The 288,358-nt window shown below is 44.1% G+C and overlaps 4 protein-coding genes across 5 annotated transcripts; 3 read left to right on the top strand and 1 right to left on the bottom strand.

The window, feature by feature from the left end:
• The first annotated feature begins 3,183 nt into the window (after window positions 1-3,183).
• Window positions 3,184-36,738, top strand: FBXO3 (F-box protein 3). The gene is made up of 11 exons (XM_052652608.1): window positions 3,184-3,295; window positions 7,494-7,583; window positions 9,847-10,010; window positions 20,376-20,490; window positions 22,026-22,230; window positions 23,375-23,420; window positions 26,599-26,683; window positions 27,498-27,620; window positions 29,081-29,196; window positions 30,418-30,608; window positions 35,629-36,738. The coding sequence occupies exons 1-11, from the start codon at window positions 3,192-3,194 to the stop codon at window positions 35,797-35,799; spliced, it is 1,410 nt and encodes a 469-aa protein (XP_052508568.1). The 5' UTR covers window positions 3,184-3,191; the 3' UTR covers window positions 35,800-36,738.
• A 5,351-nt stretch (window positions 36,739-42,089) lies between these two features.
• On the top strand, window positions 42,090-70,726 carry CD59 (CD59 molecule (CD59 blood group)). 2 transcript variants are annotated; one of them, XM_052652469.1, is made up of 4 exons: window positions 42,090-42,176; window positions 56,234-56,318; window positions 59,820-59,918; window positions 69,182-70,726. In XM_052652469.1, exons 2-4 carry the CDS (start codon window positions 56,252-56,254, stop codon window positions 69,382-69,384), a joined length of 369 nt encoding a protein of 122 aa, XP_052508429.1. In that variant the 5' UTR covers window positions 42,090-42,176; window positions 56,234-56,251; the 3' UTR covers window positions 69,385-70,726. The 2 variants fall into 2 exon arrangements, with proteins under 2 accessions (XP_052508429.1, XP_052508430.1); XM_052652470.1 differs by lacking the exon at window positions 42,090-42,176 and adding an exon at window positions 43,434-43,517.
• A 13,483-nt stretch (window positions 70,727-84,209) lies between these two features.
• On the top strand, window positions 84,210-86,142 carry C15H11orf91 (chromosome 15 C11orf91 homolog). The gene is made up of 2 exons (XM_052652468.1): window positions 84,210-84,705; window positions 85,899-86,142. Exons 1-2 carry the CDS (start codon window positions 84,210-84,212, stop codon window positions 85,982-85,984), a joined length of 582 nt encoding a protein of 193 aa, XP_052508428.1. The 3' UTR covers window positions 85,985-86,142.
• Window positions 86,143-110,492: 24,350 nt separating this feature from the next.
• KIAA1549L (KIAA1549 like) lies at window positions 110,493-271,314 on the bottom strand. Its single transcript, XM_052652178.1, has 22 exons — window positions 271,230-271,314; window positions 271,016-271,114; window positions 237,652-237,981; window positions 234,460-235,077; window positions 232,220-232,335; window positions 229,127-229,346; window positions 227,753-227,886; window positions 219,263-219,425; window positions 217,634-217,693; window positions 211,553-211,704; window positions 206,349-206,520; window positions 194,723-194,886; window positions 188,421-188,611; window positions 180,619-180,746; window positions 171,913-172,091; window positions 162,057-162,274; window positions 155,042-155,171; window positions 134,249-134,599; window positions 121,804-121,901; window positions 119,390-119,538; window positions 118,127-118,278; window positions 110,493-110,774 (listed from the first exon to the last, which is right to left on the bottom strand). Exons 1-22 carry the CDS (start codon window positions 271,312-271,314, stop codon window positions 110,493-110,495), a joined length of 4,191 nt encoding a protein of 1,396 aa, XP_052508138.1.
• Between the last annotated feature and the right edge of the window lie 17,044 nt (window positions 271,315-288,358).

Below are 288,358 nucleotides of genomic sequence, written 5' to 3'. Positions count from 1 at the left end.
GGACAGATAATTTTAGAGCTGAGTAAACAGTTACATGGGCTTTCCTAATGACTCAGCAGTAAAGAATCTGCCTGCAGGAGATGCAAGAGAGCTGGGTTTGATCCCTGGTCAGGAAGATTCCCCGCATGGCAATGCGCTCAAGTATTCTTGCCTGGAGAATCCCATGGACAGAGGAGTGAGGCTGGCTGCAGTCCATAGAATCGCAAAAAGTTGGACACGACTGAAGCCACTGAGCATGCACGCATGAAAACAGGATCATAGAATTTAGGCTTAATTAACTAGCTCACCATTCCACTTCCAATAAACAACAGATGTATGAAGTCTAGATCTGACTGGACTCCCTCAAACACACAGAAGAACTGTACAAAAAAAGATCTTCACGACCCAGATAATCACGATGGTGTGATCACTCACGTAGAGCCAGACACCTTGGAATCTGAAGTCAAGTGCTTAGAAAGCATCACTACGAACAAAGCTAGTGGAGGTGATGGAATTCCAGTTGAGCTATTTCAAATCCTGAAAGATGACGCTATGAAAGTGCTGCACTCAATATGCCAACAAATTAGGAAAACTCAGCAGTGGCCACAGGACTGGAAAAGGTCAGTTTTCATTCCAATCCCAAAGAAAGGCAATGCCAAAGAATGCTCAAACTATCGCACAATTGCACTCATCTCACATGATAGTAAAGTAATGCTTAAAATTCTCCAAGCCAGGCTTCAGCAATACATGAACCATGAACTTCCAGATGTTCAAGCTGGTTTTAGAAAAGGCCGAGGAACCAGAGATCAAATTGCCAACATCTGCTGGATCATCGAAAAAGCAAGAGAGTTCCAGAAAAATATCTATTTCTGCTTTATTGTCTATGCCAAAACCTTTGACTGTGCAGATCACAATAAATTGTGGAAAATTCTGAAAGAGATGGGAATACCAGACCACCTGACCTGCCTCTTGAGAAATCTGTATGCAGGTTAGGAAGCAACAGTTAGAACTGGACATGGAACAACAGACTGGTTCCAAAGAGGAAAAGGAGTATGTCAAGGCTCTATACTGTCACCCTGCTTATTTAACTTATAAGCAGAGTACATCATGAGAAACGCTGGGCTGGATGAAGCACAAGCTGGAATCAAGATTGCCAGGAGAAATATCAATGACCTGAGATATGTAGATGACACCACCCTTATGGCAGAAAGTGAAGAAGAACTAAAGAGCCTCTTGATGAAAGTGAAAGAGGAGAGTGAAAAAGTTGGCTTAAAGCTCAACATTCAGAAAACTAAGATCATGGCATCCAACCCATCACTTCATGGAAAATAGATGGGGAAATAGTGGAAACAGTGGCTAATTTTGTTTTTCTGGGCTCCAAAATCACTGTAGATGGTGACTGCAGCCATGAAATTAAAAGACACTTACTCCTTGGGAGTAACCTAGACAGCATATTAAAAAGCAGAGACATTATTTTGCTGACAAAGGTCTGTCTAGTCAAGGCTATGGTTTTTCCAGTGGTCATGTATAGATGTGAGAGTTGGACTATAAAGAAAGCTGAGCACCGAAGAATCGATGCTTCTGAACTGTGGTGTTGGAGAAGACTCTTGAGAGTCCCTTGGACTGCAAGGAGATCCAACCAGTCCATCCTAAAGGAGATTAGTCCTGGGTGTTCATTGGAAAGACTGATGTTGAAGCTGAAACTCCAATACTTTGGCCACCTGATGTGAAGAGCTGACTCATTTGAAAGGACCCTGATGCTGGGAAAGGTTGAGGGCAGGAGGAGAAGGGGATGACAGAGGATGAGATGGTTGGATGGCATCACCGACTCATTGGACATGGGTTTGGGTGGACTCCAGGAGTTGGTGATGGACAGGGAGGCCTGGCGTGCTGCGGTTCATGGGGTCGCAAAGAGTTGGACACGACTGAGCGACTGAACTGACTTGATGAAGTCCAGGTCTCACTTGATTCCCTCAAGCTCTTTACACCACATTGCATTGGAAAAGAAACAGAAGAGAAGAAATCTGCTAAGTGATCTATTCCTTAGCTCACAGTTCAGGACATGTCTCCCATCTCCACTTTAATACCTTCTTGTCTAAGCTAAAGAGTGACCATCAGTGCCTCAACCAAGCCCGTTGAGGCCTCAACCGCCCTTCACATCTGAAGTACTTAACCCTCTGAAAATAAATCTTGGCCAAAAAAAAAAAAAATTATTATACACTTGCATTGCCCTAAAATGATGCTAAAGCTGAAACTCCAGTACTTTGGCCACCTCATGCAAAGAGTTGACTCATTGGAAAAGACTCTGATGCTGGGAGGGATTGGGGGCAGGAGGAGAAGGGGACGACAGAGGATGAGATGGCTGGATGGCATCACTGACTCGATGAACGCGAGTCTGGGTGAACTCCAGGAGTTGGTGATGGACAGGGAGGCCTGGTGTGCTGCGATTCACGGGGTCGCAAAGAGTCGGACACGACTGAGCGACTGAACTGAACTGAAAATGACGAAAAACAACCGTGACGACCAAATTGAGAGCACCAAATAGATTCAGACCCTATGCACCTTTTACTTGGGAGGGGGTTAAAATTATACCCTCGATAACCATTTCCTTAGTTTGGAAGAAGAGCCTTCCACCAGCGCCTCTAGTTGATTCCCAACTCTGCCCCCTACAGAGTGGACAAGGATCCTGCTGTGTGTAAGCGACACTCAGGGCCAGGGAGGCTAAAAAGAGAAACTAGAGATTTCTCGGTCGGAAAACGAAGAGAAACAATGGATTTGGGGGCCAAAGGCAGAGAGAGAACTTGAGGCCACACTTCAAGGATAGCGGATGTAAAATTTCTCGTGAGGGGCGAGAGTGACCCAATCAAATTTGGTAATAAACTCTTAAAGAGGTCCGGACTGGGCAAGTTTAGGGATCGAAATGGGAAGAGGGAGCCCGGGGGAATCTAAGGGAGAGCACAGGGGAACTCTGCAGAACTAGAGTAGCTCGGGTGAGCCAGATGCCGAGGCACGCGCGCTCGGCCTGCAAGGCAGAAGGCGGAGCCTTCCGGGGAACCGCCTATCGGGCCGCTCTGGGGGCGGGGCTATCCCGCTCTCCTGTCGATTACATAACAAACCTGTGCCGGTGGCGGGGGAGCGGCGCGGGCTGTGGCGGCGGGGGCGTGGCCTGGGCGTGGCCTGGGCGTGGCCAGGCCTGCACCGGGCCAGGCAAGATGGCGGCCATGGATACTGAGTCGGCGCCCCTGACCCTAGAATCGCTGCCCACCGACCCCCTGCTCCTCATCTTATCCTTCTTGGACTACCGGGACCTAATCAAGTAATGGGACGAGGCACATGGCAGGGGTGGGGTTCGCGGGTAAGGGAGGAGGTGTAAGGCAGGAAAGACGGAGGCCCGGCTCGCCGACCGAACCTGGACTCGGGTGTCAGCTAGAAGGTGACGCCAGGGCCACCCTGATCCTGCAGGGTCCCTCGGGGGTCCGGGGTGAGACCGCGGCGGAAGGGGTCCCGCCCTGAGGTCTTCCTCGCGGCCGGGGCCCAGGCCTGAGGAGCGACAAGAGCCCTCTCTCCCGGGCCTCAGCGAGGCCCGGTTGGAAGCGGAGAGATACTGCTCCCCGCTGCCGGCCTGCGGACCCCCGCGGCCCGCACCTCCGGACCCCCGGCGTCTCTGCCCGATCCTGGCAGCCTTGGCCGGTTTGAAAAAGTCTCCGTCCCGGCGGCAGAGCACTCTTCTCTCTCTGCCTGGGCCGGAGGCCTTCGGAGTCGGGCGCCAAAGTGGGCCAGTGGGACGCGGGAGAGGAGCCGGGCGACCCCCTCACCCCTGGGTGCGACTTCTGCGGCAACGTTATATTTGGCAGGCTCACTTTCCATCTTCTCTGCTGGATAATTGTTTCGTTTTCAGCCTTCCTCCTCACGGTTGCATGTTGGATTTTGTTTTGGTACTGACTTCCGGTGTTGCGATACAGGTGACCATCTTCCCTCCTGTATGCTTTGGGTTTCACAAGTTGCCGGCATCTGTTCCCAAAAATAAACACCGGTTGCTGGTAGGGGTGGTTAAATGCCAGGTTCCTTCAGCGCTTGGGACTGCCTGGAATGGTGGAAGAAATGGCGCTGTTTACACCCTTGACAGCTGGTGGCATGCCTCTTTCTTGGGCCACCATATATATTTTCAGAGGAGGCAAAGACGCCCTCTTAAGGATAGGTAGGAGAGATTAGTTTTGTTTTGTTTGATTAACCATTGGATTCTAGCAGTTTGGTGACTGTACCCTGTGTTGTCAGGGATCCTTGTAGACATGCAGCTTTCTTGAAGTTAGTGGCAGCTGTTGGTTTGTCTAGCTAAGTGGTGACAGAGAGAGAGCAGTTTCTGGCTGCTATCTATACTAATACCTGTAACATTTTTATTTTTCTAGAAAACAATTTTTTCTCTACTCACGCTTGTAATAAAGTTTGTCTTTTCTTTGGAAAAGTCTGTTCCAGCTGCAAACTCTCATCTGAAATATTGTGTAGGTAGGGCCTTTTAGGGGCTTCCCTTGCAGCTCAGTCGGTAAAGAATCTGCCTGCAGTGCAGGAGACCCGGTTTGATCCCCGGGTTGGGAAGATCCCCTGGAGAAGGAAATGGCGACCCACTCCAGTATCCTTGCCTGAAAAAATCTCATGGACAGAGGAGCCTGGTGGCTGCAGTCCATGGGGTCGCAAAGAGTCGGGCACGACTGAGCAACTAACACTTACTTATAGCCTTTTAGAAATCTAACACTACACACACTCTTGATCTAATGGGCTACCTTGCTCTCAGAATGATCTTTCTAAGACAGATCCTAAAAATCCTGTAATGCCACTCGTTATTTACAGATTATAACCTAAACTTCAGGGAGCATTTAAGGCCCTTATTATTTGACATAGTCCACTCTATCCAAATTGACCTCAGCCAGCATACCACACTTGTGCCTTTTTTGTTCTGTGGCTTAAACTCTTGACCTTGCCTGGAATGCCATGCTCCCCTCTTCTCATCCTAGCAAGATGAATTCCTTTAAGACCCCCTGTCCTGAGTCCGATCTCTACCTTTTTTCCTCCCTCTGCAGAGTTCATTTACCATACCAGATAGATTGTGCATTTCTTAAATATAAAGACTGTGTTGTTTGTCTTTGTAGTCACTGTTTATTCAACAGGTTTTTTTTTTTTTTTTTGAGTGTTTCTGTGTGCCAGCCTATTAAATGCTGGGGAAACAATAGTGAACAAGACACATAAGGACCCTCTTATAAGCTCTTACAGTCTAATGGGCAAGATGGAGAAAAAGTGCATAATTACAAGAGCTGCTGTGTGCTATGAAGGAAATGAATCAGTGACTCTGTTAAGGAGCTGATTCAGACTGGAAGGAGCTGCTGTATATGATAGACAGCATAGAGCCGTCCTGGCAGAAGGACCCGTGTTTTCAGGAGCTGATTGGAGGATAGCAGAGCCTGTTGGAAGAGCTAGAAGACTGGTGTTGTAGGAAGTAGGGAGTGACTCACAGGCAGAGAGGCTGAGCAGAGACTGGTGAGATCATGAAGGACCTTGTGAGGAGTTCAAATTTATTATAAATGCTTTAGGTCGTAATCAAAGTTTTAAACAAAAGTGACATGATCCCTCTATAAATGTTTGTAGAAGTAAACTGAGTTGAATACTGTATTAGTCAGGGTTCTTGAAGGAAGCAGAACCAATACGTGTGTGTATGTGTGGCTTATTTTAAGGTATTTGCTCATGAATTGTGGAGGCTCTTTCCTATAGTCTGCCATGTGCAAGCTGGAGACCCAAGAAAGCTGGTGGTATAGTTTGAAGGGTAGGGAGCTAGAGAAGTGATTCCAGTCTGGCTCTAAAAGCTTGAGAACCAGGAGTGCCAAAGGCAGGATAAGATCAGTGTCCCAAATCAGTGGTCAGGCAGAGAGCAAATTCAACCTTCCTCTGCCTTTTTGTTCTATTCAGACCCTCAGTGGATTGGATGATGCCCACCCGTATTGGGGAGGGCCGTTTGGCTAACCTAGTCCGCCAGTTCGAAGGCTCATTTTTTCCAGCAACATCTGACAGACACATCAGGAAATAGTGTTTAACCAGCTATCTGGGCATCCCTTAGCCCAAACAAGTTGACACAAATGCCATCGAATTTTATCCACAGAAAAGTTTCCAATGTACTGTGATTTTCCTGTAGTATGTAGCTCAGATTTTTCAAGTGTCTCTCCCATTGCTAACCTTCTGACGGTTTTGGTACATATTTGCTGAACTGGATTGGATTGGATTGATTAGTCTATTGGGATCATTGTGTAATGTAAACTGCACAGTTTGAGTCTCACTGCATATTAGAATTATATGTGGCACTTTAAAAATATACATATCATGCCCGAGGTACAGACTTCACCCCATGCTGACTGAGTCAGAAGCTCTAGGACAGTAGTTTTCATCCTTAATGTCCATCAAAAATCACTTCTGGTGCACATTCCAGCGACTCTTTTATGTTGTTTAACTCTTGGGATATCGAGAGAGAAGGACCTAAAAAAGAGATAGGGGACTCTTGAGTTCACAAAATTGGAGGGATTCCTAGTTTTGCAAATGTTTGGGCGTCTCCTGAGAGAGGCTGAAAAGGATGAGAATGATGTTTGTGTAAAATCTGAAAAGTGAACAAAGCCTATTCTGTTTAGCATCAGTTGTTTTTTTTAACATGCCCCACTCATGGCCTTGACAAATCCTATGTGATTTAAGATTCCCTTAATTGATTAGTTATTGCCCAAGTAAAATCTCTTAATACCTACCTACTTTCTCTAACTTGTGATTTCTCTTCGGAAAGGATAGAAATCCATTTTTTAAAATCTCAAGTTCATTCTTTTTTGAATTAATTACATAGGGAAGGATTTACAGGCATCAAGCACTATTGTGTTAGAAATCTCTATATAATAAGAAAATTATTTCTAATATTTCATATTTTTGAGCAGTTGACCCTAAGTTAAATAGCTGTGGATACTGAATCAGAACTGTTGTGAATCTAACATCTTTTATAAGTGGGTTTTCCAATAGTTCCTATAATTGAAAAGTGTTTTTGGCTACATATTCCTGTTAAGAAAAAAAATTGGAACAGAAGGCCTATGTATTTAATATCAAATGTCTCAGATCTTAAAAAGAAAAAAGTTTGTTTACATCTGCATAACATTTCTATTTGTAGAAATGATTACTGCCCAATAATGAGTATAGGAAAACTCTTTGATTTGAAATAACTCCAGTGGTTTATAGGTTTCATAGACTTTTGTATGAAAATTAAAATTGTAGACATTTTGCAGTGTGTTTGTGAACTCAAATAGTTGAGATTTCACTACTCACAAGGTAATTATACTAGCTAACACATTAAATAGGTTTTAGAAAATACTGTTTTGCAGAAGGTAGTGGAAGAAAAGCAAAAGGAACAAAACAGAACTTAACATTGAATATTTTCATCTTCATTTCTAAATTGCTTTCTTGTTTTCTTTTATACTAACCATGAATCTGGTTACTGCCAGCTGTTGCTATGTCAGTCGAAGACTCAGCCAGCTATCAAGTCATGATCCTCTGTGGAGAAGACATTGCAAAAAATACTGGCTGATATCCGAGTGAGTATTTGGGAAACATGTATCTTGAAATTGGGCCCTTGGCTTTCATTAGTGCTAGTCTATCCTGATTTTCCTCTCTAAGCCTGTGTCTTTAACACCTTTGATGGCTCTGCTTGTGCCTGCCAGTAAACGCAGGTGTTCTCCAAACTTCTCTCTGTGGCTGACTGCTCTTCTCCCTCTGAGAAGTCTCCCGCATGCACTCCTGCAGTTTGTAGAGATGACTTGTATACTTCTAACTCCCAAACCTGAGTGTCCACCCCAGACATTGCCATTGAACCTCAGATTTGTTTGCATAACTGTCTGCTGGCCCTTTCCACTGGATGACCCACAGGGTTCACCGAATTTAGTAAATTTTAATCAATTTGATAGAATAAAAGTGTAGATGACAGAAGGTGGGAGTTGGAAAAGGTGAAAGAAAGGGTAGGATTGCTAATATCTTTTTCTTAGGTTGAGGGGAGTCAGGTGGTAACTGAAGTTGGTGAAGCAAGAAACAGAGATTTAAACATATTATTTAAAGCTAAGCTATTGAGTAGAACTAAAAATAACAGCCTCTAAACATTGGAAGGAGAAAGAATGAGGAAGAAGGAATTTCATGTATTGCTTCATCCTGACCTTTTATTGATTCTTTGGGGTATCAGTAGATAGATATAAAATTGATAAATCAGGAACTAGAGGAATAGGGACTTCCCTGGTGGTCCAGTGGTTAAGAATCTGCCAGCCAGCGTAGGGGACGTGGGTTCAGTCTCTGGTCCAAGAAGATCCCACATGCTGTGGAGCAGCTAAGCCCGTGTGCCACAGCTACCAAGCCTGTGTGCTGCAACTGCTGAGGCCACCTGGTGCAGCTGCTGAAGCCCACGTGCTCGAGAGCCTGTGCTCTGCAAGAAGAGAAGTCACTGCAGTGGGAAGCCGTCACACCACAGCTAGAGAGTAGCCCCTGCTCACCTCAACTATAGAAAGCCCAGACGCAGCAGCAAAGACTTAGTGCAGCCACAAATTTAAAAAATTAAAAAATACAGCTGGAGGAACAAGCATTTAGAATTACAGAGATACCTTCCAGAAGTACCTAAAGTTTCCTTTGAAGAGTTGGACGAAGAACAGGAGACTGCCTAGCTTTTCATTATAAGTTCTTTGGTACTTTTTGGTTTTAATAATATGTGTATTACTTCGATGAATAAAAGGTTACTTCCTTCCTACCACTCCCCTCACCCCAAAACACACACACACACATGTACATACAACACCCTGGATTGTTCTCCCCATGCCTAAACCGGGTCCTCCTGTATTCCTGTCGTCATAGCGGTACCATGCATCCTGGCATCCAAGCCAGAGAGGGGCAGCATCCTACGTCTCTTCTGTCTTTCTCTCCCTACCTCATTCAGTGACTAAGCCTTTCTGACTTTAGCCCCTGTATGTTTCTTGAATCTTTCTTCTCATTTCGTTTCGCCACCACAGCTTTAGTTCAGTTATCGTCCCTTACTGGACTGCTGCAGAACCTTTCCAATCGGTCTCTCTGTCTCTGGTATACCACCCCCCAAACCACAACCACAGGTCTGCTCTTTTCACTCCCCTGTTAGAACTCTTCAGTGACTCTCTATTCCCTAGAGGATAAGGTCCAAGCTACTACTGGTATTCTGGCTGCCTTATCCTGTACCACTTCTGACTCTTAAATTTATATTTCATTCTTTCTCCCTGATTAGATTACATTCTTTGAAGGCAAAAAATGTGCCTTATTTTCAGTGTCCTCAGTGGCTAAATAAACAGTAAATGTTTGTGGAATTGTACCAGACAGGAATGTTGAATTTTGACTCCTTTGCTGTGCTGTATTGATTCTCTGGTTAATCCAGTGTAGATAAATTAGATTAATATAGCCTGTCAGTCATTAGTTTCTAAATGTGCTCTAAAATGGAAAAGCTAAATATATATTTTAAAATTTTACAATTGGTATGTTTTTAGGAGTAAGTTGAAATTCATATCCTATATGTTATTCATATTATAGCTTATTAAGGATTAGAAGCCTTACAAAAATAATAAATAGAAAGTAAAAAAATAAGTGACTCATAATCCCACTATTCCAGGAATAACTTGTTAAATTTTTTGATGTGTGTGTTACTGTTTATTATCTAGTCTTCATTTGTAGTTAAAATAAATGAAAAGGAAGACAAAAGTAGCCACAGATTCCCAATAAAGTATGTTGGTAGGTGTCTAAAATATATGCTAATTTCATTGTAAAAGATTTTTAATTTTATTTTTTAAATCTATTTAGGGAAGAGAAAACACAGAAGAACCAGTGTTGGAAATCCCTGTTCATTGATACTTACTCTGATGTAGGAAGATATATTGACCATTATGCTGCTATTAAAAAGGCCTGGGATGATCTCAAGAAATACTTGGAACCCAGATGTCCTCGGATGGTTTTATCTCTGAAAGGTATTGGGAATACAGGGTGTCCCTTCCTCATTATAGTGACTCTAGTATAAACAGGGTAAATAACTTTAGGTTTCTGTCTCCTACGCTGATCTCTGCTAGTCCAACATTGTCTGTAATGCATCATTCACTTTTGGTCAGGGAAACGGGAAGCCTCGTGTGCTAAGGGGATACTGGCCCTGGTTTGCCCACCTCCGCACCCGCGTGATTCCTTATTGGAAGGGAAGGCTGAACTCATCTGATCTTTACATTTGTTTTACATAAAGAAACTAGTAATGCTAGAATTGCTTGAGGATACCGATTGTAATTTCTTTTAAAAGACTTTTTTTTTTTTAAATTGAAGAATTGCCTGCTGTATCAACCCTCTTCCCTGTTTTCAGGACAAATAAGTGTTTATTTGACAGCCTGGTATTAGGAAAGACCAAATATTGACAGACCGGGTTTTTACGCATCTGAAGAGCAGCATAATAGAATAGGGAAAACTTTCATCCCTACTTTGACATTTACAGAATAATGAAACTAGGATTTGAAGTGAGGTTTATTTGACCCCAGAATCTGTGCTCTGTCTACCATACTACTATTGTCCAATTTTGGCAAGAAATATTAAGCTATTTTCCATTACTTTGATTTTTAAATTTATGCCCAAGAAATACATAAATGGATTGGAGATGCTACTTATCTGCTTTAGCCTCCAATTTTTTTAGGTTTCTCCACTAAAAGGAATTTTATATGTGTTTTGGTTTTGCTAAGCTGAAATTGGAATTAGTTCTTCTCAAATGTATTCCTTTTGAACTGAGGTCTCTTTTGAAAAGGCATTCCTTTTACATTTCATATTTCTGCTGTACTTTTCCATGCAAATATGAATTTCATACAATCATAATTGCATGACCAGTTACTTAAAACTGAATTGCAAGGAAGTAGAAGAAAGAATAATTTGGTAGAGAGAGTAGAGCTTTGAAGGAAAGGACCCTTGATTAATATTTTTATTATTATTTTTTCTTGAAAGAAAAGAAAAATATCATCTATTTCATATGTGGGGTTGAAAAATTTCAAGAGGAAAATCATTCCGAAAATAGGTAATTTGGTGGTGATATGTAAAATATGTAAGGGTTAGTGGGCTTCCTGGGTGGCGCTAGTGGTAAAGAACTTACCTGCTAATGCAGGAAATGTAAGAGACGCAGGTTCGATCCCTGAGTTGGGAAGATCCCCTGGAGGAGGAAATGGCAACCCACTCCAGTGTTCTTGCCTAGAGAATCCCATGGACAGAGGAGCTTGGCAGGCTATAGTCCATAGGGTCTCAAAGAGTCCTACACGAGTGAAGTGATTTAGCATGAAGCAAGTATGCAGTAGCCAATATTTGTTCAACACAAAGCTAGGCGCTAAGCTAAGTACTGTGTATTGTTACATTTAAATTGCCAAAATCCAATGACGCAGACAATTACTATTCTCATCTTATAGGTGAGCTACCTGAGGCAAAAAAATCTAAGGAAGTTGTTTGCCATCACAAAGCAAAGGCTGAGCCAGGATTTGAATACAGGACTGATTCCAGAGCTGCGGTCTTAATAGCTGTTGAAGGAAGAGAGGACCTATTCTGCTTAGGTTATCTTAGGACTCTTAGAGAGCTAGTCTAATATTAGGATATTTGGAATATGAGAATATATTCATTGTTCTCCTTTGAGGCATGGAGCTGCCAGGAAAGGAAGAAACTAAGGGTACATAGCAGCCTCTTCCTTTTCTCTTTTATAGTTTTTTAGGGGGGCACTCAGTTGGTATTCCCAGGCTCCCTGCTCACAGTTGTGTACCCAGTGGCTGGAGGTGTGGTTGTCAGAGGATTCCTTCACAGCCCCTGTTTGACTGCTAGGTGCCAGTTCTCTGGGGTCTTTGCTCTGAGTTGGAATAGGACAGATGCTCTGAAATCTAGAAAATCGGGGGTTCTATTCATGTAGACCTATGAGTTTTAGGACTGAGTCAGGAACTTAGCTATTCATCTCAGGGGCCATAATCCCTGACTCACTTTCAAGAGTATGGAGATTGCAGATAGGAAACTTGGAAAGCAGATAGGCATTGGGCTTGGGAAAATTTTTATTAAGTATCTTGAAATTATAGTACACTGGCCTGTTGTTGTCGTTCAGTCACTCAGTCATGTCCAACTCTTTGGGACCCCGTGACTGCAGCATACCAGGCTTCCCTGTCCTTCACCATCTGCCAGAGTTTGCTCAAACTCATGTCCATTGAGTCAGTGATGCCATTGAACCGTCTCATCCTCTGTCGTCCCCTTCTCCTCCTGCCCTCAATCTTTCCCGGCAACAGGGTCTTTCCCAGTAAGTCGGCTCTTCACATCAGGTGGCTGAAGTATTGGAGTTTCAGCTTCAGTATCAGTCCTTCCAATGAATATTCAGGGTTGATTCCTTTTAGGATTGACTGGTTGGATCTCCTTGCAGTCCAAGGGACTCTCAAGAGTCTTCTCCAGCACCACAGTTCAAAGGCATCATTTCTTCCCCACTTGGCCATTTTTATTGTCCAGCTCTCACATCTATACATGGCTACTGGAAAAACCATAGCTTTGACTAGATGGACCTTTGTAGGCAAAGTTATGTCTCTACTTTTTAATATGCTGTCTAGGTTTGTCATAGCTTTTCTTCCAAGGAGTAAGCGTCTTTTAGTTTCATGGCTGCAGTCACCATCCAAAGTGATTTTGGAGCCCTAGAAAATAAAGTCTGTCACTGGTTCCATTGTTTCCCCATCTATTTGCCATGAAGTGATAACCAGATGTCATGGTGTTTGTTTTTTGAATGTTGAGTTTTAAACCAGCTTTCTTACTCTCCTCTTTCACCTTCAAGAGGCTCTTTAGTTCCTCTTTGCTTACTGCCATAAGGGTGGTGTCATCTGCATATCTGAGGTGATTGATATTTCTCCTGGCAATCTTGATTCCAGCTTGTGCTTTATCCAGCCTGCGTTTTGGATGATTTACTCTGCATATAAATTAAATAAGCAGGGTGACAATATACAGCCTTGTCCTACTTCTTTCCCAATTTGGAACCAGTCTGTTGTTCCATGTCCAGTTCTAACTGTTGCTTCTTGACTTGCACACAGGTTTCGCAGGAGGCAGGTCAGGTGGTCTGGTATTCCCATCTCTTGAAGAATTTTCCACAGTTTGTTGTGATCCACGCAGTCAAAGGCTTTAGCATAGTCAATGAAGCAGAAGTAGATGTTTTTCTGGATTTCTTTTTGCTTTTTCAATGATCAAAAGATGTTGGCAATTTGATCTCTGGTTCCTCTGCCTTTTCTAAATCCAACTTGCACATCTGGAAGTTCCAGGTTGCAGTCTGTCTAATGGTATGTGTCATATGTCTTTGAAGTTCATATTAACCTTAAGTGTTGGCTTAACATTTTTAGAGTCAAGGGACTTTTTAGAGATCATTTTGACCAAGGACTAGCAAACTTTTTCTTTAAATGACCAGCTAGTAAATATTTTAGGCTTTGATAGGCAGATGACCTTTGTGACAGCTGTTCAGCTCTGCTATTGTGGGAGAGCAGCCATAGACAATTCAACAACAAATGGGTGTGGCAGTGTTCCAAGAAAACTTCATTTACGGAAGTAGGTGGCATTTGGCCTTCGGGCTGTAGTTTGTGGATCACTGATTTATAACAGCCCTTTTCTTTTCATAGGTGAAGGAACAGTCTCAGAGAGTTTAGGTGACTTATGCAGGGTCCTGTAGCTGGTGAGGAACAGAGATGAACTCTAGAACTCTAGGCCTCTTGGCTCCTAGTGATCGTTTCACCTCTTCCTCATACAAATAGGCTGGGGGCCAGGAAAGCACTTTATTAAGCACATGAAAGTTGCTTAATCCTCTCTGTAATTTTCTGTAGGTGGTTATCATCATCTATTTTGCAGAGGAGGAAACCGGATTAAAGAGGTGAAATAACTTGCCAGAGATCACAGTCAGTCTAGTCATGCCTTGGTATCCACAGCGGATTGGTTCCAGGGCTCACTGAGGATATCAAAACCCAAAGACGCGCAAGTGCCATCGTTGACCCTTTGTATCCTTGTGTTGCACAACCGTGGATACAGAGGGCCAGCTATAGTTGGTAGAGCTGAGATTTGACCCTGGTCTGTCTGGCTTCCAAATTCTGTTAGAGTAGGATGCCCCTCTAAAACATATTTCCTTGTATTTGTCTTTCACCATGTTTCCTTGTTGTCATTTAACTTTTTTTTTTCTGTCTTGCTATCTGTTTTCAAGAAATGCTTGGTTTCTTAATGTTACATGTTAAATGTCCAATATGTAGCACTAACCATATAAATAGTAATTTTTTTCTCATTCAACTTCTGGTTCAGATAGCTATTTAGCTTGTTTACTTTCTTACTGAACTTTTTAAAAAATAAACTTTTTTTGTAGTAATTTACATTACAAGACAGTTGCAAAGATGGCACAGAGGGTTCCTGTGTACCCCTCAGCCAGCTTCAGTTTCCCCTAACATACCACCCTGTGGGACATTTGTCAAACTAAAGTCTTCACTGGCACATTCCTGCTCACTGAACTCGGGACTTTATTTGTAATTCCCCAGATTTTCCATCAGTGAGATCCTTTTTCAGTTCCTGCACACAGTCAAGAATACCACATGGCATTTAATTGCCATGTGTCTCCTCACTATCCTCTGGCCTGTGGAAATTTTCCAGCCTTTCCTTATCTTTCACAGCCTTGACAGTTTGAAGCAGTACTGGTCAGGTGTTTTGCAGGATGTCCCTCCGACTGACTTTGTCTAAAGTATTACTCCTGATTAGACTGGACTAAGGGGTTTTTCAGGTTACTACCGAGGTGAAATGTTTCTCTTATTACATAGCTGGAGGTATGTGATATTAACAGGCTATCACTAGTGATGTTAACCAACCTAGAGAAATGTGCACAGATCAAAAATAAAAAATAAACAAAGAAATGTGCACAGATCATAAGTGTACAACTCAGTAAACTGTTGCAATGTGAACTTTCCCATTGTAATACCCTTCAGGTCATAAAGTAGAATAATTATGTGTACCTCGAACCCTCTCTCTTTCTCAGGGGCAACCATTATCCTGATTGCTAATGCCACAGAGTTGCTTTCTCTCTTTTTGAACTTTATATAATTTGCATGATTAACTTGTGTATTTTGTGTAAAGTATTTGTTTCATTTGTGAGATTCAGTTGTGTGTAACAGTATTTTGTTCATTTTTGTTATGGTATAAACATTCCATTATATGATTAGACCACAGTTGATGTGTTTATTCTACTGTTGATGGATAGTTTATTTCTAGTCTTTGACTATTACAAATAATATTGTAAATCATTTTTAAAGTGATTTTTATTAGGGCATAGTTGATTTAAAATGTTGTGTTAGTTTCTGCTGTATGGCAAAGTGAGTCAGTTATACATATACATATATCCACTCTTTTTAGATTCTTTTCCCATGTACGTCATTACAAGTGTTGAGTGGAGTTCCCTGTTCCATACAGTAGGTCCTTATTAGTTATCTATTTTATGTACAGTAGTGTGTATATGTCAAACCCAGTCTCCCAATTTATCCCTCCCCCCCCAATTCTAAGTCTGTCTTCTATGTCTGTGACTCTATTTCTATTTGTAAATCATTTTTGATGTATATATGGGCATATTTCTATCAGGCAAATATCTGGGATTGCATTTGTTGGGTGGTGTAGTTTGCTTACATTAAACTTCAAAAAATAGTTAATTTTCCAAAATGGTTTTACCACTTTACATTCCTACTAGCACTTTAATGTTGTCATTGTTTCTATTTTAGCCTTTCTAATGGGTGTGTATGGTGATCTTAATTTGCATATCCTTGAGGAGGTAGAATGACAGTTTTATTTCTAGCTTTCCAATCCCTATATGTCATTTCTTTGTTTTTCTTGCTTTATTGAACTGGCTGGGCCTTCAGTACAGTATTGGGTAGAAATGATAATAGTGAGTATCCTTATCTTTCCGACTGCAGAGGGAGAGCTTTCAACAAGATGATGTTTGCTGTAGGTTTTTAGTAAATACTCTTTGGCATATTGAAGGAAGTCCCTTAAGATCCTAGTTTGGGGAAAGGGTTTTTTGTTTTTGTGTTTTAAATGAATAATTGAGTTTTATCAAATCCCTTTCTACTTCATTCTGTTAATGCTCTGAATTATACTGATTGCTTTTTCTGAATGTTAAACCAGTTTTGCATTCTTGGAGTAAACTTACTTTGGTTAGAATGTATTATCTTTTCTTTTTAATATATTGTTGGATTTGATTTGCTAGTATTTGGGGTTTTACATCTATGCTCATGAGAGAGTTTGGCCTGTAATTTTCCTTTCTTGCAATGTTCTTGTCAGGTTTTGGTATCAAGATGATGCTGGCCTTGTAAAACGAGTCGGGAAGTGTTGCCTCTTTTTCTGTTCCCTGGAAGAGTTTATGTAAGCTTGGTCTTATTTCTTGTTTAAATGATTAGTAGAATATTACCAGTGAAGCTATTCAATCTTGGAGTTTTCATTGTGGGAAGGTTTTAAATTAAGTTTCAATTTCTTTGTCAGATTTAGGACTACTCAGATTTTCTACTTAGTCTCATGTCAGTTTTGGTAAGTTGTGTTTTTCTAGGAAATTGTGCACTTCATGTACATTTTCCAATTTATTGCTATAAAATTTTTCATAATATCCTCTTATCTTTGTAATGCTCGTTGGATCGGTAGTGATTTCACCTTTCCATTTCTGATATTATTTGATATTATTATTTCTCTCTGTTATTCTTGATCAGTTTTGCTAAGTAGGGACTAATCAATTTTATTAATGTTTTCAAAGAACTGACTTTTGTCTTTGTCAATCCTCTGTATATTAATATCTTATTTCTTATTTCATTAATTTTGCTGACTGCATCTCTTTGAGTTTATATTGTCACTTTTTCCTGACTTGAGATGATTACTTAGACTATAAATTTTTCAGCCTTTCTTATTTCTTCAAATCCCTTTAGGTGTATAAATTTCCCATTAAACATAGCTTTAAGTTCATCCAACAAGTTTGAATATGTTGTGTTTTCATTAACATGCAGTTCAAAATATTTTGTGATTTCTTCTTTGACCGATGGATTGTATAGAAATGTATTCCTGCATTTCCAAACATTGGGGGCTTTTTTAGTAATCTTTTTAATGTAATTTATATTTTAATTCCACTATGATCAGAGAATATACTTTATATGAGTTCAGTCATTTGAACTTTATTGTGATTTGTTGTGTGTCCAGCATATAATTTATCTTGGGAAATATTCCATGTATACTTGAAAAGAATATGTATCTCTCCTATATATTTTTTGCCATTGTTGCCATTTAGTACTATGTATATAATTAGGCAAAAACTGTTAATCTTATCAAATCATTTATACTCTTATGAAGTTTTTGGTTTCCTTATTCTGTTAGTTACTGAGAGAGATATGTTAAAATTCCTTACTGTAGTAGGCAGAGTTCTGAGAAAGTTTCCAAGATTCCCATCCTTGTGGTACATGCCTGATAAAATGATAGCCTTCCCTTAAGTATGAGTGGTACTATGGATATAATTTGGAGAAGGCAATGTTACACCACTCCAGTACTCTTGCCTTTTAGTTCTGTGATAGGTCATATCATATGACAAAAGGTGAAGGGGTTTTACAAATGTAATGAAAGTCAAAAATTAGTTGTTTTTGAATTAATTATTAATCAAAAGGGAAATTATCCTGAGCCAGGCCTGACCCAGAAGGAACTTAAAAGGAACTGGGCCCTTCCAGAAGTCAGAGAGATTCAAAGCATGAGTATCTCTCCTATTGGCCATGAGCAAGCAAATTGGCATGTTGTGGAGAGGGCCAGCTGATAGGGATGGCAGATTGCTTCTCAGAGCAGAGAGCTTCAGTCCTACAACTGCAGAGAACCGTGTTCTGCCAACAACCAGTGAGTTTGGAATAGAACCCCAAGCAAAGGATGCATAAAATGAGCTAGCAGCCCCAGTTAACACCATGACTTCAGCCTTGTGGGACCTGAGTGGGAGATCCAATTAAGTCATGCCCAGAATGCTGACCTGCAGAAACTGTAAAATAGTAAATGAGTATTGTTTGACACTTCTAATATTGTGGCAGTAGAAAACTAATATTCCCATTATAATTATAGACAATCTTTTTTTCCATTTTAATTCTGTCATTTAAAAAATATATTTTGAAGCTGTGTTATTAGATGTACAAAACTAAAGTTATAATGCCTGTGTAGTGAATTAAACCTTTTTTCCTTTATGGAAAGTCCTCCATTACCTCAAATAATGCTATTTGCCTTTAAGTCTGTTTTCTATGATTTTAGTAGAGCTATTTTAGTTTTCTGTGTTTACATCTTTAAGATGTGCCTCTTGTATAATTGTGTTTTGTTTTTCATCTGGTCTGTCAGTCTGTTTTTTAATTAGATTATTTAGTCTGTTTATATTTAATATAATTATTAATACATTTGAATGTAAATATACCATGTTGCTGGGAAGCCCAGGTGGTTCCATGGTAAAGAATCCACCTACCAGTGCCGGAGACACGGTTTGATCCCCCGGTCGGGGAGGTCCCCTGGAGGAGGAAATGGCAACCCACTCCAGGACTCTTGCCTGGAGAATCCCATGGAACAGAGCAGCCTGGTGGGCTGCAGTCCATGGGGCTGCCAAGAGTCGGACAGGACTGAGCGGCTAAGCAGGCATGTGTGCATACCTTGTTTCTGCTTTTTATTGGTGCTGCCTCAGCAGCTGCTCCTTTTTTTGCATTCTTCTTAATTATCTTTTATTCCATACCCCCTTGCCTTTCTTAGTTAACTTCTTCTTTTAGTGATTAGTCTAGAAATTAAAATACGTATGTCTGACATAGTGAAAGTCTATTGTAAAATTAGTATTTTTACCACTTCCTGAACAATGAAAGATCCTTAAAATACTTTAATTTCAATTACCTCCCTCTTATCTTTTTATTATAGTTTTATGATTTTAGTTTTCAACCTATTTTATATCTTTGAAAACATTATTTCTATTTTATATGTTCAATATTATTTTAGATTTACCTCCATATTTACATCTTCTGTTGCACTTTATTTCTTCCTATATCTTCATGCTTCCATCTGGGGTAATTTTTCTTCTGCCTGAAGAATTCCTATTAGTATTTTTTTTTTTTTAATGAGGGACTGCAACTGCTGAATTATTTTCAGATTTTTTTTTTTTTGGTTGAAAAATGTATTGATTTCATCTTCACTTTTGAAGTATAAATTCACTGAATATAGAATTCTTGTCAGCAGTTGTTTTTTTTTTCCCCAGCGCTTGGAGATACTGTTCTAGCTTCTGTTGTTCTGTTGGTAATTTAGCTATCAGTCTTACTGTCATTCCTCTGAAAGTGACTGTGGCTTTTTCCCCGTCTCTGGTTGCTTTTAAGATTTCTCTTTGTCTTTGATTTTCAGCAGTTTTCCAGTAATGTGTCTAGGTGACGATTTTCTTTGTAATTATAGTGCTTCTTGTAATTATAGTGCTTCTTGAATTGTTTTAATAAATTTTGGAGAACTCTCAACCCTATGATAATGCTGAAAGCTTTGCTCAGTTTCTCAACTTTGTGTTTGCTTTCAGAACTGGTAGTTGCCTCAAAGACAAGGTAGCTCCAGTGGCTAAACTCTCAGTCTCCCTGTTCTGGACCAGCCTCCCCCGGCCCAGACCGTGCTGGTTCTCACCGCCTTTGAGGTTCTCCGGAAACGTTGAAACCAACATTCCCGTTCGGCTTTTCTGCTTCTAAGCAGAAGGTTTGGCTCAGCAGCCTGGTGTGCCATTGCTGGGAGTGACTCTCTTCCTTGCTATTTGTAATGATACTTTTTGAAGCTAGTTTATATGGCAGGCTTACAAACATGAAAATCAAATGCTAGGTAATATCCTCCTAGAATGAACCTACGCCTAAGTCCTGTATTCCCCATTGAGAAGCTTGGTTAAGACTCTTGAACAACATCTGTTTAGAGAACTTCTGGAGAGTTTTTTTAAATAGAGAAGTTTATTAGATTAAGAAAAATGAGCTATGCTCTTAAGTTTGCAGTGTAATGTGAAAAATTATTGTGGATTTCACTGGTGCCTGCCATTCCATATTTTATTTAATGCCAGTGCTTTCCCCCTGGAGAGGAAACTGGGGAATTTGCTTGCTCAGGTGCTTCAAATGTCACAGCCAATCTAAAGTGATGTAATGGTTCTCTGAATATTCAGTTCATTTCCCTATATTTCAGCAAGTATCTTTTAGGCAGAATTCAATTGGTCTAAAATTGTTTCATTGGCTAGCAGATACAGTGGAATTCCTTCTTAGATTTAAGGCTATCATTGTTTCATAATTTGCTTTTTTGTGTCTCTGCAGAGGGTGCTCGAGAGGAAGACCTAGATGCTGTGGAAGCTCAGATCGGCTGCAAGCTTCCTGATGATTATCGGTGTTCCTATCGTATCCACAATGGGCAGAAGTTAGTTGTTCCTGGGTAAGATGTTCACTGTTTGGGTTATTTTTTATGATACAAAGTATTTTCTACAATGTAAACAAATTGTATTTGTAGTTATTCTTAACAGATTAAAGGAGTATGATAATTTCCTCTTGTTTGTTGTAGCAATCCATAAGACAGAATATAAAGCTTGAATTTGATTTTGCCAAAATAGATTATGTCTCAAAAGCATCATTTCTATTAATACATCTTTATAGTTTAAATGAAGTCTGGTTGGAGGTGGGGGTATGGGACAGGAGAGAGGGGGGTGTGTGCGTATATATATATATATATAATTTAACTAGAACTGTTCTGAATCCTTGAAATGTTTACCCTGTTACAGGCCAGGTAAATTGTTTGGGAGAACTTGTTGTAAATTCTGTGTATCATACATCTAAAAAGTAATTTGCTCAGAGCTATACATACTTAACCAAAGAAAATATAGTTTTGTCCTATTCAAGCATAGCCTATTTTAAACTTACTTCCAAAAGATATGAAGTATTCACTGTGGATCCTTTTGGTAAAAGCAGAGCATACAGTAGCTGTCAAATTCACTCCTAGTTTTAAAAGGTCTATTCTTTGAATGATTCTACTCTTTTTGTTCCTTTATGCAATTAAGCTAATTCAGAGACTTTGCATTTGTGACATGCTAATAGGAATTTAGGGAGAATTTTGCATTGTTCTTGTTAGAATATGATATCTCTATGTGTGTGAAAAATCATATGAGGCTCTTTTACCATTTTAGATCAGAGTTGAGTGAGGACAGGGAATCTAGAAGGTGATCGATCATATTGAGGTTACTGAGGTTCAGATATCAAATACTGGGCAGTTAGAACTAGGTAAGCCTAAATCACTGATTTTTTTTTTCTACTCTTGTTTTCCTGTCATGCTGCAACTTGACAAAAAGGAAAAATTGTCATATTTCGAGAACAAACAGGAGAGAACTTTACTAAAGGAGTTGCTCAGACTTGACATGACAAACAGGTCATGAGTTCAACCCAGGGATTTTTATCTATCCACAGCTCAGTGAGACTTAGGATGAGACTCTTGCAAACACTGAAACCTGTTTTGTTCTCATTTGTCTACCATGAGATGAGTTAGACACCAGGCATCCCAAGTTTTTGAAAATTTGAATAAGGTTTAAGCTGATCTCCATTTATTCTGCCTGGTAGGATAGAGTAAGCTAAAGGTTGTATCAAGATAAAACTATCAGAGAGAATATACTCCTTTAAACATAAAATTAGTCATACATACATATATAGCAAAATGCTGGCAAATTATGGCAAGATAGGTTTTTGAAAGCAATAAAACTATTTTTTCTTTTTAAAAGGTTTACATTTAGATATTTAGGCTTTTAATTTAAACCAGAATCTTTCCACTCAAGAGTTTGAATTTAAGATATATAGAAATTGTAGTGTTTCATGTATTCCTGCTTTAGAATTGACATGGTAATCAGTTTTCATAAAGTTGTCAATGTGAAATTAGTACTCATCAAAAGGTTGCAGCTGACTAAATTTTTGAGTCTGTGTTCTCAGGTTGTTGGGAAGCATGGCACTGTCTAATCACTACCGTTCTGAGGATTTGTTAGATGTCGACACGGCTGCTGGAGGCTTCCAGCAGAGACAGGGACTGAAATACTGTCTCCCTTTAACTTTTTGCATACACACTGGTTTGAGTCAGTACATAGCAGTGGAAGCTGCGGAGGGCCGAAACAAAAATGAAGTCTTCTACCAATGTCCAGTAAGTCGCAAGTGTCTTGAAAGGTGGCTTTCAGATATGTTCTGATAAAATGTGCATTAGGAATTTTCAAGATTATGGAATGAGTATAGAGCGTTATATAATTTGATTATAGACCTGTGTTACTAGAGGGCTAATATTCTGATTTAATGACATAAAATACTAAAAGAAAATTTCACCAATGGACCAACAGTGCAAACAATTGTACGTATAGAGGGGAAGCTGTGATTTGTGTTAGGGATTTTAAGCTTGAGAAAAACTAATGAGCTTCTTTCTGAGGTGATTAATTGTAATATCAGTTTCTAACTTTAAAAATCTAACATTTGCACATCATTTGATTCAAGTTCTGAGTGCAGTGGAAACTTCTAAACTCTTTCTTCAGCGTGTATTTGGGTTATTGAAAAATATAGATCCTTTTCAGGAGGCTTTTGTTAAGATTTTCATGTACGCACAGAATATCATGTCATTTGGTCTCATTATTTCCTCAGTTCTCAGTCATTCCTCAGTTACAGACCTGCTGCTTTTGTTTTTGTCTGGATGTGAACTTTTAACTTAAAAGAGGAATTTAAAATAGAAAATATTTTTCTTAGTTATCTGAGACATGTGACTCTATATGACATTTATATTATTTAAAGAACTTTCATTACTTTAAATTTTTTTCTAAGCATTTGCATTTCTTTATCTCATTTTTGACTTGATAGTTCTGTAAGGTTGTAGGACAATGACTTGGCCTCTCATTTCCTGAGAGAAACGATTAATCTACAATTGTTCAGGTCCATTGACTGAATCCAAAGCCCTGTCTTTTAGGTCCATAGGTCAGATATCATCTCATGGTTTTAACGTCTTAATTGTTCTCTTAAAGGATCATTTTTTTTAGTTCATTTGAACACTGAGAGCAGTGTATAAGCATTTTAACAGTTTTTGAGAGCTGCTTGGCGTTCTTCCAAGGGCTTGATAGGAAGAGCCTAAATACAGAAATCATAAAAACAGAAACTAACAGAACAGTATGTGGAATGTCTAAGTATTGTTTAGAGCACTTCAGTTATTGCTGTCTGTTTTGCCTTGTCCCTAGGGAAGGATACAATGAATAACAAGAAATTAAGTAAAATGTACCATATTCAATTATAATATTCTTTTTCTCACCTAGGACCAAATGGCTCGGAATCCAGCTGCTATTGACATGTTTATCATAGGTAAAACAAGAGTCTTCTTTTCTCCCTTTTTCCTTCTGGTCCAGACACATTGTTAGTAAAAACTTGTCTGTTTACTTGATCAGCTAGCAATTTTATATTTGTATTTCTTAGAGCGTGTTGGTCCATAAAGTACTATAACTATGTTTCTTTAGAATAGCCCTTATACTTCATTTGACTTGGGTTTCTACTTGGAAAAAAGCCATGCCCGATACAACCTTGTTCTCTCAGGATTCTTCTGTAGAACAGTGAAATATATGGAATAGCTAGAAATGTGTATATAGTTCCCTTATACACACATGCATTTTCGGTCGATCATATTAATGCGTAATTAGATAATGAAATAACGGTACTTGTTCTCGTCTAGTGCCAGTGCTGTAGTAAGATACTGATAAGTCACACCAGAGACCTCAAACCAGCAGCCTTCAGAGACCAGTATAAACTGGGCCTTATAAACTGCTTGGCACACCTGATTTTTCTTGGTCTTAAAAGGGTATTTCTCAGGATTTTTTTTAAACTTTTTATTAAAACCAGTTAACAATGTTATGATAGTTACAGGTGAACAGTGAAGGGACTCAGCAATACAGACACATCTCATAGGATTTTGAGAACAATTCAGTCTGTATACAAGAGCATCTCACCCCTTTGTTGTTCATTCATTCTTGTTTTGCTTAGATTTTGCTCAAGTAAGACAAGCATCCTAACTATCTGTTCTGCTTTTTAGAGGTATTTCTGGCACATATTAAACATCCTCATGTGTTAATAGTGAAGGGGCCTTCCAGACTAAGTCATCTATAATTGTATCTCCTAATGGAATCTTGAGCAGAGTATAAGTTTCTGTGAGTTCAGAAATCTATGGCATATTCTAGGTTTGTATGTTCAAGTTATGGCATATTCTAGGTTTAATAAATAAACTGGTACAGCCACTATGGAGAACAGTGTGGAGATTCCTTAAAAAACTGGGAATTGAACTGCCATACGACCCAGTAATCCCAGTGCTGGGCATACACCCCAAGGAAACAAGAATTGAAAGAGACGTGTACTCCAGTGTTCATTGTAGGACTATTTACGATAGCTAGGACATGGAAGCAACCTAGATGTCCATCAGCAGATGAATGGATAAGGAAGTTGTGGTACATATACACGATGGAATATTGACGATGGAATATTGCTCAGCAATATTCCATTTCCCCCTGCCCGTAGGGGAGGGTGAGGAAGGCAGGGGTTGGGTGCGGCCTCTGGCCCTGACCTTCGGTCTCCTGTCCCCCGCCTCGGGGCGTCATTGGGGGCCGTTAGAATATTGCTCAGAAGGAATGGATTTGAGTCAATTCTGATGAGGTGGATGAACCTGGAGCCTATTATACAAAGTGAAGTAAGTCAGAAAGAGAAAGACAAATACTGTATATTAATGCATATATGTGGAGTTTAGAAAGTCAGTACCAACAATCCTACATGCAGGGCAGCAAAGGAGACATAGATGTAAAGAACAGACTTTTGGACTCAATGCGAGAGGGCAAGGGTGGGATGATTTGAGAGAATAGCACTGAAACATGTACATTGCCATGTGTAAAATAGATGACCAGTGCAAGTTTGATGCATGAAGCAGGGCACCCAAAGCTGGTGCTCTGGGACAACCCAGAGGGATTGAGGTGGGGAGGGAGGTGGGAGAGAGGTTCAGGATCAGGGGGACACACGTATGCCTGTGGCCAATTCATGTTGATGTATGACAAAAGCCATCACAATACTGTAATTATTCTCCAATTAAAATAAATTAATTTGTTTTTTAGCAAAAGAAAAACAAAGGGCCAGAGTGAGCCATTAATAGACATTGAGAAAAGAGAAAACTGGGTTGGATGGCATCACTGAGTCAGTGGACATGAGTTTGAGCAAACTCTGGGAGATGGTGAAGGACAGGGAAGCCTGGAGTGCTACAGTCCATGGGGTCGCAGAGTTGGACATGACTTAGGGACTGAACAACAACAATTGCAGTTTACCTGGTCTCAACTGATACCTTTAAATTTTTAAAGCTGTATACTATCAGACTCAGCTTGAATTGTATCTTCAGTCATTCCCTAAATAGAATTGTAAGTAAATACAGACTGTAAATTCAGCATCGGACTTTCAGTGTGGAAGAGTGCAGAAACTAGGTTAATAGAAACCATATTATGAAGAAATTCACTGAACACTATTGATTAAGGGACTAACTAATATATTCTAGGCACTGAGATGTATTAAGAGTAAATGATAGGGGTCTGAGATAGATTATGTTGTATTACCTAGATGAGGCAACATAATTCACGCAAATACTTGCTATTGATCTAATCACTAGGTCACAGATATATGGTCTGGACTAGACTATCCTAGTTCAGCGTCTCTGCTTCGAGTTGGTCACTGAGACTATGGAGGGCATTCGAATCTATAGTAGCACAGCTGGGCTGTGTGTGTTAGTCGCTCAGTCGTGTCTGACTCTTTGTGACTCCATGGACTGTAGCCCACTAGGCTCCTCTGTCCGTGGAATTGTGCAGGCAAGAATACTGGAGTGGGTGGCCATTCCTTTCTCCAGCAGATCTGACCAACCCAGGGATCGAATCCAGGTCTCCTACATTGCAGGCGGATTCTTTACCGTCTGAGCCACCAGAGAAACTGCTTTGGGGTTATCCTGATGCCCAGAACTCCACAGTGCTATACCCCTATTAAATGTCCAGACTGAGCCTGGCCTCTACCAGAATTTTGTGCGTGAATCAGAATTTGCCTAGTAGACCAGGGATATACCTTATTCATCTGAGGATAGCTGCTGATATCTTTTTCTGTAGTTTCTTCCTACATGTGGCTATATCTCCTTTGTTCTGTATGTTCTAGGAATTATAGACCGAAGGCTTTTCATTCTTGTACCAGAACCAATTAAAATTTAAAAGTTAACTGTTTAGTTTTAAGTGTTAAAAAGTAGTTTGAAGGAAGTTGGAGGATTCTCTAGCAAGGTAGTTAGGGAATACGATTGCTAGAATTGAGGATAGAAATTTACCTAGGATTTGTAGATGACATCTATAAATATTTCCAGTTTTGATATCACTAGATACCAGTATAAGCATAGAGAAATTACAATTTTTTTCCTTGTTTCCTGTGTAGACTTTTAAAACCTATTTGTCCTTTTCTCTGTTCTTCTTCCCTTCCTTGTTTATAGGTGCTACTTTTACTGACTGGTTTACTTCTTATGTCAGCAGTGTTGTATCAGGTGGCTTCCCTATCATCAGAGACCAAATTTTCAGGTATTTCACTCAGACCCTTTTGGTTTGGAATGATTATAAATCAGAAAAAAACATTAAGTTACACATCATGAGATGAAGTTTCCCAGGAATGTTAATAACAGAACCTCTCATCTTGAATCTTATTGTTTTATTCTCATTTTAAAGCCAAAACATCCAGACAGTTGAATGACCAGTATTTTTTTCATCTTGAAGAATCAAGAGAAAAATTGATTTTGCTTTAGGAGCTATGACCTTATAGTAGTTATATAATTGGGGGGTGGGGTGGGCAGGGGAGCTATTACCAAGTAATGAATATATTGTGACTAGCAAGGCAGTAACTGTTTACTCCTAGAAAATGTTATGTATTATCTCTGAAACATTCACGTATTATAGATGGTATTAGAGGTAATCTTGGTTCACAGTGGGCTGGTTGGCAGAAATGATAGATTAATTATACATTAGAGGCCTCTAGAATAACATACTAACACACTTTTATTGTCAGAGTCACCATTTAAAGGGCATAGCTGGGTTTTCAGATGTTCCGAGTTTCCTTAGCTCTGAAAACTGAAATAAGCTGTTTTTAGTTTCCAGATTAGTTACTAATCCATTATTTGAACCACTGATCATTGAACCTTGACTGCTGTCATTATTGATGCAAAGTCTTCAAAATTTTCTAATTTGTTTGTTTTTTAAGTTTAATAAGGTCCCAAATATGATTTAAATGTTTTATCCTAAGGTAAAATATAAACTATTTTGCACTGTATCTTTAAAACTTATATCTTGCAGAATTGAGGTTTGTTGATTTAACAATGTTTAATTTTTTAAAATTGCCTAGATACGTTCATGATCCAGAGTGTGTAGCAACGACTGGGGATATTACAGTTTCAGTTTCCACATCATTTCTGCCAGAACTTAGCTCTGTACATCCACCCCATTATTTCTTCACATACCGAATCAGGTGAGAATTTTAAATGGGGGTGTTTTTTAAAATTGTGGGATATAGCTCATGGATGTGTTATTATCTCCCTATTTGATATGATATAAAAAACACATTTTGAAAAGCAGCTTCTTGCTAAAGTGTGGGGATAAGTGGATAGCAAAAAAATTTTCTACAATGTAGTGTTTATAAAGTACCTTGAATTTATATCAGCCTAACTTTAAGTTGTTTCTTCAGTATAAGTATTGTGCCTGGTACTTTGAAAGGTGGACTGCTAAGTTGGAATCATCATGAAAGTTCAGTATTAGAGTAAGGATGCATTCTAAAACTATGAATAACTTCCCTGGTCGTCCAGTGATTAAGACTGTGCTCTCAATACAGTGGGTACAGGTTTGATCCCTGGTCAGGGAACTAAGATCCCACATGCTGCACAGTGTGGCCAAAAAAAAAGCTATGAAATTGCTCAAGATAAAACTATGCATTTAAGTTTTAACTTGCTTGTCTATATTTAGTTAAAAGTGTAATAAGTATTATTTGAATACAGCCTCTATAATTAGACATAGTGCTGAGCAAGCCCTGGATTTGGTTGAATAAAAAGCATATTAAATTAAATTCACTTTAATTAGTACTCTGTACTATGAGGTAAAGATAACATTTATCTTAAGATATTAAGATGTATTTTTTAGATGTATTTTTAAATACTTTATGATGTATAGATTTTTACAATGCCTATATATACACATATGTATACATACTGGAAATAATGGTAATGTATACTTAACCAGGAAGCATTCTAGGATTTTGGTATTGTATCCAGCTTTGATATCTAGTTACATATATTCAGATGAATTTGTTTTAATTTACATCCTGCCTAGGATTGAGATATGCTTAAAATAATAACACCTGTACATGCTTATAGGGTATTCTAAATGAAAATGAGTCAGCAGATTCTCAGGAAAAGGAGGGAAATAATAGTATTGGAAAACAGAGTCAAGGGACGATCTTGGTAACTGAACAGTAGATGCCCGAAATAGTGACATTTTGCTCTGAGCTTTCTAGAAGCTAATGGAGAAAAGGGAAATGGGCTGCATAGCCTTGTAGTGAAAAAAAGACTCCCATTTTTTTTACAGCAGTTTTTCGTAGCACTATATTCTAGAATGTGTTTCCCACATTGGTCATTTAAACATAAGATTGTTGGCACCACTGTGTTTGTAAGTTTTTGTGTCACCCTTTCTATTGTTAATCCTAACTGACAGTCAAGTGTATAAACGGAATGAAACAAGCGTGTAAACTGAATGAAAGCATTTCTGTGGGTGGAGTCCAGCCAGTATCTTTGAGAGCTTACAGGAATAGATGATGTACACAGACTTTGGGTTGGGTTTCTTAATTTACTTTGGAAATCCCTTTCACCATCTTAGCTCAAATACTATAGCTCTTAAACAGAAGAAACCAATGTGTCTCTACCACCCCTTTTTCTCCAGGATTGAAATGTCAAAAGATGCCCTTCCTGAAAAGGCTTGTCAGTTAGACAGTCGTTACTGGAGAATAACAAATGCTAAAGGTGATGTGGAAGAAGTTCAGGGACCTGGAGTAGTTGGTATGTAACCCAAGACTTGAGTTTAAACATCAGTTGCTTCTGAGACATTTTGAAGAGTATATGTGTGATACATATACTTGCTTGGTAAATACATGATGTACTAGTGGATAAGATGGCATCTTCTTAATAGCTGTGTTTCAGTGTGAAAGATACCATAGATTCTGGATTCTTCTCCTAACTGTAATACAATGAGTATAATGTATAAAGGTCATTATTTTATCAGTTTAGTACCTTAAATATGACCTTCTCTAAAAGGATAGCAAAGTCAATTATTTAGGGGTTGAATTTCCATTCTGTGCATCACATGGGTTTCTTGCTTTCCCTTCTTAACTTCTTATTTGTTTTAGCTGGAAAATTATTCATTGTCATATTCTATAGGGTTACAAGGTATAGGACAGAAAAAGAAAATCAATTTCATACTGGTCATCTGTTTGAATTTCAGGGGAAATGTTAAAATTAATAGCACAGATTTTATTGTCAATCATCTCTAGCCTCTGATTACAACTGACATTTGGCTTTTTAAAAAATTATGAGTATCATAAGTTTCTGAGCCCTCAGATTCTTCAGTCTTTTGTTGTACTTCAGGAAAATATTATTACTTAAGCAATGCAGTTCAGTTACTGGTCCTAAGCTTATGTAGGCTTCAGTTTAAATTTGTTTTAATTAATTGCCACAAGTAGAGTCACAGTCTGCATCTCTTTTTAAGGAATTATTAAGAGTCTAGTGCTAACGAACTTTATTAAAGTTGTAATTCTTTTCCAGTCATTTGGTCTCTTGGGGTAAGACCTCTCTTCCTTGTGACTGCACTCTGGGCTAAATGTTGAAGACACATCTTCAGAGTTTTATGTTTTAGTCTCTTGCTACTTTTGAACATTTAAATTATCCTTATCTCTGTTTGAATTAGAGTCTGCGATAGTTTTTATTACCCATGTCTTAAAGAGTGTGTCTTCAATGACTCTCCTTTTTTGGTTTTTATTCTGATACTAGAGATCATTACCCACCCCACCCGCCCATGCATATACACTGTAAGGAATTCAGAGAGTACAAAAAAATGTCAAAATCCTCATAATCCCATCACTGTTACCATTTTGTTACATTTCCTTTAAAAATTGTTTCTAATTATGCATTTACTTTAGCACAATTTAAAGAGGACATGTTTTATTTGCTATAATGAAGAATTAAATTTTATACTTTGATTTATTGTTGCTATTTTCTCTGCAGGTGAATTTCCAATCATCAGCCCAGGCCGGGTATATGAATATACAAGTTGTACCACATTCTCTACAACATCAGGCTATATGGAAGGATATTATACCTTCCATTTTCTTTACTTTAAAGACAAGATCTTTAATGTCGCCATTCCCCGATTCCATATGGCATGTCCGACATTCAGGGTGTCTATAGCTCGATTGGTAGGTTAAAATTTCCTCTGGTGCTGATTTACATGACTTTGTAGAATGAACTCCACAGAAGGTCTTACAAATAGTTTGTAAATGGTATTTCAGCGAACCCTAGCGATTTTGAGGGACATATCTTTGAGGGACTGGGGGGATATGTGAATACATTGGGTGGGAGTGGACAGTAAGTAAACTAGGCTCCATATTCTTTATTCAGAGTAACTCTGTTATCTTTTTGTTGTTTTTGTTTGCTTTAAAGAAACTATTTTTAGAGCAGTTTCAGATTCATAGCAACATTGAGCAGAAGGTACAGAGATTTCCCATGCTTCAGCACATGCATAGACATGCCCATTATCAATATCTTCTGCCAGAATGGTACCTTTGTTACAACTGATGAACCTACCTTGACGCACCATGATCACCCAAAGTCCATAGTTTACCTGAGGGTTCATTCACTCTTGGTGTTGCATATTCTGTGAGTTTGAATGAATGACCTGTATCCATATAAAGTAGTTATTGGTTTTAAAGCTTCAGTGTCTTTTCCAGTTTCCAAAAACAGTTTTGTTGCCTAATGAGAATCACTACACTGGACCAGTTATAGTTGCCTTTATTTCATGAAGAGTAGGGAAACAATTTCTTACTATGTTTTTGCTAAAATTCCCAATTTTAAAATATAATACAAATATCCTATAAAATCATTACAAATAAGATTTAATGGGTAGACTTGTACGTTTAGTAGTCTCTCTTTGGGATAATTTCCTAACTCAACTAGTCCTATTTTTAAAATCTCATTTCTAGGGTTATGACAGGTATAGCAGTAACCCCAGTCTTACCAGCTATAAAATGATTAAAGAAATTTATCATGCTCCAGTAATACAATAGGAATACCATATGAATAGCATATCCAGAATGTAATCAAATCATAGATGTCAGGTATTAAAAAAAAACTCTCTAGCTCCTGGGTGACCCTGATGGGTGGGTCCAAAATAAGTCTGGGAAGATAGACATGATGTTAACATGACTTAGATACATTCCCAACTCCAGTTTGGAAAGAAAAGGATGGTGATGAGAGTCCGCCACTAATACTTGTAGTATTTCTGGTGAAAAGAATCTATAGTCTTAGCTTTGGAAGTGAAGTTTAGCTTCCCTCCCAGTGTGTATTTCCAACACTGTGAATTTGCTACTTCATATAACAGTCTTCCGTTTTTGAGTAGCTCCATCTCTGTATGAGATTGATATCATCCTTAAATGTTTGATACAGTTTATCAGTGAAGTCATCTAGGGCTAGAGTTCTCTTTGTAGGAACATTTTGAAATATGAATTTTATTTCTTTAATCATATTTTCTGTTCCTTATTTCACTTTTGGTAATTTGTGTCTTTCAAGGAATTTGTCCATTTGGTCTAAATACTGAATTTATTTCTATAAAGTTATTTGCAATATTCCCTTGATACCCTAAAGAGCTACAGTTATACATCGTGTTTTGTTCTTGGTATTGGCAGTTCGCATCTTCTCTTTTGTTCATCACCTTAGCTAGGGGGTTATCACTTTTATTGATCATTTAAAGGAACAGTTTTTGGTTTCACTGTTTTTCTCTATTTGCTCATTTTCTATTTCATTGATTTTTGGAGTTATCTTTATTTCTTTCCCACTGTAGGGTTTAATTTGCTTTTTTTTTTTTTTTAATTTCTCAAAGTAGAAGTTTAGATGATTGATTTTAGACCTTCTAAGCACTGTTTTAGCTGCATTTCACAAATTTTGATGTTTTTTTATTAACATTTAATTCGAAATATTTTCAGATTTCCTTTGTAATTTAATTTTGATCTCTGTATTTTTCTAGAAATGTATTGATTTCCAAATATTTGGAGCTTTTCTAGTTACCTTTTGGTTATTGATTTCTAGTTTTGTTATGGTTAGAAAACTTGCTGTGTATAATTTCAATTTTTTAAAATGTTTTGTGGCCTAGCATTATGATCTGTCTTGGTAAATGATCCTTGTGTATTTGAAAAGAATGTGTATTCTGATATTTGGGAAATATTATTCTATAAATGGTAAGACAAATTGATTGTTTTTCAAGTCTTTTTTATATTTACTGATCTTTTTTGTGTATGTGTTTGTTCTCTGAGAGATGATTGTTGTAATCTCCAACTGTAATTACAGTTTTGTCTATTTTTTTAATTCTGAATTTTTATTCTTTTAAATTTGTTTCATGTATTTTAATTATATGCAAATATGTGTAGGATTGTTATGTGTTTTTAATGAAGTGCTTTTTTTATTGTTATAAAACCTCTATCTGTGACAATATTCCTTGCCCTAAAGTTGCTATATATTCCTGACCTAAAGTGTAAAGAGTGTTGACGTTTGTTTGTGCAGGCAGTTTGCGCAGTTAAGTTACTATTGAGTCAGTTGATCCTGTCGAGGCTTGTTTTTTTGCGTTTGTTAGGGTGGGGATAGAGTAGTCTTTACTTAAGTACAGTAGTTCTCAGACTTTCCAGTCTCATGATCCCCCTAAGCTCTTACAAGTTATTGAGGACTCCAAAGAACTCTTGCTTACCTGGGTTATACAACATTTATCATGTTAGAAATTAAAACTGAGAAATTTTATAATATTTACTTACTCCTTTTTTAAAGTTTAAAATTTTTTAATTTATGATTTCCAATTACGGTAATAAACTCATAACATGTTCAACCTTCTCTTAACTATGTTCTTACTTATTTAGAGTTTTAGTTTCCTCCCGACCACAAAGAAACATGTAAAATCTTGATCTCCCTTGTGGAAATTGTTTTCTCTTTCTCCAGGATGAGAACTCAATAAAATTAAATGAGAATTCTGCACTTATTTCTAATCAACATGAAAGAGGCAGTGGGGATTGTATTTCTATTGTGTTGTATTTGTATTGTACTTTTCCTATTTAAAAATTAGTTTTCTTGATATAGAAGTTGAGTTGTCCTCATTTGTCCCCTAACCATGTATTATCATTCTTAATACTGCTTTTTGTTCTATACTTTGAATGCTGCTTTAAAGATTTTTTTGGTTGGTCTTAAGTCTTTTCTTGGTCTAGGTAGTTTGCTTTTGGACACTTTAGAGGCCTCTAAAGACATTCTTGTCTGTGTGTTCCCTTTTCCATCTACTGTTTTTGTATATACACTTTTGTCTGAGATTATCAGCAATCTTCTTCTTTAGCTACATTATTTTTTTTTAAAAGAGTTTTTCTGTTCTTTTCTTAAGATAATTAATAATCATACTACCTGGATTTAATGTTTCAGAATTTCCTAAGTTTTAATCTTCTCCCCCTTTTGGAGCTTTTGCTGAATTTTAAAGTCTTTATTTCCCAGAATAAGAAAAATCAAAAGATAAAAGTAATGAAATATGTTATATTTATGTATATTTTCTCTGTTGTTGTTAGTGTTACAATAAATCCTGAGTGACAATTACTTTGACAAATTCTAAAGGACATTTCCTTTCTCCCACATTCATTACCTTGCTTGCTCAACAGATATTTATTGAGTACCTACTAGGTGCTGGGGAAAATCCAGTGACCAACACAATGAAAATCTCTGCCTTCAGGGGTGTAATGTACAGCATGGTGATTATGGTTAATAGTACTGTATTGCATATTTTGAAAGTTGCTAAGAGAGTAAATTTTAGAAGTTCTCATCACACGAAAAAAGCTCTGTAACTATGTATGGTGATGGATGTTAACTAGATTTATTGTGGTGATCACTTTGTAATGTATACAGATACTGAATCATTATGTTGTACATCTGAAACTAATATAATGTTGTTTGTCAATTATGCTTCAATAAAAATAAAAAATAAAAGAGAAGAAAGATGAGGAGATTGAAAAGAAATCTCTGGCTTGGAATTTACATTGTAGTTGGAAGAGACAAAGTGTAGTAAATATACATTCCTCACTTATGTCAATAAGTAGTCATAGTGCGCTGGAGAAAAAGCAGAGTAAGGATGCTAAGAAGTGAACTGTTGGGTTGTTCTGATACAAACATGTGTGATGGAAGGCCTTGGTGACATTTGAGTTCATGCTTAAAAGAAGTAGAGGGAAATGGGCGGATGTGTAGCCTAAGGGTGTTCCAAGCAGAACAGCAAATACAGAGGTGCTGAAAGCACTCATGTGCTTGGTGTGTCTGAAGATGTGCACGGAGGCCAGTGTGGCTGGAGGACAGTGGATAGGGGAGAGTGGTTGGAGACGCCACATGGGGCCGTGGGGTGCTGCATTTGCCATGCCATAAAGGCCATGGGGGAAGGACTTGTGCTGCCACCCCAGCCCAGGTTTCCCAGTACTTCCCACAGTAACAGCTAGGTCCTCCTTGCTGTTCAGAATTCTGTCCAATTATAGTAGCTCCTGTCTTGAGTCTTCAAAAACGTATGAGACAGAAAACCAACAGCAGAGTATGTCAAGACTCGACTAGAGATGTTGCTTAAAAGGAATGGAAGTGTCCAAGAGACGTTCAGATACTGGGTGTTCAACATCACTGCTGCCTTATTCTGATAGTCTTCAACAAGTTAATTTAAAAGTAGAGGCTACTGAAGATGGTTGTCTTACTAGACCTCTTGTTGACAGTACATAAAAGTTACCAGCAGAGGTCGTAACTTAGTTATATTTTTATATCCTTGTTTCTGTAAGCATGCAGGTTAATAAAGAATTGTTCCACAGTACATTAATAAATTCAGTAAAATTTTATCTTGGGTTGTTAGAAGTGGCCTGTTCGCTACCTTCTGTGAATTACCAACCACCATGTAAAAAATAACTATTGATGAAGTATATTTATTGTGAAAACCACATTGAGCATTAACTTGTCATAGCATATATACTCTAGAATCTTTTAACGTTAGCATGTGCATCATGAACATGTATAAAAGTCTGTAAGATTCTATAAAAAGGTATAAAATTCAATGAGAAGTGTATAGAAATTCATACTTGGCATTCCCAGTTGTTTAGATTCTAGGTAAATGAGAATTTGTATTAAAAAAAAAAAACTGATGGAAGTTCTTATCAAAAGATTGTCTTTTCTTTCAAGGAAATGGGTCCTGATGAATATGAAGAAATGGAAGAGGAAGAAGAGGAGGAGGAGGACGACGACGATGACGATTCGGCAGACATGGATGAATCTGATGATGATGAGGAAGAGAGACAGAGGAGAGTCTTTGATGTTCCCATTCGAAGACGCCGCTGCTCTCGCCTGTTTTAGCAAGCCTCTGCTGATGGAATCCCTGGGATGAATCTAGCCTTTTAAATAGGTGTCTCAATAATGTCAATAACTAAACTGTTCTCAGCTTACATTAATAGCAGGAAGACTAGCATGAAATACTGTGCCAGGCCCTGGGTTCCGTGAGATGCTACTTTAGGAATTGGATTGTTTGGGTTTGCTTTGTGTTTTTGAGGTAGAGGAAGGAATGGGAATCTTTTTTTCTCTTCTAGGAGTTAATGGGAGAATAGTTATCTAGCTAAGGAACAGACATTTCTTTATTTAAAAATATTTTATACTTAGAAAAATATGGAAATGGAAGGGAATTGGTTTGAAAGGGGATTTAAAATGAATCAGAAATACCTACACAAGGAGAGAGAGAAACTATGTGACTGAATGGTTCTGCAAGAAGACTTATAAGTTATTTAGAAATGAACAGAATTTGTAATTAGGCTAATCCATTTGGTGATTCCTATGTATTTTGTACGAACAGGGAACTAACTGACTAAATAGCTTGACTGCCAGTTGTTTTGTCCTTTCTTAGACAATCTATCCTTGAATTTAGAGTTTTCATCACGACCTTGAATTTAAAGCTGTTGGTATGGCCTTGACCATACATCTAGTCTTCAGCTCTATCAACTTTGGATTTAATTTAAGGTTTTCAACACTATGACCTTTACCACACTGTTCACAGATGCTTCATGTTTGAAATGTAGTGTGTAAAAGTATGTATTGCGTTTATTAACAAGGTTCTTCACAGTGTCTCATGTAGTCTAAATTTGTAAATACTGCTTCTGTTTTGTTACTTGACTGTCTTTAACTTTGTGATAAGTAACATGAATTTTATCTTAAGATGAAGTATGTTTTCCTGAAACATAAGAGATTTTTTTTTTTTTGTAATTATATGTAATTGAGAGTTTGGAAATGAAATCCTCCAAATGTCAAAACCTCACATTTTGAAAACAAATTTTGGTTCCAATCCTGTATTTTGTGTAATTGACTATTTCCCATAAATATATATATTAATAAGCCTTTGCTCTTAAAATGAAGATGAAATCAAACCTCTTTGGCCTATTGCCAGAGGCCCATTCAAAGTCATTTTCTGGCTCTAACTAAACTCTTGTCATGTAATCTACCTTGTCTTTCTCCCAGAAACAGTTCTTTTGTAGGGAAAACTGTAGAAAGAGGGAAGTATATAGAGGATTAAGAAGTTGCCATCAAGAAACTTAAAGGCAAACTTAGCCTTTCATATTGGCTAACATGAAACATGTCAGAATGTTCTGAAGTGGAGTAAATAGTTTTTCCTGCCCCCCCCTTTTTTAATAGAGTATTATCAGGGTGCCAAATCCTTCTATTATGCCTATCCTTAAAAAAAACACAACCCATTGGTTTTTTGAAAAATAAACTTTCCCAATAGAGTAGTAACTAAAAGTAGTTAATGTTGGAAGTTAAAGCTGGTTCCAGGATCCCTCACCATTCTTTGCATCTTTCACTTTTCAGAATTGGCCTCTCCTTTCAGTTCCCAGAGAACTCATGATGCCCCATGTCTCCCTGTCACCCCATCCAACCCTTGTTCCTCGGAATGCTTCAGGCTCACTTATCCTTGGTTAGAATTCACATTCTTTTAGTATGTTGACTGAGTTCTTCCTAAGTTGTGATTAATTAGTTGATAACCTCAACTTTTATTTCATTGGCAGAATGTGTATTCACACAAAAAAAGGGATCTAACAGTTGGTCTGACTGGACTTTCGGTGTAGTGAACCCCATTTCTGGCTCTGAGGTCCCTTCAGAACATTACTTATTTATCTGAAGCTTGATGTATCAGAATGAGGCAGATAGGTAAACAGTAACCAAATAGCTCAGAGTTTTTTCCTCTTGTGAAAAGTCAGAGGTAACTAGCTGATGCCTGATAAGGTGGCCCGATCTTTTCAACATTCCAGATTGCTTCCATCTTCCTGTTCTGCCATTTGTAGCAGACTTTAAGATCACTCATAGCTTCAGTGTAGCAACTGCAGTCATACTGTATTCCAGGAAGGATGATGAGAAAAGGGGGAAATTAAATGGAAAGTAAAAAGTTAAGCCTGGAGAAGTAAACCAGCCAGGTCTCTTAACAGGAAGGTAAGTAGAGACGGGGCAAGAGATGCAGGTGTTAACATGGGCAGCATGGAACCCTAGTATGAAGAAATTGTAATGGCCCAAGTAAGACATTCTAAATCTAGATGCACAAGCTGGCTTTTTCTAGAAAAGGCAGAGGAACCAGAGATCAAGTTGCCAAGCATCCTTTGGATCGTAGAAAAAGCAAGAGAATTCCAGGAAAACATCTGCTTCATTGACTACGCTAAAGCCTTGGGCTGTGTGTATCACAAAAAAACTGGAAAATTCTTCAAGAGATGGGAATACCAGATCACCTGACCTGCCTCCTATGAAATTTATATGCAGGTCAAGAAGCAATGGTTAGAACCAACATGGAACAACAAACTGGTTCCAAATTGGGAAAGGAGTATGACAAGGCTGTATATTATCACCCTGCTTATTTAACTGATATGCAGAGGACATCATACGAAATGCCAGGCTGGATGAAGCACAAGCTGGAATCAAGATTGCTGGGAGAAATATCAATAACCTCATTTGCAGATGACACTACCCTATGGCAGAAAGCAAAGAAGACCTAAAGAGCCTTTTGATGAAGGTCAAAGAAGAGAGTGAAAAAGCTGGCTTAAAACTCAACATTGAAAAAACTAATCATGGCATCCGGTCCTGTCACTTCATGGCAAATAGAAGGGGAAACAATGGAAACGGTGACAGACATTTTTTTTCTTGGGCTCCAAAATCACTGTGGACAGTGACTGCAGCTATGAAATTAAAAGGTGCTTGCTCCTTGGAAGAAAAGCTATGACCAACTTAGACAGCATATTAAAAAGCAGAGAAATTACTTTGTTGACAAAGGTCTGTCTAGTCAAAGCTGTGATTTTTCCAGTGTGTGGATGTGAGAACTGGACAATAAAAAATGCTGAATGCCAAAGAAGTGATGCTTTTGAACTGTGGTGCAGAGAAAACTCTTGAGTGTCCCTTGGACAGCAAGGAGATCAAACCCACCAATCTTAAAGGAAATCAACCCTTAATATTCATTGGAAGGACTGATACTACTTTGACCACCTGATGCAAAGAGCAGACCTATTGGAAAAGACTCATGCTGGGAAAGATTGAAGGCAGGAGGAGAAGGGGACAACAGAGGATGAGACAGCTGGATGGCATCACCAACTCAATGGGCATGAGTTTGAGCAAACTCTGGGAGATGGTTAAGGACAGGGAAGCCTGACATGCTGTAGTCCATGGGGTCGCAAAGAGTCAGACACAACGACTGAACAGAATAAGATATTCTACAGGCTTGAGTCAGGGCAGCAGCAGTGGGAGTGGAGTGGAGAGAGGATGAAATTGAAGGATCTAGATGGTAAGATAGGCAGGAGGTGGTGACTGCACGTGTGGGAGCAGAAGAAACTGAAGTTGTTTCCAGGTATAGGACTTCATGGAAAAAAAATTACAGGAAAAGCAGTGGAACATTGGAGAGGAGTTAAGATTTGAACACATTTTGGGTTCAGCTGTCTGTGGGACATATAGATGGAGATGTCCAGTAATTAGATATGAAGATTCAAGGAGTGATAGAGAAAAAAGATTTGCAAGTTGACTTGTAAACATATATACAGTCAGCCCTCGGTATCTGCAAGAGATTGGTTCCAGAACCTCCACAGATACCAAAATCAGTGGATGCTCAGTTCAGTCGCTCAGTTGTGTCCGACTCTTTGCGACCCAATGAATCACAGCACGCCAGGCCTCCCTGTCCATCACCAACTCCCGGAGTTCACTCAGACTCACGGCCATCAAGTCAGTGATGCCATCCAGCCATCTCATCCTCTGTCGTCCCCTTCTCCTGCCTCCAATCCGCTTTACCATCTGAGCCACCGGGTAAATCTCCCTAGCATCAGGGTCTTTCCCAATGAGTCAGCTCTTCGCATGAGGTGGCCAAAGTACTGGAATTTCAGCTTTAGCATCACTCCTTCCAAAGAAATCCCAGGGCTGATCTCCTTCAGAATGGATTGGTTGGATCTCCTTGCAGTCCAAGGGACTCTCAAGAGTCCTCTCCAACACCACAGTTCAAAAGCATCAATTCTTCGGCACTCAGCCTTCTTCGCAGTCCAACTCTCACAGCCATACATGACCACAGGAAAAACCATAGCCTTGACTAGTTTGTTGGGAAAGTAACGTCTCTGCTTTTCAGTATGCTATCTAGGTTGGTCATAACTTTTCTTCCAAGGAGTAAGCGTCTTTTAATTTCATGGCTGCAATCACCATCTGCAGTGATTTTGGAGCCCCCCAAAATAAAGTCTGATACTGTTTACACTGTTTCCCCTTCCCCATCTATTTTCCATGAAGTGATGGGTCGGATGCCATGATCTTAGTTTTCTGAATGTTGAGCTTAAGCCAACTTTTTCACTCTCCACTTTCACTTTCATCAAGAGGCTTTTTAGTTCCTCTTCACTTTCTGCCATAAGGGTGGTGTCATCTGCATATCTGAGGTTCTTGATATTTCTCCTGGCAATCTCGATTCCGGCTTGTGCTTCTCCCAGCCCAGTGTTGCTCACAATGTACTCCACATATAGTGGATGCTCAAGTCCCTTATAAAAAGTGAAAGTGAAGTCGCTCAGTTTTATCCAACTCTTCGACCCCATCCTTAGCCTACCAGGGTCCTCTGTCCATGGGATTTTCCAGGCAAGAGTACTGGAATGGGTTGCCATTTCCTTCTCTCCCTTCCAAAAAACGATGTATTTATAATACAGTCATCCCTTGACAACTGCAGTTTTGGTAGCTGAATCCACTGATGCCAAACCTATGGCTATGCAGGGCTAATTGTATTCTCAAGTTAAAACAAAGAGGGTGCACTATAGTCTCCCCGGGCAAACATACAGCCATGGTTCTTAGGCCAACACTGGCTACACCACATTATGAGCAGGTAATGGAAGAGAGCTTATAGGATGCACAGAAAATGCATGTGAAAGAGCTCTGTAAACAATCAGGAAACACATATTAGCTGATTTAAGCACACTGTAATATCAGGGCTTCCCTGATAGCTAAGTCGGTAAAGAATCTGCCTGCAGTGCAGAAAACCCAGGTTTATCCCTGGGTCAGGAAGATACCCTGGAGAAGGAAATGGCAACCCACTCCAGTGTTCTCACCTGGAGAATCCCATGGACAGAGGAACCTAGTGGGGTCGCAGTCCATGGGGTCACAAGAGTCAGACACGACTTAGTGGCTACACCACCACCACCACGACTGTAATATCAAAGCAAATCCTGATTTGAGACTCCAGTTTGTATAGAGAAAAACCAAGATTAAGGCACCACCATATGAAATTCATTCCATGACACCCCAAAGCCATCAGAGGATCATGGTAGAAGGTACATGTCATGATGAGTTATCATACAATTTCCCCTCCTTGAACTTCATCTCAGCAGAGGTCAATCTCTTGGAAAAAGAATGTACTTCTGGCCTGCTTTCCCAGCTGTCCTTTGCAGGGCTCTCATTACGGCAGTTCCGGAGCGGATGCTGACAAAGTGATAAATGATTATCTTCACATAAAAATAACATTCTAAATGGTGATACTGGCCCCAGACTGGCTAATATACGCTTTTAAGATCACAAAAGGGAATACCCCTGCGAGCCAGTGGTTAGGACTCCATGCTCTCACTGCCAGGAGTCCAGTTCCATCTCTTGTCCCGTAACTACGATTCCACAAGCTGCGTGGTGGACCACGCCCTGCGCAGCTCCACCCCCCACCCCCCACCCCCGCCCCCGCAAAACAAAATCCACAAAAATTTCATCTCGGTTCCAAACAAGACACAAGGCACCAGATGTGGCTATGGCTGAAGGGTCTTTGTGGTCTACCAGAGCCCGAGAGCCGAGAGAAGCCTGGCCAATGGGAGTCTGGCATGGGCACGCAAACATTTTGAAAAACATTTTTATATTTTTTTGTAAACAAAAGAAAATTCCTAAGTCCTGGAATTTTTTTTAAAATAACAAATCCAAAGGAGGAAGGGCATCATAAACTTTACGTTTTCAGCTTTTTAACATAAAGAACTTCACCTAATCCTGGTCACCAGGCTTTTTCTGCACCGTGGCTTAAACCGCTTGCTTGCCCGCAGCCGTGTGACCTTGGACTGGCCACTGCGGCGCGCAGAGCTCGGCGGCGGGCGGGGCTCGGAGGGGGCCGGGCGGGGCCGGCGGGCGGGGGCGGGGCTCGCCTCCCTCCCAGCCCAGGCGATAAAGAGGGGCTGGGCTGTTGTCGCAGGTTCTGCGGCGCTGAAGCGGAGGCGTGTGGCGTTTAGGTAAGGTTGGAGGGTCGGGGAGCCGCGCTCCGAGCCCGGCGCTGAGACACTTGACCCGCTGCTCTAGCAGCTGGGCCGCGGGACTGAGGGGTTTGGAGGGTCCGAGCTGGCGCGCTTACCCTGCGCCGGCCTCCGCGCTGGGGGACGGCGAGCTTCCCTCCGCCCGCGTCCCGCAGCATCCCGGCGCCGGACTTCCCGGCGCGCCTTTAAGCTTCCCGGCTTCTTTTGTATACAGCGAGAAGGGAGCTGACGCATTCCCCGTTCCGCGCGCCCCCGCCACCCCCCCCCCCCTGTATTCCGCCGCTCCACCACCCCCCCGCCCAGCCCCCCGTCCCCGGGAATACCTTCCGAACCTCGATTCTGAAAAGGAGCTCTTGCAATTTAGGGAAAACAGATCGCACCTTGAAAGGAGGTTATAACCCCATCCCTGAGTGTCGACGTTCTTCTCTTCCCCTGGAAGTCTAAATTTTGAAATTTTAAAAAGCAAGGTGGGGTCGTAACTTAGACATTTCAAGTACGATGTTGGTTTTCTTGGGCCGGCCTGGGCCGCACCCTTCTTGAAGTCTGACGGCTGACTTTTAAGGAGACGTTAAGTAGTGATTTTCTCCATGGATCCTGGAAGGGTACCAAGTAACGTTCTATTTCTCCTCTGACGCTTGTGAGTTCTCCCCTTTAGCCCGCTTCCCACACGAAAAAGAGATGGGCTTGGTGACTCACTTTGGCAGTAGTTGGGTGACTTATTTGAAAATGCAGTGTGGCCCGTTGCCACCTTGTGAAAACTGTGGTGCAGGAGGCTTCCTCCCGTTTTGCTTTTGACCAGTGCTTTCCTTCTTTTTCCTTCCTGTAATGCCTTATGTCCACTTTAAAAGTGCCTCTTGCTGTGGCCAGCTGATTCTTTTAAAAATCCTCTTCTTGGCCAACTTTTAAAAGATACCAGGGGGCCCCAGCGGAGACCTGCCTACGGCTCTCAACTGCAAGAACTCTGTGCTGTGTTTAGTTCCTCAGTCATGTCCGACTCTTTGCGACCCCATGGACTGCAGCCCTCCAGGCTCCTCTGTCCATGGGGATTCTCCAAGCAAGAATACTGGAGTGGGTTGCTATGCCCTCCTCCAGGGGATCTTCCCAACCCAGGGATCGAACCCAGGTCACACGCATTGCAGGGGAATTCTTTATGGACTGAAAGGGACGTTCTTTATGGACCACCAGGGAAGCCTGCATTAACTCTGTTTCATTCTAAACAGATCAGCCCATAAATTTTACAAAGCTAGAGATGTAGCCCACACCATATCAACGTAGCTTGTGATTGACAGACATTTCTCAAAAAGGAGACCGCAAATACAGGTGAGATAATCCAAAGATTACTTTGTTTAATTGTGAGAATCACAGATCAGAGAAACAGCTCTTCCCTACCTCTTTGTTCTACCTTATCTAGTTTCATCTGTGGGTGGTGGTGGCTTTGGAATCCATCTAGAATACCTAGAATTTGACACTTGGTTTGCTTGCAGAGAAATGATGAAGTTCATGTGTTGTGGCATAGTGATCAGGGGCCTGGACATGGCCACAGACCAGGGTTTGAATCTCGACTCTGCTTTTTTGCTGGCTAGGTAATGGTGAGCATGCTATTTAACCTCATTTTCTCATGGGTAAAATGAATGTATGCTAAGTCTCTTCAGTTGTGTCTGACTCTTTGCGACCCTGTGGACTGTAGCCCACCAGGCTCCTCTGTCCATGGGATTCTCCAGGCAAGAATACAGGAGTGGGTTGCCATTTCCTACTCCAGGGGATCTTCTGACCCAAGGATCGACCCCGAGTCTCTTAGGTCTCCTGCATTGGCAGGTGGATTCTTTACCAGTAGCGCCACCAGGGTGTTGTAAGAACTAAATGAGATAATTTGTGGCACCTGATAAGTGGAAAACAAATGTGTCTGTTAATAGTTCATATCCCCATGTTCCTCGCTGAGGGTAGCTTATTCCCAGTTCTCCAGGGAAGGCACACACAGTTCAGAATGTTGATCAAAGGAATTGCCTGACTGTGGACCAAATGTATGAAACTGTGGCTTCTGTGTTTTCAAACAGGGAACTGTAAGGAAAACACTCCACTATGCTGAGTAGCTTGTAAGATAAAATTCCAAATAAAAATGGATATTAGAGTGAGGCCAGCAGGTGTCTAGTGGAATTCAGCTTTGAGAGCTGCAGGTACAAGTTCTTGAAAAGAAATGCATTAAAAATTCTGGGCCAACCAGACTGCCTTAAACTAAACCTAGCCCAGAGATGCTTGAGGCTTTCCAAAACAGGATGTGTTATTACTTATGTCCCGTATTTTTTGTGAAATATCTTCATAGCTGGCTCTTACATGTACTACCTCAAAGGGCAGGGCTCTGTAAATGAGGGCCCGCTTTGAAGAACTTGAGACTAGAGTTCCTGGAAGAAATCCCAGGACTGGCCCTTTTTTTTGAGGAAGCAGCAAATTTGTGGGTTTGGAGAGTTCTGAGATGATTATCTCTGGCACTGGGAGCTCAAGAGTAGCTGGGAGGGGCTGTTCATTGTGATGGTGGCTTTCTGTCTGTCTCTACTTGCTGATGTAATCACTTTTCTGAGCTGAGTGATCTCTGTGTAGGTGACTCAACTTGCCTGGCTGTACGTGTCCAAGGTGATAAAGAGGTAAAGCCCCGAGTCCCCAATACTGAGAGCCTCCAGGCAGTGATACTTTGAGCTACTTGTGAGCTGCTGTGCTCTGTTCAGTTGTGTCTGACTCTTGACTTCCTCATAGACTTCAAGCCACCAGGCTCCTCTGTCCATGGACTTTTCCAGCCCAGAGCCCTGGATCGGTTTGCCATTTTCTGCTTCAGGGGACCTTCCCACCCCAGGGATTGAACCCACATCTCTTGCGTCGCCCACATTGGCCAAGTGGACTCTTTACCACTATGTCACCACTGGCCCCTGGTAAACAGAAGCAAGATCTACCCAGTGTGGCTTTGCAACTAACCTGTTGCCTTGGGACAGGTACTTTCATCTCCCAGGGACTCCATTAATTTTCGTAAAATAGGAACATTGGGTTTGGTGTTTGAAAATACCTTTAGCCTTAAAGATCATCAGCCTCTAAGGCTCCAGGCTCCTAGGAACACTAAGTGTGCCCCTGGGCATCTGTGAATCTTGTGGCAACATTGCCCATGTGTAGTCTCTTCTCTGGTGGCCTCTGTTCAACCAGTTTATTTCAGAAGCTGAATTCACGAGAAGTTTCCCCGCCAGAGAGTTTAACTATGGGTAAGAAGTCAGGCCTGGGTTTAAACACTGTTCTGCCATGTACCAGTTCTGAGGTTGGTGTATTCATTTTCTATTACTGTAGAAACAAACTGCCACAAATTTAGTGGCTTAACACAACACAAATGTATTAGTCTTACAGTTCCATCCATCAGAAGTCTGACCTGGGCCTCCCTGGGTTCAAATCAAGGTGTCAGCAGGGCTGGGTTCCTTTCTGAGGGCACTGTGTGAGAGAACCTGTCCCCTTGATCATTCAAGCTGTTGGCGTGGCACAGTCCTTGTGATTGGAGGACTGAGGTGCCATTTCCTGGCTGAGAGTTGCCTGAGGACCATTCTTCACTTCTGGAGGTCACCTGTATGCCTCAGCTGTGACCTCTGTCCTCAAAATCCCGATGGGTAGGCAAAGTCCTTCTCACTCTTTGAATCTTCAGTTGTCTGTGTAGTCTCTGATTAGAAATGCTAATTCCTGGGCACCCCCCAAGACCTCCAAAATCAGAACTTCTAGGGGCAGGGCCCAGCAATCTGTGTTTTAACAGCCCTCCAGATGAGTCTGAGGCCCACTAAAGCTAGAGAACCAGGACTTGGTACCCTATTTTATTTTCTACCTCGTCTGTAGCATTAGTTCGTATCCACCTCCACTAGACTGTAAGGTTCTTGAGAGTGGGGCTTTACCTGGTTTAGCAATCACTGTACCCCAGTGTCTAGCTGCTCAGCTTACATGGGCTCGTAAATGGTCACTGTAAATGACTGGGGGTAAGTGTCAGGACCGAACTTACTTTGTAGAGTAAATATACCCACAATGAATTCCTTAAATTTGTTGGGTCATTGGCATGTCAAATGTTTTATGTTCAAATTTATTTGGATTGTTTAAATAGGCGGATAAATATTTGAGGGTGCTGGCTGGGGTTTTTGGATGGACAGCAGCGTGTCTGTTTTCCTTTGTAAAATAATGGAATATAGGCTTGCACTGTCCGTAAACTGGCTACCCAAAACATCTTCAGGAACTCGGTTAGGGATGCCTGTATTTGTAAATCGCCTTGCTACTGTTAGCTTCCCTTGACATCTCAGGTGGATGGAAATGAATAAATCATGATTGGGTTGGTTTTTATTGTAGAATGAGAATCTCTAGTTTTAACCCTTTGCTGCTTTCTGCTGCCATCTTTTCTGCAACATCTCAGATCTGTGTTCTTTTCATGTGAACATTTCTAAGTGACGGGGAGTTTTTCATATTTCACCAAAGAAATTGATTTCCATCTGTGCTGACACTTTGTTGAGTGCCTGGCACGTGGCAGGGAGGGAGGAGGAAGTGGGGTGATAGCAAGCTTTCTTAGGAAGCCCAAAATGCCTCTCTAATTGATCCTAACGCTGTCTTTGGAAATTACATGGAATAACCTGCCCCTCTCTTCCTTGGTGGCCCTTACCATATTTGAAGATAGTTACTGTCTCTGACCATACTTTTCCAAACAGAACAGCCTGGATTTCTCCCACCCGTTTCTCCTGGCTTTTACAGCTGTTTATTTTGATGTCCTGATAAACTGGAAGAAATTCAGAAGTCTGGCACCTAATCATAAAAATATTATTTCCAGGGTAGGTCTGAGCCCAGGACAGACCCCAGGATTGTGTGTGCATTTATTTGTTCCTTTAAGTGCCATATAACATTTTAGCCCATACTGAGCTTTAAAACCCTCAAGTCTTAGATTTCATAATTCTATAAAAGCATTATTATCACTTTATGAATTAGAAACTGAAGTAAAGGAGTTTACTGCTTTAAGGTTATAAAAATTGACAGCGAAGTGGGATTAGAATATGGGTCTCTCTTTCAGGACTACTAGAAAATCCTGAAAGCCTCATTTTCTCCCCCCCAAATATAGGGTGTGACTAAAATAACTATTTTTAGACCTTCCGTTCAGTTCAGCTCAGTCGTGTCTGACTATTTGCAACCCCATGAATCACAGCACGCCAGGCCTCCCTGTCCATCACCAACTGCTGGAGTTCACTCAGACTCACATCCATTGAGTCAGTGATGCCATCCAGTCATCTCATCCTCTGTCGTCCCCTTCTCCTCTTGCCCCCAATCCCTCCCAGCATCAGAGTCTTTTCCAATGAGTCAACTCTTCGCATGAGGTGGCCAGAGTACTGGAGTTTCAGCTTTAGCATCATTCCTTCCAAAGAAATCCCAGGGCTGATCTCCCTTTTAGACCTAGGAGACCATATATACAGGAAATACTTTTTACCTCAATGTAGCAAATTTGGAAAGCTGTTATATATTTTTAATAATCAGGTAGAGTATTAGAAAAATAAAAATTTAAGCTGCAAGTTCCAAATGACACAGAAGTACATTAAAATATTCTCTCTTTTGAGAGCTCTTTCTGAAAAATATTCATTGTTAAGAACACATATTTAAGTATAAATAAGCTGCTCATAATTCTGCCATGCTGTTCATCACGTGCCCCAAAATGTTTGGAAAAGTTGATGTCCGAAGCTTTTTTTTTAAAGGTGTGTGTATGTATGTATGTGTCTTTTAAAGAAAAAGTAATAAAATTATAGCCAAACTGGCCTTTTTTTTCTTATAGCCTTTCACGGCTGTTACTTTTCATGGCTGTATAGTTCCCCACCATGGAATTGGACCATAATTTATTCATCATCTTGTTAGACATGTGTGTTACCAAATTCTTACTGTTTGAAACAATGCTTATATATCCTTGACTATTACTTATTCTTCTAGTGAAAAGCCTACTTGACTTGTCCCTGAAGCAATTCCCTTTTAGAGTCAACTTCAGAGCCACCCAGAAAAATCTCCACATTTCCTAAGATCAGCACCAAACGTGTTCTACCACTGCAAAATGGTGTCTTCCAGGAAGCTCACCCATCATATCCTGTGAACCCTTTTCAGAATGACTTTAGGCTGTTTCTAATAATTAAATCCATTTGCTTAAATTAATCCTAAAATGTTGAGGAAAGCTTGATGAGGTCTTCTGCATGCTTCTTGCATCTAAGTGTTTGGTGGGGGCGGGTTGGAAAAGTCACGGTAGCTCTGTTGGTTCACCTACCGTGTGATCCACCCTTGTGGGCATCATTTTTAAATTGAAAATGGAGGATGTTTTATACTAGGGGGAAGAGTTGTAAGCCTTGAGGTTCAGTTTTCTTTCTTAATGCTGAAACAGATTTGCCAGAAGATAGGTGATTAGAAACAGTGTCAGACTTTATTTTTGGGGGCTCCAAAATCACTGCAGATGGTGACTGCAGCCATGAAATTAAAAGATGCTTACTCCTTGGAAGAAAAGTTATGACCAACCTAGATAGTGTATTCAAAAGCAGAGATATTACTTTGCCGACTAAGGTCCGTCTAGTCAAGGCTATGGTTTTTCCAGTGGTCATGTATGGATGTGAGAGTTGGACTGTGAAGAAGGCTGAACGCTGAAGAATTGATGCTTTTGAACTGTGGTGTTGGAGAAGACTCTTGAGAGTCCCTTGGACTGCAAGGAGATCCATCCAGTTCATTCTGAAGGAGATCAGCCCTGGGATTTCTTTGCAAGGAATGAAGCTAAAGCTGAAACTCCAGTACTTTGGCCAGAGTTGACTCATTGGAAAAGCCTCTGATGCTGGAAGGGATTGGGGGCAGGAGGAGAAGGGGACGACCGAGGATGAGATGGCTGGATGGCATCACTGACTCGATGGCCGTGAGTCTGAGTGAACTCCGGGAGATGGTGAGGGACAGGGAGGCCTGGCGTGCTGCGATTCATGGGGTCGCGAAGAGTTGGACGCGACTGAGCTGAACTGAACTGAACTGAGGTGACTGATGACTACTAAAAGGGAAATTTTTGTAATGTGTGGATTTTCCTATTTCTGATTATAAAACCAATGCTTGTCTCTTTATAGAATATTTGGGAAAGTATGGCAAAGAGTAAAGAGTCAGGAAGAGAAATAAGAAATCATAAATAATCCTGCTTAGTGTTAACTACTGTCAGCATTTTAGAGGCATTTATAAAATAGCTTTAAGACAATCAGCTATTTTGTCTCTTCTGGTGGCTCGGTGGTAAAGAATCCACCTGCAGTGCAGGAGATGCAGGTTCGATCCCCAGAAGGAAATGGCAACCCACTCCAGTATTCTTGCCTGGGAAATCCCATGGACAGAGATGCCTGGGTCGCAAAAAAGACAGACATGACTTAGCTAATAAACAGCAACAATGAAGACCTGGACTTCTGATTCAAATACTACAACCTTGGCATCTGCACACTGACCACTTCCTTTCTCTGCCGTCTTTGCCCTCTTGCAACCATCATGGAAACATCCACTGTGACTCCCAGCCAGTCCTGTGGACTTAAAGCTGAATCTCGACACTCCCCATCCAACCCATATGGCTGCGGGCTGCCTTAGGCTTGGGGCCTGCGATCTCCTCTGCTCATCCAAGCCCAGAGTATTTGCCCAGCTTTCGGACCTGATGCTACCTTCTGTATACCCGCTCCACCCTTCTCGGCCCAGTGCCCCCTCCCTGCTGCTTCTTCTGGGGACCTCATGACTTCCCATGACTCATGGTGGCTGCTGCTTTTTGAGGGCTTCCTTTGGCCAGGCACCGTGCTGTGCAGTGTGTGTGCTTATCCCTGTGTGTCCTGGATACAGAGGGGAGGCCCAGAGGTTGAGTAACACACAGCAAAAAGTGGCAGAGCCAGAAATATCCGAGGCTTTGTTCACCGGTCAATGAGAAAGCCTGTCCCTGAACCAGTTCACTGTGCAGTTTCTGCTGCTTTTGTTAAGAGATAAGCCTTTCTTAGTAACCCTTTCATCAAGGATGGGTTCTCTGCACCACATCCTGTTTATTTGTTTTAATGATGCTGTTCATGCCAAGGACCATTTGAAAGAAAGTCTCCTAGAGGTTGTGACCACCTCCCTCTTCCTCTGGTGGGGCTGCCCGAGGAAGCAGCTATTTCAGAACTTTTAGGAAGAGTCTGACACTCCCTGTCTCCCTCTTTGGGAACCTCTGATGGATGCCTTTCTCTCCTGTTCTCTTGCAGCACTTGTTCCCAGCCCCGGGCTTGTGTGAGCATGTTAAGTTATCCTTTCTACCAAAACGCCCTTGCTTGTAAGGAACCAGGCTGGGAGCTGGGGTGTGCTGGGCCTGGGTCACTGACTGGGGTCCAGGGATAGGGGAACACTATCATTTGTTCACTTGACTCATCTGGCTCCAGGCAGAAAGCATTGCAGGGGCGTTGGGTGCCAGCCAGAGGGGCTGGGACCTCTTCCTGATTTGTTAGGGTATAGAGACCCTGATCTGTTAGGGTGCCTTCCATCTGTCAGTTTCAGGGAACAAGAGGGAAGCTCCCTGGAGAGGCCCATAGTCCGGCCAGGAGGTGTGGACATGCCTGTCTGACTTAGGGCAGGAAGTCTGGGAGTGGTTGTGAATCCATTTACCACAGATTGGGACATGAACTCATGTGCTGGGACTCAAACCCAGCCAAAACCTTGGTTGGGACTCGAACCCATGTGGCTTGGCACTCAAACCCAGCCAAAACCCATGATACGTGGTTTCAGGACCTAATTAAGCTCAGGTTCTTGATGTCTCATTGCAGAAGGAATTCAGTGAGAGACACAGTGATAGGTAAGAAGTAGATTTATTCAGATTCTGAGAGAAGCACACTCCGCAGACACAGACAGAGTGTGGGCTGTCGCAGAGGGCGAGTGTGCTCCGAAATTTGGGGTGGTTAGTTTTTATAGGCTGGGTAATTTCATATGCTAATGAGTGGGAGGATTATTCCAACCATTTTGGGGACGGGGCAGAGATTTCCAGGATTTGGGCCACCACCCATCCCTTGATCTTTGAACAGTGCCTTGGAAATGTCATGAACCTCCTTCCATAGTTCTTCAGGCACTCTCTGTATCAGATCGAATCCCTTGAATCTGTTTCTCACTTCCACTGTTAATTGTAAGGGATTTGATTTAGGTCATACCAGAATCACTGCAGATGGTGATCGCAGCCATGAAATTAAAAGATGCTTACTCCTTGGAAGAAAAGTTATGACCAACCTAGATAGTATATTCAAAAGCAGAGACATCACTTTGCCAACTAAGGTCCGTCTAGTCAAGGCTATGGTTTTTCCAGTGGTCATGTATGGATGTGAGAGTTGGACTGTGAAGAAGGCTGAGCACCGAAGAACTGATGCTTTTGAACTGTGGTGTTGGAGAAGACTCTTGAGAGTCCCTTGGACTGCAAGGAGATCCAACCAGTCCATTCTGAAGGAGATCAGCCCTGGGATTTCTTTGGAAGGAATGAAGCTAAAGCTGAAACTCCAGTACTATGGCCACCTCATGCAAAGAGTTGACTCACTGGAAGAGACTCTGATGCTGGGAGGGATTGGGGGCAGGAGGAGAAGGGGATGACAGAGGATGAGATGGCTGGATGGCATCACGGACTCGATGGCCGTGAGTCTGAGTGAACTCCGGGAGATGGTGAGGAACAGGGAGGCCTGGTGTGCTGCGATTCATGAGGTCACAAAGAGTTGGACACGACTGAGCGACTGAACTGAACTGAGAATGGTCTGGTGGTTTTCCCTATTTTATTCAATTTAAGTCTGAATTTGGCAATAAGGAGTTCATGATCTAAGCCACAGTCAGCTCCCGGTCTTGTTTATGCTGACTGTATAGAGCTTCTCCATCATTGGCTGCAAAGAATATAATCAGTGTGATTTCAGTGTTGACCATCTGGTGATGTCCATGTGTAGAGCTTCTCTTGTGTTGTTGGAAGAGGGTTTGCTATGACCAGTGCGTTCTCCTGGCAAAACTCTATTAGCCTTTGACCTGCTTCGTTTTATACTCCAAGGCCAAATTTGCCTGTTACTCCAGGTATCTCTTGACTTTGTACATTTGCGTTCCAGTCCCCTATAATGAAAAGGATATCTTTTTGGGGTGATAGTTTTAGAAGGTCGTGTAGGTCTCCATAGAACCAGTCTTCTTCAGCTTCTTCAGCATTACTGGTTGGGGCATAGAGTTGGGTTACTGCGATCTTGAATGGTTTGCTTTGAAAACAAACAGAGATCATTCTGTCATTTTTGAGACTGCATCCAAGTACTGCATTTTGGACTCTTTTGTTGACTATGATGGCTATTCCATTTCTTCTAAGGGATTCTTGCCCACAGTGGTAGATATTGGTCATCTGAGTTAAATTCACCCATTCCAGTCCATTTTAGTTCCCTGATTCCTAAAATGTCGATGTTCACTCTTGTCATCTCTTGTTTGACCACTTCAAAATTGCCAACATCCCCTGGATCATTGAAAAAGCAAGAGAGTTCCAGAAAAACATCTATTTTTGCGTCATTGACTATGCCAAAGCCTTTGTGTGGATCACAATAAACTGTGGAAAATTCTGAAAGAGATGGGAATACCAGACCACCTGACCTGCCTCTTGAGAAACCTGTATGCAGGTCAGGAAGCCGCAGTTAGAACTGGACATGGAACAACCGACTGGTTCCAAATAGGAAAAGGAGTACGTCAAGGCTGTATATTCTCACCCTGCTTATTTAACTTATATGCAGAGCACATCATGAGAAACGCTGGGCTGGTTGAAGCACAAGCTGAAATCAAGATTGCCAGGAGAAATATCAATAACTTCAGATATGCAGATGACACCACTCTTACGGCAGAAAGTGAAGAACCAAAGAGCCTCTTGATGAAAGTGAAAGAGGAGAGTGAAGAAGTTGGCTTAAAGCTCAACATTCAGAAAACAAAGATCATGGCATCGAGTCCCATTACTCCATGACAAATAGATGGGGAAACATTGTCAGACTTTATTTTTTGGGGCTCCAAAATCACTGCAGATGGTGACAGCAGCCATAAATTTAAAAGATGCTTACTCCTTGAAAGGGAAGTTATGACCAACCTAGACAGCATATTAAAAAGCAGAGAGATTATTTTGCCAACAAAGGTCCATCTAGTCAAGGCTGTGGTTTTTCCAGTGGTCATGTATGGATGTGAGAGTTGGACTATAAAGGAAGCTGAGCGCCGAAGAGCTGAGCTTTTGAACTGTCGTGTTGGAGAAGACTCCCTTGTGTTAGGGGAAGCACACTGATTGAAACTGCCCACCCTGGCCAGGCACCACAGTAACCATTTGCATGAGTTGTTTTATGATAGGAGGTCCTGGTAAGGAACAGGGAACTAATAAACCTCCACCAACCAGAAGAGTTCAGGAGATACCACTTGTCTGACCACCTCCCAGAATCCTCTCTGGCATCCATCTTGGCTGAACAAGGCGTGCACCACCAGGAAGGACTTTGAGTTAGAATGATTGGCTAAGGACAACCTGGAAACTAATCCCATCACCATAAAACCGGAGACTGCAAGCCATGTGACAGAGCAGTTCTCCTGAGTTCCCTTACCCTCCTGCTTTCCGCCCAGGCACCCTTTCCCAATAAAATCTCTTGCTTTGTCAGCACCTGTGTCTCCTCGGACAGTTCATTTCCGAGTGTTAAACAAGAGTGTTAAACAAGAGCCCAGTTTCGGGCCCTGGAAGGGGTCTCCTTTCCTACAACACTTGGACTGCAAGGAGATCCAACCAGTCCATCCTAAAGGAAATCAGTCCAGAATATTCATTGGAAGAACCGATGCTGAAGCTGAAAATTCAATACTTTGGCCACCTGATGCGAAGAACTGACTCATTTGAAAAGACCCTGATGCCAGGACAGATTGAAGGGGGGAGGAGGAAACGACAGAGGATGAGATGGTTGGATGGCATCACCAGCTTGATGGACATGAGCTTGAGTAAGCTCTGGGAGTTGGTGATGGACAGGGAAACCTGGTGTGCCGCAGTCCATGGGGTCGCAAAGAGTTGGACACAACTGAGCGACTGAACTGAACTGGCACTGACGTGGCACCTCTGGGTGTGTTATTTCACTTGCTGATTGAGGTCTAGTCTTGTCTGCCATCTTGGTCCCATTTTATTCTAATCAGTTTATGTTGTGTCCTTGGGCTATGTCATTCTTTCAAAAGTTGTGCCCTGCCTCATTCCAGTAGTGGTGGTGGCAGGGGGCGGGTGAGTGTGTGTGTGTGTGTGTGTGTGTGTGTGTGTGTGTGTGTGTGCGCAGAGTGAGGCAGGAAGTGGCAGTAGCCACCACTTTCCTGTGACTGTGTCAAGCACATAGTTAGGTTGTTTTATCTTACATCTCCCCATGTGGGGAAGCACCCATGTATAGGTGAGAAAAATGAGGCTCGATAGCTATGAGAGAGCCAGACTTTAGTATGTCCGGGTCTGAGCTTTTGACCACTAGCTTGGGCAGCCTCAGATCCTCACTGCACTGGGGTGTTGGGCAGCTACCCCCCAGGGAGAGTTAGCCTGGTGGGAGTGGGCATATAGGCTATGGTAGGTTTTGAAGACCCCAGAGGGAAATGGGGATGATTCAGCCTTAAAGAAAGGCCAGGCCCAGTTAGATTTTCTTCCTGTTTCCCCATTCATCAGAATGTGACCTTTCTGTCTCCTGGGTGTGAGCTTCCTTAATATCATCTTCTTTAGGCAACTCCCAGTCCTGCCCTTTTCACTTCCTGGTCCCATCCTCCCCACCACCCACCTCCAACTCAGAGGAGGGCTGGGTCCGGTAGGGTGGAGTGGGGCGGGATGGGGTGGAGTGGGGCGGGATGGGGCAGGGTGGGGCCAAGAACCCTTATCTGTTTGCCAGGCAGATGTCCTGGCCTGTGGGGCTCAGGAGAGTAGACTGTGGAGCCCCCCTGGTTTGGGGCAGATATCACCTCCCTGTTGCTCAGGGAAGTCAGGATGGGGTCAGGAGACTCCTTAGATCTGTTGCTCATGGTTTGGACTAAGTCTTCCCTGGTGGTTCAGATGGTAAAGCGTCTGCCTGCAATGCAGGACACCCGGGTTCGATCCCTGGGTTGGGAAGATCTCCTGGAGAAGGAAACAGCAACCCACTCCAGTACTCTTGCCTGGAGAATTCCACAGACAGAGGAGCCTGGTAGGCTACAGTCCATGGAGTCACAAAGAGTCGGACATGACTGAGGGACTTCACTTTCACTTAAGTTAAAAACTGCCCTGTGGCTCAGCCTCCTCAAGTGAAAGGAGGATTTGAGGCATTTCAGCCCTCCCCTCTTCTCTCCTGATGGTCACTGCCACACCTCTAAGCATTAATGGAATAGGGACTAGACAGCAGAGTTACCTGGAACCTGCCCGCCCTTTGCAGAGTGAAGGAGGAGGTGTCCCCATCACACTTACCAAGGTGGGGAGCCAGAGCTTCCGTGCGTAAAGCCTTTGCCCCATGTTCTGCCACTGAATGCCTGCTGGCACCCCCCAGAGTCACCCCTTTGGTGTGATGCACTTAGTGGCATGGCCTGGAAAAGTGATGCTTGCTGGGCTCAGCTCAGCCAGCAGCTAGAGGTGGGGCCTGCAGAGCTCGAATAGCAGGCGCTGCCCTGTGTACTCTGTACATTTTACCGGTGCCCCTGAGGGAGGAGATAGTGCTGTCCCACTGCTCAGTCCTGAACACTGAGGCTCAGAGGGGTGAGTTTCTGCAAAGGTGCACGGCTACTGTGGGTGAGGGCTGGGGTGGGCCCCGGGGTGCCATGTCTCCCTGCAGCCGCCTCTCCCACCAGGCCTGACAGCATTTCTTCAGCAAGCTGAGGTCTTCAACTGCAGAGGGCCCGAGCACTGCCCCCCACAAAGAACACCCTTGTTTCACGGCCCCTGTCCCGGAGGTTCTCTGTTTTCTTGGTCTGCTCTCTCCTTCCTGTGTTTCTGGAAGCCCCCAGGCCTTCAAGCAATCACCTGTTGGTTTGTGACAATGCTTTGTGTTCCTGTCTCCTAGACTCTGTTGCTGGTCGCAATGGCAAGCAAAGGAGGGTACATCCTGCTCGGGCTCCTGTTCTTCCTGGCTGTCCTCTGCCAACTCGGTGAGTGGTCCAGAGAGACTTGGATCTGGGTTACGTAGGTTGCTTCCACCCTAACTTTTTCTTAGGCTTCAGAATGACCAAGCTGGTGCCACGGACCCAGGCCAGGCTTCGATTCTTTCGCCATCAGTGTTACAGGTCCAGGGTGATATGACTGCTCCTTCCTATATTACAGCCCTGCCCTCGGCAGAGCCCCTTCCTGAGTTACAGTTCATCCTGGGTGACAGAGCTGCTTTTGTGGGGGAGAGATTACACGCAGCCTCTTAAGTTTCACCCGTCGCACTGCCAGCAGCCGGGGCTGCTGACCCATGCCATCTTCAGAGTGCTAAGCTCAGCAGCCACCCTGGGCACTCCCATGTGACGCAGCCATGGTTTAGCGCACTGTGGTTATAGGAGCAGCAGCTGCTGCCCACAGCATTCATGAGCCGATCATTGTTCTCAGCATCTTAACACTATCTACTTATTTAATCCTCATATCCATCCTATGGAGCAGGGGCTGTTTATTGCCACTTTCCAGATGACAAGACTGAGGCCCAAAGAAATGGTTTGTTATTACTAATTTCTTTTATTTTTTGAGGAGCAGGGATGGGAGACAGAAAAGAAAGTAGCCGTGTAGTGAACAGTACAGAGTCATCTGTGTGTTGGAGCATGTCTTAGAGCTTACAGCGTTAGCAGCAACGCTTACTATATACCAGACCCTGTCACATTTAATCCTTAGCCATCCCCTGAGGGCTCAGCGCTGTTAGGCCCATTTTACAGTTGAGGAAACTGAAGCGAAGAAGAAGTTAGCCCAAGGTCACGTTTGAGCAAGTTCTCCCTTTCTGAGACAAGACGGAAGTCATGACCTCCCCGCCCTCCTCCCCACTGTTGATCTTAGCCAAGGTGGTACGTAATGTAGTGACTGTGTTACACCATACATTATTGTCACAGTTCTACCCAGTGAATTTTCTGTAATAAGAGTAGCTTGGGGGACGTCCCTGGTGGTCCAGTGGTTAAGACTTCGCCTTCCAATACAGGGAGTATGGATTCAATCCCTGCTGGGGAGTTAAGATTCCACTTGCCTCATAGCCAAAAAACTAAAGCATAAAACAGAAGCAGTATTGTAACAAATTCAATAAAGACTTTTAAAATGATCCACATCAAAAAAGTCTTAAAAGAATAGCCTGGTCACACCCTCTTTCCAACCGTCTACATTTGTTTATGGAGCTTGGGTTTGGTGCCGGTAGTCATTCTGTGACAAGTCTTGGGGTCACTTAGGTCCTTCCTGAGGGAGTTGCAGTGTGAAGAACATCCACTTCACCCTGGTTAAGTGGCTGGAGCATCAAACAGCCCATCCTCTGACTTATTGCTTGCCCCTGGCCTGGTCTTCTCCGTGATTATGGTTGGTTTCTTCTCTTTTTCACTCAGGATGGTTAGAAGAACATCATGGTAAACAAACCAAGCATGGCCTTCAGAACTGACCATCTAGGTGTAAGTCCCAGCTGTCCTCTTAAGGGCTGTCTGCCTTTTGACAAGTTAGTTAACGTCTTAGTTTAATGGGGATGGCAGTCCTTAAGCCTGCCTCTTAACAGCAGTTCTCTGAAGATTGAAGTTTAGATATTTGAACACAGTGTTAGCTGTGAATATTTCTGCCTCACAGAAGTTCCAAAGGTGAGCTCTCTTTCCTCTGTCCGAAGGTTTGTCAAGAAGCCAAATGAACTCTGGCTGTAGCCAGGAGAAAATGTACTCCCATGGGCAGCCTTTCCAAATGGCCGTCTCAGATAGCCAGGAGAGAATATCCTCTCCCTCTTCATTCTTTCCTCTTATCAGGTGGACACACTTCTGGAGCAGGGAAAGATTGTTGAAAATTGGCATCTTTGTACCTTCTCATGGTGACTCCCCTCTCTCGCAGGCGTGGCAAGCACTGAGCCTGGCAGAGAAGAGGCAGAGGGGGCCAGCAGAGCCCGGCCCCAGACCTAGAGGCGGGCGTCATCTCTGCCGCGTGAAGTGCTTCGAGTGTTCTTGATGGAGTCACTACTCCTCTCCAGACATCTGTCTTATCATCTGCAAACAAAGTGGAGGAGGAGGGGGTTTGAAGGGCTGATGTTTCAGAGTTTAACCTGCAACCTTCACAAATCAGAGGGACTTCTGCTAGTTGGGATTTCACACCTGTGAAGACAGACGTGGTCATTTAAGATGTTTATAGAGAGCTTCACTCCTGACTGTGCTCAGAGAGTGAGGAGCCACTTTCTTCTGGCCTTCTGAAACTTCTTCTCCCTGGTGATAAACCCAGGCTATGGCCTTACGACTAAAAGTCAGCTCTTGGGTGCTAAAACCCACATTTTGGTCTTGGTTTCACCATGCCATTCTTCTATGACACTTTACACATTTCATCTTTGAAAATGTCTTCTCATACATACGGGTGCTACCAAATACTGATTACATGGCAAATGTGGAATATGACTCATCTGTGTCCTGTCACCACTGTTATATAAAACAAAGAGAAAATAATTCAGGGAAACTTGAAGTCTAGCCACCAAAGAGGAATCCTAAGAATGGAATGGGAGTGGTAGTCATTTTTCAAATTGGGGAACCAGAGGCATTTGCTTCTGATAGGAGCCAGCCTTTCTGTTCAGTGTCACTGTGCAATGCCTGCTCACCCATACGGGTTTAAGACACATGGCTGCTGCCTGTCCTTTAGCTGTGTTTGCTTCTGGTGATGGGCCAGTCCCTCAGCAGGGAACAGCTGCACTGAGGATGCCTTATCCCGAAGGCCATCAGACTTGTTCTGTAGAGGGCCAGATAGTAAATATTTTAGGCTTTTCAGGCCAAGAGACAAAAACCAAGGGTATTTTGTAGGCTTCTGTATAAATAAGAGAGAAAACAAGTTTCTGTAAGTTTTTAATTGATTCAAAAATTAATAATTGAGTACAATTACTTATGATATAGCCCTACTAATAAAAGTGGAATTCTTTCTGGGAGAATAACATTTTGCTTACACTGATTTAAAAATTAGTGTTCCCCATCAATCAAATGATTTGCAAATGTTCATGTGTCGATACTGATTTGTAATAGATTTAATGTATTTCATCTTGGAACATGTCTTTTCACACAGATAGGTACTACCAAATACCGATGATCAGTCCATGAGAATGTGATGTCAGAGCATATTTGTTCCTCGGAAGTTTTTATGGAATTCTGTTAGTTTATCCTCTTGATGGGTTCCCTTCAACCTGTTATTAACATTGCAGATTAATCACTTCTGGTTGAAAGTAGGAGAAAGCGTCTCAATTGCACAGTTAAATGGGTTTTGAAACCTGGACATTCCCTTTGCACATGCCACAGGGTCCGGAAAACCGCTGCTGGAACTGTAGTCTGAACTTCAGAAAATGTGTCTGCTGCAGGTTTGTGTGGGAAGGCATCCCACTGTGAGTTGCTGACCTCTGACCCACACTCTGGAGATGGTGGGCTTGCTTCTGCACTGCTTATCTACCAGGTCCTGACAGTCATTCTTCCTGATTCTAGGTCACAGTCTGCAATGCTACAGCTGTATTAACCAAGTTGACTGCACTTCAGTCGTCAATTGTACACATAATCAAGATGCTTGTCTCTACGTTAAGGCTGGTAAGAGCCTCCCCCTCCCCTCTCTGCCTGAGTGTAATGGGATGAAGAGTCTGGGAAAAAATCCTTGACATCTTCTTTTTGTTAGACTTGTATTCAACAAGTAATAGCTACCATTTAATAGCACCAGTTGCATATGACACTAAGCACTTTCCATTTGTTTTTGTTTTGTTTTTCCATTTTTTAAAAAAATTTAATGCTTTCCATCTACCACTTGGGGTAATATTTTATTCCCATTTGGTAAACAAGGAGACTGAGATTCAGATTAAGCAACACAAAGGTCAAGGAAACCAGCTCAGGGTTTGAACATGGAAACCCATCCAGTTCCGACACTTGTTCTCATAACACCTACATTGGCTGCCTCCCAAACTTTTGAGAGCCTGCCATGTGCTAGAGCCTGAGCTAGGAGCTCAAGATAAAAAGATAAAGAAAGGAGACAATGAAAATCGAGAGAGGCTTGTGTAGCCGTCACAGATGTCTTTATTTACTTATACTCGTGTATCATTCTGGAGGGAATTTAATATATGCAGAGTCCTAAGGGGACAGGATGAAAAGGCAAAATGATAGGATACTGAAAGAGGAACTCCCCAGGTCAGTAGGTGACCAATATGCTACTGGAGATCAGTGAAGAAATAACTCCAGAAAGAATGAAGGGATGGAGCCAAAGCAAAAATAATACCCAGTTGTGGATGTGACTGGTGATAGAAGCAAGGTCTGATGCTATAAAGAGCAATATTGCATAGGAACCTGGAATGTCAGGTTCATGAATCAAGGCAAATTGGAAGTGGTCAAACAGGAGATGACAAGAGTGAACATCTATATTCTAGGAATCAGCGAACTAAAATGGACTGGAATGGGTGAATTTAACTCACATGACCATTATGTCTACTACTGCGGGCAGGAATCCCTCAGAAGAAATGGAGTAGCCATCATGGTCAATAAAAGAGTCTGAAATGCAGTACTTGGATGCAGTCTCAGAAACAACAGAATGATCTCTGTTCGTTTCCAAGGCAAGCCATTCAGTATCACAGTAATCCAAGTCTATGCCCCAACCAGTAACACTGAAGAAGCTGAAGTTGAACGGTTCTATGAAGACCTACAAGACCTTTTAGAACTAACACCCAAAAAAGATATCCTTTTCATTACAGGGGACTGGAATGCAAAAGTAGGAAGTCAAGAAACACCTGGAGTAACAGGCAAATTTGGCCTTGGAATGTGGAATGAAGCAGGGCAAAGACTAATAGAGTTTTGCCAAGAAAATGCACTGGTCATAGCAAACACCCTCTTCCAACAACACAAGAGAAGACTCTACACATGGACATCACCAGATGGTCAACACTGAAATAGCTTGATTATATTCATTGCAGCAAAAGATGGAGAAGCTCTATACAGTCAACAAAAACAAGACCAGGAGCTGACTGTGGCTCAGATCATGAACTCCTTATTGCCAAATTAAGACTTAAATAGAAGAAAGTAGGGAAAACCACTAGGCCATTCAGGTATGACCTAAATCAAATCCTTTATGATTATACAGTGGAAGTGAGAAATAGGTTTAAGGGACTAGATCTGATAAGATTGAGTGCCTGATGAACTATGGAATGAGGTTCATGACATTGTACAGGAGACAGGGATCAAGACCATCCCCATGGAAAAGAAATGCAAAAAAGCAAAATGGCTGTCTTGAGGAGGCCTTACAAATAGCTGTGAAAAGAAAAGAAGCGAAAAGCAAAGGAGAAAAGGAAAGATAAAAGCATCTGAATGTAGAGTTCCAAAGAATAGCAAGAAGAGATAAGAAAGCCTTCCTCAGCGATCAATGCAAAGAAATAGAGGCAAACAACGGAATGGGAAAGACTAGAGATCTCTTCAAGAAAATTAGAGATACCAAGGGAACATTTCATGCAAAGATGGGCTCAATAAAGGACGGAAATGGTATGGACCTAACAGAAGCAGAAGATATTAGGAAGAGGTGGCAAGAATACACAGAAGAACTGTACAAAAAAGAGCTTCATGACCAAAATAATCATGATGGTATGATCACTCACCTAGAGCCAGACATCCTGGAATGTGAAGTCAAGTGGGCCTTAGAAAGCATCACTACGAACAAAGCTAGTGGAGGTGATGGAATTCCGGTGGAGCTATTTCAAATCCTGAAAGATGATGCTGTGAAAGTGCTGCACTCAATATGCCAGCAAATTAGGAAAACTCAGCAGTGGCCACAGGACTGGAAAAGGTCAGTTTTCATTCCAATCCCAAAGAAAGCCAATGCCAAAGAATGCTTAAACTACACACAACTGCACTCATCTCACACGCTAGTAAAGTAATGCTCAAAATTCTCCAAGCCAGGCTTCAGCAATATATTAACAGTGAACTTTCAGATGTTCAAGCTGGTTTTAGAAAAGGCAGAGGAACCAGAGATCAAATTGCCAACATCTGCTGGATCATGGGAAAAGCAAGAGAGTTCCAGAAAAACATCTATTTCTGCTTTATTGACTATGCCAAAGCCTTTGACTATGTGGATCACAATAAATTGTGGAAAATTCTGAAAGAGATGGGAATATCAGACCACCTGACCTGCCTCTTGAGAAACCTATATGTAGGTCAGGAAGCAACAGTTAGAACTGGACATGGAACAACAGACTGGTTCCAAATAGGAAAAGGAGTACGTCAAGGCTGTATATTGTCACCCTGCTTATTTAACTTATATGCAGAGTACATCATGGGAAACGCTGGGCTGGAAGAAACACAAGCTGGAATCAAGATTGCCGGGAGAAATATCAATAACCTCAATATGCAGATGACACCACCCTAATGGCAGAAAGTGGAGAGGAACTAAAAAGCCTCTTGATGAACGTGAAGGAGGAGAGTGAAAAAGTTGGCTTAAAGCTCAACATTCAGAAAACGAAGATCATGGCATCTGGTCCCATCACTTCATGGCAAATAGATGGGGAAACAGTGGAAACATTGTCAGACTTTATTTTTTGGGGCTCCAAAATCACTGCAGATGGTGACTGCGGCCATGAAATTAAAAGACGCTTACTCCTTGAAGGAAAGTTATGACCAACCTAGAGAGCATGTTGAAAAGCAGAGACATTACTTTGCCAGCAAAGGTCCATCTAGTCAAGGCTATGGTTTTTCCAGTAGTCATGTATGGATGTGAGAATTGGACTGTGAAGAAAGGTGAGTGCCGAAGAATTGATGCTTTTGAACTGTGGTGTTGGAGAAGACTCTTTAGAGTCCCTTGGACTGCAAGGAGATCCAACCAGTCCATTCTGAAGGAGATCAGCCCTGGGATTTCTTTGGAAGGAATGATGCTAAAGCTGAAGCTCCAGTACTTTGGCCACCTGATGCGAAGAGTTGACTCATTGGAAAAGACTTTGATGCTGGGAGGGATTGGGGGCAGGAGGAGAAGGGGATGACAGGATGAGATGGCTGGATGGCATCACTGACTCGATGGACGTGAGTCTGAGTGAACTCCGGGAGTTGGTGATGGACAGGGAGGCCTGGCGTGCTGCAATTCATGGGGCTACAAAGAGTTGGACAGGACTGAGCGACTGAATGAATGAATGAAGGGGACTCAAGCTTGAGCTCAACGGACAAATAGGAAGTAAGAGGACTTCCCCATAAGCGGGGAAGGGTGTTCCAAAGAAAGGAAAAGCAGGTACCGAGGCTTGGTAGCCTCAGAGAGCAAGGCACTCATGGGCTTGGGATGGGGAATGGCCTGTATTGACAAGTTCTGTCAAATCTGCAGTTTCCAAATTGGTTAGACTATGGAATTGGCCTCTTCCATAAATCCTAGTAAAGGAGAATTTAGGAAATGGTGGGCAGAGGCAAGAAACCAGCCACATCATGCCCTCTACTCTCACTAGGTGTGGTTCTGGATTGAATTGACATGTAGAAAAGATACTCTGAGGTGAGGAGCGGCTATTTCAGGGTCTGCTTAGTGAGTGTACAAGGTAAACCCCCAACTTCCATCTCTTAAAAGATAAAAATAAATACACCCTTCAAGTTAGTTTGCTCACACTCTCTATGCAGGTTCTTCCCAGCATCCTTCAAAAGAATGCAGAGCACATCAGGTCAACTGAGAAAAGTTTTGGGAGACCCACAAGCTCAGAAAAACCTGATAGAAAGAAGGGGGAGATTCATTCCCCGAGAAAGGAAAAATCCCTCAGTAAGTCAGGATGAATTAGAATTCTCCTGTGTAAATAATAGGAGTATCTCTTGATTTTGGTACTAGCTCCTGGAATGCAGCTCTAATTCCAAGGCCTGCACGTGAGGTCCTTGTTTCTGTAGGGAGACAGTTCCTCTGCCTCACCTAGAAGACCATGTTGATTCACTGCTAATGTAGAAAGCACAGTGAGGCCCCCAGAGAGAACAGCCATTCACTCCACAAATATTTGAGCACCAGTTATCTACAAACACAGAGACCTACTTCTTAACCCTGATCATCTGTCTCTTGGACCCCCACGACAAAAAGTATAATTTCCCGATGAGATAATAAAGGCAGTATTATGTGTAGAGTAAGTATTAGATTAACAGTTAGAAGCTTTGAGCTCAGATCTCTGTCCTGCCAGCAGTAAGTTCGTCCTGCCTGTGTTTTTTTATTGACGGAATGGGTATGTTGGATGGTAGAGGTGGAGAGAAGGGATGAGGGAAGTAGAGTGAAACTGAAGTCTTTTTTCCAGCTCTCTAATCCTGTTGTTTCCTATCTAAATGGGTAAACTTTCATTTTAATTGTTTTCTAACATTATTGACGTATAATTGACAAATAAAAGCTGTATATATTTAAAGTGTGAAATGATTACCACAATCTAATTAATACATTCACCCCCTCCCATTATTACCTTTTTGTGTATGATGAGAACACTGAAGATCTATTCTCTTAAGCAAGTTTTGAATAGACGATCTAGTATTATTAACCCCCTGGTAAAGAATCCGCCTGCAATGCAGGAGACCCCAGTTTGATTCCTGGGTTGGGAAGGTCCCCTGGAGAAGGGATGGGCTACCCACTTTAGTACTCATGGGCATCCCTGGTGGCTCAGATGGTAAAGAGTCTGCCTGCAATATGGGAGACCTGGGTTCAGTCCCTGGGTTGTGAAGATCCCTTGGAGGAGGGCATGGCAACCCACTCCTGTATTCTTGCCTGGAGAATGCCCATGGGCAGAGGAGCCTGGCGGGCTACAGTCCATGGGTCGCAAAGAGTCGGACAAGACTGAGCGACTAAGCACATTATTAACTACAGTCACCATGCTGTACATTAGATCCCCAGAATTTATTCATCTTATAATGAACTTTTATACTTTTAAAAACAGTTACTGTAAACAGTGAGGGCCAGGATGTAAAACACTGACCACACCAGATACCAGTGAGGGTGTGGAGCTCCTAGAACTCTCATTCACTGCTGGTGGGAATGTAAAGTGGTACAGACTGTTTGGCAGTTCCTTAAAAAACGAAATGTACCCTCACCATAGATTCAACAATTGCATTCCTTGATTTCATTACCCAAATGAGTTGAAAACTTAGGTCCATATAAAAACCTGCACATGGATGTTTACAGCAGCTTTATTCATAATTGCCCAAACTTGGTGAATGGATAAGTAAATGGTGGTATGTCCAGAGAATGGACTAAAAAGAAATGAGGTATCAATCCATGAAAAGACATGAAGCAAACTGCATATTTCTGAGTGAAAGAAGTCACTTTGGGAAGGCTAAGTACAGTTATCTTTCCAACAGCATATTTCAGAAGAGGCAAACTAAGGAGATAATAAAAAGGACAGTGACTGCCAGGGGTTAAGTGGGGAGGAGAGAGGAATGAATAGGTGGGGCACAGGATTTCTAGGGCAACCAGTGTGACACTATAGTGGTGGATACACGTCATATGTTTTGTCAAACCCCATAGAATGTACCCAGAGTGAACCTAAATGTAAACTATGGACTTTGGGTGATCATGATGACATCAGTTGCAACAAATGGAGGTGTTGGAGATGTTAATAGTGAGGGAGCTTGTTTAGGGTCATGGCTGGGTGTATCAGGGGGCTATATAGGAACTCTGCTCAATTTTGCTGTGAATCTGAAACTCTAAAATACAATTTTTTTAAAGGATGGTGTGTATCTTAAGTAATAATTTTCTTCTTCTCATGAACATATGTCCCAAAACTTCAGCTAGACATGTGGTAGTAGCAGTTCTTGAAATACAGATACTCAGACCTTACAGTAAGGCAGATACTAACAGAGCCTCTAAATCCCCCTCCAGCTCTGACATCAGCCTGGGAGACGCAGAGTACATGTTGTCACAAACATGAGTCAAAGGCCAGGCGTACACTGGAGAAATTATTTAACCACATTTCACCCTCAGACTGTGAAATGGGAATACTTCTCTCCCAAGGTCAGTAGGGCAGTTAGAGGAGAAATGTGTATGATAGTGCTATGCAGATGCCGTCTAGAAGAGAGACAGGTATTAATTCAGCCACTGTTTCCTGGCGTCCTGGCTAGGTCCTAGAAGTATAAACCATGTACTTGGAGTCTGGCAGAGCCTCTGATGACAGTGTCAAGCAATCATTGCTGAAATGGCCTTTCAAATAAGGGATATATTTAAGGGTCCCTAAGGCAATTGGGGGCTATTGCTTGGTAAAAACAGACTTGAACCAAATCTTCAAAAAGGGTAGAGAGGCTGTGCTCAGAGAGAGAACCTTCAACATTCCAGTGACTGATGTAATCCACTTTTTTTCGGGTCATTCTGATAGTGGCCTTGGTGAGAAGCTCCCTTGTAAGGTTGTTATGCAAGTAAGATCATTCAAGTAAAATGCTTGGCTCACTGCAGAACAGGTAGTACATGATTAATTGGTAGCAGTTATTAATAAATGACTACTTTATTAATGAATAATTATGACAAAATTAATCCGCCCTTCTCAAGCTGTTAGGCTTCCCAAATTAACGTTCTGGTGGCTTTAATGCCTTCCTAGTTCCACTGTCTGATTATTATTACATAAGGCAGTAACTTGTCCTATTCAACAGTATTTTTAGTACAGTTTTAGAAGCAGCCTCTTAAATGCTTATGATCCAAACAAGCAGAGTCACTGGAACACTTGTTCTGGCCTCTGCCACTTGACCAAACTTCATTAAAATCCAGGCCATCACCTCATCTCTGAAGGGGAGTACAGAACAGTTATACCTGCAGTTATTAACTTAGGGGTTTTTGCTCTGAGCTGTGAGTGCAATTGGATAAAAATTAGTTACAAGGCTTATGTAAAAAAAATAGGCATCTGTATTTTTTATCTTTCCAACACAGAAGAAAAGAAAATGATACCAGGGCAGGCACCAGCCTTTTATTGATATATCTGTGTGTCCCTAGCATCTAGCACATACTGTAACTTTTGAAGAGGAAAATCTAACATCATAATTCTCTCTCAACACTTTTTTTTCTTCACTTAACATAGCTTATTTATATATTTGGCATATATACTTTTGGTCTTTATTTTCCTTTGTTGTGCCAAAATTAGGACCACAACTGCATATTCTTTTGGAAAGTTTTTCCTGTGTTACTAAATAGTTTAATGATTTTTAAAGGAAGTTAAAATATTTTGGAAATAGATTCATCCAGTGACTTTATTTTAAATATCAATCCACATATAAATATAATAAATAGGTAAATGAAAGATAGTTGTCTGTGAAGGTAACACTGTTAAATTCCTTGGGAATCCTTCCAGAGAAAATTAATATATTTAACCCCACACATGTGCTTTATACAAGTGGACCACATTCTACATATTGCTCTGCATCTAGGTTTTTTTCTCTTGAGATGTAATTCACATATCTAAGTTCCAAAGTTCATTTTAAAGTGTATAATTCAGTGGTCTTTAGTGTATTCACAAGTCTGTATAACTGTCACCACTGTCTAGTTTCAGAACATTGTTGTGGTCTCAAAAGGAAGCCCCTTACCTATTAGCAGTCACTGTCCATTCCTCCTCCCCACACACCCTGGCAGCTGCTAATCTACTTTCTAGCTCCATGGATTTGCTTTTTCTGGATATTAACTGAAACATAAAATGTTGTGGTCCTCTGCGACTGGCTCCTGTCACTGAGCATGAGGTTCTTAAGATTCACCCATGTTATTGGATATATCACAGTACCTTATGCCTTTTTATGGCCAAATAATATTCCACTAGGTGGAAATACCACATTTTGTTTATTCGTTCATCAGTTAATGGACATCTGGGTTTGTTTCCACTTTTTAGCTGTTTTGAATAATGCTGCTATGAACATTGATATATAAGCTTTTGTGTGAACATAGTTTTCAGTTCTCTTGGGTGATGTACTTACCTAGAAGTAGAATTACTAGGTCATATGGAAACTATTTTTAACCTTTTGAGGAAATACTAGACTTTTCCGAGATATCTGCACCATTTTACCTTTCCACAAGCAATATATGAGGGTTCTAATATTCCATGACACTAATTATTTTCCAGTTTTCTTGATTACAGCCATCCTAGTTGATATGAATTGATATTCATTGTGGTTTTGATTTGTATTTTCTTAATGACTAATGATATTGAGCATCTTTTTGTGCACTTATTGTGCATTTGTATATCTTTGAAGTGTCTATATCCTTTGCCCATTTTTTAATTGGGTTGCCTTTTTATTGTTCAGTTGTATTTCACTCTTCTTGGATATGTGATTTGTAAACATTTTCTTCCTTTTGTGGGTTTTGTCTTTTTAATTTTTTAAAGTGTTCTTTAACTATTTGAAGCACTAAAGTTTTTAATTTTGATGAAGTCCAATTTATCTATTTTTTCTGCATTTTTTTTTAAAGAAACTAAAACTCCTCATGTCAACACACACAGTCCTATGACATTCCTTATCTGCATGGAGCTTTGTTGTGTGGAACTGCTACCATAATTTATTCAGATGCTTTTTTTTTTTTTTATTAACAGACTGTCTTTTAGTTTCTTGCTGCTACAGATAGTAGTGCAGTGACCATTCTTGAGTGTGTATCTTAACCCTTTTTCAAGTCATTCAGAGAGTAAATCCTAGAAGTGGGATTGCCAAATCAAAGAGGGCATGCATTTAAAAATCTTAGTAAATCTCGAGCATTAATATGATCGCCTGTTGCCTCCTAAACTATACTGGCTCTGCTGAGACTCTGGTTTTATGGAGAAGTTCCATTCAGAGCTGGATCCTGCATCTTTTTAGCCAGATATGAGAATTCAAAGACAAGTATAGAGCTTTACCTGCTTGATTGCTTACCCTTGTATGTGTGTGGTTCCCCACAGTGCCGCTAAAAGTTTACCGCCAGTGTTGGAGTTTGGAACATTGCAATTTTGAGTTCATTGCAAACACCTTAGGGGAGAAGGAGCTCCACTATGACTGCTGCCAGAAGAACCTGTGTAACAAAAGTGACGGGACGAGCCTATCTGAGAAGACACCGCTGCTGCTCACCCTGCTGCTGGTGGCAGTCTGCCGCTTTTATCTCTAAATCTATGCCAGGAGGACTTCTCCTGAATGTCCTGTTTCTATCTATTCCTTTCTTCATGTGATGCTGTGTTCCAAAGGCTTTTTATTTTCCAACTGGATCCTGTTGGGAAAGACTAAAACTAGCTTGAGCAACTTGAATAATAGAGGAACTCAGAAAGACTCTGAAGACCAGTCCTCTTGGCAGAGAAGACCTGTTTGAGTTGAAAAAAGAGTGAACCGTGTGTAATTTGAGTGAGATGACATGCTTCTTACTCTGTACTTTGTGAGGCCAGCTTTGCAGGGACAGCTTGAGTTGCTCTGCAGTCCTCAGACGTTTCCCTCTGGTTCCTTGGATGTAATTAGTGTGGTCAGTACTCTTTTGGGGTAGCTGGAGCAGGGGCTCCTTTTCAACAGTCTTTCTCACAAGGAATGCTTTATGCTCGCCTTTCATGGCCCCTGTATTGCCAGGTAGGCATGACCCATCTTTTGGATGTGGACTGTCAGTCAGGGACAATGAAATTCTTAAAGAAGAGTAATGGGAATGACTTGTCTTCTCAGCTGCCTGGGAAGGAGGTAAGCTTTCCAGATGGCAGGGCATGGAAGCACAAGGTTTGTCTTTGAAGAGGTACCAGTGGCTCAAATCAGTTTTCCTCTGTCCCTCAATTTTGTGTTGGCTTTGCTGTCTTTCCCTAGAAAAATTCAGTAGCATAAATGAACAGTGTGTTAAAACTATCCCTTCCACTCCCCACCTTTTCTGTTGACATGGTAGGCTGTCTTGGCTTTGTCACACACAGTTAAAAACTAAACATTTGAATATTCTGTGTTACATGTGACTTGCAGTTATTAAGTATGCTTATTTTAACTGTTACTGGTAGGAACACTCTTTATGTGTGCATGTATAATGCGTGAATGGAACAGGAGGGGCCTTTGGGGTTAGGATTTGAAAGTTCCAGATGTCATCATGAACAGTAACAGGTCTGCAGGGATGTGTTTTACCTGCCAACACACAGCCAGTAGGCTCCTAGCTGAGTCAGCACAGATTGTCTAAAATACATTTGTAAGGGCTATTAGCATCATCACAAATGCTGAGGCTTTCAGAAGCATTATCAGTTTGCTAAAAAGTGCCCACCTTTTCAGGAGGACAAAGTTTTGCCTTTTGCTTGTGGGTGCTGGTGAATAAGCTTCAGTAGACTTAATGACATTTGTATGCTTACAATCTTGGCTGTATGTAACAGCATAGCCTGACTTTTACAGATAAAGGTAAAATTTCTTGATTTTTTTTTTAAATCCTTGTTTTTGTGATGTGCTGGACAGACTGAAATGAATCCTGCCTTTTTTCTGAAAATAAAATCTCATCAAATGCATGAGTGTGGTTATTGGCCCAAAAGGAGAGCCACATATGCAACACGTCCAATGGTAGCAACTGAAAGAAGAGATCGTAGCCCCTGGTTTCTTCTGTGGCTGCTATTACTTGAACAGACAGAGGCTTCCTCATCCCAACCTAGCGTTACTTTGGTGCTTTGTGTTCCTTGTCGATTCAGTGTTTTTCCTTACATCATCTTTAATATTCTTTTCAAAGACAGAATGCAACTCGGGCTGACTCTTTCCTTAATAGGACTTCTGCCTGAGGAAGTACTGACCATTCCATAGCAAAGCAGCTCATCTCATATAGTGCCTTTTGGTTCTAAAGAACAAGAACAAACTTTGATTGACTTAGGCAGGAAATGAATTTTGGGAAGCTTTGAAGAGGATTTCAACCAGACTGAAAAAAGCCAGGAATTGGGGGAATTCCCTGGTGATTAGGATTCAGCACTTTTAACTGTCGTGGCCCAAGTTCAGTCCCAGGTTGGGGAACTGAGACTCATAGCCAAAAAAAAAATTTTTTTAATTAAGAAAAAAACCAAGAATTGGGAAGTTGCAGAATTCTCTTTCTAGATTCAGATGCCAAGGTGAGACTGTCTGCTTGCTCTCCTGGGTCTTGTGCCCACTTTGGGGCCAGAGTGCATTGAGAAGGGGGTCATTCTCTAAAGCAGAATCTGCTAAAAGGGAGCTAGGGAGAGCACTGCTGGGAGTCAGAATCAGCAGAGGTTGTAGAAATAGTCTTAAAGTTTCGAGGTTTCTTTCTGCAGATAGTTGCTATGACTCACGGCATAGGCTAAGGGTTGGATGTCTGGACCCAAAGGTGAGAGTACAGGGACTTCCTGGCGGTCCAGTGATTAAGACTACACTTTCAATGCAGGTTCCATCCCTATTCATGGAACTGAGTTCCCACGTGCTAGTGCTGCAGCACGCCACCCCTCGCCAACAGGCAATACTACAAAGGCCAGATGAGTTGGAGAGTCACTAGTCTTGGGTTCATTATTGGGTGGTGATAACCCCATTGGGGGCTTCCCTTGTGGCTCAGATGGTAAAGAATCTGTCTGCAATGCAAGAGACCCGGGTTCGATCCCTGGTTCAGGAAGATCCCCTGGAGAAGACTGACTGTGGAGAAGGCAGCTTCCTTTCCGTGATCAGCTTCCCTGGGGCTGCTGCTCTTCCTACCCTTGCTATTATGGGCCATATACAAATTAGTCAGCTCCAGCATGCTGACCCTGTATGTGAGCGCTGTTGGCTTGTTATGATGCTGTGACCAGAAGTGGAACTCAGCATAATGTATAAACTCTACTAGGGTAGATAAATGGGACCTGGCTCTAAATTTTTGAACAGGGAGCATATTGGGTCACAATTTGAGGGCTTACTGTGTGCCAGGCACTAGTCTAGGCACTGTATGCATATGAGTTCATTTTTCTCAGTAACTATGCATAGTATTGGGGCTTCTCAGGTGGCGCTAGTGGTAAAGAATCTGCCTGCCAGTGCAGGAGATGCAAGACGCAGGTTCTATCCCTGGGTCGGGAAGATCCCCCGGAGGAGGAGAGCACGGCAGCACACTCCAGTATTCCTGCCTGGAGAATCCCATGGACAGAGGAGCCTGGTGAACTACAGTCCATAGGGTCACAAAGAGTCAGACAGGACTGAAGCGACTTAGCACAGCGCGTGCATAGTATTGTCTGTACCCAAACCCATCAGAGTGTTTGCAAACTACAGAGTCTGTCCATTTCACCGAGTGGGGCGGTGGGGCCCAGGGCACTCAGCCTGGAAGTGGGCAGCCGCTGGCAGTTGATTCAGCTGCTCAGTGATGTCTGGGCTGGGATATTTGTGCTAATTTTGGTCTTTCCGTCCTGATCATAAAATGACTGCAGAAGTTCCAGCTTTGCATCTGGGTTCAAGGCAGGAAGACAAGATCAGAAAGTTTCAGTTGTTTCTGTCCCTCTTATTGGGAAAGTAAAACCCTTCTCAGAAAGCTCTCAGATATGTGTCTGACTGGATCTGTGTCTCATGGCTGTCCCTAGCTTCAAGGGGGCTGGCAGAATTTCCAGTCTTTGTAGGGGATGGCAGAAACGGAAAGGGTTAAAAACAGTCATCGAGAATAGCCAGCCAATAGCATTTACCACCCCAGCTGCCACACTGAACAGGCTGTTGATTTCTTCCCCTTACGTGGACCCCCAAAATTACCCTGGTCTCTGCATCTTCTAAACCTAAATCTTAAGCTTTTAATTCCATGAGCTATCTCATATCCCTCTGTATAAATCCTCAATATCAAACTCTGTTGCTTGTGAACAGAAAATTCTGACGACCTACCCCACAACTGTAACCATCAGTGTAACATGAAAACACACTAAGTGGACAGCAAGTGTTAGTGACAATTATTTCACCCAAGGTTTCACCACTAGTTCATGCTGGTTGATGGGACTCAGACTTGGGTCTCATCTTCCAAGCCCCTGCATTCTCCATGCCAGCCAATCTACCTACCAGGGTTTGGTTTATTAAAAACTGTACTAACACTTAGAACGCAGAGCAACATATCCAACCAAGAGAAACAAGAAAAATGGCTAGGCTGCAGTTTTAAGAAACTTTCTTGAAATAGTGGGTGTTGGGAAGGGAGGTGGGAATGCCTCTGCCCCACCCCCGATGTTCAGACCAACACAATGGTTAATTCAAATAAGTAATAAAGAAAAGACTGTTCCATGGTTCCCAGAATAGCCGGCCCTTGAACTGTGGTACAAACAACTTCCAGTTAGAGCCAGCCCCCTGCCAAGAAGAGGATGGGAAGCCAGAGGCCAGGAAAGTGGCCTTTCCTGAGGGCTGAGGCAACTTCTGGGAAGCTGTCGGAGGGAGTGGGCCCTGGAGTCAGCCTGCCTGTGTGGAACTCCAGCTCTGATGCCAACCAGCCACAGGACCTCAGGTAAGTTAACTGAACCTTGTGTGCCTCAGTTTCCACATCTGGAAAATGGGGATAATGACACCTACTTCTAGGGTTTGTTAGATAAAGTGAGTGATGACAAGTACCTGGTACACAGTAGCCTCTATGTTTACTACCAAAGGGATGACTTCCTTGTAGCTCAAACAGTAAAGAATCTTGCCTGTGATGCAGGAGACCAGGGTTTGATCCCTGGGTTGGGAAGTTCCTTTGGAGAAGGGAATGGCAATCCACTCCAGGATTCTTGCCTGGAAAATTCCATGGACAGAGAAGCCTGGCAGGCTTGGGGGGGTCCGTGGGGTCACACAGAGTCAGACACTACTGAGCAACTAACACACACACCATAAGGACAGAGTAAAAGGACAAAGCAGATGACTAAATAATTTACTCCATGGAAGACTCCAGTAAGTTAATGGTCACTCAAGAAAGCAGGCTTGCTTAGCAGAGAAAGCAAGCAGGCTTTGCCTAGCAACAAAACCACACAGACTTGCTTGGCAACAAAGCTGTGCCTCAGAAGCATGAGACATGCCCCCAAACAGTAAGATGATGATGGAATAAGACCTGTATCATACCCATCAAAATCAAGTTAATGATTCTCGAGAAGGGGCTTTTTCTGCATGTACTAAGAGCAGAAGTATAGAAGAAAGGTGGGGACTTCCTTGGTGGTCCCGTGGCTAAGACTTTGCATTCCCAATGCAGGGGGCCTGGGTTCAATCCCTGGTCAGGGAACTAGATCCCACATGCCACAACTAAGAGGTCATATGCTGCAACTAAAGATACTACATGCCACAACTAAGACCCAATGTGGCCAAAACAGGAAAAAAAAAAAAAAAAAATATATATATATATATATATATATATACACACATACACACACATATATGGGAGAAAGGTGACATTTTACTGAAATGACATGATTTGCCATATTTTAGTATATGTTACCACCTGTTTCTCATTTCTGTAGTGCCATTGGGCTTCTCTGGTGGTTCAGATGGTAAAGAATCCGCCTGCAATGCAGGAGACCTGGGTTCAATCCCTGGTTTGGGAAGATCCCCTAGAAGGGCATGACAATCCCTTCCAGTATTCTCCATGCCTGGAGCATCCCATGGACAGAGGAGCCTGGCAGACTACAGTCCATGGTGTCGCAAAGAGCTGGACACGACTGAGCAACTGAACAACAACGACCACAGTTCCAGTGTGACTATGTAGAGATAAGAAAGCTCCCCCACTCAGCGTAGAGGAGGAGCTGATGGATGCTTGATGTCCACTTAAGAATGAGGAACAATGTGGTCTTCGCCCCCACCTCTTCCTTTGATTAAAGAACTGCAGCCCACTAAGTTCTCAGGGTGGCACTCCCTTTCCTGCCCACTTGGATTTCTCAGAAGTTTCAGTAACTAAAAGGACTCTTGAGAGTCCCTTGGACTACAAGGAGATCCAACCAGTCTACCCTAAAGGAAATCAGTCCTGAATATTCATTGGAAGGACTGATGTTGAAGCTGAAACTCCAATACTTTGGCCACCTGATGTGAAGAACTGACTCACTTGAAAAGACCCTAATGCTGGGAAAGATTGAAGGCAGGAGGAGAAGGGGATGACAGAGGATGAGATGGTTGGATGGCATCATTGACTCAATGGACATGAGTTTGAATAAACTCTGGAGTTGATGATGGACAGGGAGGCCTGGTGTGCTGCAGTCCGTGGGATGCAAAAGTTGGACACGACTGAGTGACTGAACTGAACTGAATCTATCACTCTGCCTCTCACTGAATTATTTCTTCATGAAGATGGGAGAACCTTCAGCACTACGTCCTGAAATGCATTCTGTGGTTTCCCTATCAGTGTCTTAATCAGCTTCTAGGGTATAGGGCTTTTCAACCTGGCTGCTGCTGCTGCTTAATCACTCAGTCATGTCTGACTCTTTGCAACCCCATGGGCTGTAGCCTGCCAGGCTCCTCTGTCCATGGGATTCTCCAGACAAGAATACTGGAGTGGGTTGCCATGCCCTCCTCCAGGGGATCTTCTGAACCCAGGGATCGAACCCAGTTCTCCCACATTGCAGGCAGATTCTTTACCATCTAAGCCACCAGGGAAGCCCTCTCAACCTGGAGGGGGTCTGATTTTCAAGGAGGGACCCCTCCTGATCCATTTTTCTCATTAACTTACCAGGACCTCGTGATAAACAAAGGAATCCATGTGGAAGTAAAAACTAATCAGTCACACCTCATTGAGCAAGCAGAGATGTGTCCCAGGTACTGCTTATCAAGCAGATACTGTCTTCACTTTCCAGGTCAGAAGACGGAGGGTCAGGGAGCTAGCATGATTTTCTCGGAGTCACAAAGAGTCCTGATTCAAGCATTGACTCTTGTCTCAGCCTGTTCAAGCAGCTATATAAAAAATGCCATAGGCTGCGTGGCATAAACAACAAACATTTCTATCTCACAGTTCTGGGGGCTGGGAAGTCCCGGATAACAGCTCCAGTGTACTTGGTGTCTGGTGAGTGTACTTCCTGGTTCACTGGCAGTGGTCTTCTGTGTCCTCACATGGTGGAAGGGCAAGAGAGCTCTTTTATTCTCAGGGCACTCATCCCATGTATGAGAGCTGTGTCTTCAGGACATAACCACTTCCTACTACCCTCCCAATGGGAGTCAGGATTTCATATGAATTTGCTGCTGCTGCTAAGTCGCTTCACTCGTGTCTGACTCTGTGTAATCCCATAGATGGCAGCCCACCAGACTCCCCCGTCCCTGGGATTCTCCAGGCAAGAGTACTGGAGTGGGTTGCCATTGCCTTTTCCATCATAAGAATTTGAGTGGACACAAACATTCTCTCCATAACAACTCTGTTATATTCCAAGCCACTGTATTTCCCTAAAAGCCATCCAGAGCCAACACAAGCATGGAAAATCCTGATGTACCCCTGAAGCGGCAGAGACCCTAGAGAAGGTGTGCTGGCCAGCAGTGTATCTAGACACAGAACTAGAGTGATGGAGGGAAAGGGTACTCCCAGGGGGAAGTCTTCTGTACCATCTTCAGCAGTCCCACGACTCAGGGAGCCAGGCAGACAGCACCCCAGGACTGCCAGGCTGGAGAGGGATGTGGCCATGGAAATTTTACAAACTCCAACTGCAACGAGGCAAACTAGGTAAATAGAGTTTAAGTCAGTGTTGGGAGGAACTTCCATCTTGATGTCTTATGAAGAGTGACACTTCTGGCCCCTCTCCTCTAGAGTGGAGAAAGGACAGCCCTGCTTAGAGAGTTCAGAGAAAGGATCAGGTTGGTTCTTGGCAGTCTCTTCACTGTGCCTATGAAGGCCCTTTCTCTGCACACAAAGAGACAGGGCCTTGCGCCAGTCGGTGAGGTCAATTGAGAGGTGCAGTATCAGTAAGCCTAGCTGGCTGCCAGACCACTAACCACTTCTTCCAACTGAACTTCATCAGCAAAAAAGGCCTCAAGTGTGTCTTGGTTCCAAATGCAAGCAGGGGACAGGGGTGTTAGGAATTGAATCCCTCAAGCCCAATACGATGGCACTAAATGGGGATTTGGGGGGAGAGGCAGATTATGCAACAGCTTTGGGCTCCAGGAGAGAAAGATTCTGTTTAAAATGAACATAAGCCTGCTTTATCTTTTCTTTAGCAACTTGAATTTCCTGGACCTTTGTTTGCAGAAATAATCTGTAGGCGTTTTTCTTAACAACCATGGTTTTTTATGGCTCCATTTGGACTTCACCTCCAAACTCAGGTTTATCTCATTGTGGCACCTGAGTTTTCTTGCGATGTGCTTGTTACAGGAAACAACCTCTTTATAAACCCATTTTCTAACACAATGGTGTTATGATTAAGCCATCCAGTGTCAAATCTTTAGATTATCTTGGAGCTAAGAAAAAACATCTGGAAGCTTTCTCTCTTTGAAAGGAGAAATACACATAAAAACATCTGATTATATTACATAATTTAATAAAACAATGCAAAGTCTCTTTCCATTCTAAGGATCTTCAACATGTAACAACAAGGGCTAATATAGTTACTATGCCCAGGTACTTAGATTGTCTCATTTAATCTTGCCAACCCATTGCAAGTAGGTACCATTTCTATTTCCACTGTATGGATGAAAAACTAAGATTCGGAAAGGTTCACCCACACAGCCAAATACACAGTGGATTCACAGCTTGGTCCCATGTCTGAGTCTCAGACCCTGGTTCTTACCTTTTCTGCAGTTCTGTAGAGGTGGGAAAAAACCTCCTCTGCTACTTTAGGTTCAGTAGCTGGGTCATGAGAATCAAAGCAGCAAAAGACAGATTAACAGGAGAAAAGATTTATTATGCATGCACATGTGGGCCTTACACAGTTCAGTTCAGTCGCTCAGTTGTGTCTGACTCTTTGCGACCCCATGAATCACAGCACACCAGGCCTCCCTGTCCATCACCAACTCCCGGAGTTCACTAAGACTCACGTCCATCGAGTCCGTGATGCCATCTAGCCATCTCATCCTCTGTCGTCCCCTTCTCCTCCTGCCCCCAATCCCTCCCAGCATCAGTGTCTTTTCCAATGAGTCAACTCTTCGCATCAGGTGGCCAAAGTACTGGAGCTTCAGCTTTAGCATCATTCCTTCCAAAGAAATCCCAGGGCTGATCTCCTTCAGAATGGACTGGTTGGATCTCCTTGCAGTCCAAGGGACTCTCAGGAGTCTTCTCCAACACCACAGTTCAAAAGCATCAATTCTTCAGCGCTCAGCTTTCTTCACAGTCCAACTCTCACATCCATACATGACCACAGGAAAAACCATAGCCTTGACTAGACGGACCTTAGTCGGCAAAGTAATGTCTCTGCTTTTGAATATACTATCTAGGTTGGTCATAACTTTTCTTCCAAGGAGTAAGCATCTTTTAATTTCATGGCTGCAATCACCATCTGCAGTGATTTTGGAGCCCCCCAAAATAAAGTCTGACACTGTTTCCACTGTTTCCCCATCTATTTCCCATGAAGTGATGGGACCAGATGCCATGATCTTCGTTTTCTGAATGTTGAGCTTTAAGCCAACTTTTTCATTCTCCTCTTTCACTTTCTTCAAGAGGCTTTTTAGCTCCTTTTCACTTTCTGCCATAAGGGTGGTGTCATCTGCATATCTGAGGTTATTGATATTTCTCCCGGCAATCTTGATTCCAGCTTGTGTTTCTTCCAGCCCAGCGTTTCTCATGATGTACTCTACATATAAGTTAAATAAGCAGGGTGACAATATACAGCCTTGACGTACTCCTTTTCCTATTTGGAACCAGTCTGTTGTTCCATGTCCAGTTCTAACTGTTGCTTCCTGACCTGCATATAGGTTTCTCAAGAGGCAGGTCAGGTGGTCTGGTATTCCCATCTCTTTCAGCATTTTCCACAGTTTATTGTGATCCACACAGTCAAAGGCTTTGGCATAGTCAATAAAGCAGAAATAGATGTTTTTCTGCAACTCTTGCTTTTCCCATGATCCAGCGGATGTTGGCAATTTGATCTCTGGTTCCTCTGCCATTTCTAAAACCAGCTTGAACATCAGGGAGTTCACAGTTCATGTATTGCTGAAGCCTGGCTTGGAGAATTTTGAGCATTACTTTACTAGCGTGTGAGATGAGTGCAGTTGTGCGGTAGTTTGAGCATTCTTTGGCATTGCCTTTCTTTGGGATTGGAATGAAAACTGACTTTTCCAGTCCTGTGGCCACTGCTGAGTTTTCCTAATTTGCTGTCATATTGAGTGCAGCACTTTCACAGCATTATCTTTCAGGATTTGAAACAGCTCAACTGGAATTCCATCACCTCCACTAGCTTTGTTCGTAGTGATGCTTTCTAAGGCCTACTTGACTTCACTTTCCAAGATGTCTGGCTCTAGATTAGTGATCACATCATCATGATTATCTGGGCCGTGAAGATCTTTTGTACAGCTCTTCCATGTATTCTTGCCCCCTCTTCTTAATATCTTCTGCTTCTGTTAGGTCCATACCATTTCTGTCCTTTATTGAGCCCATCCTTGCATGAAATGTTCCCTTGGTATCTCCAATTTTCTTGAAGAGATCTCTAGTCTTTCCCATTCCGTTGTTTGCCTCTATTTCTTTGCATTGATCGCTGAGGAAGGCTTTCGTATCTCTTCTTGCTATTCTTTGGAACTCTGCATTCAGATGCTTATATCTTTCCTTTTCTCCTTTGCTTTTCGCTTCTCTTCTTTTCACAGCTATTTGTAAGGCCTCCTCAAGACAGCCATTTTGCTTTTTTGCATTTCTTTTCCATGGGGATGGTCTTGATCCCTGTCTCCTGTACAATGTCATGAACCTCATTCCATAGTCCATCAGGCACTCTATCTATCAGATCTAGGCCCTTAAATCTATTTCTCACTTCCACTGTATAATCATAAAGGATTTGATTTAGGTCATACCTGAATGGTCTAGTGGTTTTCTCCACTTTCTTCAATTTAAGTCTGAATTTGGTAATAAGGAGTTCATGATCTGAGCCACAGTCAGCTCCTGGTCTTGTTTTTGTTGACTGTATAGAGCTTCTCCATCTTTGGCTGCATAGAATATACTCAGTCTGATTTCGGTGTTGACCATCTGGTGATATCCATGTGTAGAGTCTTCTCTTGTGTTGTTGGAAGAGGGTGTTTGCTATGACAAGTGCATTTTCTTGGCAAAACTCTATTAGTCTTTGCCCTGCTTCATTCCTCATTCCAAGGCCAAATTTGCCTGTTACTCCAGGTGTTTCTTGACTTCCTACTTTTGCATTCCAGTCCCCTATAATGAAAAGGATATCTTTTTTGGGTGTTAGTTCTAAAAGGTCTTGTAGGTCTTCATAGAACCGTTCAACTTCAGCTTCTTCAGCATTACTGGTTGGGACGTAGACTTACACAACAGTAGTGAAAACCCAAAGAAGTGTTTAGGCTTGAGAGCTCCTAAACCATTTCAACAAAAGGTGATAAACTGTAAACAAGACAAAGGGAAAAAGGGCTTGGGTTTCCAGGAATTTTCATTTCTAGGTAAATTGTGGGAAGGTAAATATTGGATTGGACAAAGAGTCCATTCAAGTTTTTTAGTAAGATCTTACAGAAAAACCCAAACAAATTTTTGGCCAACCCAATAAATGGGGGAAACTTATGGAAGATAAAGTTTGTTTGGTAAGGCTCTGTTATGCAGACTCAAGTTAGGGCCATTTCCAGTGATGAGTTGTCTCCTTATTCTGGCATGGGAGAAGGGGTTGGGGACACCTCCACAAAGGGAAATTTATTTTATTTTTACAAAGGAAATTCTATAACCTTTAAAACGGGAAATTTATGCCCTGCTTTTAGGCAGAAAAGGAGAGGACAGAGTAACTCTTGTGTCTGCTTTTTCTCAATTAACTTCAACTTAAAATAATTCTTATGCCAAAGTGGTGTATTTTGTGGTGGTATATTCTGATCTCCTTCAGGTCCCACAATACATAACACTGTTTTAAAAGTGCCCAAATATTTATTGAGTCCTATTATATGCCCTGGTGGCTCCGTTGGTAAAGAATCTGCCTGCAATGCAGGGGACCTGGGTTCGATCTCTGTGTTGGGTAGATCCCCTGGAGAAGGAGATGGCAACCCACTGTAGTACTCTTGCCTGGAAAATCCCATGGACAGAGGAGCCTGGAGAGCTACAGTCCATGGGGTCACAAGAGTTGGACACAACTTGGGGACGAAACCACTCCACCACCACCATTATATGCCCAGCATTATAAGATCCTTGGGCCAGATCCTCGCCCTCAAGAAGCTTACAGGTGAGTATGGGAAAAAAGCTTACTAGTTTCAGACAAGCCCCTCAATGGGAACTGCTCTTATATTTGGACAGAATACATACGTTTACAAGTTCTTCACACACACTATTGTCTTCCGTCTGATCATCAGAAACAACCCTATGAGGCCACCTGGTTCTTTTATTTTGCAGAAAACCATCTTAGAAGTCAAGCAACTTGCCAGTCCAGGACATTTGACTCTGCTTTGCTGCTACACACACATACACACACACAATATTTGCTATTGGGCTTGGATCTGACTTAAGATCTTAACTGACCAACAGGCTAAACTGGCACCCACCCATCTTTGTTCCTTCATCTCAGTATCATTAGGTAGAGGTTTTTCTGTTTATGACTAATACAGGCTACTATTTAAATGAGCTGGGCATATCCTTGGGCAGTATATCCAAGTCACCTGGAAAAATAACTGAGCTGTTTGAGGGTTGCTCTGCAGAATTTCCTTTTGGTGGTTTGTTGATTGCGTTTTAGCTCCTGATAAGCAATGTTAGGAAGAAAACTAAACTGCATTTCACTAAAGACACCTAGGTCAAATCTATTACAAATCCATAAGAGGCTCTCTCTTTTTTTCCCAGAATTGTCCACAACACTGGGAAATTTGGTGAAAACTTGCGTTGGTTCTGATAGCTAGTCCCATCAACCTGCTTCTTTGGTTATAGAGAATGAAAAGTCAGATACTTGTTTCCCCAGACTTCTCTGCAAGGAGGGGTGGTAAGAGAAGTCTGCTGATGCAGGGGGCAAGTTTCTAGGATTTTTTTTTCCTCCCTATAAGAGGAGAGGGGCTTCCCAGGTGGCACAGTGGGAAAGAATCCACCTGTCAAGGCAAATTCAATCCCTGGGTGGGGAAGATCCCCTGGCTAGGAAATGGCAACCCACTCTGGTATTCTTGCCTGGAAAATTCCGTGGACAGAGGAGTCTGGTGGGCTACAGTCTGTGGGGTGACAAAGAATCTAACACGATTGAGCATGCCCGCACACACGCAGGCACAAACACATGAAAGGAGAGCGAGACTGAAGAAAGTTTCCTCTCGGAGTTCTGACCAGCTCGTGGCTTCCTACTTTTGGATGAGGTTATAGTGGGATGAGAGAGCAGGAGTCAGGGGTGCAATAACACGAGTGAGGCTTGTGAAATTCAGCGGTGGTAGCAGGACTCTTGGGGCGGGACCTGGCCAGGGTGTGGAGGACTGCCAGGAACCAGCATGAGGAATCCTGCCTGTGGCAAAGGTCATGAGGAAGGAAGCCTGACAAAATGCAAGGGCGTGATCAGGTTTCAGGGGTTCCCCCTGGAATTTCCTGAGCATCCACTCCCCAAAACCAGAGTCTGCCTGCTTTACTGTGTTATGCTTTCCACCTACTCTTCTGACATTAACAGGGGGCTGTCCCCCCACCACCTTTTTCTGGAAAAAGTTAATTTAGAGCTTTTAGATAATAAATCTCCTGGGCATAATAAGAGTGTTTCAATCCAAAAACCCCTCTGATGGCTTTCTAGCCTGCCTGCTGGACTCTTACAGCTGCGCATGTGATTGTTTGCGGCCTCCCGACCTCAAGAGGCACAGGAGGCTTAAAACATCCTAGAAATGTAGGGGCTCCTGAGGGGTCAAAATCATTAGAATAGGACTGATTAAAGGTTTCATTTGTTGAGCCAATACTTGCTGCCAAATTTTCATATCTTTTATTTGTAGATATAGTTGGTATATAGAAAAAACAGGTAGTAGCCCTGGTATTAGCAACATTAGATCTTTGTTATAACCCACTGCACCTTTGTTCTACAGGAATGTAACTTTATTTAGTACTTTGAGGGTGATGCAGAGTAAAGGAAAAACTCTTCTAGGGGAAAACCGTTTTCTGGTTGATAGACATTTATCTAGGAAGAGAGCCATAAAAATGTTAACAGGCCTCTTGGCCAGAAGATAATGTAAACCACCTGAGACCTTTTGTATACGGGAAGGTATGCAAAAGAAAGCCTGGTCTCAATGAGGGTCAGGACTGCTGCTCCTGCATAACTCTGCATATTCCGTTATTTCTTTATATACAACTTGGGGTATTTAAGCTGATTTTGAAAATAAAGTTGTGAGTCTTGCACTGATGCTGGGCTCCCCCATGTCGTTCTTTTCTCCCCTTTTCTGGCTGAATTCCCATCTGGAGCGTGGAGGCTCACCAAGTCTACTTACTTGCCCTGGCTTCTAAGATCCACGTGAGAGGGAGCCCAAGGTGGGGCACCCTCTGCTATTCAAGTGGGCACCAGTGGCCTAAGTAGATGGTGCAAACCTCTTGTCTCGAGGTTTTATTAGTTTTCCACATAAACCAAGTTATTCAGCCTCTTTTCTCCACTAATTTTCCTACTACACTATTCTTTCCTAATCTGTTTATATTTCTAATTAAATAATCCTTTCCCAGACTCCGACTCCATCCCCGATTCGAATTCCCTGGATCCACCGGGGCTGGACCCCGGCAGAGGACGTGGAGGTGCTGTTGTGGAAGACGGTGGGTGATCGCAGGTAGGGGATGAGCGGCACAACAGAACGGACCTGCCAGATTCCCCAGTTCCCTCTTCTAGGGCGGCCTTTCTCACTCCAGGGGGCGGCGGCGGGCCACATTCTGGGGCGTGGCCAGCCGGACTTGAAAACCCCGACTGTTTGGGGGCGGGGCCGCTCCCTCGGGGCGTGGCCTGTGGAACCTCGGAATCCCGGCGACTCGGCCGGGCCGGGGCTCGCGTCTCTTGGCACGGGGTTCCTCCCACGCAGCTTCCCATTCAAACGATGCCGAAGGGGCGGCGCGGCTGCCAGAGCCCCACGATGAGCCAGCGACCGGCTCCGCCCCTCTACTTCCCGTCTCTCTACGACCGCGGCATCTCCTCGTCCCCGCTCAGCGACTTCAACATCTGGAAAAAGCTCTTCGTGCCCCTGAAGGCTGGAGGGGCGCCAGCGGGAGGGGCGCCGGCGGCGGGGGGCCGGTCACTGCCCCAGGCACCCTCGGCCTCAGCACCCCCGCCGCCACCCGGCCTGGGTCCCCCTAGTGAGCGCCCTTGTCCCCCTCCCTGGCCCTCCGGCCTGGCTTCCATCCCCTACGAGCCTCTGCGCTTCTTCTACTCTCCACCGCCGAGGCCTGAGGCAGCGGCCTCCCCGCTGGCTCCTGGCCCCACGACCTCCCGGCTAGCCTCTGCCTCCCACCCCGAGGAGTTGTGCGAGCTGGAGATCCGGATTAAGGAGCTGGAGCTGCTCACCATAACTGGGGACGGCTTCGACTCCCAGCGCTGTGCGTGACCTCGGCGCCTTAGCTTGCCTCGGCTCCCTCCTTGGCTCCGTGTCCCCTGAGCCCCTCACTCGCAGTGTGGCCTTTAGGCTCAGACTCCAGTTCCCAGGAACCCCGGATCCCAAACCAATACCTCCCCCCACCCCGGAATCCAGACACTGCATTCTGGATTTCAACCAATTTCTTCCTCCACCGTAAATCTGGACCCTTTTGCCCCAAGTTCCAACCTCCCTCCGAACTGAGCCTTTTTGTTACTTTGAACTCTGAGCTCTAAACCTGGAACTCGGTCCATCACAACCCCCAGGTTGAACTTTAAGCCTCCTTCACAGTAGTACAACCACCCTGGGGGGGTCCACCCCCACAGACAACCCCTGTTTCTAGAGACCTGGCTCAGTGTTTATCTTAATTTGGGGTCCTCAGTGGAAGGAGGGGAAGTAGGTGAGGGTCATTTGATCTCTAGGGAGAGGTGCAAGACCTAGAAGGCTGAGGACGATCACCAAGGGGCTTTGGGATCATCCATTTCTCAATGCTGGAAGGTCACCTCCTGTGATGCCCCTGGCTGCCCTCTCACCAGGGTCCTGGCCTCTGCCATCTGATCTTAGGTCTAAAGTCTTAGACCAGGGCAGACCAAGTGTGCTGATGTGGGCAGGATTCCTCTAGTGTGCAAACTGTCTGAGTCCTCCCTATCCCAGAGTGAAGTTGTTAAATCCAGTTTTACTCCCAGAAGGACCAGATTGCACTGTGGAATATTCAGGAGCCATAGGCTGTTCAACAAACTTTGTCTTTGCCAACACCTGGTCTGGCTAAGGCTAGCACTTGACCACTGGAGGAAGGCAGATGGGTCTAGAAAGACCATCCCCACCATTGTGAAGTAAACTACATGTTTAGGTACATGTGGCTATGGGAACGGTCCCACAACTCATCAGGCACTCTCTGATGTCCCCTTCCCCACTACCTCAAGAAGAAAACTCCTAGAATACTTGGACTTTCCAAGTCCTGGATTTCTCAACCACATAGTTCCCCACTTGTATGTGTTTTGGCTCTTAGGGGTTTCCCCCCTCTCACCCATCTTGGGTCTGAGTAGGTTTGGGACTCATGTGGGGAAGCACACGATAGCTTCCCCAAAGCTAGCTTTGGAAGTGTTAGAAAAAAGCCCTTCTCTCTCCTACATCTAAGTTTGTTTTGGTCTTCTGCAGATAAATTCTTGAAGGCGCTGAAAGATGAAAAGTTACAAGGCCTGAAGACCAGGCAGCCTGGAAAGAAGTCTGCCCCTCTCTCCTGAGGAGCTGCCCACCAGAGCCTGGCAGCCGCCTCCTTAGGTGTTAGTGCTTAGATAATGTGTCCTGTTTGTTGTCATTTCAAAGATCGTTATTTTCTGTTCTGTATTTCCTGCTGTTCTCGTTGCTCCCAGCACGTCCTCCACATACAGTGCCCACTTGCATGGTAAATGTCATGGTCTCTCTCCTGTCTGTGCCACTGCTGGGGGGGAGTGCTCTCATGGGGGCTGGAGGCTGCTGCCCAGCCAGCATTCAGGGGCTTCCAAGACCAGGGGAGGAGGGGATCCCCAACACTGTCAAGTCAGGGGGACTGGAAAAAGCCAAGGGCAACATATATTTGGTTCTGTTGCCATGTCCCTATTCAGAAAGGCTCTTTGAGGACTGGAACAAGGGGTTAGTTTGGTTTCAAACAGCTTTAGTCCTTAGAAATGTTTTATAATATTTAAATGCTTTTTGGAGCACAAAACTCTTTGCTAATCTGATGAAAGGCACGGTCCTTCCTAGACACTCATATAGTCAAGTATTTGAGTGCTTATTATGTGTTAGGCACCTTCCTAGGCTCTTGGGATTGGGGGTGGGGATACAGACAGCAAATATTATTAGTAAATCAGAATATGGTATCAGAGGATGACAGGCAAAGGGGAAAACAAAAGTAGGGATGAGGATGGTTAGAGAGTGGGAGGAAAGCAGGGTTTCTTGAAGAGAGAACATGTAAACAGTGTTTGATGGAGATTGAGGGCAATAGCCAGGAGACACCCTAGGGGAGCATTTCAGGGTGAAGGGCAGGTGCAAAGGCTGAAGGTGGGAGCACGCTGGGAGGTTTGAGGGTCAGCAGAGAGTGTAGACGGCTGGAGCCAGGAGTAAGGGGAGGGAGGAAAGGATGAGTGCACAGAGGGTCCATTTGCATGGGGCCTTACAAACATGGTAAAGGACCCGGGGATTTTACTCTGAGTGGGATGGAAAGTAGAGAGTTTTGAGCTGATGAGTAACAGGTTCTGATTTGTGCTATGTTGAGAACAGAGTAAGCAAGGATGAAGAGAAAACAGTTAGGAGGTTGTTGGAATTAATGCAGCTAAGTGAGAAGCAGCAGTGCAGTATACCTCCCCTTTCCCCCTTGCTGGGTCCTCTGCTGCCAGGTGCTGCCTCTATGGTGAGGAGGAGCAAGGACCTAGTGGCACAAGCACATGAAGGAGAACATAGTTGATAGAACAAATCTTTGATCTAGAACAAATCTTCCCGGGACTTCCCTGGTGGTTAAGACTCCATGCTCCCAGTGCAGAGGAGATGGGTTTGATCCCTGGTTGGGGAACTAAGATCCTGCATGCCACACAGTGAAGCCTAAAAACAAAACCTAAATCTTCCATTTGGGTGCTTAGCTTCTCAACCCCCTTGTGCCTTCACTATGCCAGCAGCCTAGATCGTAGCTGAAGAATATGCGAAGTTTGGGCTTCTTTCAGAGGAGAATGGAAAAGAGTAGCTGGTGAGCCAGGCTCCCGTAGTGGCTCAGAGGTAAAGAACCTACCTGCCAATGCAGGGGACATGGGTTCGATTCCTGGGTCAGGAAGATCCCCTGGAGAAGGAAATGGCAAGCCACCCCAGTATTCTCGCCTCGAGAATCCCATGGACAGAGGAGCTTGGCCGGCTATAGTTCATGGGGTCACAAAAGAGTTGGACGCAACTTATCTACTAAACAACAACAGCTGGTAAGCCAGGTGTCTTCAAAGACATGTGAAGTAGGAGGGAGAAGCGGAGGGATTCTGACAAATAGCGTTGATGGGTCAAGAGGAACCTGAGCATTTGCAACACGCTGAGGATTTAGCAGCACGATTTTGTATTGGTGATTTTGCAGTTTTGGTTGAGCAAAAGGGGTTGATGCCTGACTGCAGTTGTTTGAGAATGGGAGGAGAGGAATTAGAGACAGGAAGTAGATGCCTTTATAGGAAGTTCAGCTTCAGATAGAGCTGAGATCCGAGAAGGCAATGGCACCCCACTCCAGTACTCTTGCCTGGAAAATCCCATGGACGGAGGAGCCTGGTGGGCTGAAGTCCATGGGGTTTTGAAGAGTCGGACACGACTGAGCGACTTCCCTTTCACTTTTCACTTTCATGCATTGGAGAAGGAAATGGCAACCGACTCCAGTGTTCTCGCCTGGAGAATCCCAGGGACAGGGGAGCCTGGTGGGCTGCCATCTATGGGGTCGCACAGAGTCGGACATGACTGAAGTGACTTAGCAACAAGAGCTGAGACAGAAACAATTGGCAGAGCAAGCAGGGTCAAGATAAAAGTGTTTTAAGAAAGAAATGACCATGCGTTTGTCTGACAGAGAATGACCCCTTAGAGGAAAAAAAACTGACAAAGTAGAAGAGGTCTCTGCCTGACGCACAGCAAGCCAAATGTTGAGACACCAGTGTTTGCAGCAAAAAGAGGTCTTATTTGTGAGACAACTGGAGGAGAGGCTGAAAGAACAAGTCATAAGTCTGCTCCCAAAAGGCAAGGGGCTAGGGTATTTATGGGATTACAAATAAAGATGATTCAGGTCAGCTGGAGGTGTGGGGAATGTGGGGATGTGATTGGGAATAGATTCAGGAATTGTCCTCCTGTGGAGGCATAACTTGCCTATGCACCTCTGTACATTCTGAGCATGGGGGTTTGAGCCCTCTGATGTCAAAAAGTTCCTGAGGGGACCCTGGTGCAGTCCCAGTTAGAGGGTCAGTGGTCCTATCCTATCTTAACCCTTTCAGATCGTATTAGCCTCCAAGTTTCTGGGCAATAACTCAGGCTAACATCTTACTGTTTAGGCTTCATGCAGCTGGGAGAACATGCAAATCTTAAAACAAACATAATTAGTGAAGACAGGTGAAATGGATTTAACCTATGGCTTCAGAGAGAGGAGGAATTGCTGGAATGGTGTCCTTGAGTGGATGAGAGGGGTCAGGTCTAGTTTATAGTAGAGGGATTGGCTTTGGATGGAAGCAGAGATAGTTTATTCTTAATGTGCTTAGCTGCTCAGTCATGTCCAACTCTTTGCGACCCCATGGACTGTAGCCCATCAGGCTCCTCTGTCCATGGGGATTCCCCAGGCCAAAGTACTGGAATGAGTTGTCATGCCCTCCTCCAGGGGATCTTCCCAACCCAGGGATTGAACCCAGGTCTCCCATATTGCAGGTGGATTCTTTACCACTGAGCCACCAGGGAAGCCCTGGGTTTTCAACAGATTGGCTTTGGATGGAAGCAGAGATGGTTTATCCTTAATAGCAGGAGGTTATCACCTGATGATGATGGGGTGGTGGAGCCCCAGAGGCTACATACAACTTGCCCCAGAGTTTGTGCAGCGACCACCAACTTGAGGACACAAATGTGCATGTCTGTGAAGCCCAGCTGGAGATCCTGGGCATGGGTACCGGGAGCCAGGCAGAGGCTGGCCAGCCACAGAGCTGCTGCCTGACTACAGGGGCATTTCAGCCACTGCTGCCCACAGCCAGGAGTGTGGGCCCAATGTCAGGCCAAAGCCTCCAGCTTCTAAACCTTAGCAATGAATTTCAGTGTTTCCAAAACCCAGTATAGGGTGAGCAAAGTCTGGACAGTCCCCCAGAATTCACAACTGTGGCAGTTCACAACCCCAGAATTCACAACCCCTGGGAGTTCTCCCATCCTGGGCATTCCAGGTCCTGTCTCCCCTCACTAGGAGGAAGCTAGATTCCCATTACCCCAGGCTGGCTGATGCAAGAGAAGCTCTCTTGTTCTAGAAAACTTCAGGCTGGCAAGTCCAGTGAGGGGAGCTGGAGACTCTTAATGAGAGTCAGGAAAACTCAGCAGCAAGCTCAAGGAAGGCAGAGCTGCCCGGGGGCCCATTTCCCAGTTCTTCCCCAGAGCCTCCTTTGCCCCCCACCCCCATCCATCCAAACTAATAAAACTGGCCACCAATTAAGTGCATCCTGGGCACAGAGGGAGGCAGTTAAGATGAAGAATCTACTTCTTAGTAGTACTGGGACTCCATGCTTTCACCACACGGGGCATGGGTCCAATCCTTGGTCAGAAAACTAAGGTCCAGAAAACCCTGTGGCATGGCAAAAAATAATAATTCTTACTAGCACCTTGTGATATAGGAACCATTCTTGGCATGTTTTACAAATGACAGAGACTCTGAAAGTTGTAGTGACTTACACCCTCCTACACCCCTGGGCACAGGGCTAGGAAACGGCAGAGTGAGGATTGGAAGTCAGGCTTATCAAGGTTCTCCCAGGCCTTCCTGCAGTGTACATAGCACAGACATAGGGGAAGCCCTAGTGAGTCACCAGAAGGAAACGTTAGGTTCAATACCGGGAGGACATAGTTTGGGAGTGGGCTGAGTTGTCTCCCAATGTTGAGAATGAGTTGACAGTCTTATGGTATCACAGTCAAGGTCCCAGGAATGCCCACACTCAGCCCCATCACTTGTCCCTTCATCCCATGGCTTTGGTCACAGGTCCTGTTATCAGGATGGTGGAGGAGGCAGGTCCTGTGATTCTCAGTCTGTCCTGAACAGAATGGAATGGAAGAGGCTGTATACCAAAGAGAAGGATGCTTGGCAATTGAAAACAAGATAAGGGTCCAGGTGAAGCAAACACCATAGGCACGGAATAATAGATAAATGCAGTGGCATGCTGGAGCCAGCTGGAACAGCTCATGAAAGCCAATGGTTAAATTTTGAGGAATTTTGTAAGCCGGTTGTAAAATACAGCCCTTTTAAAAAATTAACTTGTATCAACTTACAATTAAACAATATTAAAAATGAAGGTAATAAATATTCAGAATTCAGCACTCCCTAATTATTTGCTCCATTTTACAATTACCCGTGCTCTTAAAGGTATTTATGGCTCCTGGGTCTGTATGGTGGAAATACTGTATAACAGTGTACTAATGTTACATTCCTTCTGAGTAACGTCCGTGTTGATGGTTTGAAACTGGCCACAGTGAGAGTATTTACACTATGGAAATTGGCAAATGTACAAATGCAGATTGTTCTTGTCCTCTCTACCCTTTCCAACCTCCATAAAAAGTTGGTTGTTAAACATTTACTAACACACTGCCAGATAAACAGGAAAAATCACTGACAGCTGGGCTAGAAGGAAAGCTGCTTTGGAACATTCAGAGTTGGGCTGAAGGTATGACTGAAGCCCCCTGCTGCTTCTGGTTTGTCTGCCCACTTAGTTACCCACATGGAAGAGGCAGGAAAGAAGAGCCTAGTGATATCTGCTCATGAAGGCAGGCTTTTTTTTTTTCTTTTTTTGTCACTGGACTTCCATCCCGTCCACAGCCGAGCATCAGCACATCCAAGTGCAGCAACCAGAGGCCAAGTGACTAGACAGGAATCCAGAAAATGCATCCACGACACTTAGTTCCCCTGAACCAGGGATCCAACCTGTGCCCCCAGCAGTGGGAGCATGGAGTCTCAACCACTGATGATGCAAGGCCCAGGGAATGTCCTGGACCTCAGCCAATCAGATTAGCAGCTTGTACTCTCAGGGCATCAGCATAGAGGGTGAACAGAGGAAACAGCCCATGGGTGGGGGACTGACGTTCATCCTCTCCAGCGGTAACTTGTTTGAGCTAGATGGAACAGCAAATCTGACAGAGGGTGAAACCAGATATTTGCATCATGACTGCTCCATCAACAGATCGTTAGTCCTGAGAGAAGCAGAGATTTAAAGTGTGATGGGGAACCTCCCACCCTCTCAACCAAATAACCTGTGCCCTACGCTATGGCCAAAGGATTCAGGCAGGATCCAGTGCCTGCAGGGGCCTGGTTTTTGGGGGAGCAGGAGGAAGAGACGTCATCACTGCGTTAAAGTTTCCCTCTCACTAGAAGTGAAGGCTGTACTGATGCCTCATGCACACTGGCCTTTTCCTTTCAATGACATCTTGAGCCTGTCACCACCCAGATATGTGACCTTGGGAATGTTACTCAACCTCTCTGAGCCTGTCTCATCATCCGGTAGATGGAGACATGTTCTCATGGGTGGGAGAAAACAATCAAGATGATAGAGGGGAAATTTTTCTGAGATGAGAGTCATAATTGCCATAGTCATAGTTTTCTATCCTATTTAGGACTCATCTCTCACTGCTGAGCCCTGAATCTGCAGGGCTCTACAAAACTGATGGGGGTGAGTATGGCTAGGGGGCAATTTGGGATGTCTCTCCCAGGCAGCATCACATCTGCCACTTCAGATGAGGTCAAGGACTCGGCCCCTCCGTAGGTGATGCCCCAAAGAGAGAGGGCTTCCATCCCGTCCACAGCCGAGCATCAGCACATCCAAGTACAGCGACCAGAGGCAAACTGACTAGAGAGGAATCCAGAAAATGCATCCATGACACCAAGCTGGAAGATCACATGTTCTAGGGGCTCTTCTTGTTGGTGGGGGAAAGAGGCCACTCAAAGCAGCTCACTTAAATAACAAGAGGGCATGATGGTAGGGTTGGTGGTTACAGACAGTAGGAACTAATGGAAGAGAAGGAAACAAAGGGGGCGTCTAGGGCTTTAGGAGGAAAGGAATGTGGCTCTGCCACTGGACACTTGGCTCCAACCACATTTGTTCCCTCCAATCATGTTTGTTCCTTGGAGAGCAAATGTGATTGGCTGGTGTGGGTTGCTTGTCTGTTTCTGTCCCCTTTGGGGTGGGGTGGCCAGAGTCCTGAGATTGCTGCCCCACCAGAGGCCCTTGGAACAGAGGAGCATTTTTAGACACATCATATGTCCTCTCATGGGCCTCAGGGCCATTGGCACCAGGGCCTGGAAACCACAAGGAGCCCAGGCAGCTGGTCCCCCCCCTCTTCCTCTCACTCCACACACCTGCATACCTCCTGCCTTTCTCCCTAGACTGTCGACTCAGTTCAGGTTCCCCCTAGAGAGTCACGTTGGGTTCCCTCTCACAGGAACCCTTTGCTAGTTCCAGTTCCTAAGGGAAGAATCGGAGTGGCTCACCAGCTGGCTTTGGGCTCACGTCACAAGTCAGAGGAGAGGAGAGACAGAGCAGCAAAGGCCCTATAATCAGGTGATATTCTACTGGAGCCTGGCAGAGGATTTCTGCAGAAGCAGGACTAAACGTTAGCTGTTCCAGCCATCTTTCCCCAGCGCCCCCAGGATTACTCATCTCATCTCTGTGTCTGTCTGAATGCAGTGCCCACATTCTATAACTCTGAAAACGATGCACATAAACTAAACCTGCACACCTTTACTGGTTTGTTCATTCATTTATCCATTCAATGGTTCTTCCAGTGAAGCAGGTTCGTCACTTCTCTGAGCCCTTTTCCTCATCTGAAAAATGGATGGTACTTCCCCTGCTTGGGGCTGCGAATTAACTGAGAGAATGTATAAACTGCTCAGCTCACGACCTGACACACAGCTGATGCTCACCTTCCTAGGGTTTGCCAGGCAAATTTGCATCGAAGTTTCTGGTCAACAGCACAAAATCCTTGTTTCTGTCTTGGTGGTGGGGTGAGGTGGGGGTGGTGGTGGGCAGGATCCACTAGATGGCAGCATGGATTTAGACATGGGATGAAATCGCCCCTTCCCCTCTCAGGTCCAGGGCTGATATTTCTCAGCTTGCTCATTATTATCTAGAAGAAAATGCAATTTGGAAACCCGTAGGGAGGAGGAGAACTGTGGCCATTGCACATACTCATTGCAAAAATAAACACAGGGACAACATCAGCCCTTTCCCAGAAGCGGCAGCTGGCAACCTGCTGGAAGTCATGTTTTATACTCCCACAGGAAAAATCTCTTTCCAAAACCAGTTTCAAGGTGAAAAGTCCAGTTCACATGAATAAAAAAAGCTGGACAGGACCCATTTACGCTACTTTTCTGTATTGGTCTGCTCAGGTTGCTATAACAAAGCACCACAGACTGGGTGGTTTAAACAACAGACATTTATTTCTTACAGTTCTGGAGGCAGGGAAGTCCAAGTTCAAGGTGCTGGCCAATTTGGTTCCTGGTGAGAGTTCTCCTCCTGGCTTGTAATCGGCTGCCTTCTTGTTGTGTCCTTATGTGACAGAGGAAGGGAGGGACGGAGGGAGGGAGGGAGAGAGCACTCTGCCGTGTTTCCCTCTTGTCGTCGTTGTTATTTCGTCTCTCAGTCGTGTCCGACTCTTTGTAACCCCATGGATGCAGCTCGCCAGGCCTCCCTGTCTATCACCAACTCCTGGAGTTTACTCAGACTCATGTCCATTGAGTCAGTGATGCCATCCAACCATCATCTAAACCTAATTACCTCCTAAGGCTCCATCTCCAAACAACAATACATTGGGGATTAATGTTTCAACGTGTGGGGGAGGGGAGAACACAACACATTTTAATCCACAGCAGATCAGTGTTGTCTAACAGAACTTTCTGCAGGGACAGAAATATTCTATATCTGTGCTGCTTAATATGGAGCTGTTAGTCACATGTGGCTAGAGGAACTGAATTTTCAATTTTATTTTTAGTTATTTAGATTTCAGTTTAAATAGCCACATAGGGTTAGTGGCTACCATAATAGACAGCTCAGGACTAAATAGAGGGATATATATATATACACTTTTTTTCCCCCTCTCTTTGGAGAAGGAAATGGCAACCCACTCCAGTATTCTTACCTGGAGAATCTTATGGGCAGAGGGGCCTGGTGGACTACAGTCCATGAGATCGCAGAGTCAGACACGACTGAGCTACTAACACTTATTTAATTGATTTGATTGTGTAACATTTGGAAAGAGGGAAATTTGGGGTTTAATGTAGGCTTGGTTTCCAAAGTTAATTGATACGGGAGCAGGTAAAAATGGTGTCTCTTTATAAACCAGTGAAGTGAAGGCACTGCCCATGGAGACAGTGAGTCAGCTGGCCCACCTGCTCCCTCCGAGTAGCAGCTCCTTCCTGTGTAAGCCTCCAGGAATCTAGGTTCCCTTTCTATACCTCCTGGGGGTGGGGGGGGGGGTGGTTTGGGAAGAGTCACAGGTCCATCAGGACAGGCTTGCTAGTCCAAGGTGCTTTGTGTGTGTGTGTGTGCATGTGTGTTTGTGTTCATGCACATATATGTATATGATTGGGCCTCTTACAGAATAAGGTTGTGAATCTTTACATGGGAAAGAGGGGTGGTTTCCTAGTCCAAATTATTCACTGCATGCTTCCTCATCTATCCCAAAGAAACAGTTTATTACAGGTGTTTTCAAGAACTGATGTCATTTTATAGTTTTTTTTAGGCACAGAGCAAAATGCTCTGATGCGACCAGTTCTAGCAAAGGACAAGGTGTTTTGGGGTCTGGTACAAGAAAGACCACTGGGGTCTAGTGACACTCTTGGAGTTTCCCCCGAGCCCTGCCACACTCACTGCTATCAGCTATCAAGTACCTGTTAGCAAGTAGTTTCTTTGTTCCAGGTCCTGGGTTTAGCACTCTATGTCTAGCATCTCATTAATACGTACAGACTGAACCTGTGAGGCACTTGTCCTCACCCCCATTTACAGGGGCACCAAGAAGTGTACAGCTAGGGTGTGGGCAAGCTGCTCCAAGGCCCAAACACTTAAATCCCAGCTCGTTTTTTGCTGACTGATTTCAATCTATTTTATTTTCCCTGTTCCCCTCCAGCCGACCTCAGCTAGCTGTTAGGGAGAATGTGCAAGCAAATGTCATAACCGCCAAGAGTCTGGACTCCAAGAAATGACAGGCAAGTTTTCTCCTGAGTTCAGCCTAGGCGAACTTTACTTTAGCAATGCCGTGCCTGAGCAGTTACATGGGTAGTCTAATGGAGTTTTCCGAAATCAAATCTCATTTTCCACTGGCCTACTGTATAATTCTGGTAATGAGTTCCATGTCAATCTTGTAGAGGTGATCATCTTTGCTGCCGACTTTTAAATGCACCAAGCCCAGGTGTGTTTTTTTTTTTTTCTTTTTCTTTTGGCCTTGCTGCACAAGTATGTGGGATATTAGTTCCCCAACCAGAGATTAAACCCACATCCCCTGCATTGGCAGGGTAGAGTCTTAACCATTGGACCATCAGGGAAGTCCCAAGCCCAGGTGTTTTGGAAAGAGTTGTGTGCTGCGATGAAGGTATATGCCCTGGGTGGGTTGAATCTTTTGGGTGCTCGGAAAGATGACTCTCGGAAGTGATGGGACCGAGGAATCTGTGGGAGATCTCCAGCCAGCTCCGGCTAGTCTCACCTCGGCCAGGTGATGAAGGGCCTTCCTTGTCACAGCACCAGTCCCCTCTCCTGAGGTGTCCTGAGCTCAGCCTCTGTTTGGGGGCCTTATGGGTGTTGAAAAGGGACACTGTCTACAATGGGGGCCAGAAGGGGCTGAGCATAGCAGTCACTACTGGTGGATCAATACGTGATGCTTTGGCTCTGGCAAGACAGTGAGTTCTTCAATGCTAGAAGTATTCAAGCAGAGATTAATCAATAACAATAACCGTGCAGTTGTCAACTGTGTGTTCTCTCTTTCCAGCTCGACAGTCACTTCACTGACTAGATCTTAGCTTCATTTCACAGAAAAGCTCAGAGAGGGGACATGACTTGCCCAATGTCACACAGCTAGAATGTGGTAAAGATGAGGTTTAAATCCCATTCAGGTATGACCTAAATCAAATCCCTTATGATTATGCAGTGGAAGTGAGAAATAGATTTAAGGGCCTAGATCTGATAGATAGAGTGCCTGATGAACTATGGACGGAGGTTCGTGACATTGTACAGGAGACAGGGATCAAGACCATCCCCATGGAAAAGAAATGCAAAAAAGCAAAATGGCTGTCTTGAGGAGGCCTTACAAATAGCTGTGAAAAGAAGAGGAGCGAAAAGCAAAGGAGAAAAGGAAAGATATAAGCATCTGAATGCAGAGTTCCAAAGAATAGCAAGAAGAGATAAGAAAGCCTTCCTCAGCGATCAATGCAAAGAAATAGAGGAAACAACGGAATGGGAAAGACTAGAGATCTCTTCAAGAAAATTAGAGATACCAAGGGAACATTTCATGCAAAGATGGGCTCGATAAAGGACAGAAATGGTATGGACCTAACAGAAGCAGAAGATATTAAGAAGAGGGGGCAAGAATACACAGAAGAACTGTACAAAAAAGAGCTTCATGACCAAGATAATCACAATGGTGTGATCACTCACCTAGAGCCAGACATCCTGGAATGTGAAGTCAAGTGGGCCTTAGAAAGCATCACTACGAACAAAGCTAGTGGAGGTGATGGAATTCCAGTTGAGCTGTTTCAAATCCTGAAAGATGATGCTGTGAAAGTGCTGCACTCAATATGACAGCAAATTTGGAAAACTCAGCAGTGGCCACAGGACTGGAAAAGTCAGTTTTCATTCCAATCCCAAAGAAAGCCAATGCCAAAGAATGCTCAAACTACCGCACAACTGCACTCATCTCACACACTAGTAAAGTAATGCTCAAAATTCTCCAAGCCAGGCTTCAGCAGTACGTGAACCGTGAACTTCCTGATGTTCAAGCTGGTTTTAGAAAAGGCAGAGAAACCAGAGATCAAATTGCCAACATCCGCTGGATCATGGAAAAAGCAAGAGAGTTCCAGAAAAACAGCTATCTCTGCTTTATTGACTATGCCAAAGCCTTTGTGTGAATCACAGTAAACTGTGGAAAATTCTGAAAGACATGGGAATACCAGACCACCTGACCTGCCTCTTGAGAAACCTATATGCAGGTCAGGAAGCAACAGTTGGAACTGGACATGGAACAACAGACTGGTTCCAAATAGGAAAAGAAGTACTTCAAGGCTGTATATTGTCACCCTGCTTATTTAATTTATATGCAGAGTACATCATGAGAAACGCTGGACTGGAAGAAGCACAAGCTGGAATCAAGATTGCCAGGAGAAATGTCAATAACCTCAGATATGCAGATGACACCACCCTTATGGCAGAAAGTGAAGAGGAACTAAAAAGCCTCTTGATGAAAGTGAAAGTGGAGAGTGAAAAAGTTGGCTTAAAGCTCAACATTCAGAAAACGAAGATCATGGCATCTGGTCCCATCACTTCATGGCAAATAGATAGGGAAACAGTGGAAACAGTGTCAGACTTTATTTTTGGGGGCTCCAAAATCACTGCAGATGGTGACTGCAGCCATGAAATTAAAAGACGCTTACTCCTTGGAAGGAAAGTTATGACCGACCTAGATAGCATGTTGAAAAGCAGAGACATTACTTTGCCAACAAAGGTCCATCTAGTCAAGGCTATGGTTTTTCCAGTAGTCATGTATGGATGTGAGAGTTGGACTGTGAAGAAAGCTGAGCGCCGAGGAATTGATGCTTTTGAACTGTGGTGTTGGAGAAGACTCTTGAGAGTCCCTTGGACTGCAAGGAGATCCAACCAGTCCATTCTGAAGGAGATCAACCCTGGGATTTCTTTGGAAGAACTGATGCTAAAGCTGAAGCTCCAGTACTTTGGCCACCTCATGCGAAGAGCTGACTCACTGGAAAAGACTCTGATGCTGTGAGGGATTGGGGGCAGGAGGAGAAGGGGACGACAGAGGATGAGATGGCTGGATGGCATCACGGACTCGATGGACGTGAGTTTGAGTGAACTCCGGGAGTTGGTGATGAACAGGGAGGCCTGGCGTGCTGCGATTCTCAGGTTGCAAAGAGTCGGACACGACTGAGAGACTTAACTGAACTTGATGACCCCAAATCCTAACATGGGCATCCCTTTAAAATGTGATAACAGTGGTCTTCACAGACATTCAGAGCTAGAGTAAAACCTTTCAGATTCCAAACTGAAAATATTCTGGTGTCCTCTCACCCCATACGTAAATTAAAATCAAGGAAATTGTTCCACTCCCACCCACTGGTAACTACATTGCTTTTTACTCCTAAATATTAAATTACATTTAAAACTCTCCATGTGTACCTCATTCATTCCCTACTCCCTAATTCTGAGTACCTACCTTGCTGAAGCCCTACTTCTGCTTCATTTTTGATCAGGTAAGCCTATGTAGTATCCACAGGGCATGAGGTTTTTTTCTGTGTTGATTCCAGGGTGGAAAGCTGGATAATTTTCCCAACAAATTGTCTTCCAACTAAAAGAGTCTAGGATCCTATAATTTCAAAACCAGAAAGATAACATCAGTGATCACATGATGATTTCCAATATTATGAGAATTTATAAATACTTGTTAAAATTTTTTCCTTATGGGTAATGGAGAAAGAACTACTAAGTAAGAGAAAGGACAAAATGTGAACATGAGTATCCACTAACACCTTGGAAAGAAAATTATTAGTAAGACCATGTGCTTTATTTCATATGTAAGTTGTCCAGGAGAAAACACAATTTCAACCAAACAAAACAGGCTAATGCAGCAAAGAAATGATATCACAGAGAAAGAAAAAAGAAAAAGAAATGGTAATCACTGTAGAGCTCTACCTGGTTTGCCTGTTTAGATTTGCTCCATAGAGCAAATTTATTCAGAGGCTGAATAAAAACCGAAACCCATTCATTAATAAGCCAGCACATCCTGAATGGCAGTTTATTGATAAAAACAATGCACAGTGAGAGTGTTCAGTGGACTGTGGCTTCATTCGTAAAGTATACGGTTCTTAAAATGTTCATTTGATGGCATAGTAGAGTTCCTAAATTGATTGTTCTTTTCCTTACAGTTTGGGCTCCTGATTTCATTCGGTGGTGACAGCTCTGAAATTTGGGCTTGTAATGCTTGTTGATTCTTGGCAGTTGGCAATTTGTTCTCTATCCCCAGAGGGATATTGTGGGCACCTTACTAATCAGTTAAAGATCTTTGGGAAGGAAAGTTGTGCATAGCATAATCAGAAGCTGAAACTGCAGAGTCTGTCATTTTCTAAACCTAAACGTTTCCAGAAAGAAGGGGACTTTGGTTTTCATTCAGCTGGTTCTGATGTGGCAGGAAAAGCACAGAATGAATGGTGAGTCCTTCATATGTTGGGCTTTGTGTCTCAAGGATCAGTCCTCCTTGACATGAACTCTGAGGGCAGGTGCTGTGTCCTGCTGACTCCTGATCCCTAGCAGTGTCTGATGCATAGTTAGTAGTCAGGAAAGTTTGCTCAGCCAATGAAGGCCTGAATGGAAAGCTATGTGGAAGCTTTGATCAGTGCTTCCTATTCAGTTCCAGTTAAACGAAAGATTAACCACCAACAGACACACACAACCCTGGCAGGGAGAGAACCCCATGCAGCCCTTCTCTGAGCCTCGTGTCTGCTCAGGTCATGGCTCTAGCTTCTGGTCTTGGTCTTTTGTTCTCTTTAACCTGAACCTATTCAAAGAGTTGGTTCCTGGGACACAAAAGGCTTATCTGGGACCTAATCTTAGAGACAAAAACTTAAATTACAGAGAAGCAAACATTTAGTTCCCCAAATACCCAAATATTAATACATGCAGCAACTAGGGCAATTAGGCACTTTATTTTCACAGTCTCAAGACTATCCAGACCCTGAGTCTAGATAGGCTTTCATATCTAGACTCTATATCTCCCTGGTCTCAAGGCTACTTCTTATCCAGTGTTCTGCTTTCTTAGATTTTTGTTTTGCATACAGCCTATCATGGCCTATGAGTCTTGACCATTTGGTTTCAACACCTGTGGCTAACAGACTCTGTTTCTTGGTATTAATATTTCCTAGAGAATCTGGTTGATCTAGTCCCATGTACTGAGCCACATTTTTTTGATGGGTGATCAACCTATGAATTGGTGGCTCCTGGGGCAGATGTGTCTCTTGTCCAGTCAGCTTAGATCAGAGGGCAAATCGTGGAGTGTAACACATAGCCTCTGTTTAGACCTGAACATAAGGCTGGCATCATGATTGCTATGACTAGCAATGGGGGCGGGGCAGTGGAGAAGAAGTAGGTGGTCCTGGGAGTTTGTGTCCCATACTAACATCATCCCTGGACTCACTGGGAGCACTGGATGGGACTTCTTTATGCTCCGAGAAGGGCATGTGAGCAGACACTGGCTTACTCTGCCCCCGGACACCATCTGTTCCAATGATACAGTCATGAATGGGCTGGAACTGCTTCTTAGGGGCCTGTGGCTGGCCAGGGGTGAGCTCTTTTAGGCTGATGAGCTCAGGCTCCAGGCTAAGACCATAAGGGGTCTTGCCAGACCTACAACTGTCCTTTAAAAGACCCCAGTGGGAAAAAACAAAACAAAACTCCAGCGGGTACTGCTGTATAACTGGTTTGTGAGGGAGATTCCATCTCACCATCTGGAGGAGGTAAAATGAGGAGCAGGCAGGTTTGGGGACATGAAAGCCTTCAGTCTTGTCCGACTCTTTGCAACCCCATAGACTATAACCTGGAAGGCTCCTCTGTCCATGGGATTCACCAGGCAAGAATACTGGAGTGGGTTGCCATTCCTTTCTCCAGGGGATCTTCCAACCCAGGGATCGAACCCTGGATTCCTGCATTGGAAGCAGATTCTTTCTCGTCCAAGTCACCAGGGAAGCCCCTTTACCATTTTATTTTACCATAAAAACTCTAATAGCTTATGAACACTGTTCCAAGCAGAGGCCAACGAGATACAAACTTAATTAGGAAGCAAAGCATGGCATGGCAACAGCTACAGTTAAGCTCCTGTTCAGTACCTGCCTTTGCCCAATGTGTCTAATGTGGTTAGTTAGAATTCCTGGCCTAGGTTTTCACCTGCAGAGAGAAAGCACAGGTACCAGTACTTACATGTTCTCCAGATCATAGGCAACAGCAGCAGTGATGCAGGTGAGGCTGGCTTTCACAGGCAGTTCCAAATGTAGGATCATCTTTACCTTTTTGTTTTATAGCATAGATTTAAAAACTTTACAGAACATGTAACAAATTAGTTCAGTGGATGGAAGGACCTAACATATTTCACTGGATGAAACTGAATTATGAAGCTAATACTCTAAGAACATCTTCAAATATGCTTTCCAAGACACTTTGCGATGTATTCTGCCAAGTGATCTTCATAACCACCAGAGGTGGGGCTTGCAGGAGTTCTTATACCCATTTCACAAATGAGGAATTAGAGACTGGTTTAGAGTGAGTTGTCAAGGCTGTGATTATTTCTGCTTTTTTTCATAATTTCCAGACCAATGATATTTCTCTGATTCTGTTTGCTAAAACCTTCTCTCAACTCAGTTTCTGTGTAGTTGGGCGAGGGTGGGTGAGTGAGGTTAGACATAAGGTCGAGATGGGGAAAATAAGGTGAAGCCACAGTTAATTTATGTAAAATACCTTGATGGCCTCCCTCCGTAATTTACAAAAGTCAGAGAATGAAAATAATCCATTTCTAGATTTCACTGCATAATGGCTTTCGTTAAAATCTGGATTTGTCCTTTGAAGACAAATTCTGCCCCGGCACACATTTCCCTATTTTGGAAACCTGCCTAATCAAAGCAACTTAATAACTTCTAAAAGAATTGTCTCTGGAATTATGAATTCTACTTCCTAAATACTCCTTTCCAGAAACACCCCACATTTTAGCACTTATCACAGGCTACTGTCAAGAGAACTTTCAATGCTTGGGAGACTGAAGAATAAGTTTCACTTGAAACCAATATGGTTTCAAAAGACTCTATTGAGAGGCTCATGAGTTTCCTCATCATTCAAGTGTGTCGCCAGGAGCCATATTAACCGCACCTGAGCTAAGAGCACGCATTTCAGTTTACAGTAAGTATTTATCATCTGCTGAGGAAGACATTCTGCTAACTGGGCCTCAGTCAGAAGTCACTTTCTAGACGCAGCAGCAGTGTCAACAGGACTGGTGTTGGGGTGGGAAATGGTTGGGGCAGGTCTGGCCAGCCTGCCAGGGTTTCAAGCACATGTGTTCTCACCTGATGTGGCAGTCAAGGGTGCCCTTTCCTTTCTGTGCCAATGTCCATAGGGACCCCCCAGCTGCTGGCTGCTGTCCTGGGGTGGGTGGCATGCTCCCTCTTCGGGGTACAAGCCCCCAACCAAGGCCTTCACTGAAAGGGTCGGTCCGTGGCGATGGTGGGGGTTGGGGGCATGCTTTTGTCACGTGACCCTGTCTCTTGCTTATAGCTGATTGTATAGGCACCTGACCCAAGCGTGGCTCATCATAGGCAGATGAACTGGATCAATCTGAGTCTCAAGAATTTGCCCTGGGAGCACAAAGAGAGGTGTAGAGAGGGGTGGGTACTGAAAGGGTAAAGTTGTGCAGAGTGGGTCCAGGGGTGGATTCTTTCAACTAAATACACACCAATGAGAAAACAGAGAAGGCTAGCAGGATGAAGCAAGCAAGAGAACTAAGCAGATATGTAGAGGTGAAAGCAGGTGTGGAGAGAGGACAGGAGAGAGCAAGCTGTGTGACTCCTGGAACTGCCCTGCCCAGGGATCAAACCTGTGCCCCTGCATTGCAAGTGCAGAGTCTTAATCACCAGGGAAGTCCAATTGGAGTCTGTTTTGTTTCCGTGAAATGGCCCCTGAACAGGCCACACCTGGTCTTACTATGCTTTGCTTTATTGTGCTTCACACATATTTCTTTCTTTTTCAATAAATTGAAGGTCTGTGGCAACCTTCTGTTGCCACAATTTTTCCAACAGCATTTGTTCACTTCTTGTCTTTGTATCACATTTTGGCAATGCTTGCAATATTTCAAAAATTTTCATTATTATATTTGTTATGGTGGTCTGGGATCACTGATCTTTGATGTTACTGTTATAATTGCTCTGGGCACCACAAACTGCACCCAGATAGAGGACAAACATAGTCAGTGTGGTGTGAGTTCTGACTGCTCCACTGACTGGCTGTTTCCATTTCTTCCCTCCCTCTCCTCGGGTCTCTCTATTCCCTGAGACACAGCAATATTGAAATTAGGACAATGAATAATGCTATGATAGTCTCCAACTGTTCAAGTGAAAGAAAGATTTCAGCATCTCTCACTTTAAATCAAAAGCCAGAAATGATTAGGCTTAGTGAGAGGAAAAGATTCTGATGCTGGGAAAGATTGAAGGCAGAAGAAGGGGACGACAGAGGAAGAGATGGTTGGGTGGCATCTCTGACTTAATGGACACGAGTTTGAGCAAACTCTGGGAGATGGTAAAGGACAGGGAAGCCTGGCATGCTATAGTCCATGGGATCACAAAGAGTTGAACACAACTTAGCGATGGAACAACAACAGCGAGAGGAAGGGATGTTGATAGCTGAGACAGGCCAAAAGCTAGGCCTCTTGCAGCAGTTAGCCAAGCTGTGAATGCAAAGAAAAAGTTCTTGAAGGAAATTCAAAGTGCTACTCCAGTGAAAACACAAATGAGAAGGTGAAGCAGCCTTTTTGCTGATCTGGAAAGTTTTAATAGTCTAAAGGTCCAACCAGCCACAACATTCCCTTACCCAACCCAGAGCAAGGCCCTAACTTATCTCTTCAATTTCCTGAAGGCCAAGAGGTGAGGAAGCTGCAGAAGAAAAGTTTGAAGCCAGCAGAGGTGGTTCATGAGGTTTAAGGAAAGAAGCCATTTCCAAACCATACAAGTTCAAGGTGAAGCAGCAAGTGCCAACGTAGAAGCTGCAGGAAGTTATCCAGTAGATCCACCTGAGATGGTTAACAAAGGTGGCTGCACGAAACAGCAGATTGTTAATGTAGATGCATGTTGGAGGACAAAGGGACAGAAAGTGCCCGCCTAACTGAGAAAGCATCTTGAGGCTGAAAAGTTAGGCAGGAAGCTCCATAAAATCAATGGATCAGTTTATTATATGGTATCTTCCAGGGTGGGATCAGGTAGACAACAATTTGGAAGCATTCCACACCGCTGAGGGGCCACTGGCACAATTCTATAGTTAACCTCGAATACAGAGATATGTGCTTAGAAATAGGATGTGCATTCCTAAGTCAAGATTTGTGGTAGGTGACTAGTCTCATGGGGCTTCCCAGGTGGCACTAGTGGTAAAGAACCCACCTGCCAATGCAGGAGATACAAGAGATGCAGGTTCTATCCCTGGACTGGGGAGATCCCCTGGAGAAGGGCATGGCAATCCACTCCAGTATTCTTGCCTGGAGGATCCCATGGACAGAAGAGCATGATGGGCTACGATCCACAGGGTCTCAGAGTCAGACACGACTGAAGCAATTTAGCAACTAGTCTCATGGGCACCAGGAATACATCAGGGGAGGACTAGAGAGCATTGAAGCAAACTGGTCCTGATGATTCTTAAACAATATCTATTAATTACAAAGGCTTTGATGACAGAGAAGTGATTCACTGCACAGCACAGTCCTGGGTAAGGTCAGCAAAGTGCAGTGCAAGTTGCTCAGTCGTGTCCAACTCTTTGCGACCCCATGGACTGAATTCTCCAGGCCAGAATACTGCAGTGGGTAGTTTTTCCCTTCTCCAGGGGATCTTTCCAACCCAGGGATCAAACCCAGGTCTCCTGCATTGCAGGTGGATTCTTTACCAGATGAGCCAAAAGGTCAGCATAAAGGACAGGAGAAACTCTTAAGTGTCCAAATGGCGTCAGTTATGCTAACAGTCAAGCAACAAAACAGTCTTAGAAGGGGATGTCATCCAGGACTTTTATAGCCAGAGAGAGGAAATCAGTGCCTGGTTTTGAAGCTTCAAAGGACAGGCTGACCCTCTTATTAGGGGCTAATGCAACTGGTAACTTAAAGTTGAAACTAATGTTCATTTACCATTCCCCGAACCCTACGGCGCTTAAGAATTAGGCTAAATCTACTTTGCCTGTGCTCTATAAATGGAACAACATAGCATGGGTGAGAGCACATCTGTTGAAAACATGATTCAATGAACATTTTAAGCCCACCATTGAGATTACTGCTCAAACAAACAACACAAAAAAAGGTTAAAAAACAAAATATTTCTCATTGACCTGGTCAACCAAGAGCTCTGATAGGGATGTACAGTGAGATTCACACTGTTTTCATGCCTGCTAACACATTGTGCAGCTTGTGGATCAAGGAGTAATTCTGGCTTTAAGTCTTATTATTTTATGAAATATATTTTGTAGATTTCATAGATAGTGATTCCTCTGGATCTGGGCAAAGTCAACTGAAAATGTTCTGGAAAGGATTCACTATTCGAGATGCCATTAAGATCATTCGTGATTTATGGGAAAAGGTAAAAATATCAACATTAATAGGAATTCAGGAGAAGTTGATTCCAAGTCTCATGGATGATGATGATGTCAGTGGGGGAAGTACTTGCAGATGTGATGGAAACAGCGAGAGAATTAGAATTACACATGGAACCTGAAGATGTGACTGAACTGCTGCCGTCTTACGATAAAACTGTAATGGGTGAGGAGTCGCTTCTTGTGCATGAGCAAAGAAAGTGGTTTCTTGACATGGAACCTACTGCTGGTGAAGGTGCTATGAAGGCTGGTGAAAGGACAACGAAGGACTTAGCATATGACTTAAGTTTAGGTGACAAAGCAGCAGCAGGGTTTTGCGAGTTGATTCCAATTTTGAAAGAAGTTCTAATGTGGTTAAGATGCTATCAAACAGCATTGCAGTCACAGAGAAATGATTCATGAAGACAGTCAGTCTGGCAAACGTCACTTGTCTTATTTTAAGAAATTGCCACAGCCAAGCCAGCCTTCAGCAACCACCACCCTGATCAGTCAATGGCCATCAACACTGAGGCAAGACTTTTCACCAGCAGAAAGATCATGACTTGCTGAAGGCTCAGGTGATGGTTAGCATTTTTTAAGCAATAAAGTATTTTTAAATTAAGATGTGCATTTTAGAGATAATGCTATTGTACATTTAATAGACTATACTATAGTATAACCTTTATATGCACCAGGAACCCCAAAATGAATGGACTCACTTTATTATGATATTTGCTTAATTGTGGCAGTCGGGAACCAGACTCACAATATTTCTGAGGTCTGCTTATATTTGCTCAGTCACTCCCCACATCTGCCCAGGTATGAATGGGTTTCTAGTCCTTGCAAATGCCCTTGACTAGAATCTCTTCCAGATTGGACTAAATGGCCACATTGAATTTCTAACACTTGGACCCAAGTCAGTCACTGCTCTAAGCTAAATTACTATCTTTCCCTAAGCGTATTTGGCTGTATTTTGTTAGAAAAGTCCAAACTACTTTCTGGTGTGTAACAGAAGGAGTGAATTACATTTAAATTCTGTTCTCAGACTTTAAAATAATGTTATTTTATTCATTAAACAATGAATGCCTACATGTTATGTATGAAAAAGAAGCCTATTTATTGGTAATCAGGATTTAAATCTTTTGATATATTTTGTTAGTTCCTGCCTGTTAGAGAAGCATTTTAGTCAGGTATTTAAATTTTTCTCCTCCTCCATCTGTACTCTGAGGTTTTTTTCTTTTTTTAAAAATCACGAATCCAACAATATCCTATCCATTCTTCCCTCAAGAATACACAGAAATTATACATGCCCTTCTGCTGAATTCTTAAATTAAGAAATGCACAATATAACTTCTGCACCAGAGAACTGATTCCTACATGATCCACCCTGTCTTAGTCATTAGTCAACTCAGCTGCCTCTTTGGATCCATGGCACTAAGAGAAGAATACACCCCTAAAGTCTTCAACAGCAGTGGAGAACCCCATTTCCTTGATGGTACTCTCTAGAAAAAGCCAAAATGCTTTTCTTTTCATGAACTCAGAAAACTCACATCGAAACTAGTTCCAAAAAATGTTTATTATGCCACAAATGCATTGTCCTCTATACACTGTATTCAATCATCTTTTTCCTTTGCAAGAATGTAGGGAGTCCCTCACATAACCCTTGTCTACTTTTTAAACTTCCTAGCACAGTTCAAGAAACGCATCACAGACAAGCGTTCAGGCAGCATGGCGAAATGGAAAGCAAGCCCGATCACGAGTAAGTGGGCTGGGGCTGAAGGCCTGGGCAGGTCACTCCACTTCTCCGAACGTTGGCTTCCCTCTCGGACGTCACCAACGGTCCTCTGGTTCTTCAAGGCTTCTTCAACTGTCTAGAGGGTCATGAGGAACACAGAGTCTCTGGGCTCTCATGGCGCTTCTGAACACCTGCCTTGTCTCAGGGCCGGCCGTCCAGGTATCTATCATCTCCTGAGGGTCAGGAGACTCTTCAGAAAAGGGACTCCCATCTTAGTCACAGGACATCAAACAATGGTGGCCATCTTTGCATTGGCGGGACAACATGGACACACTGATTTCTCAACTTAAGCTTTTCCTCCCATATACTACTCTTAAACCTGTGGTGTCTAGTTTAAGAGAGTGTCTGACTTAGCATGCCATATTTGAAGTCCTCTCCACTGACTGACTCATAATCTCAGGGGACTCTGCACAGCTCGCCATGATTTTTTGGCATTCTTTTAGCCAACTGAAGCCAGACCACTGCACCCTGTGAGCTCTTTCTCTGTGAGTCACTGGGACATCCAAAGTGTAGACACTGTCTTGGAAGCATGTGTATATATTTAAATTACACTAAGGTCTTGAAACTTCATTTTCACATACAGTATTTCCAAGCATTTACCAAGTAGACAAAGTACTGGGTTGATATCATTGCACTGATGAGATAGTAATATCATTGATAAGGCGGGACAATGTAGCTGACTTTATCAGACTCATACCGTTTGCATGAAAAGGCTGAGTTTCTTTGGCTCTTTGTTCATTCAAGTGCACTGAATACCTATTTGGATAGACTTAGGTATTGTGTTAATCTGTCAATAAAATCTTGCACTGTCCACAGTGTTTGCAAACTGACTTAGGTTTTGGGTTACAACAACTGGCCATTGGTAGAAATATACCATATATACACATGGAAATTACAAAAATACATTTTATTTATAGCTGATTTTTTTTTTTTAAGTAACAAAAAACTAACACTATGAAAGATCAACCAGCATACCAAAAGGACGCTACCTAATATCATCCGAACAAGAGACTGGTTTGGGGGATCCATGACACATCATCTCCAGAACATTGCAGAAAGGGCAATTTGCCATTGAGAAATAAAAACAGCTTCTTTGAAAAGTCTGTGCTTTGACAGTTTGATTCTCCCACTCTAATCAGTTCCATCCCTACTCTTCTCTCAATTTGAAAATTTCCACCTTCTTCTCTCAATAAAGACCAAAGAAACTCATGAGGAGAATGGAAAGATGGGCTCAGAGGAGATGAATACAAGCTGAAGCTAGATGGATCGTGGGTGAAGGCAGGAGAGGACCTCCCCAACGGACACCATGAAAGCCCTTGACATTGAGCATAGCTCCCAAAGTTGGTGATGGAACCAGGGTGTCCCTTCCCTAGGGGGACCTGAAGTCAGCGTTGACAGTCAGCAGCTGGGGCCTCCGGGCTGCAAGGCAATGTCCACCCAGAGCTCTGGAGGCTGACCTACCATGCCAGGAAGCCTAACTTACAACACCATGGTCACGAGGTCGGAAGCCCACCATTGCAGCAAATGTCCTCCTATGTCTATTAACTATGGGGACAAGTATGGGAGGGGACTGGCTAACTCCATACACCTTTAAAAATGTTATTTACATTTGAACGTAAATCAACAGATTTTCTACATTCAGAAGCTTCTATAAACAGAGGCTGCAGCCTGGGGAGACTGGGTTCACTATTCCTGCTTCCAATAGGCGTCGATGACTATTTCCTTTTGTATCACTGGGCAGCACATGCTGGACATCATTGTTGAAGAGACAGAGATTTCCTTGTAAAAGTCGATGTATCTATTGTCCCCACAAAAAGAGAGAAGCTCTGTTCTCAGGCTACCTTCACTGCAGGGCAAAGAAAACCTGTTTTTCTTTTGTAGGATCCTAAAAGCTCTTAGCACCGATGCTCTTCCAGCTAGAGCCCAACTTGCAGAATACTCTGTTTCCAACATGACAACACCTTTCCAAAGAACCTGTCAACACGAATCCACCATTCCCTCTTATCTTCTCTCTTTCTTGGCTTTTGTTGAATTAATTGGGGGCAGGGCTGGAGGGGGGGAAGAGTCAGGACTATGTATAGGTGCAGTCATTGACAGTCCTGATTTTCATCCAATTTATTTGACTTTGAATATGAACCTTTAAAAGAAAAGGACTCAAGTTTCTTGGCTGGAGTCAGTGTCTCCCTTGGAGACTGGAGGTGACTGGATAATTACAGTTCTGGCTGAATGAGAGAACAGTCTGGGGCTTCATCACACGCCTGCATTGCCTTTAACACAGAAACAGTTAACATGCAGAGGTCACTGAAGATAGAGCTGTGCTCTCCCCCTTCTGGTGACCTGTTAAAATGTGGTACTGGACAGGAATCTGCAGATTAGCAAGCGTCTCCTCTCTTGTGACTAAGGCTCCACTGGGGAGGGAATACACCCACAGCTCAAACAGTTAATTAACAGAGTATCAAACATATGGTCCCACATGCGGACTTGTTGACATACAATCAGTTGAATAGGCCAAGCATCCCGTTGTTCAAGAGTTTCCTGTTCCCCAGAAGCCCCTCTGTTCACCTTTTCAGAAACTGAGGGTGAGAAAGACTCCCGCATCATCTCGTGTCTCCAGTCCCACCACGCCTGGAAAAACCCAAAGCCTGCTTCCTCAGAGTCTGGAAGTCTCAAGGGGTGAAGGCATTAGACCTGGAACTCGAACATGTCTGTCTGTTTCTTGGCAAGCTTGGCCACCTCCTCCCGGATGGCTTTCACCAGGGCCGCCGTGGAAATGTTGGTGAGGGGGGTGTCGGATGGGTCGTTGTCCGCCAGGCTCTGCTGTGAGGCTGCTGTGGAGGGCGCCGGGGCCTGCTCCAAGCTGGGGTGCAGCCCGGCCGGCTGGCTGTACTGACGTGGGAGCCTGGAGGGTGAGTTCTGCTGATAACGGGATCGGGGGTAAGCCTCGATGTACCCCGGGAGGGGGACCTGCAGAGCATTTTGGGAGAGAAGACAGGGCCAGGTATCAGGAATGGGCTCAAGTCATAGGATACACTAGATACCAAAGGAGGAGGGGACTGAGGACAAGGAAGAGATTTAGAAGAAAATGAAGGCAACTCGCCATTGTGCAGATATAAAAAAAGCTAGGTGACTTGGACTCACTAGTTCTGCTGGTTGGATGAATTAAATAGGCATTTTACACTTTGTGCAAACAGTGGGCACATACCCAGTCTACATCTGAATCTACCTGGCTAGCTTTTTAATATAAGCACCATCTAAGCAGAGATGTGTGGTTCTTTAAGGACCTCAAAGGACTCAGGGATTTATTACTGATGACAATAGTTAACGCTGAACGAGCCCTGTGCTAAGGGCTTTCCAATCATGATCTCATTTAATTCTCAGAGCAATTCTCCTAAGAGGTAGGTATTGTTACCCTTATTTTACAGAAGAGGAAACAAAAACAAACAGTGTCTCAGTCAAAGCTGCTACAGCTGACAAGCCACAGAGACAGGCTGGCTTCAAGGCTGGGAGTTAATCACTGAACTATCATGTCATGCATCTGGAATAAGATCTTGGCTTCTTGAAAAAATTTTCTTTTCATTAAAAGTGGAAGATAGTTCTATGCCAATAATACGGACACTTCTAGAAATATGGACAGGACAATGATTTAGAATTCAGGATCGACTTGCCCACAGGAACAGGGCCACACATGGGGATGCTGTTCCAGACTAATCCACAAAAGACCTTTATATCCCATAAGCTAGTTGCATCACTGTGAGATAAATGCCCATGGATCACGTAGGCCCTGGGGTGCTGCAGGGGATGGGACACATGTGGGCAGTACGGCAGCTTTCCAGGAGAAGCATCTTAGCTGAGTCTGGAGAGGAGACGGCTAGGATGGAGAGGCTGTTTCGCGGAAGACAAGGTGGAAGGGGCATTCCAGGCAGAGGGACAGTCATGCAGAGGTCTGGCAATACACGGAGGACGGTGTCCCCAGGGAGGTTCAGTAAGGTGGTCTGACCACGGAGGGTGTGAGCAGTTTGGGAGGAGCTCAGGAAGAAGGGTGGGCAGGACCAGTTCAGAAAGCCGCTGAACACCAAGCTACAGAGTTACGTTTTCTATGGCCCACTTCTGAGGAATTCATCATGTTCCCATTCTTTACAGAGATGCATGTGTGGGAGCTGGTGAGGATGGAGTGGGATGAGGTTGGGTGATGATTCAGAAATTCTGGATGGCTGAACATGTAGTAAGAAAGCAGGCCCCTCCTAGTCCCTGTCAGTCCCTCCTAGTCCCTGGCCTGGGAGCCACCAGGGGTGTCAGGCAGAGGAAAGGTCTGTACTGTAGGAAGGAACACTCTGCAGGAGGTGGACCCACTGGAGGTAGAGAGGAGACGGGATCTGAGGCTACCTCAATGGGCCAGGTGAGAACCAGGGAGGACCTGAATAACGGAAGAAATGACGGGATATCCCAAAGTCTGGGGCTTAAATTTCGCTACAAGACCTAGCAAAGAAAGACAAAGTTGCAAATACACTGCACTTGCATCTTAGAGGAAAACTGGAGTCAGACTGTCCAAGTCCTTGGGCCACGTGAGCTGGGGACACACTGGTAGTTAACGGGGGGGAACAGAGCACCAAGGCCAGGACACAGGATTTGCCTGTCAAGTCACACTTCACACTGCTTTTCTTCTGAGAGGCCTTCCCCAGCCCTATATTAGTCAAGGACTCCCTGTAAATTCCTTCCATGCACTTTGTCTAGCATAACTAGTCGTCACACATGACTTCATCACTCATCTCAGGCATCGACTTGTGAACGCAAAGCTGTGTCTCACCTGCTTATCACTGTGCCCCAAACTGTGCATGGTACACAGAAGGGAGTGTCTTAGAACCCAGGGTTCTGAGCAGCATAATCTGAAAATCACTGAAGGATAGGCACCTGGTGCCCTATGTTTGTGAAGGAAGCTGCCATGTCCCCTTTCCCTGGATTTCAAGTTCAGCTGGAGCTGAGGGTCAGTGTCCAACTATTGAGACCTCCTAGCTCGGCAGCATTAACTGACTTGGTGCTGGTGGCTGGGACAGGCCGGGGGACCGGACTCCACTGGTTCAGTTCGGTTCAGTCTTTGAGACCCCATGGACTGCAGCACACCAGGCCTCCCTGTCCATCACCAACTCCTGGAGTTTACTCAAACTCATCTCGATTAGTCAGTAATGCCATCCAACCATCTCATCCTCTGTCATCCCCTTCTCCTCCTGCCTTCAATCTTTCCCAGCATCAGGCTCTTTTCAAATAAGTCAGTTCTTTGCATCAGATGGCCAAAGTACTGGAGTTTCAGCTTCAGCATTAGTCCTTCCAAAGAACACCCAGGGCTGATCTCCTTGCAGTCCAAGGGACTCTCAAGAGTCCTCTCCAACACCACAGTTCAAAAGCATCAATTTTTTGGTGCTCAGCTTTCTTTATAGTCCAACTCTCACATCCATACATGACCAACGGAAAAGCCATAGCCTTGACTAGATGGACCTTTGTTGGCAAAGTAATGCCTCTGCTTTTTAATATGCTGTCTAGGTTGGTCATAACTTTCCTTCCAAGGAGTAAGCGTCTTTTAATTTCATGGCTGCAGTCACCATCTGCAGTGATTTTCGAGCCCCCAAAAATAAAGTCCGTCACTTTTTCCATTGCTTCCCCACCTATTTGCCATGAAGTGATGGGACCAGATGCCATGATCTTCGTTTTCTGAATGTTGAGTTTTAAGCCAACTTTTTCACTCTCTTCTTTCACTTTCATCAAGAGGCTCTTTAGTTCTTTGCTTTCTGCCATGAGGGTGGTGTCATCTGTGTATCTGAGGTTATTGATATTTCTCCTGGCAATCTTGATTTCAGCTTGTGCTTCATCCAGCCCAGCATTTCTCATGATGTACTCTGCATATAAGTTAAATAAGCAGGGTGACAATACACAACCTTGACATACTCCTTTTCCTATTTGGAACCAGTCTGTTGTTCCATGTTCAGTTCTAACTGTTGCTTCTTGATCTGCATACAGATTTCTCAGACGGCAGGTCAGGTGGTCTGGTATTCCCATCTCTTTAGGAATTTTCCATAGTTTGTTGTGATCCACACAGTCAAAGGGTTGGTGTAGTCAATAAAGCAGATGTTTTTCTGGAACTCTCTTGCTTTTTTGATGATGCAACGGATGCTGGCAATTTGATCTCTGGTTCCTCGGCCTTTTCTAAATACAGCTTCAACATCTGGAAGTTCACAGTTCACATACTGTTGAAGCCTGGCCTGGAGAATTTTGAGCATTACTTTGCTAGCATATGAGATGAGTGCAACTGTACGGTAATTTGAGCATTCTTTGTCATTGCCTTTCTTTGGGATTGGAATGAAAATAGCTTTTCCAGTCCTGTGGCCACTGCTGAGTTTTCCAGTTTTGCTGGCATATTGGGTATAGCACTTTCACAGCATCATCTTTCAGGATTTGAAATAGCTCCACTGGAATTCCATCACCTCCACTAGCTTTGTTCGTAGTGATGCTTCACAGGGCCCACTTGACTTTGCACTCCAGGATGTCTGGTTCTAAGTGAGTGATCACACCATCGTGGTTAACTGGGTTGTGAAGATCTTTTTTGTATAGTTCTTCTGTGTATTCTTGCCACCTCTGCCACCTCTTCTTAATATCTTCTGCTTCTGTTAGGTCCATACCACTTCAGTCCTTTATTGTGCTCATCTTTGCATGAAATGTTCCCTTCAGAAGTGCAGAAGATGAGGACATGACATACTCTTCCTCTCTTACAGGAGATGCAGGTGGGACCCACCACACCGTGTGGACCAAAATCCAGGACTGGCAAACATCACTCCTTGTGTAGCCAGGGCCCATGGGAAGCATCCCCTACAGACGACAGCAGTTTCCTGCTGAGCCTGGTAACTCCTTCCCAATCCCTCTCCACCTAGCACCAAGAATGAAATCTATTTATCAAGCCAGGTCCAGGTGTTATGCAAGCTAGCTCCTTACATTTGGATACCTGGAATCAGGAAGGCCAGACCTCCAAATGATGCATGTATGCATGCACGCAAAGTCACTTCAGTCGTGTCCGACTCCGTGTGACCCTTATGGACTGTAGCCCGCCAAACTTCTCTGTCCATGGGATTCTACAGGCAAGAATACTGGAGTGGGTTGCCATGCCCTCCTCCAGAGGATCTTCCCCACCCAGGGATAGAACCCACGTCTCTTAAATCTCCTGCACTGGCAGTCGGGTTCTTTACCACTAGCACCAGCTGATGGTAGGCACTTTTTTCTTCTCACATGGATGTAGTTGTTGTTCAGTTGCTAAGACATGTTGGACTCTTTGTGACCCCATGGACTATAGCACACCAGGCTTCCCTGTCCTTCACTATCTCCTGGAGTTTGCTCAGACTCATGTCCATTGAGGTGGTGATGCCAGAGGGTGAACATTTTCTCCAACGGAATCTCTTTCTCAAGCTGAAAGAATATCTGAATATCTTTCTCAGCTGGTCCCTCTGAACCTCCTGTGCTGTCTTTCAAATGCAATAAAGCACCTGACCTCCCAGCTTGGTCCCTGGCTACTGCGTTCCATGCAAGGGGCTATACCTGCTTACCTGCAGATGGTAAGTGGGCTCCATGAAAGACCCATCTAGGCTGTAGCAATCATGTTTCTCTTAAAAACAGCTAATAAGAAACTAGCTCTCCCTCACACTGGGGATGGGGGTGGGGGAATGTGGTGATCAAGTCATCCTGTCCAGAAGATTAGGTTTTGATTTGCTGGGTTCCCTTTCCTTCATTTTTAAGGCAACACGAACCCAGAGGCATCTGAGTTATGTGGCCATAAGCCCGGCTAAGTGTTATCTGTAAGTATCTTGAAGGCAAGGGCCAAGGTTTTGTAAATACCTCTGTTGACTCCTGCCACACACCCAGCACACCCTGCACACAGAGGGTGAGCTGACAAAGCTGCAGGTTTACTGACTAATTAGCACAAGTTAAGTACCATCTACTTTCTGAAAAGTACACATTATGTTTAGATTGCAAGTGAAATTATGGAGTCAAATAAAATCTGAACTGATCAACGCACATCCCGTGATTTCAGCTGCTTAGAAGAGCTGAGCATGACAAAGGAAGCAAAAAAGGCCCACTGCCAACCAGAACACAGGCCAAACACTCCCACACTAAGATGTGTAGACCTATCAGTAGGGAATGCCTCTAGTTACTCTCTTCGAGTTCATTTACTCCAACTCTACAAACAACTCTCATGAGCTCAGACGTGCCTCATTTGCACATAATAGTACATTAGGAAAAGCATATTTCAGGGCGAGTATATCTGAAAGTGGGGACATTGGCAGCAATAGAAGGAGTGAGCTGGGAGCAAGGTCAGAGAAAGAAAAACCATACTAAGCCTTGTAGTAATTCCAAAAAGCATAGTTTGGAGATGTTTGACCTAGGGGAAGTAATTCTACAAACCATCAGAGCCCATCTTACAGATGTCATTTTAGTACTGCTACTGCTACTGCTAAGTCGTTTCAGTTGTGTCCGACTCTGTGCGACCCCATAGATGGAAGCCCACGAGGCTCCCCTATCCCTGGGATTCTCAAGGCAAGAACACTGGAGCGGGTTGCCATTTCCTTCTCCAATGCATGAAAGTGAAAAGTGAAAGTGAAGTCGCTCAGTTGTGTCCGACTCTTAGCGGCCCCATGGACTGCAGCCCACCAGGCTCCTCCCTCCATGGGACTTTCCAGGCAAGAGTACTGGAGTGGGGTGCCATTGCCTTCTCAGTGGGGCATAATAATGATGTTGAATCATTTGTTAAAGACAAATTAAATTATGTTTTTCTTCTAAAGAAGGGGAGAAGGATGTAATTCATTCCAGAATTTTAAAATTCAAGATAGCACATAAAGATATTTTGGCAAGTAAAGGGATGAGCTTTTTTTAAAGACAACTTTTTTAATATACAGTTTTATTTATTTATTTATGGCAGTGCTGGGTCTTCATTGCCGCGTGGGCTTTTTTCTAGTTGCAGAGAGCGCGAGCTGCTCTCTCTTTGCACCACGCAGGCCTCTCATTGTGGTGGCTTCCCTTGTTGCGAAGCATGGGCTCTAGAGCACAGGCTCAATAGTTCTGGCATGTGGGCTTAGTTGCTCTGTGGCATGTGGAATTTTCCCAAATCAGGGATTGGGAGACACAATGCATGTCTCTCTTGCATTGGCAGGCGGATTCTATACCACTGAGCCACCGGGAACGCTCAGGGATAAGCTTTGATCATCAGGAAAATTAATAAATATGTAGGGTAGTTTTACCTTGACAATGTTGTTTAAATGTGGCATCACTACATTAAGAGAAGACACCAATGCTGGGGCTGAACTGAACCTGTAGGGGTAGACAGAATGGACCCTAGGGGTCTGGACAGAGAGAAAAGTTGACACAGGCCTTGGGTGTCAATGTGTACTGACAAATGCTGAAACAAACCCTAAGATGAATACAGCACCACAGGCCTTCAGAAGACAGCCTGCCTTTCTTATCCATGACGGACGGTCTCACACAGGGACTGGAGCAACCCACTCTAGGCGCCATCACTGTGGTACTTTGGTTTGCTTGCTTTTTGTTTTTCATTTGGCAGTGCTTTAACAGGCAGGTTTGGGTGTGCATATTCAGGTTCAGCTGGTTGCTGCCCCTCTTTGGTCTAGGCTGGGCCAAGTCGACTGTGCCATAGACTCCTACTCATATAAGGAAGAAACCAGGGGACTGTGACAAGACAGTTTTCAGCTGAAGACATGCAGAAAGCCTTCGGATCTACATGCAAAGTAGTTCTGTCCTGGGTTTCTAATACTTCTTTTTCTGGTATTGGAACTAAAATTCTTATAGGATTTTAAAGTTGAAAGGAACAAACTTGGCAAAGGCTTTGGAGCTGGGAAGATGCAGGTCTGAATGCTGGATACATCACAGGAACAACAACAATACCTACATTATGGGTCTTGTGTAGATTAAGACAACATAAATAGAACATCTAGCATGGTGTCTGGCACATAGAAAATACTCAAAAATTGACAGTTAATATAAAAAGGTATTTTATTAAGGGTGCCCTCCAGGAAGAGGTGGAATCTGACTGAAAGTGGTTCTCAGACATCTCTATCAAAGGATATCACCACCACCACCACCACCACCACCCCCCCAACCCCAACCCCCTCCACCTGCCAACTGTCTCTTCTAAAGGCTAACTTTCGACACCTGGTTGGTGAGGGGGGGCCTGAGATAACAAAACACTTAGTCTCAGCCTCACATTCATTTTCTCCCTGAAGTGTGTCAAGCAGGTAAAGTTGTGAGGGAATCAGCGAGGGTCTCACCGAATCAGCCCACTGGCTGGGGAGCTCATTCTCTCCGGCGTAGGACATCCAGGCCTGGTTCCTGTAGGACGAGGGGGGCGTCGGGATGAAGTAGCCGGTGAAACCAGGTCTGTTGGCAGCTGGGATGGCGAACACTGCTGGCACCGTATTACCTGGCATGGAGGAGATGGATGGGTGAGATTAAGCCAGCGCCTTGCCCACTGGGCTAACATCTGCACAAGCTTGGGGAAGCTGGGAAATAGGATTGTGGCATTGGGGAAGGAGCTCCTGGGGGGCAGGGGGCAACAGATGTCCACCTGTAGCCTCAGCCCCCGCTCACCTGCCCAGACAGTAGTAGAGTCACCTGCTGAGACTCGGACCTGGCTTTCTAGAGAAGCGATGGCTCAGCTCCCCTTGCCGAGCCCTCACCAACTCCCCCATCCCCATCCCACACCCCTGATCTGCTGGCAAGAGGAAATGACACCTTGGTGCCAGGGGTTTTCCTCCCAGAAGGATGGGTGTTCTTAAAGAGCCAAGAAGAGGAAATAAAAGGAATGGGTTTCATTGGTGGAATTTCTGGACACACTATGCTTTAATACGTGTTGACAACTGAGTGTTTTAGCCTAAAAGGAATGGTTTGATTAAAAGAAAAAACCCATTAGGGCATGTCCAAACCTCCATGTTCACTGTTTGTAATAGCGAAACACTGGAAACAACCAGTATGTCCCTCATTAGGGGACAGGATCAACTGTGGCCTATCACGTAATGGAATACCACATGGCAGTGTAAACAAAGGAGCTAGATCAATGTGAGTGTAGCAACCTGGACAGCCTTTGCTAACAATGTTTAATCAAGAAAATAGTGCAACAGGAAAGGTATAGCTTGACATCACTTACGTAAATTTAAAATATATACAGCATGAATACAGTATATTGTTGTAACGTAATGAAACGTTAACACCTACGACTTAAGGACTGTGATTACCTCTGGGGAGAAGGAGAAAGAGTTGTATCTGGAATGCTTTTTTTAAAGGTCTGAGGTCTGGAAAGATGTTAACATCCACCCTGACTGTAATATATCTTAGTATTTTGTCAGATTTCAGATATTGTAAACAAATAAGAGCAGTAGCTCTTCTAGCCAGGGCTACAGGAGATCCAGAAATACAGTCGCTTTGATCCCTGAGCCTGGCGGACAGAAGGCGGAGAGCGGGGAAAGAACAGAGGTAGAGGGGGTGACGCTGGGGCAGGGCGCGGGCTTCTTCCAGGCTTTTCTCCTCTAGCCCACCTGAGTAATTTAAAGCCGACTGATCCAACTGCGCCACGGACACGGGGCCTCGGGACACCTGCGCGAAGGAGGCGCTGTCGTGCAGCTGGGCGGGCTCGGGCCCCGCGGACTCGCCCATCCTAGTCTTGCTGCCAATGTCCGAAGTGGACCTGGGCAGGGAGAAAGCCCACCTTAGCCGCCTGCTGGGACAGCGGCCCGCGAGGTGAGGCGAGGCTCCCGGGGCAGGTCACCGCCGGGGAAGCGGGGGAGCGCCTCGGCCTCCGAGCGACAGGACTGCTGGGTCCTCGGGCCTGAGTTTGTAGCCCCCGGTCCCCCGACGACAAAGGGAGCCCAGACCTGCAGCAGCCGTCGCGGTGGCCGAGCTGGAGTCATTTTTAGACATTCAAGGTCAGTGCTCCCCTGTGGGTGACTCTTGTGTCTCTGGGGAGAAGAACACTTCAGCTCCACATAAACACGAGCCAAGCAATTAGCATTGGGTCTTTGCTGGGGATGGTCAACCTGGCAGGCGATGACATCACCGGCAGCCAATGGGAAGGCTTCGTCTGGAGAGCGGCTGGAAGCAAGAAGCCCCAGGCTCCGGAAGCTCGGGCTGGGGTCTGCTCTCAGGAGCAGAAGCCTAGCTCTTGCTGAGTGCTATGAATGCGAGAACACGTTTTTGTTCCACAGATAAACAGAGAATCTGGCCCACTTAACACCCATTTCCACTTAGTGCTCAGAAAGCCAGGTAATAAGAGGGGGCTGGGGTGGGAGCACCAGCCTCTCCCCCAAGTATAAAGGGTGCTTTAGCCAGTCTCTCTCTTCCCTTCGGCGGAGGCCCTCCGGCTTTCCTAAAATTCAGATGGAAGAAGGCAAAGACAGCCACAGCAGGTAGCAGGCTGCCAGCCCACAGGGCCACCCTCTGCACAGGGGCGCAAGGGAGCAGGACAGGAGGCAGGGGGGTCTGAGTCCTAACTACCTCCTCTCTCTGAGCCCCAGTTCCCTCAAAGGGGAGGGTGACTCCATCTCAAAGGTTCCTCTCTGGTCCAACCCTCTGGGTTCCTATGGAGGGAGTGACCTCCTGATACTTGGCGAGGATGACAAATGGTGCAGAAGGACATGAAAGGAGAAATAAGAAGTAGGTGCGGGCCTTCAGCAAATGTAGCATGAATCGCTGATGACAAGCTCCTCCAATTCAGAACCCTCAGGAGTAACTATTCCCCAGGGAGGGTCAGACACAGGCTGTGAGGATTAAACTCCACATGAGGTGGGTGTCGGGGACCAGGACTGTGGGGTCTCTCTTCTTTCTCCTTCTCTCCTTTTCTCACTCCCACAGCTCTGGCTTCTCACATGCTGTTTCTAGGCATCAGCTACTCCTTTGGAAAACCATCCTGGGAAAATCCCTGGATTCTGCTCTGTACATGTGGCCACCTTTGAGGACTCCCAGAGCCTCTGAGATCATTTAGAACTTTGCTCTCATTTGACAGATAAGGAAAGAGGAACCAGAGAGGTGAGGCATCGTGCCTGGGGTTACACAGCAGGCTACTGGCAGGTAAGGTGGAACCCTGGTCTGCTGTCCCCACCCCCCACCCCTACTCTGAACTTGACTGGGATCAAAGGGTGATGTCTACATACAGCTCAGCATCCTAAACTGCTGGAAATGAAGGGAGGGTTGTTTCTGAGGAAAACTCATTTCTTTTTACCATTTTCACAAAGTTCAGACCTGTGGCCCATATACAGCGTGACAAGCATTTTGGGGGAGGCTATGGTAGGAAGGCCAGGGCAGTGGCCCATATGGACCCCAAGGCACCGTATGGGCCACTCTCCCAGCCCTGGACATATTGACTATTCCAACCTCCCCAGTGCTCTTGGCTGTTGTTTCCTATCTATACTTAAAGCATGTGCTTTTTATAGTGTTACAGAGCAAAGAGAATGCTGAATATATGCTTCCCAGCTGACCTGTCCAAGTTCATGTACTTTCAGCCTCCCCATCTTGGAAGGCAAGAGTTAGGGCAGGAGCCCAGACACACTGCTCCCCAGCCTCTTGGACACCACCCCTCAGTAACAAAGGGTCTTCTGACACACACACCTGCAGGAGGTGCCCAGACTTGAGACAGCTGTTGTGACGGCCCAAACTGGAATAATTTTTAGATGCTCAATGTCAAGGCACGAGGTTTTCAGGGTATGGGGCAGTTGACCTTGGGTTTTTTCAATTGTGGGTTCTATGGGACTTTCAATTTTCAATGGTAAGAAAGTAGGCCAACCCTCTGTGGCCCCCACTTCTTTCATGGCATTCGAGGTGCCCTGGTCACATGGTTGTCTACACAGGTGATGCACCCCTGAGTGGGGCAGGGCATGAAGGAAGTATGTCAGGGCAGGGCTCACAGGACCAAATTCTCTGCAATATCCCAAACAAGGCAAAGAAAGGAATGTGTTACCGCCTGAGAGAAGCGACAGCCACAGGGCCTGTCCGCGGAGGCACAGGTGGAGGGGGAGAGCCCATGACCATTTCAGGAAGCTGGGAAAACCTGTAGGCCTGAGAAAGAGAGGAGCAAACAGGGAGACACATGTTAATATCTGGTGCTCATCAACACACAGGTTCTTCTCACTTAAAAGGGAAGCAGACTTCCGAGGGTTAGACTTTCCTTCTTTCCTCAAACATCCCCCTTCCATCACCCTTAACTTGTCCCCAGTCCCCTCTTCTACCTCATCCACCCCCGCTCTCCTCTTGCTGGGCCCTTGCAGTCACCATCACCCTTAACTTGTTCCCAGACCCCTCTTCTGTCTTATCCACCCCCACTCTTCCCTTGCTGGGCCCTTGCAGTCAGAGTCCCTCAGTTGGTCTTAGAATCCGCCAAGTTGTTTCCCGCCTTGGGCTTCCCTAGGAATGTTTCTCTCCTGGTTCTTCCCATGGCTCCTTTCTTTCTGTCATTCAGCCAGCCCCATATTCCCTTGGGGCTCCATATTCTGTTTTAATTTTTTATCATAGCAGTTGTCACTCTGGTATTACAACAAGACTGTAATGAGGGCAAGGGATCTGTTGTCAGCTGTATCTTCATGCCTGGAACAGTGCCTGTTATATCCTGGATGGGCAATAAATATTAGATAAAGAATGAATCATGGATTGTGCTTATTTTCTCACTCATGGAAAGCAGGTTTTGTGGGGGAAAGCAATGGGTTTAGAGTCAGGAAGTATGGGTGGAGGTTTGCTAATAAGTAGATTTTCTGTCTCTAAGCAAGTCAGGTGACTTCTCTGGACCTCAGTGTCTTCTGCTGAGATGGAGACAAGGATGCCTTGCTCAGAGGGGTGGGTGCAAAGAAGATCAGGCCAGGCAGTGTATGTGTAAGTATTTTATGATCTGTAAAGCACTATTTAAAGATAAGGGATCAAAACTGTCAAGTGAAGATTGTAATCAACTCGGGAGGGGAGAAAAGAAAAATGGTCAGAGACAGGACCAGCAAGCCAGACCACAGCCTCTGAGCAGGAGAAAATCTAGGAATGCTCTCCGCAAAGACAAAGCGTGGCTTGTGCTTCTTATTCATTTTTTTTTCCTATAGGTATCATGGCATGCCATATCTCTTAAGGAACAAGATGATAGGGCTTTAAACCTGAAGGTATCCAGACGAAAGGTAGCAGGAGAGAGAATCCATAAACAGGATTCTTTAAAATGAATGAGGGCTTTTCCCTCCAGCATTATAGGCGTCCCACATGGCACAGATTGGTGAAGAATTCACCTGCCAATGCAGGAGATGAAAGATGTGAGTTCGATTCCTGGAGTAGGAAATGGCAACCTGCTCCAGAATTCATGCCTGGAGAATCCCATGGACAGAGGAGCCTGGGGGGCTACAGTCCATGGGGTCGCAAAGAGTCAAACATGACTGGGCAACTGAGCACACACACATTATGGCAGACGACCTACTCATAAGGGCCAACCCACTAAACAACAAGTAGATCCTAGGTAAAACATGGCTTTTAATGCATGCTGGAATTGCAAGATGTAAGGAAATCTTAAGGATTCCCATCCACTATCCACCCTTCCCCTCCCACACCATAGCAAACTAAAATAAAAATTGTGAGTTGAAATCAGAGGTGGAAACAATGAGTAGTAAACAAATATGAAAGGTGAGATTGCCTGGAAAACAAATGCCATATTGGCAATCAATTAAGAGATCAAGCCTGGGACAGGCAAGGTGAGGCAGGTAAAACTGAGACCCTTACAGCCAACCTAGGCTCTCCTTTTGGTTCAGTCATTCACGCTCTGTAGACACATCAGTCCCTCTGTGCCTTATTTTTCTATTACTTACTTTCCTTGTGAAATAAGGCACTGAAATACTTCGTGGGTTTCCACAAAAAACATTTCTTTAGCCATGAAATCATTCTGGCATAGCCCAAATACATAATCAAATCAAAGCAGAACTGCTCTGGTTGAAGTTGAGGGTGGGGATGCCCTGGTGAGTTTGACCCTTTGCTTACCTGCATGATAGCACCTGGGGATTCCCTGAACCCTATGGTTTTGCAGAGTTTGAAAATCACTGTCCTTCCAGCTTGGCATTCCACTATTATCAACAAACCAACAAGTAAGGACATGCCTTTCCCAAAACAGAGAAAGAGATGTCTAGCCCCTCGTCTCTCTTCTGGCTTCTCCTGATATCAGTAGAAGAGACAGGCAACTTATTTTTATCCCTGGTTCTTGGAAGGCATACTCTGTAGTCAACACAGTTTTCCAGCCAAGAAAATGCATTCAGGGTCTCTGTCTTGTAACAGTTAACCAAAGAATTGATTAAAAGTTCTGAATTTTTGACAAGTACCAAGGGAATTTCCTTCTTTGGATGATTTTTTCCAGGTACAAAGCAAGCCTGCACAGGAGATCAAGGTCTCCTTTGGTCTGTACCCTTGGCGCTCCTGGGCAGCTACAGGGTCACAGGAAAAGCAGAAAGGCCACCTTTGCCCTGGGCTGAGGAATTCCCGCCAGCAGTGTCTTCCTCCCTTCCCCTGCGCGGTTCCCCCATGGGTCCAAGTCCTCCTGGATTTGCATTCTGGCTCCTTTTCCATGTGTTTGGAACCTGATTCCCTGCCAGCTGCCTTGTGACTCAGATCTCACTGGAAGCTATTGTTCAAAACTGTCACCTTGTTCCAGGTTTCTAGTTCTGTGACAGTGGCCGTGAGGGGCCCAGTCTGGCCCCCAAGGACACCATCTTTGGGGATCCCTGTCCTCTGGCTAGAAGGGAGATCAGACACTCGGAACTGAAGGCAGACTTTATAAATAGCTCTTAGGTCTCCCGGGTGGAAGAAGCCTGGATATAACAAGAAGAGGCCACTCTTTGAGCTCAGAAGTTTGGTTGTAAAAGTAGAGGAGACAGTGACCACGGTCTGCTCAAGGTTCCCAGTCCTGATGGCCTTGGGCCGGGGGCGGGGGGGTGGTCAGGGCCATTCTTTCTAGCAAACCCAGTGGAGAATGAGCCCAGGTGAGACTCCCTGTGTGCTGGACCCTCCTTGTACATGTGCATCCATCCAGAGGGGGAATCTGGTCAAGATCAACCTTGGCGGGGGGTAGCACCAGAGGGGTGACAGGTCAAAGGGGGCAGCCTGCAGTTGGAGGAACAGATCAGGGCCTCAGGCTTTGCACTGGTGGGAGAGCGAGGACTCACAGGCCAAAGCCACCTACTCTAGTTGGAGGCCACTGTCCAGGGCCAGCCAGTCAGCCCCAGGCCAGAGTGGATATGCCAGTTTTTCCATTCCTGCTGACAATGCTGGCTTCCACTGCATGGTGCCCCTTCCATCGCACTGTGAATACTGCTCAGCACAACCTGTGTCTACCTAAGGCCCCATGCAGCTATAAATAACTTTACATCCTACTGCACGAAGTCGAATCTTCCGGAGGATAGTTCTTATTTAGTTGAAAACAGAGGGCATGGTAACTGAAGACGGACCCCATGGTGAAAATCCAGTGTTTATCTTGATCTCTCAGCTTACCAGGAGTTACTGAGAGCAACACTGGGGCTCTCAAGGCCCTGGGATTCATAGAAGGTTCAAGCTGGAAAGAACAGGAGACACCAAGACCTCACTCCTTACCTTAACACAGAGGGAAAAGGAAACCCAGAGAAGTGAACTGACTTGCTCAAAATCACACAGCCAGTTTAAGGGCACTATCTCAAAATTCTGAGCCAAGGGTGGCGTGGTGCAGAGCGTATGGGTTTGGAGTCAGACAAAACGAGTTGAAACCTGGCTTGACCTTGACCAGGTGCTTGACTTCAAGTAACTTACCTCTCTGTACCTGTTTTCTCATTAGGTAATGAAAGTAACAGGATCATACCCCCATTTCAAAGGTTGTTTAAAAGACTCATTTTATATGTTGATGTGATATCTGGCACATAGTGGGTACTCAATAAATGATATGCTCTTCCTTCTGAGACAAGATAATATTTTGATACAGTAATTGTAGTAACCAAGACTTTGCCACCACAGTTTCCTTGAATCCAGGGCCCTTCTTCTGCTCCAAGGACATCTTGCCTTCCTGCCCCTGGGAAGGAAGTTCACTATCGCTAAAGATGGCCCAAGAGCCAACTCTTCCTGGCATTTCAAAAGCTAAAGTTATTAAAATGCAAGAGTTCAGGATTTTGAATATCAAAAACCTAAGCTCTTAAAGCACTCAAAGCTGATGCCAAAACGAGCTTTGAAAGAAGTGAGGTACCTTTAGACCAGTGGTCCCTAAGCTTTTTGACACCTCGGACCTGCTTCATGGGATACAATGCTTACATGGAACTGGGGAGGGGGGTGATTTCAGGACGATTGAAGCGTCTTACATTTACTGTGCACTTTATTTCTATTATTATAACATCAGCAGCCCCTCAGGTCATCAGGCATTAGATCCTGGAGGTTGGCAATCCCTGGTTTAGGCCACTCTGCTCCTGTATTAGGCAAAGACCCTTAAGTAAAGAAGAGCAGAGCTTAGATGCTAATGAGCCTGGAGAAGGGGCTCTGTGTGCCATCTCAGTCTGGGAGAACAAGGGATGGAGAGGAGAGAATAAATAGAAGGAAGATGCTAGAGAGCGGAGAGGGGCAAGGGCGTGTGTGTGCGTGTGTGTGTGTGTGTGTGTGTAAGGATGATGCTAGAGAGGGGAGGGGGCAAGGGCATGTGTGTGTGTAAGACAGAGAGGGAGAGAGAGAGAGGAGAGGCAGAAGGAAGAGAGAAGCCTCAAGTTGTGTGTGTGTGTAAGACAGAGAGAGAGGGAGAGAGAGGAGAGGCAGAAGGGAGAGAAAAGGCTCAAGCATGGGAGGAAGGGAAAGAGAAGTCCGGAGAGAGCTTGTAAGCAGGAGGGCCAGGAAACAGCCGTGCTCTCCCCAGACCAACACCTGCAGACTAGGTGGAAAGGAGCGCTTCTCAGAGGTGCCGCCCAGAGTAGTTAGATGAGAATAAAATGAGACCAAGTACTGAAGCTTTCTTCACCCTCTGGCCATGCTTTGCACCATGTAGGCACCCACCCCTACTCCTACACACACACAAAATAAGCTTAGAGACGGGGATGGAGGCACTAGAGATTGAGCTTTTGGCACTAGAACGCCATTACAGAGAAACAGTTACCTGTCTTGCACACCTGAGTTTGTGAGCTGAGCTGCATATTCCACTCCCCCCTCCCTCTCTCCATGCAGCATTCCTGAACAAAATGTGATTTTTACTCACTTGAATGATTTCTCTAAACCTGAAGGGATGTGCACTTGCCAGACACTGAGCACGCTGTTGGTTTTCAAGGGGGATTCCTCGGGGCAGCCCATAGGCAAAGATCTCCAACCCAGGCTGTCCCAGCTAATATAGAGCAACCTACCTTCACAGACTCTGGGAGTTGCAACACCCCATTGTTGGCAGCTAGCATAACTGACTCCATCTTGGGCCTGTTCAGTTCCTCCTGTCCTTCCACTGACCCTACCTGAGACTGTACCGCTTGGTAAATCACTTCTGTGCTGTCAAGGGCTTTGTAGTGAATAGATATTATCTAATGATCATTAGGTTCCAGGTGGCCTCTATGCTCTGCTACTCTCCAGTGATAAAGGCTTTCATGATGTAGTCCCTGCACCCATAAGACTAATTAATTACCCATCATAAATCTTGACTTAGGAATGCCTCCCTGACTCCGTCCCCCAAACCCTAGGTTAACTATAAAACTGTCCCAGCAGCCCCTCTGCAGTGTTGAGTGCAGCTGCTAATGCTTCTGGATCACCCCCTGCCCCATCCTACCCTGTACGTAAGTTACCCTATAATACTGATCCATTGATTACATGGAACTGTCTCATTTTTCAGTCTCCAGATACCTTCTTGGTTTGTTGGGTTCCCTCCATCCTTAAACACCATTCAGGACTGCCTAGGGTAGATCTCTCCTGTTGTTCCAGCTTCACCAAACTGTCAATGACTTTTATGCAAGAACTAACATTGAACCCCCACCCCCACCCCTCCCCGCTACTTCCTGCCCCACCAAACCTGGCTGGATGGGAGCTCAGAATAGATTCAAATTAGATTTAGAGAAACACAAGAAATGTTTAACTTTTTTGAACCCAAGTGCTGTGGATGTAAATTCCTGCCTGATATGCCTGGTTATCTCATCATTAAGAAAGTTTAGGACGGAGTCTTTTGTTTTATTTTTGAGGGGAGAGGAGGAAAACAGGCTATAATCTTCTCAATTCTATCTTAGTAGAGATGTCTCTCTTACAAGGGGTAAGATAGGGATGAACAAAACCCCATCCAACTGGGGAGGCTTCCTTATAAGAAGAGCACACTCTGAAGTTTAGATTTGAGTTCTCATCAGAGCCTGGGACAACCTTCTGGCTTACCTGGCCTGAGGGTGGAAACAACATGGGCTTTGAAGTTAGAGAGCCCTGGGTTCCAACCCCAGTTCTGTCCTGTGTCACCTTGGGCAAGTTTCTTTACTTCTCCAGGTCTCAGTTTCCCATGGAGTACGTGGGGGATAGTAATGTTGACTTCATGGGGTGGTTTTTAGATCAGAGACAATGTGCATGTGTGCTAAGCTGTGTCTGACTCCGTGTGACCCCATAGACTGTAGCCCACCAGACTCCTCTGTTCCTGGGATTCTCCAGGCAAGGATTCTAGAATGGTTGGCATGCCTTCCTCCAGGGGATCTTCCAAACCTAGGGACTGAACCTGCATCTCCTGTGTCTCCTGCACTGCAGGCGGATTCTTTACCACCAGTAACACCTGGGAAGCCTTGGAAGAGACAAGAGCACTTAGCTTAATATCCTATTTAGTGGGAGCTCCATAGATAGCAGCTGTTGTTATTATCACTGTTAGTTACATTTGTAAGGCCTCTAGTGGGGAAGATGTTTTCACCCTGCTGCCTTTCTTGGAGGGCTTCCTGGGTAGCTTAGTAGTAAACAATCTGCCTGCAGATGTAGGTGACACAGGAGATGAGGGTTCGATTCCTGGGTCGGGAAGATCCCTGGAGAAGGAAATAGAAACTCCAATATTCTTGCCTGGAAATTATGGACAGAGGAGTCTGGTGGGCTACAGTCCATGGGGTCACAAAGAGTCGGACACAACTGAGCATGCACACTTACCTTTCTCAGCATCCCCTACTCTGACAACAAGAAGGCTATAGGATGTTTTCATTCCACTTGGCAGAGACCCATTATGGCTGATAGCAAAATTGGGTTGGTCATTAGGTGTCAAGTCCAATTTCTTCACAGATTCAAGGGGTAAAATGTGATCAACAGTCTCCTGAACTGAGGTGCAGGAATCCCCAGCTGCCAGCAATAACCTTTTCCATGATATAAATGCCATCAGCCTGGCCGAATGCATTTAGAACCAGCAACTTCCAATTATCCTCCAGTAGAGCTTGGAGTGCTTCCTTTTTGGAAGCTGAAAAGTAATCATAGTTATCATTCTAAATTGCCACCTTGTCCATTGATTTCCACATTATCATAGCACAAGAGGGCTTGGCAAGAACTTGGGTTAAGAATTATCATTGCTATTGTGTATTGTTAGCCATTTCTCTTTTCATTAAAATAAGGACCTCATGTGTTGTTGGCAAAAGGAAACCTTAACAATGAAAAAACTGCCTTTGATATTCAGTTTGATGGATTGTCTCTCTACTGTGTTATTTCTCAATCCACTTCCACTCTTTGGTGGCTTCATTTTTTCAAAGTATATAATACTAATGTTTCTGCCTTTCTTGGCACAACTGCCAATCCTGAATTATAGCAAACAGAACCATCTAAACTTTCATATTCCCACAATGACATTTTTAGATGGTTTTGTTAAATTGAGGCATATGGATGTGGGTTGTGGCATCTTCTGGCCTGTCATTGGAAGACTCATCCTAGTTGTTTAAGTTTTTCTCTCTGAAATCCAGATCTGTTCACAGATCCCCAGAATCTGGCCTCCAGCTAGAGGGGCCCAGTCATTCCTGAGGATCACCTTTAAACAGAAGTGAGGCTTCCCTGAGCACCGAGAGAGAGCATGCTCTTAAAAAGAGTATAACAGAGTAGAAGAAAAAGATGTCATCTCAGAAGTGTCAGGAGAAGGGAGATAAGAGTGGAACCCAATGGATAGAAAAAGAATATTTTTATAATAATGGCTACATTTATCCAGTAATTCCATGTACCAGGCTCCATACGAAGCACTCTGATTAAAATCCACTAACACCTGTTGGGTGCTAAGCGCCAGGACCGTGCTGAGCATTTTACATGAATTATCATCCTATCCCCACTGCAGCTCTCTTTTCATTGCCATTCTATGGCTAAAGAGACAGGAGGCTCAGAGTTACAGTCACCGGGTAAGGTCATACAGTTGGTGAGTGCCATCCACTCTGGGTAGAGGGAGAATTTGGGGATATGGTCAATGTCTGGAATCAGAAAGGATGAGTCAATGAAACTGAAGTCAGTGTGGATCAGTGTAAGAATGGATGCAGGTAGCCCTCCCCCAAAGGACAGCCACTTCATGTGGTAAGATTAAAGTGTTTTCAACATCTCAGTGAGAAAATCCCTTCTTTCCCCATAAAGAAGAGTACCAATTTAATGGGCAATTAGTTAAGAAAACTGTAATTGTGGAAACTGTAATACGACTGTCATGGGAAAGTATTTTAAAGTACCCAATTTGTAAGGCTCAGTGAGCATTTTTCTAACTCTTTCTGAAAAAAAGGGTATGTGGATTCTCATCTGATGGGAGCATGGCCAGTGGCGGCCCCAGAGTTGCTGGCACTCTTCTGGAAGTCAGTGCTTCTTGAACACATCCAGCCAAGTTCCTGGATGGCAGAGGCAAACTCCTATTCCTGAGATCTGGGCATTGACCTTAGTCATCTATTTAACATAAACATTGTATTAAGGGGACTTCCCTGGTGGTCCAGAGGCTAACAGTTCACACTCCCAAAGCAGGGGGCCCAGTTTCAATGTTTGGTTGGGGAACTAGATCCTGTATGTTGCAATAAAGACAGCACAGCCAAATAAATAGTAAATATTCAAATAAAATCCTTTAAAACATTAAGAATTTTGCTCTGTATTCCACCTATATCTCAGAAAAATGGGATGCAAAAAAGATGTCCCACATTCACCCTATTTCCTTTACTGACTTTGCTCTCTGGGTTTGCATATCACAGGCTGAGAAAAATGACTCTAATATCAACCAGTTTTCCTTCTTATAATGTCATACTTTCCCTACATTGGCTTTTACTTAATGAAAGACCATAAAGTGAAGTTGCTCAGTCGTGTCCAACTCTGCAAACCCATAGACTGTAGCCTGCCAGGCTCCTCCGTCTATGGGATTTTCCAGGCAAGAATACTGGAGTGGGTTGCCATTTCCTTCTCCAGGGGATCTTCCTAACTCAGGGATTGAACCCAGGTCTCCCCCACTGAAGGCAGTCACTTTACCATCTGAGCCACCAGGAAAGCCCAAAGTGAAAGTCACTCAGCTGTGTCCGACTCTTTGCAACCCCATGGACTATAGAGTCCATGGAATTCTCCAGGCCAAAATACTAGAGTGGGTAGCCTTTCCTTTCTCCAGGGGATCTTCCCAACCCAGGTATCAAACCCAGGTCTCCCGCATTGCAGGTGGATTCTTTACCAGCTGAGCTACAAGGGAAGCCAATGAAAGACCATGTTGACCAGCAAACAAATATTCTGGCCCACCTGGTCATTCAGCTTCTCACTGCAGGTTTGTAAGTTAATATTAATAATAAAGCAGTTTCAGTGAGTTTAAGCAGCATGATCTGATCACCCTGGAGTGAATGGACAAAACAGAAATTCTGCACCTGCTGACCTAAAGGCAAACTCTCTCAGTGATGATGATCTCATCCAAGTACAGGTGTCCCTGCCCCAAAGGCTCAGTTTGAAATCAACTCTGGTCTTTATTTTTTTGGGCTCCAAAATCACTGCAGATGGTGATTGCAGCCATGAAATTAAAAGACACTTACTCCTTGGAAGAAAAGTTATGACCTACCTAGATAGCATATTGAAAAGCAGAGACATTACTTTGCCGACTAAGGTCCATCTAGTCAAGGCTATGGTTTTTCCTGTGTTCATGTATGGATGTGAGAGTTGGACTGTGAAGAAGGCTGAGTGCCGAAGAATTGATGCTTTTGAACTGTGGTGTTGGAGAAGACTCTTGAGAGTCCCTTGGACTGCAAGGAGATCCAACCAGTCCATTCTGAAGGAGATCAGCCCTGGGATTTCTTTGGAAGGAATGATGCTAAAGCTGAAATTCCAATACTTCAGTCACCTGATGCAAAGAGTTGACTCATTGGAAAAGACTCTGATGCTGGGAGAGATTGGGAGCAGGAGGAGAAGGAGACAACAGGATGAGATGGCTGGATGGCATCACTGACTCAATGGATGTGAGTGTGAGTGAACTCTGGGAGTTGGTAATGGACAGGGAGGCCTGGCGTGCTGCGATTCATGGGGTCGCAAGGAGTCAGACACGACTGAGCAACTGAACTGAACTGAACTGAACCTGGTCTCTCCTGATAAGAGTTTTATCAACAGGGAAAGGCTGGGCCAGAGACTGACATTCAAAGAGAAAAACTGAGGGGATTAGGAATAGTGTTAAGAGAAGACATCTCAGGGACCCAGTGAAGGAGGGAATCTGGAACAAAGAACAATAGGGAAGTTCACAACAGTGTTTAGATTAGGTGGTTACGTAGCAAAACAGCAATTTATTAACTGCCACTGTAGTGATGCTGTTGGAGGCTGGTGGCTGAAATTATCAAAAGGCTCCACAAGCTCACAGGTGTCCCGAATAGTCTACTGGATGGAGAGACAATATAACAGCAGAAGGCACGTTAAGAACATGGGCTTTGTCACCAGATGGCCTGACTTTGGGTCCTGGCTCCGCCCCTTCCTGGCTGTGTGACTTGAACAAGCTGTGAAACCTCAGTTTCAACATCTGTAAAATAGGGATAAAACTAGTAACTGTCTCAGAGGCATATAGTAAGAACTAAATAAATGAGTTACCATACATATACACTTAGATCACTACCTAGTCACAGTGTAGCACTCAATAAATGTTAGCTTTTATTATTGTTGTTCACTCGAGAAGTTGAATCCAACTCTTTGCAACTCCATGGACTATAGCATGCCAGGCTTCCCTGTCCTTCACTAGTTCCTGAAATTTGCTCAGATTCTTGTCCATCGAGTCGGTGATGCCATCCAACCATCTTATCTTCTGTCGCCCCCTTCTCTTCCTGCCTTTAATCTTTCCCAATATCAGGGTCTTTTCCAATGAGTTGGCTCTTCACATCAGGTGGCCAAAATACTGGAGCTTCAGCTTCAGCAACCGTCTTTCAAATGAACAATCAGGATTGATTTCCTTTAGGATAGACTGGTTGGATCTCCTTGCAGTCCAAGGGACTCTCAAGAATCTTCTCCAACACCACAATTTGAAACCATCAATTCTTTAGTCCTCAGCCCTGTTTATGGTCCAACTCACATCCACACATGACTACTACTGGAAAAACCATAGCTTTGACTATATGGACATTTGTCAGCAACGTGCCTTCTCTAGCTTTTATTAGATAATTACATATCACAATGATAATTTATAATGCTCTATTAATGAGTAACTTGGAGATAGGGTATGAAATATTACAAGGGTAGAATCTATATATCACATAAAGCATTGTCTATTATGGTCTGTGGCTTATAAACTATTTCTTTTTAAAAAGATTTTCTGTAGATGCTATGGTGATGAACTAATTAAATGCAAACTAATTAAAATGGTTGCTTAAATCATGGAAGCCTTTAGTCACTGGGTACTTTCTCAAATACTGAAGTACAGTTACTAGTTAGTGAGATGATCATAACAAACCTTTATGGCATTTACTGGGTGCCTGGCATCCGTCTAGTACCTCATGTTAATCTTTACAACCACCTTAGGAAGTCAGTTATTTTTCTTATCTGTTTATTTCACCTGTAGAAAATCTAAGTAACATCCCCAAGTCACAAAGCCACTGAATGCTAGAGCTGGAATTCAAAGTCAAACCACCCGCCGCCTCCAGAGCCTCTGCTTAGAACTACATGCTCCATGGCCTCCTGACATGGGGCCTTGCCCTACATTTTGACATTTAAATGAGGTCCTTGCCCTTGGGGTTGTAGAAAACCACCAGTGCACAAAGAATGAGGCCTGGCCTTCACAGGAGGGATAGAAAAGGAAATTCATTCAAAAATGTGTTTCAGCTGGACATCAGGGCTTCCCGTGCGCCTGTGCCCACAGGACTGAAAGCCTTAGGCTTGGATCAGGGATGGAGGTCAGGATGAGAGCCCAGCAAAGGTCGTCTCCAAATCCCAAGGTGGCTCATCACAAAAGTCCCCACCCTGAGACCCCGGGGGCACACCGGGGACAGGCAGATCTGATGATGACAGGCAGAGGGGAGGGACGTCTGACTTACCGGCCGGGGCAGACTGTACTGGTACACTTCTGGGCGGTAGGTCGGCACCCACTGCACCCCAGCCCTGGGCCGTGTCATGGTGCCCGGAGCACTGGTCACCACCTCGGAGTAGGGCAGGTGCTGGGCAGAGCCGTAGGCCTCTGGGTGCCGGCCCTGGCCTGCGTGGCCCGCCGACGCCAGGCTGAAGGCCTCCTCTAGCAGCATGTGCATCTGCTGCCGGACCTCATCGATGGAGGGCTGCGAGCTCAGCGTGGAGGTCTCCGAGTGGCCTTTCACCTGCCTCGACCGGCCGTAGCCTCGGGGCTCATTCACTCTGTCGATGTTCGTTTCCTCTATGATCTCAGGCTCCGTCTGTGGGACCAAACAAATGCCCAGCGATTTGTTAATGAACTTTCCTTCTATTAATGTTGTCTGTAACTTACTCTAAGATGTTCCATTTGGACAAGTGATATTAGGCATTTTTGCTAATTTATGTTATACCCTAGGTGCCCTCTCCAGGAATTCACACTACAGGGCTATTCAGCTAGTATTGTATCAGTGAGGCCATGCTCCAACTATCTGTGTGAAATGAACCTCAGTTATTGGAGCGTAAGGAATGCACTGCTGCTGCTAAGTCGCTTCAATCGTGTCCAACTCTGTGCGACCCCATAGACGGCAGCCCACCAGGCTCTGCCGTCCCTGGGATTCTCCAGGCAAGAACACTGGAGTGGGATGCCATTTCCTTTTCCAATGCATGAAGGTGAAAAGTGAAAGTGAAGTCACTGAGTCGTGTCCAACTCTCAGCGACCCCATGGACTGAAGCCTACCAGGCTCCTCCATCCATGGGATTTTCCAGGCAAGAGTACTGGAGTGGGGTGCCATCGCCTTCGCCAAAGGAATGCACCAGGCTTTGCTAATTAGCATAATGAGGATGAGAAATGGCTTCTCACTGATGACATTAACAATATCCTTTAAATCAGGGGCCCCCAACCTCCAGGATCTAACGCCTGACGATCTGAGGTGGAGCTGATGTAATAATAATAGAAATAAAGTGCACAATAAATGTAACATGCCTGAATCATCCTCCTGAAACCACCCCCCCAACCCCAGCCCCAGTCCGTGGAAAAACTGTCTTCCACAAAATCTGTCCCTGGTGCTAAAAAAGGTGAGGACCGCTACTCTAAAACCTTTCACTGATATTCTTTACCTTTATGCCTTTTAGGTAAAGGAATCCAGAACACCTTGTGGTCCACACTCAAGGGTTGGTGTTCTAGACCATAAACTAACTCTCTATATGGTCCTGTGCCCAGGGATTGAGCGAATTGCTGATTGCCTGATGCCATTTATCAGAGAGAGTAACAAAATCAGGTCTCAAAGTGTGGAGCCCTTAGAAGCTCTAGGGTCAGGGCCCAGGAGTCAGTGCCTTAACAAGCCCTCTAGGAGATTTGGATGGTTGCTCAAGTTTGAGACCCATCACTCTAGAATGTTTGCCTGCCTTCTTCCAGTGAACCTTCCACTCAGGAAGCAGTTGCAGTACCCAAATGAGCAGAGGATTGGGACTTGATCAGCTTCCAGAGCAGGCTGCCTGCCCTGTCTTATGTTTGCCAGCCTAGGAATGCTTATTCAATAAGCATTCATAACCTGCATGTGTGGCAGGTTTTGCTCTGAGATTTGCTTTTGTGATAAGATGATGGTGGGACTGTGGAGACTAGTTAATCCACATCCACTTCAACTATGCCCACAGCTACTGCTGCTGCTGCTGCTAAGTCACTTCAGTCATGTCTGACTCTGTGCAACCCCCTAGACGGGGGCCCACTGTCTCTGGGATTCTCCAGGCAAGAACACTGGAGTGGGTTGCCATTTCCTTCTCCAATGCATGAAAGTGAAAAGCGAAAGGGAAGTCGCTCAGTCGTCCCCGACTCTTAGCGACCCCATGGACTGCAGCCCACCAGGCTCCTCCATCCATGGGATTTTCCAGAAAAGAGTACTGGAGTGGGGTGCCATTGCCTTCTCCGATGCCCATGGCTACTACTATCTGCTAAAAGAACCTGAGAGTTCTGTGTGAATAGACTAGCATAGATTAGTTTGCCACCCTTCTCTTCATCCATGACACAACTGTCACCTTAGGAAAATTAGAAAATACAAATAGAGCAAGTGGAATAGGGCAGAGACGCCTCAGGGCAAAACCAAGAGATGAGGAACTGCTAAGTAATACCACCAAGTTGCTGCGCTCAGGGCAAATGCTGCCACAATGACCAGGCCTAAAAGGCCAGCCAAGAAGAGAAAAGACAGCACAGAAAAGCTGTTCCAACTGGAAGAGTTGCTTAACTTTTTGATGTTTTGGTTTCCTCGTCTGTAAAATGAGGATAATAAGACCTGCCTCAAAGGGTTTTATAAGGATTGAATAAGATGACTGAGGTAAAGAGTTTAGAACAGTAGCACATGGTAAAAACACAATAATGGCAGCTTTTATCATCGTCATAATTGTCATTATTCTTTTATTCATTCAACCACATGTTATTTATCACAAACAGAGCACTCAGATGGGCTTCCCGGTGGCACTTCTGCATGGGAAAGAACCTGCCTGCCAACGCATGAGACCTAAGAGACGTGGGTTCTATCCCTGGGTCTTGAAGATCCTGGAGGAGGGCATGGCAACCCCCTCCAGTATTCTTGCCTGAAGAATCCCACGGACAGAGGAGCCTGGCAGCCTACAGTCAATGGAGTCGCAGAGAGTCGGACACAACTGAGCAACCGAGCACACAGGCACAGAGCACTCGGATACAGAAGAATGTGCACATTAAGAAAATGTCATCAGGGGACCCATCCATTAACGGGAGCCCTTCCCTCCTTAAAACCTAGATGTGGAAGGTCAGAACTACATTATTTTTCATGTTTTAAAATTTTATTTACTTTTCTTTAGTATTAATACACACACATTAGAGAAGAAATAAAATACAGAAAGCATGAAAAAGAAATTAGACATCTCCTGTAATCTTATCACACAAAATTAGGGCTTGTATAGTTCAAGATCAAGAGACAAGATTCTCTGCCAACTTGCAAGTCTAGCTTTATCGACACACAAACAGTGAATAATTCAGAATACTATTTTTATATCAACACAAGCAAGGATAGATTTATGGAGTAGAGTGCAAAATTACCTCCGTGATAACAAACAAGAACTCAAAGACATTTCATGCCTGGGTGTATGCCCCCAGATCCTGGGCTGGAGATGCACTAGGGCTCTTATGCCTGGGGGTTCTTTAGGAAAAGGTTTGAGATCACCCTCAGGGAAATATGCTCCCTGAAGACCCCAGAGATACCTTCTAGGGTGAAAACAACCTTTTTTTTATTTGGTCATTGTTAACTTTTCATTTTTTGTATATATCTAGAGCCTGTTACACAGACTGAAGGAAGTCTGAAAGCAACTTCTGAATGACATTTTCATACAACGCTTAGAACATTCTGAATGGAACTCCAGAGCCTGAGGGACTTGAGGAGACTGTTTCACTCAAGCCCTATTTTAAGGCTGAGGAGCTGGAGGCCACAGCAGTTAAGTGACTGGCCCAATGTCTACTAGAGCAGGCAGTGGCACAGTCTTGCTCTCCCAGCTCCAGTCCCAGGCACACCGTGCTGCACCCCCTGCCTCTCACAGGTCCCTGTCAGTACTGGTTGCCATCCACACACTGCCCTTCCCCCTGACATCTCTAGTCTCCCTGATAAATAATGGGTCAGCAGCAGCAGCAGCCGCAGCCGCAGCAGCAGCAGGGCTACACTGCTCCCAGGTGGAAGATGAATGGCGCTGAGGCAGGCTATGAATCTCCCCTCCCGTCAGCTGTGCTCTGCATTTCCAGTCATACTGGTGGGTCTCTTATTATGTGAATTTATAGCTGTGCCTTCAGCAGAGCCAAAACAAACTTCTTAGCAACAACTTCCTACTCACCCATTTTCCTAGGATCCCTGGGGTGGGGCCGTACTGAATTGGGGAGGGGGTTCTCTGAGCAAGGCTTGGGGAAGACGTTATCTTTGCCAGGGAGGTAGAGATACATTCTGTAGAATCCCATGGCATCTACCCATAACACCCCAATGCAATCCACCTCTGCTCACCCCGCTCGAGTTTTCTTCTTGTGCGGGGAGGGGGGGGTCCCTTTAACTGGAGGGACTAGAGTCATAACCCAAGTATGACCTCAACAGGTTTGCACTAAAGTTCTGTGTTCCCACTGTTCTCACTTGGCTGTTTAGTCTCCTGACATCTATAGAATGGGAACAAAGTGAGCGCTCATTATGTCCTGGGATTTCCCATTTTCACATTTGATTTGCTTATTTAATCTCAAGCAAGTCTGAACGCTCTTTGAGCCCATTTTACTCATCTCTCGTGAGCTGAGAACAAGGCATTTGGCATTCAACAAAGCTTTGTGAAACTGAACCAAAATAAAAACATCTGTTTAATTAACCACAGAGTATTAATGGAAATTGAGGCTAAGATAAAGGGCCATGTTCGCCAACAAATTTCCTCCAACACTGCAGGACCACAGATAAGGTACACGAACTCCCTACGCCTCAGGCTCCTCACCTGAAAAATGGGAGCACTAACCATGGTCTGGGATGTCCCTTCTGGTTCTTACTTTGACTCTGATTTAGGTTGATTTCTTGGAGTCTGGCTGCTCTAATAGAATCCACATTCCTCCTACAATCGTGGTTCTTGGGAGAATCTGATGTCCACTCATAAGGGCAATCCCTCTTCCCTCTGTATCATCTCCCTCCCTACCTCAAAATATATGAGTAGTGATAACTTTTTTCTTTTACTTAACAGATAATCGTTGATTTCAACCCCATGATCAGCCTTGGGTTGGGAGTTGCACATATGATTAATAAGATAGTGTCATAGTCCTCAAGGAGCCCCCAGTCTACAGAAGGAGACAAGTGACACAACAATAATAATAACAGCAAATGTTTACTGACAGCTTGTGTGCCAGACACTGTTCTAAGTGCTTTATATAAATCTTACAATAATCAATGAGGCAACAACTATAGCTATTCTTATTTTATAGTTGAAAACATTATTGAGGCATTGACAGATCAAATATCTTGCCCATAATTGGTGGAGCTGCATTTTGAACCCAGAAAGTCTGATTCCAGCACCCAAGCTCTCACCCACCACATATACAAACAGATCCAATACCGTTATCACAGATGTGAGCTCTTACAGAGGGACAGGCATCTGTGACCAGGAAGACAGACTACGAAGTAATACTTGAGATAATCTACCTCATCAGACTGGGCTTCCCAGGTGGCGCTAGGGGTAAAGAACCCGCCTGCCAGTGCAGGAGGCATAAGAGATGCAGATTCAATCCCTGGGTTGGGAAGATCCCCTGGAGGAGGGCACGGCAATCTACTTTAATATTCTTGCCTGGAGAATCCCGTGGACAGAGGAGCCTTGTGGGTTACAGTCCATAGGGTCACACAGAGTCAGACATGACTGAAGCGACTTAACATGCGCACACACCTCATCGACTTCTATAAGGATGTAAAGCATCAATATGCAAATATCAAGTGTTTAGAAGACTGTCTGACACATAAGCAGACACTTTCATATTGTCTGTCTCCTCCCACAAACTGGGGGCTCCATTAGGGCTGGGTCAGTGTCTTACTTCTATATCCACAGCCCCCAATTCAGAACTCTAGCCCAAAGCTGAAACCAGTAATTGCCTCTTAAGCAAAAGAACTGAACAGAGCAGGTGCTCAGAGTTCCTCGAGGACCTGAGATGTGCCGGCCCTGTGCTAGGCTTTTCCATTTATGGTCCCTCACCAGTCCCCAAGGAGCATGTGGTTGTCCCCAATTTTCCAGGTAAGACATATGTGTCAACTGGTTTAACCTGCTCCAAGTCCTTCTCCCATTTTTGAAAATACCTTTTGCTTTTATTTGACAGAAAGGGGTGACAGGCACAAAGACAGATCTCAGTGTTGGCTGATGGTTGGCTTGGGTACAAATTTCAGTGGCATGTCTGGGACAGAGAATATATTTCTAAACCTCCTTAACTTAGGGTTTACCATACTTACTTTTCCAACCTTATAATTCTGAGAAGCACTGGGGAACTTTTTTTTTCTCAAATGATTTTTATAAATCAATCAAGATATACTTCAATAAAAATTCTAAGAATTTAATCAGGGAATGTCTGTTCATGGTAGAAAATTAGAAAACATAGATAAGCAAAAGGAAGGAAATTAAAATCCACTCTAATCCTATCACCAGAAATAACAAAATGTTAACATTGTGACCTTCGTGCGTGTCCTTGCAGCTGTTTTCTATGCATATGAAATAGAATGAAGATTATGAATGCTGGCGTATTACCAACACCCTCCCAGTTGCTCACCCATCCCACCCATCGCCCTACTCCAGTTAGCTACAAAGAATCCTGGCTTGGACCATCTCAGTTTCTCCCCTCCTCTTCTTCCAAACAGAGGCCACCACTTGGCACAAGATTCTCTGGCTTTTGTGATGGAGAACAGAAAGTACGGGAGGGCACTGAGGCAGAAGGGCAGAGGGCTGCAGGATTGTCTTAGTGGGATTTTGGGTAGCGATGCAAAAGCAGCTAGGCAGCATGCAAATGGGAAAGGAATTAAGGATATTGAAAAAGTATTACTGGACATGACAGGATAGCCTTCAGGTACAGAAGAAGTAGGGCTTTCCTGGTGACTCATGCGATAAAGAATCTGCCTGCAATCCAGGAGACTCAAGTGCAGTCCCTGGGTCAGGAAGATCCCCTGGAGAAGGGAATGGCTACCCACTCCAGTATTCTTGCCTGGAAAATTCCATGGGCAGTGCAGCCTGGCAGGCTACAGTATATGGGGTTGCAAAGAGTCAGACACAACTGAGCAACTAACACTTTTCACTTTCTTTCATAACTATTTAAAATTTACTTTTGTTGATATAATTCTTTTGACTTAGACACACTCTCAGACTAAGCCATCTGGGTCATGATTTTACACACTATAATCGCACACATATATATTTTGTAAATGTAAATAAATTAAATGTCCCATTTAATAAAAATCCTCCTACATATATGGATTTATGTATATATAAAATAGAAATATATATATTTTGAAATCTTTTTATATAACATTGTAAATAAATATCTCTGTCAATAAAAATATGGTATTTATAGGGAATAACTTTAAAAGATTTCACTGCATTCTGTTATATGCAGTTTTCAACCTATATGTAACCATCCACTCTTTTATGTAGTTTCCCAATGAAAGTGAAATCTGTATATTGTGGTTAAAATTCTGAATATAACCATGCATTTAGCCTTATGTTAAATTCCTGGAAGTAGAATTACTGAGTTAGAGAAAACTTACATATTTAAGATTTTGGATACTTATGGTATATAAGTGAGATAGGCTGAGACCCAGGACTTTTTGCTGTAGTGTCTGCACCTGGACAAAAATCTCCTCCAGCAACAAATACAAAGAAACTAAATATAAGGGACTAAAAATAACAGCATACATGTGCTGTTGGGCCAAGTGATGAACAATACGATACAAGAGGGCCACAAACCAGCTGCCACTTGTGAAGTGCCAGGAGCAAAAGCAGAGCACTGCGTGATCGCTGCACTCAGGCACCACCAAGGGGGTGAGCGGACCACCTAAGCTACGCCTCCTGCCCAACCCACCAGATCCGCCCTCCCCCTCACCCCACTAAAGGAATCAGCTCACCCTCCCACCTTGGGAGTAAGCAAGGGCACCTGTTTCTGATTTTCACTCCCTTGCTTGAGTTCCTCCACTGGCCTCTTATCAATTTCTGTCAATTAAAGATCTGCAGAGTACATCATGAGAAACGCTGGGCTGGAAGAAGCACAAGCTGGAATCGAGATTGCCGGGAGAAATATCAGTCACCTCAGATATGCAGATGACACCACCCTTATGGCAGAAAGCGAAGAGGAACTAAAAAGCCTCTTGATGAAAGTGAAAGAGGAGAGTGAAAAAGCTGGCCTAAAGCTCAACATTCAGAAGACGAAGATCATGGCATCTGGTTCCATTACTTCATGGGAAATAGATGGGGAAACAGTAGAAACAGTGTCAGACTTTATTTTGGGGGGGCTCTAAAATCACTGCAGATGGTGATTGCAGCCATGAAATTAAAAGACATTTACTCCTTGGAAGGAAAGTTATGACCAACCTAGATGGCATATTCAAAAGCAGAGACATTACTTTGCCAACAAAGGTCCGTCTAGTCAAGGCTATGGTTTTTCCAGTGGTCATGTATGGATGTGAAAGTTGGACTGTGAAGAAAGCTGAGCACCGAAGAATTGATGCTTTTGAACTGTGGTGTTGGAGAAGACTCTTGAGAGTCCCTTGGACTACCAGGAAATCCAACCAGTCCATTCTAAAGGAGATCAGTCCTGGGTGTTCATTGGAAGGACTCATGCTGAGGCTGAAACTCTAATAATCTGGCCACCTCATGTGAAGACTTGACTCATTGGAAAAGACCCTGATGCTGCGAGGGATTGGGAGCAGGAGGAGAAGGGGATGACAGAGGATGAGATGGCTGGATGGCATCACCGACTTGATGCACGTGAGTTTGAGTAGACTCGGAGTTGGTGATGGACAGGGAGGCCTGGCATGCTGCGATTCATGGGGTTGCAAGAGTCGGACGCGACTGAGCGACTGAATTGAACTGAACCCTGTGTTTGGCGAAATGTGCTCTTAGAGGTCACCTTTGGAAGTGTGATCTCTGTGTCCTCAGGGCAAAGGGGGAGGGTCTCAGGTACCCCTTACAAAGCCCTTGTCCAGCCCCATCATACTGGAGAAAGGTGCCCTTTGAGGAATCCAATTCTCTCTTTAGTGAGTACAATTCTGATCACCAATGTGTAAGTTTTTGCCCCACACAACCAATTCTTGACACCAGCTGGGTGTCCTACAGTTCAACTCAATTCAGACACTACCCGGAGAAAGCATCAGATTCCACAGGTTAAGAGCTCAGTCCCACCAGACTGCCCTCCATCCCCACTGCCCCCCCACCCCACCTCAGAGGCCAGTCCCAAGGCCAGGTTGTCACCAGTGCTTCTGATCAATGAGCTAGATAGAGAGCAGAGGTTCCAGCAACCTCCTCTTTAGGTTCAGTTAACTTCCTGGAGCAGCTCAGAAAGCTCAGAGAAACGTTTTACTTACTAGATTGCTGGCCCATCTCTAAAAGACATAAATCGAGAACAACCAGATGGAAGAGATGCATAAGGCACTAGGGGGAAGGGCAGGGAGTTTTCATACTGTCTGAGGGTGCCACTTTCCCAGAATCGCCACCTGTTCACCAACCCAGAAGCTCTCCAAACCCACTTCTTTTAGGTTTTTATGGAGGCTCCTTTGCTTAGGCTTGATTGATTAAATCACTGGCCATTGGCCATGGAACTCAATCTCCAGTTCATCCCCCCTCCCTGGCAGTAGGCATGAGGTTGGAAATCACATATTGGGCTCCACAGGCAACCAACCGCCATCCTTAGGTGCTTTCCAGGTCACCTCTTTAACATGAAGAACATTTAATGTTCCCATCACTCAGGAAATCCCAAGGGGTTTTGGAGCTAGCTCTGGGCCAGCAGCAGGGACTAAGACCAAATAATGTATTTCTTTCTTTCTTTCTTTCTTTTTTCTTTTGGCCATGCCAGGTTTCAGCTGTGGCATGTGGGATCTAGTTCCCTGACCAGGGATGGAAGTCCAGGCTCCCTGCATTGGGAGCATGGTTTCTTAATCACTGGACCACCAGGGAAGTCCCCAAATGATATATTTCTTATTATAAATCACAATATCACAGTATGTGAGAAAATTCACAGCTGGCCTGAAGTGTCTAAAGTGTTAGAATGGAAAAGAAACAGAAAAAAGAATATCCTCCTCTCTTTCATGGAATATTAGCCATAGCAACAACAGCTAATATTCACTGTGCATCTTCTATGTGTTTTATGAGCATAATGCATTTAATCCTCACGTGCGTACTAATCCTCACGCGGGTACTAAGTTGCCCCAGTTGTGTCCAACTCTTTGCGCCCATGAACTGTAGCTGCCAGTCTCTTCTGTCCTTGGGGATTCTCCCGGCAAGAATACTGGAGTGGGTTACCATGCCCTCCTCTAGGGGATCTTCCTGACCCAGGGATCAAACACACATCTTTTATGTCTCCTGCATTGGCAGGTGGGTTCTTTAGTGCCACCTGGGAAGCCCCTTCATCCTCACAACAACCCTATAAAGCAGGTACAACTTGTATGCCCATTATCCAGTTCGAGAAACTACAGCAGGTAATGAAGTAGCCTAGCTTCACACTGTGGAGAAGGCAATGGCAACCCACTCCAGTACTCTTGCCTGGAAAATCCCATGGACAGAGGAGGCTGGTAGGCTGCAGTCCATGGGGTCGCTAAGAGTCGGTCACGACTGAGTGACTTCACTTTCACTTTTCACCATCATGCCTTGGAGAAGGAAATGGCAACCCACTCCAGTGTTCTTGCCTAGAGAATCCCAGGGATGGGGGAGCCTGGTGGGCTGCCATCTATGGGGTCACACAGAGTCAGACATGACTGAAGCGACTTAGCAGCAGCAGCAGCAGCAGCAGCAGCTTCACACTGCCAGTGTTCAACTGAGCTGGACCATGAACCAAGCCTAGCTCCAGAGGCCATGAGCATAACCATTACACAGCACTGCCTGTGAACGCTGAGAGCAATACATGAGCCAGACTCATGCGTTAGTGACAAAAACCTACTAAAAAGGGACCACTGAAAGTAAACACACAAGAATGGCTTTCTGTCATGGGAAGCTATTTTGCTTTTGCTCTTAAGGTGAGTCACTACCTGCTTTTTCTTATCTTCTTAGCTTAGCTGACCCTGCAGGCAACAAGGGTTAACCCAAGCCAACACTATTCTGTAACAAAACAGGCTCTCCCCATTGCCAACTCAAATCTCCGTTTCCCTGTCCTGTGTCTTGAAAAAGCCAGACAGATTCACAAAATCCCTCTTGGTCATTCTATCTGCCTCCAAGATACAACCTTCAACAGTAGTCAGGCCTCCCCAAGCCCATGGGAAGAAGTAGTCATGGGCTCATTGCCTTGCCGATCTTTCCCTTTATGGGTGGTCAACCAAAGGTGTGTTTGTCCCACAGCTGAGACTGGAGGGACAAGTGACATGGATGATTCTCTTGGTTTTACTCCTTAAAAGGCCCAACAGTCAATATTCCTCAAGGAGCAAGTACTGGGGTGGCCTCAGCATCCATCCACTCCTCTCCCTGGGTCTCAGGCAGGGTCTCTGGGGTGGGGGTGGGGGACTAAGCCTGTCCCAGCTCTGCTGGTGACATCTGCCTGGTTTAAATCAATCAGTGGACCCCCCTCTCCCCGCCCAGCACCCCCCACCCCAGTGATACAGGGGTAGAGTGGGCATTGGACCTACTGTGGCTCAGTTAGAGTAAAAAACCCATAAACTTTCAATTCATGGCTGAGAAAGAGATAGTCTCTCTTGGGTTGGCCAACACAGCATGTAGACACAAGGCTCGAGGCTGCTGCAGGAAACGGCTATTTCCGGTGGAGAGAACCAACCTGTGTTTGAAGCCAACATATGAGGGGGCAGCACTGCATAATGCAGAGAAAAGGAACACCAGTCCGACCAGGCCTGGACTTACTCTACCTGGTACATGTCCTTCATGAGTACAGACAGTCTGAGTTGGGTTGGGCTTTCTGTTATTTTAGCCAAAGCATCCTAACTGATAACCACCATTTAGACTGAACTTCAAACAGTAACATGCATTTGTCTACGGTGTTGATAAGCCAGTCAAATCAGCTGTTTATATGGCTCTGAGCTGAATGCAAAAAAGCAAAATGGCTGTCTGGGGAGGCCTTACAAATAGCTGTGAAAAGAAGAGAAGCGAAAAGCAAAGGAGAAAAGGAAAGATAAAAGCATCTGAATGCAGAGTTCCAAAGAATAGCAAGAAGAGACAAGAAGGCCTTCCTCAGCGATCAATGCAAAGAAATAGAGGAAAACAACAGAATGGGAAAGACTAGAGATCTCTTCAAGAAAATTAGAGATACCAAAGGAACATTTCATGCAAAGATGGGCTCAATAAAGGACAGAAATGGTATGGACCTAACAGAAGCAGAAGATATTAAGAAGAGGTGGCAAGAATACACAGAAGAACTGTACAAAAAAGAGCTTCACAACCCAGATAATCACGATGGTGTAATCACTCATCTAGAGCCAGATATCCTGGAATGTGAAGTCAAGTGGGCCTTAGAAAGCATCGCTACGAACAAAGCTAGTGGAGGTGATGGAATTCCAGTTGAGCTATTTCAAATCCTGAAAGATGATGCTGTGAAAATGCTGCACTCAATATGCCAGCAAATTTGGAAAACTCAGCGGTGGCCACAGGACTGGAAAAGGTCAGTTTTCATTCCAATCCCAAAGAAAGGCAATGCCAAAGAATGCTCAAACTACCGCACAATTGCACTCATCTCACATGCTAGTAAAGTAATGCTCAAAATTCTCCAAGCCAGGCTTCAGCAATACGTGAACCGTGAACTTCTTGATGTTCATGCTGGTTTTAGAAAAGGCAGAGGAACCAGAGATCAAATTGCCAACATTCGCTGGATCATTGAAAAAGCAAGAGAGTTCCAGAAAAACATCTATTTCTGCTTTATTGACTATGCCAAAGCCTTTGACTGTGTGGATCACAATAAACCGTGGAAAATTCTGAAAGAGATGGGAATACCAGACCACCTGACCTGCCTCTTGAGAAATCTGTATGCAAGTCAGGAAGCAACAGTTAGAACTGGACATGGAACAACAGACTGGTTCCAAATAGGAAAAGGAATACGTCAAGGCTGTACATTGTCACCCTGCTTATTTAACTTATATGCAGAGTACATCATGAGAAATGCTGGACTGGAAGAAGCACAAGCTGGAATCAAGATTGCCAGGAGAAATATCAATAACCTCAGATATGCAGATGACACCACCCTTATGGCAGAAAGTGAAGAGGAACTAAAAAGCCTCTTGATGAAAGTGAAAGAGGAGAGTGAAAAAGTTGGCTTAAAGCTCAACATTCAGAAAACGAAGATCATGGCATCCGGTCCCATCACTTCATGGCAAATAGATGGGGAAACAGTGGAAACAGTGTCAGACTTTATTTTGGGGGGCTCCAAAATCACTGCAGATGGTGACTGCAGCCATGAAATTAAAAGACACTTACTCCTTGGAAGAAAAGTTATGACCAACCTAGATAGCATATTCAAAAGCAGAGACATTACTTTGCTGACTAAGGTCCGCCTAGTCAAGGCTATGGTTTTTCCAGTGGTCATGTATGGATGTGAGAGTTGGACTGTGAAGAAGGCTGAGTGCCGAAGAATTTATGCTTTTGAACTGTGGTGTTGGAGAAAACTCTTGAGAGTCCCTTGGACTGCAAGGAGATCCAACCAGTCCATTCTGAAGATCAGCCCTGGGATTTCTTTGGAGGGAATGATGCTAAAGCTGAAACTCCAGTACTTTGGCCACCTGATGCGAAGAGTTGACTCATTGGAAAAGACTCTGATGCTGGGAGGGATTGGGGGCAGGAGGAGAAGGGGACGACAGAGGATGAAAAGGCTGGATGGCATCACTGACTTGATGGCCGTGAGTCTGACTGAACTCCGGGAGTTGGTGATGGACAGGGAGGCCTGGTGTGCTGCAATACATGGGGTCGCAAAGAGTCGGACATGACTGAGTGACTGAACTGACTGAACTGAACTGAACTGAGCTAAATCTGCCCCATATTTTCAAGTCTCAGCTCCAGAGTCACTTGTGGTTGACACTTGTTTGTTCGTTTGCTCAACAAATAGAGACACACTGCATCTGATACGCGCTGGTTTGGATTCTGAGTGCTGAGGCTTCCAGGATGAATAAAACATGATTTCTGTCCTTGAGGAAGGCGGGGGTTGGGGAGTAATACAAGTAAATGCACCTGGGAGGAACAGGAATAAGGACTCTGATAAAGTGAGTCCCAGGTACTAAGTCAGACTCCAGATGCGGGGTCGAGGAAAAGATTCTCAAGGAGGCATTTAACCGAGTTCTGAAAGCACTGCCTGAATAGGCAGGTTTTTTTTTTGTTGTTTTTTTTTTGGAAGTTTTTTTTTCTTGATGTGGACCATTTTTAAAGTCTTTTTTGAACTTGTTACAACACTGCTTCTGTCTTAGGTTTATGTGAGATCCTAGCTCCCTGACCAGGGACGGAACCCATACCCTCTGCATTGGAAGGCAAAGTCTTAACCACTAGACAGCCAGGGAAGTCCCAAGAATAGGCAGTTCTTAACTGGGAACAGGCTTGCCCCCAAGGGACACTTGGCAGTGTCTGGAGGCATTTTGGGGCAGTCACAAGTGGGAGGGGCTATTGGCAGCTGGTGGGTAGAGGCCAGAGATGCTGCTGACCATCTTATAAGCACAGGACAGCCCTCCCTCCATACAAAGAATTATCCAGCCCCTAGATCAACAGAGCCAAGGTTGAGCAACTTAAGCCAGAGGGAACGGATGTTCTGAACAGAGAGAGAAGCATGGGCAAAGATGTGGAGATGTGAAACCACAGGGCAAGTCTGGGGAGGGCAGGGAGGGCTGTAGCCAACAGGTAGCTTAAGGAGTGGTGAGCATCAGCCAGAAGGGCATGTCAGGGCCAGCCAGAGCATCTGAGCCCTGAGCCGGAAGCTTAGGGTTTGAGTCTTTTTTTTTTTTTTTTAATTGGAGGCTAATTACTTTACAATATTGTAGTCATTTTTGCCATACATTGACATGAATCAGCCATCGGTGTGCATGTGTTCCCTACACTGAACCCCCTCCCACCTCCCTCCCCATAGGGTTTGAGTCTTTTTCCCAAGCCCTGAGCAGCCGTGCCGTGCTGTGCTTAGTCGCTCAGTCATGTCCAACTCGTTGTAACCCCATGGACTGTAGCCCACCAGACTCCTCTGTTCATGGGGATTCTCCAGGCAAGAAAACTGGAGTGGGTTGCCATGCCTTCCTCCAAGGGATCTTCACAACTCAGGGATCGAACCCAGGGCTGCTGCATTGCAGGCAGATTTTTTTTTTTTACCATCTGAGCCACCAGGAGAGCCCACAAATACTGGAGTGGGTAGCCTATCCCTTCTCCAGGGGATCTTCTCGACCCAGGAATCAAACCAGAGGCTCCTGCATTGGAGGTGGATTCTATACCAGTTGAGCTTCCTCAGGGAACCCTCCCTGAGGAGCTACTGAAGGATTTTAAACAAGGGCATGTATTTTAGAAGGATTCCTCTGGCAGCTGTGAGTGGGACAGACAGGAACAGACTTCCAGGAAGACTTCCTGTTCCCATCCAAGTTCACTACCCCAACATGTTGCATATGTCTCTGTGTGTCCCCTCCACTAGCCTCCAAAAGCACCTTGGGGCAAGCACTAGTTAATCCACCTTTCTCTTCTCCATAGAGCCTCACACAGGTAGTACAATGGAATCACATGTGGGGCTCAGATGCTAATACCAGCAGAGAAGGTAAAAATCATGTAGTTTAACCTTTGAAAATTCATCATCATCCACATAGTATACACGCATGGCCTGTGTGTACAATCTTATAGAAATAAGAAATAGGTCACCTATAATGCACAACACGAACAGAATATAGGCAAAAGCTAACTTTTTTTTGCAATATTTATATTTTTCCCCTTTATCTTTCAGAGACTATATTGTGGAACTGGCAGATGTTAAATGCACATATGATGCAATGGATCCAGTGCCCTTGAGAAATGTTTGCTGGAAGAACTGAAGGGGTGGCAAGTACCAACGTGGGGTTCTCATTTGTCCTCTAGCTTTGGATCCTACAGGGATTCGAGGGCTCCCGTGGGCCAAGGACCAGAGTTCAGAGGAACCAGCATGGGGTGGATGGCACTGTGCTTCTCCAGACTCGAGGGTTTCTTCCGGAGCTGATGGGCACGTCTCCAGCCCTTGGCTGTCACCTGGGTATTACCCTTGCTCTCCCCTGGCCTTAGAGAGAACAGGCAGTGCCAACTCTCTCACTAGGAACTGTCCTTGGCTAAAGTGAAATGCCTCACCCAACGACACACAAGGACTGGTCAGTACTAGAGGCCAAGAACCCAGATGCTTCTTGAAAACTTAACACAACTCTTTAGGGTTGCATGAGTTATGTGGGGAGGTCTTGTAGGTCCTATATGACATCTCGACCTTTAACTCTGTCCAATCCTGCTTCTTTCCTTCCCTCAAGGTGTCCACTCCAGAGTGTACTGGGTGCACTGACCTGCAGTAAGCAGCTGCCAGTGCAGGAGATGTACGAGACACGGGTTCAGTCTCTGGGTTGGGAAGATCCCCTGGAGGAGGACATGGCAGCCCCCTCCAGTATTCTTGCCTGGAGAATCCATGGACAGAGGAGACTCGCAAGCTATAGTCCCTAGGGTCACAAAGAGTCAGACGTGACTTAGCACACATGCACACACTGGTCAAGAGGCTAAGAGGTCTCAGAGCCCAGGAGAGGCAGGATGGGTAGGTGATGCCAAGAGCAGAAGCAGACAGCATCCAGAGCGCAGGAGACCAGAGAGAACTGGCGGGCAGATGGCACCTGAGTGCTCACTAAGCAAGGAGAGTTGTCTCCTGCCCACTGGGAACCCACCTGCATGGGAAGGAAGCCCAGCAGGGGAGGCCTGGCTCCAAGCAGGGCCACTAGGCCATCCTGAAACCTGACCTGCCGCCCCTCAAACCTGCAAACAAGAAACCACCTCCTGTTCCCCACATGCCAAAAGGCCTCCATCTCTGTAGGTTAACAAGTCTCTTTGTGGGCAGCCACCAGCCTGGAGAGGTCTAGATGACACTGAAAGGCTCCCTTCACCACCAAACACCTCCCTCTGCCTCAGCTTCAACCAGCGAGCCTGATTTCCCATCATCAGATATTTCCCTGGGATTAAAGGACTCTATTAAAACACAACGTCCTATACATTAACATGAGATAACATATCAAGCCAGGGTTGCTGCTGCTAAGTCACTTCAGTCGTGTCTGACTCTGTGCGACCCCATAGACGGCAGCCCACCAGGCTCCCCCATCCCTGGGATTCTCTAGGCAAGAACACTGGAGTGGGTTGCCATTTCCTTCTCCAAGGCATGACGGTGAAAAGTGAAAGTGAAGTCACTCAGTCGTGACCGACTCTTAGCGACCCCATGGACAGCAGCCTACTAGGCTCCTCCATCCATGGGATTTTCCAGGCAAGAGTACTGGAGTGGGGTGCCATTGCCTTCTCTGCAAGCCAGGGTTATTAACAGCTTAAACTAGTCAGCAGAGGCAAGAGAAAGAAATGAAAGGCTGAGATGGGAGACCTAGGTAAGCCAGTTCTAGGTGGGATGCCTAGGAGGTGATGGGGGTGGGGGCAGGGCCGACACAGAGCACGTGGTTCCGAGGGCAACAGCAGGGAGCTTCTGGTAAAGGACTGAATCCCCCAATTCAACCATTCGTTTCCCAGTGAAACCAGTAGATGGTTATACCCTTCACTGGGCACATCACGTGGTACCAGGGACCCTTGTGCTTCACGTTGGTCTCTGACTCTCATGCCAGATCGTAAGAGCAGGAGAGCCTCCCACTAACAACAGGCTTTACAAGTTTACTGAGAAGGCCCCAGACTCCCTCTAAGCTATCTCAGGCAGTCAGGGGCCTTCTAGATCACATTCCATTCCCCTCCAAATGGAAGCCATCAAAACAACTGCGTCAGGCCCTTAGTTGCAGCATGCAGGATCTTTTCGTTGCAGTGCATGGATTCTGTAGCTGCGGTACGCTGCTTAGCTGCTCTGCAACACATGGGATCTCAGTTTCCTGACCAGGGATTGAACCCATGTCCCCTGCATTGCAAGGCAGATTTTTAACCACTGAACCACAAGGGAAATCCCTGAAATAGTTACTTTTGTTTTGAAATATTAGGCTGACATTATCTTTTTTACCCACTTATACACTGTGAGGAATTCATTTCAATTCATGTCAAAGTTAGTCTAAAGATACAGTCTGGCCTCATTAGGACTGATCCGTTTTGGACATCTTTTTAAATCCTTTCTTCTTCTAAAAGGGATGCCTTCCTCCTAGAAAATTACTACTTAAGTGAGCCCCAGTAACTGCCGGGAGTGTACACCACGGCTTAGCTGTTAGGGATGAGAATCATTGCTGTAAAACACAGGGGTTCCCAACGCCCTTGCAGCTAAGTCTTTTCTGCATGCTCCTATTCTTCCTGCTCAGTGCAAAAGGTTCTGCAACAATGCAGGTGGCCACCAGCCCCAGGGCTGAGGTTTGCCCGTGATAAGTGCGTTTGTTGGCTTGCTCATTTATTCCTTTATTTTTACATGCAGGCATTTCCTTTGGGACTCGAACGCAGGCAACCTTTGAAAAATTCACACTTAAATCAATCTTCCAGTGCTTTTGTTTCTCCCATGTTGAGTGGGTCCTTCTGGCATTCCCTCATCTGGCAGAAAAGATTTGAAAATGTTGGCCTGGCTTTAAGATGCCCAGGCCCAGTAGGACACATGACATGCCTCCAACTGAATGACCTGTTCACTGCTGAGCTACTGGGTTCTTTTGCCAGGAGTGCTTTGGCACTTTTGGAAAATCAAGATTCAGAAAATGAATCCGTGCATTATTAAAAACTATGACCCTTCTTTTTCTGCTTTATCTTCAGGTCCACCTTTTGCTTGTGTGAGTTCACCATACAAGAGTTCTTGTGAGACCTGACATCTTAGAGAGATCAGAATTATAGGGCATACGTTATGTAAAGACAGATATATAGTATGGTGGGGGCACATGGAAGCTGTATTAAGGGGTAGTTAAGAGGACAGGATCTGGAGATGGGTAAACATATTATGTAACTGCCCAGAGCCTCAGTTTCCCATCTGTACAATGGGCATAATGAGAATAACTACTTGTCTGGTGACAGCAAATACAATTACATTATATATGTAAAAAGACTAGAATAGGGCCTGGTCTAGTGTGGGCAGTCAGGAAATGATAGCAAATACCTCTCATGTAATGAAAATGTTCAGGAGGCAATAAAGGAAACCATTTCATTCTTAGCATCAACAGTCTAAATTCTTCAAATTGTTCCCCAGATGATCTTCATCTCTTAAGGAAACCTGTATTTGCATATGTTTTTGTGATCACATACACTTTTCAAAGAAACACATATTTTTAAAAAAATTTATTGAAATGAAGTGGGCTTCCCTTAAAGTAATCTGTAATTGGAATATTTATACATGACTGTGAGAAGTAAGCAACCTCCTTTTAAAAAAATCCTCTCTCTTCTACTGTTCTAATGCAACATTCCGAAAGTATCCAGTGAACACTCCAAGTCCTGGCACAGTGGCGAAAACACGTGCAGTGTTCTCTTTTCAAGACTAACAGTGTTCTGGCCTATTTCCTCAAACTGTGAGAACGTCTATGTCTAGAACCTCATCAATACAAGAACTCTATTTATACAAGTCTTGGAAAAAACTAAGAATGCCATCACATATCAGCAGAATATTCCTGAGCAGAAGAAAAAGTTTCCCAAACTACAAGCATCCAGGAAGACTACTCACTGTTGGTAGGGAGAGATTAAATGGAAATTTCAAATGCCCTACTTTTAACCACAGGCTGATTATCAAATTGATGCCCAAGCTTGGCATAAGAAATATTTGTATGAGGAGAAAATTTAACACTGAATACTTTAATCTGGAGGAGAAAAAAAAAAGAGATTTGCCCAAAGCATCTGGAATTTTACAAAATTAAAGCACCTAACTCTTAGCTATGAAAAAGAAATAAAAGATAAGGGTATCACCACCAACACAGATATCAAGTTTAAATGTCAGGAAGGTAATTAGAAATTCAAATTAGGTATAGTATCTGTTTTAATTGGACCAACTGAAAATCCCACTTTAAGCTTTGTGGCAAAGAATGACCAGTTCCGAGGGGGAAAAATCTTCTTACCTTCAAATTAGCACTGTATGTTTAAGAAAGCAAGTGTAATTTTCAAATTACAACCTCACAATTAAAACAAAAGTTTATCTGGATATATTTGAATCATAACTCTTGTTACAGAAAATTTTGTATTTGTAATTAGAGAAACATTTTACAAGAAAAGGAAAGAAACATTTTCATAAAATCTAAGAGTATATTCAAGACCATTTGAATCTTGGGACACAATAAAGCACTATTGAACATCTTAGCATAGCATCTTTCACGTGAACTCATAAGAGCAACTACACATCACAGGATGTAAGCAGTTTGATAGGAGGCACCTGGGGAATTTGATGGGATTAGAAACATTTTTGCAGCCTGGAGCACCCCTGCACATAAGCATGTGCTTCATCATGTGAATTCACCAAATCGCTCTGTGGGAAATCTCATTGTTTCCATGGCATATTGAGGAGTTACGAAATCAGAAACAAATCCAACTTCTCAACAGTGCTCTGGATTAAAAGACGCCTATGTTCAAATGAATTCTAACCCACGGCCATGGTTCCTACTGAGTTTCTAAGAACAAAGGGGAAAAAATTAAGGACATTTAGCATTGCTGTTGAGCTTAAGGTCAATAAAGTACTATTCATAAAATGGTTGAATTTAGACCTCGAGATTCTTTGTACAATAATTTGTTACTCTGATACATTCCAATTAGTCTTACTTTGCAAAAGAGGAAATAAGGAGTAATAAAATAGAAAACATTTTAGTGTATTTTTAAATTCTACTAATATTCAATAAACTGAAATATGACAGAATGCTCTATCCCCTTTGCATTCAGGAAAAAACAAAGCTTGCATTCACCTCTGCCCACCAGACACTTACATCGTATCCACTGTTACGTATCCCACGCCGGGGTCGCTCCCGAGTTACCAGAAGGTCCATCTCTGTTTCCCCTGGACTCGGGCTGTTCAGAGATTGCCGGCTCCGGTAGACAGAGTTCTTCATCTGTTGCCTGAAGAAAATTCAACAACTGTTATGATGCAGCAAATACCCTGACAGATGGAATTCTCCACTGATCCAAACTACAGGCAACCAATGAAGGCTTTGGATTTGCCTCGCGAATCTCAGAATTGATGGTATTTGTTCCCTGGCCATCAGGAACTATAGAAGGAGTGGAATAAAGATCCCCCGACCCCCCACCCAGATGCTGTAACCATTTGGCTGAATTGTAAGTGCCCTTTCGTATGGAAACTAGGTAACTCTAATCAATTGTATCACTGCAACCTCATCTAAAATTCTGCTGACTGCAAGGCCAGGGACTCTCCCTTGACCCTCTAGGACAGTGAACGCTGGAAGAACAAACTTGCTTTTGTTGGCTTTGTTGACTTAGCAGCCTCCTATTCCTTTTCACCTTTCTAATTTCACGTGCAGGATTCCACGATGTGTCAACAAACACTGTGGATAATAAGCTTCTTAAACACGACTGACGATAGATTTTCTTTTCTACCTTCATCACAATGGATTCCCTTCTGGGCTAAGGAGCCATAAACCGAAAGGCAATTTGGGGCCCATGCATCCATCCATTGCTGAGTGGCTAAAATGTACCAGGTAGGGTGGAAGAGAATAAGGATCCACAAAACAGACACAGCTCTGCTTTGCTGAGCTTACATTCTAAAGAGGCAGATAGACAGTGTGCCTGGTAATTCCCAAAGTAATAAGGGTGACAGATAGTGACTAGGATGTGGGGTGACTTTAGATCGGGTGGATGGTCCCGGAAGGCCTCTCTAGAGAGGTGACATTTCGGTAGACACCTGAACAGAGCCAGCCACATACCAACCTGAACACAGAGCATTTCAGGCCTGGGAAGTTCACTTCAATTAATTTCAAAGTTAGTTTACAGTTATGGTCTAGCCTCATCAGGACTGATCAGTTTCGGACATCTTTTTAAAATCACGCCTTCTTCTAAAAAGGGGTACCTCCTTCTAGAAAATTACTACTCAAGTGAGCCCCAGTAACTGCCAGGAGCGTGCAGCCCCTCATAGCTGTTAGGGTGGCAGAGTGGTTGAGAATTATGGCTGCAAAATACAGGGAGGGAGATGGGAGGGAGGTTCAAGAGAGAGGGGACATGTGTATACCTATGGCTAATTCATGCTGATATTTGGCAGAAAACAACAAAATTCTGTAAAGCAATTATCCTTCAATTAAAAAATAAATTAAAAAAAACACACACACAGGGATACCCAAACCCCTTGTAGCTAAGAGTCTTTTCCGCATGCCCTTCCTCCTCCTACTCAGTGGAAAAGTTCTGGAACAATCCAGGCTTCCATCAGTGCCAGTGCCATCACTTGTCCATGACGAGTGTGTTTGTTGGCTTGTTTATTTATTCCTTTATTTTTACATGCAGGCATTTTCTAGCGCCCTGACCAGGGACTGAGGGGTCACAGGTTCAGAGGCTCCACCGAGCTCACCCTAGGAAATGCATCCTTTTGTCATCACTGTTTTGTTTCTACTTGTCCTTAGAGGAATCTTTTTTAGGAGGGGAAAGAACCAGTAACAGTGAGGGCTGTGGCTGGGCTTTTCTTTTTTGCACAGGAGGCAACTCAGGAGTGATGACTTTTTTGCAAGGTTTTATTCTGCAAAATTTGCAGGGTTTATCCCACATGATTTTGCAGGGTTTATCCCATATGATCTTGCAGGGTTTATCCCACAAAAGTAGGAGAAAATCACTGGCTACTTCCCTCTCATCCAACAGTAAGTTTTTCTCTGTAAACTTTTTACATTTCAGAGCGTCTACCTTCAGAGAACTCCCCTATTTTGTGTCTTGGTTCTAAGATTCTATCCATTTGTGGGTTCAAGGTAAAGAGGTTGTGTTATTGTCAGTGACTATGGAAGAAACCTGGGAGGTAAAGATACCTTTTTCATGACCCCATACCCAGTTAGTCAGAGCATGACATTCACACACTGCTAGTCTAGAACAGACATCAGAACCCCAAGGGCAAGACCCTACCCTTGCAATTAATCTAGGGGATAAAACATACACTATTAGACTGACTCACCAAGAGGAGCTTACACCTGTTTAGAGAGCCTCTGTGGTCTTTGCTCATCTGGCACCAGGACAAGCCTCTTTAGCTAAGGGCACTATGATGGCCAGCTTTTCTCCAGGGATAGGCATGTGACACAGGCTGGACAATCATAGCATCACAACCCCATGGCCATAAGAACTGGTCAGAGGGGGCACACGAGTTGGTCAAGTGCAACTAAGTCTCAAGGCTTTTGCTACAGCAATCAGGAAAGAGGCATTCTCTTGGCATTGAGGTTTCTAAGAAGATAGGATATAAGCCTAGAGTTGCTGGGAGCCAGTTTGCCACTATGAGGTAAGAGTCTGCCTGAAAAGGAGCCAGCAAAAAGTGAAGAAACAAGATAAACACGGAAGTCATTGTATGACCTCTTGGATCTAGCCGTGCTTGAAGCCTTGGCCTGTTCAGTGGTAAAATTTCCCCTTTTTTGAGCCAGTTTGTGTTGGTTTTCCATTATTTGCAACCAAAAGAATCCTGACTAATACAGGAGCTTCCCACCTAATGTTATAAACTGTGCCCTATAGTTATCTGCAAATAGAAGTGTCCTCTAGGAAAGGAGCACAATCTTGTGAAACAGAATCTGTTCTGAGTGACTCATACTTTAAGGAAGACCCCAAAGAATTCTTTCTCTTGACCCAATTACAAATCATTCTTTGAAAAAGCAGACTCCGTAACTGTCCTGAGATTGCCAATTAACCCATTTAGAAAAGATTTACTAATAACGGTGGTAGAAGAGTAAATACTAGGATTAGCAATTGACATTTAAGTAGGTTATTTTGGAAGTACTAGAAATACAATAGTGAGATTGTATAAGCCCTTTCGAGAACCTTGAACGTGGGTGTGCGCTTAGACACTGGCATACCCTCCAGTCCTTTTCCATCAAACACACTGCTCCATTATATACAGCTTAAAGGCTGCTGTTTAACATGAATCTCAATTAATCAGACTACCAATGTGTGCCTGCAACTACTTTGAAATAAACTGAGCTTTTGGGTAGAGAAATTACTTATTTTAATCAAATAGAGTTCCATTAGGTATATCATTTCCTATTGGTATTTTCCTATATTCTTTCAAAGTTAACAAATTTTAAAACTTGCAAAATCGAGGTATAAGTTTTTTAACCTCTGAAAATATTGTTGGGAGGAGGATGATGCATTTCATTTGGATTTTTTAGGAGGTTGGGATCAACCACTATAGTTTAAGAAAGTAGTTCCTGAACACTGTATTCTGTGGAGGCCTAGGGTTCCATAAAGATGGGTTAGAAGGAGGAGGAGGAAGAGGAGGGGAAGGGGAAGAGAAGGGGGATGAGGTCCTGCTTCTACTAGAGCAACTCTGTCTTTACAGGTTATTGCCTTAGCTTGGGTTCCTCCAAAAGTAAGCTCTGTGGTGATCTGAGTAGAAGTGGTTTATTTGGGAGAGGGTTCCAGGAAGCACAAGTTGAGAAGTGGGAAAATGAGAGAGGGAAGGGAAGGGGCCAATAAAGAATACGGTCTAGAACAGGTCAATGTCTTGGGCATCTGGGGCTCAAACTTACTGCAGAAGTGTGGGAGATCATTATTTTTAAATGTAGGTTTCATTGTTATTCAGGTATGGTAAACCCAGCAGATCGGGGGATGACTGCCATTGAAGAGAAGACTTGTATACTCACAGATCCCAAGAGGAAGGGGCATACTGCACTATAGAGGGCCACACGGGAAGCACCAGGGTCAGTCACAAGGCAGGGGGAGTGCAAGGAGAATGTGGGCAGGAGCTTTTATTGTAGCTTTCATGGGAAAGAACTGGAAAGGGGTGATTTGCACAGGAGATTAGGGGCCAGAGTGCAGAGTCCCTGTGTGCACGAGGCAGCTGGGGTCTGAGTTCTCGTTTGTTTGGTTTGTGTGTGACAGGTGCATTTACACATGAGAATTACTGTCCCTAGGAACTGCCGACCCAGCCCAGGGAGGGGCAGTTTCTCCAGGGGCCAGACCCCAGATGTCAAATCATCAAACACAGAAAGCAGAAAATGTGGTTATTACAACAGTGTAGAGTTCTCTTGCCAGGGGTGTTTATCTCTCCGTCCCCAACTGTCACGGACTGCAGCTGCTCCAGAGCACGTTAACTACCCGACACTTCTGCTGGGGGAGCTCATATCAGTCACCGATGTTCGCGGTAAGAAGGATGCTGCTGGCCTACAGGGGGCTGAGGGGACATACAGGGGGCCTCTGATAGCACCTGCCTCAGTTATATTATGTACTTTGTATCTCTGAAGACTTGAAGAGTTTATAACATAAAAATGGGGGTGTGCTCTGACTTAAAAAAAGCTGTGAAAACTCTTTGAAAGGGGATCAGGATGAGTCAACATTTGGAATCTAAATTTTGATTTGATTTATTTAGCTCTCAGGGTAAGATTCTGGTTATTGACGCTATCTCTGGCCTAGAGAATGGGTTCCTTATTCGTGTCTTACAGGGGCTGGTCACTGAGAGCAGACCCTCTAGAGAGCTGAACTGTGAATGGTAACTAACAGGTATGTCTCACCTGTGATAACAGGTGACATACAACGGGCAGCAGTGGACAGTGCCTGGAGTCAACAGCAGAGTGTGACAAGAAGAGTGCTTGAGGGACTTCCCTGGTGGTCCAGAGGCTATGACTCTGTGCTCCCAATGCAGGGGGCCTGGGTTCAATCCCTGGTCAGGGAACTAGATCCCACATGTGCAACTAAGCATTTGCAGGTGGCAACTAAAGATCCCTCATGCAGCAACTAAGACCCAGTGTAACCAAATAAATATGTTTAAAAAGAAGAATAGTGTCCAAGAGCTTACTAAGTCTCTTTCTTGACATTAATCTTTCTCTTCTCATCCCCATCTCTTGCTGATCTCATCTCCCTTTCTATCGCCACCCCACCTGATTTGTGGTTATCTCTAATTTTCCCTTAACTGATCACATTTTTTAAATTAAATCCTTTCTTCAACAGACATTTACTAAGAATTGCCTGTATACTCCCAGCATCAGCAGGCTAGCAAAAGGCCTTAGGAAACTGGCCTGGCCTTTTGTTAGGCAGTGGAGATGCACCTCTCCAGAAAAATGTTTTGTTCATTCTCCTTATAAAATGTCTTCACTGAAAATTGTATTTAACTCTCAAATAATTTCCAAGCTAAGTTTCACATACTTGTACATGATTTTTGATTCAGTTTCCAAATATCAGCAGGAAACCCAAGAAAAAATAAATCCCCACTCCAGTCTATAAAAGACCCCTGAAGTAAAAAGTCCCAAAGTGTGAAGTAAAAGGCAAAGACGCCCCCAGCCTCCCAATAAAATCCACAGATGTCCCTCCCTTTTTTCTACAGTTATCAACATGGGGTACGTGCACTGTGATCCCATCACAGTGTGATTTTACACCAACAGCTTGTCGTCCCCACCAAGACTAATAAGAAGCCTGGAAAATGAAGCACTGGCTTAGAATTCCCTCTTTTCATTTTAAAAATAAGTCATGCAGGTTCCATTCATAAAATTTAGTCCCCACTCCCAGCTTGACTATGTGGCTTCCATCTAAGCCCATCACATAGTCATTTTGGCTTTTAATAAATACCTACTCAGTCCAGGAACCATCCTGTCCTCCCCAGAGACCTCTCTAGAGGCTGTGTCTGTGAAGGCTATGGTTTGGGTTGGAGCACTGGCAGCTCTGAGTCAAGGGGCAGCTGCCAAGGAGAACGTGTATTTGGAAGAGTTGGTCTCAAGTCATGAAAATGCTTTTGGCGGAAGTGCCTCAGAGGGGAAGGCAAAGAAGAGAAGTGGGTGTATTGCGCTTTGCTGACATTTACCCCTTTACCCTCAGAGGGTAAAGAAACTGCCTGCAATGTAGGAGATCGGGGTTGAATCTCTGGATTGGAAGATCCCCCTGGAAAAGGGAATGGCAACCCACTCCAGTGTTCTTGCCTGGAGAATTCCATGGACAGAGGAGTTTGGCAGGCTACAGTCCACAGAATCAGACCTGACTGAGTGGCTAACACACACACACTCCTTTTCCTAGTAGGTGAAGCCACTCCCTGCTGAGTTAGGAGCAAAGTTTAACCACCAGGTTGAAGGTTGTCAATTTCAACTACCAGGCCTATCCCTTCCTTGCTAGGGCAGGCCTGCCTTTTAGGCTGAGTATCTCACATTTCAAACATCCATCACACTTGTGAGCAAGAAACTCTTGGGTTCGTCTTTCTCTCCCATTAGGCCTTAAGTTCCATAAAAGCAGACACTGGGCTGTTCGGCCCACATTAAAATATTGAATGAATGAACCCATGACCATGACAGTATTCAGCATCATGCCTGGTGCCCAATACAGAGCAGGAGACAATAAATGTCAAATGGACAAGTCTATGAATTAAAGACAGGAACCCAGCATGGAGACTGGAGTAGCTGTGCAGTAAGTATTGATTGAAGCTGAATAAAAAGGTGAGGCATGGATTCTGTTTTTCTTATGCAAGAGACACTAAAATCACTGATGAATACACTGTTCCTTGATCTGGAAGTTGCATAACCAGGTGGGTGATAATTACATGCGAACCGAGCTCTGAAACAGCTACAGGTTTGAAAACATCATTAAAAGCTAAGGGACAATTACGGTTGTTTGCATAAGTGTTGTTTTTCAGTGGTTTTAATTTTATTCTCTTCCAGACTCTTTGTGGAACTCCTGCTTTTAGAGACCAGTGCGGCCCAGACCAGCAGCCTGCAAAGATGAGAGTCCTCAGGTGACAAATAGAACCAGAGACCTGGATGGTACTGCCCAAGGTACCCCTTGCCCTCATCCCACCAATGATACAGCGACCCCCGGAGAATCCCTTAAGAACTGCACCTGTTTTTAGCCTCGGTGAATGGGGCACACAGTTCTGGGTCTGGATCCAAGACGTGCTCAATTTCCTTTGGTGCTTTTTCATACATCTTTTTCCTTTCTGTCTGAGCCTTGCTAGCCTCCACCGGGGGGAAGTCGTAGTAACCCTTCCTCTTGGCTTTGAGGCGCAGCTTGTTCCGATAGTGCTCGATGTCTGACTTCTGCTTCAGGGCTTTGTTCACCTGGGGAGAGAAACAGTCTCATCATGCATGGTGCCCAATACACAGCAGGTGACAATGACTGTCACGTGAAGAAACAAGTCTATGGCCGTTTAGCTGATGCCCAGCTGGGTAAGACCACCAGCTCTGGAAGGGCTAGAGTTGGGATGAACGGGTTGGGAAAGAGGAGTAAACGTCCTGCTTGCAAGGTCTCCCCGCTCTATCAACCTGCCCTTGAAAGCTTATTTTTGTCAGTCTATAGCTTCGTTGTTGTTGTTTAGTTGTCCAATCACGTCTGCTCTTTTGCAACCCCATAGACTGTAGCCCACCAGGCTCCTCTGTCCATGGGAGCTTCTGGGAAAGATTACTGGAGTGGGTTACCATTTCTTCCTCCAGGGGATCTTCCAACCCAGGGATCGAACCCACGTCTCCCCATCTCCTGCACTGCAGGCGCATTCTTTCCTGCTAGGTAATTTTGAAGCCTTGCATGGCCATTATTGCCAACTGGTTCCTGCTCACCTGTCAAAGATACAAACGGATGACTGCCCTAAGTAAATTGACAAATGATATGAAGATGTTACGTCCACAAACAGAGCTGAATGAAACCTGCCTGATACTAACTGAACAATATGGAGAACCGTTGGAGCTGTTTGCAGTCAGACTTGACTACATCTGTATAATCATGTATAAAGCAGAGAGCATTTTCATAGCTAAGATTTCAAGGAACAATCATGGAAAGGCTGGTAAATGTGGGGATGACATCCACCTGGCAATTGAGGAAACAAAGAGTCAAAAAGGCTAAGTTAGTAAAGCGAAGAGTTGGGACCCCTAGTGAACTAAGAGCTCCCCTTACAGATTCTGTGCTGTGCCATCACTGTGGTGACTTACATGCGTGATGTCTTCTTAACCTTCATGACAACCCATAATCAGAGGTGGGGTCAGGGTTTGACCTCGGACAGTCTGTCAGAGTTCAGAGTCTGCACGTTTAGCTGTTAAATACCCTGCCCCTCAGGATGAGAAGACAAAGAAGTACAGAGGGCCCAAGGTCTAAGCCCCTGGACTGTAGATTCTGCCCAGGGTGTGGCTGGGGGCTGGGGTTGGTGTGGGCTTGCCAGAATTGGGGCTTTCCATTTGGAAGATGCTCAAGGCAATAGTCAATCGGCAGAGCATTGAAGCTGCATGCAGAGCTGGCAAAAATCCAGAGGCCCAGACCTGCTGAATCAGAATCTTCAAGAGTGAGGCTTGGGCATCTGTAGTTTGCACAAGTCCCAGAGCTGACTCTGGTCCCGTACCTGGGTAGGAAACCTCTGGCACTGATCAGTGGTTTTCAGATTATATTCCGTGGGTTTGTGGAAGATCAGTAGAAAATCCTAGAGTTAGGAGTCTTGCCCTCCAAAAGCCAAGACACAGCCATTTTCATATTGCTTTAGCAAGTTTAGGGACCTGGGCTAAGAACTGTTGCCCAAGGGCTCCAGGAGGGTCCTCAGGAGTCAGGGAAGTGCAGGGGCAGCAAGAAGACGGGGCTGAGCTGCTGGTCCTCATTCCCAATCAACAGAGCAGCCGCCCACGCTCCTGTTTGCTGTCTGTGTTGGACTCCTACAAAACAGTGTGTTTGAAGAAAGGATTAGGGGCTGAGAGAAGACTTAAGGTCCAGCGGTCTCAGAAACTTGAGGTCAGATCCCCAGGTTAGGCTCCGCTGAGCTTCTGAAGACATGTGAGAAGTACAGAGGTGGTGAGGCCAGGGAGGACAGGAGGAACTGCCTGGAGGCCCGGGGGACATAGCAGAGGAGATTCCTTACTGCTGCAGCCAATGCCAAGGGAGGAAGGTGGGGTACAGCTGCCTCACCTCCTTCTGTGTCCCTCCTGGACCTGAAAGTCCCCCCGGTAGCAGGGTCCAAAGCCTGGAATTCTGGGCTTCCAGCCATCAGACCCATGAATCCCTGACTCACTGTCCACATTGCTGATGATACTTTAGATTAAGCTCTTTTTCTTCTTAAGTCTCTTCTATTTGGATAATGAACTTAAAATCTGCTAGGACATCAGGACTCCAAAAACTAAGGCTGGCAGTACTACCTTCTGCAGAGGGAACTGCTTGCTCCCCTCTGTCCTCCGGGTCCCCCGGCTGCTATAGGGAAGCATGGGAGCAGGGTCCCCTCTTGAGCCAAACTTAAGCAAGTTTGCCAGCAACACAGGGGTAGAATTTCCTTTTAAAGTCAATCTCTTTCTCTCACTCATTCCCAACTCTTCATGAAACATTTACCAGAGGTCACTGGGTTTATATGCAAACACCCTTGGGAGGATAATTCTGTTGCTTTCAGTCATTTACATTTTAATGATGGTGCGGCATAAAGCTGGGGCTAAGGGGATAGGTTCTGGAACCAGATCAACTGCCTGGGTTTAAATCTCAGCTCTGTCTTTCCCTAGCTGGGTGACTCTGAGCACATTACTTAACTTCTCTGTGCCTCAGATTCTTTTGATGTAAGAGGGAGATAATACTACTGCCCTCGTAGAGCTGTTGTGAGGACTGCAGGAGTTCACACGCACCGCATGCTTGCAATATGGCCAGGCACTGAGACCAACTCTAAAACAGGCTATCTATCTTACATATGGGAATGAATATGTTTCCACACTACTCTCGCCATTCATCTTGAAGATTTTTATGAAGAACAGAATGTAAAAATAATTTCATTATATCTTTTGTATATTGAAAAAAATCTTATTACCATTAATGTGGGTTATGCAGGGTTCATTTTCATCAAAGACGAAGGGAATGGGAGTCTGACAGAGACAAGGGGAGGGGAAATGAGTGGCTTTGGGAGCACAGAGCACTAAAGTGAGTAGGCTTGGGTGGAGTGGGGCAGTCGAGGGGGCTTTGGGCTGAACAGCCTGGGGGCGGCACTTTGGGGGCCGGGGGTTCAGGGGAGGGGTGGGACAAAGAAAGGAAGGCGGACAGGCCACGTCTACACTGCTGTCTTAGAATGTCCCTGTTCCTTCATGCCCATGGGAGTTACTCTGGTTGTTTTTTCTGGCTCTTGTTTCAAGAAGGAGAGAGGAAGGGGCAATCCAGCTGCAAGAAGCAGCTGTGACAATACAAACCAATACCCGGGGGCTTTAAGGGTTAGATACAGCAATAGCTGTATATAGTCAACAAGTAGTGGTGAGAGTGTGGTGCTTTATGAAAACCCATCCATGCAGCTAGCTCAGAAGCCAGGAGCCTGAGCACCTATATATATCCCATCCTCTAGGATAAACTCTCAAACGCCCAGGACATGGTTCAGTGTGCAGAGATTCCAGTCCTGACACTTTGCACTGCTAGGTGGTTCTAGCAATGCGTTCATCCAGGGGTAAGATACGTGTCAACTGATGTACAAAGCCAGCGGTTCGCCAACATGAGGCCACATGTTATGTAGATGCTTTACTTTTACAAGGTTTGAAGAAACAAACTGAGGGATATATTTTTTTCTAACTCTTGCAAAGATCTCCCCAACCTGGGTCCTGATGGTATTTTTAGGCTGGCAGCATCTCACAAATCTTTAATTGTTCCCTCATTCCACTTGCCACTGAGAAAACCAGCAAAGAGAAGAAGCTAGCATGACACCCTCTGGGCCAGGAATCCATTTCTGGAATCTCTCCTAAGATGATATTCCAAGAGAATTTCAAAGTCAGAGATGAAAGTTAATATCGTCAGTAATCAGACATATCAGTATCAGGTACTTCTTGATTCCATGGCCATGAAGGGGCACATCATTGCCATGGATATGTGAAAAATTCATAACCTCAACCCAATCATAAGAAAACACCAGACAAATCCAAACCGAGGGACATTCTACACAGTAACTGGCCAGTACTGCTTCAAAAGAATAACAGTCATGAAGAACAAAATGGTCACAGAGGATGGAGGAACTCTCCCAAACTTGAACTACCCCAAACTTGTTTGGGAGGAGACTCAAGAGACAGTTAAATGCCACATGAGATCCTGGATTGGATTACAGAACAGAGAACGGACATGAGAGGAAAACCAGTGAATTTCAAATGAGGTCTGCACATCATTCAACAGTATTGCACCAATATTATGTTCCTGGGCTGGATCATTTTTTATGGTTACACAAGGTGTTCATATTAGGGGTAGCAGGTAAACAACTAGCTGGATAAAGGAATTCTCTGTACTATTATGGCAACTCTTTAGCAAATCTAAAGTTATTCTCAAAATAAAAAGTTTCTATAAGTCAAGCACGGAAACTAAAACCAAAAAATACCTGGTTTGAACAACGGGAGAGTAGTTTCCCAATCAATGGTGCACTTACTCAATCAAGACATTCACAACGATGGTCAGAAAGACAACAGCAACACAGCCAGTGCTTAAAGATACAAGATATAAGGTGGTCTGAATATGATAAGATTCTAAAATACACATGAGTTTGAGCAAAAGCTAGAAGAGAAGGTGGAAAACATGAAAACAGAGGATATGTTGCTGCTGCTGCTGCTAAGTAGCATCAGTCGTGTCCGACTCTGTGTGACCCCATAGACAGCAGCCCACCAGGCTCCCCCGTCCCTGGGATTCTTCAGGCAAGAACACTGGAGTGGGTTGCCATTTCCTTCTCCAATGCATGAAAGTGAAAAGTGAAAGTGAAGTTGCTCAGTCGTGTCCGACCCTCAGCGACCCCATGGACTGCAGCCCACCAGGCTCCTCCGTCCATGGGATTTTCCAGGCGAAAGTACTGGAGTGGGTTGCCATTTCCTTCTCCAATGTGTGAAAGTGAAAAGTGAAAGTGAAGTCGCTCAGTCATGTCCGACCCTCAGCGACCCCATGGACTGCAGCCTTCCAGGCTCCTCCGTCCATGGGATTTTCCAGGCAAGAGTACTGGAGTGGGGTGCCATTGCCTTCTCCGAGAGGATATGTTAGGGCAGTGAAATTAAGTGGTCTTTCTTATTTTCTGAATTTTGTATGCTGTTACTCTGTTTACTTTAAAATAATCTTTAAAAGAATTACCTACAATTCATAAAAAGAAAATTTATGGCTTTGAGGCTGTATTTTCTTCACCTAAACAAGCTGCCTGCAAGAGAAGGAGGAAAATGATAAAATAATCTGCCTAAAATGTCACAAGGCAGCAAATTACAGAGAACAGTCCAGGGCTCTTTTTCAATCCAGATGCCAGCAAGGTCTATTCCTTCAACTACCAAAATGTGACATGTATACATTTCTGGACAGGGAGAATGCTACTCTGTTCTCCTGTGACAGTGTGATGGGTCTGGCTAAAAAAGAGAGTGGAAAATTAGATTTAGCTGACATCTGGAATCTGTCCCCATTGCTAAGCTGGGATGAAAAGATCCAGGCATGGCAGCCATCACCTGGGTCCATACTGGGTAGAGGGTCTTAATGAAGAATAGTTACCAGTGCATCAGTGATAACCTCAGAGGCCTCTAATCTGGGGCTTGAGTGTCAGTGGCAGAAGTGGGCCCAGGGAAAGATTCAGTGGCTGTGATTGTCTTTGAGAAGATATATAGGTTCCCAAATTGTAGGGCCTAAGGGCCCTAAGTACTTGACCAATGAATCCTGGATGGTTAGCTGACTAATGATGAAGTATGCTCAGTCACTATATAAAGCACATCTATTTCTGCTTTATTGACTATGCCAAAGCCTTTGACTGTGTGGATCACAATAAACCGTGGAAAATTCTGAAAGAGATGGGAATACCAGACCACCTGACCTGCCTCTTGAGAAATCTGTATACAGGTCAGGAAGCAACAGTTAGAACTGGACATGGAACAACAGACTGGTTCCAAACAGGAAAATGAGTACGTCATGGCTGTATATTGTCACCCTGCTTATTTAACTCCTATGCAGAGTACATCATGAGAAACGCTGGACTGGAAGAAACACAAGCTGGAATCAAGATTGCTGGGAAAAATATCAATAACCTCAGATATGCAGATGACACCACCCTTATGGCAGAAAGTGAAGAGGAGCTAAAAAGCCTCTTGATGAAAGTGAAAGAGGAGAATGAAAAAGTTGGCTTAAAGCTCAACATTCAGAAAACGAAGATCATGGCATCTGGTCCCATCACTTCATGGCAAATAGATGGGGAAACAGTGGAAACAGTGTCAGACTTTTTGGGGGGGCTCCAAAATCACTGCAGATGGTGACTGCAGCCATGAAATTAAAAGACACTTACTTCTTGAAAGAAAAGTTTATGAGCAACCTAGATAGCATATTGAAAAGCAGAGATATTACTTTGCTAACAAAGGTCCGTCTAGTCAAGGCTATGGCTTTTTCTAGTGGTCATGTATGGATGCGAGATTTGGACTGTGAAGAAAGCTGAGCACCGAGGAATTGATGCTTTTGAACTGTGGTGTTGGAGGAGACTCTTGAGAGTCCCTTGGACTGCAAGGAGATCCAACCAGTCCATTCTGAAGGAGATCAGCCCTGGGTGTTCTTTGGAAGGAATGATGCTAAAGCTGAAATGCCAGTACTTTGGCCACCTCATGAGAAGAGTTGACTGATTGGAAAAGACTCTGATGCTGGGAGGGATTGAGGGCAGGAGGAGACGGGGACGACAGAGGATGAGATGGCTGGATGGCATCACCGACTCAATGGACGTGAGTCTGAGTGAACTCCAGGAGATGGTGATGGACATGGAGGCCTGGTGTGCTGCGATTCATGGGGTCACAAAGAGTCGGCCACGACTGAGCAACTGAGCTGAACTGAACTGCTGATCAGTCACTCATTTGTGCAAGAATCTGTGACCCTATGGACTGTAGCCCTCTAGGCTCCTCTGTCCATAGGATTCTCCAGGTAAGAATACTGGAGTGGATTTCCATTTCCTACTCCAGGGGATCTTCCTGACCCAGGGAACAAACCTGCGTCTCCTACATCTTCTGCATTGGCAGGTGGGTTCTTTACCACCAGCACCACCTGAAAGCTAATGATGATGATATAATAATAACATATTTGTTGTATGTTAGACAATATTCTATGTGCTTTATGCATATTAACTCATTTGATCCTCACAACAGTCCCATTGTACAGATAGAGATACTGAGGCACAGAGAATTTAAGCTGTTGGTGACGGACAGGGAGGCCTGATGTGTTGCGGTTCATGGTGTCACAGAGTCAGACACGACTGAGCGACTGAACTGAACTGAACTGAAGGTCACGCAGATATTAAGTAGAAGAGGCAGGACTCACTTTCTTGCAGTGTGGCTGAAGAATCCATACTCTTTCAAGCAAAGTGCTCTTTTTTACTGATGGGCCACAATAAGTCAAAGAGAGGGAAGGAGTGCTGGACAGGGAGCCAGGGGACCTGATCCTCATGCTGTCACAATAACCTGCAGTGTGACCCTGATTAAGCCTCCTGAGCCCTCTGACTTCCATTTCTTTGTCTAAAAAAAAATGAGAAAGTTGGGATACAAGTGCTCTATGAGTCCACAACCAGTTAAGTTCTTTTTATTTTTAATCATCTATTTATTTATTTTTATTTTTGGCTGCCCTGTGCAGCTTGTGGGAGCTTAGTTGCCCAACTAGGGATCAAACCCAGGCTCACATAAGTGAAAGTGTCAAGTCTTAAACACTGGACCTCCAGGAAATTCCCAGTTAAGTTCTTTTTAAAAACTGATAAACATCAACTCATCATCCCTCTAGGCAGTTCAGGCTTTCTGTCAAGAAAACAGAAGGAGCTTCCTGGATCAGGTCTATAACAGGCTTTTTCACGTGGCCTGGATGGGGGATGTGGACAAGCCGCTGAAGGGTGTTTACAGTACCCAGCTGTATGGGGTCGTGGTGTGTTCCTCAAGGTGTGGTGGGAAAGAGCCTTTAAAGTTTTGGAAATCTCCCACCCAGCGCAGGTAACCATAGCTGGCTGGGTATAAACAAACAAAGTGAATAACCAAACTGCTGAATGACAACAGAGAATAACAATGAAATTGTGTGTGTGTGCATGTATGTGTGAGGTATTCACAAGGAGGTTCCATCGGCATGGCCTTAAGGGATCATAAACATCTTCAGCCCACTGACCATTCTGCTGCAGAAGATGGAGAATGGCAGCTAATTTTTACCCAATTTACTCTCTTGTTCTCCCCTAAACTGCCTGTATCTATCATCTATCTATCTCCATCCACCCATCCATCCATCCATCCATCCGTTTTTCTTTGGTGAAATCTCTGATGTGCAGTACTAATCTTTTTAAGACTTAGGAAAATTGACTGACATCACACTATTCATTGATATTCCTCCTGGAAGCACGCAAAGGGTTGCTTCAAGCTTGCTCATTCACACCAGTCAGAATGGCAGCGATCCAAAAGTCTACAAGCAATAAATGCTGGAGAGGGTGTGGAGAAAAAGGAACCCTCTTACACTGTTGGTGGGAATGCAAACTAGTACAGCCACTATGGAGAACAGTGTGGATTCCTTAAAAAATTGCAAATAGAACTGCCTTATGACCCAGCAATCCCACTGCTAGGCATACACACTGAGGAAACCAGAATTGAAAGAGACACGTGTACCCCAGTGTTCATCATGGCACTGTTTATAATAGCCAGGTCATGGAAACAACCTAGATGTCCATCAGCAGATGAATGGATAAGAAAGCTGTGGTACATATACACAATGGAGTATTACTCAGCCATTAAAAAGAATACATTTGAATCAGTTCTAATGAGGTGGATGAAACTGGAGCCTATTATACAGAGTGAAGTAAGCCAGAAAGAAAAACACCAATATAGTATACTAACACATATATATGGAATTTAGAAAGATGGTAATGATAACCCTCTATGCGAGACAGCAAAAGAGACACAGATGTATAGAACGGACTTTTAGACTCTGTGGGAGAGGGAGAGGGTGGGATGATTTGGGAGAATGGCATTGAAACATGTATACTATCAGGTAAGAAACAAATCGCCAGTCTATGTTCAATGCAGGATATAGGATGCTTGGGGCTGGTGCACGGGGATGATCCAGAGAGATGATATGGGATGGGAGGTGGAAGGAGGGGTCAGGATTGGGAACTCATGTACACCTGTGGCTGATTCATGTGAATGTATGGCAAAACCAACCAAAGTAAAATAAAAATAAAAATAAATAAATTTAAAAAAAGGAATCTTAAAAAAAAAAAGAAATAAAAGTCATTTCAAAGCCTATGTAGTGGGCCACATTCCCTGTCCTTATCTCCTCTGGTCCCCTATCAATTTCAGCTCTCTCCATCCCCACTGCCACAGATACCCCATCATGACCACTTTAGTGGTGTTATCAAGAAAGGAAGTAGGCTGTGTGAGTGAGGGATTAGGGAAGCAGAATTTTGGATGTTTCTCTTCATAATGACAGTTTTTTTATAAACTCCCCTATGGGCTTTCTGGCCTGGAGAATTCCATAGACTGTACAGTCCGTGGGGTCACAAAGAGTTGGACACGACTGAGCGACTTTCACTTCACTTCATTTCATGGACTTTCTGATGAAGGTGGAAAACGCTCCAAAAACATTACTCAACAAACTGGTTTGGGGTGACCGGTGTCCTGATTTGTTCCACTGAGGCCTGCACATGCAGAGGGAAAAATGACCCACAGAGCCCCGTACACCTGCACCCGGGGCCCCCAGGGCTCCTCCTTGGTCCACATTCACAGAGGCCTGGCTGCACCCAGTCTCTCCCGCTCTGTCCTGGGGTGCTCACCTCGCCGTTGAGGACAGCTGGCTCCTGGCTCCTGTCCGAGGCAGGGTGCACCACGGGGAGGGCTGTGGGCTTTATTCCGATGAGATGCACAGACCCAGAAGATGTGTCAAAGGGATCCACAGCCACCTTGCCAGAGTTGTCAAAAAGGACCGCTCCTTCCTCTTCATCACTCGCCGGCACTAAAGCACAACATAAACACATTGATTTTCTGTTGTAGGGGAGCTGCACCATCGTGGGGGAATGTATGTCAGGCTCACAGCCTAAGGACATCATTTTACTCAAAATGACCTCAGGAACAACAGTGTCTGGTTCGGTGCCAACGGCTCACTGCTGCTGGTGGCTTTCTCTTAAAATTTACTATCTATACTCTTCACCCCGCCACTGGTTTGAATTTAAATGGCAAAACCATTCCTTCAAAACTGTGATAGAACACATTTGGAGGAAAAAAAAAGTTAATTTTTTCTCTATATTTGAGTCGGAGATGGGGAAAGTGCCATTTGGCCAAACTTGGCACCTATTCTTAAAATATGATAATCAAGACAATAATAGCACTCAGTTAGTCTCTGCCACCAAAGCCACCCATTTTTGCATTGCATAAAGGTTATGAGTCTTCCCTGGTCAACCAGCCACAGTAATTGCTGCTGAAACTTTTTTCCCCTTGAAGATTATTTCTCCAGTGACTAAGGTTTTGGTTTCTTTCATTTGTCTAAAACAAAAGAAAGCTAAGAAATAACCACTGAGAAATGAATTTAAAGCTACAGTGAAAGTCACTCAGTCGCGTCTGACTCTTTGCAACTCCGTGGACTATACAGTCCATGGAATTCTCTAGGCCAGAATACTGGAGTGGGTTGCCTTTCCCTTCTCCAGGGCATCTTCCCAACCCAGGGATTGAACCCAGGTCCCCTGCATTGCAGGTGGATTCTTGACCAGCTGAGCCACAAGGGAAGCCCTTAAAGCTACAGGCAACTCCCCTAATTACCTAGAGCGATTTGCACCTACACTCTGTTAAACTAATGCTCCCCTCTGACAGAGGGTTCTGCTGCAATTGCTGAAGGACAGCCGTCTGCATCGTGCGTCCATAGATAGGCTGATGGAAAATGTTCCAGGGCCAGTGGTACCTTGCTGATTTACTTAAAGCACATTCCCATTAAATATCTATATGAACGACAGTTTACTAAGCATGGCTCGGCAAGAGATAAATGAAGCCCGTTCAAACAACCAACCCAGTAAGCAACTTAGGAGCAAAATAGGTGTTATATAAAATATGAATGTAATAGAAGTATATTCATCTTTCCTCCTGTCTCACGAGATTGGGATTTCATTTAAATTATTGAGAAACATCTGTCACTTATCATAATCACAGAAGATTTTTCAAATTAAGCCAAGTAAATTGCTATTTTTACAAAAGTAGTTAAAACTCTTCACAGTCTAACCATGGGTTATACCTGGAATATTTGGGGTGCTGTGGACTTATTTGTAAATAGGTCACCGATGAGCCAATGACAAAGGAAGACCTTTATTCAGATGTGTTACCAGATGCATATATCATTTTAGAATGTAGTTTTGCTAGGCAGTTCTTGCTTTCCCATCATAATCTCCCTCCCAGACAACTGCTATGAAGTTCAAGATGGCCAAGATGACTTGGTGTATCCAAGATGCACTCCAAGATGGCACCAAGTAACTCTCACCTCATAGTCACATAGGACTAACCTGTGTAACAAATAGGTAACTGCAGAAATGACAGTGTATTGCTTCCAAGTCTAGGTCATTAAAAAAGCATTGTTGCTTCCACTTTGCTCTCTCTTGGATGACTCCTTACTCTAGGGGAAGCCTGCTGCCATGTTATGAGACCACTAAAGTAGCCCTATCGAGAGGTCCATTTGGCAGGAAACAGACTCCTGCCAACAACTGTGATAGTGTAACCTTTTGATGGTTACAGCTCAGCCTAACATCTTGACTGCAACCTCATGAGACACTCGGAGCCAGAATCACCCCATTAAGCCATTTCTGAATTCCTGACCCACAGACATTATGTGAGATACTAAATTTAGATAGTCATTTTTGGTGGCTAGGTGTTGGGGTAGTTTGTTACACAGCTATAAGTAACTAATACATGTCCTAAACAAGCCCCCTCCTCTGAGCTGCCACTCGGCTCCTCCTGCCTCTAAAATACACATTCCACTAGCAGCAAGGATGGATTATCTTTTCAGGAGATAACCAGATCACAGCACTCCTTTGATCAGAACCCTCTGAAGGCTTCATCTCTCTCAGAATAAAACCAAGAGTCTTTACTGTGACCTACACAGTTCTGTACCATGTGGCCCTGGCCACCTTGCTGAGCCCATTTCCCAACTCTCCCCTGAGTCAGCCTGCTCCAGCCACAATGGCCTTTTGAACACAGCAGGCTTGTTCCCACCTCCAGGATTTTGCATTTACTATTCCTTCTGCTCAGACTGCTCTTTCCATTACCTTTACCTGCCTAGTTCCTTCTTATTTTTCAAGTTGCTGCTTAAAGAAGACTTTCTTTATCCACCAGTCCAAAATAACTCACCTCATCCCTCTATTATTTCTGCATTGCCTTTACCATTATTGTTGTATTGATTTAATCTGCTCCCATCCCCTGCCACTAGAACATAAGCTCCATTCGTGCCCATCTTTTTAATGTCTAATGCTTTTGCCTTTAACAATGTCTTACACACAGTTGGCTTTCAATAGGGATTTGCTGAATGAGTGAAGGAAGGACTAAAATTTCCTGACTTGGAAAAGGAGATGCTGTTAGTACCTGCAAAACCAGTAAACATGTAGAAGTTAAAGTCTTGCCATCATGAAACCATTCAGAGGTTGAAAAGATGGTACTTCACATTTTTATTGCTTCCAAATTGTGATACTCTTACTTCCCACCCCATGGTCAGGTAAAAGGGGGGAGCATAACTATAATAGGACAGGAAAAGGATACCCTGGAAACTACAAACTGCAGCTCTTTTCCATCGTTACTTAAAGTCATATTTAGATTCACACAATTATTCCTCTAGGTTTCTTTAAGAGCAAATAGCTATCCTCCCCCCAAAAAAGACTGTGTGGAAAAATACATTAAAAGGCACTGCATTAAGTGCTAATACATTAAAGTGTTCTGTGAATACAGCAGGTTCGTGAGAATATTTAGAGCATAATTTGTCTCCTAAGAAAAAATCATGGGGCAATGCTAAGAAAAGGGCCATGGTGAGGCTGAGAAAGTCCTAGAACTTTATCATGTCATCAGTAATTGCCACCAAGCATCCACCCCGTATCTATTTGTGTTTTGTTTGCATTGCTGGTTTGAACTTCAGTAAATAAGAGATTTCACTTTCTCCTGTTTCAACTGGCAGGAGGAGAACCTTCCCATCAGATGCAGAAAATGCCCTGAAACAAAACATGTTCTTTTGTGGGGGGAATCTTTATTAAAGCTCAAAGACAAATAATCTACAACTAGAATCACTGCCCTTTGGTGTTGCTTATCAAATAATAAGTGAGTCTCCATCTCATTGAGAAGGAAAAGAAAATAAAAACTGAAATTATTTTTGAGCAAATATCTCTAACAAATCTTCAAGGGCTCCTGCCAAGAAAGCAGTGATTCATCCTCCAAGCTCTCTGCTTCTTGTCTCCCTCCTGCCCCATGATAGCTAAGAGGCAAGGTCTGATTAAATTCTGAACCCTGGCTGTGAAATCACAGTATCTTAAAGGAAGGTACACTCTTATGCATCTATGGAGGTTCTTTCTTCTAAATAACTGAAGTATAAATACATACATTATGTTCTCACCTTGAACTCATTTTTAACTCTTTCATGGAAAACACTCTTTTTAAGGTGATATTCATCTTCTTTCAGAAGTTTGCATGCATGTGTCTCAGTGTCTCAGTCATGTCTATCTCTTTGTGACCTCATGGACTGTAGTCCGCCAGGCTCCTCTGTCTCTGGGATTTTCCAGGCAAGAAGACTGGAGTAGGTTGCCATTTCCTTCTCCAGGGGATCTTCCTGAAACGGGGATTGAACTTGTGTCTCCTACATCTCCTTTATTGGCAGGCAGATTCTTTACTACTGAGCCACCTGGCAAGTTTAAGCATCTGTATGTAGTTGAGAAAATGCCAAATTGTTTTGCTTTCAAAATCCTAGCTCTCACATCTATCCTTCCCACTTATATTTAAACATCATCTTGAAACAGACTCTAAAACTGCCTATAGCTATGGTAGGTATGGACCAAACAGAGCAGAAGATATTAACAAGAGGTGGCAAGAATACACAGAAGAATACAAAAAAGATCTTAATGACCCAGATAACCACGATGGTGTGACCACTCACCTAAAGCCAGACAACTTGGAGTGAGAAGTCAAGCGGGCCTTAGGAAGCATCACTATAATGGAGGTGATGGAATTTCAGCTGAGCCATTTCAAATCTTAAAAGATGATGCTGTGAAGGTGCTGCACTCAATATACCAGCAAATTTGGAAAACTCAGCAGTGGCCACAGGACTGGAAAAGGTCAGTTTTCATGCCGAGCCCAAAGAAGGGCAATGCCAAAGAATGTTCAAACTATCACACAATTGCACTTATTTCACATGCTAGAAAAGTAATACTCAAAATTCTCCAAGCCAAGCTTCAACAGTACGTGAACCGAGAATTTCCAGATGTTCAAGCTGAATTTAGAAAAGGCAGAGGAACCAGAGATCAAATTGCCAACATCCATTGCATCATTGAAAAAGCAAGAGAGTTCCAGAAAAATAGCTACTTCTGCTTCATTGACTATGCTAAAGCCTTTAACTGTGTGGATCACAAAAAACTGAAAAATTCTGAAAGAGATGGGAATACCAAACCATCTGACCTGCCTCTTGAGAACTCTGTATGTAGGTCAAGAAGCAACAGTTAGAACTGGACATGGAACAACCGACTGGTTCCAAATTGGGAAAGGAGTACTTCAAGGCTGCATATTGTCACCCTGCTTATTTAACTTATATGCAGAGTACATCATGTGAAATGCCAGGCTGGATGAAGCACAAGCTGGAATCAAGATTGCTGGAAGAAATATCAATAACCTCAGATATGCAGATGACACCACCCTTATGGCAGAAAGCAAAGAGGAACTAAAGAGCCTCTTGATGAAAGTGAAAGAGGAGAGTGAAAAGCTGGCTTAAAACTCAACATTCAAAAAACAAAAATTATGGCATCCAGTCCCACCACTTGATGGCAAATAGATGGGGAAACAATGGAAACAGTCAAAGACTTTATTTTCTTGGGCTCCAAAATCACTGCAGATGGTGACTGCAGCCATGAAATTAAGATACTTGCTCCTTGGAAGAAAAGCTAAAACAAACCTAGACAGTAAATTAAAAAGCAGAGATATTACTTTGCCAGCAAAGATCTGTTAAGTCAAAGCTATGGTTTTTCCAGTAGTCATGTATGGATGTGACAGCTGGACCATAAAGAAGGCTAACTGCTGAAGAATTGATGCTTCTGAGCTGTGGTGTTGGAGAAGACTCTTGAGAATCCCTTGGGCTGCAAGGAGATCAAACCATCAATCCTAAAGGAAGTCAGTCCTGAATATTTATTAGAAGGACTGATGCTGAAGCTGAGGGTTCAGTACTTTGGCCACCTGATGCAAAGAACTGACTCATTAGAAAAGACCCTGATGCTGGGAAAGATTAAGGACAGGAGGAGAAGGGGACGACAGAGAATGAGATGGCTGGATGGCACCACTGACTCAATGGACATAAGCTTGAGCAAGCTTAGGGAATGGTGAAGGGCAGGGAAGTCTGGCGTGCTGCAGTCCAAGTGGTCACAAAGAGTCAGACATGACTGAGTGACTGAACACAATAACAACAGCTATGTTAACTAATGAAGCCACTGAACTACAAGTTTCCCATCCCCACCCCACCCCTGCCTTCAGTCACATTGCATATGAGACAGTCTTTTCCTTTTAAAGTTTTGATTTTCACAAAAAAAGCAGAGAGTTAGAAGCTACGGAGGCAACAAACCTGGTGAAAACCAAGAACAATTTTAGAATAACAGCCTGTTAAATGAACATTTATTAATGAAAATCAGTAACCCTAACTTCTAGGATGGACCCTGAGCCATAAAACAACATCTGATTATTCCATACCAAAAGAATAATCTATTCTCAGAGGTTATATTCACACATTCAGTACTTTATGCAAGCTGACAATGTGATGGAAATACACCTTATACGTTTTCTACAATTCCATTTAGTGTTATTTTTTGCTTTCCCTTCCTTCCCTCTGTTTATCTTCTAATCCAATAAAATATGTTATTGATGTTTTTGATGAACTATAATATTGCATTGTGATAAAGTGGAACCTGTGTTAAAAAAGGACACTTGTAGGTTCCATTGAAGGTCCAGCCTAGAATTCTAATGTGCTTCAGCATCTGTTGAATTTTACATTAAACGAGTTGGTCCTTTCATTCCTATTTGAAACTTTCAAAGTGAAGCCTCACTGAACAGGAACCTGCAGTCAAAGAGAAGTGACCAAGTCTGAAAATTCACTGTGTTTACCTTTGGCAAAAATAAAATGCAACAAAGCACTGTAAACTTGGAGAAAGGATGGCTTTTTAATAAGACAAACACATTAAAACCTCAACCTGGTACAGTAATTGCATTTTATTCATGCACCAGCTGTTGCTATTTCTGAACCTGATATTTAAATAATCAAAGTGACCTAAAGGGAATAAGGAGGCAGGCAGGAAGGGTGGGGGAAACAAGAACAGGAAGGTCAGCGGGAACATTTAGAGAACTCAGTGTCCCACTGACCGGGCCAGTGGGGAGCCACGGAGTATGAAACTGGCCCTGCCCCTTCCTCTTGTACAGATTAAATGCAGGGAAGGGGTAAAGGCATCCTCTTGTAAGAGAGTATTTGTTGACAGAACAGTCTGTATGTTGCACATTTTTAAGCAAGTAAAAGGGCATAGAGCAGTATGTACACTGGTCTCATTGTACAAAATAAAACAAAGCAATACAACAAAAAAGCAAATATACATGTGTGGTGTCGTATGCATAGTCAATAGGTCTGAGAGAGACACACTGAGTTTTTCAAGACCCTTTGAAGACTGGGGTGGGTGATGGGGCAGCTGGGGGAGGATGGACTCTGATTTCAGTTCAATTCAGTTGCTCAGTCGTGTCCAACTCTGCGACCCCACGGACCGCAGCATGCCAGGCTTCCCTGTCCATCACCAACTCCCGGAGTTTACCCAGACTTTATATATTTCCAGGAAGAATATAAAGGAAGGTGGGGGAGGAGTGTGCCAGGAGTAGGAGGAGCAGGAGGGCCTCTTGATTAGAGGTCATGGTGGTCACCACATTTGGTTAAAGCAGCCTGCCCCTATGGCTTCACTGCCTATCGTCTCTGGGTTGCCTCACTCCCTCTGCCCACCTCTCTGATGATCTCACTCGGGAGAAAAGAAGAGAAAGTTGTGAAGTTCACATCTCCCTTTACAAGCCGGTGTTCCTGCGGTCTCCTGTGTGTTGGCTTGGCAGAACACCAAGTGGTCCCAGGTGGGGTGGTTAGTCCAGGAAAACCCCCTACGTCACACCCTGATTCTGGCATGGAACGAACGGTCTCTATGTTACAGAGCATAGAGGGGTTTAGGAGAAGAAAAAAATTAAAGAATCAAATCGGTATGCCAGTTTAAACACATGCTTTACATAATGGCCAGAAATAGGGACCACGTTTTCCCTACAGAAGACAAATCCATTGTGTCACTCTTTTTTGGTCAAAAAAAGAGAAAGAAGTGATATTTGAAAACAAAAGAATATTCTGGTGCTCTCTTCAAGACAGAATCCTTGAACCACACTTCATCAAATTCCTTTTTTTAAAAAAGCACAGCCAACCAGAGTGCCAGACTGTTTGCCTTTTCACCTGGCATTGCTATAGGACTCTATCTATAACCCTTGGAGATCCAAAAGGAATTTTCCCTGATCTGAGTGGCAGAGACATCACACACGGAAGGATTGAGCGAAGACGAGGCTCAGGACAAAAGTAAGATGAGGAGGAGGGAGGGAGGCTGCACAATGATGCCTGACAGATGCCATCTATAGACGGTGCGACAGCAGAGCAAGGCAGCTGTGACCACTTGTAAACAACCCCCAAGACCAGTCCTTTACAGGGAGGGAAAAGACCTGCCCTAGAGAGAAACTAAACGGTTAAGTTGCCCTGGAGAATAAAGACAGAAGCAGGGGCTGATTTTTATGAGGACAGATTTATTACTGTCTTGTTTTTCCTGGGGGAGCTGGACTTGTGCTATCTGGATTCATAGGCACAGACTGAACCCCTGAAATTTATCAAGGGGCTCAGGGCAAGAAAATGAAGGGCAACCTCCAAGACAAGCATCAATTTGGAAAACCGCCACCCTAGTGGACCTGGTGCTAGAAATCAAGGCAATTCACCTCCAAATAAGGAAAATCTCTAAGCAAACCTCAGTTCAACCTGTAAATGAGGTTTTTCTGCACAGTCCCATACGAACAGAGGGCAGAGGTAGTGAAACAGAATAATTCAGGGAAGGGTATAGTGTGACACCTCAGGAAGGTAGGTAGGACATTTGTAGGACACAGGAAGGAGGAGCGTGGGGCTGATTTAAAGCACACTGGTGTGCAAGTGTGAGCACGCGCTTGCGTGAGTGTGTGTGGGCTGGGCTCGGGGGTGGTGCTTGGCAGGGAAGGCTTCTCACCATTTCTCTTCCGAGCCTCCTCCTTTGTCACTTTCTGCTGTGCCATTACATTCTGGGGTGAGCGCCTCCCCGAGCTGGGCTTCCCTGATTCGTTGCTGATGACAGAGCCATTCTCACTGGGCGACCTGCTGGAGGTAACCATAGCAACAGGGAGACGGTAAGTTTCAACTGGAGCAGCCTCCTCTCAAGGTTATTTTATTTGCACAGTTTATGGCTGTAGCCTTTCTTTCCGGTTTTATCCACCAAGAAGACATAATATAGGAAAAGGGGAAAAAACAAACCCTGCAGTACACCACTATAGCTTAACACTACAGGGTTAAGCAGCTGGCTGTTGTAAAGTGCGTTTACCAGTGCTTAGCTCTGCAGAGAAGTTCAACGAGTGTAGCCCTCCGTTCCCACTTCCTTTTCATTAACCCCCAGTGACTACGGACATGGCAGTGATGGCGTTTGCTCACTGTGCCCTCTTTTTAAAACATGGCAATTTGGAGAGTGTTGCAGAGTGTTTGATTCACATGGCATCTTGAGGGACATGCATAAAATACGGTTCTCTTTGGCTGATTTCCTTACAGAATATATCTTGACTCCTAAAGATTAAGTCACTCCACCACTGAGTTCTCTCTCACACACATGCACACACATTCTTTGTGCTAACTGGTAACCACTTACATTTGAATCTATCAATTTGAGCTATCCATTCATTCAGAAATTCCTACTCTGTGCTGGGATCTGTGCCAGGTTTACAGGCATCCAGAGATATGAAGATACCACCCACATTCTCCAAAAACCCACCATGAGCACCTACTATGCGCCAAGGACTTGCTGCATGCTTTCAAACTGTTGTTCTATGTGCTAAGTCACTTCAGTCATGTCCAACTCTGCGACCCTATGGACTGTAGCCCTCCAGGCTCTTCTGTCCATGGGCTTCTCCAGACAAGAATACTGGAGTGCATTGCCCTTTCCTTTCTCCAGGGGATCTTCCCGACCTGGGGACCACACTGCCGTCTCTTACGTCTCCTGCATTGGCAAGCAGGTTCTTTACCACTAGCGCCCGCCAGGAAGCCCTTCACACTGTCGCTGCATCCTTATTGTGACCAACTGGCATGGTGACTGCCACTCTTGTTAGCAAGTGAGGAACGCGAGTTTCCGGAGGCGAGGTGTTTTGTCCAGGGCAGAGTTGGGAAGTGGTGAGTCAGCCCTGGAAGCCAGAGCCCCTTCCCTTTCTGTCTTCTACGGTGTCCCAGAGGAGGCAGGCCTTATACAGGGCAAGCCACAGGGCCTTCTTGCCTTCCCTTGGGGCCATTCTAGGGTCCTCTGGAACCTATGGGGAAAGGGACTCCTGCCCCTGCCGAGGCTCACGCACCCCAGACCGCAGCAGCCTGTGGGTGGGATGAGCCAAAGACCCACTGCCTTCCCCTCTGGGGGAGACAATCAGGGGGCAGCTATCCAGAGGCTCACCGAACCCCTTGTTCTTCTCTTGTCAATTGCACAAACTCAGAACCTACTGGCACGTGGCCCCTACAGTGGAAAACTGACTGGAATAAAATGCAGCCCCTGACCCGTAAGTAAGCCTGCTCCTCTCATTTCCCTCTTTTCCACTGAGAATTTGGGATTCTCAGTCATGCACATTTCCATGCACTTCAGCACCCTAAAAACCATGCACAATGAAAGTGCCCACTCACAACCATGGGAGGAGGCAGTCGGCACGAGTGCACAGAACACACTCAGGGCCACAGGAGATGCTCTCTGCCAAGGACATGCAGACAAGCATGCGTCTGGGAGGAACCGTTTACAATACTCCCTCTTTGGGCATTCCGACAGCACGTTAGCACTTCAAAGGGTCCCATTAGTCCTGTCAGAAAGAGATTCATCTTGTTTTGTTTAATTCAGCACTTCTCTGGGTTGTTTTTTTTGTTTGTTTGTTTTTTTTACCACAACCTCTTTCACCATAAAAGTAATACAACAAATGTAGTTTGGGAAATATGAATGAGGCATTAACTATGTGATCACTGAGTGCCCGGTGTGCAAACACACACACGCTCTAGGATTGTTTTCAGAACCTCACAGTTAAAGAAATGGCAACCCACTCCAGTATTCTTGCCTGGAAAATTCCATGGACTGAGGAGCCTGGTAGGCTACAGTCCATGGGGTTGCAAAGAGTCGGACATGACTGAGCAACTTCACTTCACTTCTTCACTCTCCCCAAGACCCTGATGCTGGGCAAGACTGAAGGCTGGAGGAGAAGGGGAGGGGAGAATGAGATGGTTGGATGGCATCACTGACTCAATGGACATGAGTATGAGTAAACTCCAGGAGTTGGTGGTGATGGACAGGGAAGCCTGGCGTGCAGCAGTCCATGGGGTCGCAAAGAGTCAGACACGACTAAGAGACTGAACTGAACTGAACTCTTCCCATTGGCTTATTGGGACAAAGGGATTTTCACTGAGGTCCAGAAAGAAAAGCTCCTGGCAACTTGTTTTACGTGCACAAAATATTTAATGGTTTTTCTGAGGCACTACAAGGAGATCCAACCAGTCCATTCTAAAGGAGATCAGCCCTGGGTATTCTTTGGAAGGAATGATGCTAAAGATGAAACTCCAGTACTTTGGCCACCTCATGTGAAGAGTTGACTCATTGGAAAAGACTAATGCTGGGAGGGATTGGAGCAGGAGGAAAAGGGGATGACAGAGGATGAGATGGCTGGATGGCATCACTGACTCGATGGACGTTGAGTTTGAGTGAACTCCGGGAGATGGTGATGGACAGGGAGGCCTGGCGTGCTGAGATTCATGGGGTTGCAAAGAGTCAGACACAACTGAGCGACTGAACTGAACTGAGGCATTTGCATGTCCCTTCCCTCATTTGATCTTGAAATAATTTTCTGACTATTCCTCTCCCTCCAAGGAAAGATATGAATGAGCACATTTCCGGGTTGGGGTGGGAGGGAGCCCAACTCTGCTTTATTCTCTGCATCAGCTTACAGACTTCTGTTTACATGAAACTGTCAACTCCATTCACAGGGCTAGGTGGCTTAAACAGTAGAGAGTCCGCCTGCAATGCAGGAGACCCGGGTTTGTCAATTCCATGAATTTCTGATCCAAAACAGAGGGTGAGATGTGTGTGTGTGTGTACATGTGTCTACTCAGGACAGGGACAAAAATGTCTTTAAATGGGTCACCAGAGAGGCTGCAATCTAAGGCCACTGAACTCAGTAGTCCCCATTCTGAGTCTGGGTGGACACAGATCCTGAAGAACAATCATGGGGGTGGGGATTAAATCAACTGCTGAACAATCAGGACCAGTCCATGCACTGAAGTGCCCACTGCAAATGGCTGTCCCTATGAGGTCGATTCTCCATCCTTGCTCATAATATCAGTCATGGACCAACAAAATAGCATTGCCAAAAGCCTACATAAGGAAAAGAACTTGAAACATCATCTGGTTGTTTGCACACAGCTAAATCTTCCATTTTCCTTCAGTTTTAAAACAATTTTGAAGAATGGAGATATCTTAATGATCACCAAATCATTGGTTTCCCCTATTCTTTTTTTTTTTTTTTAAGATTTTTTTTTGTGTGGATCATTTTCTTGTGCGTGGATCTATAGAAGTTGTACCACACTGTTTCCATTTTCTATGTTTTGGCTTTTGGGGGCCATGAGGCATGTGGGATCTCGGCTCCCGAACCAGGGGTCGAACCTGCATCCCTTGCACTGGAAGGCATAGTCTTTTAACCTCTGGACCACCAGAGAAGTCACTCCCTTATTCTTCACTTGCAAAACTTTTTGGACCATCTAACAGCCCCATTCTGAGAGGTCACACAGTCCTGGTCTGGCAAGAATGAGGAGACTGATGTGGCAAGTTGGGGAAGACAGAAACATAGATGTATGATAGGCTTGTTCTCGGATTTGGCATCTTAAAATCTTCCTAAATGAAAAGAGACTCCTGTGATCAGTTGAACTTGAACAGAGATGACGTTTCTCCCACAGTTTTGGCAATGATATAGCCAGCCCTTAGTAAAGTTATATTTGTAGACAAAATTATGAAGCAAATGGAGATGTCATTTAACAGGGTCATTGTTTTCTTTATTTGTATTCGTTTCATAAGCTAGTATTTCTTAATAAAAATCTGAGGTTAAAGAATTTGAATCTGATTAATCCCAGGGATGGAGGAGTCTGGTAGGCTGCAGCCCATGGGGTTGTGAAGAGTTGGACACGACTGAGCGACTTCATTTTCATGCATTGGAGAAGGAAATGGCAACCCACTCCAGTGTTCTTGCCTGGAGAATCCCAGGAATGGGGGAGCCTGGTGGGCTGCCGTCTATGGGGGTCGCACAGCGTCGGACACGACTGAAGCGACTTAGCAGCAGCAGCAGCAGCAGTAGCAAGAGTAGACTCCTTGCAAATTCATGAAAAAAAAGAGCTTGTTCTAAAACCATTTTTTTAAAAGAAAGCTTTGCACAATTTAAACCACTCAACTAGAATGTGTGGAAAAGTTTCTATTCTTCCTGGCAGTGCAGTGCTATGTTACTATCCTAATTTTAGTAATTCTCTTTATTTCTTTTCAGTGTCATCCTAATAGGTGATATAAAATTATTAGCATGCCTTTATTGTACTTGGCAAAGATCATAATGAGAATAATTACTATAGATAACACTACTGGCCAGCCAACTCCAATACATCATCCATTGCTTCTCTGTATGTTTCAACTCCAGGCTGGAGTGGACCCTGGCATTTAAGGTTCCAATTTGTTCACACTTCCCTGTAACTAACTTAGGCTAGTCCCCTCCCACACTGACTCTTGTGTTTTGCTTTGGCCAATAGGACAGTAATAAACATGATACAAGCAAAGACTTGAGGTTTGTTTGGGGCTTGTTTTCTTGCTACCCTGGGAACTCTGTAACCATCTTGTCAAAAAGTGAAAGCTAACCTACTAGAGGAATCAGGACCACATACCATGATGCCCCAGTTAGCTGGCCACCCCAGACAAGGCTGTCATCAACAAGCCAGCCCAGCAGACCTCCCCCCTGACCAAAGATGCATGAGACAGCCCAGCTGAGATCAGCCAAGCCAAGTTCAGACTAGAAGAACCACCCAGCTGAGCTCAGCCAAGACTGCTGATCCACCAAAAATTATGAGCTAAATAAATGGTTGCTGTTTTAGGCTGCTAAACTTTAGAGTGGTTTGTTATGAGGAAACAGATAATTAATCAACATGCCCTCTGCATTCTTCCCCACATAAGCTGAAATCCAACCCTCTGTTTCTCTGTACTTCTTTTTTATTTTTTATTTTTTGTGAACTAGGGAGGAAGTCTGTAGCAGCTGAGTCAGAGAAACTAACTGAGGTTGATCTTGTTAGGCTTTAGAAATCAAAGTCCGAACCTGGCATTTTATTATGAATGAAGATCAGGAGTCCTTAGAAGAGGGTTTTGAGAACAAAAAAACCCTCTTTAGGTACCCTTTTTAGGTACCAAGATCTCCTGGAGAAAAGCATGGAGACTTAATGCTTGACCCGATACAAAATTTGTAAATTTGATACAAACAATCCTTTCTTCCTCCTGAAATAACTTCATTCTCTTGGCTTCCTGGGTTCCACTCTTGCTTTGTTCTGTGCCTTTCTTATGGATGCTTTTCAGAATCTTTTGCCAATTCATCTTCATTATCTGGGTCTCTTAATCACTGCCATGTCCCAGGCATCAATTCTTAGATTTCTTCTCCATCTATACTGTCCAAGGTGCCCATCTAGTCTCAGAGATTTTTGTAACTAAACACTGATAGCTCCTACATTTATATTTCGACTCGACCTCTCCTCTGAACTCCAGACTCATATGGTTAACTGAGCTCTCAATGTCTCCACTTGCATGTCTCATGGGCATCTCAAACTTCACATGTCCATAACCAGACTCTACAAACTTCTCCTCCAGTCTTCCCCAGCACAAAAAGGGTAAATCATCCCTCTCTATTTCCATACTACACAACAATTTATCAGCAAACCTTGTCGGCTCTTCCTTGTACACACCTCTAGAGCCTAATCACTTCCCACATCTCCATGACCTGGTCCACACCACCATCTCTCACCTGGACTCATACAAAAGCCTCCTAATGGGTCTCTCTGCTTCTCTACAGTCTATTTCCACACAGCAGCCAGAGTGAGCCTTTAAAATGCAAGTCACATCCTGTCATTGTTCTCAAAACCCTCTTCTAAGGACTCCTGATCTTCATTCACAATAAAATGCCAGGTTCGGACTTTGATTTCTAAAGCCTAACAAGATCAACCTCAGTTAGTTTCTCTCACTCAGCTGCTACAAACTTCCTCCCTAGTTCTCATCAGCCGCTTTGGCCTTCTTGCTCTTCCTTAAGCAAGTCAAGACGTTTCCTCCTCTGGGCTTAGCACATACTGTTCCATCTGCTTGGGATGTTCAATAAAGTCTTTCTCACATGTCAGTTTATCAGTGAGGCCTTCCCCAACTCTTGCTAAAATAGCATCATATTCCCCTTTCCACATCTCCAATCCCTTACCATGCTTTGGCTTTCTTCTTCATACTCATCACCTCCCAACCTACTATATTTTTATCTTCCTGTTTATTGTCTATCTCTCCCCCATCAAACTGTAAGAACTATGGGAGTACGAACTTTGTCTTGTTCCTTGCAGTATCTTTTGTGCCTGGTTAACAGCAAACAATTGATAAATATCTGTTACCTGAAAGGAGAGAAGGAGGCAAACAGGATGTAGTTTTTCAGCCACCATTGTGGTCTCAGGCAAGAAAGAAAGAGGTTGGCAATGAAAGTTGGTTAGCCAGGCAACAGAGTTGGCCATAGAGTTCATTACCTCTTTCTGAGGCTATTGCAAAGTCCCAACAAGTGTCCTGGCCTCTAGCCTAACCTCTCCCATCTATCACCCACAATGCACTGGAGAAGTCTTTCTAAGACACAGGCTGGGCATCACTGTCTTCCTGAAGAACTCTCAGTGGCTTAATACTGACTAGAGTATAAAGGTCAAACTCCTCAGTCTGGCAGTTAAGACTCTCCACAGTTTTCATCTATCTTCTGGTTTCATCTTTCACTGCATTTCAAACACTGTGAACTCCAAACCCCATTCATCATAAGTAATCATTGCTGTCTCCTGGCTCTTCCAGCCTGGATGCTTTTATCTCTTCCCCGCCATGGACATCCCACTTGTCCTTCAAGGCTTGGTTAAAACACAACCTCTTCCATGACACTTTCCCACATCAGAATTAAATTCTTCCTTCTCTCTTTTCCCCAGGACATGGTTTAGACTCCACAGTAGGCACCTGCCCATCAGGCTTGGTATTCCAACAATTTATCTCTGTCTTTCCATCATGAGATGCTTGGGGACAGGAATCAATCTTAAACCTTTCTGTAGCCATCCCAATGCCTGTCAAAGTGCCTTGCTCATAGTAAAAGCCCAATAACTAGTTTTTGAACTAAAACCATAAGCTCTATAGAGAAATTGCCAGATAAAATACAACTATCCTGAACCAAAGGCACTGCTTTTAAGATAAATTAAAAAAATATAAGTGTAACATCAGTGCCAAATTTGTTACCATAAATCTAAGAAGCAAACCTCAACTGTTGTGGTTGATTAGACATCTAAAACGTTACAACGGATGGCTCGTGAGATGCAAGAATTATGATTCCTATCCTCTTCCTCAGTCTCCTTCTCAGATATTCAAAACAAGCATGAAGGGGAATTTTTAAAGAGAACAGAGGAATTGAGGGCTTCAGCTCTTCTCCCCATCAATTATTTCTGTTGCTGACACAAAGAGGCAGAATCTGGCCCTGTGCCTACCTCTTTCTGGTTTCGATGGATTTGGCCGTCTTGATGGTGCTTCCATCCTGAGGGGCATCCCTTTCCTGAGAGGCAGGAGCATCTCTAACGGGTAGTGGGAGGACCACCGTTTCCTGAGTCACCGGGATGACCTCCTCGTCCGCCCCTTGCTGGCCCAGGTGCTGCTTGGCATAATCAAAGCCCTGCACAGGCTGCAAAGAGGAAACAGATTTGCAGTCATGTTTCTGGCAAAGTGTGATGCTCACAGCAGCTTTAAGAGAAGACAGGCGGGAAAGTGCACATGATGGGCCCATACTTAGCTTTCTGATGAATAAGAGTTAACTCGAATCTCCACGCTATTTTCTGTCTCTATGAAATCAAAGTCCACATTAATTCCACCTAGCTACAGAACCTCTATAGATAAGACTCAGAAAAAGGAATAGTATAAACAAGATGCAAATATGTTTATGAGAACAAGTTCTTTCAAGGATTTTAGACCACTTATTCAAAGTCACTGGATACTGCTAATTAGAAGCTCTTAATTGCTACGTTAAACAGGTCCTGCCTCTTCTACATAAGAATAGTTCTGTCACCTCCTAAGTCCTGTGAAATAACAGGTTGTGTGACTTTGCCAAGTCATTGAAATCTGAACCTCAATGTTTTCATCTGAGAAATGAAGATAATCATATCTGTTCTACCTCCTCCACCCTGGAGTGTTAGAGAGAATCACAGATCCGAAAACAAAAGAGGAGAGACAGGCTACCACATGTGAGGCAGTATAATTATTAATAATAAACTGGAACTTATGGAATCACTCTCTAATCCAGACCGTTCCCTTTAGCAGGCGAGCTCACTTCTCATTTCTCATGACTAAGACATTAGCAGGGTTTTTATTGCAGTGTCTGAAATCCCAAGTGAATAGGGCAGCTGTGAGCAAAACCCAACAGACATGTATTAGTGGGGTAATAAAAAACCAAGAAGCATGTTTAAACAATTCCTGTGAGTGTCTCTATTCTGCTCTATGCCCCAAAGCAGCACAACACGGATTTGAGGCAGGACAATGGGGTGGCTAGGAGCAGCAACTCTGAAAACAGATAGCCTGGGTTCAAATCCTGTCTCTGACACACATTAGCTGTGTGACCTTGGGTAAGTGACTGAGATTCTCTGTACATGTTTCCTTACCTGTAACATGGAGAGAGTATAGTGTGAGCAGGATCAAATGTGTATGTCTGTGACAGTGAATTTAACCACCTCAAAGGGACACTGTGTAGATTAGATAAGTAAATTCAAGCCCAGCATTTAGCTAAGTACCTGACCCATAGTATGTGCTCAATCAGTATTTGTTCAAATTGTTTTCCTGCCTACTAAATCATTGGCCAGGTGAAACGGACATCAGCGATTCTTTTTAAGAAAATTTGGGGTGAAACTCAACCTCTATCATTTGGGTTCTATCAGAACTTGATATGATCAGACATTCCTCTTTTAGCACCTTACTTAGTCTAGAACTGCAACAGGAAGGCCAGATTAAATGGTCTAAGACCATGGCCCAACCCATCACATCATGTCTCAGAATCAGAGGGAGTTTTATTGCTAAATCCAGAAAAGCTTCCTTTTTCAAGCTGTCTGTATTATAGCCAAGGGCTTCTCCAGTGGCTCAGCAGTAAAGAATTTGCCTGCAATGCAGGAGACACAGGAGATGTGGGTTCAGTCCCTGGATGGGGAAGATCCCTTGGAGGGAGACATGGCAACCCGTGACTTGCTGATGTTCCTAGAATACTGACTCACCTGCTTCTCCTATAAACAATTAATCACCAGTTGAACTCAACCGAAATGTTTCTGGAAACTGACCTCTTCTCCCCAGGTCCACTGCTGTACTGACTCTGCCATGGTCTTGTAATTTCGATTCTGCTCCTTTCCAGACCCATCCTTGGCAATCCTCCAAAGTTATCTCCCTCAGAAATTCATCAGGTCATCACTCCCTCATTAAAAACTCTCTCTGGCACCCAAACTCTTTGGCAAGGCATTCAAGACCCTGGAATTCTGTGTGAACCCATGCGTCCAGTCTCATCTCCTCTTGGTCCCTTTTCTGCTCTACCTTTATTCTCCCATTATCCTGTTCACTTTTGTTCCAACTCTAGTTATTGGGCATTGGCTTGTGTCAGGGAGTGTGCTAGCACTGGAAATATAAAGGTGAATAATACCTGGCTCCCCTACCCTCAAGAAGCTCACAGTTTCAGTTTCACTTAGTATCGTTGGTACAAGACTGAACACATAACATGAGTTATGCCATTTCATCCTCACTGTAGCTCAAGGAGCTGGGTATTGTTATGGTTCTCCATTTTAGAGATGAAGAAACTGAGGTTCACAGAGGTTCATCAGTTTCCCCAGACTCGCTCAGCTGGTCTATGGTGGAGCCAGGATACGAATCCAGGACCACAGGGGCCAGAGGCAGAACACCAACCACTGCGTGATGATTCGCCCCACAGCCTTCTCTCTCTCTGCAGCCTGCCACCTAGGTCGCGCATCTCCCACCACACTTCGCCTGGCTCCTGGTTTCAGTCTCCTGGCCTGGGTGTGAGCTATTGGCAGTCTGCAGCAGCAGCTAAGAACCTAGTGAGGAGGACAAGCTGGTGCTGGCTTGTCCCCCTCATTCCCACCTTCTTTGGTTCCTCACCCTTCATACTGCACTGGCTACTTCAGGGGACTGAATTGATGATGGTTGACCAGAAGGACATTAAGGAATGACAAGCTTAAGATGTGGCCTTTGTTGTTAGGTTAACAAGAATCCCTGTACATGTTCAGTACTTACAGCCTGCAAGACACTGATACCTCATTTCATTCTCACAACAACCTTATGGGGAAAATTGGGCAAACAGCACAGTCTTCACTTCATGGGTAAGAAAACAAAAGCTCAGAGAGGTTCAGTGACTTGCTCAAGACCACACAGCTAAGTGGTGAAAGACTCAAGACTTGTACCCTGCTCTTCTGACTGACAGGATAGTGGTCCTCCAACTTGAAAATCACTTGAGATTAACTAATTGCCCATTGGACACACACTGGAAACCCCTAGCACCGCTAATACAACATCATGAAACATTTATAGTTGCTTTAATGAGTTTTATAAAATTATCAAATCAAAATAATCCCCAACAATTTTAAAGGTAGATATGTTACCTGGATTTTTTTAAAGAAACGTGTAATAATAAAAATCAACTTACCTATAATGTTTATTCTGTACAAGGCACATTCAAAGTAATTCACATAACTCAATCCTCACAACAAAGTGTAAGTGAACACTGTTATCACCCCCAATTCACAGATGGGGAAAACTGAGGCACATATAAATAGTATGTGAGAAAAGAACAGGGCATCTTTAGGGGGTAACTGCACCATCCTGAGCAGGGCATGCCAACCCTCTAAACTCCGTTTTGTATCTCCATATGGCCTTAACAACTTTTTCTTCAGGTTGCCTGTTCCAAGGGGCTGTGTTCTCTTCACTTATAAGAAGGGACAATCTGGGGAAAGTCTGTGAATCCAATGACAAAGAGGAAGCAAAAGTGAACTAGGAAGAAAGAAGGCGACAAAGGCAAGATACCCTGCTCTCCTCCTGTGTTGATCATTTTTTAACCTTCTGCCCACGTCTGGCTGACAGCAGTGGTAACAGGGTTACGTCTGTGGTATTGATACCTTGTCTCTGAAGAAGGGAGCAGGCAGGTACGGCCTGATCTCGGCTCTGAGACAGCCACACTCACCTCCTCCGAGCCTGTGGGTCTACTAGTGAGGCTCAGCAAAGGTCCCCAGCCATGTCCTCTGGCTCCGCAGCCAACATTCTTACAGATGCAATGGTGTCCCTGGAGACTAGGAGACCATCCTCCCCGTCTCTGGGTTGGTGGCAATGGCTAACTTTCTCTTCCCGCCTCGTCCCTTGGCACTAAATGAATTCTGCTCACGCACTCAGGTTGTGAGAAGTGACGCAGGCGGCTCGCTCCTCTGCCAAAAGCCGCAGTGTCCCCGGGTTGCACCAGCAGAAGCAGTGCGGTAGGAAAGAGGCAGTTCCGCCCCACTGGTTTCCCGTGATAACAGGGCTTTGGAAATCAAAGTGCGTAGCCCGGCCTTACTGAGGGAGAAAACAACCACTGCCACCCCCGAGAGTGAACTCAGTCATCTCACGCAACATAAATTTGCTTGATTTTCCACAGCAGCTGGGTATCTCTTGAAGCACAATGTGCTGGGCAAGGACATAAAAGGGGCTATGAAAACCCACAAACATGAATCTGTTCCAGCCTCAGACAGCTTTCCAGCCAGGGGATATGCTGAAATCACGTGCTGCCCAGCTCATCTCAGCAAATTAATAAAATTTTGCCTTCATCAATCACATGAAGATGGCATTTACAACCTCGGTGTGGCATGCTTTGCATTCCTGGACTTGGCTGCAATTAGATTCTGGTAATTACTGTTATGTCTGAAAGGCTCAGATTGTAACTGAGCTAAGATGGAAATGAAATACCCCTTCTTGGAATAGCTTCATTTTTCACTGCTTGGGTAATTACCAACATCGTGCTGCGTCCTGGCAGTGGGTTCCTTTGTGTCAACAGACACAGAACGACATTCTTTGGGGTTGGACCCTTCGCTAGACAGAGTGTCTCAGTAAGCTGCAGCTTCTCAACAGGTGACTCAGTTTAATAAACAACCAAATTCATTTGATTTCTTTTGTTGAAGCGAGGTATGGTCATCCAGGAAGAACTAGGCATGCGTGACTCCCAGCAAGGACAACCACCAAGTCATGCGGTCCAGGGGATGTGAAATTCCATTCTCTATTTCATTCCTGCCCAGAGAATTAGGCCGAACAAGTGCAGAGGTTAGGGGCTGGAGGAGGGTTCTACCCACCAAGTGTCAGGGTTCAGGATGGTGTATAATGTAGACAAAGCCCAAAGACTCAGGTATGGACCTGAGTGCCCCCCTCTGCTGTGAATAAGTCCCACAGTCTCTCATTCTTTTGAGTTTCTCTGCAGTAAAATGAAAATAATAAGAGCTGCCCTGACTATGACCTACCTCATAGGACTACTGTGATGAGCAAGCAAGGTGACAGACCTAGAAAAGCCCATGATATTGTAAGACATTATTTAAACATTATATGATAATCTGGGTAGTAGAGGTTATTATATTCCTTTTGGGGACTATGGTGAAGGGAGCTCCGTGACCAGAAAACTTGTTATTGTTGAGTTGCTCAGTCGTGTCTGACTCTTTGTGACCCCATACTATATAGCCTGCTAGGCTCCTCTGTCCATACGATTTCCCAGGCAAGAATACTAGAGTAGGTTGCCATTTCCTGACCCAGGGATCAAACCTGGGTCTCCTAAGCCGCCAGGGAAGTCCGACTGGAAAAGTAGCCTTTGGAATTTTCTCAGTTTGCCCCTCTCCCAGTCACTGGAGGGGGATGGTGCAGCCCAGTGGAGGCTGTGGATGGTGGATGGAGCCCCCCACTAGCCTTCAGTGGAGCCACTGAACTGGGGTTTGACAGCTGCCCTGCCAAGGCTCTGCAGCTTGGTCCTCATGCAGGCTTTTTTCTTTTTTTTAAATTATTTGTTTGACTGTCTTAGTTGCAGCATGTGGGATCTAGTTACCTGACCAGGAATATAACCTGGACCCACTGCATTGGGGGCGTGAATTCTTAGCCACTGGACCACCAGGGAAGACCCCGTCATGCAGCCTTTGAAGATCAGCCACTCTGGCCAGTGGAAGAAGGGTTTTGAGGGTCTGATGTGCCCCTAAAGAGCCCTGAGTTAGGAGCCAAGACACCTGGTTCTACCATGAGTTCTGCTACTTACTCACTGTGCCGTCATGAAAAAGTCACTTCTCTGTAAAAGAGAAGGTGTCAGGTCAGATGAGCTCTGAGACCCCTTTCAAGTCTATCTAACTCCTCATTTTCAGTACCTCTGTTTCCTCCTCTGTAAAATAATGTTCTTCCTCAAACGGCTGCTACGAAGAGTAGGTGAGCTGGTACCTGCAAAGCACTGAGAAGCACTTAGAGCAAAGAGTTATTGTGTCCTGATTATAAAAATGAAGGTTTGCACAACAATGCAAATATCCTTAACAATACTGAGCTGGACACTTCAAAAGGGCTAAAATGGTGCACTTTATGTTATGTATATTTTACCACAATTTTTTAAACATTCAAATAAGTAACAAAAGGGTCTCCTTCAACATGAGGACTGAAGAGGAGGTTTCCGAAGGTACTCGCAATGACCTCAATGGCCAAAAGGCAGGCAAAGCCGCCTCGGGCCAGTGTTCCTACCCCTCTCCTCTCGGCTTCCGACACATACCTTTGCTCGCTGAGGCAGGTTCATCATGGTGTCTGGCTTGAAGTCGTTCTTGTTCTTGCGGCAGAGCACGGCAGTGATGATGATGATGATGACGGTGACCACGGCGATGGGCGCCAGCACGGCAGCGATGATCCACAGGTTGTTGGGTGGGTTCTTCACCACGGCTGCAGAGTTGAGGGGGGGAAGCACGTGACCAGGAGCTCCGGGAAGCAAAAACAGCCCTGAGATAAGTGCCCCCCAGTCCCCAATCATGAGGTGGTTGAGAGGCTTTGGGCTCAGAAAGGCTCTTGCCTTGACAAGTTACTCCAGGTCTCTGAGTCTCAGTGTCCCCATCTGTAAAATGGGCTATCCTGTGGCGAGGCATCAGAGAGACCAGGTACATGTGGTGCTTGGTGTAGCCCCTAGGAGGTACTCAGTGAATGAAAGTCTTTACTAGGACCAGGAGGAGGAAGAGGAAGATGGATTGGGATCAATCTTTCCCACTGGTGATGTCCATGAATCAGAAGAAGAGAGAAGAACTCTGAGGATTAGTGTGTTGCTTCAATCAGGAGGCAAAGGTCACAGAGAGATGACTCGAAATACTGTAGTGAAGTCGCCCTCTGAGTGACCAATGAATAAAACATACCTGAGTGGACAGATCTGCTCCCATTCTGCCACGGTTAGCTGGGGATGCTTGGAAATGCCGTGCTCTAATCAATACCATGTCCGATTAGACACGGGTAATCTGGTCAGACAGTAGGAAAGGTGGTGGGCAAGATGACTGTGACTGGTTGTTTTAGCTTGTGATAATGTCTGCTAATAATACACAAGCTCTCATCTCTCCCACTCCCTGGATGATCTCATAGACTCATGCCATGAAACACCATCTGGGCTGATGATGCTCATTTACATAGCTCTAACTAGGACCCCTACCCCCAAATCCAGATTCCTATATCCAACCGCCAACTCAAATCTCCAACTGGATACACAAGAGATGTCTCAAATTTAATACATCTGGAACACAACTCTCAATCTCCCACCCCCTAAAACCTGTTCTTGTGATATTCTCTTCTCCAATAAATGGCAACTCTTTCCTTCCAGCTGCACAGGCCAATAACTGTCATCAATGTCAACCTGTTCCTTTTATTCTCTCCCAACATCCTACTTGTCAACAAACCCTGTCATCCCCATCTTCAAAATATATCACTTCTTTCTATCGCTATGGTCCAACCTAGCAACATGTCTCACCTGAACTACTGCAATGGTCTCCTCCCTTGTTCCCTATAGTCTATTTGTAACACAGAAGCTGGAGTGAGCCTTTGAAAATTCAGATCACAACATTCTTCTGCTCAAACCCTGTAGAGGCTCCAACCCCACTCAGAGTAAGAGCCACAGTATAGTTTCTACAAGACTTTAAGTGATCTGCTCCAACCAACCATTCTAGTTACTTCTCTGCTCTTATAGCTCTTCCTTCAACTCACTCTGTTCCAGTCTACCTCCGGCTGTTCCCTGAACATGCTGGACATGCTTCTGCCTCAGGGCCTTTACCTCAGCTTATTCTTCTACCTAGAACACTCTTCACCTAGATATCCACAGGACTCTCTCCCTCATTCCTTCAGGGCTCTGAACAAGTATCACTATATCTGTAAGCTTTCCCTGTATTCTTTGTAAAATAACAATCCCTGCCCCAGGCACTCTCCATCCCCCGTTTCCTACTTAGTGTTCCTTTAAATCAGTGCTTCTCAAACTGTAAAGTGAACGTGTGAAAGTGAAAGTCATTCAGTCTTGTCTGACTCTTTGCGACCCCATGGACTATAGAGTCCATGGAATTCTCCAGGTCAGAATACTGGAGTGGGTAGCCTTTCTCTGCTCCAGGGCATCTTCCCAATCCAGGGATCGAACCAGGTTCTCCTGCATTGCAGGCGGATTCTTGACCAGCTGAGCCACAAGGGAAGCCCAAGAATACTGGAGTGGGTAGCCTATCTCTTCTCCAGCAGATCTTCCTAACCCAGGAATCGAACCAGGATCTCCTGCATTGCACTTGGATTCTTTACCAGCTGACCTACCAGGGAATCCCCTCAAACTAAAGTGCATGCCAATCACCTGGGAATCTTGCTCAATGTGGATTCTAATTTTGTGCGTTGGGATGGGTTCACCTATAATAAGTTCTTGGGGACACCAGTCCACCATCTTCTCTGTCTACTGGCTGTCTGAATAAAGTCACTATTCCTTGCCTCAACAACTTGTGTCTCAATTTGTTGGCCTGACATGTGGTGAGTAATATGAGCTTGGACTTGGTAACATGCCTAATAAGCTCCCAGTAGATACCCATGCAGTAGGGCCCCAGGCCATACTTGTAGTGGTGAGACTCTAAGTATATGTCACCATCTGCTATGATACATACGTTATTTGCTCACCATCTGTCACCCGTTGCCCCTCGTTTAGCATGTATACCCTAACAGAGCAGGGAGGTTTATTTTTTCTCTTGTTTGCTGCATCTTCAGGGCTAGAACAGGGCCTTGCACATAGTAGTGAAAAGTGAAAGTGAAAGTTGCTCAGTCGTGTCCAACTCTTTGAGACCCCATGGGCTATAGAGTCCATGGAATTCTCCAGGTCAGAATACTGGAGTGGGTAGCTTTTCTCTGCTCCAGGGGATCTTCCCAATCCAGGGATTGAACCGGGGTCTCCTACTTTGCAGGTGGATTCTTGACCAGCTGACCCACAAGGGAAGCCCGAGAATACTGGATGGGTAGCTTATCCCTTCTTCAGCAGATCTTCCCAACTCAGGAATAAACCAGGGTCTCCTGCATTGCAGGCAGATTCTTTACCAACTGAGCTATCAGGGCAGCCCCTGCACATAGTAGGGGCTGAACGAATGTACAACTAAACTATCATTATTCCTGTTGCAATTTGGCTCCCCATACAGGTTTCCACAAAGGACAGGGTAAAAGCCATTTATGGGAGAAGTTCCCTTCTCCTTGGTAGTTCCCATCCGTGAAACCGCTGTGTGTGCTAAGTTGCTCAGTCGTGTCCAACTCCTGGTGACCTCATGGACTGTGTCCTGCCAGGCTCCTCTGTCCATGGAATTCCCCAGGGGAGAATACTGGGGTGGGTTGCCATTTCCTTCTCCAAGTTCCAATTCACATTTTAAATTAAACACTTTCAATCTGGTTTATATATCACTCTCTTATAAGTCTGGTTAGCATAAGTTGGTGCTCCTGATCTTGTTTAATACTGGGGGCTACTAAACTCACAAGACTGAGGACTGAAGTCTGGAGTACAAAGACCCCACAGTAAGCATCACATGGTGAGGACCTGCCTGAGGAGCCAGCTGGTCTTTCTCTGATATCAGCCACCCCTGACTTCCACTGGCACCTCATTAGCCAAGATTTACCTCTCTGCAGGCAGCACTTGGCTCGGGAGTGCTATTAGTACAAAATAACTTCTTTTCCACAGTTTTTGTCAATTGGTGATTAATCACATTATTAACTTCTGAAAACAGCTCATTAGATAATGTGCTTCTGTTGACATTAAACATGTAATTGCTGCTGCTTTTAGTAATTCAGTATTTCTATGTGAGTTTTAGGCTATTAACATTTTTTAAAGCTTAATGCTTCTGTGAAAAATATCAATTTTGGCTATTCTATCCTGATGGGGAAAAATGTATAGTGTATCAGAACATGATACCCTAAATATATTTATATGTATGCTTTTCATTAGCAAGAATGAAATATTAACATGTGTTCAGCTTTTGCTCAGCTTTATTGTTTTGATGGATGTGTGCCTTCTTGAGGCAGTATGGAAAATCCTTTCACCTCTATTTAAATGAGGAGAGAATAAAGGCATGCTAAGTACATTAATAAATTCATTTAACGGTCAAAGCGATAGTAAAGTTAGGTCAACTGAAGTCATCCAAACCCAATATATTCATTGGCATAATGATCTAAAACTACAAAGTCATGTACAGAGGTGAAAAGGAACAAATGGCTATTTAATTTGCAAGAATGTCAGAGGAAGGATAGGAAAATGAGACAACACGCTCTGAGCCTCCGCTGTGCGTTAGGCACTGGGATACACTCTTTGTCAGGCTTTTACTCTCATACCCATTTTGCAGATGAAGAAACTGAGCCCCAGGGAGGTTAGACTATGTTATTTTTTTTTAACCATAAAAAGTCATTTCTCTGAAATATACAAATTAAGTCGGCTCTGAGTTAATACATATGAATGGGAGTGTGTGCATGTGAGTGTGCATGTATGAGTGCACACACACAAAGTGTTGGTCAGAGCGAATAGTCAAAGGGTCCCTATAATCTGAACTCAGAAAGAATTACTCTCATGTAGAGCAAATGGTGAAAGGAGAAGGAATCCATTCAAAAAAGTTCTCAGCTCGTCTTCATGACTCCCAAAACATGAGAAATCATGACTGGTGTGAGTAGACACAGGGAAGGGTCAAACTCAGATCCCCGAAGCTGGTGAGAGCTCAGGCCCATCGTACCCCTGCCCACACACTCTTGCGGCTCTCATCCCACTCAGGTGTGGCCCATGAGACTCTACCGCTAGTGGCCCCTCGGCTGCATCTGTGACTCATCATTGCTGCTCTCTTCCATCAGGGACCTCCTCGCTGGCTCTCAAACCCCACCCCTTCTCTGTCTGGAACCTTCTCCCCAGGTATCCTCAAGAAGCAACTCAAAGGTTGCTTCCTCAATATCGTCTTCACACCCCCAAACAATTTAAGATTGCAACCATTATCTCCTAAACATCCTTCAGCCTCTTCCCTGCTTAATTTTTCTCCATGGTACTTACTAGCATATAACATATTATTCAGTTATTTTGTCTGCTTAATCTGCCCACTTAGAAATATAAGATCTATGTGGGCAGAGTGCCTGCTTGGCTCACAGCTATATCTCCAGGGCCTAGAACAGCGCCAGACATATACTAGGCGCTCAAGAAATATTTGTTGAAAGAATGAGAGTTCCCTTTACTGAAGGGCCAGTCTATATAGCTTTCTTTAAGTGATATTTTTTGAGATCACTGTCTGATGGCCACATAAGGGAAACCAATTCCTGCCCTGGTCTGCTTGTGTATGGGGAGAATTGTCCCTACTCCATCAGCTGGCTAGGCCCTCTGAGGGGCCCCTCACTCCAGATCCTGTAAAGGGAGCAGATGAAAACCTCCATCGGGAATGCAGCCGCTTCTTTAGAGGTCACTGCTGCCCGATTACCCGGAGATGACATGGGGAGAGCAGGCATCACACATTCTACTGTAGGGCACTATACCTTGGCCCTGTGCTGTGTGCACGCTAAGTCACTTCAGTCATGTCCAGCTCTTTGCAGCCCCATGGACTATAGCCCACCGGGCTCTTCTGTCCATGGGATTCTCCAGGCAAGAATACTAGGGTGCTCCAGGGGATCTTCCTGACCCAGGGATCTAATCTGCATCTCTTCCATCTCCTGCATTGGCAGATGGGTTCTTTATCACTAGTGCCACCTGGGAAGCCCTGCACATCGGCCCTAGACTTAGCAATTTAGAAAACATTGGAACACACGGTATGGGATAAGGAGGTGTCTGTTCAATGCCATGATTCTCCATTCAAAGTGCTGATCTTAGATTTATGTCGCAGGCTGATTTCAGAACTATTAGGAGAAAATGTGGAGAAGGCAATGGCAACCCACTCCAGCACTCTTGCCTGGAGAATCCCATGGACAGAGGAGCCTGGTAGGCTGCAGTCCATGGGGTCCTAAGAGTTGGACACAACTGAGCGACTTCACTTTCACTTTTCACTTTCATGCATTGGAGAAGGAAATGGCAACCCACTCCAGTGTTCTTGCCTAGAGAATCCCAGGGATGGGCGAGCCTGGTGGGCTGCCATCTATGGGGTCGCAGAGAGTCGGACACGACTGACGCGACTTAGCAGCAGCAGCAGCAGCAGGAGAAAATGAGATTTAAAACATCTCTCTTTCTCCTCTTCTTCATGGGTCTTAGTGTCCTCATCTGGGTGGAAGCATTTCCCAGGGTCTGTCTTCTGGTTTGTACTCCCTCCAGGACCAGAATTTCTCCAGGATTTTAATTCTGTTCTGTATTTACAACATTCTCAAAGTCTATAGTGTTGACTTTAGCCTCTCTCCTGGGATTCAGACTAGGATTTCCACCAACTTTCCTAACTTCAGCCCTGTATATCCCCCGCAGCACCCTTGAATAGTCCATCACCTAGGTACTTCCCTGGTTGTCCAGTGGTTAAGACTCCATGCTTCCACTGCAGGGGACTTGTAAACCAAGGTTTGAACCCTGACCAGAACTAAGATCCCACGTGCTATGCAATGTGGTGGGGGGCCCTACCCCCCAAAAAAAGAAAAAAAGAAAGTCCATCACCTAAACTCATCATGGCCCTAAGTGAATAAATCACAGTCTCCCTCCTAAAAGAGCTTCTCCTTGCCAACTCCCTAATTTCATTAACAGCATCCTGTTCTCTGAATTATATAGGCTCTTAACCTTAAAATCACCTTTCCTTCTTCACAGACTCTTCTTGAGTCTTTTCACCTTATGGATAAATGAGACACTCAGTTACCATTTACTATGTGCTTAATAGGTGCCCCAGGGATATACTCGGAGATGGCAATGGCACCCCACTCCAGTACTCTTGCCTGGAAAATCCCATGGATGGAGGAGCCTGGTAGGCTGCAGGCTATGGGGTCGCGAAGACTCGGACACGACTGAGTGACTTCACTTTCACTTTTCACTTTCCTGCATTGGAGAAGGAAATGGCAACCCACTCCAGCGTTCTTGCCTGGAGAATCCCACGGATGGGGGAGCCTGGTGGGCTGCTGTCTATGGGGCTGAACAGAGTCAGACACGACTGAAGTGACTTAGCAGCAGCTTAGCAGCAGGGATATACTAAACCGTCTACATGCAATAATTATTTCATTTAAACCCCTAGTAGGTCTCCCAGGTCAGTGCTTTTACTTCACCATTTTACAGATGAGGAAAATGTAGGTCAGAGAGGGTCACTCATTTGTCTCCTGTCTTACTGCAAAGGCTCTGCTCTCAACTGCTCTGCTATGGTGTCTTCCAACCACATGCCTCCCTCATGGCCTGGCAAAGGCATTTAGCAAAGGTGGGTCCTAGGCCTTCACAAGAATACAGCCAGGCAGTAACTGAGGCTGGATATTCAGAAAGGAATGCGATGCGGTACCTGCTTTTAAAGAGCTCATGAGGAAGAAAGCAAGAAAACAATTCATTTGCCCACCATGATAAGGGCAGTGAAGGCCCCTGGAACTTGGGGGAAGGGGTCACGCTTCAGCAGTCAGGGACAGGGAGTGTGAAGAATGAATCCTGCCATGTGGCTGAAGCCCTGGGTCTGAAGGAAAGAAGAGTAGGCTGTGTGATTGGGAAAGAAGCCTGGAGACCAGGCTGTGAAGGGATCTGAATGTTTGCTGAGCACCTGTTGTGAAGGGCTTGGAAGACCCACTTTAAGAAGCTTGAATTTTACTCTTGTGAACAGTGAAGAGCCACCAAATATTTTTTAAATGTTATAGATGTAAGATCGGAACCTGTGTTTGTTATAATGGCTCTAATTACGATGTAGAGAGTACATTAGCAGCACAGAAGCTGAAGCTGAGTCATTTGGGAAGCACACGCAAAGTCCAAGAGGAGATACTGATGAAATGGAGAAGAAAAACCAGTTTGAGAATTACTCTAGAAGGGAGCTAGGAGGGCCAAGTGGATTTGAAGGAAAGAAAAAAGGTAAGGGTGAAGGCTAGCAGCTCTGAAGGCAGGTGGAAGAGAGTTGAAATCCTGTCTCTCTGAGCCGCAGTCATGCCTCCAAGGTCATCCCTAGATGATCCTTCGACTGTCATTTCCAAAAGGCTTCAAGCACCTTCTCACTGCTGTGACTGCTGTCTCTGGCCCAAGCTCTTGAACCTTCCACTGTTCTCCATGCATTTCCATCAGTAAAGTCCCCTTAGCCTCAACCTCTTCACCTGACACTCCGTTCACCTCCCGCTCTAAGTAAGGCCAGCTCTCCCATTGCTGCCCCTTCCCAAGTACAATGAGGCCTGAAGAAGAAGTAAGGAGGTCAAGGAGCTGATCTCAAAGTAAAGGATGGGTTAGGGCAGGAGAAGGGGTGAAGAAGAGGAGACAGTGAACCAGGTAAAAATCTCTAAAGGATGGACTTCCCTGGTTGTTCAGTGGTTGGGAGTCTGCCTCCTAATCAATCCCTGGTCCGGGAAGATTTCACATGCCACAGGGCAACTAAGCCTGCGCACCATAACTACTGAGCCTGAACTCTAGCGTCTGTGCTCTGAAATAAGAAAAGCCACTGAAATGAGAAGCCCGTGCACCACAGCTAGAGAGTGGCCCATACACAGCAACAAAGACCAAGGGTAGCCAAAAATAAGTAAATTAATGTTAAAAAAAAACTTCAAAGGACAGTGGGGGTCAGCTTGGGGTCTAGAGGTGACTGCAGTAAGGAGGGGACAACTTTTAAGCATCTAGCAATTTGCAAGAATAGAAAAAATGGTCTGGACATAGCAATGAGGAGCTGGGAGGAGGGAAGCCTTCCTCTCTTATGGTGTTTCTCTAATCAGTTTGCTGATTCGCAGTGTGTACCACTGCACCCAGGCTCAATGTGCCCTGCCCCACAATCCTAACCTCAGCTGCCTCCTTCACTTCATTATGACCCAAGAGAGCAGAAACAACCACAGAGATATCCTCAGGCTTCCAGGACCAAATGTACCACGTGACTGACACCCACACCCCTGCTCCGCTTGCCCTCCTGCTGCCAAAGGATGGGCCATCCCTGCTCCTCGCTGAGTCTGACCCTCCACTTGCGCCGCCCCCTTGTCCATGTGTGGACTTTATTCCTGCAGGTCTTGTCTCTCTTCTGCATTGTCAATTTCTCCCTCTCTATTACAGTCTTAATACTCAAATGTACCCACTCTCTCATGTGGCCTCATTAATCTCCTCCCTTTGCTGTCCTTGCTTCCCCACCTCCACTGTCTCCTGGGCCCGCTCCAGCCACTGTGTCTCCACTACCTGTTCCTGGGAACTCCTCCTGCCAACCTGTCTCCACTACCTATTCCTGGGAACTCCTCCTGCCAACGTTCCCACCAAGCTCCAGTTTAGCAAGGCCACTTCATCTCCGTCCTTCCAGCCTCTGCCTCTTAAGAACAGAAGCTGATGCAACAGCTCACCCACTTCTAAGATATTCACTTTCTTTGCTTGTTTCTGGACCCCACCTCCTTCTGGGTTTCCTCCATCTCCTGGATGCTCCTTCTCAGGGTCCTTTGCTGGCTCCAGTTCTTCCCGCAGGTAACTTCTCCAGGCCTTAATTTTCACCCTCTTCTCTTTAGTTCTAAATCGTGCCAAGTCTGGTTAATCTCACGAACTCCCTTAACTCTAAATGTTATCTGTGTTGATGACTCCTCCCAAGTTAGTATTTCCTGATCTCTACTTGCATGTATAAACTAACATGCTCAAAACCAAACTCTCAATTCCATCTCCCCGACGCCACCACTGCCCCACCGAACCACTTCCTCTCCGTACCTTCTGCACCTCAACAAGTGACACCACAGTCAGTGCTCAAGTCAACCTTGAGTCTTTTGGCCCTCACCTTCTCCTGCTCATACACAATCCATTATCTTGTCCCACTGGTTCTGCCTGCAAAAATATGTAAAATATCTTCTCTGAGTCTCCCCCTCTGACTCTTTCCTCTCTCACCTGGACACCTGCAGGGGTTTTCACTCCTAGCCTCTACAATTCATTCTCTACCTGGAGAGATGGATAAAGAGCTGAGGATGGAGCCTGGGGACACACACATGAAGAAGATACGGCAGAACTGATGAGGCCATTGACCTGACCAGAGATGGGACAGGGCCCATACGGAGGGAAGGGCAGAGGTGCAGAGGGAGAGAATCTGAGTTAAAAGCATTGTAAAGGCAAGACTGTAGAGGGTGATCATCATTTCTACGCAAAGGTATGTCTATGAGGATGTGCTGGCTGAGCAGAAGTGAGGGCCGTAATAACACATGGGCTGGACCATCCCCATGGAAGCCACACCCACCGTGAAGAAGGCAGAAGATGAGGAGAGGAAAACCATGAGCCAGGTGTCAGGTTCCTAAGGAGTGTGGACACCAACTAGGAGATCAAGCTAGGCCTTTCGGGCCTACAGCATGCTCCACGTGCTGCCGAATCTAACATTTCTGCCACGCAGTTGCTCACCTACCTCACCCTGGCTTTCTTTGAAGCCCTTATTTGGGTCCCTAATGCCTGGGCCATCAGAAAGCCTCATTAGTTCTGCCTTCTCTCAACCTGAACGCTGACAACAGATTAATCTCCCTAGATAATGGGTACTTTCAATGATACTATTTCCCCGCACAGAAATCTCCAATAGCTCCCCAGAACCAATCTCATCACTGTACAATCCCTTCCCTTGCCATGCAAGGCCTGAGTCTCCTAAGCAATGCTCATTTCTACCCCCATCATCTCCTCCTCATGCTTCAGTACTGCAGGAAACTTGACTCCTTTTTTTCAAGCACCACTGGTACTTCTCACTTCATTTCTATTGCTCCTGCTGCTTGCTCTTTCTGGACTATACCCTCTTCCCCACCCTTGGCTGGAATCATAGCGTACAATACAGTTACAAACACACTTTTGAACTCAGATTCAGATTCCTGTCTTGGAATTCATACCATATCAAGTACTAATTCTGTGATGTGGAGCAAATTAGTTAACCTGTCTTAGCGTAGGTGTCTTCATCTGTAACTGGGAGCTAAATAAAGTTGCCCCAGAGAAATAGAGAAAAATTATGTAAAGCAATAAGCATAGTAGCTGCCATGGGGAGGACCCTCAAAAAGGCAGTTATTATGTTTCATACCCTTTCTCTATTAATTCTTCCCAGATACCCCTTGAGAGCAATCTGTCCCTCTGTTGAGTCCTGTATCAATCACATTGTCTCCTCGAAGCATCTCTGCATTCTACACCTTTATATCTGCATCAACAGCTTCTCTGCTCCTTAAAGGCAGGGATTTAGCAAGTCTTGCCCACTTCTCCGTGTCCTCCAGCACAGTTCATGTAGGACTCTGGAAAGTTTACTGAATCAAATTACCTTTAATTCCCCAGCAGACAAATACAGTCTCAGCAGTGGTGATTTTTCTAGCTGCTCACAAGACTATACTGAGGAGGGAGAGTGGGTAGGACCTGGGGCAAAGCAGTATTGCCATCACCCTAGTATCCAAAACACATCCCTTCCCCAAAACCCGATAGCTACTTCATATCAGGGCTTCCCTGAGAGCTCAGCTGGTAAAGAATCTGCCTGCAATGCAGGAGACCTGGGTTTGATCCCTAGGTTGGGGAGATGGCCTGGAGGAGGCAAAGGCTACCCACTCCAGTATTCTGGCCTAGAGAATTCCAGGAACTGTATAGTCCATAGTCCACGGGGTCACAAAGAGTCGGACACGGCGGAGCGACTTTCACTTTCACCCAAAACCTATTGCTTTAAACAATACAGGAAACAACTGGTTGGTTTGAGAACCTTCCAGAATAGAAATATTTTTAGCTCTGGGTCTACTAACATGAGTTTAGGGACTCACTTGGATGAACAGGAAATATTTGCTGATGTTAAAAATATTGAATAGAAAGACTGTCCCCTTACGGTCAGCTTGCAGAAGAACAACATGGTGCAGAGTCAAGGCCATCCTTTGGGAGTCAATGGTGCTCAGGATCTTGGCAGCTGCAGTCCCCAGCAGAGGCTTCCCATTGTACAGGGTGTAGTAAGTCAGCTCCGCAGGGTCCTTGGGTCCCGGCACCCGCTGCATCTTTACCATCTTTCAGAAAAAGATAGGCTTTGTTTACAGGGCATCGTGCATCAACTCTGCAATTACTCACGTGATCAGCAGGCTTGCTCCCGACTGTGAAGCCTTCTGCAGCTGAGTAGACCCATAACATATATTTAAGGCATCAACCTTCGTGTACCTCCCTAACACCGACGTCTCAAGAAACCCTACTATCGCTGGAAGAGGAAGGCAGGGAGGAGAAAACAGTCTTGGAAATACAAACATCTGGGAAGAACAGTGAGACAGAGAAGAAACGCTGAAATGGTCAAGTCTCCAGCTTCTAGAGAACTCTGGCCTCATTTGAAAATAGGCCTCCACATGAACTCAGGGCATGTTAGGTTATGCTCAGACAAGATTTCTAATTTCAAATTCCTGCAATTGCCAGAGAGGGGAAAAAAACTGAACTTCTATGTTTGCAATTCAAAAGGTCTCTGATAAAAGCAAGGTTTGGAGACTCAAAGTTCTTTTTCTAAAATAACCTTTGTTGCTTTTTCTCACTGCACTACAGAGAATTTGAAAATACAGAAAAGCATCGAGAAATGAAATAAAATATAAACAACCTGTAACCCCTCCTCTACAAGCTAATTACTATCATCATTTTAGAGTATTTGCTACTATTTTTTTCCACACAAGTCTCTTATTTATCATTTTACAAAATTATTTATCGTACTTTCTATATAATATTATATATTGCCATTTTTACTTACATCCATAGGGGCTTAATTATAATAAAAGCGTAAACGTTAATTTCTACATGGCATTCCAAGGCATGCCTCATAAACTTACTTACCCAATCCTTTATTGTCAAACACCTAGATTGTTACTCATTTTTCAGTATTGTAACTAACAATTTGATAATCACACATAAAACATAAATTTTAATACCTACATAATGTTCTACTGTGTGCATGTCTCATAAACTTAACTAAACCTTCATTTGTGGACATTTAGGTTGTTATCAAGTTTTCACTAGCATAATTCACCATTGATAAATATGGCATCATATAAGTATTTCCCAAAGTATATCTTACAGATTATGAGTTTCACAGGATATCAACAGAGATAACAAAAATGTTTATAGCAGCATTGTTCATAATAGCAAAAAAAATACAAAAATTCAGAAGTCACTAACAGTAGGATGGATAAATGAATTATAGTACTGTTGCACAATTAAATGTTATAGAGTAGTAGAACTATGGCTCTTTGATCCAATGTGGTGAATACAAAACCTGATATGGAGCAAAAGAGACAAATTACAGAATATAAAGTTCAAAACCAAACAAAACCAAATGATGCACTGCTTACGGAGACACATGAGAATGGTAAAATCTATACAGAAAACACAGGCATGATTTAATACAAAATCCAGAAGCACACTCAACTCCGGTAGAAAGGAAGCAAGTAGGTATAATCAGAAAAGACACAGAGAAAGCTTATCAGGTAAGGTAACAGTACTGTTCTTACTCTTTGGGTTGTGGGTTCTTTTTTTATTAGTGTTCTTTAAACTCTGCCTATTTTTATGCTGCTGAGTATGTGTGCTATAAATAACAATTAAAAATAAATATTACTACAATCCAATGAAAAATGGCTTTTAAAATAATCTGACCAGACATTTCACAAAGAAAGATATCTGAGGAGCCAATAAGCATGTTTTTTTAGATGCTCAATGAGGAAATTCAACTAAAACCCATAAGGCATCACTATCAACCACTAGAATGACTAAAATAAGAAGGGCTGATAACCCTGTGTTGATGAGAAGGTGGGGTAACTCCACATCCGGTTGGTGGGAGCATCAGACAGTATACTTTGGGGAAAGGTCTGGCGGTTTCTCACAGAATTCGCATACACCAACCCTGTGAACCACTCCTGCATACCCAAGAGAAATGAAAGCACATGTCTAAAGAAAGACTTGCAGAAGAAAGTTCAGAGAAGCTTTGCTTATTGTAGCTAAAAATTGGGAAAAGCCCAGGTGTCCATCAGCAGAAGCATGGATAAACAATGCTTGGATAAACAACCTGTAGTATATTTCACACAAGGGAATATTACTCAGCAATAAAAAGGAATAAACTACTGAATAAAAGAACATGGATGAATCTCAAAAACACTCCAGAGTCAAAAAACTACACAAAAGGGAATCTACTGTCGGATTTCATTTATATGAGGTTTTAGAACAGTCCAAACCGGTCTATGGTATGGAAATGATATATGTTATCAAATATAAAATGGTAACGTCATACACTGTTAATGGTAGAACCAAGATGTTGAGTATATGTGTGTTTACATCATAATTTTTGAAACTTTTCTGTGAATTTACAAATGCTCATTATAAAATATCAGGGAAATATAGATGTTATTATAAACAAGGGTTTTAATGGTGCTTAAATTTAGAAACCAGTATATTGCAGAAAGGCAAGGAGATTACTTGCAGGTCTTTTTAGAGTCTTTGTATGTTAATATACCTTTGGAATCTTCAAGAATGCTTTAGAGGATGCAGCCTTGCCCAAACTGACCTGGTCAGATGGGCACCTTATAAGACCATTTTCCGGATACTCTGAGAAACAGCGCTCTCACCTCTTCATCTTTATGTTCACCTTTATCTTCTCGAAAGGAATTTCTAGGGGTGAGGTTGTGACCATCTAAAAGCTTCTTGTCTAAATCACTCACATGTTCTCCCATTTACTGAGTTTGAGGGTGCCCATTTCACTGCATCCTCATCAACACTGGATAGTACCAATTCACTCACTTTTAGTAGGTGAAAATGGTATCTTGTGGAAGTTAAAACTTGCATTACTTTGATGACAAATAGAGTTACACAATTAAAAATGCTTACTGGTCCTATGTATATCTTCTCTGGACTCACTTTTTCAAATATATCCACTAGAGAAATATCTTTAGCTTCTAGACATTTAAATTTCCATATTCATGAAGGTGGCTCATCTTTAAAAATGATCTGAGCCCAGATGAAAGACTTCTCTGCATGATGGATGATGTAAGCTCTACAGAGTGAATTTTATTTGGGAAATTGGGGGTGTTATTTTTGTCCCCAGTGGGAGAGGAGGTAGGGAGAGCATTAGTATAACCAGGTATGAGATGAATGAACATTCAAGCGACTAATAACTTTGCTCAATTTCAATTTAACAGCAAATTCTTCCTAGCAAATTCCTCCAAGGATGATGTTGGAAGGTGATCTACACCCTTGGTAAATCGGAGATTTGCAGAAATAAATCCCTAGTTACTTCACGCGGGTTTTCCAGGTAACAAAAGGGGCCACATACACTGAGTACTCTGGAAAAAAGAGGAAAAAACACCTTGCTTGGCTCTTTTAGGCACTTAGAATGTGTTGCTTTTCTTAGGTTAACAAATAATCGTGAGTGTAGGGTGAGTCTTTCTCCTGCTTCAGTTGAGGCAAACTCCATTTCAACTGTCTGAATCCCAGCAACTTCCTTTCTGTTACTTGGAGAAATGTGAATTATAGGGCTCACATGGACCCTCCCCCCAGAAAAGGAATCACAAACTTGGCCCATGAAATTAATGACCACTTTACCTCATCATGAGGCTGTCTCAGACCACAAAGACTTTTAGAACTGAAGCGACGTTCAATAGGACAAGAGGCCAAATACACCAACTGTGAATGGGGTACCTGGAGTCTCCCTAAGGGGCGGGATGTTGACTGACGTAGGAAACTGTGTTTCAAAAGATGGGTTGCATGTACTTCGAAGATTGCCTGGGGACAGGATCTGCAGACAGACTATGGTAATGTCTGTAATTTCCTTTAAAGCTTCTCTTAGACAGTGCGATACCACGCATGTGTGTTTGGGTTAAGTTATACCCCAGATGTGGTCAGTCACCAATCAGGAGTTCACACCCCAGGGGCAGTTGGCTAATGCCGTAGAAGAAGCCCACTCTCCAGAGGCGACTGCCGGAAGAGCTTCTATAACTTGATACCTCGCTCCACAGAGCTTTAATTAGCACAACAAATGTTAGAAATGGATCCTCATTGGGTAGAAGTAGTGGTACTCAAGATATGTGGATTGGTTAGAATATGCTGGAGACATTCCCACTCTTGCTTGAATTGAATAAAGAATCTAGAGAGGCTCAGAACCTCTACCCTTAGGATGGTATCTCTGTTGGGTTCCCTCTGAAGCAGACTCTGAGAAGAGCTGAATGCTTGTCATTTATTGGAGAGGTGCAGAGAACTGATGGAGTGGTGGTGGGGTGGAAAGGAGCTGACAAGGGGTGCATTGGAAGTGAGTCACCATGGTGGGAAACCAAAGCTTAATTCTGTGGGAAAGCTCTGCTGACGATCCTAAAGCACACTTTTCAGAATTTTCCCAGCCAAGAAACCAAAGAACTGTGGTATTTATACCCCCACTGCCAGTGAAGTCCCAGGTACTTCCAGCCAGCCATGACTGGGCAAAGTGGGTTCTGGCATCTCAAGAGCAGCCCTTGAATAAAATGATGCTGGAAGTCTACCAGCCTTCATAGAAATGGTAAGCAAGTATGGGCAGGACCCCAGCAGTGTCTGCTATAGCATATTCCCCTAAATCCCAGCGTGGTCAAGTGTCCCTTATAAATGGAGAGGACTCTGTTTGTTGAAACAGACACGACAAGGCCCACAGAACCCCATTTTTGGAAGGCTGATGGGTGTTTCTGCTGATCACAGCCATGGTGCTGAGAGGCCTGGAAACTGGGACCTCATCCAGCCTCCAGAGCAGGTTGTGGGGGAGCTAACACTTACTAATAATGCTTTGTTGAATAAATATGCACGTGTGGGCAGCATGTCTTCTGAGACCTGCTTCCCCTTGCAATCCAGAGTGAGACAGTCGGGAAAGCAGCTCTCACCCTCCTTCACGATGTCAATGATTATGGCCACCAACCCCACAAAAGTAAGAGCAGTGTGAATTAACCCGCCTCATCAGCTTGTGGTGTGCACGCACCTCGGCACGCAGCACAATCTACTTCAGCTCAGGAAGCACGTTTCCATACCTTTCTTATAGACTCTGGCGGCTTTGCACGCACCCACCTGTACGGTGTAGCTTCCCAGAGTGGTAGCCCGTTTAAACCGCCGGCCTTGCTGCTGAGACATCATGAACAGCTGGGCCAGGCGCTGCTCCATGACCCGGGCGAAGCTCTGGTTGTGCAGGCCCACCAGGGAGTTGTCCACGCCCTGCAGCACTGGACACAGGAGACAGAGCCGCTGTCAGGGGAGAGGCTCACTGCTGACTCAGAAGCCAAGCCACCAGGGCCAGGCCTGCACCAGCTGTAAGGGCCGTGGGCCTGACCCCATGTTAGGGTCTGGCCATCCTTCCCTCTCGACAGCCCCAGGGGTTAGGAATCACTATCCACCTGTTTGAGACGCTGAAGAGGCTATGTGACTAGTCTAAGTTCACACAGCTAGTAATCAGCGAAGCCGGGGCTCAAGCCCGAACCCCTGAAACCCTGTCCTTCACAAGCTGGGACAGGTGTAATGACCTAAACTTGTTGTACTAGGTCCCAACCTTATTTAAGATAGCCTGTTCAGTCAGAGTCTGTATGGGAACACAGCATTGCTGTAGGAACAGCTGATTGGATTTCTTGGTGGTTCCTGGCTCAGCGCTACCCTGATTCTACTTTTCTTTCCAACAGCTTTGCTGAAGGATCTAAACTCCATCCTGCTACTCAGCCCCTTCCACGTGGGCAAACCACCCTGCTCAGTGTTGTCATCCCCTCCCTCGTCAGTGGGGTCCTTTCAGAGCTCACTCCTAAAGTTGCCCAGGGCCCCAGGAGAGACCCTCCTGACTTGAGAGCAGGGTCGTGTGATAGAAGGAGTGGGCTCTCTCAGCGCTGGCACTTGCCAGCTGGGGGACTTTGGGCAAACCACTGGCCCTCTCAGAGTCCAGGTCCTTCTCTATAAAATGGAATAAGAAAGGCTACATCACAGCAAATATATGTCTAGTGGGCTTTAATGTTGAGATGAGATGTATATAGCAGCGTAGCACAGAGCCTCCTGTGTGGAAGGTAAATGAAACCCTCTCTTTCTACCCTTCCTCCACTTCTGGACTTTATCCACACCCAGAGTATCTGTAATCAGTAAGTAAGGCACTGATATGGAATTCCAGGCTATGGCTGGTGCCTGGAGGAGGATTTTAATGAACGCCAGGACCATCCTAGAACTGTTGCAGTCACTTACTATGGGGGCGACTGCCTTTATGCTGTCTATTCCCCAAACCAGCCCTTCTTCCAAGTCCCTTGGGAAGAAGCACACTTCTTCCCAAACACCTAAAACACTCCCTCCAAACACATCCCTGAAAACAAAAATGCTAAAAGCAATTCTCACCTTCTTAGACCAAAACTTACATGGGCTGGGGATGTAATACAAGATTTTTCATTTAGCAGAGTTTGTTCTACTACAGTCCAGCCAAGGACCATTAATACCACTCTGTCTACTGGGATCTGGAAGGAGTCTGGATATAAAGGCTGTATTGTTACTATGATGGCATTCTAACAGGGCAGAACAAGGCAAGGATGACAATGAGATACAGAGAACGATGTCGAAACTGATCATGAGAAAAGTGAAACCCACAGCTGAGTTTCAGAAGTTATTTCTTTGAAACCACAAATCCTAAAAAAATCCCCATGAAGGGCAGGCATAAAGCAGCTTTCCTTCCAGGGCCCTCGTGAGGGACTCCCAGCTCAGCAGAATTCCTGCAAACAAACTCCTGCAAACATTCCTGTGCCTCCCACGGTGGTGGGTCCCAGAAAGGCCCCTCCAAACCCTCCTCGCACAGCTGTCAGGCTGAGGAAGGGCTGACCCACTTCCTGACCCCAGGAGGAGAGCTCATGTTCTTTCAAGTTCAAAGATACCCCTCCCATAAAACGACAGTGGCAACGGCTGCAGGATTACTTCTATGCTGGTCTCTCCTGACCAGTGGACAAGGGTGAGAGAGGGAATGCAGGACGGTTGAGGGGTGTCATCATGAGTTACTTTAGAGAAATCCCAGAGGTGATGCAAAAAGGGCAGACATCAAAGAAGAGAAGAGTCAAAGCCTCCAGGTGACGAACCGTTTCAGAAATAGACAGTGGTGATGGGTATACAACTCTGTGAACGTACTCAATGCTGCTGTGTTGTACACTTAGAAAAATGGTACCAATGAACCTAGTTCCAGGGCAGGAATAGAGACGCAGATGTAGAGAACAGACTCGCAGACACTTGGGGGAAAGAAGAGGGTGGGACAAATTGGGAGAGTAGCATTGACATATACACACCGCTGCTTCTGCTGCTGCTGAGTTGCGTCAGTCGTGGCCCCATAGACGGCAGCCCGCCAGGCTCCCCCGTCCTGGGGATTCTCCAGGCAAGAACACTGGAGTGGGTTGCCATTGCCTTCTCCAATGCATGAAAGTGAAAAGTGAAAGTGAAGTCGCTCAGTCGTGCCCGACTCTTCGCGACCCCATGGACTGCAGCCTACCAGGCTCCTCCGCCCATGGGATTTTCCAGGCAAGAGTACTGGAGTGGGGTGCCATTGCCTTCTCCAATTAAACTACCATGTATGAAACAGCTAGCTAGTAGAAGCTGCTGCATAGCACAGGAAGCTCAGTGCGGTGCTCTGTAATGACCTGAAGCAGAGGGATCAGGGGGTGGTGGGGGGAGAGAGGTCCAAGAGGGAGGGGATATATGTATACATATAAATGATCCACTTTGAGGTATAACAGAAACTAACACAACATCATAATTATACTCCAGTAGAAAATAATTTTTAAAAAGGTTAAAACGATAAATCACATCTTATGTGTATTTTACCACAATTTTAAAAATTGAGAGGAAAAAAAAATGCCTCCAGGGAAGTGCAGGAAGTTATGAGAACCTGCCACAGAGTTCCACAGAATCAACAGCTAGGCAGCTCCCACGTGCCTCATGGCTCTTTCTGCGAAGAGGATGTGTCCTTCCTAGGAGGAGCTGGACAAGAGCTGGGGGCTGGAGCCAGGAGCTTGGGTTTGAATCCTGATGCCCCCCTATTGAGTGTTCTTGGGCAGGTTCCTCTGGGCCCCAGTTCCTCATCTGAAAACATGGTTATCATAAGCTACTCCTGACCGTATGATGAAGAACAGAATACTTTATAAAAGAAAACTGCTTCTAGCATAGTGCCATAAAGCCCTTGAGAGGATGCCCACAAGCAGCAGCTGTTGTTGTTCAAATGCACCTCCTGCTTCGCTAGACAGGTCTTCAGCAGAGGAAGGAATCGCCTGGAAAACACAGAGCTGTGTTCCAGGACTGCAGTTTCTCTCCTTTCTCCAGAGAAGCCCAGTGGCCTCAGGCTCCTGGCCTGGGGAATGGGTTGAACAAAGCTATCTTCATCTCTCCGTTCCCAATCTCCTACCTTTCTGGAAATGATGGTAAAAGTTGGTGGTGACCGCCCACAGGTCTAGAAAGTGGTCATGGACCAAAGGGAAGGCAGGAGGGTCCTCCTGAAACCTGAAACTGTTCCCCCCTCTCCCTGCCCCTCAAGCAGAAATCAACTGGTCCAGTCAGCCCTGAACACAGTGTTGGGATGGGTTGGGCGGGGGGGGTGGGGGGGGGTGGGGGGCGGGTCACTGTGTATGCTGATTACCAACAGCAGCACCAGTGATAACAAGTGAGGGATGTCCAGGTGAGTGGGCTGGAGGTCAAGTCGCAAGAGAATCCTGAAAACAAGACCATGTATGGAGCCTTTTGTTAAGCACGTGTCCCTCAAACAGAGGCAGGGCAAGACAGAAGTACCTGAGGGAAGGACAAAACAAGAGGTTGACAAGGACAGGGTGTCTTACCATCAAATGTCAATATTAAAGTTAGAGAAGGGCGGGGATATATCTGCAAGTTTTTTTTTTTTAAAAAAAAGCATTCCTTGGGCAGGAAACATGATTTTATAAGTGTTACATAACCTGCTGGCTTCAAAAATGTGTTGCTGGGTTAGCACTGTCTCTCTTGGGCATAAGCTCTGGTGGGTCGCTGCTGTTTTCCTTTGTAAACACATTTCTTTTGTTGGCGTTCTTCGCAGGTAAAATAATCTCTGCAAATCCATGGCTTTGCAGGGCAGAAAGAAACGCAATTTTCTGCAGTTTAGGAGAGGTCTTGAGCAGGCTTCACCAAGCTCCTAGTTAGTATTCCAGCCAGCACCCACCTACTGCTTGTTTGGGACAGCAAGGGAGGGAGGAGACACGGAAGGGAAGAAGGAGGTTGGGGAGAGCCTGCTTGTCCAGGCTCATCTTCCAGGACTTGCAAAATCTTGCTCCGTCTTTGTTATGGGCTGAATTGTTTCCCCCACACCTCATCTGCTGATATTTTATCCCCCAGGACCTCAGAATGTGACTGTTTGGAGATAGGGCCTTTAAAGAGGCAATTAAGATACAATGAGGTCATTAGGGTGGAGCCTAGTCCTAAATGACTGGTGTCCTTGTAAGAAGAGGAAATTAAGACACAGACCTGCACAGAAGGAAGGTGGTTGTTTTACAAGCCAGGGAGAGAGAACCTCAGAAGCAAACAGCCCTGCTGACACCTTGATATTAGACCTCCAGCCTCTTGAGTTATGAGAAAATAAATTCCTGTGGTTGAAGCCCCCACCCTCACCCCTCAGCCTACGGTAGCAGCTCTAGCAGGCCAACACCTTCCTGTCCCTCCCCTTGAAACCAAGGAGGACCCTTTGGGGCTCCTGGGCTTGGAAGCCTTTCTGTCCCCATTTCTTGTAGGCAAGACTCCAGCCACTGTAACCTTCCCCAAGTTCCAAAGGGCAGATCCAGAACAGTTGCTAATGAAGGAGACAGCTGCCACAAAAGCACCTGAGGCAAGATTAAAGGGACCAGAGAAGTACGTCAAGGTGAGGAGACCGACCACCTGAGACCCCGTGCATGCTAAGTTGCTTCAGTCACGTCCAACTCCTTGCAACCCTATGGACGGTAGCTCTCCAGGTTCCTCTGTCCATGGATTCCCCAGACAAGAATACTGGAGGGGGTTGCCATGCCCTCCTCCAGGGGGTCTTCCTAACCCAGAGATCGAACCCACATCTCTTACCTCTACCTGCATTGGCAGGCAGGTTCTTTACCACCAGGACCACCTGGAGACCCTACACATACCTTGATCTTTTTAGCAACCCTACCTTGAACTATTGCTATAAACCCCCTCATCAAATCCTCCCAGGTTGGCACATGTAGTTTTTTGAGGCAGGAGCTTGCGGTATCCCCCGCTAGCAAAGCAATGAAGCTATCCATTTCTACTTCACCCCAAACTGCCTCTGAGATTCAATCTGGCACCAGTGAACAGAGAAGCTGAGCTTTCGGCACCACCCTTAATGACCCAGCTAGTCACTCTGCCTCCTACACGCTTCTGTTCTCTCTCTGCTTCTAATCCTTGCTTCTCTAATTTTCAGAGCTACTGTCTGGCTTTTGAAAAACACAAACAAGAACTTTTTTTTTGCTATTTCATAAATCTCAGCTGGAAAATGTCAAGGAAAATGCCACCCAAACACCCTTCTACTTCCGTCCGCCTTCACTGTCAGGACACGCTGGGCTTCACCAGGATCAGCATGGGTGTGCCCAGGGAGAGAGAAAAGTGCATGCCTGGCATTCCTCTGACTTCACTGGGTTTTGTAGGGCAGTGGAGAAAGGCCTACGATCTTTAAACGAATAGACAACCATTCGCACGGACATGCCCCAGTCCTCCACAGCTTAATGCTGTTCCTTCTGATGGATGCATGTTTTGCAAGAAGAAGGCTCCAGACTGGGACTTTCAAGGTAGCTGTTTTGAACTGATTATTTAATACCCATCTTCAGTGTGATGTCTTTTTTTTTTTTTAATTGAAGAATAACTACAACATTGTGTTGGTTTCTGCCTCAACATGGATCAGCCATAGGTACATACATGTCCCCTCCCTCTTCAGCCTCCCTCCCACCTTCCACCCCATCTTACCCCCTCTAGGTTGTCACAGAGCCCAGGTTCTTATTTCAGTTTACTCCATTTCTGGTCCTATGGAAGGAACTCCTTGGCTTATAAGGCAGAATCCAAGAAAAGATGCCAACTCTATCACTGAAAGGCAGGCAAGCTTTTAAAAATAAACCAACCTGATAGGGTGAAAGGAGCAATGAAAGAAGAGATTACCTGTAATTACCCAATAGTCTCTCGTTGTTTCTGATATATCAAGGTTGGGGTATTCCAGCGCTAAAACAAACAAGAAACACACCAAATTACTTTTATATATGGATATTGTTTTATATATAGATATTGTTCAGGTTTTATATATAGATATAGTTCAGGGAAATAGACATAGCTGACAAAACACCAAGCAGCTAAATCCTGCTCTATCATTCTTGGGAACTCCAGGACATACAGCCTGAAACTTGCTTTTCAGAAAACTAAAATACTCAGTAAAGGGCTAACTTTCAGAAGAAGAATTTTCCAAGGCTTTTGGGTGTCTGCTTCCAGCTTTTCCATCAAAACCTTCTTAAGGCAAAACAATTTCACTGTCAAGACCTACAACGAGAACCTGTCAACTATAGCCTTCTTTTTTAGAAAATTATCTATCATAACATATTTTTAGGAATAATTATTTATTGAATGGATCTTTCCAAAGTCAAAGTTTAGTAGCTAAATGCTTGCAAGCAATGGTCCCATTTCTTTATAGTGTGGTGACCATCAGAGTTAACATATGTTAAGGGTTTAGCACATTATTTGGCACATAATAAGTACTCAGTAAATCACAGTTGCATTATTATTATTATTCTTAGACTGTCAAGATGATAAAAGAAAATAAATCCTTTACATGCTGCCAGGTGAATAATGCCATCTTTTATGACATTATCTTTTCCATAAAATCCAGAGTCATCTTTTCTGAGTACATGGAAACTCACAAAAGCTTGCCACTAAACTAACATTTTTTTATCAAGTCTGAGTGGCTACTTTGTGCTAATAAGTACATTCACACACATTATCTCACTTATTTACAATATAAAGAGGAACCATAGAGAGAAATGAAAACAACTTTGCTAATACACGTTTTAAAAAAAACACCGAGTGACCTTGAGTATGTATCAACAATTAAATTTAAGAGCACCGATCTTTACTTCCTTTGGCTACTGAGTAAGTGTTTGGGTACAAAATGTAGGCTGCATCTTCGAAGTCTATGTCTGCTGCATGGTAATGAGGATTATGCAACTGAAGCATTAGAAAAAGAGGAGGCCACAAGCCTATGGGGACTTCATCAAGTGAAGTCACGATGCTGACTGCACGTGAGCTGCGTTATAATGTCTATAGCCCAGGCAAGGGCTGAAGGCCTGGGAATTTTTGTTGATGGCAGAAGTGGGGGGAACCCTAGCAACCAAGATTGCCATGAGGACAGATGCTCTACCAGGCAGTGTTATAAGCTAAGAAGACAGACTGCTTGGTTCAAGCCCCAGGTTCCATGTCTCACCAGCTATGTCAGAGTTAAACCTCTTGGAGTTTCAATTTTCCCATCTGCAAAATGGCGCTAATTTTGCACCTACCATAGAGGGTAGTTGTGAGGATTAAATGAGATACAAGACAAGTGAAGGGTGAAAGCACCTAGCCAGTGCTTTTTACAACATGCAGTGAAGTTTTCATCAATTCAGCCCCCTTCAGTCACATATTACAGTTGTGATTTTATGACAAAAGAGTTAGCATGTGGCACCATGGAGGCTTGCTAAACGGACAAGTTCCCGGAGAATATGGTAGAGTCCTACAGGGATTCAAACATAACTCAAACATACTCACGTTCAGCGATGGTGAGCGGCGGGTAGGTGAGGTAGAACCCCACCAGCTCAGCGGAGAGCTGGCGGAGGAGGCTGCTGGCCATGGTGCCGTTGAGGAAGGAGCTTCGGTTGGCCACCACATACACCAAGGTGACTGTCTGGGAGGCGTTGGACGTGCTCACCATCTGAATGGACACAGGAGGAAAGGGGAGGGAGACATGCCAAATAAGATGAGGGTCTGTTTCATGGAGGCCGTGGGAGGAGAAGTTTAAGGAGAGGTTAGGAATGAAAGGGAGGTGGGAAGAGAGCAAGGAAGAGATAAGAATAACAACAGTTGTCATATGATGGCTCACAACATGCCAGGCATCTCGTACCAGGCATCGTTCCAAGGGCACATGATCTCATTTAATCCTCATCACAACCCTAGGAGGTGTATCCTGTCATGGAGGTATATCCTTTGACAGAGGAGGAAACTGAAGCCCAGAACAATCAAGGGACTTGCCCAAGGTCACACAGCTAATAAGTGACGGAGCCAGGATCCAAACCTGGGCAGCCTGACTTCAGGTTTTAACCACTGGTGTGTATCTTTTCCAGGGGCTAAATGGTCGCAGGCTACTTTTATGGTTCTGAAGATACACTATAGAGTATAGGAATGGTAAATTTAAGAGGGTTCAGCTGCTCAGACAGAGAAAGCCTGATTCAAACTTTTGGGGAATTTTAAAGTTGAAAGGACGGAGAATGCACACCACTGGTCACCAACCTAGTAATAGACAGCATGATGAAAACTGATGACAATAAGAATGCAGAAATAGAAAACAGCTTCTTTAGAGAGAGATTCCATTTCATTGTGATCTATCAATTCAATATAGAATATGTTAATATTACTATGAGATGGTATAGGTTTCTTCTTGAATCTTTAAGTTAGGTTTTTAGTTATGAAGAAATGAGACTTCCATGGGTCAGTATATATACACACAAACACCCCCCCAGATGAAATGTGAAAAACAGATGCAGTAGGAAGGCATTCTGCCTGGTGAGACAGTCTCTGTGAGCTTCTGCGCTGGATGTCTGCCCCTTCCCCCACCAGATCCATTTGCTACCCTGCCCTCATCCTGCTCAGTGCGCCCAGAGGCAGAATTCTGTGGACCACACCAATGGGCTACTTGGCACCCTGGTATTAGCTACAGAGAGCTCAGGAGGATGTGGGTGAGAAGGAGGAGAGTGAGGTCAGAGAGCTGGTGTTGGGGGCTCCCTCCTGGGGGGTCACAGCTCTGGCTGGGCACTTCTGGCCCAAGTTTCCCACAACTGCTCCATCCCCTCATCTCATCCGCCCCAATGTCACAGCCTTGAAAGCTGCGCCACCCCTGTGGTCTCCCTAGAGCCTGGGCACACTTCTGCAAAGTCCTTTTCAGAAGGACTTTGGACTTGGACTTTCCTCGAACTGCCTTCATTTGAATATGTCCTCTCTTTTTGCCAGGAACTGATACCCAGTCTGTCTAAAACCTTTGTGTGCTCAGACACAAATATCTCTGCAACATTTCTTTTAAAACTTACTTTGAAGACAACTGTCAAGAGTAAGCTTCTTCAAGCTATTTCAAAGTTTTTCCCATAAGAGCAAGTTCCTTTTAAGTTCTCTAACACAGCACCTAGTGTCCCATGATTACTGATATATGGAGTCAACATTTCTGGTCAACTGTTACTTCCTCTCCAGAAGCATTTTTGGAATGTGGTTTAGCCACAAGGATTCATACCTCTTTCCCAAGGTACCAAGAAGAAAGGTACTTCTTTCTGAATAATTCAAAAGACCTCACTGTACTGTCACCTAAAAAACAATAACTAAAGTAACTTTGCAATCTTTATCTCTATTTGGAACATTATATATATATGCTTGTTTCTTTTCAACAAAACTAAATCTCACTGGATCCCAAAGAGCCTGCAGTATGGTATCTTAGTACATAATACACTTGACAAAATAAGTTATACTTTTTTTAGTTGAGAACATTTTCATTAAGGAGGCTTCACTAACATACAACACTATGTTAGTTTCGTACTTTCTGTGGTAAAATACACATTATGTTATACCATTTTAACCATTTAAAGTGTACAGTGGCATTAAGTACATTCTCATTCTTGGGCAATCATCACCGCTGTCCATTTCCAAAACTTTTCCATCATCCCAAACTGAAACTCTACACCTACTAAATAACTCCCCATTTCTTCCTCTTCCTAGTCCCTGGGAACCACCATTCAATTTTTCTGTCTCTATTAATTTGACAAAACTAAACTCGTGGCTCAGATGGTAAAAGCGTCTGCCTGCAATGAGGGAGACCTGGGTTCAATCCCTAGGTCAGGAAGATCCCCTGGAGAAGGAAATGACAACCCACTCCAGTATTCTTGCCTGGAAAATCCCATGGATGGAGGAGCCTGGTAGGCTACAGTCCATGGGGTCGCAAAGGGTCAGACACAACTGAGCAACTTCACTTCACTTTAAACACTTTTCATGAGTGGAATCATACAGTATTTTCCTTTTGTGATTGGCTCCTTTCATTTAGCCTGATGTCCTCAAGGTACACTCATGCTGAAGCACGTGTCAGAATTTCTCTCTGTTTTAAAAGTGAATAATACTCCCTGGCATAGCTATACCACATTTATTTATTCATTCACCTGCAGATGGACACTTAACGTTGCTTCCACCTTTTGGGTGCTGTGAATAATGTTATGAACACTGGTGTTCAAACATCTGTTCAAGTCCCTGGTTTACATTCTATGGAGCATATACCCAGAAACAGAATTGCTGGATCATATGGTAATTCTGTGCTTTTTTTGAGGGAATGCTAACAACAACAATACTCTTTTCCATAGCAGCTGCACCATTTGACATGCCCACCAGCAGTGCACAAGAGTTCCAATTTCTCCTTACCAACACTTGTTATTCTCTATTTTTTTTTTAAATAACAGTTATCCTCATAGGTGTGAAGTGGTATTTTGTGGGCTTTATTTTGCATGTCATGTGCTTATTGGTTACCTGTATATCATCTTTGGAGAAACATCTATTCAAATCTTTTGCCCATTTCTTACTTGGGTTGCTTGGTTTTTTGCTGTTGACATGTAGGAGTTCTTTATGCACTCTAGATATTAATTCCTTATAGATATAGTATTTGCAAATATTTTCTTCCATTATGTGGGCTGAGTTTTGATTATGCCTTTTGAGCCACAAAAGTTTTTAATTTTGTTGACATCTAACTTACTTATTTTTTCTTTTGTTATCTGTGCTTTTTGGTGTCATATCAACAAATCACTGCCAAATTCAATGTCATAAAGCTTTTCTCCCCGATTTTCTTCTAAGAGTCCTACAGTTTTATTAGCTCCTACATTTAGGTATTTGATCCGTTTTGAGTTAACTTTTGTATATGGTATTAGGTGAGGATACAACTTCATTTTCTGCTTGTGGATATCAGTTTTCCTAGTATTATTGGGCTGAAGCTAAAGGCAAAGGAGAAAAGGAAAGATATACCCATTTGAAAGCAGAGTTTCAAAGAATCTCAAGGAGAGATAAGAAAGCCTTCTTCAGTGATCAATGCAAAGAAATATAGGAAAACAACAGAATGGGAAAGACTACAGATCTCTTCAAGAAAATCAGAGATACCAAGGGAACATTTCATGCAAAGATGAGCACAATAAAGGCCAGAAAAGGTATGGACCTAACAGAAGTAGAAGATATTAGGAAAAGGCCGCAAGAATACACAGAAGAGCTAGACAAAAAAGATCTTCACGACCCAGATAACCATGATGGTGTGATTACTTACCTAAAGCCAGACATGCTGGAATGCTGGAAATCAAGAGGGCCTTATTATGCTAGCAAGTTTGGAAAACTCAGCAGTGGCCATGGGACTGGAAAAGGTCAGTTTTCATTCCAATCCCAAAGAAGGGCAATGCCAAAGAATGTTCAAACTACCACACAATTGCACTCATCTCACATGCTAGGAAAGTAATGCTCAAAATTCTCCAAGCCAGGTTTCAACAGTATGTGAACCGTGAAATTCCAGATGTTCAAGCTGGATTTAGAAAAGGTAGAGGAACCAGAGATCAAATTGCCAACAGCTGTTGGATCATCGAAAAAGCAAAGGAATTACAGAAAAACATCTAATTCTGCTTTATTGATTACATCAAACCCTTTGACTGTGTGGATCACAACAAACTGGAAAATTCTTAAAGAGATGGGAATACTAGACCACCTGACTTGCCACTTGAGAAATCTGTATGCAGGTCAAGAAGCAACAGTTAGAACCAGACATGAAACAGACTGGTTCCAAACCGGGGAAGGAGTACGTCAAGGCTGTATATTGTCACCCTACTTATTTAACTTATATGCAGAGTACATCATGAGAAATGCTGGGCTGGATGAAGCACAAACTGGAATCAAGATTGCCGAGAGAAATATCAATAATCTCAGATACGCAGATGACACCACCCTTACGGTAGAAAGAGAAGAAGAACTAAAGAACCTCTTGATGAAAGTGAAAGAGGAGAGTGAAAAAGCTGGCTTAAATCTCAACATTCAAAAAACAAAGATCATGGCATTTGGTTCCATCACTTCATGGCAAATGGATGGGGAAACAATGGAAACAGTGACAGACTTTATTTTGGGGGGCTCCAAAATCACTGCAGGTGGTGACTGCAGTCATGAAATTAAAAGATGCTTGCTCCTTGGCAGAAAAGTTATGACCAACCTAGACAGCATATTAGAAAGCAGAGACATTACTTTGTTGACAAAGGCCCACCTAGCCAAAGCTATGGTTTTTCCAGTAATCATGTATGGATGTGAGAGTTGGACTATAAAGAAAGCTGAGTGCCTAAGAATTGATGCTTTTGAACTGTGGTGTTAGAGAAGACTCTTGAGAATCCCTTGGACTGCAAGGAGATCCAACCAGTCCATCCTAAAGGAGATCAGTCCTGGGTGTTCATTGGAAGGACTGATGTTGAAGCTGAAACTCCAATACTTTGGCCACCTAATGTGAAGAACTGACACACTGGAAAAGATCCTGATGCTGGGAAAGACTAGAGGCAGGAGGAGAAAGGGACAAAGAGGATGAGATAGTTAGATGGCATCACCGACTTGATGGACATAAGTTTGAGCAAGTTCTGGGAGTTGGTGATGGACAGGGAGGCCTGGCATGCTACAGTCCATGGGGTCACTACAGTTGGACACAACTGAGCAACTGGACTGAACTGATTGGCTGAAATGACTGTCCCTTCCCCCACCTAATGGTCTTGTCAGAAATCATTTGACCATGTATGTATTTATTTCTGAGGTTTCTGTTTGGTTCCACCATATTTCTGTCTTTATGCCAGTTCCACCCTTTTTTGAATACCATTGTTCTGCACTAAGTTTTGAAATCAGGAAGTGTGAGATCTCCGACTTTTGTTTTCCTCTTTAGGATTGTTTTGGCAATTTGGGGTCCCTTGAGATTTCATGTGAATTGTAGGATAGATTTTTCTATTTCTGCAAAAGACGTCACTGGAATTTTGATAGGGATTGCATTGAATCTATCAAACATTCTTGGTAGTACTTGACATCATAACAACATTAAGTCTTCCAATTCATAAGCACAGAATGTCTTTCCATTTATGTTTTCTTTACTCATATTTTTATAGCTAAGAAAAGTGTAGTCACTCTTGGGGGCTAATTAACAACAGCTTCATAAATAAGAAGAAATCCACAGGCCTGAAACCAAGGTCAAATCATGGTTCCCTCATAGTCATGCCCTGTCCCTTGCAGAGAACACTTTCCCATCACCCCCCCTATTCTTGGATTCCTTTGGGTTCTGACATCATCTCTTACTTCCCATTCACTCTTGCCATGATTCATTTAGTTAATTAGTCCCATAAAGCTGATGGAATGGAAAGCCATTGTTTTCATCCTTAGTATCCATTCCTCCTTCTTCCATGTCAGCACCACAATTTCTCTTGAGGAAACACTACTTCTCTCCTGTAAGTTCATGTGCTTTGGGTAGAGTTGCCCCAGTCAGGTTCCAGGAGTGGGTATCTCAGTCAGGCTTAGTTGACTGGGACATTTCATATCCTCAATCACAGTTACTGGTCCACAAATAAGCACATGATCCAAGAGGGTTCAATGAAAACTAACCCCAGGATTTTGACTGGAATGACACAAGAAAAGGCACTCTGGTTCCATGAGACTGTGAGCAATAAAGATGAGACAAACTTGGAGGTGCCAGGAGCCTGAGGATAATGCCAGCCTATAGCAAGGCAAGCCAAGAGATGAGGAGAGAATTTCATGAAGAAATCATGTAAGCACCTGGATCCAACTGTTCCTGAAGTAAGAAGCTACAAACTTTTCAGTTACATGAGCCAATCACTTCCTCTTTTTGCATAAGCCTTGTGAGCTTGCATTGCATTGCTTATCATCAAAAAGTCTTAATTGAGCCTACTATAATCTAGCCCTTAATATCGATGCTATGCAAGTAAAAAGTAAGTCACTTTTTCAATGACCCTCTGAAAAAAGTAAACGTTTACATGGTTTTATTCCACAAAAGATCCAAGGTGCCCCACAAATTATATTTAATACAAGAAAAGGGAAATTTATCAATTGCAAAACCAGGTCCTTAAAAAAAGAGATTAATGACAACCCTGGGAGATGATTAGCATGTAACAATCTATGCATAACATAGTGGCCTAGAGGGTTATTAAATCTACACAACAGCTTTGGCTCTAGGCTTCCTGTTAGCCAAGGCAAAAAGTGAAAGAGGGTTAATAAAACAATTCACCCAATTATCCATTCATATCAAGAGCTGTTGATACATTCAAGAGCATCTAAAATCTTTTTAGATGCAATTTTCTAATTGCCTGCTGTAGTCTTTTCCAAGGAGTGATTGTTGCTTACTTTATAAAGTTTCATCTCATGGCCACAACTATCATACAACAACACAAGAGAGGCTTCTTAAGGCCAAGGGCAGCTTATTTATCTTGGTGTCCCTTCCACTGGCTGATAAAAAGAAGCTGCTCTGTAAGTCTGTACTTCCTGATTATAATTAGAATATGTTCCTCTGCCAAGCTCCAATAAGACTCATGTACCTGTGAGCATCACAAACGCAATCAGAAAGGAAAAGATCCCCCACAAAGGAGCTGAGTCACACTCCTTACATAAATCTTATGTCTGTGACATGTTTTTAGATCTTAGTCAAATATGAACCAGATCATAATGAGATACTTTCATATATACTTTGGGTGAATCTAGAAAGGGACAACTGCTCTTTCAAATTAAATTGTATGCTTTCCACATCATATTGGCTTTGCTGATAATTCATTTAAGCTAAATGTCAATTTTAAAACCACTGGGTTTAATTGCAAAGGCTTTTAGTTCAGTAAAAACAGAGAGATTGGTTAGTACAATCAGAGAAATTTGGGGGCTTGATGAAAATTATTAAGAAGCATCTGTCTTTAGGGAGATGTTGTCCATAGAAATGTAAAAAATGGGTCTGAGAAAGACATTTGGTAGCATGTCTACTGCAAATTCAGGAAGTTGAAATACAGTATACCAGTACTGAGACTGCCCTGGAAGAGAAGTCAAATGCCTGCTGAAAATTTCATCAAGGATCCCATTTCTACATTGCATTGATGCTAGCAGAGCATGGTAGATTAGAGTACAGGCTTTGGCTCAAGTCCTAATTCTGGAAGTTTCTTACCATTCTCTACATTCCTTTCTCTGTGAAATGCTGATAATAACACCTCAGAAGGATGTCTTGAGTATTATGTAGCAAAGCGTTTATAAAACTCTTAGCACAATCCTGGCACATGCTGCTGCTGCTAAGTCGCTTCAGTCGTGTCCGACTCTGTGCGACCCCATAGATGGCAGCCCACCAGGCACCCTCATTCCTGGGATTCTCTAGGCAAGAATACTGGAGTGGGTTGCCATTTCCTTCTCCAATGCATGAAAGTGAAAAGTCAAAGTGAAGTTGCCCAGTCGTGTCCGACTCTTAGCGACCCCATGGACTGCAGCCCACCAGGCTCCTCCCTCCATGGGATTTTCCAGGCAAGAGTACTGGAGTAGGGTGCCATTGCCTTCTCCAGATCCTGGCACATAGTAAGCCCTAAATATAAGATGTGTGTGCTTAAACTAAGGTGATTGTTCCTGTGGATACCTGGAAAATAAACTGAATTAAAATCACAGAAAAGGAAATCTTAGGTGAATTATTTAGAAATGATTCACTTTATATGAGACATCTGACATATAGAGTATAGTCTAGTACATTAAAAATAAATAAATATATTAGAAAGACTTGAGCAAGCTTCACAAGGGAAAACAAACATAAAATCCCAAATCACAGCAGGTACACAGGGGTACACCATCTCTCTTGTATAATCAACCCCAGATATCCTCACATAACCGAAGTACAATGGCAGCTTTGAAGTGGGGGAACCAAAGCACTTCTTGCCAACATTTGGGTGCTGGGTGGCCTCTGTCAACTATAGGCTGAAGCACACTCCCACTTACCTGAATCGTCAGGTTGCTTTTAGTATTCAGAACTTTCCTCTCAGCATCCTGGAACGCCCTCTGTAGCCTCTGTTCCATGGTCTGAGCAAATTTGCAGGACTGTATGTTGTCAGACTGGCTCACAAACTGTAGCACTAGAATGAGAGTAATAAATCAACGCTCACCAAAGCTCTATGTCTTAGTTCCTTGAACCTAATGGCAGTCATGATACAAAACGGCATGATTTTACATCACAGAAATCAGGCAAATAAGGGCAGTCATAGTTTTGGAAGTGGCTCTTAAAATAATTTATAATATAGAAGAATTAAAAACATGATCGAATCTGAGATTCCCTCCAATGCAAAGAATTTTGTGATTTCAATTACTGGCATATGGAAACATCTGCTCCAAGACAACAACATGACTTTAGAGTGATCAGGCCTTCTATTTCTTTGGAAGGAAAAAAAGAAGTCAATTGACCTACATGACTAAGTTGTTTGAGTCTTTCAGTTTCAATGGTTCCTCTACTCTGTGGCTTCCAAACCACAAGATCAGAATTTTAAAAAACATAAAACATTTTTTAAAATATCTATTTAGGCTGCACTGGGTCTTCACTGCTGCGCAAGAGCTTTCTCTAGTTGTGGAAAATGGAGGCTTTCTCTAGGTACGGTGAGCTTTTGTTGCAGAGCACACAGACACAGTAGCTGTGGCACACAGGGTTAGTTGCCTCACAGCATATGGAATACTCCCGGGCCAGGGATGGAACCTGTGACCCCTGCATTAGCAAGTTTATTCTTAACCACTGGACCACCAGGGAAGTCCCAACAGGGAATTTAAAAGAAAGACTCTAAGGCCTAAGCTCAAAGATTCTAATTCAAGGGCATCTGGAACATGTTATCGTAAAGCACAGATTTTATGCTGAGGATACTCAACCCTCCTCAGTATCCATTGATAATACAGGGAAAAAAAAATACAGTACCTGATGCTCATAAGTACTATATACTCATATAAATTGGGAAGACTTCTATGAAGGAATATTTCTCATGAATCCAGGTTGGAAAAGTTTAGGCAGCTGTGCAGGGAACTTGGACATTAGATTAGCAAGGCCCTTGGAGGAAGGTACACAAGGACTCTAAGAAATGACAGAGCAGCTAGTGATGGAATTTTCTTTCTTTTATTTGGCTGCCCCAGGCCTTAGTTGTGGCATCTTCAGCTGTGGCATGAGGGATTTAGTTCCCTGACCAGGGATCAAACCTGTACCCTCTGCACTGGGAGTGTGGAGTCTTACCCACTGAACACCTGGGAAGTTCCAGTGATGGAGTTTTCAAACAGGTCCTCCTGGTACTGCCCACAATCCCAGAATGAAGAGGAATCCTTTTCTTCTGAATTACTTGCCTGTTTTCAGCTGCAAGTAGCCTGCAGGCTGGGGAATCCACGGGGAGGCAAGTACAGCCACAGACTGCAAGTTTGGCGTATGCTGCTTCACATCCGCAGTGACGTTGCTGATCCCATAAACACCCAGCATTTCGCTCACTGCGGAAGGCAAGTAGACCAGCCTCCCTTTGGTAGCGTAATAACCAACGGTGATGTTGTGAGAATGTTCCAGGAGGTCCACCTACAAGACAAATGGACCCAAAGAACTTAGTGTTCATTTCCACTGTACTTTAAGTCTCTCCTGGTGTTTCTTAGAACCACAGTGGTTACTCAGCATGGCTGGAGAACAGGATGCTCCCATTCGACAAATATTCTAGCAATCCTATAACCTGATGGGATTGGCAGGTCTCAAAATATCAGAATACAACAAAATATAACTTGAGTTGAACCTATGGATATAAGATTAAATCTATATTTAATTCTGAAATAGAATTAAGTCTGTGGGTAGGTTTTTTGTCTTTTTTTATTCCTTAAGTGCCTCAGTTTAATCCTGTGAGCACCAATTATCAACCAGGAGGGCAGGCAGGAGACAGCAGGCAAAAGAGATTTCCTGGGGTAGGAATGCTGGGAAAAGTGGCTGTACCATATTTCTCATCATTTATAAACATTAAAGGGGCTTCCCTAATGGCTCAGTGGGTAAAGAATCCGCCTGCAATACAGGAGCTGCAGGAGACATGGGTTCAACCCCTGGGTCGGGAAGATCTCCTGGAACAGGAAATGGCACCCACTCCAGTCCTCTTGCCTGGAAAATCCCATGGGCAGAGAAGCCTGGTGGGCTACGGTCCATGGGGTTGCAAAGAGCTGGACACGGCTGAGTGACTGAGCCCAACAACAACATAAACATTAAAAGGCAGAAATGATAGATTAAGTTCGGACCCCTTCCAGACAAGGGCCAGGTAGTAAATGAGGTGAGAGAAGAAGCTGAGAGAAGAGCTGTTCAGACTTAACTCCATTATTGGCTTGTAACTGGGTCACAACCAAGGCAAGGCTGGGCCATGGAGAATTTCTCTTACAGCAAAGGAGTCCTAAGGGATGCTGATGATCTGAGCTCTTTCTCACCCAACTGGAAGAGTTTTGAGGCTTTTGACCTTATTCTTATTTTGTTTTGCTTTCCTCGTGTTTGATACCAACAGTTCAGGGTGTTTGAACACCGCCTTCCCTCCCCTTATTCTTCCATATCCATTAGGGGTGTCAAGTTTTTTGCCAAAGAAACCAAGACAACTGACTTTGCAGGAGGCTGGGTGTCCTTTGCTTCCTCCACATTGTGCTCCTCAGCACCTCGTCACTTGAAGCTGGTGTTCAAGGTGACATGAGGTGGGAAAAGAGGTATTTCTGGATGGAACATGGACTCAGCACCAAATACCACCAAATCACCCAGAAAGAAGGTGACTCCCATTCTCATCCTCCTAATATTAATATCTCAAGAAGCAAGTCTCAGTTTGAGGACAGTTGACTTCTAACACCTCTCTAATCCTTGCTAATCAAATTTTTAAACAAACAAAGGGACGCCAGGCCCCAGCCTTAATGCCTTCTGTAAGCAGTAATATCTAGCTTGAATTTAACAGGCTGTCTCCACTATTTTCATTTTTATTTTTTAATTTTGGCCATGCCATGCCACTTGTAGGATCTCAGTTCCCTGACCAGGGATTGAAACTGGGCCATGAAGGTAAAGGCGCCAAATCCTAACCACTAGACCATCAGGAAACTCCCTTATTTCATTTTTATCATTACCTTCTGTTTGCTGCAAATGATCCTGACTTCGATTCATGGTGATAATATCAAACGTCCTCTCGAAAGAAATATGTTTCAGTGTTTTCTTTAAATTTTTATTGAACCATAGTCAGTTCAAAGTGTTGTGTTAGTTTCTGCAGCACAGTACAGTGAATCAGTTATACATATCCATTTATCCACTCCTTTCTAGATTCTTTCCCCATATAGGTCATTACAGGGTATTGAATAGAGTTCCCTACACTATATAGTAGGTCTTTATTAGTTACCCATCTTATATAAAGTAGTGCATACATGACAATCCCAATCTTAAATGTTTTTTTTTAAATAAAAACTGATTTAAAAATAACTACTACATACTAATTCTCACAGCGGTCTGAGATGATACGCAACAAAGAGCAAAAACTGGGAGGCTAATTTGCAAACAACCAAAGTTTCATGAAAACTGTCTCAGGTAACCACAGGGAAACATTCACATTTTCAACTTTCAAATAAAGTTTCTGGTGCAGAAACCACAGATGTCTCTTGTGGAGAGCATTTCCTCTTCTTCTTTTCAGAACTATATAAAAGAGATTAACAATGATGAATACACTGTACCCAATCTCCTTCCTAGTCCATGGTGTGGTGGTGGGGAAGGACCACTAATCTGAGTGCAGCTGTCCAAAGCATCAGGGCAGAAAGCTGAAGCAATATTTTTAAGTGATGTAAAGGGCTGTCCACTGACTGCCCATCACACGTACTGCTTAAAACTTGGAATCAAACTGAAAGGGAGTAGACCAAGACTTCCATCACTTGGATATGCCATCGAAATCAGTTGGTGGTTGTTAAATAGTACTTGGCATGAAAGCATTTGGAGAGAAAAAAAAAAAAGCTTACTTCCTTGTCTGTTGCTCTCAATTTAAGCAAAGTTGGACTCAATTTACAAGTCAGAGTAATTTTTAAATGTCCAGAAATAAATCGCCAACTGTTTACAATGGTGAGGAAGATGAAAGAAAAAGCAGTGGATGATTTCTGCAAAATTACACTGACACAGTTAAATACCTTCCCCAAATAACAGGATAATGGGGCAATTTTTATAAAGTACAACCAGGCTTTAAAAAAAACAACCCCAAAACTAGACACAGTTATCCTCAATTTTCTATCTCAAAATTTGACCTCCTTCTCCTGCTACCACACATTAGCTATTTGCCAAAAGGATGCATGATGAAAGATTCTACTTCTGTGGTGGTGATGGTGCCCAGGGAGGAGAGAAACAATGTAAACAGGCTCTGGACCCAAAAAGAAGACATGGCTGGACGAGGCTGGTTACAAGAACAGGGGGCTTACGTGAGCCAAGACGTCATTCTGGTGGAAGGCCTTCCGCAAGGCCTGTGTGAGCCCTTTGGCTATATTGAGCTTCAAGGTCTCACTGATCTGCATCCTCCTTTGGGTCAGAAAGAGAACTGTGGGGTGAAAGAGAAGCACAGCATCAGCAGAAGGCAGCCGACCTCCTACCTAATTCATGCGCCTCTGCTCCTCCCCAGCCACCCAGTACCCCCTGCAGGTTCTGAGCAAAGCTGGTGGGCACAGGGCCAACTGAAAACCAGATGGTATAATTTCCTAGTTTCACAATTTTCCCATTTAGCATAGCTGGAGCGGCAGCTCTGTTGGTCCTGCTCACGTCCTAAAGGAAGAAGGCCCAGCTGTTTGGGTGGCCCTAGTGGAGAGATGGCTAGCACACTAGTGGCACTTCACTTCTGACCGTCACCGCCTCTAACTCTGAAAGCCAGGCTAAAGCCAACGTGCCTGCCTCTGACTGGTCTGCATGCAAGGATATTCCTGCAACAGCATCCCTGAGTGCCTCCTTAAGGGCAGGCCCTGCATCCTAAAACAGCCTAAATCAACCCTGCATCAGGAGGGGCAGTCCCCACCCCACAAGCAGGATGTCCTGTTTGCTTGACTTCCCAGATACCTGGCATGGAGAAGAGGCATTTGTGATGGAACATGACAGGTGCTTCCTGAAGGGAAGCCTAGGAGGTAATTGGAGGCCCTTGGAGAAGCATCCGGCCCTGACTGGGGCGAGGGAGTGGGGATCAGGGGAGGTTTCCAGGAGGAACTGATGCTTCCATGAAGTCTTGGAGGATGATGGGTGCGAGCTGGGCCAAGGCCAGAGGGACTGCCCTGGCCCCTCCCAACAGAGGGAAGACCAAGTGCAAAGGCACAGGGGAGAGAAGTGAACACTTCAGTCTACAAGTCCAGGCCTGGTCCTGAGGGCAGTGGGAAAGGAAGGGGTTTAAGCAAAGGCATGCACTTTAGAAGGTTCCCTTGACTGCAGACTGGAGAAAAGATTGGAGGGGTGGGGCAGTCTGAAGGCAGACAGAGAAATCTGGCTGCTGTTGCAGAATGTAGGTGAGTGATAGGAACCAGGGAAGGGGCTGTGGGGGTGGAGGGAAGAGGTATTCAGGAGGCGAAAGAACCAACTGGGTGTGGCTGGGGTGAGGTGGGGCTGTGAAGAAGAGGGAGTGGAGAATGTTCCAGACTTCCGCATCAAGGAGGCTGGGGTTGCCTGCCACTCAGAGAGGGAGGCAGAGATCTGGAGGGAGGGGGCAGGGGGAGGGGAAAACCAGATGGTACAATTTCTTGAGAAATTGAAAAAGATACTGTGCTTTCTGCTATGCCTAGCTTCACATTTTCCCATTTTAGAATAGGATCTGTCTCAAGAAATAATTTCATTTAATTCCTTGTGGGGTGAAGAGGAAGGCAGGACATGAGCATTCAACACTTGCATGCTCTTTCAAATAATGTTTCTAATGCTTTTTATAGCAGACACTACCAAACTATTAAAAGCATTGTGTGCCTTCTTGGCCCATTTGCTGCAACTCAGAGGTGGGGGCTGAAAAACCAGCATCTACCACCCCGACTTTTTCAAGAAGGTCTCCTTTTTAACATGAGAAGAAAATTCAGGCGCCAACATAGAGTACCATAGCTGTACTTTTAGTATCCGATGGTTGAGAAGACACATGAGAGTCCTTCTGAGTCCTCTTGCCCTTCCTGTGATTGTGTATTTTACTAATCACAGCATTCACACATGTGAGACATCACTGTAGGCATTGCATCATCAAGGTTTGCCTGCAGATATACTCTACAGGCAAATTTTGGTGTACCTTTGCTTTTTCAGACTCCCTAGTGGAACTGGTTTCAGGTGGCCTCTGATACCAGGATGGATCCCAGGGCTAGATTCCGTGTCATACTCTCCACATGATAGAGGAGATTCTTCTCCATCACTTAATGAAGATCAGGACTTCTCAGCCTCAGCACTTTGGATGTTTTGGGCTGCATTATTCTGTTGCCTGAGCATCCTGTGCACTGTAGGAACGTTTAGCAGCATCCCTGGCCTCTTAACACTCTAGATGCCTGAAACACCCTCCCTACCCTCCAAGATATAGACACTCCAAAACATCTCCAGACGTGGCAGCAGGGACTGGTTGAGAACCACTGCTTTCAAAGAAATCTAAGAATTCTGCTACATCTCTGAGGCCAGGATGCACTTGCAGCTTTCACATCAAATCAGGGCAGTGAACCCTTACCTGTCTTCACCAGGAGCTTACTGGACATCTGACACTCCAGGTTGGACGCCGTCTTGCCGGCTGTGACCACGGCAGTGGACACAGCGGGAAGAGCGGCATCCGTGTTTTCTGCTGATGAAGGCGGCATCCGGGTGGCCCTCACTGGCGCGGTGATGGACGTCAAGGCTGCTGTGATGGTCAGCGGGCGAGTGGTGGACACCCTGGGCAGGTCTGGGTTGGTGGGGTTCGGGAAGCCCGTGTGCATGGCTTGTGGTTTCCTGGGGAGGTGTGTTGTGGATAACAGGCCAGAGGTAGCGCCCGTGTTCCCTTGCATGGCTGTGTGAGTGCTCATGGTGTGTGCTGTTCTTGCAAACATGTAGGTCGGCGTGAACGAGAAGGCTGGATGAGCCACCCCTGGTGTTGCTTTGGGGCCAGATGCTGCACTGCTCGTGATGTTTTTAGCTAGAGCAGTGGTCCAGCTGCTCTTGGCTAATCCCGAGGCCATGGCCGAAGGGCTGCTGCCGGTGCCCTTAGCAACCAGGGCTGCAGACAGCACCAGTGGACTTGATTTCCGAAGAAACAATGTGGCTGCTGCTGCTGCTGCTGTCGGCTCTGCCTTGGGCAACGCTGAGGAGTCCACTGCAAAGAGAAAAAGCAAAGTTTGTCATTGGCACGGAATGCACACACCACTTGTGGGGATGAATGGATGTCACTTATGGGTTTGTTGGGGTTACAGGTCTCTGAGCTCTGGAATTTAGGCAAAATGGCTTTAGGTTCATTAAGTCGATTAACCATAATGAGAATGCTACTTAGAGCAAAGCTATGGGTGGAAATGAGGACACTTAAATTCTGAATACTTTCCAAAAAATCAAGTCGGCCGAAGATCAAGGGCATGACTATCTGGACTAATAACTCATTCATCATCCTAAAATCAGGTGTATCTGCTCCTTTGTGTTGAGCCTAAAGATGCTTTGGCCCCAGAAGCAGTCACACTCCTATCTTGGGAGGGACCAGGAAACAAACTACCTGCATTAGTGGTTGCACCTGTCCATTTCTTGGGGTGCTGAGAAGCCCACGGTGCTTTGGATGGGGTCCTGAATAAGGCACTGGTTGACAGAGCAGGCGATTCAGCAGGAGAGTGAAATCTCAGGATATCCTGGAATGGTGGGGAAGCATTTATCACCGGAGATGGATAGATGTCATCGGCAATTTGAAAACTTGTATCCACTTCATCTGAAAGCGTTTCTGGCAAGCGAGCTGTGGAAGTCAGACTTGGAGAGCTCAGCACAAGTGGGTGTGTTGGATGGGCAGGTGACTGTAGATGGGGATGAGACACAGCTTGTTGGCTTATACGTGGGTAATCTCCAATCTCAGCTGTTTGGACGTCTCTGGTGTAGTTGTTAGTGTTTATGGACAAGAAGTCTGTATGGTTTCCAGCCGTAACATCTGACTGTTGGATGGACTGGTTGGTGCTCAGACCAGACCCTGGATCCTGGATGCTAAAACCTTCCACAGTCACTGAACGCCCAACATTATCTTTGAAGTCCTGAGATTTTATTGTATTGGCAGTGGAATTTAACCCACCAGGAGAAGTGGCTGGAGCTGGGTGAGTTTCCCAACTTGTGGAGTTAACTGTGTGCCCATTTACATCATAATTTGTTTGCTGCAGCCAGCTAGACATCATGGGTTCTGTGGAAAGGGACTCAGCTTCTGCTGCAACAGAACTCCAGAAAACATCTGTGGTTGCTGGCTTCCTCATGCCTCCCATTGTTGAGAAATCATAGACCTCACTGGAGGAGGGAAAAGCTGTCACCTGTTTAGAAGCCAAAACTGGCAACTCAGAATGGTCTGTCACAGCTGTGTAAGGCACTGGCTTGGTCCGGGAAAAACTGTGAGATGGGGACACAGTCTGGGTAGCTCGTGTGAAGGGGATGGAAGATGGAGGTAATTCAGAAGGAAGGAGGCTGGTTCCTGGTGGTGCCACGTCTGTAGAGACATGATCGGTGCTGAAATCAGAGGTGAATCCGCCTACAGCATGAAGACTTAGACTCTCTTTACTCAGAAGGGTCTGGAGAGCAACTGTCAAACTTGCCTTTTCGTTTTTCTTTAAAACAGCTGCCATGCTACCTTCCTTCTGCAGGGGAAATGTCCAGGTCATGGAAGGACGATGAGGAAATGTGCTTAAGAGGAGGAGGTCTGCAGCTGCTGTGGGAGGGGACCCATCACCACCTGCTTCTTGAGGAGTTGGCACTTGGGGCACGGCGGATGGAGAGACATGACTCTGTGCCAGCTGGAGCGGGGCAGGCGTGGAGGGGAAGCCTGCTGTTGTGCCATTTGATGGGGATGTGGGAACTGCCCCAGAAGGACCTTGTTGTCCTTGGCCAGCTGTAGTGAGAGGCAGAGGAGAAGGCACCAAAGGAGAAGATTTGTGTTCTGCTGAAAGGGTGGGCCCTTTGGAATTCTCTGGGGTTGCTGACACATGCAGGGGGTAAGCAGAGTTCTTTGCTGGAGCACGGGTTGCCTCCAGGCTGGTCATTCGCACTGCCACTGACTCTGCAGTCTGGACCAGTGAGGACGCAGCCTCACGGGTTGCTGCACTCTTCAAGGTTGGCAGAGACACCCCATTATGTGCTCCTTCAGCCACCTCAACTTCAGTTGGCTGGGTGGATGCAAGACTTGGAGCCACTTCCAACGTCAACAATGAGGGCCTTCCACCATCAAGCTGAAGAAGATTTCCAGAGGCTGGGGGAGCAGGAGACAAAGGGGCCAGGTCTGCCACGGAGCTCAAAAATTTGGGTGAGGGGGAGCCCGATGAGTGAGGACCCCCTGCTGGGCTTGAGGATCCAGAAAAACCTAGATGAGGGATGCCTATTAAATCCTGGGCATTTCTGGATGGAGCGTGGTTCATTTCCTCAGCAAATGGGTTTAGGGGATTCACTATGCTCTGACTTGAGGAGGAGGCAGTTGGAGCCGTGTGGGGGAATAAAGGCACTTTGGTGGATCGCTCTGCTGCCTTAGAAAAGATGATGGAATGAGGTGAGTCGGGAGCCAATGAAGAAGATGAAGATGAGAGGAGAGCATCTGCCCTCGGGGAATGTAGTTCTGAGATGGACGGAGTCCCTACCCGCAGCGGCCGCAACAGGAGGCCAGCGGTGAAGAGAGTCCCTGGCGGGAGGGTGGGCAGTGGGGGCGGCATGCGGGTGTGAGGCAAACCTGACACGGCGGCCACTTCTCTCCCCACTGGAGGTCTTGGCTGGACCAGGGTCTCGGTGGAATCCTTGGACGGCTCGAGGGAGGCGCTGTCTTGCGGAGGAGAGAAGTCCCCGTGGGCCCGAGCTCGGCGGTGTGTCTTGGGTAGGGCCGTCCAGGCAGACTGTGGCCAGCTCGTGTTGTCAGGGGATGGTCCGGGCCCAGGCTTCATTCTGTCCACTGCTGAGGAAGACTGGACTTCGGAGAAAGGCCATGTTGGTGAAATCGGTAACAGCCTCCCATGAGGAGATGACTCCGGGGTCGGGGTGACAGCGATCTGCTGGTTGTCCTTTCCTGTGAAATGAAATATCGTGCCATCAGGCCTTGGCTAACCATAGGTCCTGGAGAGAAGGGTAGGCAAGAGAAGTACCCCTTGGACCTCACAGAACTTCCACGCCATTAAACATTCATTAAGACTCATTAAACACATCCAAACGATAACTTAGGTCATTACAGATAGGCCGATGCTGCAGCTAACCTACATGGTAGCGTAGGTGAGAGCCACTGACGAGGTGATGCTTGAGCAAAGATGTGGAAGATATTTGTGTGTTTTAAATCTGTTCCACCGACAAGGGTTGGACTGTGAAACTCACAGCCTAGAAAACCAAAGCTGAACATGGCTCCCTGCCATGGCCAAGGACACCAAAATAAACCTCATCCAAGAATCCTCAGTGCAGAAGGGACGGACTGTGTGTCTAAATGCAGATCTTTTATTCTTAGGGCATTTCAAGAGCAACAACTGAGGTTGCCTGTGTTTGGAGAGATGGCACCCAGGAGACAGATTTATTAATATCTTGCTGGATTTAAAAGGATTCCTGATGCTATGGTTCACACCATGTCAAACAGCAAAGGGGATTTCCTTCAAATTAGGCTATTTCCAAGAGAAAAACTGTTCATATCCCACCCAGGACCACAGACAGCTCTCACAAGGCCTGGTGTCACTACCAGCACCTGCAGAGAAACCAGAACTGTCAGCGCAAATGTGCAAAACTGCAGGCGGAAAGGCGAGGAGACAGGGCATGAAATGTGACTCCACGGGAAAGGAGGCGAAGAAACAACCAATCAGGAAGCTGGGAATTCCACGCTTGGGAGGACCTTCTGCTTGAGGATCCTCTCTGATCCCCTTTCCACAGCAGTGCCAATGGTGCTGACAAAGAGGAGGTACTCCTAGAGCTTTCTACACTATTGGCCAAAAAAACGTTAGACTCAGGGATTTCCCTGGTGGTTCAGTGGTTAAGAATCTGCCTGCCAATGCAGGCGACAGGGGTTTTGTCCCTGGTCCGGGAAGATCCCACATGTCACGGGGCAACTAAGCCCACGTGCTACAACTACTGAAGCTCTTGTGCCTAGAGCCTGTTCTCCGCAAGGAGAAGCTTCTGCAACGAGAGGCCCACGCATCACAAGTTAGGCCCTGCTCGCCCTAACTAGAGAAAGCCCACGTGCAGCAATGAACACCCAATACAGCCAATAAAGTTTTGTTTAAAGTTACACCCATCTGGTAGAAGCAGACAAACTAAGAGCTGAAGTCAGAAGAAGTGGGCTTGTGTGCACCCTCCAGCCACCCGCAACTGTTGTGTGTATCTGTGGACTGTTGTTGCAAGAGTAAAGGCAACAAGCACACTCCAACTGCCCCATGGGGCGACTGGAAGGAACACAGGGTATCATGGAGGTGGAAGGAAGGGCTCCCCAAGAAGAAAAGCACTAAACAAACACTAAAAAAAAAAAAAAAATCACTAAACAAGTGAGCAGTCATTAGAATGGTCATGATAGGATCTAAGTCCCTGTGTTTTTGTTTGCTTATGTGCTTAACAAAAGAGGACACTATGGCCCAGAGAGGGGACACCATTGGTGGAAACTACTTAACCCATCAGAGACAGAAGCAGCCCAGACATGAGGCTTGCTCACTCCCACTTCAGCGTCTTCTCCCTGACTGCCTCTCCAAACCAGTTCTAGTCTTCACTCTAGCTCCACTCTATCCTGCCACCAGAAAACCTAACAACCAAAGCCGAAACCTTTAAATATCTGAGCTTTTAGAAAATGAAATATACTGAGTCACAAAAGCTAAACAGTGATGATCCGCTGAAACATTCAGTTTCATTTTTTAAGAGGGAAACAGTTTCAGGACAAAGGGCAAACTTAGCCTCTGTGTCTCCTTATTATGAGATCAGAATCTCTAAAACTTCCTTTGTGCTGGACCCAAAGCTTCCTCCCTTTATACAGAAATAATTGGCAAATGCATTTACAGCTACAGGACCAAAAAGTCTACACAGCATTTCATTAAGATAACTGCACTCCTTGGGAACTGTCTCACGGTTTGCTATGGAAATGGTGTTTCTGTTACTGCGCTCAGCCTAAGGAAATAAAATCGGTTGCAATTTTCCCTGGAAGGCTGATGCTCCTGCCATGTCTCAGTCCTTCTGTTCATGATGCTTACCTCCTAGACAGACTCAGGTTCACACGTCATGCGGTCTTGTCTGGCTATGCACGTAGGTGGTACTTACATGAGTGAATAGAACATCCTTCTAGTGTAGTTTGTCCATTTTGGTATTTTCCAATAACACTTTAGAATACATTTTTATTACTTGCATGTCAGGTGAAATCTATGTAGGATTTCTTCTTTTGTACTCCCATTGAAATAAATTCAACCAGGGGCTCAACTCACAGATTCAAAAGTCACACCAAATTAAACTGGTTACAAGCAAGTACCCTTCTAAGTCAAATAGGATGCAACACGCAGAGTAGTTTTTGCTTTCAGAAAGAGTTTTTGCAGACTCTTTCATAAAAATCTTAGAAGCAGGAAGGGGAAGTGGGTGTCAGAGGATGAATACAAGGGGATTCGTAATTAACTGAAATGCACAACCAAAGGAGGCTAAAATAAGGAAACAGTCTCTAGTGGACTTGCCTCTGCCAAACCTTGCTGTTTATAGACTAGAATCCAGTGTTTCCCAAGCTATCCTTCACAAAACAGAGTGTCCCAACGTCCCTTAGGGACCATAATAAGCAAAGGCCCTCTGCCTTTGTAAAAGTGTATACAGGTAGCATGAGCAAAAAATAAGCTTTTGCTCTTTCAAATCACTGAAATTTGGGAGTTGTTTATTACAGTAGCATAACCTAACTTACTCTAACCTATTCAGAAACTGGTATCAGAGTGGATTTGGAACTTAGATGGGCATACTCCCATGTACATTAACATTTAAATAAAGGCTGAGTCCCATCATCCAGAAAACAAAAGAGCACCTAGGATGTAGCAAAAATTCAACAAATTGATGTTGGACGGTGTAATTAAACTTTGGCCAAAATTGATCAAGCATATTTAACTTCTGAAATATGTTTAGTTTATTTCTCAAACATATTTATACCTCAGAAGTTGATTACTCAAAAAAACCCCAACGATATACATAAAGCTAAAGAAGAAAACATGCTCATTGAATTAGCAAATGATAGCAAATTCAAAAGAATAAATGATATGAAGAATTCCAGAGAAATACTTCAAAGACATGTCAACTAACTGAAATTATTATTGAAGGAAGACATAAATTAAGATTAAATATAAAGGCTTGCTTTTAATCTACATATTACCTGGATAAGAACAGAATGTGGGAGCTTTCCTTTAAGGATAGCTTATGTTACCTGTAGGTAGGGTTGACTGGAGTTCATTAAGAACTACAATAGGAATGTAGGCTAGCAAGAAAATGATAAATTCTTAGACTGCATTAAATTTTTTCACTCCTAAAATAAAAAAATATTTCATACTTAAGAAAAATATTTATAATGTCTGTATGTAAGGCATAAAGACAAATAATGAAAAACATACATGATCTCTGGCTTCATGGACATAGCAGTCTTATGGGAGATAAGGAGTTAAATCAAATATTCTCACAAGTATAAAAATGATACATGTTACAGATGAAAGATGCATGGTCCTTAAGAGCAGGCAATAAGAGGATGTGACCTGATGGGGGAGGTCAGAAAGCACATCACTGAGAAAGTAACTATCAAGGCAAGATCCAAAGAATAAGTAGAAGTTAATCAAGACATGAGGGTAGGGAAAAACATTCCACGTAGAGAGGAGCATTTGCAGAAACCTTGTTGCAGGAAGATGCATAAATAGTATAAGGAACTGAAAACAAAGTAACCATAGTGACATCAAGGAGAAGACGAGTGGACATGCCACAAGATAAGGCTGAAGAGGTAGTTGAGGACCAACCATCAGAGTGTCACAGACATCAGTTCAAAGATGAGTGCGAAGGAACGGAGGTGAAGGTGGGGGGTGTACAGGAGCAAATGTGTTTCAGGACAATCTTTCTGGTTACAGGGTGAAGAACAGACTGCACCGCACGAGGCAAGAGTGGCCGACGGGAGACCAATAAGGAAATGACTGTTGTGGTCCAGGTATGCAATGACAGAAAAGTTGTAAAGAGAAGCTAAGCCACAGTGGGAGATTGAAATGGATAATCCTCCTGGATCCCTTTCACGTCTCAGAGTTCAGGACAATATATTTTTTTAAATATGTGTGTTTGTGGTAATTTTTTTTCTAACGGCTGCAAATTCTCCTATATGCCTCTCATTGAGAGGTAGAGTCTACTTCCCTTTGGACTTGAGACTGTTCCACCAATTAGAGTGTGACAGAAGAAATGCCATGAGACTTCTGAAGCTAACATCATAAAAAGCAGCTTGGCCTTTGGAATGTTCCCCTTCATATCCTCCTTTACTGTTCCTCCTGGAACCCAGACACCGCTCTATGAGCAGCCCAAGCCCTGTGGAGAGATCCAACCCTGTAAGTACTCCAGTCAACAGTCCCAGCTAAGCCCAAGCTTCCCAGTCATCTCAGCCCATGGACAGACAAGTGAATGAAAAAGCCTCCGGATAATTCTTGCCCCCAACCATCAGAATCACCATGGTTGTTTGAATCTTCCCTACAGAGGCCCCAGGCATCAAAAAGCAGAGACAAGTCATCCTCATTGTGCTCTGAATTCCTGAAACCATGAGCACAACAAAATAGTTGTTGTTTCAGAGCACTTTGTTTGGGGAGGAATGTTGTGCAGAAATAAAAACTGAAGCAGGACAGTGCTGTGTCCCTCACTTCTGGGAGTGAATCACTATGATTCTTAAAAGGATTCAGAAGCCAAAAAATAGTTAAGAAGCCTTCTGCTTTATACAAAAGACTTTAGAACTTTGTCTATGCTAATAAAAATATTTCTGTATTAATTAAAGAGGCATCATTGAAGGAGAAGAAGGGAAGAAAAATTTTGAGGGGGAAATGAGAGGTAGGCGGTATATATTTAGAAGAAGGAACAGTAAATTAGAAGTAAGGCAAAACCAAATTACAGAGAGATTGAAACACACTCAAAAGAAGGAAGTGAAGCAGGAGACTGGTAGAGGTGGTGAGCTGGACAGGCTCTAAGGCAGCCCCTTGCTCCCTCTCTCTCGGTGGTCATGCTTTCGTGTGACCCTTCTCCTGGCACATGAGCAGAACCTGTGACATGCTTCTAACCAAGAGACCATGGCAAAGGTGACAGGCTGTCACCTTGTGATTTCATTCTCGCTGTCGTTGTTTAGTCCCTAAGTCATGTCCAACTCTTTGCAACCCCAGGGACTGTAGCCCACCAGGCTTCTCTGTCCGTGGAATCTCCCAGGCAAGAAAATTAGAGTGGGTTGCCATGCCCTCCTCCAGGGGATCTTCCCCACCCAGGGATCGAATCCACATCTCCTGCATAAGCCGGCAGATTCTTGACCACTAAGCCACCAGCAAAGCCATACGATTATATCTTGCTAGCAGACTCCCTCTCCTTGATGGCCTGACGAATTAGGGGTCATACTGAGAAAGCCAGGCTTCCCAGGTGACGCTAGTGGTAAAGAGCCCAATTGCCAATGCAGGAGCTGCATGTTCAATCTCTGGGTCAGGAAGATCCCCTGGAGGAGGGTATGGCAACCCTCTCCATTATTCTTACCTGGAGAATCCCATGGACAGAGGAGCCTGGCAGGCCACAGTCCATAGGATCGCAAAGAATCGAACACAACTGAAGCAACTTAGCACAGATGTACGCACTGAGAAAGCCAGTGTAGCAAAGAGCTAAGGGTGGAATGTGGGCAGTCTCTAGGAACTACAGGTGGCATCTCAGAACTGAGAGTGGCCTTCAGCTGACAGCCAGCAAAAATCCAGGGCCTTCAATCTGGCGGCCACAAGGAAATGAACTCGGCCAACCTGGGTGAACTTGGAAGTGGCGTCTTCCCCAGCCAAGCCTCTGGATGAGAATACAGCCTGGTTGACACCATGATGGTAGCCTTAAGAGACCTTGTACAAAGGACCCAGATAAGCTGTGCTCAACTCGATCCATGGAAGCTGTGAGATCATAAATGTGTGTTGTTTTAAGCTGTAAAGTTTGTGGTAGTTAGTCAACAATCGAAAACTGATACAGGTAGGAAGGAAGGCACTGTGGAAGGGCACATGGGGCTGTAGGAAGAGGACATGGAATATGAGGGCCCGTGGCTGAAGCGTAGCATTAAGGACAGTGAGAAGGGGAGCTCAAGACAGCAGAAAGGAAGCATGAATTAACATGTTTGGACTATCACAGAGAACAAGCTATGAAATAAAAAATTCTAACACAGTACCTGAGACGCAGAGGAAGTTATTTGAAAAGAACACAAGGCTTTGCAAGACCAGAAACAAAGCCACCACAGCAAATAGCGCCAGACATGTTGGAAGGTTGCTATGAAACAGGTTGTACTCATCTGTTTAAATTCTATTTTCAAGGGGGGAAAAAAAAGCACACTAGTCTAATCAAATTACTCATTTCTTACTTTTCTCAATGAATTCTCACTGATTCTCCAATCTCCCCTTTCCTTATAACATGAATTGTTCTTTGCTGAAAATACGGTAATAGTCTTCCAAAAATGCACAGAAAGCGATGTCCCACACATTACAGCGGGAGATAAAGGCAATTTCGTCTTCCTGCACAAGCCCCAGACTGGCTATCCTTTCTAAACAGTTACAAACACTACCCTTTCTAGGGATGAGGAAACAATTACTTTCTGCTTGGACAGTGTTTCCTACAAAGGGACTGGTAATCTCAAGAACTGTAAAAGGAAGTAGTTTAGATGGTTGAGATTTAAGGAGCTTCTGGATGAAGAAAGACAAAGAGCAGAAATCAACTTATGTTGTGAATGAGTGAAAGCAAACAAGAGGAAACCCTCAAAATAATGAAAAGTTAACTTGAATCAGTTCTTTCCTTCTCAAGGCACCAAGAATGAGTGATTACACAAATGCTACTCAGCTGACAACCAACACAAACCCATTTCAAACCAAGTTTATTTGAGCCAAGTTTAAATAAAACCATGGCTCTCATGGAGCCTCAGGAAAGTGATGTCACTCCTCTCTAAGCATCCGACGGTAATAACAGGCACGAGCTTGCATGCACAGGTTAAGGATCAAGGGCTCCTTCTGCTCAGCAAGCTTGCGTGAAGTCAGTCCCAGAACAGCTAAACTTAGCCTTGAACTAGGAGTCCAGCCAATGCCAATGTGTGTGCTCAGTCATGTCTGATTCTTTGCAACCCTACAGACTATAGCTTGCCAGACTCCTCTGTCCGTGGGATTTTTCAGGCAAGAATATTGGAACGGGTTGCCATTTCCTCCTCCAGGGGATCTTCCCAACCCAGGGATCAAACCCGCATCTCCTGCGTCTTCTTCATTGCAGGCAGATTCTTTATCCACTGAGCATCAAGGAAGCCCTGAAGCAGATCACTAACATGGCAAAACATCAGAAGTTAAGAAAATTCTTAGCCACATTTGAACATGAAGTCTATCACTGACTGACGTCAAAATGGTGAAAACTATCTCCCTCATCTCCCCAGACCTCAGAGGCCCACGTGGGAACACCGAGACGCACAATGATGAATTGTTTAGGCCTCTGTCTTCCTGAGGCCCTTGGCACCGCCCGTTTATCATCCTTGGTGCTTGTACATAAGATGCAGACCCAGGCTGTGAGGATGCTGCTGCCTGTGCAGGGCACACTCTAACCTCACAGGCGCCCCCGGGGTAGAGCAGCGTCTCTGCTGCTGCCACTCCTCACCTGAGCCTCTCTCTTCAGTTCCCAGGGCTCTGTCAGCCTCCGGGTCAGGGCTGTTTCCAGAGCCCTCAGAGTCTGCTACTTACAGAGTGTCCTCAATTCAGGTTCACAGGGTTGCTTCCTGGTTTCCTCAAAACCACTCTTGTAACCCAGCCATAATCCTTTTCCAATCAGCACTGTTCCTCTCTCTGCCTGCTGGCAGGACAGAGGAGAAGACAGGCCTCCTTAGTTGGCCTAACACATGCTGCAGTATGGTTGCATTTATAACCAAGGTCAAGAAACCATCTACTCTGTCCAGCTCCCCACTTCCCAGCAAGTCTGCCTCACTGAGCGCTTACAGGAAAGCAAGCCTGATCCCCAGCAGCCCTTAAATGTAGGGAGCTAAGGCAATCAACGAATAAATACCCCAAACTCATCTTCCTTGTATGTCAGAGAAAAACAGCTGCAGTTTCCTATCAGGCCTCACAGTCAGACGGCCTGGATTCAAGTCCCACTCACTCCTCCACTTGCCGTGTGACCTTGGGTGAGATACTTAACCTCTCTGTGCCTCAGTTTCCTCAAGAGACAATCACAGTACCTATTTCATGACACCCACAGTGCCATGAAATTGTTTTAAGGATTATAATGAGGTAGCACACGTGCCGGGCACACACTGCTAGCTATTATTATTATTATCTGTTGAGTTCTGGGTAGGCATGGATGTACTCAGAAGCCACCCCAGGGGACCTGAACACTAGTCATAACTTAGAAATGCCTGCAAATCATGCACTGTTACGACTCCACACAACTGTGGAACTGCTTATAGTTTTTACAATACTGTCACACCCTCATCCCACCTTGTTCCTCACAGTCCCTGTTATTACCCTCATTTTACAGGTGGAGAAACCAAGGTTCAGGGAGGTCAAGTGCTGCCTTGGTCAAGGTCATGCTGAGAATTACCTTATAGCCACATATGACTCCACCCCCTTGACCTCAGATCCAGGGCTCTCTATTCCACATGGGAAACAGTAGGTCTCCCTCCATCTCCAGGTCTGGGGTGGACTCTATCCTCCCAGGAGGACCCCCAACAGACTGCAGCCCACACAGTAGCTGCCCCTTCCTATCTGATGATGAGTCTGTGTGCTTGGTGCCTTTTCAACAAACATTACTGAGCACCACTCTAAATCATCGAGACCTGTCAAACTTCGATTCCCAGAAGGTCAAAAGAGATGGATTAAGCATCATTGCTATGCTGAAGCATCCGCTCCTCACCCTGCAGTCCTGAAGTTTGGTGCCTGGGATATTCTTGCCTAAGATGATTTCTCTTGGGGCTTTTTAAAACGAAATGCGCTAGTTAATAGAATCAAATTGCCATTCCTTGAAGTGATGCCAGCAAAGAGAAAGTTCTGTTTATTGCTTCGACAGAAGCATTTTAACTTTCAAAGCTCTTTCACAGCTGTTTTCTTCTTCTTTTCTTTAAGTTTATTGCTTTCAAATCCTTTGTAAAACAGGTTTAAAAATAAAGTTGATCTTCCCCCTTTATAACAGTAATAAATTTCACTGTTTTTTCAAAATCCTTGATATATGTGATCATTATAGAATATTCAGAAAATGGAAGATGGAAAAGTAGAAGGCAAGCTGTGTTGGAGAAGACTCTCGAGAGTCCCTTGGACTGCAAGGAGATCCAACTAGTCCATTCTGAAGGAGATCAACCCTGGGATTTCTTTGGAAGGAATGATGCTAAAGCTGAAGCTCCAGTACTTTGGCCACCTCATGCGAAGAGTTGACTCATTGGAAAAGACTCTGATGCTGGGAGGGATTGGGGGCAGGAGGAGAAGGGGATGACAGAGGATGAGATGGCTGGATGGCATCACTGACTTGATGGACGTGAGTCTGAGTGAACTCCGGGAGATGGTGATGGACAGGGAGGCCTGGCGTGCTGCGATTCATGGGGTCGCAAAGAGTCGGACACGACTGAGCGACTGAACTGAACTGAACCCTCAACCTTCTCCAAGTACATGTCCAGTTCATCAAGAAAACCAGGATTCATACTGTGGTGAGTTGTACTTATGGACTTCATTCTTGGAAAAGCTTGGGTTTGCTCGGTTTTCAGACCTATGATTACACTGCACATCCAAATTTGCACCTGCTTCTTGTCTTTTATAGCATTGTATTAAGGCATGCTTCCATATTGGATAAGGCTCTAATTATTTCCACTAAGATGTGATATCATAATTTGTTTAACCATCCCCTAACTGTTAGGATACAAGTTTTTCATAAAATTTCAGTATTATAAATAAAGGCCTCATTGTCTTCCAATTCTGTCATCACAGCCCGTGTGTAGCAGATGGGACAGACGCAATGACCTCCTCTTATGGACCAGGACACCACACATATAGAAGAATATCTGCAGCAAGAGAAATAAATCAATGAGACTTGGAGTTTCTCTCCTCCCCCTATACCTTAGCATCCTTCTGATCTCTCAGATAGGGTCATTTATAAGTTTTGAAACTTCATGATGGCCTAACTCAATGACAGAAAACACAATGAACCACCAGTAACTGACCACCAGTATAACTGACCTTCTCCAATAACTGACCAGTATTTAGGACAACCTTAATTGGCAAACCTTTGCAAATTTTCATATGTTTTAGTATTTCACTCCAATGACCTTAAGGGAGGTTGAGACCATTTAAATCCATTAGGCAAGCAATACTGGAGATCTAGGGCTGCCCACCTGGAAAATCCCATGGATGGAAAAGCCTGGTCCATGGGGTCGCTGAGGGTCGGACACAACTGAGTGACTTCACTTTGACTTTTCACTTTTGTGCATTGGAGAAGGAAATGGCAACCCACTCCAGTGTTCTTTCCTGGAGAATCCCAGGGACGGGGGAGCCTGGTAGGCTGCCATCTATGGGGTCACACAGAGTCGGACACGACTGAAGTGACTTAGCAGCAGCAGCAGCAGCAGCAGCAGCAGGGCTGCCCAGGTGGCTCAGTGGGTGAAGTATTTACCTGTGATGCAGGAGATGTGGGTTCGATCCCTGGGTTGGGAAGATCCCCTGGAGGAGAAAATGGCAACCCACTCCGTACTCTTCCCTGGATAATCCCACGGACAGAGGAGCCTGAAGGGCTACAGTCCATGGGGTCACAAAGAGAAGGACACGACTGAAGTGACTCAGCACACAATACGCATACATACACTGGAGATCTGGGGAATTCTATACCTAAAGAAGCACAGAAACAGGAGCTTAGTTCAGTTCAGTTCAGTAGCTCAGTCATGTCTGACTATGACCTCATGGACTACAGCACGCCAGGCCTCCCTGTCCTTCACCAACTCCTGAAGGTTATTCAAACTCATGTCCATTGAGTCAGTGATGCCATCCAACCATCTTATCCTCTGTCATCCCCTTCTCTTCCTGCCTTCAATCTTTCCCAGCATCAGGGTCTTTTCAAAGGAATCAGTTCTTCACATCAGGTGGCCAAAGTATTGGAGTTTCAGCTTCAGCATCAGTCCTTCCAATAAATGTTCAGGACTGATTTCCTTTATGATAGACTGGTTGGATCTCCTTGCAGTCCAAGGGACTCTCAAGAGTCTTCTCCAACACCACAGTTCAAAAGCATCAATTTTTCGGTGCTCAACTTTCTTTATAGTCCAAGTCTCATATCCATACATGGCCACCGGAAAAACCATAGCTTTGACTAGACAGACCTTTGTTGGCAAAGTAATGTCTCTGCTTTTTAATATGCTGTCTAGGTTGGTCATAACTTTTCTTCCAAAGAGCAAGTGTCTTTCAATTTCATGGCTGCAGTCACCACCTGCAGTGATTTTTGGAGCCCCAAAAATAATGTCTGTCACTGTTTCCACTGTTTCCCCATTTATTTACCATGAAATGATGGGACCAGATGCCATGATCTTAGTTTTCTGAATGTTGAGTTTTAAGCCAACTTTTCCACTCTCCTCTCTCACTTTCATCAAGAGGTTCTTTAGATCTTTTTCACTTTCTGCCATAAGTGTGGTGTCATCTGAATATCTGAGGTTATTGATATTTCCCCTGGCAATCTTGTATTCCAGCTTGTGCTTCATCCAGTCCAGCATTTCTCATGATGTACTCTGCATATAAGTTAAATAAGCAGGGTGACAATATACAGCCTTGACGGTCACATGGACCACAGCCTTGTCTAACTCAGTCAAACTATGAGCCATGCCGTGGAGGGGCACCCAAAATGGATGGATCATGGTGGAGAGTTCTGACAAAACGTGGTCCACTAGAGAAAGGAATGGCAAACCACTTCAGTATTCTTGCCTTGAGAACCTCATGAACAGTATGAAAAGGCAAAAAGATAGGACACTGAAAGATGAACTCCCTAGGTTGGTATGTGCCCAATATGCTACTGGAGATCAGTGGATCCAGAAAGAATGAAGGGATGAAGCCAAAGCAAAAACATAACCCAGCTGTGGAAGTGACTGGTGATGGAAGTAAAATCCAATGCTGTAAAGACCAATATTACATAGGAACCTGGAATGTTAGGCCTATGAATCAAGGCAAATTGGAAGTGGTCAAACAGGAGATGGCAAGAGTAAATATCAACATTTTAGGAATCAGCAAACTAAAATGGACTGGAATGGGTGAATTTAACTCAGATGACCATTATATCTACGTTTGTGGGCAAGAATCCCTTAGAAGAAATGGAGTAGCCATCATAGTCAACAAAAGAGTCCAAAATGCAGTCTCAAAAACAATAGAATGATCTCTGTTAGTCTCCAAGGCAAACCATTGAATATCACAGTAATCCAAGTCTATGCCCCAATCAGTAATGCTGAAGAAGCTGAAGCTGAACAGTTCTATGAAGACCTACAAGACCTTCTAGAACTAACACCCAAAAAAGATGTCCTTTTCACTATAGGGAACTGAAATGCAAGAGTAGAAAGTCAAGAAACACCTGGAATAACAGGCAAATTTGGCCTAGGGGTACAGAATGAAGCAGGGCAAAGACTAACAGAGTTTTGCCAAGAGAATGCACTGGTCATAACAAACACCCTCTTCCAAAAACACAAGAGAAGATTCTACACATGGACATCACCAGATGGTCAATATCAAAATCAGATTGATGTATCCTTTGCAGCCAAAGATGGAGAAGCTCTATACAGTCAGCAAAGACAAGACCAGGAGCTGACTGTGGCTCAGATCATGAACTCTTTATTGCCAAATTCAGACTTAATTTAAAGAAACTAGGGAAAACCACTAGACCATTCAGGTATGACCTAAATCAAATCCATTACGATTATAAAGTAGAAGAGACAAATAGAGTCAAGAGGTTAGATCTAATAGAGTGCCTGAAAAACTATCGATGGAGGTTCATGACATTGTACAAGAGGCAGTGATCGAGACCATCCCCAAGAAAAAGAAATGCAAAAAGGCAAAATGGTTGTCTGAGGAGGCCTTACAAATAGCTATGAAAAGAAGAAAAGCAAAAGGCAAAGGAGAAAAGGAAAGATATACCCATTTGAATGAAGAGTTCCAAAGAATGGCAAAGAGAGATAAGAAAGCATTCCTCAGTGATCAGTGCAAAGAAATAGACAAAAACAACAGAATGGGAAAGAAGAGATCTCTTCAAGAAAATTAGAGATACCAAGGGAACTTTTCATGCAAAGATGGGCACAATAAAGGACAGAAATGGTATGGACCTAACAGAAGCAGAAGATATTAAGAAGAGGTGGCGAGAATACACAGAAGAACCGAACAAAAAAGATCTTCATGACCAAGATAATCACGATGGTGTGATCACTCACCTAGAGCCGGACATCCTGGAATGTGAAGTCAAGTGGGCCTTAGAAAGCATCACTACAAACAAAGCTAGTGGAGGTGATGGAATTCCAGTTGAGCTATTTCAAATCCTAAAAGGTGATGCTGTGAAAGTGCTGCACTCTATATGCCAGCAAACTTGGAAAACACAGCAGTGGCCACAGGATTGGAAAAGGTCAGTTTTCATTCCAATCCCAAAGAAAGGTAATACCAAAGAATGCTCAAACTACCGCACAATTGCACTCATCTCAGATGCTAGCAAAGTAATGCTTAAAATTCTCCAAGCCAGGCTTCAACAGTATGCGAACTGTGAACTTCTAGATGTTCAAGCTGGTTTTAGATAAGGCAGAGGAACCAGAGATCAAACTGACAACATCTGTTGGATCACTGAAAAAGCAAGAGAGTTCGAGAAAAACATCTACTTCTGTTTTATTGATTATGCCAAAGCCTTTGACTGTGGATCACAACAAATTGTGGAAAATTCTGAAAGAGATGGGAATACCAGACCACCTTACCTGCCTCCTGAGAAACCTGTATGCAGGCCAAGAAGCAACAGTTAGAACTGGACATGGAACAACAGACTGGTTCCAACAGGAGCTTAGAGAGTTGAGCAAAAAGACGACATATTACTAGTCTTCCCCATGTTGAAAGGTTTAAATGTAAACCATTCCTAAGAGACAGTCCTGTAATTAAGATGCACTATTCCCACAACTCTTTATTTTTAGCTCTATAGGAGTACTTTTCCCTTTCTGCTTAGTATTACAGCCAGTTATCTCAATTATTAGCTCATCACTTTACCATTTATCCCACAAGCACACAATGAATGCTTTATTTGATTGTCTTACAAAGATGAACAAACTGTAATCTCACTGGGAAGGTGGCTTAGGAGGAGGGGCCTGCTTCCAGCTGTGTAAACTTAGGCAAGTGATATACATCTCTGTGCCTGTTTCCTCCTTTCTAAGATGAAGATGGTAATAATTGCTGTCTCACAGGCTGTTTTGAGGCTTAAAGGCATTGATCCATGTAGAGTAGTGAAATGTATCCTTGTATGTGGTTAGCAGTCAAAATGTTACTTGTTTTGATTATCATCAAGGGGCACAAACACCAGCTGAGAGGTTTCAGGGATATATCTTTTTTCTAAACTATGATAAAAATACATTCTTATACTCTCACTTTTCTGGGTAAATGGATTCTGTCTTCTCAGGAATAGTTCTCGTTTCTTACAATGAATCCCTTTTATCCGGCCGTAATTCTCCAATGAGTACCTGAGCAATCCATCTGGCTTTCTTAGCTTTAGTAAGATTCACAAAGCTTCTGCATTAGATGTCTGCCCTGAAGTCAACTTATTTCCACAGTCAAGAATGTGGTTTCAAAGATGATTAATTCAGAATGGTTTCAAAATGAACACTTTCCCAATAAGATTCCTTATAAATCTAACTACAGCTACAGCTGAGATGCTAAGAAGAAGGCAGAGACAGAACAAGAGCAACTCATATATTTATATCAAATTTTAAAATTAATAATTTATGTATTTATTAATACTTAATCCACTCCAGTATTCTTACCTGGGAAGCCCTATGGACAGAGGACACTGGTGGGCTCACAGTCCATGGGGTTACTACAGTCAGACATGACTTAGCAACTAAACAACAATTCACTTCATATATGAGAAAAAAATTGATAACCAAAATTAAACCAGAAATGAAAAACGCAAACAGACAAATTAATACACAAAAAGGGAGCCACTATGAAAAAAGGCACCCAAACTAGATATATTCAGGTGAGAGATATCTAACTTTAAAAAACTCAAAAAAACAAACAGGTAATTCTAATGTTATTAAACTAACTCAGGCCTTTGAAATATATGAAAATGTCCCCACTTGTTTTATGAAATCAGTAATGCCTTAACACCAAAATCCAATAAAGATATATGAAACAAATAAACACTGATCAAAATATGTAAATGAATACAGGGCAGCCAAGCAAAAATGTGTATACGTGGAGGACAGGAAAAAATAACAGTGAAAATAGAAATCTTTGTGCACATCAAGATAGAGTTATATTAAAATTATGTATGTATATATATAATAAAGTATGTAATACATAAGTATTAATTAATAAACACTAAAATTTTATAAGGTTTTGTGATAGTCAACATAAACACACTCACAAGTATATGCACAAAACACGCATATACACAAAAGGAGTATGTTAAACTCTTACTGAATTTAAAGACCGGATATTATGACCGTAGGTGAAACTCTGGACTCAATGTTTTCCACCTCAACTCTGTACCATCTGCCTTGTAGTTCGTGATAGGCAGAGTCCTTCTCATTCATGTTGTATTTCATAGGATATTTTGTTACCTTGGTACAAAAATAATACTACAGATATCTAGACAACTCAACATTCTCTAAAACTGACAAAAAGCAAAGATAAGCCTTCCTGGGTAACTCAGCAGTTAAGAATCTGCCTGCCAATGCAGGAGACTCAGGAGACGCAGGTTTGATCCGTGGATTGGGGGAAACTCCTGGAGAAGGAAAAGGCAACCCATTCCAGTATTCTTGCCTGGAAAATCCCATGGACAGGGGAGCCTGGCGAGTTACAGTCCATGTGGTTGCAAAGAGTCAGACATGTCTTAGCAACTAAATAACAACCATGTTCCAACATCCCTTCCAATAAATACTGGTCCCGTGCAAGGATTTGAGGGGAAAAAAAGATTCTTTATTCAAAAATGTTCAGGATATTTCTCTAAAAAGGGCAGATGGCCAATAGGCACATGAAAAGATGTTCAACATCGCCAGTTATTAGAGAAATGCAAATCAAAACTACAATGAGATATCACCTCACACTGGTCAGAATGGTTATCATCAAAAAATTCATTCACAAACAATAAATGCTGGCAAGGGTATGGAGAGAAGGGAACCCTCCTGCACTGTTGGTGGGAATGTAAACTGGTACAGCCAGTATGGAGAACAGTATGGAGGTTCCTTACATAACTAAAAATAGAGCTATCATATGACCCTGCAACCCCACTCCTGGGCACATATCCAGAGAAAAACAAAAAGATACATGCGTCCCAGTGTTCATTGCAGCACTGTTTACAATGGCCAAGACGTGGAAACAACCGAAATGTCCACTGACAGAGCAATGGATAGAGAAGATGTGGTGCATACCTATACACACATAAGTGAAGTGAGTGAAAGTTACTCAGTTACGCCCGACTCTTTGCAACCCCATGGACTGTACAGTCCATGGAATTCTCCAGGCCAGAATACTGGAGTGGGTAGCCTTTCCCTTCTGCAGGGATCTTCCCAACCCAGGGATCGAATCCAGGTCTTCTGCATTGCAGGCGGATTCTTTACCAGCTGAGCCACAAGGGAAACCCAATATATATATTAAAAAGAATGAAATAAAGCCATTTGTAGCAACATGGATGGACCTAGAGAATGTCATACTGAGTGCAGTAAGTTGGAGAAGGAGAAATATCATATGACATCCCTTATATGCAGAATATAAAAAGAAATGATACAAATGGTCTTACTTACAAAACAGAAAGAGGCTCAGACTTACAAAACTAACTCATGGTTGCCAGGGGGAAGAGAGAGTTAAGGACTTTGGGAAGGTCATGTACACACTGCTACATTTAAAATGGATAACCAACAAAAACCTATTGTATAGCACCTGGAACTCTGCTCAATGTTACATGCCAGCCAGGATGGGAGAGTTCTGGGGGAGAATGGATGCATGTATATGTATGGCTGAGTCCCTTCACTGTTCACCTGAAACTATCATAACATTGTTAATTGGCATTACCCTGATACAAAATATTTTTGGTGTTAAAAAAAAATTTTTTTTAAGAGAGAGAGAGAAAAAAAAGAAGTATCAGTGGCAAAAAAAAATGTTCAGAAAATTTCTTGTGGGAGATTTCCAGATTTATAGACAAGTTCACTGAAGATTTTGAAAAGTATGTAATAAACAAAAGTTCTGTTTCATCTGAAGTGCAGTATTAATCGCTGTCATGTCCAACTCTTTGCGACCCCATGGACTGTAGCCCGCCAGGCTCCTCTGGCCATAGAATTCTCCAGGCAAAAATAATGGAGTGGGTAGCCATTCCCTTATTCAGGTGATCTTTCCGACCTAGGGATCAAATCTGGGTTTCCTACATTGAAGTCAGATTCTTTACCGTAAAATACTAAAGCTAGTTGACTGTGGAATTTTTCTTCTTTTTTTACCTGATACCAGTTAATAAACCCAACTGAAGAACACTTTGAGCGAATCCCAGCTTAGATCATTGCAGAATTTAAAGTTGTTGCCCTTGGGCAATTTCAGACAAGAAAACCAAAGAAAAACTGACGGGTGGACTGAATTCATTAAGAGATCAGAAACAAACTCTTGGTCATTATATAGCTGACAGATTCTGTTTGCTTGTTTCACAGTGTATGTTATCAGACCTATCCGCAAACTCCTTTATTGATGCACATCACTGAGATAACGCAAGCCTGAACACTAGGAAATCAGTAATGTGCTGTCACGAATGGAAAGAACCATCGTTATTACACTGATTGGCTCTAATGCCTTCCTGGGGCATTAAGTTAATTTAGGTAAAATAATAATATCAATAATTTTATTGTTTTCCCCTCTGACTGGAGACATATTTTTAAAAATGAATGCTCTACTGGAAAAGGCTCTGTGATGCTTCATGGATACCGGTGTTTTTCTTACAATGAGACACTAAAAACCTACAAGTATCTATGTGGAGACCAAAGAAGCAGAATAAGTTGCCAATATTCATACAAATATTATTACTGACTCAATTCATAGTCATTGATGACTGATTTAGGCATATGTTTACTGCAGATGTCTAACTTCACTAATGTGAACATCTCTATTTTAGGATTTATTCAGATTCTTAAAGAAGAAATTATAGATCAATTCTATTAGGACTGAAAAACAATCAAACCAATTGCCTCTAAGACAGAAAAGAAAATCTTTATTCTAAGTAAAGAATTTTCGTGTGCTTTTTAGAAGCACCAAAATTCAAAAACACAGCCAATATTGTCATGGAACATTATTTCCGTTCATAGTTGATTTGCCCTTAGTATTTATACAAGTGACCCTATCAAGATAGCATTTTTTAAAAAATTCTGCGATTTAGACATTTCTAACTGAGACTACATTTTCTCTCATTTGGGATAAAATCATAAGATCTATCTAGACTAAATTTAAATTTATTTCACCAATAGAATTTCCAGTGCTATCTCTCAATACCTTGGCTTACCAAATAATAAACAAAATCATCAGACATGATTTTTCAGTATTGGCAATGCGACTTTCCTTTATCCTTCCAGTCTCCTACAGGCCAATCTGTGGCTAGCAACCAAGTTTAGAGATGTGTGGCCCAAAGAAGGGGTGCCCACAACAGGCAACCAGAATGCTGGTACTCTACACCTGGCCTACCCAATAAATTCGATCTCAGGAGAAGCTAGGACTGACTGAGCACACACCAGTTGGTGGGAGGCAGGGAGGAGATGCTTTGTGTTTCTGCCTGACTGCCACCTACCTGAAAGACAAGAATCAACAGTCAAAGTATCCTACCATAGGGACTTCCCTGGGGGTCCAGTGGCTAAGACTCCAAGCTCCCAACGAAGGGGGCCCAGGTTCGATCCCTGGCCAGGGAATCCACATGCCACAACTAAGAGTTTGAATGCTGTAACTAAAGACCCCACATGCCACAATTAAGACCCAGCACAGTCAAACAAAATTAATAAACATTATAATATCCTAAAATACCACAGACATGAAACTTACCATTTCTATTACATTCATTCAATACATCTGCTGAATATCTGAGGTATGCCAGACCCTAGCACTTACTGGACCTTTTCTACAGTCCAACAAAATATCCGAACTGAACAAGGCAGGATTTCATCCCTTCCTGCCTGTTTGAGGCAGGACATGGGTCTCCTGTCCTTGGATTAGGAGATACACCATCTGCTCCCCTGGTTCTCAGGTCTTTGGATTCTGACTCAGACTATTCCATGGGTTTCCCTGCGGGTCTCTAGCTTTCCAGGTGGTAGAACTTCTCAACCTTCATAAACACATGAGCCAAATCCTCATATTAATCCCCTTTTGTATGTATTTGTGTGTGTGTTCACCAACTGCCTCTCTGGGTCTAAAGGACAATCCTCCATTTTGGGTGTCAAGATTTTCTTTCTTTTCTACCCTTACTTGACAAAATTAAAAGTTTACCAATCTAAACTAGACTTCCAAACATCTTCATTTCACTAGTCCACGAGTTCTCCAAGTCTGAAAATCAATGATCTACCTTTTTGGAAAAAGATCTGAGGTTTCCTTCCATAGTTAAGTATCACTGAGAAATGGATTTCACACCTGTTACTGCTGTGTGTGTGTGTGTGTGTGTGTGTGTGTGTGTGTGTGTGTGTGTGTGTTTAGAGGTGGGCAGGGAGGAAATTCGAGGAGAGTCTGACAATGAAGCAGCAGCCTCTACAGAACATTCTGATGCTAAGGGTTGGGATGGGCTAGTCTGAATGACCAAGGAAAAACCACAAAAATGAAGACTTTTGAAGGGATGGAAAACTCTCTCTCCTTGCCTGATGGCCCATAAAGAAAGAACAGCTCTCCTGAAGTCACAAGTTTATCTAGCTTGTGATTTTCCATGCTTCTTGCTCCAGTATCAATATACAGCTTCTTGAACTTAAAAACACACACTATTATCTGCAGAATAAATAACATACAATTCCCTCTTCTACCCTGAATTGTTAACACTACTATTTTCACAGTAAATAACTGTTAGAACCATTACCAGTGAAATAGTAGCATGTTTTGTTGACTCTTTACAAATACCAAGAGAAATTAAATGTTTCTTGTGGCACACTGGTTGGGCTGTTAATGACCTGTAATTGAGCCTGAAATCCTGGCTTTTTTCAAAAATAGAAATAACCAATGATAAATACATGTCATATAGAAATCAACATCTCTATTACAGAGGCTTCATTAAAATCTATTTCCTCTCAAACTATGTTGAATATTGAATACTTTTTAAAATTTTACTTATGCATTCTTTTGGCCATGCTGGGTCTTTGTTGCTGTGAAGGCTTTGCTCCAGCTGTGGCGAGCAGGGGCTGCTCTCTAGCTGTGGTACACAGGCTTCTCGCTGCAGTGGCTTCTCTTGTTGCAGAGCACGGGCTCTAGGGCACTCAGGCTTCAGGAGGTGCGGCTCAAGGGCTCAGCAGCTGCAGTCTGCGGCCTCCTGAGCACAGGTTCAATAGCTATGGTGCACGGGCTTCGTTTCTTTGCAGCATGTGGGATCTTCCCAGAACAGGGATTGAGCTGGTGATCTCCTGCACTGGCAGCCAGATTCTTCACCACTGAGCCACTGGGGAAGCTCTGAATATTGAATAGTTTAATTCTATATCTATTTCAGAAGGATGAATTTGTTGGCTAAATTGTTTGAATGGTAAGAGACACACCTTTATTCAGAGTTCTGAAACTTTAACTGGTTATTTTTCATACCAGCCTACATCAAGTAGGTCCCATCTTCAAAACATTCAGTCTCTATAAGAATGAATTCCCCCCCAAAAAAGTGCTACAGGTGAAAATGTATAATTTAAATCAGTGCCAGAAGAACTACTAGGGAAAAAAAGAAAATTAATACCAAAGGTAAAGATTATTTAATAGCTTTAATTACAACTTTAGATCATTTTAATAGTGCTGAACAATGAAAGTGACTTTATAATATCAAAGCAAATAGAAAGCAAAAGAATAACTCTACTCTGTGAATCCGAAAGCCAGAGGATGCTGCAGCTCCTGGGCTTACTTGCAGCCACTATATGGATAAATAGATAATTTTGCTTGAAAGCCATTAACAGAACAGAGTAATACAAAGTATTCTCTGATATGTACTCAACTCTGGTGTGATTTTATCTATTTCAATGAACTCAAAGATAATATTAACATACAATGAAGGTCATATTTGGGGGAAGTAGCAAAACATCACAAAAGGGCCAGGGCATCAGGATTCTAACCATGGTTCTCCCACCTTCTCCCTTTTAGATGCGAAGTAAATCACTTTCTCTGTCTGGGTCCCAGGTTCCTCCTCCATAACATGAGAGCACAAAATTGATCCATCTAGTGCGTGCAGAGTCACTTCAGTCATATCTGACTCTTTGCGACCCTATGGACCATAGCCCACCAGGCTCCTCTGTCCAAGGGATTCTCCAGGCAAGAATACTGGAGTGGGTTGCCATGCCCTTCTCCAGGGGATCTTCCCAACCCAGGGATCGAACTCATGTCTCATATCTCCTGCAAGCAGGTTCTTTATCACTAGCGTCACCTGGGAAGCACTGATCATCTAGGTGGTGGTGGCAGTTAAGTCGCTAAGTCATGTCCAACGTGGGATTCTCCAGGCAAGAATACTGCAGTGGACTGCCATTTCCTTCTCCAGAACATCTAGAAGAGCCCATTAATTAATGGCATGATTCAAGCTAGGAAATTATTTTTTAAATAATTGTATCACCCTAGACATGTATTTGGAGAAGGCAATGGTAGCCCACTCCAGTGCCCTTGCCTAGAAAATCCCATGGATGGAAGAGTGTGGCAGACTACAGTCCATGGGGTCGCAAAGAGTCGGACGCGACTGAACGACTTCACTTTCACTTTCAGACATGTATTAATCTTATTCAACAGTAACAAAAAACTTTCGTTATTCCTTTTAGGTCTCATTTAATCTCTAGGTTCTGCCCTCCATTCCTTTTGTGACCTTACAGTGTGTCACCTGGGGCCTTGAACCTGCAGAGTTCCCACGAACTGGATGGGTCAGTACCTACTCATGGAGCAATTCAGCATGCTCCTCTGTCCTCTGCAGAAGCAAATGACAGTTGGCTTCAGAAATAAAATTATTTAAATCTTCACTTTTATTACCTTATGGTATTTTTTAAATGGGAAGTAAATATTAATAACAACAACAACAAAAGCATTTAAAGGCAGTCTTTATGGACTGTAACTCAACCTTCCTCGTTCACCTAGAACATCACTCTTTTCCGAGGAGAAATAAAGTATATGGGCAGATTCTTAACCAATACGAAGGATTCTTTTCTCCTAGGAAGCCAGCTCTAGACTCCTATGGATTAGAGATAGACATTTTCTCCCCAGTCTGGTCTTAGGAAAAGTTTCTTTTCATCCCTCTACTTCCATCTGTCTCTGTTCTAGACCCTGAGCTCTCCTACCTCAAGGCTGTTACAGAAGGTGGCCCTACCACATGGAGCCTGCCATCAATACCTATTCCAGGAGGCAGCCTTTCAGCAGAAACACTGAAATATGCTACCTCAGAAGTATAAACTCATCTCTCCGGGGGAAGTGAACTCCAGAAGGCAACTTAAAAAACATCACCCAGCAGGAAAGGCAGAAAGGGAGAGAAATATGTTTCCCAGCATTGTCGTCGAGGAAACAATTCCACCACCAGCCATTCCAGCTGCATCATCTACAAAACTGAGTGTCCCGTAGGCAGAGCAGATGTTCCAAAGCTGTGTCATTTGTAAATATAGACAAGAAATGTGAATTGAAGATGTGACCTCACTCAATATCATATTTGAGGGTAACAGCAATTAGGAACATTGACTATAATTTGAGCTGAGAATGCAGAGATCTTTTTTCAGTCCAAATATAACTGCAGAAAACACATTTTCAAAAAGTAAAATGACACTCACTGTTGCCTGCCACCACACAGTCGCAAAGCAAGCCAGTCTAATTCTGAAACTCTCAGACAAACGTGGCCGATTCCACATCTTTGCTAAAATAACTGTTAATTCTTCGGCGACAGGAGAAATTAAAGGCTGGGTTGAATGGAGGTCAGGAAGTAAACAGTTTCTGTAAAAGAATGAATGACTGGGAAGAAAAGGGCAGAAGGAGGCTTTTTTTTTCTTCAAAGTTTCAGGGAATTAGGAATAACAGCTTCACACATCCCATTCCTCTAAGGAAAGTAAAAGGAAGAAAAATTGGTAGACATTTGAGCCTTGATTTCTTGCTTGCTGCTGCTGCTAAGTCGCTTCAGTCGTGTCCGACTCTGTGCGACCCCAGAGACGGCAGCCCACCAGGCTCCCCCACCCCTGGGATTCTCCAGGCAAGAAGACTGGAGTGGGTTGCCATGTCCTTCTCCAATGCGTGAAGGTGAAAAGTGGAAGAGAAGTCGCTCAGTCATGTCCGACTCTTAGCAACCCCATGGACTGCAGCCCACCAGGCTCCTCCGACCATGGGATTTGCCAGGCAAGAGTACTGCAGTGGGTTGCCATTGCCTTCTCCATGATTTCTTGCTTGGAGATGGCTAATTGGTCACATCTCAAAGGTGGGCTACCTCCAGCTGATCTGTAGTAGTGGCTGCCTGGACCGTGAAGGATTCTAAGCACAGTCCTGGATCAGCAGGGAGGCATGCTGGGATCAATTAGTAATGTCTGCTACAGATGCCATACTTGCAGAACAGCAGCATGAGCAGACAGATATTTAGCATCCTACAAGGTGATCTCTAAGGTTTCTTCCAGCACCCTGTGTAGCTCCACCCATTTTCAGAAGATGAAACCAGGACCAAAGGTGGTTAAATGACTTGGCCAAGGTCTAGCCCTGGGCAAGGCTGAACTAGAGGCTGGCCTTGATTCCCAATGACCGTGTTCTTTCTACCACTAAATGCATCAGGTTACTTTCCTGAAGCACCAACTGCGACAAACGAGAGAAAATGAAGTGAGGAGAAGCAAAGAGAGAAAGGTAAACAGTGACTGAGGGACCAAATGAAAAAGGAAAAAACATCAGCAGGATTAATAGGGCTCCATCAGAGGACAGACATAACTTCCAGGCTACAGAGACTATGCAAATTAGCTATTCCCACACCTGGTGAGTCAAGGATGCTGACAATGTCCTCCGCACCATTCACCTTAGAGAACCCACTTGTGTCCCTCCCACGCTTCATCCCTGAGCCAAAGCAACGCCAATGGCAATCACGCTCAGTCATGTCTGACTCTGCGACCCCATCGACTGTACCCCACCTGGCTCCTTTGTCCATGGAATCTTCCAGGCAAGAATACTGGAGTGGGTTGCCATTTCCTACTCCAGGGGATCTTCTCAACCCAGGGATTGAACCCGTGTCTTCTGTGGCTCCTGCACCGGCAGGCGAATTCGTTACCACTGGCGCCACCTGGGAAGCCATCCTTGAGCAGCAGCTCTTACAGCCCCATCCGAGCAGACCTCCAGTCATGTAGCCGCAGATGCCCAGACCAGGAATGGATAACTGGTCAGAGCTAGGCTAAGTGAACTTCCCTTCCTCAACCCCCAGAATCTGAAACTGGGGCCTGGAGACACTCGGCATTCTGCATTGGGTGCTTGACAACGGAAGTGACACAGAACCAGAAGCCGTGTTTGGGACACACACATGCCAAAACAGAGACTGCTGGTTTGAAGAGAAAGAGAGAAAAATGAAACAGGTGCAAGGAGCTGCAGGGACAAGAGACCATGTGACATTAAGAAGAGAAATTGGGAGACTGGCACTGACACGTATACACTACTCTATGTGAAATAGATAACTAGTAAGAACCTGCTGTGTAGCACAGGGAGCTCCACTCAATACTCTGCAATGGTCTACGGGGAAGAAAATCTAGAAAAGAGTCGATATATGTATATGCATATACGAGTCACTTTGCTGTACATCTGAAACTAACACAACATTGTAACTCAACTATACGCCAGTTTCCCTGGTGGCTCAGAGGGTAAAGAATCTGCCTGCAATGCAGGAGGCCTGGGTTCGATTTCTGGGTCAAGAATATCCCCTGGAGAAAGGAATGGCAACCCACTCAGTATTCTTGCCTGGAGAATTCCATAGACAGAGGATCCTGATGGGTTACAGTCCATGAAGTCCCAAAGAGTCAGATATAACTGAGCGACTAACACACCAACATTATACTCCAATAATATTTTTTAAAAATTTTTTGATGTTAAAAAAGAAGAGAAAGTTAAAGAAATTAGCTGCTCTGGTTCCACATTTTAAGGAGACTCAGACCACAGTGACCGATTTTATTTTCTTGGGCTTCAAAATCACTGCACTCGGTGACTGCAGCCGTGAAATCAAACGATGTTTGCTCCTTTGAAGGAAAGTTATGACAAACCTAGACAGTGTATTAAAAAGCAGAGATATCACTTTGCTGATAAACGTCCATATAGTCAAAGCTATGGTTTTTCCAGTAGTCATGTACAGATGTGAGAGTTGGACCATAAAGAAGGCTGAGAGCCAAAGAATTGATGCTTTCTCATTGTGGTGTTGGAGAAGACTCTTGAGAGTCCCTTGGACAGTAAGGAGATCAAACCAGTCAATCCTAAAGGAAATCAACCCTGAATATTCATAGGAAGGAGACTAATGCTGAAGCTGAATCTCCAATACTTTGGCCACCTGATGTGAAGAGCCAACTCATTGGAAAAGCATCTGATGCTGGGAAAGATTGAAGGCAAAAGGAGAATGGGGCAACAAAGGATGAAATGATTGGATAGAGTCACTAACTCAATGGACATGAATTTGAGCAAACTTCAGGAGATAGTGGAGGATAGAGGAGCCTGGTGTGCTGCAGTCCATGGGGTTGCAAAAAGTTGGACACGATTTAGCGACCGAATCAGTGACCACTGTACTCCAGACCACTCAGATCTTGCATGATTCCCAAAATGTAAGACTATTTTGTTTCAACTAGCTCAGGTGGCTTCTGTTCCTTGCAAGCAAATATAACCCCAGCCAAGTCAACTGAACCCTGGTTGGTTTCCATTTTCTATGAATACAATGACTGCTGTGGAGAGAAGGAGATGAGAAATAGTGTCCTTTTCAGGGTCAAATGTTCTCAGAAAATCCAACCTAATATGCTAACCGTTGCAATAACACACTGCCTCTTCTCCACCAAGCAAGGCATTAAGGCAATAAATGAAATTAAACAAGATATCAGCTGCTTTAAATCTATTTTGATGGTTAACTTTTCAAATGAAGGTGAAACCAATATATGTTATTTATTTATTACCAGGCATTTCTGCACAACAACCCTAGAGTTCTCAGGCCGCAAAATCCTGAAAATATGGCACCCATTTGCTAGTCACAAGTTACTAAAAAATCCCAGATGGTAAAGTGTTTAAAATCGACTGCGGGAAAAAGCGGTGTCTGTCTCCCAAGCAAGATTCTAGAGCTGTAAAATTGGCTGGTGGTGTATGAAGAGTTCATAAAACTGTGATTAAATAAAGCACCAGCAAGCTCTCAGGCAAAGACTGCTCTGAAGCCTCCTTGTAGGAAAGAAAAGTGCTATAAAGTAGAGAGAGAGAAACCCTTTTTAAAAAACAATTCACTTTTGTGAGGATTGGGCTTTCACTGAAGTCCTCCAAATCTGGAACAGAAAATGAGATCACGGAAGGAAAACCCTGTTGAGCTGTCTCCACAGCCGGCATCCCGTAGCGTAGACCTGTAGAAGTCATGCAGTTTGCCAAGTGTTGATCAGTCCACGGTTCCCATCACACATTCTGGGAAGCAAATGCCCCAGACTGAAATGTTTATTATCTCTGAAATTTTTTACTGATTTTGCATAAAATACTACTCTTGTTTTGCTGAGTTTATTCTTCCACTAGTTGACTCTTTCCTCTGCATGCATGCTAAGTCGCTTCAGTCATGTCTGACTCTGTGCGACCCTATGGACAGCAACCCACCAGGCTCCTCTGTCCACGGGATTCTCTAGGCCAGAATACCGGAGTGGGTTGCCATTTCCTTCTCCACTAGCTGAGTCCAAAACCATGTGAAATATTTAACCTCTAAAGAGATAAATCTCTGGTGCTTTCACTGGTTGTCAACCCTGAAGTCATGCAGATGCCAGAAGAGAGGTGCCTGGGACAGTGAGGAGCAGCGGTGTAGCTCACACAGCAACACAAGCCAACCTTTTCAAGAGAGCAACCTTTGCAACTGGCGCAGAGAGAGCTGTACTTGCATCTGCCTTCCCCGTTTACTTCCTTGGGCCTTGGGCCTGTCCAGACACCTTAGATGGGGGTATGACTAAAATAATGTGGAATGGTCAGGGTGGTCTTGATTTTCATTTTCAGACAGTAGAGTGTTTCAGACAAGGTAAATGATCAATAAACAGTCATTATTCTGTGCACCTGCAGAAGACACAATTTGGAGCATCTGTCCAGCACATGGCCCCTCCTCTAGCAAATGCCCCCTCCAGAAAACATAAAATTGGTTCACTATCATCCCCTATTGCCAACTGGGCCAAGAGTGGACACCTGCCCCCGGGGGAGCCAATCGCTCCTGACCTTGCAGCAAAACAAGTTGTCCCTGGGGCCACAGAGAGCATTAGTCAGGTGTTTAAGGGGGCACTGGACTCCACGCTGCCCTTTCAGGCTGGCTATTTGTACCAGGGACCCAGAGAAAGTTTTCAGATTATCCTAAAGGAGAGTACCAGAGAGAATCAGAAATGAGAGAACTGGGGTGGAGAGGAGGGGCAGCAGAGCGGTAGAGACAGACAATAGAAACAGAAATGGCCAGCCCTGGATCTGATGGTTCCTCTCTCACCAGGCCCAGCTGTACTCCCTCTCCTGCGCTTGTCTGATGTCCCCCTGCAGCCTTCCAATAAAATCCACATCTCTTGTTCAGCTAGTATGAGTGTTATCAGCAACCCCATCCATCCAAACCTTCCAAACCATCCATCCAAACTCTAACCATCCAAACTTTCTGTATATCAGCAAACCACCTCCATCCCCAACCCCCGTGAGGAAAACTGTTGATCCCTCCATTAAAAGACTGCACAACACCAGAGGATTTTCTGTTGAGTTGGAAGACATTGGATTTTTTCATGTTACCCCATTTTTGGAGTCTATTGGTAAACTGTTCAGTACTGTCCCAAACACCATATAACATCTGAAATTCGCTTTCCCTTAAAGACACTTGATGAATGTGACGATAAATTGAGTGGAAATCTTCCCAACAGATACTTCTGGCCACCGTGTAGGAAGGCCTGGGAGAAAGCACTGCTGACGGTCTCTGTCTCCGCGTCCTGAGGTCAACTGCACCACATCATCAAGAGCGCAGTGGGGGAGGGGCCTGGAGCCAAAGCAACAATGACAAAGGTGACCCGAGCTCAGATTTCTCAACCCCGTGCAATTCTCTTCTTAGTTTTATCTTCTCTCTTTGGTCTTGGTGGATAGGAACAGGAGCCTTGGAATCTGACAGACCTAGATAAAAATCTCAGCTCTACACTTACTGGCTCTGTGACTTTGGACACGTTGCTTTACCTCTCTCTGCCTCAATCCTCTCACCTATGAACCCCCTTCGTCAAATAGTTGGTATGAGGACTGAAGGAGACAAGACATTAAAAGAGTTTAGAATAAGGCCTTCCCTGGTGGTCCAGTGGCTAAGATCCCATGCTCCCAATGCAGGGGGTCTGGGTTCAATCCCTGGTCAGGGAGTAAGATCCCACATGCCCCAACTAGGAGTTTGAATGTTGCAATGAAAGATCCTGCATGCTGCAACAAAGACCGAGGATCCCATGTGCCACAGCTAAGAGCTGGCACAGTCACATAAATATATATATTTTTTAAAGTTAAAAAAAGAGGAGTTTAGAATGTGCCTAAGCACAAAGTAAACATCAACAATATTTTATTATCCTTTGTAAACAGGTGTGACCATGTGACTTAAGTTATCACCAACGGAATGCAAACAAAAGTAATATTCTATGTCTTACCAAAAAATGCTTCCCCTCCATTCTTTCATACCCGCCCTTTGGGTTGGAACACAAGGTATGTAACTGGTAAGCCAGCCTGTATGAACAAGGGGCACACCATAGGATACGGCTAAGGAGCAAGAGAAAAACACCTGAATCCCTGGATGGCTTCATGAGGCAGAACTACCTGCTTGCCTTTCACACAGAAATAAACTAGCTTGCCTGAAAAAATGTAGCTATTATTTATTAAGCATTACCACCACTGTGACATTAAATATTTTAAGAAAGTGATGACCAAATCAAAAATCTAATTATATGTATAAAAAAATAAGTCCACTGTACCATCACTATTTTCTATGTCCATTAAATTGTCATTCTGAGAAAGATCTCAGGATAGCTATGCTTGTTACCTCATCTATTTCTGAAACTGTAAATTTGATGATCTTTTCATGAAAATTTCTCCCAATAATATAATCAACAAAACAATCTAGCCACTGGAATTTTACCTGGTCATCAGTAGTGTTATTAATAAACCCAGAACACTCTGAGACAGTCATGAAGCAGAGCAGGACCCTATGGTCCTTGCCCCCCACCCTCACCCCCCCGCCAGTATGTCCTCTTCCTGACTTTGGTCTGTAGAAAACTTCAGTCAAAGAATAAGTTTAATCAGAGAAGTAAGAAATGCAAAAACAAAAGAAAACAATCAAAGGAGGCTAAAGAATAATAATGTAGTCATTAAGCATAGTCAAGGAGCTTCAGTTCTTTCTCAGGGGCTATAGATAATATTCTGAGCCATCTCCTGTGAGCTGTCTTACAGGTACTAAAACACCAGGTGGAGAAGTCAGCTACAGGATGAGCAGACTGCACCCAGGACATGGGCTGCCACAATTCTGAGGATTGGCCTCAGAGAAATGGGAACAAATGGACCTTGAAACTGAAGATTAACTGTACCTAAAACAATCAAGAAGACCAATGTGAGGATGGCTGTCAGACCAACGATGACCAATTGGAAGATGACTGTCTGAGCTGGCAGTGCTGTTTCTGCATACAGTTCCCCCCACTTCTGTCTATAAAAGCTCTTGCCCCATTGGTTGCCAGAGTGGGGGGAAAGGGGGAGTCAGCCTTTGGACAGATGTCTACCCTCCCCCAGCCCCAGGTACTGGCATCTGAAATAAAGCAAACTTCCCTTGCCAACAACCCGGCCTGATTACTGGCTCTTGAGTGGCAAGCAACTGGACCCCACACACTCTTTCAGAAACAGTCATACATTTTCAGCAGTCCATTATCAAGATGATCCAAGAGAAATGGCTAGCAAGCTTATGAAAAATACCTTGGGCAAATTTCTTCCTTAGACGAAGCTCTCTAGATAAATTTATTGCATACATATTCACCACAGGCCAGGTTGGGCTGAGCTTTTTAGATGCATTAATCCATTTAATCCTCACAGCAATGCTAAAGTACATACTCAGTACTCTCATCTTAAGGTGGGAAAGCTGAAGCTCAGAGAGCTGAAATCATTGGATTCCCTGGTGGCTCAGATGGTAAAGAGTCTGCCTGCAATGTGGGAGACCCAGGTTCGATCCCTAGGTTGAGAAGATGCCCTGGAGAAGAAAATGGCAACCCACTCCAGTATTCCTGCTTGGAAAATTTCATGGATGGAGGAGCCTGGCAGGCTACACACACAGTCCATAAGGTTACAAAGAGTCAGGCACAACTGAGCGACATCACTTTCACTTTTCTTTTCCTTTTTTTTTTTGAAATTTTTATTTTTACTTTATTTTACTTTACAATACTGTATTGGTTTTGCCATACATCGCACTTCCACTTTTCACAGAGGGTGAAAAGGCATTTGACCGTATGCAGTCAGACTCCTGAGCCTCTATCTTTGACATATGTCACCCAAGAAAGGAGATTCTGCACTTGAGCTCTAAGGAACATGCCAACACTAGCGTGTATTCGGAACTGAGACTTTACAGTCATCCATCCTGGGTGTCACGGCTTTGTGTTTTGTGGGATGGATGGCCAGATAGCTCATGACTATGCCCACATCACCACATCCTCTCCAGCATCACCAAACCTTAGACCTCATGGCTGGCTGCCCCAGTTTTGCGAGCCCTCATATTTCTTACAAGCACCTCAAAACCTAAGTCCACTATCAGTGTCCCTAAAATCTGGTTCCTTTAAAGACAAACAGTGCTGGGATATTCTAGACACAAGCTGTCCTAGCAAGTCCCTTCAATGTGCACTAATGAAAGCTCCTTCTGGCATTTCTTGGCCCAACAGCCAGCACCAATTTGCTGTAAGCACTCAATTTCCAAAGTCTTCCCCTGAAGTCTGCTCTCATTTGATGCTGCATATAGAATCCTGCCCTCTATAAACACGGTACTGGCACGGCAATTTCTGAAGTGGAGAAGTAGGTCCTCAAAGATTCTAGGAGGAGGAGAACACAGAACTTCCTGGCGGGGGAGTCATTTCTGCTCGCCCCCGGTTTCTGAGCATGATCACAGCCACATTATGGAGGGCAGCCCGGGATGGCAGAGGTGGCTGCATTCATTCCAAACACAAATCACACCATGTCGTGGCTATAAATTCCAGCAGCAGCAGGTGTGCGCTTGAGAGGAATAGCTTCTGCAATTAAAAAAGTGACATTTTAATGGATTATGCAGATCAGCTAAGGCTCTAAATCATATACCTCCTGCCTTAAATGGGACTGAAAGCACAGGCCGAGCAAGAGGAGATGGCATAAACACTATGAAAATGTTATCACTCCTTATGACCTTTCTATACCTTGCTGGGAAAATGAATATTAACCTTCACTTGCATAGAAGCCCCTTTTCTGCCACCTAACAAAGGCAATAGTTCCCCTTTGTAGTAACAAGTGAGCTCACTTGATTTTGCACTTCTTGAACAACACACATGTTATCTATTATGATCCCATCACTACTGGTAAATAAAACAAGCAGTATTTTTTTTAATTTATTTATTTTGGTAATGGAGTGAGAAACAGGAATAAAGAGGGAGCAGGTGCAAATTTCCTTGCTGGAGATAACATGCACAAAGAGAAACTAAAGTGAGCCTAGAACAGGGTTTTGGTATTTCCTGTTTGCAAATCATGCAAGGTAGGTTTGGCCTTTCCTTTCAAAGCTAAGAAGATGAAGGCGGCATCTATAAAGACTGAAGGGAAGACATGCATGCCGACAAATCATTACAAGAACAATGCAATGCGGGTGGAAAAGGCTGGAAGAGTGATGGAAACTGAGCAGGTAAGGCTCCTGCAGTGGGGTGTCAAGGTCACAGAGAAGGCAGCAAAAGCCACTGATCTCATTTCAGAAAACACCCCCTCAAGTCACTTAGGAGTTGAACTCCCCAGAGATGACAGAATGGAAAAGTTGAAAGGAAGCCATGTGCCCCTTTCAGTTATACAGAAGGAAACTGAGGCTGAGGCCAGAGGTTAAATGACTTGTCTAAGACTCCCCAGGTGGCATTAGTGGTAAAGAACCTGCCTGCCAACGCAGGAGACAAGAGATGTGTTTGATCCCTGGGTGGGGAAGGTCCCCTGGAGTAGGAAATGGCAACCTGCTCCAGTATTCTTGCCTGAAAAATTCCATGGACAGAAGAGCGTGGTGGGCTACAGTCCGTGGGGCCTCAAGGAGTCAGACACGACTGAGCACGGGGACCAGCAGGACCACACAGTGTTAGGGACTGTGCCCCTACTCCATCTGAATATTGAAGCGCTAACCTTCAGCATGACTGTACTTGGAGAGAAGGTCTTTATAGAGGTAACTGAGGCTGAATGAGAGCAGAAGGATGTGCTCGTAATCCAATAGAACCAGTGTCCCTGTGAGAAGAGAGAGCCGTCAGGTAGAAGCACACGGAGAAAAGATCATGTGAGGACTCTCAGCAGGAAGGCAGCCATGAGAAGCCAAGGAGACAAGCCTCGGGAGGAACCAAACCTGCCAGCACCTCGATATTAGACTTCCAGCCTCCAGAGCTGTGGGAAAATTGTCTGTTGTTTGAGCCACCCAGTTTATGGTACATTTTGAAAGCAGCCTGAGCCAACGATCAGTGCAAAGAAATAGAGGAAAACAATAGGATGGAAAGGCTAGAGATCTCTTCAAGAAAATTAGAGATACCAAGGGAACATTTCATGCAAAGATGGGCTCAAAAAAGGAGAGAAATGGTAGGGACCTAACAGAAACAGAAGATATTAAGAAGAGGTGGCGAGAATACACAGAACTGTACAAAAAAGATCTTCACGACCCGGATAATCACGATGGTGTGATCACTCATCTAGAGCCGGACATCCTGGAATGTGAAGTCAGGTGGGCCTTAGGAAGCATCACTATGAACAAAGCTAGTGGAGACAATGGAATTCCAGTTGAGCTATTTCAAATTCTAAATGATGATGCTGTGAAAGTGCTGCACTCAATATGCCAGCAAATTTGGAAAACTCAGCAGTGGCCACAGGACTGGAAAAGGTCAGTTTTCATTCCAATCCCAAGGAAAGGTAATACCAAAGAACGCTCAAACTACTGCACAATTGCACTCATCTCACATACTAGTTAAAGTAATGCTCAAAATTCTCCAAGCCAGGCTTCAGCAATACGTGAACCGCGAACTTCCAGATGTTCAAGCTGGTTTTAGAAAAGGCAGAGGAACCAGAGATCAAATTGCCAACATCTGTTGGATCATCAAAAAAGCAAGAGAGTTCCAGAAAAACATCTATTTCTGCTTTATTGACTATGCCAAAGCTTTTGACTATGTGGATCACAATAAACTGTGGAAAATTCTGAAAGAGATGGGAATTCCAGACCACCTGATGTGCCTCTTGAGAAATCTGTATGCAAGTCAGGAAGCAACAGTTAGAACTGGACATGGAACAACAGACTGGTTCCATAAAGGAAAAGGAATATGTCAAGGCTGTATATTATCACCCTGCTTATTTAACTTATATGCAGAGTACATCATGAGAAACTCTGGGCTGAATGAAGCACAAGCTGGAATCAAGATTGCCGGGAGAAATGTCAGTCACCTCAGATATGCAGATGACACCACCCTTATGGCAGAAAGTGAAGAGGAGCTAAAAAGCCTCTTGATGAAAGTGAAAGTGGAGAGTGAAAAAGTTGGCCTAAAGCTCAACATTCAGAAAACGAAGATCATGGCATCCGGTCCCATCACTTCATGGCAAATAGATGGGGAAACAGTGGAAACAGTGGCTGACTTTATTTTTCTGGGCTCCAAAATCACTGAGGATGGTGATTGTAGCCATGAAATTAAAAGACGCTTGCTCCTTGGAAGGAAAGTTATGACCAACCTAGAAAGCATATTAAAAAGCAGGGACATTACTTTGCCAACAAAGGTTTGTCTAGTCAAGGCTATGGTTTTTCCAGTAGTCATGTATGGATATGAGAGTTGGACTATAAAGAAAGCTGAGCGCAGAAGAATTGATGCTTTTGAAGTGTGGTGTTGGAGAAGACTCTTGAGAGTCCCTTGGACTGCAAGGAGATCCAACCAGTCCATCCTAAAGGAGATTAGTTCTGGGTTCATTGGAGGGACTGATGTTGAAGCTGAAACTCCAATACTTTGGCCACCTGATGTGGAGAGCTGACTCATTTGAAAAGAGCCTGATGCTGGGAAAGACTGAGGGCAGAAGGAGAAGGGGATGACAGAGGATGAGGTGCTTGGATGGCATCACCGACACAATGGACATGGGTTTGGGTGGACTCCGGGAGTTGGTGACGGACAGGGAGGCCTGGCGTGCTGCGGTTCATGAGGTCACAAAGAGTTGGACACAAGTGAGCAACTGAACTGAACTGAACTGAACTGAGCCAACTAATGCACACAGTAGGGAAATGGGCTGACCTACAGCAAAAACCCAGGCTTCCACTTACTTGAACACTGCTCTTTCCCTTCCTCATTTGGAAAAGAGATCTCAAAGGGATCTGCAAGATGGTGATGGGAAATGTCTGGGTGCAAAACAGAAACACTCATCTCTCGTGTTAAGTTCCACAAAGTTAGCCTAGGTACCCAACTAAGACAATCGGCTATACAGTATTGTACCATAATAGGTTTATGATATTTTTCACACAAATAATACATAAAAACAAACATAAAAAATAAAGAGAACAGTTTTAATCTTACAGTACAGTACCCTGCAAAGTACAGCAGTGCAGTACAACAGCTGGCATACAGGGACTGGCATCAAGTGAACAGGCAAGATGGGTTACTGACTGCAGGAGGGAGAGGAGGTGGGAGGGCAGAAGGATGAGCTGAAGGTAGAGCTGAAGGACCATCAGCAACAGGAGATGGAGGGCAAGCTGCAATTTCACTCATGCCCAACACTGATGGAATGCACGTTCGCATCTTTGAAAGTTCGAGACTTCAAGGTTCGTATGTAGTCTTTTGGTATTTTGGTTCCAGTATTTTGGCCATCTGATGCGAACAGCTGACTCATTGGAAAAGTCCCTGATGCTGGGAAAGATTGAGGGCAGAAGGAAAAGAGGGCATCAGAAGATGAGATGGCTGGATGGCATCACCGATGCAATGGACATGAACTTGGGCAAACTTTAGGAGATGGTGAGGGACAGGGAGGCCTGGTGTGCTGCAGTTCATGAGGTCACAAAGCATCAGACACAACTGGGTGACTGAACAACAACAACATGTAGGGGACTTACTCTACCTGGGGTCCTCACTCAAGAAGCCACCAGGCCTTGACAGTACAGTTTCAGGAGCACGCTGTCTGGAGTGGGTAACGTGAACTGCTCTGCTCAATACCCAGTCCAACCTCTTTGTAGCATACAGAGGCTGGAAAACCCAAAATTACACTTCTCATGCCCTTGCACCTGGGCTTTTGTGTGTGAATTACTTTCCATCAAGTAGACGCATCACACAAGATTTCAACCTGGAGCGAAGTCATATGCAGAGAAAGGCAAGGTGCACCACATCTGCGCTACTCCTGGAGGTTGTGTCTACAGCTGTGAGATTCTTGAAACAGCAGCTACGATAGCAGCTTCCTGGTTGTGAAGAGCCTAGTTCTTCAAGACAGTTTTGGACTTTAATTCTGAATGTTCAGAAACTCACTAATAGCTGAGTAGTTAATCAGTCTAAGGTACTTTATCTGTACTCTATGAGCCAATCCTCAAAAGTATCTTGTAAAGTATGAGTATCTCCATTTCTCACATAATGACATAGGCCACACAGTGGTAAACTCCTGCCAGGGGTCAGGCTGAGAGCTGAAAACTGTCTACACCCACAGTTCACTGTATACACTAGTGAGATTATTCCAGCTTCACTGACAGGACTTCACTATTCTACTGTCTTCATCAACCTGACTTTGCTCTTTTGGGAAACTCTTGGCCAGGAAGATAAAAGATGCAAATAACTTCATTATTCATTCTAGAGACTTCCCCAAAATCTAATTAAAACTGCCTGATTTTTCAGTTATAGTATCAAATGACTACTGATACTCTAAGACTCTTAGAAACTCTTGCCTCACTGGATCCATTAATTTTTAACTATTATATCTTGATCCTCACCCAGACTTAGTTCAGTTCAGTTCAGTCACTCAATCGTGTCCAACTCTTTGCGACCCCATGAATTGCAGCACGCCAGGCCTCCCTGTCCATCACCAACTCCCGGAGTTCACTCAGACTCACGTCCCTCAAGTCAGTGATGCCATCCAGCCATCTCATCCTGGGTCGTCCCCTTCTCCTCCTGCCCCCAAATCCTTCCAGCATCAGAGTCTTTTCCAATGAGTCAGCTCTTCGCATGAGGTGGCCAAAGTACTGGAGTTTCAGCTTCAGCATCATTCCCTCCAAAGAAATCCCAGGGCTGATCTCCTTCAGAATGGACCCAGCCTTAAGACCTCCTCAAAACCTTATAAGTGTCCCAACTCCCTGTTCTGAAACACTTAAACTCCATCATGGCAGTGTTCGCCTGTCTGAAGCAAGCAATGAACTCAGTCTTATTTAAGCTGCAGGTAACTTGGTGGTATATTAAGCAGCCATCATTTAAGAGGACCCAAATCTCCTGTATTCTTTCCACTGTGTCTTGCTGTTTCCCACTTTAGGTACTGTCATACCAGAAATTAGGTATTTTCCCTAAAAATCAAGCTGCTCAGGAGTTTCGCAAAGCAAATGGAGCAGAGCTGGACACCATTCATCCCAAGGACCGCAACCCTTCAGAGGTTCCTCCCAAGCACCACTCCCTCCACGCATCTGGGTTAGGGGGAGGTGGGGCTCCTGCAACAAACTGGAGTTTGGCTATTGGTAGATCTGTGAAAGTAGAACTCCAATGTCAAGTGAAGCCTAATTTCAGAAATACTTCAAATACTTTGACGTTCCTCCAATGGACCACAGTCTGGGTGTTTTCATAGTTTGGATGGAGTATAAATGGTGATGAAGCAACCCACCAGCTTGAAAAAATAGCAAATGATTATTGACGCCAGCGCCTTGCAGCCCCATGAAGTGTTTGAGTCAGACCTAAATGAACTAAGGCTGCACCTCAAGGAGGGTAAAGTGAGGGGACAATGCTCATAAATGCTACTCTAGCCTTTGCTTTGTGTTAACAGCTCTCAGGGGGGTTACCAGGTGGTGCTGGTGGTAAAAACTCGCCTGACAAGGCAGGAGAGGCAAGAGATGCAAGTTCGATCCCTGGGTCTGTAAGAGCCCCTGGAGGCGGACGCGGCAATCCACTCTAGTATTCTGGCCCCGAGAATTCCACGGACAGAGCTTGGCGGGCTACAGTCCATAGGGTTGCAACTTAGCACACATGCGTGCAATAGCTCACAGAGCACTTTTACGTGCAACACTCTCTTGGGACAGCTCATCACTCAGCTTGTCCTCATTTCACAAATAGGGAAAGTGAGCACCCTCTCCATGTTAAATGGCCAGCTAATAAATGGCAGTGCCAGGAACCATCCCAGAGAAGGTGATGGCACCCCACTCCAGTATTCTTGCCTGGAAAATCCCATGGACGGAGAAGCCTGGTAGGCTGCAGTCCATGGGGTTGCTAAGAGTCAGACACAACTGAGCGACTTCACTTTTATGCGTTGGAGAAGGAAATGGCAACCTACTCCAGTGTTCTTGCCTGGAGAATCCCAGGGAGGTGGGAGCCTGGTGGGCTGCCGTCTATGGGGTCACACAGAGTCAGACACAACTGAAGCGACTTAGCAGCAGCAGCAGCAGCAGGAACCATCCCAATTTCCCAAATTCAGACACAGAGTTCTTTCCAGGACTCATCTACCATTGGGTGGGGGAGAAGAATGAGTAAATATTACTAGAGTTAGACTGCCTGGGTTCAAACCCTGGTGCTACCATTTTTAAGGTGATAACCATGAGCCAATTTCTTAACTCTCTCTGCCTCAATTTCCTCACCCATAAAATGGGAATAACAGAACTCACAGGGTTGTCATATTGCTAAATTAATATGTCATATGTCTTACACAGTTTACCCTGAATAATGCACAGGACATGGTAGGAACTTTATAAATAGAAGCTATTATTATCATGGAGGTCAAACGTTAGAATCTTTCCCTTTGCCCCTGAAAGATTTTTAGTCTTGGAATCCTATTCCCAGATGCCAAAAATCTGGCCATTAAAAACAAATCCAGAACTGTAGCTACAGGTGGGAAGGATCAAAGAGAAGATTCATTTTCACTAATTGTTACAGATATTGCTACATTAACCTCCTAGAGAGCACAGATGGTGCAAAAAAGGAACTGTCTCCATTGCTTTGCTCAGACCTGAAATAACAGAGAATGAGCACACGTAATAGGTAAAGGCTCAGTTTGATAGCAGTGGGAATAGTAGATAAACAGAGAGGAGTGGGGAGGGGATGCAGAGCAGCAGTGAGAGGTAGTCTGGATTTGCAGTTTGCTAAAAATTGACAATTGATTTGGAATCCGGCGTGAATCAAGCATGGGATATCATATAACAGAAATAGGAGACAAAGGCTGTGTTGGCAACAGAATATCCCGCTAGTTGGCAAGGAGAGAAGAGGGACAAAGAGTTCACAGATGCGGAGTTTTCAACCTTTACTGCCTAAAAGCACAGATAACAGGCATTCACTGGAGATTCTCCTGACAATCAGCTAATGAACTTGAGAGAACAAAATGTTTGCGTCAGAGAGTTCTGTGCATGGGGTGTTTTGTTCTTTGTAATGTAAGTACTTCTGAGGGAAGGATACAGAGACGTGAGAATGTGTGGTAGAAGGAAAGAGCTCTGACTTCAGAGTCCTTGTGCACTGTGGTTAGAACCTTGACTTCACCACTTGGGAGCTGTTTGGAGCAACTTAACACCTCCCTATGCCATGACCCGATATTCCATCATGATTCCCACTTGATGGACTTGCCATGAAAATTAAATGAAACACGCATAGTGAGTGCTTCACCCTGGGGTCTGTCCACAGGAGGCAGGCAATACATGACAGTGATGGTAAAGATGGAAGGTAGCATAAAACTTAAATCAGAAGGGGAAAACTTATACAATTTTCGAGACAGAATAATAACAATTCTTAAGGTCATTTTGAAGGCAGAATTTTTGTGAATGTTGTTTGAATAATGATAGTGGGTGTACTCTGCTGATCATCTCTGCTGCAAGCCAAGACTCAGTAAGAACTAGTAAATAATTCACAGGTTACACTCACAGGATTGAAAGGTGAGAAAAGCTTGGCATAAACACTGAAATTATTATTGAAAATTAACCAGTTTAAGCCCTGCCATACTTGAAATTATCAAATGGCTTTTGGTGACAGAGTGAATAATTCCCAGGAAAAGGAAGCCTCAGAAATAAAAGTTACAAACACACTCAGACATACTTCATTTTATATAATGGGAATAGTACTGAAAGTGTAGGTTATAAATATAATTTTGGTAAACAGATTCACATAGTAAACTTACTAACTCACTTATTTAAAAGAACATTGAGATAGGAAAGAGAAAAAGCAGAACCACTTTGTAAAACTGTTTGACAGACAGTGTCTACCAAAACTGAATGTATGCATAGCCTATAACCCTGCAATTCCACTCCTAGAAATACACCTAATAAAAATATACACATATACAGTAGAAATGCCTGCATATGTTTACCAAAAGACATGTACTAGAATGATAATTAGCAGCAAAATCCAAAACAGGTAAAATCGGAATCCCTTAAATGCCCATTAGCAGTAGGATGGATTAATAATTATAATATATTCATATAGTATAATATTATACAGCAAGGAAGATAAATTACAACTACACATAGCAACATATTTGAATCACAAATCTAATGCTGAGGAAAAGGAGTCAGACTCAAAAGAGAATGTAATCTGTAATTCTATTGATATAAATTTCAAAAACATTCATAATTTATCTATAAGGTGAGACTGACTGGAGGTCAGGAAGCAGCAGTTAGAACTGGACATGGAACAACAGACTGGTTCCAAATAGGAAAAGGAGTACATCAGGGCTGTATATTGTCACCCTGCTTATTTAACTTATATGCAGAGTACATCATGAGAAATGCTGGACTGGAAGAAACACAAGCTGGAATCAAGATTGCCGGGAGAAATATCAATCACCTCAGATATGCAGATGACACCACCCTTATGGCAGAAAGTGAAGAGGAGCTAAAAAGCCTCTTGATGAAAGTGAAAGTGGAGAGTGAAAAAGTTGGCCTAAAGCTCAACATTCAGAAAACGAAGATCATGGCATCCGGTCCCATCACTTCATGGGAAATAGATGGGGAAACCGTGGAAACAGTGTCAGACTTTTTTTTTGGGGGGGGGGGGCTCCAAAATCACTGCAGATGGTGATTGCAGCCATGAAATTAAAAGACGCTTACTCCTTGGAAGAAAAGTTATGACCAACTTAGACAGCATATTCAAAAGCAGAGACATTACTTTGCCGACTAAAGTCCGTCTAGTCAAGGCTATGGTTTTTCCAGTGGTCATGTATGGATGTGAGAGTTGGACTGTGAAGAAGGCTGAGCACCGAAGAATTGATGCTTTTGAACTGTGGTGTTGGAGAAGACTCTTGAGAGTCCCTTGGACTGCAAGGAGATCCAACTAGTCCATTCTGAAGGAGGTCAGCCCTGGGATTTCTTTGGAAGGAATGATGCTAAAGCTGAAATCCCAGTACTTTGGCCACCTTGTGCGAAGAGCTGACTCATTGGAAAAGACTCTGATGCTGGGAGGGATTGGGGGCAGGAGGAGAAGGGGACGACAGAGGATGAGACGGCTGGATGGCATCACTGACTCGAGGGACGTGAGTCTGAGTGAACTCTGGGAGTCGGTGATGAACAGGGAGGCCTGGCATGCTGCGATTCATGGGGTCGCAAAGAGTCGGACACGACTGAGTGACTGAACTGAACTGAACTGCCTGGAGGGGGCCAAAGGGGGTATTCAAGTGGACTAGTAATGATCTGTTTCTTGATTTGCTGTTGTTGTTCAGTTGCTAAGTTATGTCCAACTCTTTGTGACCCTAAAGATGTGGTTATATAGGTGTGTTCATTTGAAAAATTCATCAAGTTGTACACCTAGGGTTTGTGCATTTTTCTTTTCTGTCATACAAAGCTCATACAAAGTTGAACTTTATATTCCATACAAAGTTGGCATTCGAAAACAGACATCAACTAGCATTTACTAGCTAGGCACTGTGCTATAAACTTTATCTGCACAATTGCATTTGACCTTGACAGACAACTCCTTAAGGTTAGGTTTTATCCCCATTTTAAGACACAAGATGATAAAGGTTCTAAGAATACTACTTTCTTAAGGTCACAGAGCTCACAAGTGGTATATCTGAGGTTGGAACCAGGTTTCACTGACTTAGAAGCTCATGTTCTTTCCATGAGACCTCATTATACTCCACGAAGCAACTTCTGATAATAACTATTTCTTTGATATATCTGTCTTGGGCATCTGCCTGTTAGGTTTCATGAACATTTAAAGTTGGAGATACCAGTACTCCTATTAGATGTCATTTTTTCTATGATACTGTGAATAAAATACTAAAAATCCATGACAAATGGCACCCAATGAACTAAGCTTACATGGTCAATTTGAGACTAATAAGGACTACTAAAGCAGGTGTCAAACCAGTCAATCCTAAAGAAAATCAGTCCTGAATATCCATTAGAATGACTGATGCTGAAGCTGAAGCTCCAATACTTTGGCCACCTGATGTGAAGAACTGACTCTTTAGAAAAGACCCCGATGCTGGGAAAGATTGAAAGCAGGAGGAGAAGGGGATGACAGAGGATGAGATGGTTGGATGGCATCACTGAGTCGATGGACATGAGTTTGAGCAAGCTGCAGCTGTTGGTGATGGACAGGGAAGGCTAGCATACTGCAGTCCATAGGGTTGCCGAGTCGGACACGACTGAGCAAATGAACTGAACTGAAAGGAAGTATGCTTGAGTCAGATTAGGGAGGATTAGACTCAGATATCACCAAGTTTCCTTCACATAAAGGAAAAATGGCTGATTTAAAGAAGTGTTAAAAGCTTTCAATGCAAAATTTTTCATAAACCAAACTGACACTCTGTCTTTTTCCTCATCTCTGAAGTTCTCAGAGACTGAAAGTAGTAACATAAAAATTCCCAATTAAAACTGACTTCTCAAGAGTGATGGGATGGAGCTGTATCCAGAAGCTAGTGGAGCAGACTCTCATTAGGAATCAGGTCCCAGCAACAGAATCACTGGTATGCAACAAGAGGTGAAATGAAGATTGATTCATAAAGACCATAAGGTTACACTCTGCAAAAGCAAGTCGCAAAGTTCCGCATGAACTTCTCTGAAAGTCTTTCCTCTCCCAAGGTTCTAAACTCCCTCTGTGTGTGTGCTTGAGGAGATTGCTTCTCTTATCCTTTTTCCTCTTTTCCTCTTCCTTTCACTCTCACCACTGGCTTCTGGTCATTTCAGATTCTGAAGTAGACTCCGACAGCAGACTATCTGGGTTCAAATCTCAGCTCTATCTTTGATTTACCATGTGACCTTGGGTAAGTACGTAACCCTCCTGTGCCTCAGCCATCTCCCTTATAAAATGGGGATGATGATAATAGCAGCCACATCATAGAGCTGTAATTATTAAATGAGTTAAGATAGGTAAGATGTTCAGAATAGTGCCTGTCACCTAACACTAAATAAATGCTAGTACTTGTAAGTATTATCAGCTATATACAATACCCTCCACACATACAACTGCCAAGAAAAAAGAAAATTTTATTTCTTGATAAGTGCTGATTATTTTCTTCATAGTACTTAATAGAATCTCAAATTGTGTATATTTATTTGTTTATCTTCAGTATTCTCCCACAAAAATGTTGTCTCCATGACAACAGTGATGGAGACACTTCTTGTTCACTACTCTATGTCTGGTTGCCAAGTACAGTCCCCAGAACATAGAAGTCTCAGTAAACATTTCTAGAATAAATGAACTGCAATTACAACTGTCCTTCATTATCTAAATTATTTAAATTTCTGGATTAAATACAAAGCTTTAACAGTGAGAGATACTCTGTTACACAAATCTGTTTGATTTCTGATTTTCTGATAGCACTCAGCAGCAAGTTAGGAGAGTAGAGGGTTTATCTGAAAATATATTTGTAGATATTTGATTCCTGAGTTTGAATGACAAACAATGTCTGTATTTGAAAAGTATAGCAAACAAAGGCCTCACTATTTTCTCCCTTGAAATTTCTATAGCCAAACAGGCCTTTCCAACAGCTTCTGTTTGTCTCTGTGTTCCTGCTCCTCTTCTTTGTCACTATTTCTTGTACTGAGATTTAGAACATTTTTCTGAGACAGAGGAGACAATGACAATTCAGCACCATGGACAGTAACATATGGCCAGGGGGCATTTTGAATGCCGTTTTATGGTTCAGGATACTAAAAAAGTAGATGTTTGGAGCTGAGCAAGTCCTGCATATAAATTCATTTATTTTGCTATGAACTACATTGAGTTTCAAAGGAGAATGATTCATGGGTGGTTTTTGTTTGTTTTGTTAATGAGGAATGAATCTGGCCTCTGTTAGGAACTTTTTAATGATTGGCTATACATGCCAATCCGGAGAAGACAATGGCACCCCACTCCAGTACTCTTGCCTGGAAAATCCCATGGACGGGGGAGCCTGGTGGGCTTCCATCCATGGGGTCGCTAAGAGTTGGACACGACTGAGCGACTTCACTTTCATGCATTGGAGAAGGAAACGGCAACCCACTCCAGTGTTCTTGCCTGGAGAATCCCAGGGACGGGGGAGCCTGGTGGGTTGCCATCTATGGGGTCGCACAGAGTCGGACACGACTGAAGCGACTTAGCAGCAGCAGCAGCATACCTGCCAATCATTGTGTTGGGGGGCTTTATACATACTAGTCATTTAATCCTCAAATCAACACCCTGAGAGCACTACATTTAGAGTCAGAAAGCTGTAGATTTAGATCCTGACTCTGCCTTGGAAAGCTGCTAATCCTCTCTAACTCTTTCAATCAACCTGGAAAATTCAGTCTAAAATTCCTCTTTATAAGAAGTCTCAGTATTCCTGTCTGTAAAACTGAGATAATAACTGCATACTGCAGGTTGAGAGCAAGGTAAGAGTAACACATCAAAAGAAAGAATGAATGTGCCAAACTTGTAAGCTAGTGAGAAGACTACCCTGGTACCTGTGAAGGGATAGGAACAGGTCACAGGGAGTTGAATATGTGGTGAAGGATGACAGTCAAGTTTCAGAGAGTCTTAAAGCCAAAAAAAAAAAAAAAAAATCAGATACAGACCATGGTGTTTTTCCTTCAATTTATTCCTATCTCCCACAGTAGCTACTATATGGTTGGCATATAGTAAGCACTTAATAAATGCACATTTATCAAATGAATGGTTTTGATGAAAGCTAATGGTCTGGGTGGCATCCAAAAAGATTATAACCTGCTGCAGTTATGGGATAGATCTAATAAGAGGAGGTGGAGGTGAGATAACTCTGAGGTCCTACAAGTTGGGCTGAAAATTGACTGCACAAAATCAAAATGGAGAGATGAACAGGTTCACTCTGGTTTCAGAGAATAGTAAGTCTCTGTACATAACAGTCTCCTCATCCATTCAATCAACAACTATTCACTGAGCATTTGTTATGTGCCAGGCACCATGCTAAATAAACCATAGGGCTGGGATGGATTATGACCCCGCCTTTTAAAAAGCTTAGAGTGGGAATACAGACCCCATTCCCCACTCCCACCCTCCCCAATGAAATACTCAAATATATGAACTCTAAGTATCTCTCAAAGTTAAATTTATGAGTTCAGATACAGGTCTGCATAGTGAGAGATACCACCCAGTGCATTAATTGCTTTCTGAGCTTCATCAAAAGAGTAATCAAAGTTCATACGGTATGGATTTATTTATCAAGTAATTGAATCTACTCAGTTCCTGAGTCTGCATAGAAAAGGCTGCTTGCTGAAACGAGCTGGATAGAGAAAATAACCAAGAAGCTAACATGGAGGAAAAGAGAGAAAGATCTTTTCCATATAGCAGTATGTCAAGTGGGAATTTTAATTGCTCAGTGCAATGGTTCAGGAGGGGAAAAGGTTAAAAAAAAAAAAAGCTCTAAGTTTTCATATGTAAGCTCAAAGAGATACTAGCTTGAGGGTCAATCACCTGTCTTACCTCACAGGGCTCTTTACGGGTCATCAGGGTGAAGAATCAGCCCACCTACTTCCTGACCCTCACAGGTTAATGTAAGGACTAGGAATTACAGTTGGTGTGGTCTTGTAGGGAGTGCATTGTGTGTGAAGAGTCTGGTCCCTCCCATCAATCCCTTTCATGAAAGGAATGGCTACTTTCTCACTGTGGCAGATGACCTCCAAACACAGCTGCCAACAATTACTCTTCTCCCTGTATGCATGTGCTCCATTAAGATGTGGAGTCCCTTTCCCCTCCCCGCTGAATCTGGGCTGGCATTATAATTGCTTTGACTAATAGCATGCAATGAAGAAATGTTCCAGGACTTCTGAGCCCAGGCAATAAAAGTCCCAGCAGCTTCTGCTTTCTCTCTGCCATCTACCACGTAAGAAGTCCAAGTATCCTGAGACCTCCACACTATAAGGAAGCTTAAGCTAACAATGTGGAGAGACCATGTAAAAGAGAATTGAGAAACTCATGCATATAACCCCAGTTGAGCTCTCCAAGCTGGCCCTCAGTTGTTTAAGACAAGTCAGACATGAGGAAGCATGTACCAGTCATCTCTACCACAAGCCAGGAGGTAGGAGACATACACGGTATAAAAGAGGGCATAAAATGTCTAGCCAGCTGCATCCTGATCACTCAGAATGCAAACCACACATCATATTCTAATCAAAGCACAAGCCACCACTGACAATTCTCCTGTCAATATAGCCATCAGAGTCAGACTGACAGAAAAGATTAAAAAGAGGAAGGAGAACGGAGTGAGTCTGGAGTACACCCTGTGAGAGTGGAATAGGAGGAGAGGAAGGGTGCAGTAAACTTCCTGGGGAGCCCCTAGATCATGATCATATGCTTTGACATCATTCCCAGTCGAGTCCAACTCTTCGCGACCCCACGGACTGTAGCCTACCAGGCTCCTCTGTCCATGGGATTTTCCAGGAGAGAGTCCTGGAGTGGGGTGCCATTGCCTTCTCCAATTTATAAGAGTAATTTATGTTAAAAATTATTCCTAACTAATAAAGATTTACAAGAAGTCCAGAACTGTGCTAAATGCTTTCCATACATGATCTCGTTTAATCCTTAAACAGGATGCCGCAAGGTCACCACTACTGGAAGCTCTGTTTTGTAAGTGAGGAGATCAAGGCTCAGAGAGCTTACATAACTTGTCCAAGATTACACTGACAGCAAATAGCAGAAATAGGATTTTAATGCAGGTCAGCCTGGTATTGTAGCTCAGAAGAATATCAAGATCTGGTAACTGTAGTGCAACAGCTGCTACTGTAATTACATATTTAAGTTCTCACGGGCTTCTGTGTGCACATATTAATTCAACACAAACGTCACTGGTACTTTTGAAGAAAGGTTAAGTAAATACATGTCTGTAGTAACAGAATAGAGCCTTGTCAAGCTGTGTTCTTTTTATATTTTAATTTTCAAAATTTATTTTTGTAATGCAAATGGGAAGAAAGGAAAATATTAATAAACGGGTTGTGATTCTCCACTCTTAGAGATACTAAGGAAGGATAGTAGGAAGGAAGAAGATATTTGAGAAGCACTTTGGAATTTTACTTCAGACTACAGTAAAGATTCTAATTCCTTTTTGATTATTGTGGAGGATTGAGAAATGTTTCTTTGAAAGTGACATCTTAAAGATGGCCTCAAGATAACTGGGCTTTATATGAGCTGCTATAATGATTATTTTAGTGTTCTCAAAAAGAATATCACTTGCTTACTAATAAAGTTACACATTGAGGTGAGGCAACTTAAGTTACTCTTTGAATGTTGGGCATAGTAAGCTTTACTTTGGGGTTTACTGTTACCTCCTTTGTGATGGACAATATTCTAAGTAATGGAGACACAAGGATGACATTTTTTTTAACATCCCTGCTCTTGTGGCATTTAGGTTCTAGTGGAAGGTAAACAGTTGAATAGGACACAAAAGCAGTAAATTCAATGAAGAACAGAAAGTAGAATGAGTTCCCGAAGAGAGCCAGGTGACCTTAGATTGGACAATCATGAAAAGCTTCTCAGAAGAGGTGACACGGCTGCTAAGATCTGAGTGATAAGAAAGAGTGGCTTGGGAAGATTTAGGCAAGACATTCTAGGCAAAGAGAACACTACAAGAGCCCAGGGTAGGAATTGAGGCTAGTGTTTTGAAGGGATTGGAAGAGAGTTACTATAGCAGGAATGTGATATGCAGAGGAAAAAATTGAACAAGATAGGATTAGGAAAAAGGCAGGCATAAGATCCTAGGTTTTTATGGTCACCATAAGGAGTTTGAGCTTTATTTTATTGAGATGGGAAGCTATTCTCTAATTTAAAAGCTATTCTATTTTAAATGCGGGAGTAATGTAATCTGAGTGGCATATTAAAAGATCACTCTAGCTGTATTGTGAGGAATGGACTGCAGTGTTGGAGGGATGAAGGCAAGAGTGGAAACAAGACAACCTGTTCGGAGTTATTACAGTGGCCTGGCAAAGATTATGGTAATTGAATATAAGGAGTGACAGCGGATATGCTGAGAAGGCATCCATACTGACGATGCCATCCACAAGGAAATGGGAAGAACACGTCTGGGAGTAGAATTCAAAAGCTGTGCTTTGGGCATACTAAGCTGAGATACACATTAGACTGGAAAGAAGTGTTGCAGGAAACGCTATCAGTGGCTGCCACTGATGCCCCCTCCAGTGCTGACCAACCCAGGGGGCTCCCGGGTCCTAAGCCCCTATATCCCACATATCATAAAGAAGTCCAATGACTTTAGGGGTGCTTATTTAGGGGTGAAAGGAGACCTGACAGTTGTTGCTTTTTTAAAAAAAGAAAATTATTTGTTTATTTATTTGGCTACGTCAGCTCTTAGACGTGGCACGCAGGATCTTTCTTTGCAGCTTGAGGACCCTAGTCGCGGCATGCAGGCTTAGTTGCTCCATGGCACATGAAATCTTAGTTCCCAGACCATGGATCAAACCCAGGTCCCTTACTTCAGCAAGGCAGACTCTTAACCTCTGGGCTACCAGGGAAGTCCCATCCTGAGAGTTTTAAAGTCACCACTGCATTCTAACTTCTGATCTCTGCAAGTGGCCTAAGAAGGCTACTAATACACTTGACAATCCCCAAGGACCAAAAAGTGTGTGAATCTTTTTACAACATGGCATGGTTCTCCTCTCTTCACACTTAATAAAGAATGCATTTATTTCCTGTCAAGATCACTCTGCCTCAATACTCAACTACGATTAAAAGCAATGTGACTACAAATGCAGATAAATGATTCACAAATTATAAATTCTTTCTTCTCCCAGGAAAGCTGCATGGGATGCCTTTGCACCTTTGTTCCCAAGCCTGAACCTCAGCTGCACACCCAGGGGAGAAGCAGGAAGACAAAGAGGCTCTTTTCTGGATTTGCATCACAATCAAAATAAAATCTGGCTTTTGGAAATTTTTCCATTTTCACTTACCACCCTCATTCTCAAAGATAAAATTTCCTCTTCTGTGATGCCAACTGGAAAAATCTAAGGCACTTAAAAACTCTTTGAAGGCCCAGAAAGCCTTCCTGTTGCCAACTGCCTTTGAAGAGTGCCTGCAATGTCCCTGATTTACACATGTTTGCTGCCAGTAAGTAGCTATTTGGCCACATGTTGATTTATCTCTAGCAGGTAGAGAAGGAAAAGGAGACATGTTGGTACTTAGAGTGTCTTTTGCTTAAGCCTTCCAGGGATTCTTAAAAAAGTTTCCTAATAACCATGCAAATCCCCAAGTCTCTGTGTTAGTGGAATAATGGGCTTATTTTCATGAGTGGATTTCGCTTTTCCATCAGGAAAGGAAGGATATTTGTTGGTTTTAAGCTGTCAAACCCATTACTTTTGGGTTCCTGGGCAAGGTGACTTACTTGCACTGGATTCAGAGTAAACCACATTTATGCAGTTGTGTTTCTTTTAGTATGTTAATGTTGGGGTCATCTGCTGCAAGAAACAAAACCAACTGGTTAATCTGAGGATTTAAAGGAAGGTTTTCAGGAACTCAGAGACTCAACAAGCAGGGTATTGGACTAGTGTGGTAACCAAGCGGCTCCAGAGGCTCGGGAACAGCCTCTTTGGCAGTCGTTCTTACCGCGGCTGCACACTAGGATCATCGGGGAGATTTTAAAACTTTTAAAGACTATTGATGTCTTGACCTCATCCTCTGGGACTCTGATTTAATTGGTCTGGGATGGGACTGCTCTTGTTGGAGACCTGCTGTTAGAAAAGACTGCTCTCCAACCATCTTCAGTCCCTTAGCTATGCTATTTCAAGACTGAAATCCCGGGAGGAAAAGTACTATTGGCTTATTTTGATTCACAAGCCTGCCCCTTAGCTAGGGAAGATAGGGCATCTGGTTCCTAGCCCTACCAGGCTGTATCACTGGGGAGAAGGTAATTCCTCAATAGGAGACT

The sequence above is a fragment of the Budorcas taxicolor genome, chromosome 15 (assembly GCF_023091745.1).
Source record: "Budorcas taxicolor isolate Tak-1 chromosome 15, Takin1.1, whole genome shotgun sequence".
NCBI classification, from domain to species: Eukaryota; Metazoa; Chordata; class Mammalia; order Artiodactyla; family Bovidae; genus Budorcas; species Budorcas taxicolor.
This window is presented reverse-complemented; position numbering and strand designations above follow the sequence as displayed.

Bases quoted from the DNA above. Each gene is read 5' to 3' on its own strand.
- FBXO3 (XM_052652608.1), top strand. From the start codon at position 3,192: ATGGCGGCCATGGATACTGAGTCGGCGCCCCTGACCCTAGAATCGCTG. The intron at 3,296-7,493 runs GTAATGGGACGA...GGTTACTGCCAG, and splicing joins GACTACCGGGACCTAATCAA to CTGTTGCTATGTCAGTCGAA. The intron at 26,684-27,497 runs GTATTTCACTCA...AAAATTGCCTAG, and splicing joins ATCAGAGACCAAATTTTCAG to ATACGTTCATGATCCAGAGT.
- CD59 (XM_052652469.1), top strand. From the start codon at position 56,252: ATGGCAAGCAAAGGAGGGTACATCCTGCTCGGGCTCCTGTTCTTCCTG. The intron at 56,319-59,819 runs GTGAGTGGTCCA...TCCTGATTCTAG, and splicing joins GGCTGTCCTCTGCCAACTCG to GTCACAGTCTGCAATGCTAC. The intron at 59,919-69,181 runs GTAAGAGCCTCC...GGTTCCCCACAG, and splicing joins TTGTCTCTACGTTAAGGCTG to TGCCGCTAAAAGTTTACCGC.
- C15H11orf91 (XM_052652468.1), top strand. From the start codon at position 84,210: ATGCCGAAGGGGCGGCGCGGCTGCCAGAGCCCCACGATGAGCCAGCGA. The intron at 84,706-85,898 runs GTGCGTGACCTC...GGTCTTCTGCAG, and splicing joins CGGCTTCGACTCCCAGCGCT to ATAAATTCTTGAAGGCGCTG.
- KIAA1549L (XM_052652178.1), bottom strand. From the start codon at position 271,314: ATGTACCATAAACTGGGTGGCTCAAACAACAGACAATTTTCCCACAGC. The intron at 211,705-217,633 runs GTAATCTCTTCT...TCCTGTGTCCAG, and splicing joins AGACTATTGGGTAATTACAG to TGCTGCAGGGCGTGGACAAC. The intron at 155,172-162,056 runs GTGCAGTTCTTA...AATTTTCTTCAG, and splicing joins TTCACCGAGGCTAAAAACAG to GCAACAGATGAAGAACTCTG.